The following is a 280,384-nucleotide window of genomic DNA, read 5'->3' on the forward strand; positions in this document are numbered from 1 at the left end:
GTAACATGATCTCATACACCAGATATATATATATATATAAAAAAAAAAAAAAATGTTGCCTTTACCTTTGTTGCTAAGTTTATTCTAACAGCAGTTGTAAAGCAGTAGAAGACAAACTGTACTTGCAAGTGAATGCTTTTCCCAGGGCAAGCACATTGTTTGAATTAGATTATTTAGCTCAACCAAAGGACAAAAACCAAAACAAATACTGCCACCGCCATCATAGTTTTTGCATTTCTTTTTATTTGTGCAAAGCAGAAATACAAGTGAGGTTCATGCTTGCCATAATGCAGTAGTTGAACTTTATTTTTCAATTTTGCATTAAGGATTAATTACCGATAGTGTTGTCGTGAATTTCATCAAATCCATAATGTGTATTATCAACCAGAATAATAATCAGTTATTGAACATTGTAACTGAACGTGTTACTTCAATTCTGTTTCTATTGGAGCACGTTAGCCCAGAATGAACATGTATATGCAGCAATAAGAGATTATTATAATTATTATTATTTTTTACATAACATAGAAATGTTTAGCATGATTGAAAGAAAAAAAAAAAGACAAAGCTATATACAGTCTAAAATTAAAAACACACTGACAGGAACCAGTGAAGCAATTAAGAGGTTTACCTCTATAGGCATGAACTTGTAAATTGTTTGGTGTGGTAGGCCAAGATCTACCCTCAACTTTAGGTTTGGTCCAAACCACAAATTTCAAATGGGAGTTACCTGGAACAAGGGTAAGAAATTTGGTCTCATTGTAGTTGTCCAATTAAAGACTAATTGCATGTTGTATTAGTTTGACTTAATGACGTTCAAGGTTTGTGGCACTTGTTAGTTTGCAGGACCTTGGCCAGATAAACGCAAGCAATTTCATTCATAATTTTAATCAATTCAATACATGCCCAAAGTGAAGTGAAGGCATAGAGCTCTTTCTTACTGTATATAAGGATGTATAAAGCAATGTGAAACAAACCAAAAACTAGCAGACATTCTGTTGAAGGTAACAAAATAATAATACTTGACTCATACTTTCATGTGAAAACACCTCAAATGTTTTTTTTTAGTCTTATGGACAATATTCTGATGCATCTGCAAATCACTGAACTACAAATATAATACATAAGTTAAACAAAATGAAGGATAATAGTCAAGTAAAATGAAAAAACAAACAACGCAAAACAAAACTACTCAAATGAGTCCCAGTTCAGCACTGAAGTACTTAAAAAAAAAAATTCTCTCCAGTCCTTTAAGATCAAAAGTGCTACACTGGACATTCAAACACAAAGTTCCAGCATGGGACAACTGGCAGAACACAGTAGAAGATGACGATGAGAATCATTTCCGTATAGTCTGTGTAACTCACATATACTAAGAACCATGACTCTTAACATAAACAATATGAGGTAATACCAACGGTACACTTCACAGGGTCACATTTGTGGGGTTTTCCAAAATCAAACTGAGTGGCCCTCAAGGCAAACACAACTGTCGATTGCTGTTTAGATAGCTAAATAAATTTATTAGACCACCACCCAATGTAAGCTTAATTAATGAAGGGTTGCCAATTAAAACGGTCGGTCACTATACATACTTTGCGAGTCAAATGTTGTTAGAGTAGCTGCTCACAATTAAAGGAGTTTAAAATGATCGTTTTAATCCTATATATAAATATTACTTTCTTGAACTCCTGAAATGAAAATTAGTTTTAATGGTCGAATGCTAGCCGACTTCTCTGAAGCGTTCAATTTCTCATCTTAAAAGCACTTCATAACGATAGATGGTGATCTAATGCATTTGTGAAGCGATCTAAGTTCATGAACTTTTTAAAGTACAGTACATCAAATATAAAGCATTTTGACAGTGAATATAAAATATGAAGTCAAGCAGATGCCTACTGATGATGACCTTCAAAAAATGTATTCTCCAAGATTAGTAGTACTTTTGTTTTGATTTCTTTGACGGCTCTTATGGGCATTGACAATTTTGCAATAAGTTTTGATTTTTCATATTCAAAAACAAAACGAGTTATCAAGGTCATAACGCATAAGATGGAATGTTGTCGTTTTGGTTAGCTGTCACTACTGGCACTGCTTATTCACGTATTAATTATTCACATTTAGCCAAAGTGTGCCTCGCTGCGTGAGGAGCCATGTTTGATTTTGCGTGCCGTTATATAAGATAAGACGGTTTCACATTGATGATTTGAATCGGATCGCGTTCAAGTCAGAGCAATTCATACACGTGAAAATTCAACACAATCCCTTTCCCTGGCCTAAAAAAACTTATCAAATAGTGTCAAGACAATCTAAAATTGCATGTTTACCAACTGTATAATGTCAAGTGATAATCTCACCAGTAAGACAGTCCATTAGTAACAGAGAAGGCCAGGTTACTGGTACTTTTAGGTTTATATATAATATACATAGTTGGATGCTTAAGTAAGCAGAAATCTATCACAAGAAGTTCACGTTTTGGCTCTTTCCCACAGAATGATCAATACATATACATTGATGCAATGTTAATATGTCCAGTCTAGCTTCAACTGAAATCCATTTTCAACCTGCTTCAGTCATAGCATACTGTATATTAGTTTATTCACTCAGCAATGCGGAAGCGGAGATAGGCCTGACAAGATTATTTGTCAGTAAGCAGATGAACTTTTTTGAGCTGCAGCGGAATTTGGGGTGCGAAGGAGCACCTAGACTCGTGATTCAATCGGGCACCGCCGGTACCAACAGCAGCCAGCATATACTCTTGTGGCAGAGTGTAAGTAAAGCATGGAATCTGGATCAGCTACTATGACCTCGCTCAGCTCAGAAGGTTGTCCAACTTTTTTGCTCTATTAGACACCCCACATTTTCTTCTGCTGGAAGTAGGCGTCAAATCTCTCCTGGGCATACTCCTACAAGGAAGAAGATTTTCAGGAAAATACAGATTAGACATTTTGGTATATCATTCACTGTCAGTGTAGTAAATTTACATATTAAATAATTTGCATTATTTCAGTAAAGCTACACAAAACTAGGCCTGGGTGATTCTGTGATGATTGCAATAAATTTCAGGTCAGTTACAATGATCAAGTGTGTGTGTGTGTGTGTGTGTGTGTGTGTGTGTGTGTGTGTGTGTGTGTGTGTGTGTGATTCTCAATCATGCCTCGTTCCACAGCCATAATCCAGTAAACGTCGCTAATGCAATGCTACAACAGCCAATCAGAGACCACCTTTTACTTCCTTGCTTCTGTTGCCGCAGAAATTTGGGATATCGACTTCAGCCATTGTGACTGTAGCTGTTCACTCATTGATTTGACAACTGAAAAATGTTAGACCTTGGTCTATTGCGTTCATGAGTGCATGACACACAAATTAGAGCGCAATGCACCGAAGTCCAACACGCAGACATTTTGACATAATTGTTGACATGGCAGTCTGACCTGACCTATGCCGACCAGTTCTTAACAAAAACATCAACTGCCCCACTCGTCGAGTCAATTGTGCTCACTGTTTATTTTTGTCTCATGTTTGATTACCTTTCTTAATAAAATAAAAATGTAAAAGTTAGGGTTAAATTGCATCACTCACCAAATATCCAAACTTGATGGTGGATAGACGGGCCTGGATGATAGACCACAAACCCCAAAAGAAGTGAGATGCAAGGGAGAACCTGCAAAACACCCAGACACTTGTTTTAAACATTCCCGATCCAATGAGTCTGGGATGCGGTCACTTCACTAACCTATTAACCTCCATGTAAAGGTCCTCCTTCATTTTCATTTGGTCCTCTTGACTTAAGTTTTCAAATCCTTGGTCAGACGCACGTAGGTAATTTTCAATGAAATGGAGCTGTGCCGAGACGTCACAAATTTGGTTAAATCAGTATTTGATGCGGAAATCAAAATATTCATGACAACTCACCTGCTGAGCTTTGGAAGGATAAGCCTGAGCGTTCACTTTGAAGAAAGGAAACTCGTCACAGTTGTAGTCATACATCCATTCGCAGAAATGGTTACCAATATCAAAACCCCTGCAAAAAATGAAAATAATGATAAGGCGACCGATTTATATGAAAGGGCTCACAGTGGATATATTATTTCAGAGAATTTGTGACAGCAATATATCCTAATAAATGCCAAATTTTCCACGTATGGAGTTGGGGGACCAGACATTATTTCGGTTTTTATTTGTGTTTTTCTCTTGGGGCAAGGGTATCGCTAGCTCTAAAGATTAGCATGTTACTGACCGCCAACTGGTGTGTGTTTTCCTGCACTTTCCTCCACTTAAGGAGAGCAGAAGATCATGTTTTTCCATTGAGGTTCACTTCTTTGTTGTTCGGCTCCCTGCACTGAAGCCCTGTGGCTTGGTGCTCTTCACATCAACAGAATCACAGCAGATGTAACACAGTAGGCTAATTTCAGAGAAGATTCAACCAAACGGAAACAAAAAACTAATTATGGACAGTCTGGCGCCTGATAAAATTGTCTTTCGTCTCTACCGCTACTAGTGGCACTTGTCTGTTATTTATCCTTTTTTAAATTTGGCACTTTTGTACGCTGCTGTGACAAGTAAATTTCCCCGCTGTGGGATGAATAAAGTTCTATCATCATCATCATAATAATCATAATAATTAAATGTTTTTCATTACATAGTGCAAAGCTGGATTGGAAATGTTCTAATAATACTAATAATCATAATAATAAAATGCTTTTCATTACATAGTGCAAAGCAAAAGCTGCTGCTGTATGCAACAGGGAATGTACCATTTATACAAAGATGAGTTTTTTGAAGCCGTTTTACATTTTTGTTTGGAATCCCAAAAAGTGTCCTGCACCTGTGATAGCGACAAAACCTCCGAGAACATCAGCTACACTACGTGACTAAGCCAAACGTTAACACAATTTTGTTCCTGTATGCCCAGTGGTATAGTTTGTTATATTTAAACTGTGTTTACATCTCAATTTTATGATATAAAATGACAAATCCTAATGAATGTGTTTCATCGTGGACAAACATACTACGTGTGTGTGGTATGCCATTTGTGTACAGTAGGTCACATGACCACAGTATATGAGGAGCCTCAAAGGGGCTGTGTGAGAGTGGAGTGGGGGCAGCTGGGGGATGGGGCGAAAGGACTGTGGGAGAAAATGCGAGCTTTGTCTCCTATTCAGTCTGACTCGAGACTAGTGTAAGCGATTCGGTTTACCCTTGGAATCCGTAAAGAATGATAAACAAGCGCTCAAGGACGACCAGGCTGTCGAGTCTTTAAACGCAGCACGGCAAGCATAATGCATCGTCATTGCATCAGGCTCTAGATACTGTCGCTCTATGCTTCCAAACTGCTTGCTCTCGCTGGCTTGTCAAGTTATGGTTACATAACAACTGCAGACACGATTTCGACATCGCAAGCACTTAGTGGCCATGAATTATGACTGCCGGGAGGATGTATTGATTCCATCCAGGCTTTGTGCCAGGTAGTGTTCTTTTTCCTCATTTCTGCTGAGTAGGTTGAGGTTTTTGAACATTTTGTTTCTATCAGCATGCACATATATTTGTAGCTGCACAGCAAGTTAAATAAGAGTATAAACTTGAGAGAATGAGGGAAGTTGACAGTTGTCTTTCAATACTGCAGACAGAATGAGTATCGGTATAATTTTATGCTAAAACGTACATGACTCTTCAGGTTTTCAAAGAATATTTGGAAAGGTGTTGACTTTGTTTTTTAAAGGAACTGAGAGAATTAGCTATTTTAGAAATTGAGAGAATCCTGACTTTATAGACAGGGCCAGACTGAGATGTACTTTTTGAAGCTGATTCTGATACAGATTTTTGGCAGAAAAAAAAAATACTGATTTGCAACTTAAATTAAAACAATACATAAAACAAAACAAAAACATTTCATTCTATATATTTAAGCATACAAGGTTATGAACTTGAATGGCTTCTATTTAGAATTAGTGAAAAGATACCTGTAATTATAGCTGCTGTACTCAAAGTCAATGAGCATCAGCTTCTGCTTGTCCGACTGATGGTCGCCTTTAAGTAACAAGATGTTTCCTAAAACAAAAACGTTTTATATTTCTATCTGTTTGTCACTGCAATGTAGATTTGACATTATTTTGCACAAATCTTACCTTCTTGACAATCATTGTGGCAAAACACCACTGGGGAGTGAGTGGACTCCAGCAAAGACCTGGAACAAAGAAAAAAAATATGTCAAGTAGCCCACTTCGCAAAACCTGTGTTATGCTTTAGCCACATTTTATAAATTATATGATAGAGACTTCTTTTTGGTTTGTTTTACTGACTGACAACCAACAATCTGTGTTGGAAAGGTCATCTGTGAAGAGGAAAATATAACACCATCCAGTATATCATCGCTTACTTGACGTTTCTTTCCATTTTTTCTAGCAGCGAGAGCACTACCTTCACATACCTACTTAACACCAAACAACTTACTTGAGCGAATCCATCTCCTGGAGTAGGTTGTAGCCAAGCAAGCGGTTGAAGCGCCTCAAGTGAGATTCTCGAGTAAAGTTGAGCCTCATGACTTGGCTTAAATACCTGGTGACAAACGCAGAGAAATATTCACTTCACATATGAATTATGTCAGTCAGCGCACAGCATATTATAAAAGAGGCACCAGGAATCTCTCAATACTTGCAAGTGGATGTCACACACAGAAAGGTAAAAAAGTTATTAGGACATATTTTGAACTTTTGAGAATGAATGTCAGTGGTGACCTCATGACAACAAAGCCTTTATGAAGATAGTGCTGCGATCCAAAGAGGGTCTTGCTTTTGGTAATTCTAGAAACTTATACAAACAGCATTGTTGGAATACATTTGGCTTAAATGCAGACCTGAATCATGTGATTTAATTTAATTCATCTCAATTACAATTTTAAGTAAACCAACAGAATTATTTTTTATGTTACAATTACATCTGTGTAGTAATATGTTAATATTTAGTCATAACAAATAAAATTGCAATTTATTCATCTTGACATAAAAAAAATATGACATCATATTTGCACTAACTGATCTAAAATGAAACAGATATCATGCCGCGTGACGAGTAATATGGGTACGTCACATGTCATAAAGCTCTATTTTGGAATTTTCCGTGCTGAAAAGTGGAACAGGACACTGGACTTTGTCACTACACAGTGACACGCGTAATCTTTGTAAACACCAACTCGACATACTTTGAGTCAGTTCGAACGGAAGTACAGCACGATATCAATGAAGTTATCGGAATCTAGGCATGTTATCTTTAAAAGTGGGGAATGTTGACTTTGGCTGGACGTAAAAGTGGTGTAGTCTTGTGAATTGTATCAACTGAGTTTGCAAAAACTGGTTTTACAACAAAAAAGGAGACCAGCGGGGTAATTAGAGGTTGTACTATTTTGACCAGCCTACTTGCTGAGTACTATTTCCAGAACCATGTCATGTAGGAAAACTACTGGACAGCTAATATGTTGAGGTTGTACTATTTTGACCAGCCTACTTGCTGATTACTATTTCCAGAACCATGTCATGTAGGAAAACTACTGGACAGCTAATATGTTGAGGTTGTACTATTTTGACCAGCCTACTTGCTGAGTACTATTTCCAGAACCATGTCATGTAGGAAAACTACTGGACAGCTAATATGTTATAGCCATAGCCTATGTTAAAGAAGATATAAAATACACATTTAGTATAGTTATAACTGTCATATTGGTACTAATCCTTTAATATATTGAAAAACAAATTGTAACAGCAGTAAGAGTGTAATTCTAAAGTTAAAAAAAGTATATTTTATTCACTCTCACTAACTTAAACATAGCATTGTGATTAATATCACTTTTGTGAAATATGTATTAAGCGGCAAAATCTACTTGTTTTGAATCTCAGAAGGCAGCCATTTTGCAGCTTGCTGTTGACTGAAAATGACATGCTGCTTAATTCAAATTCCACAAACATGATATAACTAAAAGCCCTGGATTTTGAATTAAAATATGACAATAATGAATACATTTGAGTACTTCAGAGAAAAAGCATCCGGACAATGAATGACACCAGCTCTGTCTCAATTAGGGGCAGTAAAATTCACGAGCTAGTTTAGTAACTTACTTGTCCATGGTTCCAAACAACCATTTGGGCTCCTTGTTGAACGGCATTCTCATTCCATGAAACTTGGCCATTTTCTCTGCAACCTCAGCCGAAATGCTTGGGTCACTCAGCTCGCATGTTTCCAGCTTACGGCTCTGTCAATACATACAGTCATACATTTGAATTAAAAGCAGGGAGTTATGTTCTCTAATATGCACAGACTGGCTACAAAATTAAAAGCAAATCGAATACAAGCGTAGCCATTCAAATTCTAGACACAGTTCTCCACATGATGAAGTGAAGTTCTAAAATGCTGCAAACTCCAACCACTACAAAACCAAAATTATAAACATAATATATACTTCTCTGAAAGTGCGAATATAAACGGAATATTTTGCAAGACGAGCTATTTGATTTAATCCTCAGAGTGTGCAAGTGGTCATCAAGTTCTGGTTTCCATACAACCAAATTGAGTGAAATCTGCATTTATTTCAGCTAACAAGAACATAAGTTTGACCTCAGAGCGCAAGGGTAACATTTCCAAACTTTCCATTCAAACGTAACACGTTAGCAATAAATGGTAACCTACAGGCATATATTGCTCCAGTCGTCCCTGAGGGAAAATACCGTAGAGTTTAGGTCCCAATTCCCTCTCTGCCAGGATTGCAAACATCACACTCTCCAGGACCATGGCCTCTGCGCCCTGAAACAGACATGCAATAAACGTAAGTAATTACTGCCGAAGTCTGACCCTGCCTTAACAAACAGGTCAAACAACGTCCGCTGACAAAATGATCCACCACCAAGGAAACAAAAACAGGACATTTAGAAAACCGAGAGGATAAATAAAACAAGATGTAGTCTTTCGGCAAAACAAATCATACCAGTGATTCAAATCGCTGATGGAACGAGCCAAAAATCACGACTCATTGTTTCAACATTTAACTCACCTTGTTTGAGTCTACTTTTCACAAGTTCAAGTAAAAGCAGATTTTGTGAAACATTCTCATCTTAATACCGTCGTTATCTAATGTGCGTATATCTTATTCAGTATAAATATTATTGTCTTGCAGAATTTAACTTTTTTTTCATCTCATGCAAGTTTCAGTTTACTTAATAATGTGACATTTATTTGTCGTCTTCATTTTCTACAGCTATCTTTGTAGGGCATATCAAAACAAACCCTAACCCTAATACCAAATGCTCAAGTAGTGTTCAAGAAAATACATGTTTTGTTTTGTATTAGATATGCATATTTATTATATATTAAGGGATATATCTGATACAGGCTGAAGTAAAAAAACAAGATGGAGGAGAAAGCTGGAGAATGGAGTCAAAGACAAATATTCTGTGCTTGCTGGGGAGTTGGATTTGCTCAACAGAGTTGTGCGGGAAACGCAGCAGATGGATTAAAACTTCCAAAAAGCCTTGGCCCACTGACAGCACCAATCACCATAGAAGCTTCTGAAGCAAAGTAGACAGCCTCGTCTTTTTTCCTTTATCTTGGTAACACACAAATCTCACACACCGGCGTACTCGATGAACTCCACCAGAGACCACGGTTAACAGCAAAAAAAAAAAAAAAAAAGCATCTTGGTTCTCCTTAATAGCTCCATTTCACATCTAATTAATATTCATTGACGAACTGCAATGTCTTGAGAGCTTTAGTTGTCTACAGGGCATATGAAAATAAAGCCATTGCTCACTGAAAAGTAGCAATGTCAGTTTACTAATTAGCAATTTGCAAAATGCTACCACTTTTAACTTTGATTTCAGAGAATACCCTTGAGATGAATGGCTGCAGAACATTAGGATGACTACTGGGTTCTTTGGCCACCAGCCAGGGAATGTAGTAAGCCTGTAGATGTCCTTGTCTTACAGGAAACAGCTCTGCCTTGTGAGCCCTTAAACCGGCACGCCAAATCTTTTTACACTGGATCACTTGCAGCACGTGGACAATAATTGATAGATCATGACATTTTCATTTTCTCTAAAGGTACAAATGTATCCAGAAGAACTCTAGAAGACAGGTAAAAGTATTATGATTGATCCACTTTTGTGAATTAATTTCAAGTACAAACCAAAAAAACGATGACAGCTTGTCAAAGGGGTCATTGAGAATTTGGTATCAGTTATTTTGACACGTCTGTTTTGATGATGGTTGACTCTAAGCAATGCGTTACAATCTCAAACTAGCAAATTGTCAAGCAGCAACAACAAGCAAGAAGCATGAGTATAATAAATCTTGTAATAGTTATTGCAATTGAGCCACAGTGTGTAGCATATGAAGCACACCGCCAAACCACCACCAATAAATATGATCCAAATTACACTTGAAATGCATCCACAAAAATACTCAACCTGCTTTACGTTATTTATTTTTTTTCTCAACATATATCTAACAAAGACACTCAGAAAACTGCAGGACAATAATTCTCAACCAAACGCTAACAATTCCACAAAGATATACTGGATAAAGAAGAGAAATGTGCAGTGTCTAACATTTGTATTAATTGGCATTTGACCTGGAATACAATGGCAAGAAAATAGCCATAGATTAAAATAAACTAAAATGTATGTCCATTCAACAAATGGCTCTTGAATGACTAAATCAATGAAAATACAACTAATTGGGTCCAGTGTAGAGTAATTTATTCTGTTGCATGGGTTGCATTTATTGAATAAACATCATACACACTGCTTATTTCAGGACACTCATTGAAACAGCAGAGTAAGCTCTCCGCTCTTATGTAATACCCTTATGCAGAGCTGATCACGTGCATTTTCAAATCTCCAGTGTACATGATATCTTATAATCATCTTACCATTAATTACGTAATTATATCAGCCTAAGGATACAATTTAAGTTGAGTTGTACATCTATGGCTGCACCGTGCTCTGTTCTAAACTCTTACGTCTTGCCAATTAAGCATAGTTGGCCAGTTCGTTTCTTCATCCATCATATATAAGTCTAGTTTCCTTGTTCTGATTAAATGGGCAAACAAACTTCCACCAAAGTAATAAAGGTTCACAAAAATATTTTCTGTTGTTTTTTTTTTTTGTTTTTTTTTTAAAGACAGAACTATGCCAGTCAATTACCCACACCTCCTCACACATACTAATTTTGACACTGAAAGTTGAGCTGATGTCAAATATCAGACCCTGGGGACCTAAAAGTCAATGTGGGTCGGATCTGACAAGGCCGCAAATACGACCTCTGAGTTGGTGTTATGCAACACTGATCTACATGTGTGCAAGTCTAAAGACAACTTGGCCAACAAAGTGGAAGCAGATACTGCACCATGCTGCACGGCTATAACCCGAAACGATTAGCGCAATGTCATTCCGTCTAAGACAAATAGGATTTACCTGGACCAGACACTGCAGACGATCAAGGTTAATTTATCTCTAGAATGTCGAGATGTTAGTTTGCTTCAAACTATTCAGATGCCCTTGAACAAGGTATTGAAACTGGCAAAAACTGGAGTGTACTACAAAAATCAATTTATACCGTATGTGTTTGTAATGCATGCTACCAGTGTGTGTTTGGCTAATGAATGGTAAACAAAAGAAAAAAGTTGATGCTGTTACCATTCTATCCCAGAATCTAATGACTTCATTCCAATCACATGATGGAGCGCCCTCACAATTGAGAGGTCAGAGTGACTAAGAGGTCATTGTGAGGCTTGCGGGTGCCTCAAGCTGCTATCTTGAACTGAACTCATTCATGGGCCTTCTTTGTAAACCAACTTGATTGGTCATCCACTGCCTATTGTGCTAAACAGATTTAATTTCTTGAGAACTATTACAAATCATCCACTCCCTATTGTTCCAAACAGAATTCATTTCTTGAGAAGTATTACAAATCATTCCCTGAGGCTGTTGAGGTTTTGAATTAGAACGTAAGCGCAACCACCCACAGGGTTCCGAAGAAGGGCATTGATTATCGAATGGGTTTTCGATAAACATAGGAACATGCTTGTACATTGGCACCATTTTCTGTTACTTACTTGAAAGTGATTCTCTTTGTTTGACTGTTGAGATTCCCCTTTATTACAGGACATCTATCAACAAAAGAAAGAGGAAGAACTATCCATGAATACATGACAAACCATCCATGAGCATTCAAAGTGAGCCATGCGTATGGCGCAGATAATACAATATGAATTCACTCGCACAAACACACACACGCCTCCTCACGCACATACACACACTCTCTCTTGGCTGTTTCGTACATAACTCAAGAGAACGATAAAGAACTATCACGGTGTGCTTTCCGACCCGACCTTATTGAAAGTATTTACTGAAGCTGAGCTAAAACGATCAACATCGATTTTATGAATTTACTCCTGGTACAATATTCCATTCGCATACCTCCATTGCTGAGAAACGCCATCAGCGGCGTAAGTAAAGTTTGTTTAATCATTAGTAGCTGTGCACCGTGGCAGTGAAATCAAACGCCTTTAATCGTGTTAGCTTATGATTAAACATCACTAAGTCCTGAAATGAGACACTTTCGCAGAAGATGGCTGCTGTTACCTTGGTGAAGGACACAGTGTCTCTGCTCTCCTACATCTCCAGCAATAAAAGCCAAGTTTAGATTAGAGTCATTATCATATCCATAGCTATTGACTAGTTTAGGTCTCATTGATGCGGAATCTATTAGGCACAACCACAAAAAATGGCGTTTAACTTAAATAATATGTCAAATGGGATTCTTTTTTGTTTTCAGTCATTGTGTCAGTGCTTCTTCATAAAAATATCAACACATTTTTGAACAAAGAAACCTTATGACAAGTGTAGGTAAGTATTACCATTTGAAATCTTAATTATTGCTAAGCGCCTATTTATCAAAATATGCTTTACTGTGGGTGTGGCTTTCTTTGGAGCAGAAAGAGAAAAAAAAGAAAGAGAGAGAGAAAAGGGGGTCCTGTTAAAATGCAGCTGCGTGCGTGTGTACGTGCGTGTGTGTAGGTGTGTGTGTGTGTGTGTGTTCACGTGCATGACAATTTGCACATAAACAATGGGAAAACCACAACCAGAAGCTGTGTCCAACTGTCCAAGCATTCCTCTTGTAGAGGTAACACAGGAATTAGCCCAGTATCCCTAACTTCAGCCTTCAAGTAGCACCCACCCCCCGTGCTTTTTTTGTACCGTAAATTTCGGACTATAAGCCGCAACTTTTTTCGCAAAAATCAAGTGAAAAAATATTGCAAAGTGCATTGTGAATGTGGGATATTATTTATGCTTATTTATTTAAACTTGTTTATTGATATATTGACACTTTCATCTTGCTGTCCTTTATTTATTTAATCACGGGTATCTATTGCATCTACCGCGGTGTCCGATGTATACATTTATGTATTTAATCGTTCATACATGTCATCTATCTGTCCGTTCGTGAGCATGGATGTTGTTGAAGCCCCCTTAAAATGAAGTTTTTTTTATTCATCATATGCCCCCTAGCTTTGAATATCTTGCAAATGTTGTTCCAGGTGACTTGCCAGAGTATAATCACTTGGAAGTTTAGAAGAAAATACAAATTGATAGGAGAGATATTTAACACTTTTGTTTTCTCACTGCACTGTAACTTATTAGTGTTGGCACTCAGGCTTGTGCTGCACGAGTGTGTAATACGACTTTGTATTAGTCTGAGATTTTCAGAGATCTCATACTGTACCGTGACTTTTGGTGGGTTCAACAGGGGAACAAGAGTGCCCAAGGCAGGCTCCTTTTGGAAGCCTACGGCAAAGAACACATGCATGTACAGCCATGGGGGTACATCACTATGTACGACAATGGCTAACACGTGCGTAAACACACAGACACAACAGGAGTGAAGGCATCACTGCTCATGCATGCATACACTATCATCAGCTTATGACCTTCAGACAAACACCCGCGTGCGCACGCGCACACACAAACACACACACAGTACCACAAAACCCTTCCACCTTTTCTCTCTGTCCCCCATCACATTGCTACAGTGATCGCCATTTGTTTGTCGTCTGGCAACCAAATACTGTTTGAGCAGATACAAGAGTAGTATCTCATTTTTAACGGTGTGTAAGAATGAGAAAGCCGTGAGCTGTTAGACAAATTACAATAATAAAGACACCCACCTGCAGGATGGCTCCATAAAGGCGCAGCAGGATGCTCCTTGGCTCGTCCCCAATAGTGTCCACACTGTCTGGGAGGCTGCACAGGAAGAGCTTGTTACTCAGTCCACCCCTGGAAGACACATACATTTTAGATTTACAGATTACAAAGAACCAATAGCAATGCTGCATTATGGGGTTGGGAGCACAAACCAGATCCAGCACTTGTGCTATTTTTCTTTCTTTCTAGTTTGTGATTAAATTGTTTTATGGTTTAGGTCAGGTGACATTCGCAAGCTGAGCTGTGATTCGTCATTACCTGAGTCGTGAGCATTTGATGGTACATGTAAAATAATGAAATCACCAGATTAACTAAAAAAAAAGAAGGAAAAGGGGTATTTCTCTGATCATCTGTTGACCTGATGATTGTCCGTGCTTTATTTTTTGTAATGTTTTAGTCAAAATAGTTTGTCATTTAAACCAATGCAACCATGTTACTCATTTTAAAATGATATGAGCCATGTTAGTTCGTGACCAGTCAGCGTAGCAGTCTAGCAAAAACAATTCTATCAGTATTTTCAACGCTGTTATCGCAAAGCAATGTACTGATTCAAAACACTGTGAAATTTAATACAATGAATAATTTATTCTGCAATCTTTTTTGGGACTTTTTTTTCCCTCAAATGTCCCGAGCCTTAAGAAGATTGCACAGCAAACACAACAAAACATGACTTGACTAATACATCCCTGTTTAAAAAAATAAAAGGCACTGATTGTTGAGCCAGAGGAATTGATTGCTGTTTTTCTTGAAAACATAAAGTGTCAAATAAATGGCCCATCCACTAAATGTGCCAAACCAAAATTGTCCCAATTCTGGAATGGCCTCTATACATTTATAGGACTATCAAAGTCATTAAGACCCCTCTGTGGGGAAACTGCAAATAAATAAATAAATAAATAAATAAATAAATAAATAAATAAATAAATAAATAAATAAATAAATAAATAAACGCGACTGTTTCAATCAGATTACAATATATGTGCACGGCACAGAAATTTCAATTTCATTTTAAAAGCAGATTTGCTCTCACTGTGTCAGAGTGCACAATTGCAAAGATGCGCCTTTGTAATCAACGACAGAAAAAAACAACGAGACGTACCTTATAATGGTGATCTCAAAGTCGTCCTCCGCAAGTGTTTTCCAGGCCCCATTGAGAAATTCTTTGCACCAGTGGTAAGCATTTAATCGTGTGTCCTGGTCTGGAGTCTCGAGGCGGACCAGCTCCTTGCAGTCCTCCTGAGCATCGGGCTGAACCTGCAAGGCATTCTCTGTTACCAGCAAACCCAGCGACATGGAGGGGGAAGAGGAAACCCCGTTGATAAATTTAGTCTTCATTTTAGCTTTTTAAACAAAATACTCAAAAATAAAAAAAGAGTCTACGTCGAATTGTATCCCTCAACTAAGTATTCACTCTCAAAATGGAAGGATTCGTTGACTCGTTATATAATTTATTTTCAAGCAGTAGACTATCGTTTTTCTCAATTTTAACTTGGAAAATTGCGACAAAGAGCAATGTGACGTTCGGGCTTTGTAAACGAGACAGCAGCTGCAAACGTAGAAATACTGCTTGGGAATGAGTGAGACGCGATCGTCCGCTGGATTTACACCGAAGATGGAAGGGCAGGGTGGTGGAGGGTGTGGTCACATGACTCACGTACGCCAATTTCCTCTCTTGATTGGTTAGCCAAGATGCGGGCTGGTCATTGTGGGCTGGACCAAAACAAACCGGACTTCCGTCGTAACCGTCCACTTCAACATGCGTCACGTAACACACGCAACATGCTTGTCGACATGACAACGTTGTTTCTGTGAATCCAATATTAAGAAAGAAAAAAAGATTGCGTGTCTGCTGACATATACATTTACGGAAGAGGAGTAGGGCCAGTGAAGAAAAAAAAGGGGGTGACGTGATTCTGACTTTTTTTCTCTTTAAAGTGAGAATTCTCACTTTAAAGTTGAATTCTGAATCAGAAAGTGGGAATTCAGCCTTTATTCCCAGAATTCTCACTTTAAAGTCAGAATTCTGAGAAAAAAAAAAACCGTCAGAATCATGTCACCCCCTGACATTTTAAAGTTTACCGTAGAATTCTTACTTTAAAGTCAGAATTCTGAGGAAAAATAGTTTTTCTTCATTGGCCCTACACATTACACACAAACCTATGTGTGAAATACTATACGTGATATGTATGAAGGTATAAAAACGAATGTTGAGGGTAGCTGACTAAAACAAGTAAATATATTCAGCAAATGTCAAAATAGATGACAATTAGGAGTTAACTATTAAATCACTGACACACTAATAAACTAATATATGTTTGAATCTAGACGAATCAAGACGAGACATTCCCCGCAGCTTTTAAGTAACGGAGTTGTCATGTTTCTGGGTTTGAAGGAATTATAGTAGAGTAGCTTGCTACTTGTTCTGTAAACAGTGAAGCTAGTTTTTAATGCTCAATTGGATTTTCGTCGCACAACATGTTTACAAAATCAAATATGTTCCAGTATTAGGGAAATGTCATCCTTTTAGAATTTCATATCTCCAGAGGAGTGATGCGGAAGGAGGTACAAATATTTTAGGGTAATGAAGCAAGGCTTTTACATGTCCTTTCATGGAGACACCTACTAAAGATAATGTCACATCATGGCCACACGTACTGTGGAGCACAGAAGGAAACATACTACATACAGGACTGTCTCAGCCTTTTTATTTGAAAAAAAAATTCCAACTACCATCATTAAAAAATATTTGCCTGCATTTTCCCATCTCGGATGCTTTAACAAAGCAGTAGTTTTAACCCGCTCAAGACCGTGGAGATGACAGTTGACTTCAGGAGAGACCCTTCAGTAATGCTATTCCCTCCACAGACACCTTCAAGTTCCTGGGATCCACAATCACTCGGGACCTGAGATGGACTAGCCACATAGACTCGGTCCAGAAGAAGGCCCAGCAGAGGCTGTACTTTGAGACAGCTCAGGAGGTTCGACCTACCACAGGAGCTGCTGAGGACCTTGACTCTGCTGCAATATTGAGCGACGAGCGCCCTCTAGGCCTCCACTTTGCATAGTAGAAATACAACCGGCGGCTTTTGATGACATCATCGGCAGCGTAGCTCTCTGCATTAGCGCACAAACGCAACAGAATTTGCCAACTACCGCTTCATTTAAAATAGTTTTATCCCCTCCGTGCTACCAATACCAACGCCTAATGGGTCTCTATTCAATTTACGGTACAACGAGGAAATAAATAATTTTGATCGGAAACGCCTTTGTTTTCTTTTGCATTAGCTAGCAGCTAGCACGCTAGCTTCCAAACTGGATTGAGAGTGCCGAACCTGTTCGACCAAAAAGGTAAATACACGGAGTAAATATATTAGTTATGAAAGTATGTAAACTGCTACAGAAGCTACACATTGACTTAAATTATTAGCAGTAATGGTGTCAACAGAAATCCGTGTAGACCAGACATGCAGTATATAAAGTGATGATCAATACATTCATTATCTTGGTAAACTATAGCCCGTGTATGTGGTTAACTAGTATATACAGTACGTATCCTATATTTGAGAATAAATCGAGTTGATTATCGTAGAATTGCACAAATGTGTGTATGTGCAATACAGTATCACTAAAGAAAAGCACAGAAAACTACTAAAACATTTGATTCATCATAGTCTGTGTGGTCAATATTGATTTGACTGCAAACGCATGTTGAGCAGCTTCCTATCACATTATTCCCTTTGTAAAAACATACATAGGCCTTTCAAAAGTGTTTTTTTTTTCCAATGACCAAACAAATGAAATTCCTATCTAACATGACTTTGCTTTTCACCTATTTAAGCTGAAGAGACAGATTTATGGCAAAGCCACACCACAAGACTTCCCGGTGGAGATTCTGACTTCCACCGTTGGCTACTGTTCTGTGCTATCAACATGTCCCCACGGAAAAGACCCTTGGCTCCTGTAAACAACCGCCGCAAAGCGGGGGATGACTACTTCCCTTTCAACTTCCTGCCAGTGGAGTGCCAGCTACACGTCTTGTCTTTCCTGAATGAGGTGGATAAATGTAGCTGTGCTCTGGTTTGCTTGAGCTGGAGTTGCCTTGTTCGTTCGTGGAAGCTATGGCGGGTTGCTGACTATTCCCGTCGAGGCGTCTTCCACCTGGGGCAAGAGGGGGTGCTGGTGTCCAATCGGGAGTTTGAGAGGTGGAAATCCTGGGTTCACCTCTACACGCACCATCTCATTTCGCGCCGGGCCAGTCTTCTCACACTGAAGGCCAGCTTTGATTTGGGGGATCGCTGTAATAAGTGGGGTGACCTGCTAAGACACCTGTTGGATAATGTCCACTGCAGGGACCTTGGTCAGCTAGACCTCAACTGGACGTTTACACTTCTTCAGCCTCTGGATCTCAGGGTGCACTCCAGCTCCAGTTCTCACCAGGACAGCATCACTAAGATGGACCAGGTAACTTCATATAGAATGTATTTATTGATTCTACATAAATTGTAAATATTGATGAAAGATAACACTAAAAACTACATTGTTTCTGTCATTTGTTTTGACAGGTGACCAATTTCCAGGAGCTTCTGACCAAACTCACTCAGAGCTGTCCCCGTATCAGCAAGATGAGGTTACACTTTGACTGGTCAGATTTGTCAGTGTCTCTCCTCACCCAATTCCAGCAGCTCAAAGTGCTTGAGCTGAAGTTCTTCTGGGTCTTCAAAGGAGTGACTCCATCAACACTGCAGACCCTAACAACATCTCTTCCTAACCTCAAATCACTGACCTTACACATCCTGGTGCCGCTGTGGAATCTTGGTATTTCCTACACTTTAGAGTCGCTTTCTTTGGAGTTCTTGGACGTGTCGCCCAGCAGAGGCCTGGTCTTCTCTTGTCTGAAGCTGCCTGCTCTGCGTGAGCTCAGAGCCAAGAAGATTGTTCGTGGCATTACATTGGACAGGCGCACGAGGCTGAGGATCCAGAGTCGTTGGCCCTGCTTGTACCATGTCCTTCGGGAAGGGACGCCAAAACTGCAGGCCCTCAACAACGAGAGACTTCTTCCGACTTGGAGAGAGAGGAGCTACGAGGAACTGTCGGCCATCCTGGAAGGCTCCTGTTACTGTGTCCAGCATCTTGACAGCTGGCTTTGGTAACCAACCAACTCTGTCAATGTAATTGTATTCCTCAATTATTGTTTTACATTACTCAGTTTACCGAGTGGGACACAAATAAGTCACATCAGTGGCTGCTAACTTTAGAGCGTCACCAGCCTCAAAGTTAATTGAGAGCACTGGTTATCCACGTAACAAAAACGCAAGGTGCAAGATACTTCCATGGGAACAATCACAAATGTACACAAGTTTGCTTTCAAAGATGTCAGTGATGTCTGGCCTAAGAAGATTGCAACAAAAAATGAATTATTAAACTAGGTCATATATGAAAATGAATTAACTCAGAGCAGTACCGATAATGCAAATATGTAAAGGTGTGCATTTTTTTACTTTGTATATTTATGATAAAAGAAAACTGTATTCTACGTGATCTCTGTATTCAATAATAAAGACCACAAAAACGCCTTTTCCAGCTTCTATAAAATCTTCAAATTGCAACTGGCTTCTGAACATTTTTTTTGAAGAAATGCATTAAGATCTTGTGATTCTGATTCAAGCCTGTTAGGAATGCAGATCAGCTCAGTCTGGGTTTAAGCCAGTGCTGGACCAAGTGTTAATCAAAAGATGTGTTAATGTACTGGATGTGTTTATTCTGAATTTCCATTCCTCTCGTAGATGCGTAATATTGCTGTACTACAGTGCGAGCAATAATGTCTGAAAATTTTCAGATGAGGTTTAGATTATGCACTGTGGATGTAAATTATTTTATCCTCAACTGGATTTTATTTTGTCCTGTACTGTTTGACTCCTCCAGCTGAGAAACCCAAGCAATGCTCTTGCTATTACACAAGCCGTTCACTAGAGACTTATTGTCTATGTTTTGCCTGTAAACACTTTTGGAGCGCTTTTTGCACAATTCTAGACTAACTTTGTTCTCAGAACTAGTGGATTGTGATGATTACATAGGTTGATGTCAATATATTTAAAATATTCTTTACTGACCAATTATACTTTGCTTTCTTTCATTTCCCCTTAAAAACGGGTTTAAGTTAAATTTCTCTGAGTTTACTATTCAGCACATGTGATTAAACCAAGTCATTGCAAAATTACTTTGCAAAGACTTATGGACTACATGTACAATTTACGAAACAATGGTGTGTTTTGTGTTGAGTTGGAGGGGCCACAAGATTAAGACTAATGTCATAACAGCAGTTTAGGGAATATAAATGGGTTCAATTGTACTTGAGTTTGTAAGCAATAAACATTTTTTCTCTTGCGGCCTTTAAATCAGTGAGTTATTGTGCCACCAACCTGAGAGTGAAACTGTTTCGGCCAGAATCAGGCAATTTAAATGATGGAGGGGGCCACCGTTTTTCATAATCGCTACTGGGGAGCCCCAAATGACTTACTAGATGTTTGACAAAAATGACATTTTAAATAAACCTATGTGCATACGTATATCTTTTTTTTTTTTAATTGAACCAATGTACAGAAGACTATTGTAATGTTTCAATGCTAAAATGCATTTATAAAAGATCCACTCCTCAACAAAAAAACATAACCCTAACCCAAACTCTTGGCATTTGAAGAGGTGTGTGTAGACTTTTCATAGCCACTGTAAGTTATAATGATCTAGCTGAGAAATGGGCTGTGCTAAGCTTCTTGAGAGTGTGTGTCTGGACCACAGGAACCACCTCCAGATGTTTGAGCACTATCTACGACAGCTCATTTACAACCTTCCAGACTGAATCATTTACTCTTTGCTCCTTATGTAATGTCCAGGTTAATGCTTAATCCAAACAGAGACTTGAGATAGTGGGGCCAAGCCCTATTTATGGGAGGGTGGTTACTTGGATGCAGATAAGGTTTTGCAGATCAGAGGTAAACAAGTACACAGATCTGTCAGAACAAGCTCAGCAAAGCAAGCGAACGGAGCCTCCGATCAAGCAGCCACCATGTCGAAGACCTCGACGTCCAAGGCCTTCGCCGCTGCTTTTGGGATCCTGACTGTGTCTGCCATTTCCAGCATTGTCACTATGGTCATTTTTTACGAAATCCAGATCGGACCGATGAATGCAACAGAAAGGCCCACCATCCCACCAACCCCTATGACCCCACCACCTGTCATGCGTTTGCCGACAAATCTTGTGCCTGACAACTACAAATTATTTTTTCATCTTGAGCTCTACTCCAGAATCATCGAGGAAGTTAATGTCACCACTCCAAACCAGACGATGCGGTTCACCGGTGAAGAAACGATACATTTTCATTGTGTTGAGAGAACACGGAGCATTTACCTCCATAGCCGAGACTTGAATGTTTATAATCCATCTGTGAAGAATGAAATGACAAAAGAGAAGATGGAGATAATTCATATAAAGAATCATATAAACGAAAGTGATTTCTTGGAGATCCAGTTAGAGGAGAACATGATGGCTGGAAAGAACTACAGCTTATATCTGGCATTCCAGGGAGAGATATCACAAAATCTTCAAGCTTTATATCTAAGCACATACGATGAAGAAGTTCCACATTTTGAAAATAACACAAATGGAGAGAGGTAAGTCTGAAAAAGATTTTGATTTATAAATCTGTTTAAATATAGTTCTTTAAATGTTTTTTCTTTTTAACTGATATAAATGGTCAAGGATAATTAACACGTTGACATAACAGTCTAAATATGTCCGCTCTACCGTATAACTCAGAGAAAACCAGTCAATAAAGGTGACTGAATCTATTTTGAAGGCAGATTAATTTGTTTTCGTTCAGGAGTCAGCCATCTTTTTGAAAGTGAGCGTTAGTTCCTGGCAACTGCCAAGTGGCGAATAAAGTTGGCTGCGTCCTTCTGAAATTTATTTTTGCTCAAATGACCTTTATTCATATGATTTTTATTTATGTAAATAAACAAATCTTTGATTTCTCAGTGAAGAATCCATTATCTCTTGTCGAGTTACATGGTGGATAGGATGGAAGATGAAATTCCAAATTTCAATGCTTGACATGGAAGACCTGAAGAAGGGGGCCTGAGTAGGGGTTACTTAAAAGTTAGTTCTTTAAAATTAACTATTGTTAAATTGGTAAAGGGGAATTTGTTGGTTGAACCAGTACACCGCCATTCCCGTTCCAAATGGTGCCGAAATCAGATTGACCTAACATAGTAAATTAATAGTTTGAAAAGTCATCGATTAGATGAAAACTTGTTCTGAAGTATAGCAACACACACTTTTGGATTATGTTATATTATTTTGTTTTGCTATACTTTGAAACAGCTTGAATATTTTAATTCGCTAACTAGGGAAGCCCATGTTCATTGTTCGTTAAAGAGAATGAGACATGTTTTATCACAGAGTAAGCTGCTATATACTTTATTTTATTCTGCTTTGCAATATTGTATAGTTAGTAGGAACTTGAGCAGCATCATAGCACTGCTGTTTCATTTACACATGAATGTATTAAGAGTTATAATATAATATACTGTATGTTGTGACTGAGCAAAATATTATGACTTGACTTAGATTCTAAGTCACTAAGATTTGAGTATGTTCTAAGTCTTAGAACATACTCAAAACAAGAGACGACAACTCAACTTGGTTGAAAGTTGGTAGTGACTCTACTTTACTTATTTCCACACTAGCTTGGGACTTGCTTCAACATTGAAGGTTACGATTTGAGACTTGGTTGTGACTTGTACACGTGACTTGTTGGTGAATATTAACCTTTTTTATTGCATAGATTTCTTGCCAGCACACTCCTTCAGCCAACAGCCGCCAGAAAATTGTTTCCTTGTTTTGATGAGCCGCAAATGAAGGCTGTGTTTGATGTGACAATCAAACATAGAAAAGACACGACGGCACTTGGAAATGAAGATACGAAAGGTGAATAAATACGATTTACAATCAGGTAAATGTAAACAAAGCAAACTATCGTTTTTTACACAATATACTTTGCACCCTCCCACCCTTTTCTTTTAGGCCCAGAACTTACAGAAGACTGGAAAATCACACAATTTTATCCGACACCGAAAATGTCCACCAACTTGTTGGCATTCACAGTTTCAGAGTTCACACCCATCAAATCAGAGCACGAACGCGTGACAATCAAGGTAAGTTTGCTTTGACTTTAAGACCCATTGAGTTGTTTTGCTGTGTTGACTGGCAGTGTTTTATTTCCCTTTTACTCAACCATTAGTTTAACGATTCATGTGGTCAAAAGTTTTACTACTTTTCTGTTATGGAAATAAAAACACGTGCCATTTTGGCATAACACTCAATGTGCAGCTTCAGAAAATCAGTTAATTATAAATCAAAATTACTCAGTTGGACCACAAAAATAAAACAGTCTGTATTTAATGGTTTAATTCTCAACACATTAAGATAATTATTTGTTATTGATGAATTTGCTGTCTTTAATAGAAGGGCATCAACAATTTTGTGCATGTGTGTAAATGTTTCAGTTGAGGATAAAAACGAAACAAGACCTCATGTGCCCTTAATGATTTTTTTCATGCAGATATATGCTCGGCCAGAGGCGACTGATGCTGGGTACACTCAATATGCAGCAAATGTTACCGGAAAGATTCTCAAGTTCTATGAAAACCACTTTGGAATCAATTACATTCTGAAAAAGCTTGGTAAGAATTTATGCAATGTCTTGATGGATCAAATTCAGTGTGTGTCTACAATGCCAATCAAATGTTTTTATGAAATATGAGTTATTTTATTTTGGTGGCTATTTTTCTAATTTTGAAGTCAGACTAAAAGTTCAGTCCCCACTTCCACACTTGAGGTGCGTTCATTGGCCAATCACAAAGTAGGACATATCAAAATTACATAGAAAAGACTCTTTTAATGCACCAAATAGCGATGACTAATACTTGTTATTTATTTGATGCACCAAAATCATAACAGCCCTATGTAAACTCAACTGCTCTGAGATACTAGCTGTGTGTTTAGTCTGCTTGGGGTGGCTCCTCATTTTGTGACATCACAAAGTGAGCACCGGTTAGGGGATGTTTTGAGCAAGGAATTAGCGTTTTAACATGGCTAAAAGGTCAAAATGTTAATCTAGCATGATATAGCTCCTTTAAAGAGGTATGAAACAGCAAAATATCTACATGCAACACTTTCTTTTTAATAATCTCTGCAAGTGTTTACATTTTCAAATGGTTACTTACAACAGTTCTGTGTCAGGGCGACCAAATGCAGCTTGGACCAGGGTTTACTGGAGAAAACAAACTAACAGACTCGGCAAACTGACATGGTTTAACAAAACATGAGGACTGACCGACAGGGACGTGAAACAAAAGACGTGAATCAAAAAGACAACAGGAACCAAAAAGACATCAAGACAACAACAACACACACATAATGACCCGAAAGGTCGTGAGGGGCAGACAGGACTTATATACACGACAGGTAACAAGAGGCAGGTGAGAATATTCACACTTAATCATGGAGGGGAGGGGCGAGCACACAGACAGTAACCATGACAACAAACACATAGTAACACGGCTGGTGACGAGACGTGACATTTTGGGAAATCACAATGTTTGATCATTGGTAAACCTTTCTGGAAACAAAACACTTTGCAGATATTTATTATGTCTAATCATTCCCCCAGATCAAATTGCACTGCCAGATTTATCTACTGCAGCGGTGGAAAACTGGGGACTGATAACATATCAAGAAGGAGCCTTGCTGTATGAAGAAGGCGTGTCATCCCTGTTGCACAAAGAAAAAATCTCTCATCGCATTGCACATGAACTGGCGCACCAGGTTAGTTAAAAAACAAAAAAGGAATTCATGAAATATTTTAGCTTCCCTTCCCTACCACACTCATCAAATTTTCCACACCAAATCATGCCACGCCACAAGTAAATAAGAAAAGCCTCATTTACTTTTTTTGTCAGTGTCCCATTTTGACATATGCGTTCAATGCTTCAGTACTCGAAATTGCACCTCTTTTGCTTGCAGTGGTTTGGAAATCTTGTGACAATGAAATGGTGGAATGAAGTTTGGCTAAAGGAAGGCTTTGCCACCTACATGTCAATCTTGGCATTGGGCAACGTTGAACCTACATTTCAAGTTGTAAGTTCCGATTTCTATACAATGTACAGTACAAGATTGATTTGAGAATGGGAAGGTGAAAGAATAAACTCGGGTGCGTCTGGTTTTATAAATATGTTGCCATTTTTATTGTCTGTTTTGATCCCTTCTTATTAGTCTTTCATTGAGGCAGTATTATTTGATGTGTTGTCTGTCTCCACCAGAGAGAAATGTACATCATGAGTGAACTTCATACAGCACTTGAGCAGGATGCATTGGCTTCTTCACATCCTCTTAGTGTACCACCTGACAACGTCGAGTACGCTCCAGAAATCATTCAGATGTTTGATGATATATCCTCCTACAAGGTATGCTCAAATGAGTAGAAAACAAATACAGATGTCATCTTTTTTAGTGATGAAACTGTACTTTTGATATTATTATTCATATGACTTATTTATTCATACTGTAGGGAGCAGTTGTGCTGAGGATGCTGGCAGATGCTGTGGACCAAAGAGTTTTCGACGACGGGATTAGAGTAAGTGTTGACATAACCTCGTTTGATTCAGGAGGAGTTGTAGCCTAATTGTTGTATGTCTGTGGCATGACCCATTTGGCTGTCAAAAATACATTTCTATTCTCTCAGACTTGAAAGAAAAGAAAATTATCTGCTGGGACGCAAACACTTTTTTTTTTTATGTGTAGCAGTAGTTGACTAATCAATCAGTTTTGATTTCAAAACAAATTTGAAAAATTGGTCCAGTTCACTTGATGTCACCTTTGCTAAGACATCACCCTTCTTTCCACACCTTCATCCTCAACTAACGACCATTCAAACCATCAATAAAATGTTATTTCTGTAAATAATGTCTGAGAGGAAAGCAAAACAAACCTCATGGTAGATCATGACAAAAAAAACTTCTGATCTTGCTGGCATAATTGTAATGTAATGTTTTTTTTTCTCCCTTTCATCGTTCCAGATGTATCTCAGTAGCTATAAATATGGAACTACTGACCAAGATGACCTTTGGAAATGTATACAAAAGGCAAGTTAACAAAATCAAAAAAAAATTTTTTTGAAACTATCATGTTACAAACCCTACCCTGAGGAAAAGCATCTTTTAGAATGTCATTTTCCATGCGTTCAGTTTGTTGTTGAGGACGTGAGTCACATTAAAGTTGCCGAGGTGATGGGCACATGGACCAATCAAAATGGATATCCTGTTATTACCATCAATACTACAAATGGTGAAGTCAACCAGAAGCAGTTCCTCTTCAACAGTGCTTTGGACTCCAGGTATGTCATGTTTTACATTTCCTGGCAAAACAGATAATTACTTCACAAGTAACTCAAATAGCGGAAGATAAATCACATAAATCACCAACATTGAGCATCACAGCGATAGTTTCAGTTAAAAGCAGACGTCTGATCACATTTGAAGTAAACGTAAAGAAAATTTCACCATCTCTAGTTTGAGTAATGTGATTACTGTGCCAATCTGAAGTTTCCTGACTGGAAGTGTGAGATATTTGATACAAATCATGATATTAAAACTCCCTGCCTCTTTATTATTTCATCACTTGTACGAGTGAGTGCATCTGACATGTTACGGTTAATTTGACTACTCACAATATACTTGGTTAGAACCGATTACTGCAAGAGTGATCTCCAAATTTTCCACATTATTCATTTTGTAACATGTTAGCAGTGTGGATCAACCCTAAGTCATTTTTTAAAGACCGTAACGGTAACTATTACCTAATATTGCTTGATCTGCAAATTATATCAGGACTGCCTCCAGTTTAGTTGGCTCATTTTACTAACCAGGAAAGACTTCTCATTACTACCTGTTCTTTTGACATCTCAGTCATTTGTGGCATATCCCAATCCGAGTGATGTCAAATACATCAGAAACTAGTTTCCTCTGGCTGAAGACCAGAAGAGCAGGTAAGAGAACAGCAAATATTTTTTTTTCTTCCCCCCCAAAAAAAATCTAACTCAACGATCAGAATGGAACAATTACAAATTTAGACTTGAGTGTACCTTATTTATCAGTCTGTTGTAGAACTTGAAGAATCTTATCTTCTCCCCTCCCAGTTAAAGACCAATTCCTTTCTAAGCGCGGAGAGTGGATCCTTGTAAATGTCAACTGTAATGGATATTATCGGGTCAATTACAACCCAGAGAATTGGGAAAAACTCCTGAATCAGCTGGAATCAAACCCGAATGTGAGTACGAAGCCAACGTGGCAAATCATAATAGAACTACGTAGTAATCATTGTAGCCTGTCTATGTTATATTTAGATTTGAAAATTATGAGTGAGAATGAGTATGTAGTATTTAGCTTCAGATATTTGTTAAACAGAAAATTATGACTGTCAGTTGGAATACTCTTGAGCAAGGCACCAGACTAACGTAGGTATAGTTTATGTAGCCCCTAATACAGGGTTGCAGGTTCAATAGCTGTTCCTCGTGGCTCCCTTTGAATTGTTCCAAAAATCTTTTACACAGCAATCATGTGTTTTTGTGCGTCTCATCTTGTTTTTTGCTTTCTAGCGCATTCCAGTGATGAACAGAGGGCAGCTCATTGATGATGCATTTCATTTGGCAAGGTATTATTGCTTTTTTTTTTTTTAAATCTGACTATTGACGTATTTGGTCAACGCAACCACATTGTTCCTTCACTTTGCTAAATTTTTCTTTTAGGGCCAAAATGGTCAATGTGACTCTGGCTCTGAAAACAACGTGGTTCCTTCGCAATGAGAAAGCTGACATACCCTGGGAGTCCGCAGTTCGCAATCTTGAGTACTTTGTCCACATGTTTGACCGTTCCGAGGTGTATGGACCCATGCAGGCATGTTTCATTATGTTCCATTATGAGCAGTTCAATTACTTACTAAACATTCATAACATCACTATTCGCCACATTTTTGTTGTCTTTATCACTGATATATTTACCAGTGACATAAAAATATTTGTTGGCTATAAAATCAAACAATAAAATTGTGCTTGAGTAACATTCCAAGGTTGGAACCATGCACTCTGTTTCAGGCCTATCTTCGGGCGCAAGTTAAAAACTTGTACAGTTACTACAGAAACTTCACAGACAACTCTGAAATTCCAACGAGCCAATCCTTACAGTAAGGAAATATTTCCCTTGCACTAATTTGTATTTTGATCAGTTTAATATTCTGTATGTAGTTTAGCAAGCACATTAGTATTCATCATATATATATATATTAAATTTCATTTTCGTTTCTTATTTAAAAAAACAATAACAATAATAAAATGAGAATTATTGGTAATTGATGCATTAGATAATTTTTCTGTCATAGCCCATGGTATAGTTCTTTAGCCTGAAGGTTTTAACCTTGCCATCATTTTGTTAAAGGTTCATTACCCATAAAAGTCGGTAAGTAGGTAGGGAGGGAGGTTGTAGAGGTGCCTGGGTTGGTAGGAAGACATGCTGACCTTCTGATGGTTTGAGAAATCAAGTATAATAGCACAACAATGGGCAAAAAACACCTGTTATGCTGTTGATATTTGCCAAAAGAATGTTAACTGATCACTTTCGCAAAGAAATAATACTGGGTTTCATTTCAAGGCACAACCAGATCACAACCATTGATTTGGCTTGTTCCAATGGACTCGAAGAATGCACTGAAATGGCCACGTTGATGTTTGACAAGTGGATGAATAGCAATGATACCAACATCAACAGGTATGAACACACAAGGCTAATAAATAATTAAATGTGGTGGTGATCTTAATTGTGTAGATTGTTATTGTGTGATTTTAGTCTCTAGCGATGGTTTAAGAAAGAAAAGTATTATTTTTAGGCCGGTGACTAATTGTCAAAAAGATCTTTTGTTTTTGACATACCCGCACCTAACAATGTTTTTCCTCATCTGTAAAATCTGTCATATACAAAATGGTTTAAAATGCTAAGAATAATTTACTGCAAACTTTGTTAAATTTAGAAATATTTCTATACATCTCAAACCTACAAAAAAATATAATTACATATTGGTCATATGAATGTGATCAAGGCAGGGTGACCAAAGTTGCATACGTGTGTCATTTTATTGAAAGGATTATCAAATCCAAAGTTCAAAAATACTGTCAACTTGTCTTCTGTGTGTGCTATTGCCAAGCCATAAACCTCAGTTAGGCACATGATTATATTTTTAATCTTTGTTTCCATGGTAACTGTATAATATCATGTGTCAGATGAAAGTCTAATTTATTAACTGTATTTAACCAAAAAACACTTGCTGAGGTTGATCTTACACTAAGAACAAGATTCTGAAAGGCGCTAGTAATTATTATTTTGTGTAATCTACATCCCAGACCTTTAGGAACATAAGAATTAAGTTGGGAACAACAAACTTCTAAACTTTGACTTGTATGAGAATTCAGTTTAGAACGACTGGAACAACTTGTGTCATAATACGAATAAGTTCCTTTCCCAGCTTTATCTTATTATCATATTTTGTTATTTTTGACCCCATAAGTTGATATTTGTTGAGGCAACACAAGTAAACTCACAGGAAAACTACTTTTGTCTGCAATTCTCAAGATGAAATCAAATCAGTGTGACCTCTGATTAGCATTTGACTTCAGATTTATGACACCTAGTGTTCCAAACTGGATTAACTTTAGGACAGTTGAATTCCAAGATTCCAATTTCTTGGATTTTCCAAAAATCCATAGAAATATATCAGAAAACAAAGCATCCCGAAAATTGCAATAATGTTTCATGTGTGTTTGTGTGACTCAGCATTCACCCCAACTTGCGGTCAGTCATCTACTGCCAAGCTCTGGCCGCTGGGGGGGAAAAAGAGTGGGAGTTTGCTTGGGATAAGTTCCTGACCACGAATAAAACCTCAGAGAAAGACCAGCTTCGTAAAGCGCTGTCGTGCACCAAGAAGATCTGGCTTCTAAGCAGGTGAAGCTAACAGTGGCGTTCAAACTCGATGATGTTAAATACGATAAAAGCTTTAATAACATCATCTTATTTTATTACAGCCGCACCTTTAGATAAGTTAAATTCCACATTAAAGAGAAGTCTTGGTTATCTTGCAGATACCTGGAGTACACTTTGGACCCTGAGAAGATACGACTGATGGATGTTACGCCTACTATTAATTACATTGCCTCAAATGTGGCGGGACATGGATTGGCCTGGGATTTCATTCGAGCAGAATGGGACTACGTTAGTCAGAGGTTGGTATTCGTCAATAATCTGTGTTGTCATAATGTGTCACAACATAAAATGGAAGCTGACCACTTGCCCATTTACATCGGCCACTGAAGTGAGCAGTTCCTCGAACAAACAGCTGCCATAAATCTTATAATCCACAGTGGCTTGTTTAAATGAGTTGTCATCTCGCGCAAAGGTCATGAATTGTAATCAGACCTTATCTTGATTTCTTTCTCATGAAACCCACAAGGAACATTTCATTTCAAACGCTATGATAGTAATGACATAATCCAGCTCTCCAATTTACAGTTCAAATATTTTCAGCATTACAATTACATTTTGTTATTGTATGTCACCAGTGATGGAGCCAAGCTGATCGAGGGAGTGGCCAAGAGGTTCTCGTCAGAGTTCGAACTGGAGGAGGTAATTTACCATGACGCCGAAACAAACATCTCATAACCCACAAGTCATCAGATGAGTCTCTCGACCGGCTGTCATTACTATTGGGTTTTATTGATATGACGTAAAATGCAATTTTCTTTTTCATCAACAAAGTTGGTTGGTGTGACAAAATATTGAAGCAACATGCTCATTTTTTTTGTCTCACCAACAAGGCACAATAGGAGCTTAAGGGTTGCCTTGGGTTTCTTTTTGAATTGTTCCTGGTTCCTATTTACCCATTGCTTGGTTTGAGCCTTAGGATAAATTTTAGCTGATGACCTGAAAAATATCCATCCTTTTGAACCTCTGCAGTTGAAGGCTTTTGGCGCAAAGAATGAGACTTCTGCTGTTTCTGGAGCTGTGGAGCTGGCAATTGAGCAGGTCAAAGTCAACATCCAGTGGGTCAGCGAGAACAAGGATACCGTACGGGAATGGTTTCGAAGCAAAACCAATTACGACATTTAGCATTTGTTCGGACGTGTTAGATGGTGGGGGGGCATCTTTGAAAGACCTTCCTCTGCTACTAAATTCAGAATGTAAAAACTCTGAAGACAAGTCCAACAAAATGGATGAATGATCTAACTGATGCACTTTTCTAAAACCCAATTCCAGAGATGATTACAGAAATTAAACATACCATAATTTTCGGACTATAAGTCGCGTTTTTTTTTTTCCATAGTTTGGGTGGGAGGGCGACTTATACTCAGGAGCAACTTATATATATATTTTTTTCACAAATTCACATCACTTGATCACTTCACATGTTGCTATCGTTTAGCCTGTTGTTGCTCGTTCATGACTGTTCTTGGTGTGGGATTTTGTCGAATAAATTGCCCCCCAAAATGCGACTTATACTCCGGAGCGACTTATATATGTTGTTTTCACTTTTTGGGGCATTTTATGGCTGGTGCGATTATACTCCGGAGCGACTTATAGTCCGAAAATTACGGTACTCCTTTCTGCTAAACACAGCAATCAATAATTTTTATTTATCGAAAATACATTATTCAAATGCAATGGAAGAAATGAATACTGCTAATGTCCAAGTCCATCAGAGCCAAAGAACACTCTAACTAGGTTATAGAATACTTGTTTTAGATAACCAAGATGTTTGTTGTAATAATGTGACCAAATAATTTGTGTACAAGGCAGAAACTGAGTTCTTCTGATCAATGGAGTGCCATCAGAACTTATTGGAATATTGTGGTCAGTGGTATCTCCAATGTACAAGTTCAAGCGACTTATTCCATAGAGCATGTGTTGACCAAAAACATCCCATTGAGTTGAGAAGTACAAAGGAATGCAAAGAATGATGACAGTATGTGCTATTTGTTTATTGTTTACATTATTGCAGTGTTTTAGTAAAAAAGCTAAATATTTTGTACATTTAAAGGCAAGAATTGGATACATTTGTGTTTACGTATGTTTGTAGTTATAGATGACAAGAAAAGTGGGGACTACTCACCGACAAGTGATGTATACTAAATAAAGAGTTGAAGAAAAATAAAATGACAGTAAATGAAAGGGAATGAGTATCGCATGTCAATTTATTTTACATTCTGCCCTTTTACGACAATGAATCACGAACTAAGCTGATAAAGTCAAATTCAAGTTAATGTTCTGAAAATTAGTTAATTCATACGCTGTTTGTTTTTCCCATTTTCACTGTGGCAAGTGCTTTGCAGCTGTTGTAAAATTTGCTGTATTTACTATAAAGTTTTATTTTATTGTTTTTGTAAGGGATTTAAAGAGTGTAGTTTCACATATGTAATTGAGGAGACAAAGCTGACGTGAGAATATTTATATTATAACTTTCTGTTATACAGTAAATCAGGGACATGTGGTCAATGGAGGTAAAAATTTGAATAACTAATGATAGACAAATAACATTCTTTTCTATTTCAGTTATCGGTCATGTGAAGAGCAAGGCCAGAACTTAAACATCTGCCTTGAACATAAGGAAAATAAACATATAAACTACTTTTATTACCGGATTGCGCAATGGCAACGGGTGGATAAATTGATGGGCACTAGCTTATTTAAGACGTTTGTGCCATTGTTGCCGCCAACAGTTTTGGCCGTGGAAAATTTGAAGTCTGAAGTCATGTATGTATTTGGAAGTGTTAATAGAAGAGGAAAACGATGCATAATTCGATTTTAGGTAGTATGCTGGAATTTAAGCCTACTTTCTAATGCAACGTGACCAAATATGCACAAAAGAAGCAGAGCAAGTCAAACAACAGAGCTTGTGTAGGTGACCAAATCAAAACCAGATCTTGTCGGTTTTACTCAGAGAGAAAAAATCAGTCTTACTTTGTAAGTGCAAAGGAACGATTCAAGCCAAGGCCACACATGCAACAAGTTTGGTTTCTGGTGGGGGAACCGAAGCAATCTGATCCAAGACATCGAGCTGAAGTTCAATCTGGAGATGGGTCAAGAGCTCGAAGCTACAATCTTCTCTTTAGTCATCCTAAGGATCAAAATGGTGAGCTTTTTAAAACCTTTAGTAGCGTTTGCATTATATCCGATCTTTACTGTTCCATAACCATGACTCATGATATAAAAACTATTTTGCTCTTTCCACTGTTCTTGCAGTAAACACTGTACGTGTGTCTGAATTAGGTTTATTTTGAAATTGTGCCCTCACCCATTCATCTTCCTGCGATCCCTCTCCTTCACCTCCAGGCTTCTGGGCGTAATCTGCTCCGGCCTTGTTGGCCATAATCTTGTCTGTCCACGATGCTCCGGTCTTCTCATCTCCAGCAAAGTTACATTTGGACACTGTGCCACCCTCTACTTTAGCTAAGGAGACTAAAAATAGCAAAAAAAGGTGCGAAGTGAAGAAAAGAGAGTTGGTCTTAAAAGAGTGTGAATAAAATACCCATCTGGCCAAACATAAATTAGTAAATTGAAAAGGATTTTTAAATCATCGTATTTTGTTTTTATTTACATTTGACACCATTTCCCAACTTCAACCGAACCCGGTGAAATTTGTTTTATTTGCTTTTTACTGAGTTTTGGCACTAGTATAACATGCATGTTACATAATTGTGGCCATTTTCTTCATCAATGACTTGAATATTATAGGTACTCACATATAAAGGGGCTGTTTCCTCTCGTCTTCAGTCGAATGTCTGTTTCAGTCTCCAGCTCTGTTTTGTCCATCTCACATTCAGGGTACCAGAAGGCCCATGTGCCGTCAGGTCTGTACTTGTCAGTTATTTTCACCAGCTCGGCTTTACGTATCAGTGCTGAAAGCTGCTCCTCTGACAGTATGTCCGACTCCCCTTTAGCTTCCACTTCTACATATAAATAAACGGAGACATGATTTACCTCCAAATAATTCTGGGCAACTTTGTTACATCAGTGCTTATTAAACTGGGAGTGCATTTTTAAATGCAGAGTATAATTTTAAGGATAAGGTCTTAAAATGTTTCTTTGTTGTTTTTGGTGGTGTTGTTGTGCCATTTATATAATGGTCAATATTTACCTTTAATAATAGTGCTAATAAACTACGACTACTTCTATTGTTAATAAATAATAACAACAATAATAGTGAATAAGAGTGATCACGAGTCGGATTCTATGGTGTTTTGAGAGTTGCTGCAACCCAATTCTGCCTCATGGGAAGCCCCGCCCTAAGTTTTCCAAGTTGGCAGATTGATTAAATATCCCATTTGAGGAAATGCTGAATGATGAACGTGACAAAATTAATGAAAATAGAAATATTGATCATGTTAGTATCTGTTGGTCTTTACTTACTGTAGGAGGACATGAGGAAGCCTGTGTTGACCTTTTTGGTGTCACTGAAGTTTGGTTCAATCTCCTTCCCACTTGAGTCATACTTCCTTCGATGGACGCGTTTAGGTTTGATATACAGTACGTAGTAACGAACCTGCCAAAAGAAAAAATATATACAGTTCGTAGTAACGTATCTGCCATATGAAAAAAATATATTTCTGTTGAACTGCACAGATTGATTCAACTTCTGACTTTTGCAATAACTTTGATTGGAGGAGAAAACACAAAACACGCATGGTAAATAGTTCTGTTTTTAAAAATTTCTAGAGATAAATTTCTTAATGACAATTTGACAATGGGGTTACTAATCTCCCAAGATAGATTTTTATATTAGATTTTATTTTATATTATCATCAGTAAGTATCCAACCAATACCTTCTGATTGTTGACATCAGTCAGCACATGTCTTGAAACATCAACAAGGATTCCTTCAAGAATCACTCCAGGACCACTGTAAAACAAAACAGTAGCCATACATATAATCACAATATAAACAATATTCGAATAATTTGTAGCATTTAATCAACCAATCAGCGTCCGGAGCGACGGGAAGCCGCACGCTCTTAAATCAGCGCTGTACAAGTATGCCCCCTAGTGGATGCCAACACTCAAATTCCATAACGACACTCCAGAAATGCTTTTCCTAGATTTCCTGTCCGATGATAAACACGAATTAATTATATTTCTTTAACAAGATCCGAACATTTTCTCCCTTGGTTGCGTCGTTACAACGGGAAAAACACTGTGTGGATTTGCTAAATTGCATACGTCACCTACCTTTCATGAGAGCCGGGTGACCACACACTGTCACATTTCTCATTGTGCACTGGTTTGTTTTTTAAAGATGTGTTATGATAAATACGGCTCATTTTCCACAGATTATTCAGTACAGTTCAATATGTGGTCCAGAAATTCCCGTCGGTGTTTTTCCTGAAACTGACATTTCCGGTTCCTCCCACATGCATGTGCGCTTGTTTTTAAACATTGTACGTACCGTAGTTCTTGTATGGTGTCCAATTTAGTAACAAAAAATGTGTTGCTATTTTGTAAATTGAGAGAGTAAGGGGGAACCCCATCTATGCAAGCATTGAGGCCTCCATGGAATCTAAAAGTAGAAAAAAAAATATTAAAAGTCACAATGTGAAAAGACTAGATTGCATGTGGTTAAAATAAATGTTAATTTTTAAAAGACTATTAATTAAAACAATATTGTTGTTTTTCTAAAGATTTCAAAACACTTCCTTAAAAAAATGTGCGTGTGTGGGGGATGTATCCTCCAAATTTTCTGTTATACTTCACATAGAACAAATATTACACATTATTACTTTACACGTTGTACTCACAAGGAAATATTGAAGTTTAGTGTATTTTTTTTTATTTGGGGGACAGACATTAGTTGATACCCAACTATTTTACAAGCAAATCAATGTACATTTTCTATGCCCCTTTAAAACAATGATGAAAAAATAGTGAATAGTATACAAACAGGATTGATAAATCTCAGGTACTACACTGGTGATGAACCCAGGTTAAGAACCACTGATGTAGGAGGAGTACATTTCACCAGTTTTGATAGCAATCTCATTTCTTCTCAATTTTTTCACCCATCTCATCTGTTTTGTGCTGGGTGTTCTCTGCTCCTCAGCTTGGTTTGACATGACTCCTGAAGGAAGAACTAACATGGGCTGGCAACCTATCAAGCTCATTCGTGTCAGTAAAACGGATAGATGCAAGAAACCGTAAATCAAACAGTTATGATAGCTCAAACAAAGGAACTTCTACCAACTTGTAGAAGATACAAGATATATGAACCCAGTCTTGGATCAAATGAGGTTTCCTACTCAGCCAACTTGTTCTCCACTGTGCACATAGCGGGATAGTTGGATGTTGAGCCAGATGTTTCGCTGTTGAGTCCATGCACCCGGAGCCTCGACTTCATACAGACGATCTCTCTGATCTTCATTCAGTTGCAAAAAGTGCCTACACACTTAAAACAGAAGTATTTTGTTTCAAAATGCATGAAATGATTGCCTTTTTTCTAAAAAAAAATAAAAATACAACGCATACAATGCCACTAAGCTTCTCACTGGAGTTAACCTTCAACATGAATGAGTTAAAATAACTATCCGTAATCTTTTTTGGTTTATATGCTGCTGCCCTTAAATGGCAAATTTTAAATTGTGTTTTTCTGGGGGTTACACTAGAAAATGCTCTAACCTGCAACCATGCTGGCTGAAAGTGGCACACTGATTCCCAGTACCTCCTCGCTGGGGAAGGAGGAGCAGAAGTCACTCAGCATCTTAAGGCCCAGTCCTCTCCTCCGCCAGCTCGTCCTCACCAGGATAGTGTCTAGAACAGGAACCAGGTAGCAGCGACTACTCCAGCTGTCGCAGAGACTACCTGAAAAAACACACAGATGGGATTGACTCAAGTGTGTACAGCATTAAAGATATTCGAAACAAGTCCAAATATTTTTTGGCCTATATGTAGTCTGAAAGGCTCAATCCTATTTTTTTTTTCCAATCCAACCTGGGTCACTTACATATGTGGTCCTATATCGGACACTGTGTAAAGTCCACCCATGAACTCAGCACAAAAATAGTGCCCAGATGCAACAACGTTTTAGTATGATACCCTTGTGCTTGACGGTGTAGAAGCCGACTGCTTGGCCATCTCTCCACAGCAATTTGGCGCTCTCCGTGCGTGGGTGCAGGGAGAAGAGTGCTTCTTCCTGTGACGGCCTCTCCACGACTTGACTCAGCAGGAATATAATGAGCCTCTCCATAAGTGACTGAACCTAAAGAAAACAGGTCGCCCAAATGTAAAACAGTACTTTGTGTTTCTTTGTTGGTCTGAAAGCATTTTTGACTTTTGAAGATCTTTTGAAGATCTTGAACACTACCGTGCTGTCACCGTTACCTGATTCAGCAAGATTGGTGGTGGACCAGGTTTTGAGACATGAATATTTTCTATGGTTGATGTATTGTGGCAGCTGCTTTGATACATATCCAAACATAATTACTGCAACTCTCTAACTTTAAAATTAAGCCTTATCAAAATGAATAGTACCACGTTGCAGAAAGTTTCTTGAGAAACATGAACTAAAATCACCACATCATTCTTTTTAGCAAAGCTCCAATTGGAAACATTTGAATCCTCAAATTCTAAAACAGTGATTTTTTTTTTCATGTTTAAGTCATTCATTTTGAGATTCAGAAATTCAGCGTTTCATCTGCATGTAAAATATATAAATATGTTTGGGGGCCTTTATGTAATTCCTCACTCTTAGTTTTTTCTCTTTGCAACAATTGAATAAAAATTACAACATAAACAGTAAATGTGTCTAGGTTTTCCAGATTGTTCATGACCAGGATCAAAGTTTAAGTTTCAGTTTCCTCAAAATAACCATATGCATTCAATACTGTCGTAGAGGCACATATATAAATATATCAAATATGAAAGTGGGATTACTGGCAGCAAGTCAGTTCTTGTTTTGCAGGATGTCCGTAAAACGTCATTCACACGCCACCAACTTCCATGCAAGTATAAGGCCACCACTAGAAGGCAAATGGACAGCAGGGAGCGTCAGAGGGAGTGTGTATGCATGTTTTTTTTTTTTTTTTCATGTTTGTAATATGTCTGTGTGAGAATGTGTGATCATACCTTGAGCTGGATCATCAGGTGGATGAAGTGACAATAATGAACATCTAGCTTGGTCATCTTCAAACAGTTGCAACCATTTTATGTTATTTGCTGTTATTTGCAACTAATTGGAAAGACAAAGTATAGGTTCCTTGAAAACATGGACATAATTTTGCTTGAGGTAAAATGTCTATCATACAATACATGACAATATAGACCTTAGATGTGCTGGATGACTGAAACCATTCATGACCTTCAGGTCTGGATTCAAGCGACAAAAGATATTGTTCAGATGCTGACGTCAGGTCAGTTTCATCGACAGGTGGAAGGTCTACAGGGAACATCTTCCTGCACAGAATGTAGACGTGGAGTCTACATTGTGGACAACAAAAATAACAAGCATTCAATTAATACAATCAACTAACCTCCAACCCACCTCCCTTCAATGTTCATTTGAGCCACCATAATAATTCATATAAAACACAAAGATAACATTTTTAAATTCATAATGACCTCTTCAGTCAAATAAGCGCTTGTGATTCATTCATACGCCTGTCAGTGAACTTTGTCTTGCGAACGTCAAACAGAAAGCAGATTTCATGCAAAACAAATTCTTTGAAACAATCACTCAGCAAAGGCAAGATAACCTACTTTCCGTCAGACTTAGCTGTGACAAAAAACGAAGGACTGTCATGCTATTTTTAACAAATACTGTACTTCCTTGACACAACACTACAGTCAAGCGAGGAAATGAACTTGTGAAAAACCTAAAAGGCTTGAACAGGAAAAAACAAACCGGAAATGCTTTCAAAGTAAAAGAGCTAAAGCCACTGAAGAAGGGAAGTGTTTTAATTTCCCTTTATTCTGAATCTTTAAACGGAAAACCTTAGCGTATTGATAAGAATGGACTAAAAATGGTGGCATGGTATAGTAAAAGCAAAACAATGTTGCTTGTGCTGGCAGCAAGTCAGCGACTTTTTTGTCAGCGTCGCAGCTTTGCAACGATTAACATCGCCAGGGTAAGTTAGTATTCATATAAGTGCACGCCAGTTTTTTGTTGTTGTTTAAACAGGTCGAGGTCATGTGGGCTATGTAAAATGTCAATGTATTGTGGGTAATATAATTCCAGTAGAACACATTGATTGCACGAAGTCGGTCCGTTTATGTTATTGTGCAAAAAATGCATTTTGATAGAACGAATGATACTCATTTGGTGCTATATTTCATTATGCTGTCTACAGAATGGCTATAATATTTGACTGATTGATTGTATGTGTTGCCAATGGACTAGTTGGAGTGCAAGGGGGTCCAGATGAATTTGATAAGGCCAGTGCTAGTTATGTTTTACCCGTCGTTTAGTCAGTCACAGATTGTGCAAGTTTTCCCAACTAAAAAGTAATTTTCATCATAAATACACGTCAACTGTGATACGCAAAATATGAACAAAAATGATGAAAAATCATATTTTTGATTTTCTTGAAGATTTGTAAATTATAATGGAAAACAAGTATTTGGTCAATAACTTTCTTTCTTTCTTTCTTTCTTTCTTTCTTTCTTTCTTTCTTTCTTTCTTTATTTCTTTATTTCTTTATTTATTTCTTTATTTATTTATTATACTAATATAATGATTTTAATATATAATTTGTTTATTTAATATATGCCTGTTGTGTGTCTACACAGAGTGCTGCTTTGGACAGTGCACTTTCTACATTCAGGTCAATATGTGGCGAGGATGGGGTGTCGCTTGGAACTGCTGTCAGAGAGCAACACGGCAAAGATGAATCTGTACACAGGTCAAAGCTACACGAATGTATTTGGAATTTTGGTTGAGAAATGTAAGCATGGCAACATTAACAACGTCTATAGACAGTCAGTTCAGCAAATAATCAGGATTATATTGCTGATATTAACTTGACTGGTCCCTGGATAAATTAATTCTTTCCGTGAAACTCCCTCTTTTCTTATTAGTGTGCATGGTTGCAATCGAGGGTAAGAGAATTGAATATGTCAATGTAACTATGAAAAATAATTTGTCAAAGATAAGTTTTGTCATTGTTTGTTTAACAATCCTTATTAAAGATTGGAAGAAATACAAGCACATCAGTTTAATCTTTGGAAGCCACCTCATCTAACTTTCCACACAATCCAAATGTATCAACTGTCAGTTATTCAATAGATTTTTTAAATTGCAAAATCTGAGTCTTCAGTTTCTGACAGTCTGCTCCTACAACAAAGATCCATGTAATTCCTTATGTGCCATTCCTTACCTTGCAATGCCATTTCCCGGAACTGTTGTAAAGCGATACACTATTTTGTAGCTTTAAACTCAGATCCAGAAAGGTGCTTCAACAAAGCCGGAAAGTAAACAAGCTCCTAGGAGCTAGCTTATTTACCAGTCGGTTAATTAGAAGGATGTGGCTATAGCCCGTGGCAGGGCTTCTACTTTCTGGACCTTGATTTGAAACCTTTTTTGACAAAGGCTAAACTTTCATACCATAACTTCCTTCAGTCTAGTAATGTCCTATGTCAATGTCTGTCTAGATGTCGTCCACCAGATGTGGTGGTTTTTCCACATTCTGTGGAGGAGGTCAGTGCTCTGGCGAAAGTCTGCCATGAAAAGCGCCTGCCCATGATCCCGTTTGGTACTGGAACTGGCCTGGAGGGAGGGGTTGGAGCAGTCAAGGTGGGGGAGAATAAAATCTCATTATCAATAATATCAATAATAACACTTTTGTGTAGTTGCTATCACCACCACTTGAGTGGCCCTCTGGGAAAATTCCCGGCTCTCCGGATTACCCAGCACACCAATGATCTCTGCTGCCTCAGAACTGGTTGCAATCAACATCCCCTCAGAACTACCACAAGGGGACGCACTTGTAGTAGAATACTGAATGCATCATCCCTTTTACTTTAGGGCGGTGTGTGCTTCAGCCTCAGGAATATGGACCACATTTTGGATCTCCACCAGGAAGATTTTGATGTGACCGTAGAGCCTGGTGTGACTCGAAAAGCCCTCAATGCCTATCTGCGAGACACTGGACTGTGGTTTCCTGTTGGTCAGTCAAATACAAACCCAATGTTAACATAAATCTCTCTTATAAAGCGGCTCAATCTTACCCTCCATCTCTCTCTCTGTCTCTCTGCAGATGATTTTGCTAGAATAATTTGAAAAAATGATACTGACATCCATTTCCTCTTAGATCCTGGAGCTGATGCTTCACTTTGTGGTATGGCAGCTTCTAGTGCATCTGGTACCAATGCAGTACGATATGGAACCATGAGAGAAAATGTTATAAACCTAGAAGTGGTACTTGCCAATGGTACTATTATTCACACTGCCGGCAAGGGCCGACGTCCCAGGTAGGAGTTCATATTCAATCATCTTTTCAAGTGCTGTGAGGATGAACGTTTCAAATAATGGATGGATGCCCAAGCAAACATTTGCTCTTCGGAGCAACATGATACATATCTGTGCTTATGTAAGTTTCTATCTGCCTTTTTTTTTTTTATCAATAAATTATAGGAAGACTTCAGCGGGGTACAACTTGACGAACCTTTTTGTTGGATCAGAGGGCACTCTGGGAATTATCACTAAGGCAACTCTACGCCTCTATGGTATTCCAGAAGCCATGGTGTCAGCAGTCTGCTCATTTCCTTCAGTACAGGCTGCTGTGGATAGCACTGTGCAGATTCTACAAGCTGGGGTAGCCATCGCTCGCATTGGTGAGCACAGGTTGCTCGTAGCACTCAACACCACAAACGTTGACCTCTTAGATCATTTAGGATCGTTGATGGCATATTGTAACATTTTGGTTTATTTTTGGTGTTAAAGAATTTCTAGATGATGTGATGATCAATGCATGCAACAAGTTCAGCTCTCTGTCGTATCCCGTTACTCCAACCCTATTCCTGGAGTTCCATGGTTCTGAACAGAGCCTTGCAGAACAAGTCAACACAACTGGTGAGTTGTCAAATAATAGTCATTCATATATTTAGATGGTCTACTTTAGTTGAAGGAAACTTATGTTAGCTCTAGAATGCTGTATAATTTATGATTCTACCACTAACACTCAATAACATGTATCCACAGAGGAAATCACACAGACTAATCATGGCTCTGATTTTCAATGGGCTAGAGATGCAGAAACACGAAACCGATTGTGGAAAGCTCGTCATGACGCCTGGTATGCTGCTCAGGCACTGAGACCTGGTTGCAAGGTAAGATATTGGAGCTCTGTGCTGCTTTGTGGAATGAAGATGTGAAAAATAATAGCGCACCCTATTTGTTTGGTTGACTACCATATTGTTGCAAGCAGCAAGTTCTGTAAGCAGCAGGATACATTCAATCAAGAACATAGCAACAGGGAAAAAGTTTCATCCTTTACATTTTCCAATGCAAATTCTTGCCCACCAATCTTTTTGGTGCCGCGTCGTAATTTGTCTTTTTCTTTTGACTTATTCGAAAAGATTCAAACTAAATAATCGCTTATCCTCACGAGGGTCGCCAGCGTGCTGGAGCCTATCCCAGGAGTCTTTGGGGGAAAAGGCGGGGTACACCTCTGAACCTGTCACTAACCAATTGCAGGGCACATATAGATGAAAATCCATTCACTCTCACACCGGACAATTTGGAGAGGTTGATCGGCCCTACCATGAATGCCTTTTGGAGTGTGGTTGACAAATTTCCCGTTTTGTGTTGTAGGCTTATTCTACAGATGTCTGTGTTCCTATTTCCCAGCTGCCTCATATCATTGTGGAGACAAAGGCCGACCTGATTCAGAACAAACTTACAGGTGAGCACAGTGCAAGTGCGAAGGTTATTTTCTTCATGCCATCCATCACTGCCACACAACATAAAGTTTGTTTAAAATAAAACGTTACAATTAATTATACTAGAAAATGCAATTTCTGGAGAAAATGCGTGTGAAGGTGAAGAAGCTGAATAAATTCTTGGGGAATGCTGCCGATTGATGGAATGAGTTGAATTACTTGAGAAATGTAGAAATGAGAAGTGTAAAGTGAAGTTTTGGAGAATTTGGCGTGAATTTCAAAACTGAAATGCCTTGATTTTTGGGAAGTTGTGGAATAGGAAGGCAAAAGATGAACAATGTGGACATCATCGAGCGCTACCATGGATCAATCTGATTTCTTCCAGAATTTCTCATTCTCATGTTTATCACAAAACAACTGAATGACAGTGTTATTGTTTTGCAAGTAAAAGGGATCCCCCCCCCCCCCCCCCCCCCTTCCAATGTTCTGCCCTTTGTGACGCTTGTGCAGGTCCCATCGCAGGTCATGTGGGTGATGGGAATTTTCACTGTCTGATGTTAGTTGATCCCAATGACCCAGAAGAACTGCATAGGGTCCATCTGTTCAGTGAAAGGTTGGGAAGGTAATAACTTTCTACCTCTTTCTATCGTTTAGTGACCAATATATGCAGAAATCTTAGCAATTCCAATGTTCTCACACTTTTCCTTGACTTTTTTCTTTGTATGTTTTCTTCCAGACGGGCCTTGGCTATGAATGGTACATGCACAGGGGAGCATGGAGTGGGTTTGGGCAAGCGAGCACTGCTCCATGAAGAGATGGGATCCCTGACGATGCAGGTCATGCAGAGCATCAAGGATGGTCTTGACCCAAACAACTTAATGAATCCCGGGAAGGTTTTGCTGCCAAGAGAGCCTTGAAGTATACAGTGAACCAAGTAACAAAATTGTGTGCAAAAGTATGGTGAGTATAAGTGTGATAAATTCTTCGATTTTTCTGCTGATTAAAAATCTGGGAGTATGACATCAAAAGATGAATATATGTAAGGGATCAACATTTCAGATTTTATTTCAAGTTATTTACATCTGGATCAGAACTTAATTAGGAACTTTTGTTTGAACGCGCTTATTTTTTATGTCATGTATGGAAGTAAAGGGTTGATTGAACTCTGGGTGTTAGTGTTAGTTACTTAACTCATTTACTCATAACTAATTTGTTTTCTTCATACTTTCTTCCTGTGTGTCTTTTCATTCAATTCTCTGCATTGACTCAACATTTAATGTGTGATTCTAAAGAGTGTCCAGGCCTGTGTATTGAAGATAATACATTGAAATGTCTGTTGTTATGACAACAGCATAGATTAGCATCTATTGCATTAAGGCAAGCGCACATATACCCACACACTCTTAGACAAAATAATTTGTAACAAAACAGTTGACCACGTAATTTAGCATATGGTGGGGAATTTGCCAACATAGAAATGGCAGAAAAATGGGATGAGATATAAGAACCATTCCCATCAATTAAGAAATTATTCAATTTTTGTGCACCTTGGAAGTACATTGACCCTTCATGTCGTCCAAAATCTCAATGTACAATAAGAAAGGCACGTGTTGCAGACTCCTCCACAAAGTTCAATTACATGTTTATTTTGCTATATATATACGTATATCAGATCCAAATATTCTGGTTTAAAACATTATAAATTGAAGTTATGAATTTTTGCATCTAGGACAGTCGACCTATCTATATTTATTATCGGAGTTTGCGCCTCTTTGCATTGTCTGGCGGGTCGCGGCGGAAGGTACATGAGGGCGGGGCAAGCGATCCCAATTTCCAGTGCGACTGCTTGGTTGGATGCTGGCAGATCGAAGAGAAAAAAAAAAAACACCATCGCGGACATATTGCCGTGTCACGGCTGCCAGACAGACCAGCAACAGTTGTCACGATGTCTGAGCCGAGATGAGACAGGAGCGGCGGAGCGAATATTGCGGCGCTGCTGCTGCGTCTCTGCCGTGTCGTGTCCCGCCTGCTGAGACGCAAGCTCGTTTATCACCTGGGACGGTCAGGGGGAGTCTTGTATGTGTGTCAGCGTGCGTGCGTGTGTCATCCTGGACTATCTGCGTCACTTAGCGTGTCAGCAGCATCCTCCCGGTGCTGTCGGGGGTTGTCTGGGAGAGCTGAATCCAGACGACCGGGCTGGCCAATGATCCGCTCAGCGGGGAAACGAGCTGTTGCGTCTGCACCGAGTCACAGCTGACGAGCCTGCGGAGTCGGACACACAAGAGCGCCAGGACAGACAGACAGACGGGCCGAGAGACAGACGGGAGGGAGCGAGAGGAGGGGGGCGGACAGCCTGTTACGGCTCTCTCGACCCTTTGCGGATCGAGCAGAGCCCCCTCCCGCTTTGACCAACAACCCCCCGCCCGTTTGTTGGATGGGGGGAAAGCAGAGCACGGCGGGGCGGTCCCGGGGTGCTTTTCCCGGTGTTTCTACGGATGACAGCGCGGTACCACCATCGGCCCATTTCGGCCACTACCGGTCGAGCGGCACCATGGGCCTCCGGAGCCGCTCGGTGAGCTCCGTGGCCGCGATGGACATTGAGCAATCGCCCACTGTGCCCTTCGGCTTTTACACCCCCAGAGGTACGGACTCGGATCGAGCTGGAGGGGGGTCAGGGGGCACACCCGCAGGTTCTCACGGAACCGGCTACCAGGACGGTGGCGGTGGACGGCATCACACAGACGGAGTGCTCTATTTGGGATCCCGGGGGTCGCTGGCTGACACCTTGCCCCTGCACATCGCTCCCCGCTGGTTCAGTGCGCACAGCGGTAAGAGTGATCCACACACCTTCGCACACGAGAGCCGCGTAGCACTCCCTCACGCCCCTTACAGCCAGTAACGTGCAGGGCAGGCAGCCTGCAGCCAAACGTTTAATGCGATTTAAGGTTAGTCTTGTTCACTGTTTGTGTAAGACCCCAAATGCAGACTGAACTGAAAATGAACTGAAATTTTCCTTTTAGCTTTTGAATTTTATTATGTTAATGTCATGTGGTAATTCGGTATTATTATACATAAAAATATTCCAAATGTTTCATTTGGAACGTTTGCTTAGCCGTGATGGATATTATCAAAATAATTTATTCTGCTATGTTCATTAGTATACAGAATTGCATTTTATTTTAGGGATGTCTAATCCTTCTATTTGGGTTAAGGTAACCACTCTAGTGACAACTTTTAGTCGAATGTACAACCTCCATGATAAATACACATTCCAATTGTTAAGCTGTTTGAGCATTGCTATATAAAAGCAGAATTCTCGATACAGCTTTTTATCGGATCTACTTACGAGTGATCATAGTGTTGGGGCTGGGCAGTGAATGAATGTGTTGTGTTGAGCTTAACATTGGAAGTAGGTTGTGTGTCAAAAAGCCTTGTGGCGCTTTCTGTATACAGTAGGTCAGTCCTTGTTGTGTGAAATGACATGAATAAGCCTGTTGCTAAATCTAGCTGAGTCAATTAGCTCAACGATTAAAGTCCAAGGAGGGAGGGAGCAGAAACCGGATAAGATGGAAAATAGTGCGAGGTGTGGAAGCAAGGTATGAAAGGGAGGGAGTAGGTTGAGCAGGATTTGTGCTTATCTGCAGCTTGCATGATTCACTATAAAATATTTTGATGTGAGACTTGGCATTTCAATCTCAGGTATAAACATAAATTCCTAACCACATGATCACAGCTCTTTAAATGCATGCACAATAGATGTGCAGAAATCAAGGAGGGAGGTGCACACCAACATCCACAGCAGACACAATCAGGCCCCTAGGCTCTCATTACTGAAGCCCCAGACAGCTCACAGCAGGAGAATAACAACTTGGATATCCGTCAGCAGCTCGGTTGTTTTGCCTTTGCCTGGTCACTGATCTTTACGTATGTGTGAGGAGAACAGATGAAAGGAAGTCGGGAGTAGGTTTGAAAATACCAGGATTTCCCAGGATCATCATCCATCCATCCATCCATCCATCCATCCATCCATCCATCCATCCATCCATCCATCCATCCATCCATCCATCCATCCATCCATCCATCCATCCATCCATCCATCCATCCATCCATCCATCCATCCATCCATCCATCCATCCATCCATCCATCCATCCATCCATCCCTCCCTCATGGGAACTCTGGGTTTCTTTCTCCCACATAAAAAAATACGTTAAAAATATATATGTGAGGACAGTAGCTGTAATTTAAGACTAGAAATTGGCCTTCGCTGTAAAAGTGAACAAATCTAAAGGTACCCTGAGATTGGTTTGCCGAAAGCCAACTGGGATAGGCTCCAGTGCCCGAGGAAACGGATGAATGGATGTCCCCTTCATTTTTGTTGCATCATAAAGCAACGGCATCCTAAACTGGATTTTTCTGGTCAATTTAATAAGTTAAAGTGCCCCTGTTAGGTCGAATGTGAAGGCATTTGTGATGAGGTCTATGGTTTTCAAATATACTGCTCCAACTTTTCACATTGTTCTGGTCACATCTGCATTTATTTTTGTCTGATAACTGCTGGGTTAAAAATTGTACCGACCCAGGAAGTCAGTTTGACCCAACTTTCGGTTGTTTTGGAAAATAATTGTTGGGTTCTTTGGTACAAAAGATGGATTGTTTGTGCAATTTTCACTCAGTATTTTTAAGGGTGTATGGAAGAAAATTGAGAAAACGACTTCATAAATGCCAAGTGGTTCAGGTGTCCCCCACCTACTGCCCGATGACTGCTGAGATAGGCTCCAGCAATCGGCTCTGTAATTGAAAGCTCTCCTTTCGACACTCCCAACATCCATCCTCTCCACTTCCTCTGTCTCCATCTATCTATTTTTCCCTTTCTCCTGTTCCCAGGGAAACGGTTGGTCATTTCAGAAAGGTATTGAGACATTTTTGGTGAGAGTTGCATGAGTTGTAAGGAATGATGTCATCAAGCCAATGTTTTTTCTGGCATGCCGCTTTTGGTCATGATGGCAGACAACTACAGATGTTCAGCCTGCCCACTGTCCAGCGCAGAAGGGCTTTCTGGAGTGAAGTGTGTGTGTTTTCTCTTTCACATAACAATTGTTTTTGAAGATGACACATCTAAAGGGTAGAACGAGGTCATGATTGAATGTGCGTTCCCATGTCAAGAACAAGAAGTGGCCACTTACATTCACACACAAACAAAGGCACACATCTCGGTTAAGTTGTTGTCTGCAATATTGACAGCAGTTAAATCAGGCGATTGATTGGAAGCGAAGTAAATAATGACACTTGCTGTGAGTCAGAGTCTGAGCATGGAACGAGAGAGAGAGAGAGAGAGAGAGAGAAGGAGAGAGAGAGAGAGAGAGAGAGAGCATATGATTACTTTTAAAGTGCTGTAACTGGTGACAAATACAGGATTACAATTTGCAATTAAATTTGCGAAACCACAACTGTGGGGAATATAGACTTATTAAGAAAAATATCTAGAATTCTGCTGCACACTTTAATAAAATTTGCATTAACAAATCTATCGTGAGAAATACGTGATATATGGGTATGTGTTACTAGAGTACTGTCAAAAGAGTAAGACATATACGTATAATACTGCCTAAAACATCATTATGGCTTTTCTACGAAAAGAGCAAGAGCAAATACAACTGACACAATTTCTCTTGAATATGTGTGTCACGATCTGTGATTTTTATTCCATGATTTATTCTGTGGTGTTCTTTTAGGATTCAAGTGTCCTGTGTGCTCCAAATCTGTGGCATCCACTGAAATGGAAGTTCACTTCATCATGTGTCTGAGCAAGCCTCGACTCTCATACAATGGTGAGCATCATCTCAGCAACTTTCTCTTTTTGAAATGACTAATTTACTCTTGAACAAAACATGGAGTCAGGATCCCTTTCTTGGCTGCTGCGCTGACATTTAGATAGAGGGACAAGATAAATGTAGGTTGAAAGGATGCTTGAAAGAGGCATTTAGATTTCCCCACCCATGCCAAAGACATGCCAAATATTACAATTACAAATATGACAGTGACATACAATTTGAAGGCTTAAAGCACCTGGAAAAACACGCCTATAAAATCTAAGAGTGACTTATAAAGCACTCCTGAAACCTGGTTTTACTGGAAATTCAACAATACTGTCAACGCTTACTAAATAATCTCAGCCCCTGTAGCAGATAGAAACATAATTCCAAAAAACATTTGAGAGCTTATACTTGTGGGTATAAAATAAATTTCAGCTTATGTCTATCAACATCCAATCCAATTTTTGCAAATTCTACCTTCATCTCTGGGGACAGGTGAAAACAGCCTTGATTAAAATTAGCCTTCAAAATCTTCTTCTTCTTCTTCCCTGTTGTCTGCAAACCTAATTTTAGCCCCAAATCCAGATCTAATGGTTCCTCTGGTTTGAAGTCCTCAAGTGTAATTTTTGTTGGTGAGGCTTATAATCAGGTGAGGCTTATAGTCCAAAAATTACAGTATATCTTAAATCTGAGAGGGTTATCACAGCCGGGGGAACTGCAAAACAGGCAGGACAGCGACTCCCTAGGATTGGACTACCACTGATTTAAAGGTAAATCCCAAAAGAGAGTGTTGAGAGAGCTGAAATAAAGGCAAAAAAAATTCAAATAATAATAAATAAATATGAAATACAAATACAATCTCTTTTACACAAGTGCTGTGTACATTTAGGACAAATATCATTGAGTAACAAAACAAAAGACAAAACACCACAATACATGACCTTCAATATCATGTAATCCTCAATTAGGATTTATGCATTTAACTTTTTTTTTAGCTTTGCAAATGTATTGTATTTTTTTTTTATGTCTGGAAAAGTAGGACTGTAGCTTGCAGAATGTTACCCTCTGTATTATTGGACTGCAATGACCCAGTTTTGAAACTGAGAAGGATATTTTCAGCTCACAACAGGGGTCATAGTACATAAAAAACATTATCAATTAATCATGACATCTTGGACACTCAAAAATCCTAGGTTTCATTTGATGTTAAATTAAGGCGATAAACACTTTCTGATTTAGTTAAAGAAAGATTTAGGGCACACAAAATGATGTGTATTTTTTGCTGAGCTTTTAAATTGACCTAAATCAATGGGAAAATTTTCTTTAATGTAAGAATAAAAAGCTTGAAGTAGCATTCTATATTGAATGCTAAATCTCAGGTCAGTCGATCAGTAGTGTTTAGGGGGTTGATTAATCTCCGCTTCCTATTTGGATTTGCACATTAGAGAAATGTAAACAGGAGAAAAGGGCCTGCTGCATAGACGTGGGCTTGCTGCATAGACGTGCCCTGCAATTTCATTGAGGTGTTTTCAGAGAGATGAGAGATGCTGAGAGAGAGCAACCAATAGAACAATAGAAAATGGGAAGAGAGGAGAGCAGGTTGATGGAAGCTTGTTTGAGCAGCTAAGCTGATTTGCAGTCAGAGCATATGTCTCCTGTCTCTTTGTGCATCTCACAGTCTATCCCCCTGTCCTTATCTGCCCCACATTCTGCCTGGAACTCTGCAAAACACCTTATGCTTGCTCTAGAAACCTCTAATTAAAAATGTATATGCTATAATAAGGTATGATTTATATGATGGGGATTTTTTTTAAAGAATATTTTTCCATACAGTGTCATGGTTATTTTGTGGGTATTGATGCATTGGCAAAAATGTAATTGTCCTTCATGTTTATTTAATATGATGTTTTTGTAAAGCGTTCCATTCAAACTGTGGACAGGTCTGTTTAAAAGAATCATATTTTCATATTAAGATGAATCATTCATCACCAGATTACATTCCCATACCTTTACGGACTCAGCTACTATGTTATGGGCGCAACATTTAAAGTTATAAAATTGACTGAGTAAAATTTAGTACACAATCTAGGTGGAACTCAATCAAATGTCATGCTGATGGACTTTCAATTTGTTACAATTTCAATATATCAATTGCCGTACTAGTGGGCAAATCTAGAGTAACAAAATCAATGGAACCTTCCAAAAGTCATACAACACAAATCAATGTGTGAAGAATGTGATATGTATTTCACTAACTTTTCAATTATGGGCAATGCTATTGTTATGCATGTAACAAACTAAAACTCTTTAGCATCTCTAGCTTGCATCTCAGATACAAAATTGCAGTCTTTTGTCATTTTTTCATTTGTCACTGTGACAGACATGTTAGGCTGATTCATTTATCACCAGACTAAATTCAACCAAGTGCAAATCTTATTTATTGAGGGAAAAGGGGAAGTGGAAAGCTGGAGCGCTGGTGGAGCAATGAGGCTGCCGCTGGACAGGTTGACGAGAGGTGCCGGGATGGGAACAAGCAGGCTAGCAGACCGATGGGGAGCCGAGCTCGTGGGCTCGGACTCAGACTAAATTCATGCCTTGTTTATTAGAATTTTTTTTCCATGTACGTACTATGTCTCATGTGTCTGTGCAATCAGCACCTTGGATAGTTCTGTATCTCAGGTCCTGCCCCTCCCATCCTGTGACTGACATTGCTTTCAGCCAGGCCCTGCAAGTAATCACCACTTATTGCCTGTTCATCACCACACCTGCTCCCGGCTCATAAATTCCCGTCACTCCTAGAAGGTTCTTCTAGGTTGCTACCTGTCGGTTTGTTACCTGTTTCTGCTGTCTGACTGTTACCAATTCTGACACCTGTTGCTGACCGAGCTTGCCTGTTTTCCTGACCATTCCTGAACGCTGCACGACCTGACACTCTGCCTGTTCCTGACCATGTCCTAATTTTGGCTGGTGCAACTTGTATGCAGGTGTGGTTTATAGTCCGAAAATTACGGCAATTCCTGTATTGTGAAAAAAGGCTTTTTAATTGTGTGTAGAAGAACTAAAAGTGGTAAATAAATGATAGAAATAAAAGTTATTGCAACTTTAATTTATTTCTCTCAATCTCAATAACGTCCAACTGTGTACTGACTAATCTCTGTGTGCTCTACTAACCTTGTCTCCAAATGACTAACTGTTGGTTCATGTGTAAAATGGTTGCATTCAGGATGCATATATTTAGCGACTTCAATTTCTTTATATATGCTTGCCTCCTTAGATGATGTGTTGATGAAGGATGCTGGCGAGTGTGTCATCTGTCTTGAGGAACTGCAGCAAGGAGACACCATAGCCAGACTGCCGTGCCTCTGTATCTACCACAAAAGGTGATTTTAAAAAAAATTCTTTACTATGCTTTGATTTTACATCAATTAAGCTGTGACCTCAAAACTAAAATGAGTTTGCCATCCCTGCTATGCATTGTTGGGTGATATAACATGATTTACATTTTTGCTGTTTTAAACCAATGTTTTTGCATCTTCTCCTTTTCACTCAATCATCTTTGTGTTTTATGTGTCCGTGTTGAATTACATTTTCTGACAAACTGGTATTTACTTCACTCATATCTTTCAGCACATTAATTATGCATTTGTTTCCTCCACTTTTACAGCTGTATAGACTCGTGGTTTGAGATTAATCGGTCCTGCCCAGAACACCCATCTGACTGACTGACCGTGGGCCCACTGACAATATTGTTCAAGGTGAGGGACACATGCATACTGCAAACAAAAAAGTGTGTAACAAATACTCCTGTTACTGCTAAACGTAATTTCGATCTCTTTGTGTGTCTTGACATGTGAAGAAATTGACAATAAAGCAGACTTTGACTTTACTAATCTGAACCAAGGGTGTAACTGCCTCCTTTCTGAGGGGTATGCAAACACATAACAGTGAAAATATCAAATTAGGAGATCCAAAAAAAGTTTGTACTCTGTAAATAATGTTAGCACGGTAATATTATTTGTCATGCCTTGGCACTCGCCCATTTGTCAAGAATGGCATCAAATGAAATAGACCTTACCACACTGTTTTCAAGAGCGATAACTGCTAACTGGGTCAAACTATTTTTTGCTCTTACTCTAACAGAGGAATGTTTTTCAAGGGGTTAAGCTGACTCAAGGATCTCTCTGCAGATCCAACCACCAGAGATATGGTCAATAAAGGCTACTGTCAAAAGTGAAGAAAAGTGTTTTGCATCCTTTACTGTTGCTCAATCTGCCTTGTGAAAATATTTGCTTACGCCCTTTTTTCTCTTTCTGCCACTAGGGTGGCTCACAGTCGTGCCATGGATATCTGGACACAGGTTCAACAAAATCAGAAGAAACAAACAAATATGAATATTCCACCCAAGGAAGAGAACTACCAAAAAAGAACCAACCAAAATATTTGCCACACGAACAAGTGGCTCATGATGAGAACTTCGGTTTTGAAAGAGACCTTATGCAGTATCTGCTGAATAGAGTGAAGACAACCCAGTCCGTCAAAGGGCTTCACCTGCCTCATCTCGCTCCCCATACTTGTTTGTGGCCACTTGCCTCTGTCCCGTGTTCAGATCGTCCTTGTCAAGATCAGGATCTGCCAGTACTTTGTCTTCATGGCCTTAACTGGGGAAGAGAGAGGAAGCAGACTTGAGTATGAACGGAGACGGGTATCAAATGACACCAGGAAAAGAGAAAAGGAGCACAAGGAAACCATGTTTTAATGAACAAGACGGAAGCATATAATATTATATATAACATAATATTCAGTGGGTCGCTCAGTTGTCAACTCCTCAATGACGTCATAACATACTGGGCCTCATTGCTCAGCCGTTCTGCCCCCCTCCCCCTACTTCTGCGCTCTTCCTTGCCAGTTTGACAAAGAATAATCTGAATGTTCCTGAAATAGTGAGGGAAACTGATCTGATTTGGAGAAATGCCAACCGCATAGATTGAGGCAGGATGGAGTGGAGGTCTGCTGAGAAACGGTCTAAGCATGCCAACTCCCACTTGAGAGAAGATAAGAAAGGCCAGCAATGTCTCTCTGGCTGTGTAACACATTTGGGATACTGCGACGTCGGGCTTTCATGCATGTTTGTCCGAGTGAAAGGTTGGAGGCTGACTGGGACAGTGCTCTGTGTGCCTGTGTGTTGGTCCGCGTATTCAGATGTTTACAGCTAGACGTCGATGTCCCCTGTGTCTGACTGGCAGTCGTCCCTTTACTTTGCTGATGTTTACAGCTACTGCGAAGCTACATATGTGACAAATTGTACACATGTACCTCTTGGTTTGACTTCTTTTAGATGAGCCTGATTTTTCATATGCTGTTACCTTGTGAGAACCTCATGATTATGAGAGTCTCAATGTTTTTTGATCTATGCTACTCTTCCTGCTAGCGTGGATAAGACTGCTTGAAGCTGAACCGGAATTGTGAGCCAATTGGTCCCTAAAATAGACTCTGCGGTCCTGTTGTAGATCAATCAAAGGGGCTCATTTGCTTTATTTTGTTCATATTTAACAATATTTGTTCAATATTACAATCATGCGAGCTGCTACTCACACTTTAGAATGCCAAGAGCTGATTTACGAAGACTGCTACAAAAGAAAAACGTGCATAAACTAAGCTACTGTAAACAAATGGTGGAATAAATTGTGCTAGATGACATTCTGCTTCGATGTACATGCACTTCATTTTTATTGAATGTTTTAATCATGTAAATGCTGAAATATTTAAAAGAAGCATAAGAATAGTTTGATTAAAAAGTTGACTGGAGAAGTGAAAACTTAACACTGGTTCAAATTAGGCTGTTCAGTTCCAATGATTTAAAACGGGGGTAGCAACACATATAAGAAAACAGAAAACAACCAACAAAATTAATATCTGTTTCTGAAGCAAATTCGAGAAATGTGAATGAATTGTGGAATGTTGTCAAAGTGTAAGAACAGCTGAAAGGTGCCTCCATGCCTCGGAGATGTGGAGAAATCCAATACATAATAACTAAATAAGATGAAGACATTACAAATATCATTTAGTCACAAACTTTTACTTTCATAAAACATTGTTTTGGGACAATAAAAGTAGAATAAATACAGTATATCCGAATTCATAAAAGTAACCAATTACAATCAAAATTCAAATTATTCAACTGTTGCAGGAAAAACCCAAGTCAACTACAAGTACCATTTAGTCACAAAATTTTACTTTCATAAAATATTGTTTTAGGACAAATAAAGTACAACAAATGCAGTACATCGTAATTCACAAAAGTAAACATGTACAGTGAAAATTCTAATGATTCAACTGTAGCAGGAAAAATGATATTTTCGACGGAAAAAAAACACGGAGATTCACGGAAAATTGTCATCCCTGCTCCACAGACACCTTCGAGATCCTGGGATCCACAATCTCTTGGGACCTGAAATGAACCGGCCACATAGACGCTGCCCGGAAGAAGGCCCAGCAGAAGCTAGACTTTCTGAGACAGCTCAGGAAGTTCAACCTGCCACAGGAGCTGTTGAAGACAATTCTATACTGCCATCATCCAGTCTATCCTAGGCACCTCCATCACTGTCTGGTTTGGATCGGCCACCAAACAAGACAAGCACAGACTGCAACGGACAATCAGCACTGCAGAAAAGGTAATCGGGACCAACCTCCCATCTATCCAAGACTTGTACCTGTCCAGGACCAGGAAAGGTGCAATAACTTGTCATCAACATAATCTATATATATCAACAAAACGTATTTGCAAGAATTTACTCTACATAAATAGTTAATGAGTACTATTGGGGTAATAATAAACATTTTGAGATATTTTGATTTGTAAGATATTACTGCACATAATTATTACTGCAAAGTGAATATTGAATCATTAACTGTAGTTTCCACTGTATCCTGGGATTTTGAATGACATCATACACTGGAGTGTACTGTATTTATTGGGCTGAGCACAAGCGCCCTCTCTGGCTAGGTGCTGCAGGTTCAAGTGGTTTGGAGATGCACAGTGAGGCGGACGTGCTAACCACTGTGCTGCGCTTCCCTTTAATTTAATGTATAATTAAAATTAGTATTTTAAAAAGGGTTAATTTAAGAATCTGTGAAAAGACTGGAGTTCAAATTTGTTGATGATGAAAAGTGTTAGTTAACAATGCTTTATAATGTGTTTGGTTAATTTTAAAATTTTAGTTATTTGTTTGTTGGTTCATTTTGTGTTTCGCGTCTCATTTTTAAATTTCATGAAATAAAAACAAAACAAAAAATAAACGAACCGCGATGTAGTGAGGGATACTGTACTTGCTTTTGTTTACGAGACTGGTCTGACACATCCAATATGGCGGATATCGTGACGTAAGCAGCGGCTAGCCAATCGCCGAGCTGGGCGCCATAAAAGCAGGAAACGCAAGTTGTCAACACAAGTTCTTTGCTCTTCTGTTCCACGGCTTTTCAAAAGTTTCGGCGTCAAAAAATGGAAGCACAGTCTTATTTTCCCGTAAAACCCGGCATATGCATGGAAGAAAATTTATTTTCTTTGGATGACATTTTGCTTTCGCACGAGCGACTTCCTATCTGCACTGAAGTTACTTTTCCTCGGCTTGGATTCCTCGAGAAGTCAAGCGACTCGCCGGATATTCCGAAGGTAGGTAACCATCAGAAGGGGGTCCTTGAATAAAAAGGGCATAAAGCAACATAAAAATACATTCACACTAACAAAAACATATGTAAACTGACTTTTTTTTAGATTTATAGTGGTACAATACGTATCCATGTGTCTTGTTAATTTTGTGATTGGCAGTGCCATCATAAAATTAAGATTCATTGATTGAAATAAACCATACGAAGTAGACATTCATTTAAATCCCAACGTTTGCATGCAGTGTGAATTCTAGTTAAAGTCTTTTGACAGTTCTTACTCTACTAATGTCTCCTTCACAGGGCTCAAAAATGGAATTGCCTTTGTGGCTGTGCAAAGGTTTGTATGAGCAGAACAAAAGGATGCTGTCAATCGAGCTCCCTAAAGTTTATAGAGAAGGCTGGAGGACAGTGTTCAATGCAGACCCCAATGTGGTGGATCTACATAAGTTGGGGCCTTACTATTATGGCCTGGGATCTCAGATGCTGCGCTTCGACAGTCCAGAAAACCCAGAAATAGCACAGACGTTGCTTCAGGTAATGCCCCAAATGTGACATCACGTTTGTAAACCGTTGGACTTTGCACACTCACTGTTCAATATGTGCTCATTCTGTGCGTTGTCCTGTCGTTTATTGTAGATCTTGGAATATATCCATGTTGTGCGTCATACTGTATTTATTTGGCATTACATCAAGTCATTTAGACTTTATGCAGATGTAGGATCCATTTGAACGTATCGTGTTGTCAACTACATTCATAGTTTGCTGTAAATCTGATGTGTAAAATGATTGAATGTCTACTACCTAAATGCAATCACTGAACGAAAACATGCTAATCAGTTAGGGTGTGTTTTAAACCATCAAACAAGTCACGCGGAGTGGCCCATCGGCTTGTACGTATACCCATCTTGGTGTATGACAACTATTAATGACGACACTGGAAACAATTGGAAACAGCACCCAGACATGCAAAAACACGGGGTGGTGTTCCTTACAACCGCAGCAACATCATGAAGGTAACAGATTGAGTGAAAATGAACGACGACTGGTAAGAACGTGCTTCTGACTTTATCAAACAATACAAACTGGGAGTATGTTATCGCTTATTTGTGTGTGTTTTACTCTTTATTTAAGTTATTATTTTTACTGTGCAATGAAATAATTAGGAGTGCCTTAGCAAAGGTAAATTTACTATCAAAACAAAGAATGTCATTTTGAGACTTATCATTGTGTAGATCTTGTTAGTCAGGAGTAGTTTTGATGATCATAAGATCACATTGTCTGCAGTTGCGATTCAAATAAAAAAATCGATAAGTTATTCAGTTCTAGCATTTAGTTGGTAAAATACAATACCAGTTTTAGCTCATTCGCTGCTTCAAAGACAAGACCACTAAAAACAGAAGTGGCAGTTTTAAAAGTAAATTGAAAATACAGGCAAACACAACTTTTTGTGTCGCTCATGGCAAGTAATTCTGATTATTGTTTTTGATTTAGACATTCATTGGGCGTTTTAGACGAACTATGGACTCTTCCCAGAATGCCTACAATGAGGACACCTCAGCACTGGTGGAGCGTCTGGATTGTCTTGAGAAATCACTTTTTATGTCAGGGCAATTTGGCCTCAACAGCTTCCAGGATTGGGAAAAAGGACAAGCCTCTCAGCTCTCTGCTTCAACCATGGTGCTCAACTACCGCAAGAGGAAGATAACAGACGTGCAATCGTGACCTTGCCTACCTGCTGCACGAAACCACTTGTGTAAATAGCTTCTTCATATTGTTTTCTGGTCTTGCAGAGACTGTAGTTCTCTGATTTTTTTTAAGAAAACAACGCAATAACGTGTTAGGTATATTGAAGTCTCAAAGTTGCTATTGGTTGTGAAGTCAGTCTGCATGTGCCTTGTGATTGGCTGGTGACAAATCCAAGGTGTACCTGGCATAGATAGACTCAGGCTCACCTGTGACCTTAGTGAGAAGTGGTGTAGAAAATATATGCACTAGCATGTATGTTTACTTGTAAGCTGTTCTTGTAACATTTTTTTAAATAAAATTGAGAATATAAAGGGTCCTTTGTACTTTGCCTTTATTGCAGTGATAACATGCATCCGTGACTGCAAATATGTGATGCTTATCTTTCAATCAATTTGTCATTTGTCTGTTTTTTTTTTTAAATCCTATTACTAATGCCCCATTAGCAAAATGACAAACTGAGGTGGCTTCATTTATTAATAGTAATTAAAAATGTGAGCCTTTGTTTGCAGGGGATGAATATTGATTAAATTATGCTCTTGAGGTTCTTTTATGTACTCATTACCTCCCTCTGAAGGCTTGCTATTTTATACCAAACATTCAAATATCTTTGTATGAGAAAAGTCAATACAACTACTATAGTTGTTCGAACAAATAACTCAATTGAGCCAAACTATCATGTTAATTTAGCAATTACATATACTATAGGGAGCATGGGCGTAGGTTTATATAAGGACAGTTAGGACATATCACAACCAATATTTGGGGAATACAAAATATTCCCTACCAATATTACTCCTAACAGGAGCTGCCTAAAGAAGAAGAAAATAAATTAAGGCAACATATGCTTATTGATTTGCAATGCAGTGAATACTTTAACCATAGTGTGAATGCTTGATTCTGTCATCCCGCACACATTTATTGAAAGAATGTCAGTTGTCATTGTCCTAATTCCACCTGTCAGGTCAGTGAACGAGTTGCATAATACTGGTGCAGAGGCACATAAGCATAAGGCCAAATTATAAAAAAGTATTTTTGAAAGATATCTGCACATACTTAATATTTGGTTACCAATGGCAATACACTGTCGAGTGTTTTCCTTATGCTTCACATACTAATGCTAGAGTAGTTTATGGCGTGGCATAGTGATGAGTGATAATAATAACAACAGAAGCTGTTAACACCCAGAGGTCGGCCTATCTGTCTGTTCTGGCTCAATGTGAGTTCCTCTGGCATTACTGCACACAGTGTGCTTTTAAGACAGAGTCAATAAAAATGGATTTGGAGGCCAACCACTGCCACAGTGGAGTTTGGCCCAGTTTGTAATCTTTGCATGTATGTTTTAATTGAGTCTGTTTCATAATGCGTTACTGCGCACGTAAAGATTTAAGAAGTATCAGAAATGCGTATCAATGAGTGGTTGGGGTGACACGAATACTGTAGATAGGTGAAAAGTTTGGTTGAGCGGTTTGAGTCTGAAGAAGACTGGTTTGGCAAATATATTATGTCAACAGATTATTGACAGGTTGTGTTGATTTCTTTTTAAATGGGGATGGACCTATAATCGACTGGGTTAATTATTGCCACGGATTGGCATCGGCCTTTTTCAAAATTCTGAGAACTATCAGCGCTCATAGCTGCTGTCCCGACTCCTGGACGGCAGTGCTTTGGGGATGGACCTATAATCGACTGGGTTAATTATTGCCACGGATTGGCATCGGCCTTTTTCAAAATTCGGAGAACTATCAGCGCTCATTGCTGCTGTCCCGACTCCTGGACGGCAGTGTTTTTTCCCTACATCATTCCTACAGCCAGCCACGCATCCAGGGCTTCTCCTCAGTGAAGCACATTGCTCAGAAGCACGCCCCCCCGCTATCAGGGCTCATTGCGACCGTCCCAACCCCTGGACGGCACTGCTGTTTTCCTACGCCGGGTGACGTACCCACCGCACTCGACCTTGGGGGCGCACGTCGCCAATACGGAACTGCGCATGCTAATCTGCGCTGATTGCCACCACCTGACCTGTGTTACCCACTGATTAGGGCGTGTATACAGTATAGAGGCCGTACGCCGGTTAGTTGACGCTGTTTCGTCCGCTTCGGCACACGTATACGCCTGACAACTGATTCCCCTTTGCTGTTCACAGGTTGTGTAAACACTTCGATAGTGCCAGGATGTCATTATGAAATTATGCATGGAAGATAGATGCTCCTTGGCGTACTGATGCTGTTGTTCTTGCGATGATTTTCCTATGCATGCTAATATTTAATGACACAGTTGTGGTTCGCTCCTTTAAAGGCAGCTTCGACAAAACAAAAAGGCTCAAGTGGGTGCCTGCAGGCTGTTGCATGTTGGTGTGTCTGTGTGGGTGTGAGTATGTTTGTGAGCTGATACTCAGTAACACCATGTGAGAATTGTGCCTCATCGTGCCTCGTATTTTGACAATGTGCTTTAAATGGTAAAAGCAATTTTGGAGCTTGCGTATATCCGTCACCTCATAGCTGCAGTGTCCCTCTTTTGAGAACGAGATTAATATACAAATGTGTCACCGGGCAAAGCAATCACTCAAACTGCATTTCCTCCGCCTCAGCTCCATCGCTGCTTTCATCCCTTTTAGTTCCATTTCTCCTTTCGCTTGTTGTGCTCTGGTATTCATTGTGCTGCAATACTGGTGAAGCCACGTGTTCTCTGTTTATCATCAAAAAGAGAAAGAAGAGAGAGACAGACAGCGCTCTCTCTCTCTCTCTCTCTCTCTCTCTCTCTCTCTCTCTCTCTCTCTCTCTCTCTCTCTCTCTCTCTCTCTCTCTCTCTCTCCCTCCCCAGGTCCATCCACTCCACAGACCCACACACCCTTAGTTACATACACGCTAACAATCCTCAGCAGCCTCAGGGAGATACATTCGACAAGAACAAAATCTCAGAATCTACCAATCAGAGAATCTCCTAGCAACACTGCAGGTACAATGAATCTTTATTTCTTCGCTCTATGAATTTATCTTCAATTAGATTCCCATTCATGAGCATGACATTTGAAATGATATATATCCAGAAATGTGACCATAAAAATGTGGTGCTCTTGCATGTTCAACAGGAGGGTGTAAAAATGAGGACAGTATTACTTTTTGACAGTATATTTTTTTTCATCTAATGTGTGAAAATCGCTGCTGCTTTTATTTATTTAATTTAGCCCAGACTCCTGCCATAGCGCCACATAAACACCTCTCAATGCCAGACTCTGCATTGGCATGAATCGGGTGTTGATAATTAATTATTTGAACTTATAGAGCATTATATAATGGACCTTCTTCAGCATGTTATAGCTGCCATTAAACATTACAACAAAGAGGCTAATCTGTAACAATCTAAAATTGCTTAATCTAATTACTAGTTAAAGCATGTTGCAAGGAAATGCCACACTAATACTATTGGCATATATGATTAAAATGGTTTTAGTTTAAATCAGAGAGATGATTGACTGTATTTGAGTCGATCCTGTGTTTGCATAAGCTGCCCTCTGCAACTGCATGCAGTTTCATCTTCAGTTAACTAAACAGTATTTGAAAGAGTGTTGATTTTAGAGAGCCATGTTTTTTGTCCATGCACACACTGAATCTTTTTCTGTTACATGGCTAAGAAAGAAAGAAAGAAAGAAAGAAAGAAAGAAAGAAAGAAAGAAAGAAAAAAAGAAAGAAAGAAAGAACCCATTTTAATTTTGCACGGGCTACACATGAAATTGTCACTAAAGTTGAGGCTGCCATCACATTGCAGTTTTATTTTTTTAGTTTGAAGTTTATAAATAGATTCATAAAGAGTGTGTATGCTCCAACACAAAGCTTCACGGAGCCAGTGAGTGATTACACCCCGACACTGTTTCTATGTGCACTATGTATAGCGTGACTGACTTGTGTTTACAATAGCACCCAACCAGCATTTTAATCATAATGTGGAATTACGAACTGGACAATAGACAGCAGTACTCTGGAAAAGTCTTGAGACCAACAGTGATTGTTCTTGACCATATATGATTGCCAGAATGTCAATATGTCAGGATGATGGAAAGATTTGTCTCAGGCTCAGTTCGTTTGATACCCTGTTGGTTTCTGGAGCTAAATTCCTGATAACTGTAGCTGTAACTGTCAGCCTAGATTAAAAATTTACTGCATAATATTTTCAATTCCAGTCCTCTATATTTTTCCATTTTAGGCTGAAAACGGTGCAACGTGATCTACTAAATTCACAAACACACTAAAGTAGACTTTCCCCAGGCTCGAAAATAAAAATGTGTCTGTTTTTTCTCCGAGTGCAATTTCCAAAGTACTGTCTGACCCCAAATGATCAGGATCATACCAAAATAGGCCTTCATATGTCCCGTATGTTTACGTGAGATAGCGAAAGATTAAATTATATTGGTTGAAAACAATACTCAACTGGTGGATTAGAATGAAAAAGTGGGTTGTGAAAACCATTTTGGGTGGGTCATAGTCAACTAGTGAATAATAATGTATTTATTATGTTTTTTTTCCAGAACTTCACTGAGGGCTAACAAGTTCCCACAAATAACACAAGATATTTGGAAAAGCACTTGTGTTCTCGTTACTAACTACTCTGTAAATGAAAATCTTTGGCCAGTGCACGTCATTGTGCTTATCCTCATTTCAAACCATACATGTATTTTCAGAGGTTATTATTTTGTAAAAAAAATAATAATAAATACTGTTCTTTAATTGCCTTCGATTATGCTTACAAATCGGTACTGCACACCGTCTTTGACTATTTGATCAAATATTTTTTTCTATTCTTTTGCGCTGTTTTATTTTGTACAAAGTGTAAGAATTACTCGAATTAAAGGTAGTTCACAAGGGTTATTTTTTTTCCCTCAGTCCTTTAATGTTTTGGTTTCCTACTGGACAATTGAATTGAGTTCTAAGGCCAGCACAGCTATGCACTATGGAGCCTCTTAGCCCATTGAACTTGCAAATGTTCCTAATCAGTGACGGCGTGGCATTTTGGAGTTTGCAAAGTTTCTTTGGTTCCTCAGTGATGTGAGGAAAGTATTAGTCCAAGTATCAATATTTATTTAGTAAGACTGTATTTACATGTACTCAGTGGTTTTGAAGCTTTGCAAGCCTGCTCATTGTTAATTCTATTTGGAAACAACTCATGTTGCTACTTGAAGCCCACTTTCAGCTCCCACCCCCACCCCTCCTTCACTGCATGGCATTTGGAACAGCTGAACAATGGAGGGTGGCAGCTAGTGAGCTGCTTGGAAAAGCATTGTCATTAACGTATTTAACATGCTGATAAAGCCCCTACGATGCTCGATCCAATTTACACACATTATCCACTCACCGCTAACTAGTTTTACGGCATGATATGCCTTGTTATATCATATTTATAAGGCACTAGTCAACCAGCTTGAGTCTAGAGTATAATTCAGGAATCTAACTACATTGATTATTATTGATCATAACTGAATCTGATTATTTTTTATTTTTTATACTTGATTATTATTGATTATTGATGAATCTCACAGCACAGAGCCATATGGGTTTCTTTTTTCCCAGCCAGCATTATCGTCTTGGTTCCATTGTGTCAATTTATCAACAAAGTATGTTTTCCATTCTGTATTCAGTCTGCAGCAGAAATAATAATGAAATAACGTTAACAAATCCCTTGATTTACTATGGTTATGCAGTAAATCATGTACAGGGCAAAAAAAGGACCAAAATACAACAATCTATTTTAAAACGGTTCTTAAGCCACAACAGACACTGGAACAAATCACTGAAATAAGACTGGGAGAAAAGCCAGGGCTACTGAAATGCGAAATTCCTGCTTGGTAGCAACCTACCATGATAGCCAGGACTTTTTTGGGGGCCTAGAATGGCTGTCTAGAGGTCCCTAAGAGTGTAACCATGTGTTTAAATACTTACATACGCATTTTCTCATATATTCCAAAACCAGGATTTAATGCCACAGTGATACTTGCAGATGCACTTATCAGTCATTTTGACTGCTACACTACATCAAAACAAATAAATAGGCCCATCAATTACAAAATCTGGATTAGTTCTTTTTTTTTTTTTATGGGTTTGGTACTCCTAACCTTTACACGACTCCATTTATATAATAGTCAAATCCACATTTATGAAACAAATGCAATAGTAAATCAGTTAAAAAGAAATAATCACGAAGCAAGACCAACATTTGGAGAAAAAAGAAAGCATAGATAATTATTTTCTGACAACTGTCCAAGTGCGCTTTGACACCTATGACTTCTCTGGTTAGAATCAGTTGATGGATTTGTCAACAAACACCCCTACCCCCGAGCATACGCCAGTCACATAGAGGGCACATAGAGTATAGACAAATACAGATTCAAACTCACATTCACATCTATCGACAATGATATTGTTTGCCTTATTATATATGATATAATCTCTCTCTCTCAAAAATGATAACTACAATTAATCACTGTAATGATCACCAAAAAACCTTTAAACACTCCATACAACTCTTCTAACTGTGATTACAAAGAAGCATAATGTATCTTTTCTACAACGTTGCCCACTTTATCTGAAAAGTCATCTTGGGTTAGGGTTAGGGTCGGTTTTATTGTCCGGCACAATGTGAAAGAACTTGTACAAGATAATTCCATTTACTATCACAAATGTTGTGGTTACTGGAACCTGGGAGTTTGCAATAATATTATAGAAGCAGACTGAGTGGAGAAATGGGTAAAGTGTTATCTGAGTAAAAAGTATGTCCTTTTCCCTGGTCATGAAATCATAACCTACCGTATCTGTGGTGCTGTAGAATGACTGATTTCTATTTCAACCAATGATGTGATGTGATATGATGTGTCAACAGTGACAGTAGAGTCAGACCATGGAAGAAGGGACTTAAATAGAATCCCAGCGGGCATGTCTGAAGAAAAGCCAGTCAGCCATGTCACTAACTTGTATTGGTGTTCACCGAGGACTATTACTTCCTCTTCCACGGACACGAGTAAAACCATGAAGCAAAACAGGTTTACTTAGGAATCAAATCATCCTATCAATATGCTTCACTGAGCATTGATAACTTGACATCTGGTTGTATGTTCGGTTCAGGAAGGAGTCCAACATTCACTACCTTCCCCCTTTAGTTTATTACGGGTAGCTACCTACTGTGACCGTCTGCCCTGCTGGCATACACCCTGCATTCCTGTCAGTGGACCATAGACACAACTCCAAGACTCAGAGCTTTCATGCGGTCAAAACATTCTCACTGACCATGTTGACGTGGTACAAACTGAAATTCTAACCCTAATGAACTCTATTAACAGTAAAATATTACTTGCAATATTTGATCCTTGCCCAAAATATGTCTGCCTCCACTCCACCAGGAGGCAATCATGCTCCTTTGAGCCTTTAAGCGGTACAGAAAATGGATGGATGGATGGACCACAAACTATAAGATCTCCCCCTCCATCTGGGCTAGCAAGTTGAGCAGCATGCCTACAAAGCGATCAGGTGGCATTTTTTAATTTATAAAAAGAGGTGAGAGGTGTGGCACAAGTTATGTTGGCTTCATTTTGACAATACCCTGAGCATCTGACAGTTCCTAGCCAAGAAAAACATCAGCATACTTTTCCTACTCAGCTGGCGTAGCGTTTTGTGATTTTTCTTTTCTTTCTTTTCGAACTTTAAGGCGTCATTAACAGACCGGTACTGAAGATCACATCAAGGTGGTCATAACAACAGAGCTGCGGAAGATCACTGAAGAATGCATGAAGGCCTGGCAAAAAAGGCTTGGAGAGTTTATTGGATACCAGGGGGAGTACTTGCAAGGGGAAAACATAGTTTGGGTGTGGAAAATAAACTTTGGTACATAGATTTTCTAACACACCTCACATGTTAATGTGTACATAACATGAGAATGCAGAAGAGAGAAGATATGAAAGCGCTTTTGTGTTATAGTGAGAAAAAACAAAAAGCAGCAAAGACTTGAGCCCCGCAGAATAGGATCATGCTGGGTTGTCATAGCAACTCTCTCTGCATAAAGTTACAAGCCAGAAGTCAGAAGAGGAAGAAAAGGCAAGACCAGAAGGGAAAGCAGAAGATTTTGTCTAAATGACCTCTTAGTTTGCAAATGTACTGAGCGGAAAATTCTGTTGCGTAGTAAATAATTTCTCACCCATTGAGAGTCAGGAAAAAAACTGTTCCGCTATCATTTCACACTATTTACATGATTATGTCGGTTCATTCGGTCATGATGTGCTTTGCTGATCATCAAGTACACACTCGTAGTTGAAGCGTTGATGAAAATGAGGGGTAGTTTATCTACACCCTGTTGATAAAACCAAGCATCGCGTCTATTGTCTGTCTGTCTCTCTGTATGGTAGCAGGCATAATGACAGATCTGCTTGGTCTTGGTTTGGATTTTCCTGTTTACGTCACACATTTTCCAAGCGACCTGTTGCCATGCGGTGCGATAGGTCAGCTGAAAATGTCACATGCCATTGACCGTCACTAGGCTCTTTATAAGGTAAACAAGGAAGTGGGACAAAGGCAATTCATGAAAAAAGAAATAACAAATACAATGATAGATGCGAGAGACATATTAATTTTTATTTCTATTCCTCAGGCTGGTTTGATCAAGAGCAATCATTACTTAAGGAGGTTGTTTCACATTTAAGCAAGTGTAGTACGGGCGATACAAACCGATCTTTCTGCTGATTAAAACTATAAAATAATCCAATGCTCTGCAAAAGGAATGAAGACACATGAAGAAAACTTACCCATCTTTGCCAAATAAAGGATTGGCATGATTTTGTTTCAACAAATTTTCTCTCAGGCAGTTTTTTCAAAATCATACTTAATGTACAAGACAGGGTCAAGAGTGGGTTTAATTTGTTTTTCTGTAGATTATTTTATTGTGAACTACTCAGAGGAGTGACTGATCTACCAAATATAATAAGAAAAAGTTATTATTAAAAAAAAAAAAACAACACGTTTATCTCCCCTTACTGAAAAACATACCAGACCATAACATTTCAAATCAAAGTAAAGCACATGGCAAGGAACGTCACGGTTTGCCATGATTGTCCCCCCCCCCCCACCATCGGTTAGATTGTTTACATATTTGATCATGTAATTGCTCATCCTAAAATAGCTCAATGCTTAAAGGGTAACAGGGGACACGTCAATCATGTTGGCGGTGATATATACAAGTGCGTACTTAACAATTCAAGTAGTCGAGTTTAATTATTTAGTTGAGCCACTTCTGTAAGGACTTTGTATATACTGTATATGGGTCTTCTTCTGAGTCCAAGGCATCATTTGTCCTCTATTGTCTGTTTGGAATTCCTCCAGCGCAATCTGTGTTTTTATCACAAGGGCTAAAACAACAAAGCCCAGATGTCACTTCCAGTTACTCCCAGCAGCTGATGAAGTGTGTGACCCTGGGATGTCAGTGCCAATACTTAGAGTGGAAAGTACACAACATTCCAGCACTGTTTTATGCGTTCAGGCACTTTAAATACATATTTGACAAATGCAAAATGTTAAGTCAAGCATAATTCAACTTAATAAAGATTAGTCAATTTAAACAACCCAGAAAGGCAATGTGACAAAACAAAACTAATATTTCTTGAATTTAGGTTTGTGATTAAAATGAACATAAAAAAAGAAACAAACGAAAATTGAAGTATTTTCAATTGCTGCATTATTTCCTGATTTTGCAAATATCTGACAATTCAATTTTTTTAATTATTCTGTACAGATTATTATAATTGTACAATCACTCAATTAATTTGCATCATTTAATAAAATGGACTGAATCTACTTATTTATTTCCGTACTTTTCCTTGAAGCCTATATCTATTTTCTGTGCGTGTGTGTGTGTGTGTGTGTCTGTGTGTGTGTGAGATGATTTTCAGGTTACTGCCCAGGATGGCGGGAATAAAGGAACAGCAGTTCCCTGAGGAAAAGCCCTTGCTCCCAGAAAAGAGAGGAATTGATTCAGACATGGTCAGTTAGCTTACTTGAAAATACTATTATGATTGTATTTCATATCATGTTTATTTGAGTACGGACAGATGCCACAGCATAGAAGAATGAAAAACAATCTCCAATGCACAACATCGCGGCATTTATAGCTATTGCTAATGTGTTTCTAAACAAAGATCAAAAAGATATAGTTGCGTAACTCTAATAATTAAAATAATCTAAAAACTAATAATTAAGGTCATTGACAGCCTGATTGATGCAGTGTATTGTGAGTGCCTGACCCATTTCGTTGTTAAGCGGAATAGAAGCTGACACAAATAAAGTCGACATATATATGTTGTATATGATGCAAAAGTGGATGTTTAATTTTTCATGTTGTTTCACAATACAGCAGGAAAAGGCATCAGGAGGTCAGCCATGCCCTTCGAGCCCTAAGCCCTTCAATAACCCCCCTCCTCACAGTCGTCCTACTCATCGTTGGCATGTCATCGCAAGACATTGGCTCCGGCAGACCCGCCGTCGGACCAGCGGAACCCTTCCGGTAAAAAGCCAAAACACAAATTCGTCGATTTCAGAAAACATATAAAACATAGGGAAGTGATATTTTCTCTTGATATAAATTTCATATGAAATCCATATATTTTCTTGCTTCAAATCTGAAGTTTACGATTTATCAGTGACTTTATGCTGCAAATTAGACCAAATATGAAAAAAAACTAATTAGACCAAATATGAAAAAACAGAGCTGTAACGGATAAATTCATGCAACAGCCTATAACTTTTTTTTTTCATGTCAACATAAGCATACAGTTTCATACAGTACAATATAACTTAGTTGGTAGGATTGAAGAAAACATTCATGGACAAATAGTGTATATGAGTGCAACAGATCATGATTATATTTATTATGTACCATAGTAATCAATTATTTGGATAGTATGCAAGTTGCAGTGTACAATATTTTTAATGGTACATTCCTGTTAAGGATAGAAGAAAACACCTATTGTCACTTAAATGAATTGAAACTGACAAAAATACAAAGTGATATTAAATAGTTTTGTGGTCCAACACAATAATTTTAAAAACAAACTAGCCTGCACAAAATTTATGGTACACTGTTAATAACACATTAATAAATGACAAGAGAGCGAAACTTTTATTAACTTGCCGAGGACATTGATTTCAAATTTAGTTAGACAACATGCTTGAATTCCGTCCGTCCGTCCATCCATCCATTTTTGTGGTTCTTGGGGCTGAAGCTAGCTGAAGGCGAGTCTGGCATTTCTTTGCTTTCGTAATGTCTATTACATGGGTGCCCAAATCTGTTCCATTATTCTACCTGTTTTAAATGTTTCCCACCTAATTCAAATGATCAGGATCCTGATCAGGCTTCTGCTGATCTTGCTGATGATCATTTGAATCAAGTTTGTTGGCGGGAAACATCTAAAACATGCAGGATAGTGGCCCTTCATGACCAGAGTTGGAAATCGCTGCTCCATGTGGTCACTGATTAAAAAAACAGAAGTGCTGATAGAACACGAGTTTAGGTGTTATAAACATGACGGAAAATGAAATCAAAGTACTTTTCGCTGATAAGATTGTTATTTGTAAGCACAGTAGAATTTACTCCACCACAAATAAATAAACCCTAAATAAACAAATAAACCATCCATGAAAACTCCAAACATAATGGTGATCAAGTGGCGATGAAGAGCGCACTGTTTGTGATGAGTTCCAATGGTTTTGAATACGGATTAAATGTCAATTTATAAAAATTAAATCATGTTCCACAATTCATTTGTGTTCCCCTCCTTGTCTGTCTCTCCCGGCAGGAGAACTGTGAACAGCTGATGCCAGTAGGCGATTGGAAGGTATGCTGCTATTGTTGACTTGATCTCTTAATCTTTTTGTGGCGCTGCCATCTGTAAAGGTCCAAAAATATACTGCATTTTGACATTTTAATCACTACGGCGTCCATTCCAATTTCAGTATGGGTTGTACGTACACAAACTAGACAGAAACGTAAAGGTTACATTTATTGCCTTAAATCAGGGGTGTCAAACAAATTTTTGTCCTCATAGTTTCCCTCGGAGGGCCGTTATGACTGTATGACTTTTTTACACATACAGTAGAGGCTACACAACACTGATAAATAACTAGTTTTGAAATCAGTAAAAACAGTTCAAATAATTTAAAAAGATTTATGGCAATAAAAAAAAATGCTAGCAATATCTCATGACAAAAAGTCGGCCATATAAAATGACGTGGCGGGCCGTATCTGGCCCCTGGGCCTTGAGTTTGACACCTATGCCTTAAATCAACCACGTGAAATCGAAGTTCAGCTGTACTATAAATATCATTGTTGTTCATTAGTTTATTATTTTGTTGTAACTGTGAAATCAATATATTCATTGAATGCACGTCCATCGTCCACATCCATTTTTAGATCCTCTCCGCTATCTGACTTATTGAGCGAATCCACCGATTGTTTCAGTAATAACTTTCTATTTCCTGCTGTAATTGATTAGTCTAGATTTGACTGCATTTTATCATCCTGACAACACGTACGGTAGACTCACAATCTGGATGCACTAAACACATTGAAGCTGATACGTAGCAGTGGTGCTGATGAGAGAGGATGCAATATATATGCTACCCAATCGGATGATGGCGAGGCAGCATCCTGAGCCAATCCTCGACTCCCTACACCACCCCCATGTTATTGTTGCTCACGGAATGTGAGATGAACGCGAGCCGAGGGGGGGGGCTTCAGCTTTAAATTCTGGGTGCGGAAAGCTCCCAAGCAGACAAAGGCACTGCAGCAGTGTGCACCATCCATCATTCAGCTCCACTCTTCGTTTTCCACCGGGGTGTTGATCATCTGAATTTTTTGTACCCACTGAGAGAACATTTACTGTGGAATCATGCCTGAATGCTGGGACGGGGTGAGTGGAGTAAATTTAGGGCATATTGTACACCGTGGCGAGTGATGCATCTGAGTGACGCAGGTTGTCATATGGCGCATTTGTGAATTTGCTGGTGAATTTGGAATTGATCATTGTAAATCATTTGTAGTTGATGACAAGAAATTGAAAATTACAATGTTTCATATTTTACCACGGAACAGACAAAAAAAAACGCAAATGTTGAGTACAATGCTGGTTTCTACTTTGTTTTCCTGCAAAGCAGAAACTGCAGTGTCAGAGGAAATAATGGGTCATTCTGTTCCTTTAGCCTACTGACACACTTAAGAATGCCACCACAGATGCTCTTTTCCTCTGCGGATGAACATGCATCCAATGTGTACTTGTGCGTGGGTGTGTGTGCTTGCTTATTTAAAGAAAGCATTAAAGATATTTGCAGCCATGTTAACCTTGAAATTAATAACGTGCGAAAATTCTGAATAAAACGAAACTAATATTTCATGTCTCTGATTTTTTAAAATCTCTTTGGGCTTTTTGAATATTGAGTGTAAAATAGATCATTTCTTCCATCTCAAAAGCTGAAGGTCATCATGTTAGCAACCCTTAATGCTGTGTTTGTAATCTAATCGTAAAAACAATCTCCTAACAAGTCTGATGCAGTGACTGTCTGAGATAGAACAGTAATTCCATTTGATCCAATTTTGAAGTAATAATTAGCTGAATTAGGTCCTATCGCATGGCTGGACAACTGCAGAACTGCAATACTATCTGTGGCCAAGGTAAAGAGGGTTTGTTTTATCATTCCGCTTCAATCATAGTGAATCATTTGGACATTATGTAAAATAAATAAATAAAAAATAAATAAATAAATAAATTATGAAAATGAAGCCCCGTGCTCTGGCCATCACTTGTGTTTTCTCTATAGTTAAATACCTAAATATGTCAATCTGCTTTGATTAGTTATGCATACAAGTATCTTCACCTCCATTTTAAATGTTGATGGTTGTGATTGACATGACTTATTGCAGAATTGTTCTTTATAAAGTGTAAGAAAAAAATCTTGATTACCTACAACATTTATTATTTAGGATGAATTATATATTTACTGGATTTTTTTTGAATGTGTTCAAAACACAATTTTGGCTTCAAATTCTGCACAAGTGGATATGTTTATTATGAAGTCAGGTGACCAAGCAGGTGAACAAGTGTTTTTTTCTTCACAGGAACATGATGTTGAGACTCCTTATGGGATGCTGCATGTGGTTATCCGCGGGGCGCCTAAAGGGAACAAGCCTGCTATTCTCACCTATCATGATGTGGGACTGAACCGTGAGTCATGTGTATTTCTTTCTCGACAGATGTGCCAGTATGTTTTTTATAAAGGTGTTTCTGCCCTTGCTTCACGTGCTAATTGGCTCTTTTCAGTCACACACATATATGCATATACACACACAAACACACACAAAGTGAGAAAGAGAAGCAACACATTTATTTTTAAAGGGAGAACAAATGGAATTGGTTATGTGCTGTACAATAATACACAAAATTAAATGTCATCAATACATACTCTTTGTATTTGAATTCAACATGACTAATTTCCATCACAAGTCACCACTTATTATTATTATTTTTTTTCACATTCACAAATGATTTGCATCTCACGATGAGGTTCCCACTAAAATCATAACATGAGTTGAGAGTTGGCTGTCACGCTATAAATGTAAATGTTCAAGATTGCAGCAATGTGAATAATTTGAAAAACAAAAGACATTTGAGCAGGTGCTCACATATGACAAAATAAAAGCACCAGAGCAGGGATGAGAGTGACAAGGATGAAAATGTTGAGGAGGTGAGGAGACAAATGAAAGAGTGAGTGGGAATAACAGTGATGAAAAGTAGGTCAGAAAAACATCCATGTCCTTTGGAGGGAGGCGGGGCGGAGCCAGCAGCAATGCAGATGCGTTATCGAGAGCGATTGGGGGTTGAGTATATTAGCACAACTCTCATTATTGCTGCTTTTCTATTTGTTTTTTTAAAGGTGGCAACATTGGTGAAAAAAAATACATATGGATAGCATCGATTATGATTGTCTTGGTGTTCACAATCAAGCAGTTTGAAACTAAATTCCTATTTATCTGCATTATAATATAGTCTGCCATTAACTCGGAAACAGAGAGAGAAAGAGAGAGAGAGAGAGAGAGAGAGAGAGAGAGAGAGAGAGAGAGAGAGAGAGAGAGAGAGAGAGAGAGAAAGTAGGTCATTGAGTCTGCAACGTGCAAAGTGCAGACTGCAATCTGCCAATGGATAATTCAATGAGAGAAATGTCTCACCTATAGTAAGTATTTATGCGGCAGTGTGCCAGGCCAATTAAACGATTTAACTAATGCTGCTTAGTTCGAGCCTCAGAAAGACACAATGTTGCTCACACACATGCAGGCTCAAAGCAGGCCAAAACAAAGCCTGAAGAGAGGAGTGCACGTGGAGGGCTGACATCTGTAATCCCTCGCTATATTGCGGTTCATTTATCGCGGCTTCAGTACATTGCGGATTTTTTCCACCAAAAAAAACAATCAAGAATTCAAAATAAAAGTTCTACATGTAAATTGAGGAATTATGGCACGAAATTTGCCCGCACGCCAGCAGAAGGCAGGGAGTGCCCACACAATTGCAGTACGTACACTTGTATCTTGTTATAAAAAAAAAACCACATGTACAGTATTGTACCTTGTTATAATTTTTTTTTATAATAATAAGAGTTCTAAAAACATATTTACAGTATGTACACTTTACCTTGTTAGAAAAAGTTAATAATAAAATAGGTCTAAAAACATATTTACAGTATGTATACTTTAGCTACATCTACATATGTTACACATACATGCATATTCATATTTATATTATTTTCTGTATGTTATTTATACTATTAATATAATATTTACATGTTTGAAACTACAGTAATCCCTTGTTTATCGCGGATAATTGGGTCCCAAAACCACCCGCAATAAGTGAAATACGGTCACCCTCTCATCTGAACATTTTTTTTTTTTTTGTAAATTTTTTGTGTGTCAATAAATGTATATGAAACCATTTAAGTGCACATTTTATTATTAGAACATTAAATAATTGTTTCAAGCATGTAAATAATGCATTAATTGTATAAATAACATACAGAAAATGTTGTATAAATATTGAAAATATAAATATTATACGTGTGTGCGTGTAACAAGTACTGGGCAGACTAACGAGTTAGCGGAAAGATGCTAATTCGCTTTTCACTTTCTTTGCTCTTGCAGACAAGCTGTGCTTCAATTCTTTCTTCAATAATGAGGATATGCAAGAGATTACCAAGCACTTTGTGATTTGTCACGTCGACGCTCCGGGGCAGCAGATTGGAGCGTCGCAGTTGCCACAAGGGTACACACAAGCAGATTTGTACAAATATCATCACTGAACTTGACCTACTTTATTTAAGAAAGAAAAATAATCCATTTGGATTTAGCCTTGTGGTTTGATAGATGAGTCACGAATGCAGCACTTTTCAAGCTTCCTCACTGATGTACATACATGTCCCTTTCCTTCCACAGGTACCAGTATCCCACTATGGACCAGTTGGCGAGCATGTTGTCCACTGTGGTGCAGCATTTTGGGTTAGCACATTTTACATTTCACTAGCACATGCCATGTTTTCGTTGTGCCAGCCTTGCCGTTTACTGGGACATCATGTCCTTGTTTTGCTGGCAAAGATGATCTACTGTGTTTCTGCACTGCAGAAAATCTGTTAATAAAATGCCTTTGAGTGAAACACACACACGCACACACACACGGTGATGCCAAGCGTTAAGTGAGTTGACTGCTCTTAAACTTGGTATTTGGCACTATGACGATGTGCGAGAATTAATTATCAACTCTGAGAATGTGTTTTAAGACAAGTGCACAATGCTCAGTCCATTAAAAAACTCAATTGGTTTTAGCCTTAAACTGAAAGTGCACAGCCACAAGGAATGTGAGAAAAGTGCCAACACACTCTGCTAAGGCTTGCCAAATATTGACCAACACATTTTCCTGCTTTTTTTTGGGACATTTTGCCAATTCTAGCCTGACTCTCAGCTTGTGTACCATCTCTATTTGCACCTCATTTTAATTCTAATGCATTTGAATTAAAACTATGAAGTATTTCAGAGTTGCACAATCGTTGTACAAAACAAATTAGTCTAGCAAATCATGAGCTAGTCCTCAGGAGTGCCAAATGTTTTACAAATTCTGCCACAGTATTACTTTGTAATAACAAATAAAAGGGGCCATTAGAGGAAATGGATCCGTGTAGAAGTATATGTTTCATTAAAGTTTAGGTTTAAGTGAAATTTGCCAGCTGTATAAAAAATAATATGGTACATAGTACAATCTGCAAAATCTAATTTCTACCAAACTACAGTAATGATGTATACTTATTATTTATTTTTTTTATGTTACATTACAAAACAGTTTTTCTCTAATTTTATTGATGAAGCCTAAACTTGAAGAACTTGGAGAAATTTTTAAATTCAGGCTATTCTGCTGGTAATTTGTTGAATGCTTTGTTGGCAAAGAAGAAATTTAGTAAGGGCAGTATCACTCCCAAAATATTACATCTACTGTGTCTTGAATTAAAAAATGGCAATCATTGAACTGTTTTAGATTCAAGAGTATCGTTGGGATTGGCGTTGGCGCTGGATCGTACATCCTGGCCAAGTTTGCTGTGAGTCCATTTGACATATTGTATAAATTCACAGTATTCCTCTAAAGTGGCCAACCTGTGAAAGAAAAAAAAATCTGTTTTTAGCTGATCTTCCCTGACCTTGTGGAGGGTTTGGTTCTGCTCAACATTGACCCCAATGGTAAAGGATGGATTGACTGGGCTGCTACAAAGGTACCTGCCCGAATGTTTTTCTGTGACTGAATTAGCTTTCCAAACTGTGACTGGGCATCCTGAAAATACTTTTAATATTCAATCTGTGTCCCTCCTCTAGCTGTCAGGACTGACAAGCGCCCTGCCAGATACTGTACTGCCACATCTTTTCAGTCAGGTATATTGAGGATTCCTTGTAGCACCAGCCCTTGCGTAATAGCCAGAAAACCATGAAGCTTTTATTTGTGCACAGGAGGAGCTTATGAACAACACAGAACTGGTGCAAAGCTACCGGCAACAGATCAACAACACCATCAACCAGTTCAACCTGCAGCTTTTCTGGAACATGTACAACAGGTAGAAGAATTGTTTTGTCATCGTTCCAAGATTGCCCCAAACAAGCTAGCATCCCCATAAACCGCTTTTTCATAATCATGACATCCAAAATTTAATGCTTAGTCAGATCTCTCCCAACCCTAAGCATCACACACTAATCTTCAGATTAATTCCAAAGTTCACCATCGGTACTTTTCATAGACAGTCTGTCAATCAACGCAATATTTTATTAATTTTATCCTTTCTAGTCGGAGGGACTTGGAGATGAACCGCAGTGGGACTGCACTGAATGCCAAAACTCTGAAGTAAGTCCAAAACACCTTTCCGTTACAATGCAGTGACGGCAGAATCTGTTCTGGTAACAGTGGAGGGATTTTTAGAACATCATTATATTAGAAATAACAGATGCATGAGCTCAGTAAAATGTTTACCATTTATTGTTTTAGGTGTCCGGTTATGTTGGTTGTGGGAGACAATTCCCCTGCTGAGGAAGGAGTGGTGAGTCCCTCTTTGTTCCCTTTCAACATTTTCTACCTGAATGAAGTGGAAAAAAATCTAGTTGTCTCCTTTTCCATTCATTCTCAGACATAACTAATTTCTCAACTCTCTTGAACTAGATCGTTAAAGAAACATTATCTGCAAACAATACAGTTATTGTCTATTTCATTTAATAACATCCTTAATGTAAATGCTGTATATGTCACGGCCGAGACAGAGCGACCTGGTGCAGCACGGACCTTTATTGAGTTGGAAGTGGAAAGCTGGATAATAGGGACTAACACGGGCAGGAGAAACAAATAACAGGTCGGGCAACATGCAGGTATCAGACAGGTAGCAAGCCAGACAAACTGAGCCGAAGTGATGGGCTTGCAGGGTTTGAGTCAGAGAGTGAATGAGCTAGGAGTAGGTGTGGTAATGAGCAGCAGTCAATGCTGATCACTGCATGATAGGACTGGAAGGGCAGGAGCAGAGAAAGAGAACTGTCTGAGGTCCTGATCAGTGCCAGACATGGCTGAGAACAATTGACGGGAGGAAAATCATTGGTCAGCTTGGCAGGTGGCACGGGCATGTGACGGTATAATGAAAAGGAGCATTGTTTGATCTCTGGCTGCAGAAGTTACTAATAGTTAATGTTTTTGTTCAACCAAAAATCTTCAAAAAAAAACAAAAAAAACAAAAACAAAACCACCGCACATAATCAGATGGTCATGTTATGACTTCCAGGCCTCTCAATTTGAAATACCGTATTTTCCGCACTATAAGGCGCACCTAAAAACTTCCAATTTTCTCAAAGGCCGACAGTGCGCCTTATAATCTGGTGCGCCTTATAGTGCGGAAAATACGGTATATGCTTCTGTAATAGCTGAGCTGCTGCATGAAGAACCTTAAATCAAACCACTTGTTTTGAAAACAGGAGGAATAAGATGGAGTCCAGGTTGGTATGAGAACGAGAATAGATATTGCATAAGCAACTGCAGAACGAAGGCATGATAAAAAGAGCAAGAGGAAGCATTCTTAAAAAAAGGTTTTTCTTAGATGTGATAGATGGAGGTCACGTCTGCTGATGTGAGCAGTTGAGGCAGCGTTTTCTTCTAAATATATACAGTCATAGTTTATTACTCGGAAGCCAGAAAAGCTTAGGAGAGAAGGGAACATGTTACCTAATAATCATGTATTCTTTTCAGCTGTTTAAGATATGCATTTGAAAAAGCGATTTGGTGGATTTGGGTTAAACAGCAGAATGCAGTGAGCAAACGCGCATGTGTGTTTGAGTGTGTGTGAGCATTCGTGTGTGACTGTGTTTTCAGCCCCACCGGAATGAGTCATCACTGCAGCACACTGAAGTATCTGGGTCACTCATAGACCCTTTTAAAATGGATTCCATACCATTGATGTAGTCACTCCATTTGCAGTGTGTTGTCTTTTTAAAAGTTATAGTTCAATACAATGATGTGAAACACTTTTTATTATTGAGGTGGCTTATTATGTTTAACTTGCTCTCAAGGTTGAGTGCAACTCCAAGCTTGACCCAACCAACACCACCTTCCTTAAGGTAAACACAATCTCTGCATGCCTTATGGTCATCTGAATAATAATGTACATGGAATGTGTATAATGACGACTATAGGCATCAGTTTTTGTTTATTGTTACAATAGTATCAAGATGTTGTTTTTTTTCAACAAATTACAAAATCACTATCTGCAATGAAAGTCAATCACCAGATTAAAAATGAGAAATTAGAATTATGACCCAAGTATTTCATGTGACGTTCTTGTTGTCATAATTATACACAACTTCAAAATGCTTTAGCTGTTTAAGCAAAATAATAGCTACCATTATCAATTATGACCTCATAATACCGAAGTTATTGTCCTAGAACGTCCTGAACATCTTACATGTTGTGTTACCACTATAGGGTCCGAAAGTTTTATAATAACCATTTGAGATCTTTTTTCTTTAACTCATTTACAGCCAGCTCTGTTCAAATGAATCTTAGACGTCCATAGCTGTCAGTGGCAGTATATGAGTCAAATAAATAATGTTTAAAATTGTCTTTAGTGTCATGGACAGAAGTCAATGATGGTAAAATACAAGCTGAAATGCCAAGAAGTGCAGACAAGTTTTCAGGAACAAAGAACTTGGTTCATGGCTATTTATTTTTCTCGTGACAGATGGCTGACTCTGGTGGACTACCCCAGCTTACACAGGTAACAAAAAAACTTAGCACGGAACGAGTCACTTGAAAAAAAAAACTATTCATGTGGATGTCTTGTTTTTACAGCCTGGGAAGCTCACTGAAGCGTTCAAGTATTTCCTTCAAGGAATGGGCTACAGTAAGTATCCTCAAGTACTTATTGCAAGCAAGATTTTTTATCTTTGTCACAATATATTTGTCAACATTCATCTTAGCAGGAGTATTCAGTATTTGAGGCCGGGTTTTGTCCGGAGAGACACAAACTGTATTAATGTTGGCCTCTGTCTCCCTTACCTTGTTCTCTCAGTCGCTTATGTGAAGGATCGGAGGTTGAGTGGAGGGCCAGGTACTTCCTCCTCCACATTCACCTCTGACCTCTTATTGCTGCCCTGTATGATGCTCTTTTCCAACGTTGATTTCAATTTGCTTTAAGTGCAACGTTTTGGGATGTTTTTTGGTTTTTTTTCCGGCATTTGCAAGATCCCAAGGCCCCTCATCTCTGAATATTTTTTCCTTCAATGGAAAAATATAATCTCCTTTGTTTACCTCCCTTCATCATGCCATTTGCGAAACTGTTCTTTGCATGGCCCTTAACTGGCTTTGGCAAGGCCTTGCTCATTGCATTCATGACAAATGTAAATATCTTAAATTACCAACATGAACAACTGCAATAGATATTCTTATGTATATTCATTTATAGTATTTCTATTCATATATACAAACATAAATCACATATTTCATGCGTCTACTCACAGGTGTCAAATTCAAGGCCCAGATTCAGAATAGTTTGCCCGCTGAAGCAAATTGTCTATTCAAAATATTAATCATTTGATTTATTGTACTGATTATAATCCCCAAAGGGGAATTTAATTTACACTCTGCTTTTTATTCATGCTTCTTTTTATAAATCTGAACCAAAATTGCAAATTGCCTTCACTTTTTTATAACACTGAGGTATCAAAAACTTTTTGTGTTGCCTTTTATAACTGAGCAATGATTAACAAAAGTGATTATCCATCAATCTTTTGTCCATATGTAAATAATATTGTGAGGCCTTTGAGGGAAACCATAACGACACTGTGGCGTGCAACAAAATTGATTTGACATCTGTGGTCTCCGTGGTCATGAGACGGTTACTAAGAAAGGTCGCAAGTTAGCTCAAAGTGAAGTCACGTATTTCAAAGCAGCTCAAGAAACCATCTCAAACTATCTCTTCAAAAAAATATGGAAAAAAAACAAAAAAGCAGTGCTCACTGCAATGAGCCCAAGCTTCTCAATTACATGCTACTCATAATGCATTTGTGGGTAGACCAACAACACCAACAGCCACATTGACCAAATCCAGGCTCTTGTTTGATCATCCACAGCATAATGGGGACACCTTAATTGCACTAAGAGCATGACCTCCCCTCATACCAATAATAAGAAGCACCTGAACACACGTGAAAGTTCTTTTCTTTACCCCATCTGCTTCTCCTCCCAGTGCCTTCTGCCAGTATGACTCGCCTGGCCCGCTCCAGGACCGCCTCTCTGACAAGCGCCAGCTCCATGGATGGGTCACGTTCTCGTGCCTGCACCCACTCCGACAGCACCGAGGGAGTTGGTGCAGTCACCCAAACCATGGAGGTTTCCTGTTGAGGTGGCAGGGAAAAAAAAAAAAAGGGAAGGGAGGGGTGGAGCTACAGAGAGAGAAGCCATAGGGGGTAACAATCACTTTAGGATATCAATGTGACAGGAAGACGTTAACAGCCATGATCGCTCTCTGTGGTCTCATCCCCGAGATCTTTTATCTGCTATTTTCTCTCCTCCTGTATTGTAATAAAACAGTTAATGTGCAGTTAGAGTCAGAAGTATAAATACTACATTCATCGAGGGCATAAATGTCACATTCATTCCGTATCTTTACGTAATGATTGATTTGAAGTTTCCTTTATCCATGGTGGAAAAATTCTTCAATGGGTTTTAAAGCCTTGAATTGAGTGTGCACGTTTGAATTTAAGAATTTTCTGTAATCCACACAGAGCCAAAATGTTTTAGACATAATGTAATATATGCATATATTCAACTCAATTGTCTGCAGATGATCGTTTCGCTTTGCCATTATTGAGCTTGACCTTAAGCATCTGATTGAGATAAAACTCACAAAGGTACATTTGAGCAAAAGATGTAATTGTGAGTAGGGCTGCATTTTTTTTTTCATGGTTTAATAATAAAGAAAAGTACAAATAAGACATTTCCTGTTAATATTGAACAACAAACTGGTTTTCATTTTTAGATAATCATTGTATACTCAAATGTAAACAGTGCAAAGGAGTCCACGAGCATATTACAGTAGTCCACTTTAGTTTCTAGAAACATTTTAAACAAACCTCTCCCCGTAGTTTTTGGTCTAAGAGACAAAATGAAGTCTGATCGAACCACAGTAGACTTTGTCCTGGGTCTTAAATCCAGTGTACACTTAAATAAACGGGTTAGGGCAGGAAAAAAATGCCTCGCACAATTTTTTGAGCAGAGATACTCAAATATTTGCGAGTGTTGTACTGTCTGCACATTATTTTAGGATGTACGCATAATTTTGACCTGTGTGGATTAAAGAAATTCCACCAAAAAATGAAAATAATTTATATGTGCATCCAATTCTTGTTTTAAAAACTCCTTGACAGAACAGTTCCTATCAATCATTAAAAGCCCTGAATAAATATAAGATTTGTGCCAATGATGAGTGTTTTGAAACTTTATATTCTACTGCTATTCCCAACCCCCACCTTCGTAATACTCTCCACAAACTCACTCTTGCTGCCCAGCACTTGAATTTGTATTCTTGACTATCTCATACTTGTGTTTGCTAAGTATCCCCTTATTGGCTCGAGCCCCTTCCACCCCCCCCTCCCCCCAGCACATGGCCCACACATAAACACGTTAATTATTTCTGTAGCAATATTTAATAAAGAGCTGCTTATGTAAGGATATGAAAAGTAGAATTTGATCAAGACAAGGAATATGTAAGATGTGCAAAAATATGTTTTGTATCAGCACATGGTGGTCACAGGATGTCCAGAATTTGACAGACAGCCAACTGCATCATTTAAGTCGTGCTTTGTCTGTGCGTAATTGTTGTTGCATTATTGCTAGACGACTCACAACCCATGACGCTGACTATTTTAAAGCTTCATTTAAGTTGTGTGTGTTAGGGGTTGTATAGACTAGTTTAGGTGTCGACTTTTCTCCACAATGACCTTTGGTCCGTGATGCTGACTTTAATAATAATCCTATTTTCTTACTTGAGAAGGAGGCAGAGCTGCATGCAACATCAGATGAGTGAAGAACTTGAAATGAAGTTACTTGGCTGTTCCAGCGAAAAGCACAGAGCAAGAGAAAAAAAAAAAACAAACATATATATATGTTGCTATACTAGACGTCGACTTGACTTTCATTCGATTGGTGTCGACAATTAAAAAAAAAAAAATCTGAAGTCACGCACTCCTGGTGTGTGTAATAACATTCCAAGCTGAAGCCAACTCCTCATTTTTATTGACCTAATTTTAATGACATATTTTACAATTATGTGGCCCAAGTATACCTTACACAAGTTCAACACAAACACATACTTGCCTGACTTCAAGCGGAATGACATTATATGATTTGTGAGCTATTGAAATGTATGTATTGTTTATGATCACAACAGATATTGCCTCCAAATGCAATTTATTATTTACGCGTAGAGCAGCTTTAATATGAGCGCCATGTGTAAGTCAAGACAATCCACAACAGTAACATAGTGTAGAATTGTACTTAGTAACATCTAGTATATGCATGCGATGTGTAATGCTTCATTATGTGGGTAGTCGACATAGTGGCTTACTCCATTAGAGCCAAGATAGTAACTACTATCATCAGTCTGTAACTTCACTGCATGATTGTGGTTATGATTGTAGTCAACTCTTTGTGGTCTTCACTATGACAATCACATTCTGAACAAACAAAATAATCGGACATGCACTTCCCTAAATGCAACTAGCCCCTCTTTTACCAAAGTTAAACGCACGTGCAAACATACACACACGCTCACGATAAATACAGTACATTTTACATATTTATACATGCCATACAAAATTTGATGGGCTGGTAGAAAAAAAGGCATAATGTCACACATAGTATTAGATTAGTTCATCACTTCAGTGTAAAGTCAGTATTTTTTTGGGTGTGCTATGTAACCATAAACTCATAAGTATGCTTTTAGAGCTTTAGAGTAGGAGAAATTGTGTGTGTTTGCCCGCTCTTATACTGGGCCGCAATAGGTCCCCTGGTTATTGGATTATTAGTGTACAGCATCAATGCACCAATGTCATCAATGTCTCCGATTACAAAATGTTTTTGTTCAGGTCAGGCATAGTTTTATTGCTGAGGTGTGCACATTTCTGAGATGACCTGTGAGGAGCGGGGCTGTTTTGGAGCCATTTGGGCACCAAGCTCAGAATGTAGGGCAACCCCCAACCACTTTAAAAAAAATATTCCCACTCCCTAAAAAAGGTGCCCCGATTCTCACAGGTGAACCCGGTTGCACCCTAAAGGGCTATCAGCTGAAGTCACTTTTATGAAAATGTCTGCCATTAGTTTTTTTTTTTCTGACCACTGAGGGACTGACAGACTGTGGGATTTTGTTGATATTGGAGAATAAACTGTCATGGAGTGTAAAAATCAAAATAGAGGCGTTAGAATAAGATATTGCATGGAAAACAGACACCTCAATCATTTGCATGGAGTGGAGAGGATGTGGAGTGTATCAAAAAGCTACTTTCAACATAAACTGTCCACGGGCGGGGGGGTAGGGGGGGTGTGGTGTTCTCCTGAATGTATTTTGTCCTTTTTTGAAGTGCTGTACAGTATTGTCACCCTAAACCTTATCCTCTCAGAATTTCTACACTATACTTTGTACCTCCACTTAAGCCAACATTAATGACTTTATGATTTGCCCTTCACAAAAGTAGTTTAGATGACGACTTGTGCTTTGGCACTGAACGAGTTTAGACCTTGGCCCTCCTTGCACTTGTAGATATATATATACATATATATATATTATTTTATTTTCTAGAGTAGGTTACTAACACCAAACAAACATTGATGTTAGTATATGGTGAAATTTGTTCTTTTTGCCTTTGTGTTTGAAACATTATTTTAGTCAAGTGATTTGTTCACGTGCATTAATACATGTATTCTTCTTCTTTGTGTCATTACGATTAATTTCACTTGAGCAATAAGTATGGTTTTCTTCTTGTTTGCATTGTTTCATAATGTCTTCCCTATGAGCAATCACACCAGTAGACAGATTTTTACCTGCTTGGCTGTCATGTGTGATGTAAAGTTTAAATGTTATACATACAAATATATATACAACATAAGCTGTCACTGTCCCATGTACTAGTAACAACTACAAGTAACAAGTCAATAAAGACCTAATGTCAGTATTTGCTGTGTGTAACGGAATCAAATTTGAATCTCTTTCTATCAACTGTATTTAGTGAAGTGTTTCTTATTGGTCAGTATGAACAGTATGTTCAAACTTCTAATTAATCATACGAAAAATTTCAGTTGCATTAAATCTCTTGGTGTAATATTTGTGTCAAAAAGAAATGTGCGTGTCTGCTTAGTCACAATTGCATACACAACAATTTAAACGCAACATTGAATATTTATAAATGATAAATGCACACACAACAATAAAAAAAACCGTAAAATTTGTGCATATAGCACGAGCACATGACACAAACAGGTCAAAGCAATTAATAAAAACTGTCATTTCGACACAAATCTCTCTCCCATCCCTCCTCATGCAACAAGCCGAAAGAAAAAGATGAAAATGTAACTTTATTTTCAAGTTAAATGACTTCAGCCTGTCGTACTTACAGTATTTACTCAAACAAAACATCATAAGAGACCATGTAGGCGTCACAGTAGGCGTACAACAACTGGTCCACTGGGCTGTAATTCAGGAAGTTAATGTTAGGACACATCTTGTGGATGAAGATGCCAAGGTTGAACTTCTCTTCTCCAGTTGAGGTGTCAAATGAATAAAAAATCTCTTCCATGCCATTATTTATAAATCGTGTCGCATAGAGGACACCACAAGCCATGAAGGTGTTGGTGACCGCTTGCTTATAGACTGAGGTGTGCCAAGTTTGGTTGAGCGTAGGTGGATCTCCTTCTTCCACTTTGGCCAACACCAGGTTACCAAAGTCATGGACCGTGCTGTAGATGAGCCACACACCTGACTCATCTGTTGCAAGGTCCATGTCCGTATATACGTAGCACTCACTTAAATGGCAAAAATTCCCCTTTGAGTTATACCTGTAGAAAAAGTGCATATTTTTAGTTAACTAGTCTGTTCTGCATTACAAATATAGTATATAACAGAGGTCACCAAAATGTAGAACGTTTTGTAAAATACTTTTTTTCCTGTAGTGCCAATTATAATCCAAATAAATGTGTTTCGTTAATTACCAGATTGCCCTAAGCCTTTGTTATTATTCATTCCCCAAGAGGTTGCTGCCAGTTTCAAAATAGTTGGTGACCCCTGACCCCAAGACAAAACAAAAACGAACCTGGTGCCTTGAGGTAACTGTAGGGTGGAAACGGTTTTGGATGTTAAGTTGAACCGACAAAGTCGGTCACTGTTATAACAATTGTAGAATAAGGCGTCACCATATACAACAACATTTGGTCCTTGAATGGTGTTGGTGGTTGGATTAGAAGGATGGATGATGAAATTACCTGCAATGAGACAATATATTATGTTGCACCTGTCTCTCAACTATGTTGACGTGTGTGAGAGCGAGAGAGAGAGCGAGAGAGAGAGAGAGAGAGAGAGAGAGAGAGAGAGAGAGAGAGAGAGAGAGAGAGAGAGAGAGAGAGAGAGAGAGAGAGAGAGAGAGAGAGATGTACGAATTAAAAACAATGTAGAGAATGTGTGTTTTGGATTTCTAGATGATACCTGGTAACTTAATTCCTACGGTCAGAGTACTCAGGCTGGAGTAGAAAGTGATATGGTTGGCAAATATGTTGTTGACATTTAATATCACCCGCCAATACCAGTTCTCTTTCCCCAACTCGGGTTTTGGGTCACGGCCCCAGCCTCCATACTTATGGCTAACAGTAGATTCTCCATTGGAGTAGAATCTAGGCCCAGTAATATTCACAAACTTGCCATGGGGACAGATATCTACAGAAAAAAATGGAAGTTGAATTAAAATGTATTACCTGTAAATCAAACATATATAACATATCTCTGCATTATATAAATTATACAAATCAAGTTTTATTGTGTTGCATTGTATTATTTTATGACTGCTGTTCACGTGTTTATGCCCTCTCGAAACGTTTGCAGATTAATTTTACCTGAGGTCTGCACATCGTCTGGATGAGGAGTGGGCTGTGCATCATTCCTGCATATTTCCAAGTCTCTTTTTAGGCGCTGGTTGGCTTTACGGCTCTTTTCTACCTGTAAAATGTCATATAGCTCCAACTGCTCCAGGTCTGCTTTCAGGTGATTCAGCTGAGACAGAACAACAATTAAAACAACAACAACGCTACGAATAATTACATCAGTGAACCCAAGACTGAAATAACACACATGACGGTAGAAAACATGCAAATGTAATACTTTCCTTTTTTAGCAGGTTGCAGAAATGGAACATACATAAGTTTATTAATTTTGGTCTGATATTGCAAGTCAGGCATGACATGCTAATAATGGACATTGCATTATTTACTTTTAATTGTCTCCTCCAGAGCTTTAAAAACTGTCCATAATAATATATAACATATAATAATAATTATTATTGTAATTATTATTGTTGTTATTTATTTATTTATTTATTTTTTTTTTTATTTTTTTATTTTAACTCGTACTCAAACATGGCATTAACGTAAACTTACCTGTCTGCCAGAATCGGTAGTTAAGTGCTGGAATCCCTGGGTGGTTCTGTTGAGTCTGTCAACCATATTCTTGATCTCAATAAGTTCATTCTCTATCACCTGAAGACTAACCACTCCATATAGCTCGCCGTCATCCTCCTTCTCCAGTGTTGACACATCTTTTAGAAGTTGAGGCAAACGGACCTTCAATCCAAGCAGCAGACTTTCAAGTTCCAGAGCCTACAACGAATACCACATTTTATTCAGGATTTTTTCACGTGTGCAATCATTGATATCACAGTACACCCTTAAAATTATAAATTATGGCTAGTTACCTTTTGTGGGCTGACAGTGTGAGAGCATTTTGATGCATTTTCGTTCACTGAGTTGAGGGTTTCATGAGGGAATGCCTTCTCTTTGTTTGTCAGTTCACACACGCAGCGATCTTGTTCATTGAGCTGATGACGAAAGAGACAAAAACAAAAAAACATATAAATATATAAATAAATAAATAAATAAATAAACATTCTTAAGAATAATATATCTCACCTGTTGTGTGAAGTTGAACAGACAACACAGAAGAATGAGCGTGTAAAACTTCATAATGGCTTTGAGGAGAATAAAACCCACCGCTGACAAGCACTGCATTTAGATTCTGCATGTGTTCATCTTTCAATGTTGGTGTGTTGCATATTGAACACATTCTGTAAATGATCACTTCCTCCTTCTAGTTTCAGTTCATGAAACTCTGGAATTTTTTTGGACATGACGAAAACAGAAGAAATCCAAACTTGTTGTCACTTCTCGTCCCTAGCTGTTCCTCTATGTGTCTGTTGTCATGGTTTCTGTCTGTGTGCTCGCCCCTCCCCTCCATGATTAAGTGTGAATATTCTCACCTGCCTCTTGTTACCTGTCGTGTATATAAGTCCTGTCTGCCCCTCACGACCTTTCGGGTCATTGTGTGTGTGTTGTTGTCTTGACGTCTTTTGGTTCCTGTTGTCATAATGTTGTTGTCGTCACGCTTCATGTCTTTTTGATTCCTGTCGTTTTCGAGTCTGTTTCGGTGAGTCGGTCAATCCTCTTGTTGTTTTGTTAAACCATGTCAGTTTGCCGAGTCTGTCTTTTGAGTTTCTCCAATAAACCCTGGTCCAAGCTGCACTTGGTCGCCCTGCTCCATTCAATCTGTGACACTTGTATTCTGTATGAAAAAACATGTTTGTATAATAATCATCATCATCTTCTTCTTCTTTTCCTTTCGGCTTTTCTTCTCAGGGGTCGCCACAGCGTACCATCAGATGCCATTTATGTTACAGACCGGGTTCGCATCATGAGAAATATAAAAAATAAGACTTCCGCTTAACTGGTTGGGGACCTGGTCTGGCTCATGCATCTCATCCCAGCGTGTCAACATACAACGCTATATCAGAGGTCATTGACACCGATCAAGGCAAAAGGCGTCTCGACGATACGAATATGGGGGGGCCCTGAAAGGAATAATCGTCTATTCATCCATTCTGAACCAATTATCTACTTTAGTCAAAGGAATTTTACATTCAATTTTGTTTTTACAGGTTAGTTTTATGATAGGAATGCTTTCTTCCATGCAATCATTCCTTCATGCAAATAGATAGATAGATAGATAGATAGATAGATAGATAGATAGATAGATAGATAGATAGATAGATAGATAGATAGATAGATAGATAGATAGATAGATAGATAGATAGATACTTTGACTGTCTCCCACCGTGGGAACTTTATTATTTCCCAAATTTTGAAAATGGGAACTATTTGTTGCACAATTATGAAATATCTTCCAAGTTTCACATCCCCATCTTTGTGTGCTGATTCAGTGGAAACAAGCCGCAAGTTTGATGAAGTATAACCAGGTATGTTATCGACTGCGCACAAGAGATGTGAAAGGAAGTGTAGTACGATCATTGTAACGGTTCGACTACGTTGTCAGTTTAGTCTTCATTAGATCAGTTCTCAACATGCTGTTGTTGCTTCTCCTACTGGCATCCACAGTAAGTAATGTGTTTCATGCTGCATCACTTAAGTATTTTATTGTATCGCTTTTAAAATATTTTTGGAAAATATTATTGTTGGAATGCGGTGACACGTATTGTAACTCAAAAACATTTTTTTTTATAGTAAATGGTCTTTAATTTACCTAACATACAGTGTATTTTTAGACTTTGTGGTAAGTAGAGCTAAAGATCACTGGGAGAAAATCTAAACTTAACTAAGGCCAATACAATCAATACAGTACAATACAATTTTAGGGAATCTGTGGCATCGCTCTACACTGTCTGATTCTGAACGGGTATAGGAAATTGAGAAAAAGAACCCCCACCATAATAATATAGGACATTAAAAAGAGATAATAGAATGCCAAAAGGACAAAGGTGTTGTATGAATGCACAATGCAGTACCGTTATCTGAAAATGGCTCACATTGCCTGGATCTTGCATAATGTGTACTTCATGTTTGACAGCAGGGTAACTGCCAGGTTCAGCATGTGTCGGGTCAGATGAAAAATGGCTCATGCGCATGTGAGGTGAACACCAACGTGTGGTTATTCCCTGCAAAGAAGTATGAGGCCGCACTGCAACAAGTGGAATCTTGCGAGGATTCACTTCAAAAGCTACAAGAACAGGTAAAGTTAAACCATTTCATATCATATTTAATAGAAACCCATTTACATTCATGTTCACCTGTGATTTTTGGGTTCAACAAGCCACTTTCATCTGCAGCCAGCAATCGGTTTTCTTTTCCATTAGGTGCATCTGTCAAACCAGCGTCTCCCTGAGTTATATGCGGTGCTTGATAACATAACTGGACGGTTGGAGCCTTACCAGTACTTGAATTATAAGGGCATCTTTTCTGCCTTATCGCTGCGTCGGCTGGGTGAAGAACTCGACCAGCTGGAGGATGATATTAATGCCATGTCCCTTCGAGTGAACAACCGAGATTCAGCAAAACTCTCAAAAGAGGTACGTTATACAATATGTAAATCTAATTTTAGAAAATGTTATCTGTGCAAAATACTGGAGCAAAAGAACCCATGCTCACAAAACATTAGGGACATGAGATTTCAGGATAAGGCTAAAATGCTCCATAACCTTGACTGGTGAATTTAAATTGACCTTCTCTAAATCCAAAATTACACATGTTCAACATTTCAAACAAACTTGCTGTTTTTGAACATACTGGTCAAGTAAGCAAATGACGAAATTCAAAAATGCTGTTTGACACGTGCATCAAGCGATACATTCCCTGATTCAATTACAATACTATTTAAACTGCCCATTTTGAATCATATTGTTCACATTTTGACATCGAGACCAACAATTGAGCAACAGCACCACGTCGTGCTTTCAAACAGGATGTGCAAGGGAGGCAACCACTGAGTTTAAGCGTCAGAGTCTCATCAGCAGGTTTGATAGAAAGAGAATCACAGAGAGCCACGGGAACTGGACGCTCTTAAAGTTTTATGTCATTATTCAAACACGAGCTGTTAATCTTTACTAGAAAAGAGCCGGGTTAAATCAGAAATTAAGTTCAGCTGAAAAAGATTTTGTGCCTTTTAGGTTCATCCTGAATCTGAATACCGTATAAAGTATGACTGAACCTTTGTTTCACTAGGTCCACAAACTGCGAAAAGATGTTGGCACGATGCATATGGCGAACTCGATCAACATGAAGACTGTAAAAGAGAAACTCCGCTACCTGAAAAACAGTGTTGAGTCATGCTTGTCGATTCCGAAAGATTTCAGAGGTATTTTTTGAGGAGGGGTCCATCATATATTGAAGATTTTGTTCATAGTGATGTTATAGATGCAAATAATCTCTGATTATCCATGATTTTCTTCTCCTTTATTGTTTCCAGGTCAGCAAAGGTATTGCCTTAAAGGTCTAATGACCAACATCAGTGCACCGATCACAACAAAAGTCAATCCATATGGTAAAAACATCATCTCTGGCTCATGGGGTCAACAAGCCCTCGCGGACAACGAAGACCAGCAAAACATCTTCTGGATTCAGCCTTTGCTCCACGCCCACACCTCAGGCAATATCCTGAGAACCTATCAATCTTATGAAGACTTCATGAGCTCTACTAACCACAAAGATGTTACCATAGCTCCATCCAACGTCCACGTTAATACAGTCGAAGGCCCCAGTGCCGTCATGTATGGTGAGGCACTGTACTATCACTGTTACAACTCTCCAGATATCTGTCGCTATGATCTGAACAGCAAGACTGTCGCAAGGGTCGAAATTCCCGGAGTTGGGAAGGACAACAGAAAGTTCCCTTATTGTTACTTTGACTGTCGGCCCTATAGTGATGTGGACGTGGAGGTAGATGAAAGCGGACTATGGGTCATCTATGCCACAGTAGGTAGCCATGGTAATCTTGTGGTAAGTAAATTATCATGGGATAGTGAAGCTGAAACGCTCAATATCACACAGACGTGGGAAACGAGGCTGTTCAAGAGGGCGGTGACCAATGCGTTCATGAGCTGTGGTGTGTTGTATGCGACTCGTTTTTATGATGATTTCCATGAAGAGATCTTTTATGCTTTCGATACAGCAACAGGGAAAGAGGACAACACACTTACGCTTCGGATGGAGAAAATCAGTAAGGGAGTTGCCAGTCTGAGTTATAACCCAATCAACAGGCAGCTCTACATGTTTAACGATGGATATCTTCTCGCTTACCAAGCCCATTTCTGAAATTGAATATAAACCTAAAATAGGACGACAGCAGAATGCACACACGTGAAACATATTGAACATCAGAGTGGCAAGTTTTTGTCTGTTACTGAATATTCATAATTCACATAATCAAAATGGCAGAAACAAGTTAAGTGAAACAGCATAACTCTCAGCGAATCAATCCCTAATTTGACATGACATAATAATATGTATCACCAACACAATATTAAATGTTTCTCGATTTAACTAAATCAGTGACTAGATTTTTTTTTTCCTTTCGGGCTGATCCTTTGTTCTTTCTCTCCATTAGTATTGCTGTCCACTAGTTAATTCACAAAACGTAGCCTCTTTCTGTCCCCTCGTTTTCAAGATATTAACAAAATAAATGTGTCCAAGAGATTTACAATTTTAGTCCATATTAAAGCAGTTAATCATGGCTCATCTGTCATCTTGTCACTTTTAAACAATGCTTTTTATTATTATTAATACTTTGGATTACTTTTTCCATCATTTTTCTATCAATGATTGATACCCTGGTTTGAAACAAGCTACTTAATATAGGAAAATTTTGAACTCATTTGAGGGGTCATGTAAAAAAATCAAAGTAGGCTACTCATCTGTTTTGCCACTAGAGTGCGCTGCAAGGCAGATTAATAAAACAGCTGAAAGGTCAGCTGATAGGCTCCTCATCTACAGAATTGCCTCTAATAACAAGCTCTACATAACTGAATCATTCATTAGACATAGTAAGAGGCAATTTGAGCCACTATACCTTTTGAGGTCTCCAACATGGACAGCTGGTTCATTTTCCGTGCCTTTTTTTCTTTTTTTTTTTGGTAGTTTCTGGCTGACTGCCGGTCAGATACGCCCAAAACTCTTCTCTCATAATGACAGAGCAAAGAACCCAAACAGCAATCGGCCGGTTTTGTAAGACAGCTACTCTTTACTTTGAGTGTGGTTATGCCGATTTGATGTCTCTTTGAATGGAAAATAGGTTCTCAATGAAATAATGGGAATTTGTAACACTTTGAAATTCTCTATGATCTGTCAGCCAGCTGGTCCTGCTAGATTTTAAGTATTAAAAGAACAATTATGAACAAATCAGGTTCCACATGAAACTTTCATTAACAAACTACCTCATTTGGCTTTTTGGCACGCTGCCTCACCAACATTGGCGTTGTGTGTGACGTGTACCCTTCTTTCCTCTTAATTAACTAAATTACTTGCATTGACTAGTATTGGGACGCTTGGCATGGATACACTATAGCACAGCAAATCCGGCCTGCCACATCATTTTATATGTGGCCCACTAAAGCAAATTACGTGCACTGGCTTTATTTCTTGCAGAAAGTCCTAATTTTTAAATTGTCTTGAAAAAAACTGTGATATTGGAAGCACTTTTTATTACCAATACCCCTTTTAAAGTAAATATAAGATTATTTGAACTTGTGGAACACAACCACTGTTATTAAAAAAAATCACTCATCACTTGATCTGACACTGTTTTCATCGCCAAGATATTGCTAACAAACGCTTCTTTTACTCTTACTCAATTTCTCTTCTCATCCCCACCATGGCTAAAAAAAAAAATGAAGCAAGCCCTGAAGCATCTAGGTTACTGTCCACCCAGTCTTTCACACAATATATATCTACTCCTAATCATGATGTTAACTAATCCCAAGTTATCCTATGTGTGCAAAGTCACTGATTGAACACACACACACATTGGATTTCCATCTACTTATTTACAATAAATACATGTTGACTGAGTAATGTTAATCTACTCAAGACGACCTTCTCACCACCCCTCCACCAATAGTATTAACAGCATGCCTCTAGATGTAATCCGTCCGTATAATACTGAGACAAATTATGACTAAAAATCCTTGGGTTCACAGTTCGACTATTGTAAGCAGGACACTATGGTTACATATGATGCATGTATGATGCTACCTTTGTGTCTGTCCTTGCTTGCTCAGTGTCTTATCGTCAACCCTTAAAACACTTCACGTCTACTCCAATTTAGTGTGAAGATTTTTGACCGCCATTCTTCACCTGCATACGTCGGCAGTTAGTGCCAATTAGGAACAAACAGCCTTAGTTTCTTATATATTTGATATGTGAGTTTTCTTAAGATGTATGCCATAATCAGCAGTATTAAAATAATAAAAGGCTTGCAATATTTCAGTTGATTTGTAATGAATCCAGAATGTATGACTTTTTTTTTTTAATTGCATTACAGAAAATTAAGAACTTTATTACAATATTCTAATTTTCTGAGACAGTCCTGTATATTACCTTGGTTTCATTGCATTTATTGTTTGGGTGAGGAGGAGAAACTGATTATTAATGCACGTTTTTTGCCATTTGCATTAGTCAATTACCTCACTGAGCATTAGAGCCCCACAATGGGATAGACTCTAAGCCTACTATTGTTTCCTTAGATGACCGCTACAGTAATGCAATGAAGAAAATACCACAATATAAAATATGCAAAGGACCTAATTGAATAGATCCATACAACCAGGAAAAAGCTTGCCAAGAGGAAGTGAATTAAAAGTTTAAGCAGAGAATACTTCTAAATATTTATTAAATTAAATTATAATAATAATAATAAACTCTTTAGACACCACCACCCTGTGCAGTCCAGCCACACTTTCTCATATAAGTTAAGATCAAGAAAAACACAATTCTCATGTTTAACCAACGCCTCAAAGTATTGGAAATGATAAAAATGAATAAAACAGCAAAGGAGAAATGGACAGAAGTGAAATGGGAGAATGAATGCAAAGGGTGGAGTCATGGTTGCTAAATGAGGGCTTGTAATGACAAGGCGTCTTGGAGTTTAAAAGGTATAATTACTTCAGGAAGGTTATTCTGAGGGGAATCTGGGAACAGGCCACCCTCTATGCTGAAAATGACTGGGTGGATGTGGATGGGGAAAGTCTGTATGTGTGTGTGTGTTTAAAAAATATCCATTCCATATACATTTCTATATTACAGTGGGAAGATCAAATTTGATATTTAATTAAAATAGTTAAAAAACATGTTTTCTTAAATAGTTTTTTAAAAAATCATTAATGCTATAAGTCAATTCAAAACATTCATTGGTGAATGCTCCTCTGAGGGAGACATTTGCATGAATCTGTGCTTAACATAAATTGAGTGAAATCCCTTGTCCAATGGAGTTTGGAACCTAAAAGAACAAACACTTGCAAAAGGGTCTGAAAGTGGAACCGTAAGATTTCATGTCAATGCTTTGGGGGCCATCTACCAAAGGGTATTCAAGCACAATTTGATTCTGAGAGAAGTTTCCTGAAGTCCTGAAGAGTTTCTGTACTGCCACCACCAATTTGACTTGGCATGCACAAAACAGTATAATCATGGTTCAAGAACTGAATCTGTTCAGAGACTCCATTCATGTACGGATATGTTCTCAACTGAAGCAATACAAGAATCCAAACAGAGGACTAGAACATCTTAGCGTTCCGCTACGTACGCAAGTTTCTTTTTTTGTGTGTTTCCTCCTTTATTTGATCAAAGATGCATTGTCTTTAGATTGCTTTTACATAAACATGTGATATTTCCATCCCTGCCTCCCTCATAAGCAGAAAACCAAAAGAGAGAGAGTGTTGATGGCAGAGAAGATGCAGCTGTTAAGTGCCACAGTTCGCTACATCAAAAATGTCAAGTCGACCATTTTCCTCAGTGCCAGATGAGAGAAAATAAGAGGCCCAGCATGTTTTCCTTCTGTACACGCCTTTGTGGTTGACCCAAACTAGGAAAAAAAAAAATCCCCAGCAGGCCAAGGAGCAGTGGGTTAGCACAGTGCAGGCCACATACTGTAGTATGAGGAAGTCACATTTTAGCCTCATTACTAATCAGACACCTTCCTAATCAATCATACAATACAACTACAATCCCAACACATTCGTGATGTACTTTTTACGATAATTAAGCCCTCAGTTTACGAGCATAAATGCAAGGCTGTGTGAAGATATGTTGAACCTCACAACAAGCAACATCAATAGTTATTGCTTTGGCACACAAATACCATCATGCATACAGTATGAGCAATTTGATTGGACTATTGATTGTCTGCTTTTGTGAAACAACTACATAGACTCAAAATACTTCTTTTTGTGTTCAATGATATCTGGGACCATTTTTGCACATTGTACTGAATGTTGTTAGCTACCTAAATGTTGTACAGAGATGTACCGGAGTCAAATTCCTTATTTGGCATGCTCAAACTTGTCAAATAAAAATGGATTTTGATTTGATTCTCAATAAATTAATTTACCTTTAAAGTAGCATTAAAAGTTTCGCTTTGAATGTGACAAATGATAGATATCATCGTTATAGCCTTTTATTTTTTAGGATTGCTGTTATTTGCATTACAATTTTTACTTGCTTTTGTTAAAGGTTCAAGATCCGCTGCCTGGGATGTCAACGTGGGAGTAGGCGTGGCGTCGCGGCTTGGCAGTGACGTCATTGGAGAGCTGTTCGAAGTCGTACGGTGCTGAACAGATATCGCTCGTCGTCTTTCTCCTTCGCTCAGTCTCGCTGGCCAGACTCCTGGTTCGGGAAGGTTGGATTCCCATCAGCTCTTCATTGGGGGGGGGGGGACAATACACGCACGCGCACGAGGACCCCAGACGGTGCACACCTTGCCTTCAACAAATGTAGGCGAGATTCCCGATCCGTACGGTAAGTCATGTTCTCTTTCTAGTGCTCTTTTCAACTAAGCATAACAAGATCGCTGATGATGAACGGACTATTCTTTCACAGTGGAGCTGAGCTCGCGCTTAGCTGAGTGTTTAAAGGCATTTTTGCAACGTGTCTATGGTCAGCGGTCTTCTAGCCGCGCCTAAAGCTCCGCCGGGGCTTCAATATTTGTATCATATTTGCATGACCCATCTCGCTCCCTGTCTCTCTTACTAGCCTCCCCCCACCCCACCCCATCCCCCGCGCTCCCCTTTCTTGTGCGTGGGTACACAGTCAAGAGAGATGATCACAGTAATATTTGTCTTCCTCTGAATCATATTTATATTATTCTGAATCAGAGTACGACAAATATTACTGTGCCCACTTATGTTATTTGGGTTTCCATAAGCACATGATTAATTTGATTCGGGGGGAAAAATCCCTTCACCTCGCGATTAAAAAAAAAAATATTGGCTCCTCCCCTGTTATTTTTGTGATAAACAGAAAGAAACTAAGTGTAAATATTTATTTTCCTTCCCTCCAGAAAATATGGTCTGTACTTCAGTCATCAATTTTGTGTATATTATAATGCTAGTAAGCCTGTAAAAGGGTAGCAAAAAAAAAAAAACTGTGTAGCTCTCACCCTTTTCCAAGCTCCTATTATATAGGTCACAGTACCAGTGTAACCATGAAGCATGACCTAAACAGTTTTTGTTGTTTGTACATGCTTAGATCTCAATGTCTCTGTTGGAATGGTAGCATCACTTCATATCTCAGTAGTCGAGGGTGAAAGTAAAAGTGGACATTTTACGGAAATGGCAGCGATGAAAGCATGATGAGTATAATGACTTCAGTCTAAAAGGAAAGGAATGGTTTTGTTGTTTCCTATAGATCCGGCTTGGGCCTGAAGCCCAATTCTTTAATGATTATAGTGGGTTATAATAAAGGCTTTTGATAACCAGGATAATTGCTTTTTGGTGGTAATAATGGCTGTAGGACACTATTCCTGAGGACAAGCAGAAGGCTATGAAATATGCTGAACTTTTTCAACCATCAAGAGACTAACCTTTACAGGTTGTCATGTACTGTGCAATGTGTGTGTGTTCTCATCAAAACTCTGAGGTGTTATTTGCCTGTAGTTAATCCTCATGCACATGTACAAATCCTTTTGATGGAACTTCATTAACATTGCAATTAAAAAAAACTCAAAGTTCAACATTCTACACCAGTAAACCGCATTAAAATTACACAGGGCATTTTCAAATGTTTTTGAGCAACATGGGACATAAGATACACTGTTATTGTAATCAATAACAATATTAACAATACTATTTTTAAGCATAAGGAAAGTTAAGGGCATACACAAGTGATGGGTCATCAACTAGCGGCCTGGGGGCCAAATCTTGCCTGCAGGACAATTCAATCTGTCCCATGACTGGATTCTATAATTTCGAGGATCAAAAAGAAAATATCATGTGGTCCACACTAAAGCAGCCTAATAACACCTTCAGTGTTGTAATGAAATGAAACATATATACAAATAATGTTTTGCCAAAGTTAGATTTTTATTTCATTATTGTTTGAGGGTCCAGCCCCCAAGGTGGCTGTCCGGCATAGTTGGTGGCTCCCGCCACACAGCATCTTTAAAATAGAATAACAATACAAACCTTGAAAATATATGTAGTATATTAATAGTAATAGTATATGGGCATAACTTGACCATGTCTAGTGGTAAATGTACTAAGTTTCGAAAGTGATCCAGCAAACAGGTAATAGAGCAGACAGGCTGTATGGAGACCGATGACACCTGATAGTGTAGGGTCTGGTTTCTGCAGTGCATCCGTACAGTAAATGTGGAACGTGTCATATAAAATGATCATGTATGTCTATTGTCTGCTCAACTGCAAATTTGATATTAGGAAAGTTACACTTTTAAGCAAAGGACGATTCTAGAATATGATTGTTGCATGTTCTCCCCGTGCCCGTGTGGGTTTTCTCCGGGCACTCCGGTTTCCTCCCACATCCCCAAAATATGTTTGGTAGGCCAATTGAGCACTCCCTAGGTGTGAGTGCGAATGGTTGTTCGTTTCTGTGTGCCCTGTGATTGGCTGGCAACCAGTTCAGGGTGTCCCCCGCCTACTGCCTGATGACTGCTGGGATAGGGTCCAGCACGCCTCAGCCGCGACCCCCGTGGGGACAAGCTGTATAGAAGATGGATGGATGGATAGTTAAGTAATGTGAACACTGAGAATGAAGTGTCATTCGTTGAGGTCTTGACAGAGGGGGTTTATTTGTGAATGAACGAGCAAGGTTCTGAGAGGTCCACTCCAAGGCGAAGATGTTTTGAACGTATACAGTATGTGCCTGCTTCGACCCCCTCCTGATTGTCTACACCCCATCATGTCGAGATTGTCAATGTATCATTAGCAGGCCACGGGAATAAGAGGAAGAATGTTTTGGTTGGCCATGACTGAAGCTGTGGTCACTCCCTTATCGGCACAGACATCCATATATCTGATTTGTCTGTGTGTTGGTAACATCAGCCTCCGAGGGAGGGAATTACACCGTTTGCGAAAATAGAGCCCTCTTAGTCTGCATTCTACAACAGTCACTTTGCATGGTCTAAATAGCTGTTTTGTTCCACTCATTCCACCCACCATGTTTGTTTCCATTTGGTATGTTTGTCTATCCCTGACCAGTGGTGTGCTCTGTTTGCCACCATGTTTGTGCTCTTTTTTTTTTTTCCTCATTGAGAGATGAGGTACAGGAGAGGTTGCATGGAGCAGTTTTGTTCTTCTATGTTTGAAATCAACATTTATTAAGAGCAAAAATGGCATTTTCCACCAACCGTATACTGTGACCGAATGGTTGTTGTGTATCTTGACAATCTCAATCGATCCAACTGTACTCTGAGCTTAACTGTAAATATAGTTTCATAAAGACAAATATGTATTCCTCTCAAATGTCAGTCTTCTCAATAATCTTTGGAATTACATTTAAACATTGATTTGAACACATTGCATACACACGTACCGAGTTAACCGTGAGTCTGCCAAATGTTCAAATGCACCAAATTTCCACTTCCAAGCACGTGAATGGGTGATATGCTTTCCGTCAATTTCAGCACAGAATAGATCAGACAAGCAGATACTCTCTGAAAGCCTTTGGGATTAGCTATTTCATTGGCTTGTCACCCTGATTCTCTATTCAGTCGGCCTACTTTTGACCACATCTGGTCATTGCATTGCAGGCTATGCACAATACTTTAATCTGCATTAAATGAAGGGCTCCTAAAGACTGTTTGGTAAGGGTAGCAATTCTCAATAAAGCTTCAAAATGTTCTCCATTTTCCACTGGAAGTCCAGTCATTTGATTTAATGAGCCAGACGATAAATACTCACATTATTTTCATGTCTTGTCCTGTCTGTGTAATGACACATGACAAGCGCTTAAGGAATCACTTGAATTTCAGTTTCATATCCAAAAAGCCAGCAATGTAACCTAAAATAAAATGGCCCATGGTCAGGGAGTGTGTTCAGCCAGCCTGCATAGACTGTAGGCTATCTTGGGCCCACACAGAGTTCCAGCCACTATATGATTACTGCATTTGACTGTTTTAGCCCAAATTGGATGTTGTAGCGCTGATTAGAGACGAGCTATAAATTAACATACACTTACCATCCTCCTCCACCCTCTTCCTGGTCCTTCTCTCTTTCATCTCATCATTTACACAAAATATGTCAAAAGTCTGGCTGAGGGGGCGTAGATGCAGTAGTACACAGATTTTTTATTTATTTTTTTGCCACGTTTTTAGATTGCTTAAAAGAAGAGTGCTTATTTTGTCAAACTGTTTTGAGAGTAAATAAACACTATAGTAGTTGAGGACACTACGGAAAAAAAAACCACTGACCAAGTCAGTATCAAATAAAAAAACATTTCTCCAGAAATAACTTGATAAAGTTTCTGCCTGAAGTAATCGGAATAACACGCACAGAGGAAATTCAGGTTCTCAACAACATTAGCTTGTCCACAAGCTCATTTGCCAAGTAAAATAATCACCAAGGTATCTTGTGTTTTATCTTCCTACATGTAAATGGGTTTTGTCTGGGTACTCTGTTTTTCCTCCCACACTCCAAAAAACATTATTGGTTTATTGTCCTACTCTGTGATGAAGGATCTAGTTGCAACATTCATTATAATGGCAGACAAAATGGTCTGGTTGAGTTCATTCTGCTCTTGCCATCATGATGAATATGTGATGCATAAATATAAATGTGTGAGGCTGTCCTAAAAGACACCATGCAAGTGCAAATCATGACCTCTTCTTTTTCCGCTGATGCCTGGTTGGAATCTCAAGCAACTTTGCATTTGTGGTAAAACATTGTACCGGGATCTTTGAGACTCAACCTCGCACTTACTGGAGAATTCCAGCCTCACTGTTTCATGCTTTTGACATTTTCCATCTTTTCTTAGCTTCACAATTGCTTAATTTTCACCTATTGACTACTTTTAGTATTTGTAACGCATCTAAATAGCATGCACATAGTCTACACAACAAAACCCAAATCTAAAACTGAATGTACTTGTACACACCTCAACAACAAAACTCAACAATCAGTCACAACACAAATGGATTCAGAATAGCGAGAAGTGTAGACAAAGGGAAATATGTAACCAAGCCACCACGGCATTGTGACCATCTGTCCAATCTGAGGGAATCCATGACCTTTATAGGCATCATTTTTCATACATCTCTTGTAGAACATTGCATTAGTGTTTTCTAGTGTTGCGGCTTGTCTGTTTATACATGAATAATAGATGAGCATCTCTTTGCCTACACTAAGTGATTGGTTTCAGCGAGTTTAATAAATAAAACAATAATTGTTTTATTTTTTTATTCGTGGCTCTACAGGGGACACACTACTGTTGTACAGGCCTCATCTTTCCTTTCTTTCACTATTGTATGCCTGCCATCCTCCCGTCATTCACACTATCGAATAATCAGGCTTATGGACCTTACTTTGTACCAGCAGAGTATAGCTCCTAAAAAGTATTCCAAAGAAAAAATAAATAATTAAAAATAAAAAAAATCTGAGGAACCTTTCTTTTCAAACCTTGTTTATACTAATGTGATTTATACCTGGGTTTTCTATACGACATATTACTAAGAAGATATGTAAAGTCCCGTGCATTCCTATTTTGTTATTGCAAACCACATCTTATTCTACAGTAATGTTTGCTTTCATCTGTCAAATGCTTTTTGTTGAATGAGGTCAAATTACAAAGCTCAATTGAAAGTGATTCCCTTGCAAATATACATCAAATGCATTTGGCCATTTAAAGACAATTAGAACCGTGCACTCAGTGAAATGAGACGAGACGGAAGAAAGGCGGCCGGCCGGAAATGGGAAATGACAGCTTCAACCTAGAAAAGTAGAACCCAATGTTGATATTTTGCATTCTAATAGTAACATTCACAAAAACACTAACCCACTTGAATCATCTTATGCGGGTCATCATTAACTCTGTCATTATTTCCTGTAGGAACTGACCAAGGTCAACAGCACTCAGGCTTAGATGTAGGATGGAGTGAGATCACATGGATTTAGAAATTCCCCCTGAGGATGAACTCAATGTGTCTTTTATTGTTGTCAGACCTTTTGGGATTTTTCCTGAAATATACTAGCCATTGTCATGTTACATCATGTTTTTAGGGCTTCATTGTAATGACTCACAGTATGAGACAGACAACCTAGACAAGGTCAACTGTGCAGATACACGCACACACAAACGACACAGAAATATTAACAAAGCATATACAGGCTGTTGTGTTGTTAAAACACACAAATGTTCAAACATATCAAACACATATCCTCCTCACACGTCATTATAAATTGCAATCAAGTGTTGATCTGAAATCCAATGAGGAGCAGTGGCAACAATTGAACCAATGTTATTCCAGTCTGATGGCTGCTAAACCATGTCATTGTGTGTCAATATCACCAATCAAAGTTCCGAAATGTATGTTTGGAGTAACTCTCGATGCAGAGTTGAGTGTGAAACTATATTTAGTGTGTCCAGATGTGCAAATATACACTGAGTGAATGTGTGCAGGAGGGGTAAGTTGCCAGGTCTGTGTGAACAGACTGTGTGAACACAGAGAGATTATGTTTCCACTTTGGGTCCTGCGTTTACCTCTACTAAAGGCAGAAAGCAGGATTTGGGTTTGGTTGAGATAATCTTTCCTCGTGTGGTTTATATTAGGAAATTGTGTGACTTCGTAAGTGTGTGTTGCTAGTCCTATCTTGTTTATTGATTAAACAGACTATATTAATTTCTGACAATTATCTCTTCTTCTGCAGAATCTGTGATGATGGCATTGCTTGTTGCATCTGATTTTGGAAGATTTATTTCTCCTGAAAATGGGTACTACGCTACGAGCAGAGGCATCTTTTTTTAAATGTCACACAAACCAATATGTTACCTCGATGGGTTAGACTTGATGCTGGTAATTTTCAGCACAGGATGCAAGATGCATGTATCGATAGTGAGCCGTGTTTCTTAAAAATGGCTTTAGACATTCATGACGAGCAGCCACAAAGAGGAGGGACCCCAAGGAAGGGTTTGCAAAGACCACACAGCGTTTTGAGGTACAGCACAAAATCTTTCATTACCTGCATGAACCACATGTCGTTTGGTGACCTCAATTAGTGTGCAAAGAGTGGTGAGGAAGGAGAGAGAGCGAGAGGCAGCTCTGTATAGTAATTACTAGTGAGGTGCTGAGGTTAAAGATGACATCTGGACAGGGCGGGCTGCGCTTTTGCGCTGCATGTTAACCTGATTTTCAACTTCCTCTTCTTTCTCATTCTATTCTCAGCCTCACATATGGTCAGTTTTATGTTCAACAAGAGTTGTCACACTAAAACGACTGGGTGGTTTGAATGAAACCAGGTTCTGTTAAAAATGAACGACAGAACAAGTAGAAAAGCAATACTATGGGAACCAAAAGTATTGATCGGGGAGGCGTCCAGGAGATGCCCGAGCCACCTCATCTGGCTCCTCTCAATGTGGAACTGTATTTGCATGCTTGATCCAAGAAGTAGTAATCTCATGTGCGGCTGTGTTTTCACAGCAGGCCGCTGTTAGCTTAAAAAAAAAAAGTAGAACAAATCAATAATGAATAATCATACTGACTGCTACTGGTCGGAGTGAGAGCAAAGGGATCGCTCGCTGTGTGTGAGGTTGGTGCAGTTTTGTGTGTGTGCTAGGCCTGACTTATTGCGTGTACCCCAAGGGAATACTCATATACGAGAAAAATCGTCTGTCTGGGCCCATGCTTCCGTGCCCATTGTACACATGAATATAAATGTATTTGCAAGGAGAGGCAACTGGCTGCCTTGGCTTTGGTCGTCTGTTTTGATGTCAAAGAATTTGTCAGAGCTGACTTTGCAGTTAAAAGCTGTTTTGGAATTTACCAGTCACATATGAAATATTACCCTAATGTATGTGCTTCATTCTTAGGTGGAGATATGTATTCTCGAATTTCTTAAAAGGTTTTTATCATTAATTAAACGTTTGGCACATATAAAAGACAAAAAAAAGAAACAATTTGGAAACGGATGTTTTGGAATGTATCAACCACACATAAAATATTAGCTGTCTTGGTTTTTGACATGTATTCTCAAATTCCTTAAAAGTTTTTATTATTATTTAAAAGTTCAGCACATGTAAAAGACGCACAGTGAAAATGATTGCAATCATAAGCTATTTATTTTTCATAATACAGAAAATTGGTTGGGAGGCAAAATGAAAATGAATTCACAAAATCTATTCAATTTCCCTCCAAATGTGTATCATTGTGTAGCTGGATAAATCACTGTAATTTTTGTATTTGGCATAAACTCCGCGCTACAACAATGTCTCGTGTGATAATCATTAACCAGATGTAGGTGCATCAAGCCAGATGGGTGACTCCTGTCCCGGTGTTTAACATAGCGACAGATGTTCAACCCCCGTCCATGTGACGTATGGCTCCACTACACACCGATTGCTTTGGCTTACATAGAACAAACATTGGCTCCGCACACAATCTGCATTCATCCCAATGTAGACATAGGCAGTTGGGATGCACAAAAGCACACACTATAAGCTTCGCCAGACCGGCGCCTGTATGGATTGATACCCAAAGGGCTACTGACTAATTGTGAGTCATGGTTAAAATCTATTGAATGCAAATGTGATAAGGATATCTATGTTTTGCAGTTGGGATGTCTGAGTGCACAGAATGGTAGTACAAAAGCGATATAGCAAGTTGTCAAGTCAAGTCAAGTCAAGTCAAGTCAAGTCAAGTCAAGTCAAGTCAAGTCAAGTCAAGTCAAGTCAAGTCAAGTCGCTTAAAGCGGTAGGGGTGATGATGGTTGAAGAAGAGATTTAATATCTTATTTTAAAAGACAGAGTCAATTGGTTACCACTGGGTACTGAGTGACAATAGATTTAGGATGATGACAAGAACCAGAGTATGAAACTCTAGACTAAAAGTATATAAAATAAGTACCGTATTGGCCCGAATATAAGACGACCCTGATTATAAGACGAGCCCCTCTTTTGCAAGACTCAAGTTTAAAAAGAGACATGTTGAACACCAATTTTTATACAGAAAATAATTACAGTACATCTGAAACAAATAATTATAATAATGTAATTGAGAGATATAGCATGTTATTTTGCCTCATTCAAATCGTGCAAAACTGTCTATCACATTTTAATATCTGAATATTTAAATATGTAAACTAAAGTGCAATCACATTTGTAAATAATTGGCTTCTGGTTTTTGCTCTGTCTCTCTCTGTCTCTCTCTCTCTCTGTCTCTCTCTCTCTCTCTCATCAATTTGTAGGTCCTAAAAAATGGTGATGTTACATGGATTCCTCCTGACGTCACTGAAGTCCTTGCAAGAATAGTTCCATCATGGCCACCTCCTATCATCAGTCTAGAAAAGTTACCATCTGCAGATGGTATAAGTGTTGAAGACTCCCTATGAACATAAAAATCCAAATCATGTAGTGCAGATTTTAGCAAATCGAAGGGTCTTTTCAAGATTTTTGTTTTGTTTTAATCTCTCAGTCTTTTGCTTGTGGAAAGACTTTTTTTTTTTTGTCAATCAGAGTGTGGACAGTGTGCGAGGTGAGAAGAAAGTGACTGTTAGTTTGTTATATTAAGAAAGACAGAGATGGTCCTCCACATCACCCCTTACTCCAGTTCCTGTCTTCACTTCCTGGATGGCTTGTCATGGAGCCTGGTGTTTCCCTGTTACTGGCTCCTGGATCAGCTCCTGGCCTCCTGCCTGGCCACTTCACTCGAGAAGCGCCAGCGTTCTCAGGATCCGTGTTCCCTCCTCACTTTGTGTGTCCTAATAATGGTGCCTCTTTACTTGCTCCTTCTCCTCGCCTCTCTGCCTTTTGCCCTCCTGGGCTTTGTCATCTGGGCTCCTCTGCAGGCCATCCGTCAACCCTATCTGTACACCTACCACAGGTTAGTGTTGATTTGTTCCTCTGTGTTTTGAGGGACATAAGCATACAAATCTCAAATCTTTCAAATCTTTAATCTTTTTATAAATGATGCAATGATTTAATCAGCTTTGATTTGAAAAGTGAATAATAAACAAATGCCCCAAACTTTAAGAATACTTGTTTGGTACTGTGTCTGTGCGATATTCTAAAACTCCTCAACTAACTTTTCCCTGTCTTGTTTAGACTCGAAAAGCGCCAAGCTGAACAAGGTGATGCTACGTCAGGGTTTGTTGGGATCAGGGACTGGAGACCTCAGGGCAAGAGCTTCTGTTTCTGCAGTGCCAACGTTTGCCTGCTGCCGGACTCTCTGGCCAGGTTCAATAACCTTTCAGACACACAGAGGAGAGCACGTGAAGTTGGTAAGAGGATCAGAAATGGTGCCTGTCGACCTCAGATCAAAATCTACATTGACTCGCCAACCAACACGTCCATCAGGTATGTACAACACCTATTACAGATAAGTGTGTATTTTTGTTTAAAATACACTGATGTTATTCTTTCACTTGGTGTTTCTCAACCATTAGCGCGGCCTCCTTCAGCAGTCTAGCCACAGGGTTTCGTCGTACTTCTTCCTTGGACCAGCGGCCAGATCAGACACACATTATGAACGGGCCAGCAGACACTGAAAATGAACCACTTGCCGAGTGTCCCATTCACCCTGCCGGTGCTACGGACTGCCCGCTTCATCCTGCAGGAATTCACGGAACCTCTGACTGTCCCCTTCATTCAGATGCAGGAAGCACAACCGTGGACTGCCCCCTTCACTCTGTGGAGAATAACAACAGCTCGGACTGCCCTATACACACCTTGGCAGAGGCTCCAGAATGCCCAATGCACTTTTCCTGTCATAGTGGCCTCGCTAATCATGACTGCCAAATGCATGGGAAGGAGACGCAAGCTAATCATGACTGCCCCATGCATGGAAAGGAGACGCAAGCTAATCATGACTGCCAAATGCATGGAAAGGAGACACAGGCTAATCATGACTGCGCCATGCATGGAAAGGAGACGCAAGCTAATCATGACTGCCAAATGCATGGGAAGGAGACGCAAGCTAATCATGACTGCCCCATGCATGGAAAGGAGACGCAAGCTACTCACGACTGCCAAATGCATGGAAAGGAGACACAGGCTAATCATGACTGCCCCATGCATGGAAAGGAGACGCAAGCTAATCATGACTGCCAAATGCATGGAAAGGAGACACAGGCTAATCATGACTGCCCCATGCATGGAAAGGAGGCGCAAGCTAATCATGACTGCCAACTGCATGGAAAGGAGACACAGGGTAATCATGACTGCGCCATACATGGAAAGGAGACGCAAGCTAATCATGATTGCCCCATGCATGGAAAGGAGACGCAAGCTAATCATGACTGCCCCATGCATAGAAAGGAGACACAGGCTAAGGCCTCCGCAGAGTGTCCACTTCACACCTCAAGTGTTCAAATCAGCATCAGTGCCCCTGAGCCAGAGCCCCAGGAGAAAGAGGCAGGAACAGGGAACCATCAGTCAGGGGAGCTGGCAGGAGGTGATGTGGGCAGCATGACCGCCTCAAGAGAATCCCTTGCTCGGTACCATGGAAGCGATGGCTACGGAGTGATATCCTCCAACAACACCCTCTCGCACGTGCCTCGCACCTCAATATTCAAACGCCCCGGTAGAAAGCGCCGCCATGGAGATGAGACTTTCGACCATGACATTTCTGCATTTTTCCCTGCCAACTTGGATTTCCTTGCCCTACAAGAAGTGTTTGACCATAGTTCAACAACACGACTGCGGCAGCAGTTACATCGCTATTTTCCCTATGTATTGAGTGATGTTGGGCGATACGGTTGGAAGGGCTGCTGTTCCAGGTTCAAATTCCTAAACAGCGGCCTGCTGCTAGCTAGTCGCTACCCAATCCTGGATGCACGTTATGAGTGCTACCCCAATGGAAGAGGAGAGGATGCACTGGCAGCCAAAGGAGCACTCTTTGCCAAGGTTAGTCACTTGTTCTCTTTTAGATTTTCTTTTGTGGAATGTTAGCATTGTGTGTTTGCTAACATAAATCACTATTGTATCGTTGGATAGATGATGGACCCTCTCAAGGGCGAACACTTGCCAGTGTTTGGGTCAGTAGTTAATTTTGGATTCTTGCGAGGGTTCGTTCAAGGTCGAAAATGTTCCCCAACGTTCTGTACTTGTCTAGTTGCGAGGAAATTTTGAACATGTTTACTCAGGGTATGTATACCCCTGCTTGGAGAATACTACTCTATAGGACTGTAGAAGGTAAGATCTCGATTTACATTAACATCAGCTGTAGTGTAGTGTGTGCTTTTAAAACCTAGTGAACAATAATGATCGTCAGTGCTTAGAAACTGCTTACAAACCAATCCTAGCATTTAGCATCCCAGATTTTAGACTACAGGTGTACAATGCTCCATAAAAGGCACAGCTGGTTCGGTTGGCTTTTTCAGGATGTGACGTAACCCAAATGAGTGAATGAATGTTCACGTCACAATATACCCAGTTAGTACTCAATCTCAACTCTTCGAAAACTAAGCCATGTTTAACTTACCCAACGTTTGCTTGTTTTATAAGGCTTAAGTTGAACGTGTGTGTGTTGTGTGAGACTGTGTATACTTGGTTTTGTAACTACAAATTTTTTTTGGGGGGGCAGGGGGTGTATTGTGAGACTTTCTTTTCTTCCAAAGAGAAATGTTTGTGCTTTGGTTCAATCCAAGCTAGGAGAACACTATTATAGACAACTTGAAACCTCTTCTTTTATTGAGAGAAGTTTACTCATGTGTCCCTTTGCAGTCCAAAGCAATGCATAATGTTTTTACTTTACCACTGCACTTAGTGCTAGAGTGCATAAGTGGCTTCATCATTAAGGAAGAGTAGATTTGAAATGACATAAAGTGCAGCGGTCTTAGTAAGTTGAAGAGCTACTTCCAAACTTGTCTTGCATAAGCACGGGGAGAGCACGAACGTAGCATCACGCCGAGAGATGGAATTTCGACTGTAGCTCCTAGATTGCTCTCTTACTCATTTAGAATAGCTTTGTGCATTTTCTATATATATATATATATATATAAAAATATTTGACAGTATGTGAGGAAGAATTGCAATGGCGGACTTACGGAGCGTCCATCTGTACTGATGGACTGTCCGCGACTGCTGAAATTATTTAAATTGCAAATAATGCATGAATAACATTGTTGAAAACATGATTTTAAAAATACTTAAAAAATACCTTAATCATTGTTTTGGGGAAAACAGCATGTTTTTTTTAACCTGGGTTTAAATACATTTGCACTTTATTGGTATGTTTTGAGTCTTTATTCAGTCGTCCTATTCACTCTGATGGGGGGGGGGGGATTATACAACGTGGTGTGTTATTCACGGGATTTACGCCGGTAGGTAGAACACTACTGATCCCAGTATCCGCTATTTGGTTTATTGCACATTGTTTGTATGCGCTGGATCCATATTCAAAAGAGCTTTTATTACTGTCGAGTTTGACAGCTGTACATCAACCTGTGCTGCGTTATTTTATTAATTATTTATTCAGCTGCACATCGCTCATGGATTTCGTTCCTTGGAAATGTAAGTCGTGGGCAGCGCACATTCATTATCATTATTTCCCAGTGGATGTATTTATCCGGAGAGCAGCAGCAGGTCAGCAGCATTTGTCTGAATTGTATCTTGTGGAGAGGTAATGGATTGGAGTTAAAGAGAGAGGGAGAAAGTGAGAGAGAGGCAGAGATTGAATATTAATTAAAAATGTTTCCCTGTAGAGGGACCCAGTGCTTAGTAATTAAAGCTCAGACTCAACACTTATCCCCTCTTATAATTATTCCTACCATTCGTGCGTGTGCGTGTGTGTGAGTGTGTTAAAAGGACTGTATGTTTATTCATTAAAAACACACCATTAATTTCAGTAAGATGCAAAAAAATTTTATTGCATCAAAATCATACTTAGGTCTAGTAATCGCTAATTATATTCCGCCTCACCGTACAAGATGCTGACATGTCTGGCATCTTTCTGCTCCAGATAAAATCACCTGATCATAATTTTGCTGGATCAATGACGACAGCGTGTGTAAAAAATGCAATGTGTTTTTCACTTGAGGTAATACTAGAAGTTTGTGATGACATTTTTGTTATATTTGCAGGTTTTGATTGTTTCTTCCCTGGCTGGCCAAATCTTCTGATAGTTACAAAATGCTCTCTTCCACAATTTGCCTCTTTAGACTAATGTTGTCGTTTCTCCGGACAATCGAATTCTGCAGCTTTCAGGATGAATGTTCTAAAGAATACATCATCTGAAAGTGCCTTTGATGCTGATACCATTACTTCAATTGCAGGCTGGTTGCGCTGACTGCAATTGAAGCAGTTCGGGCTCGTAGCATTTCTCTGAACACACCCACGATTAGGGAACAGGGATCCTCAAAATAATTTGGGGGAAAAAAATCCCCCCAAATTGTGACTTATACTCACTCTGGAGGCTCTTTTTTTCTAACTTGTATTGTGAAAAAGAGTCATTTCAAAAGATAAATGCATTTGAAAAAATATATATAGATGTTAAATACCGATGACTGACAAATACCTTTTCAAAGCAGTAACATTCACATGGAGGATTCTGCACAGTATGCTAAAAATCTTCCTAAATTATCAGTCTCTTCACTGCTTTCTGTCGTCAAGGCAAAATTAAAGTGATCAAGCTTGTGGGAGGAATGAAAGATGAAATCTTGGCTCTTTCTTTATCTGATGTTAATGTTCAGGTAATTAGTTACAGTCGCCTTGGGCCTCTGCTGATTGAGGCTTTTGTAATTCATCTTGATTTGGCTTTTTGTGTGAAATCGTTGCTCATGTCTCATTTTAACTTCTGCTCCTCTCTGAATACCCTGTGATGAGAGATATAAAAAGAAATAAAATCATTTCATAAATTAGAGACTAGCAAGACTGGATTTTTTTTTTTTTTATTTCCAATTGGGGTTTAGAAATTTGAGTACCAAAGGTAGAAAAGCACTATACAAGTACAGCCCATTTTCCATTTGCATAGATTCAAGAGTTCCTACGATTTCACACCAATGGAAGCACCTGCTGAGATAACAAAGTAATGTAGAAATCTAATTTTATTTCTAGATTATCATTCAAAATCAACAGAATGATTAACTAACTGCCTGCCAGTAAATGGCTAAACGTTCATACAAAACCAAACATTGGTAAATGTCATATTGGTCGTTTCTCACTTAACTCATCCAAACATGCCTTAATGGTCCAAACCAATCGCTGGGCACATACAAACAAACAAACAACCATTCACATTCACTCACACTTAATGAAAATTTGGAGTGGATATGTAAAATTAGATCATTAAAATCAAAGACTCAAACTCAGGTCATGATTGAGTCATCCTTGATGGACCTCTGCCAGTCCAAGTACCAAAGGAATCCTCTACTAAAAGTATTGTCGGATATGCAGGGGAAACCGTTTCAATAAACAATATAATATGATGATGCAATATACTATATTACCGTATTTTCCGGACTATAAGGCACACTCAATATGGTCCATATATAAGGCGCACCTGATAATAAGGCGCACTGTCGGCTTTTGAGAAAATTTGAGGTTTTTAGCTGCGCCTTATAGTCCGGAAAATACGGTATAAAATTCCCTCTTACGCTTGTTTGAGATGACTATTGTGTTGTTGTACCTTCTCCCCCACTGATTCAATCCAGCTTGTGCCACTAGGAGCTACTTGTGGATTGTACTGTGCCGGTATCTGAAACGCTTTACAAAAATTCCCCGTAAAGTTATTGATCATTTTTTTTATTCACACGATGTAATATTTGTGTCTCCAGGTTCATGTGGGCACTTCCCATCAAGAGCAAAGGGTTGTGGGATATCTCACATGCACTCACCTCCACGCCATCGAAGGTATAATCATACTGCATGGTCTTCGGCTGTCAAAGCGTTTCTTTACAGTGTAAAATGAGTATGGTGTAAAGTTTACACCATACTCATTTTACAGATCTAAGTTTTACTTTGTGTTTTACATTTCAATGTTTTGCTTTAAAGGTGTAAAAACGTGTGTGACCAGAACTAGACATTTCAATTCTGTACAATATGTGGTGGTCCATTCAAAAAGCCACATGTAGGAATTGTGTGCACTGAAATTTCAGCCTTCTTCCTCCTGCAGTTCCCATGGCGACTGTTTCAAGCTGTTTAAAGCGTCACAGACCTATTTAAAGCTCTGGTCAATGGCTCCCTCATTTTTTACTTAAGACATGTCTCCCACCCTTGCCTGATATGTTGAGCTCCTCTTGCGTTGCTCGCAGGTCCAAACATAGCACTGTCAGGGTGGTTACTAAATATAGATTAAACGTAAGGCCCTTGGGGGAGGAGAAGAAATGGGACTAAGGGGGAGGATCGGCAGGGGTAAAAAGTACAAAATGTATTTGCCTCACAGAAAACAGGGCCCTACAATATGTGAACATCCTTCAGTTGAAGTAGATGGGCACTCAAAGAACAAATTTTTAATGCGCAATTATATTTGACTTTTATTCATCCATCCTATTTTCTACAAGTTATTCTATTCAGGGTCACAGTTAAACTGGTATCAATCTCAGAGAGAGAGGTTTGGATTGGTCAGCAGTTGATCACGTTGTATTCATATTATTCGTGGAAGTCTAGTTTACCATATTTAGGAATTTGCCATACTGGACGGTCCAGTGGACCCAGTGCGTTTTCTTTAACATGTCCCACCCACACATAAATATTGTATGACAGAAAGTTCACAAGAAATTAGACTAGGTAAAAGCAAGTCTAAGTTGTGGCACAGGTGGTGCTAAATTTGGTCGAGGTGCAGGTAGCCCTCCACTGACATGTGATGAACGTCATTCTATTTCATTCCTAAATACACCCTGTAAAACATTGTAGAAAACAGTTGAGTCTACACTTGGCGGTGTCCTGGAAATTCAAAAACTATGGCCCATAATTGTTGTTTCTTCCTGGGTTTTTTTGTGTGTATAACTTATTATTTTTACAATATTACTGCGTTTAATCAAGTTGTCTGGTCTATCTAGTATTTGTTTTCAAGGTGAGCTGGAGACTATCTCTGTTGATTGAGTGAGAGGCGGTGTACACAAAAATATCCTGTGTATACTGTAGACTACAATTACAAGGTATTGATTGTCATGTACAGAAAAATATAGTTTTGCTGAGATAATGGGAAATGAGCAATGGTGTCTTCCTTTATGTGGTTTTCATTGTCATGATGACTAACACAATGTTTCCTTTTCTTCGGTTCTGTATTGTCTGCCAGGTGATGCCTCTGTGCGATGTGAACAGTTGGACTTGTTGCTCCAGTGGGGGGCGGAGTTCCGCCAGGCTTCATCACATCATTCTGAAGGGGAAAAAGTTCTTGAAGACCTTGTAGCCTTTGATGTCATTCTGGGTGACCTCAACTTTGACAATTGCTCTTCAGGTATGCACTGTGTCTATGTTTATATATTCAGGTCAATGTCAAATTCCTGGATTCTGAATTTTGCAAGAAAGAATTACTCCAGGATACAGGACTGTCATGCTTCCTCAGTAACATCTCTGTGGACCTTTTCGTGGATGCGGTTTATGTTGGACCCCCACTTCAGGTCTATCTGAATAATATTTGTATTTTTTTTTCAACAGAGGACAAGTTGGAACAACAACATGCACTTTTTTCTATATACAAGGACCCGTGTCGCCAGGGGCCAGGAGAGGACAAACCATGGGCTTTGGGTAACAATACACACACATGACAGCTCTTGTCACTCATTTAAAACTCATACAGTCTGGAAACTTAAAGTGACAGGATATAAACAATACAATAATCTACTCTCTGGCTAAATCAGCATGCCTTTTAAAATTAAATCCATCTGGAATAGCGATGATGCATGGGAAAGTTTTGGTCTGGATAGAAAATGTTATTTAGGCCAGCGGTAGTTCCGGGACAAGTGTGTGTTTGTTCATCAATGCCTTATTTATGGAGATGAGATTTTGTCTGATGGACGAGCACAACAGATCAGGTTGTGTCTCTTAAAAGTAATAAAATACGGAATCAAGAAATGAAGAGTGAATTAATGAAAGATTGCGGGGAGGATTATCTTATTTTATGAAGCTTATCCCAAAAAAAAGAAAAAGACTAACACAACACAATAGCTAAATCGGCAGGCAGCCTGCCAGCTAGTATTTATCAGAAGCAGGATGTATTATTAGCATTTCATTTTAGGACAATTCGGAATGGGGATCTGATTCCATGATATTCTAGAAGTAAAATGAACATTTACTAAATTGATTTATACAGCTTGTTCACATTATGGTTGCAGATGTGCAAGGGGGGTATTCCAAAAAGAAGGTTCAACATCTATCCCTGAACTCTGAGTTGACTTACTCTGAGTATTCGGTTTCAGAAAAGCTGATCTGAGTTAGTTAAGAGTATTCAGTTAACTAACAAGCATGTGTGATACAGAAGGAAACCAGATAACCAGAAACTGGCAACGTACGGAGACACTATTATTATGTAACACTGTTCAAACTATATTTATACAAGTGTGTCATAATCCGGGTGCCCTAATGGGATTCAGGAAAATTCATGTAAGAACAGCTACAGAGCATGAGGAAAATGTTTAATTTAAAGGAGTATTAAATCATATCTTGAAATGAAGAATTCATTTTGTGTGCTTCTATGTTTTCTGTCTGTATCCTAAAGCACTGTAATGTGTTTATTCTGTACAATTGTAAAGGTACATTGCTGGATCCCAGTGGCCTTTATGATGATGAGGTCAGTTCACCAGAGAGTTTACAAAAGTAAGTCACGTATACAATCTTGCTATGTTGTTGTCATCGTGTTCGAAAGTTAGGGCCCTATTTTTGCAAGTCTAGCACAGGTAGGGTTTCTTACTTTTATTCCTGTGGTTGACTTGTACACTAGTCCCGCGCGCTTTACAAATCTTACAACGCCTTTACAACGCTTGCGATGCAAAAAAAAAAAGGCTTTAAATATATGAGATGTATGTCGTAAACAAGAAACAACGTAACTCCAGACCGTCGTAAACCGAGGACCCGCTGTACATGATATCCACCACTCACATCCGCAAAGCACCAAAATTGTGTTACACCACCTGCACCGTAAAACAAACCTTTTAGCCCATCTAAAATTTTGTCTACTTTTTGTCACCAAATATGCAGATGCACTGGTGGACGAGGCAGTAACACCAAATGAGGCGTAGTGCGTCTATCTAATTCACAAACATGCCAAACAAGCCAAACTAATTGGACGGGTGTCTTTCTGTATTGCAAATATTCATCAAATATTTCATACATCTGTCATTTCTCATGTGCATCATAGAGTGATGGAGAACGAGGAGGGCAGAAAGGAGTACCTGGTGTTTCCTCCCAGTAAAAGCCATTGTCCCTCCAGCAGCCAGAAGGGAAGGAACATTCCACTTAAAGGCAATGGACGCCGGATTGACTACATTCTTTACAGTGACGAGGGCCTCCAACAGGACTGGAAATTGGTACGGCTTGGAACCATTGCACAATAAAATCAGTGTTTAGGGGTATTTTCACAAATGGTCAGTGGTGGTTACGCAGGTGGCATGCACCTTCACTAACTAACTAACTAACTAACTAGATAGATAGATAGATAGATAGATAGATAGATAGATAGATAGATAGATAGATAGATAGATAGATAGATAGATAGATAGATAGATAGATAGATAGATAGATAGATAGATAGATAGATAGATAGATAGATAGATAGATAGATAGATAGATAGATAGATAGATAGATAGAAAATCTAAAACGTCATTTGTAAAACATGACTTGAAAAATATACTGCTGCATGACGCCACCTTGTGGCAGAACATGGTGACCCATTATGGCTTAAAAATTAGACCAACCAAGGAGGTTGGGTCAAATGGACCCAACATCCGGGGTTTGGCAAAACAACAATTTGTATGTACCAAACAGCCCAAAATTGCAAAAAGCTTCCTGAACCCAATTTTTGGCAACCCTGCGCTATCTGAACAAAATGCCTTTAAAGATGTGCTACTTGTGGTTTTGAATGATTCATCATGAGAACTTTTTCCCTTTCTTCATAGGAAATAGAGGAGTTCAGCTTTGTAACACAATTGGCTGGCCTCACTGATCATCTGCCTGTCGCCATGCGATTGGCAGTGTCCACAGGAGAGGAAGACTCCTAGAATGACCATCTGTATTTGTCAGAAATAATACCATTGAAGCGTGATGGACAACAAAGATGAACAAATTATGTTTTTATGGATAAAGAACATCTTGAGAAGGAAGGTTTTGAGTGGCCAAAATGGAATATAATCCCATGGATAGGGGATATAAAATATGAAAAAAGAAAGACTGTGACTGAGGGTTGGGTCAACTACAATACAAAAAATATAATTTCACGTACACCTTGCACACTAATACTTGTAATTTGCCATTGCCAGTGTCTGATATCATCTGGCCTCTTCGTTGCTTGCACTGTGGACAACACACTTCTATTGCACCCCAACCATGAATAAATTATTTCGAGTAGTTTGTTAGTTAGCGAGCAGTGTCCACATTCACAGACGATGTTGGGGCTTACAAATGGAGGCATTTTGACATTTTGATTCAAGGGTGCCATAGTGACTCAAGCAACATGAAGTGAAAGTGCACCTTAATCTAGATCTGCACAAACATTTACTGGATTACAGAGTTCCTTGGCTCGTGTGCTGCTAGGGGGGACAGCACAGGGGGTAGACATCGGTCACATTTGGCTGATGTCGAATTGGTCTATCTAGGCCTTAAAGTTGAAGTCAACCCCAAAATTTTCTTTACAATAGCGTATGTGCCCCCGCTAGTATAAACACAGCATTCTGGTTAAGATTTGTGGAATATGAGTTTGTGGAATATGAGTTAAGCAAGAAAGTTAACCTGTTTTTATCATTTGCCATTTACTGTCGACTGAAAATGACATTACAGTGGCTCAGTGCACAGGTCCAATCACGGCTCTCCGGTTTACTGAAGATGAGACGTGATTGGCTGTGACCTGAGCAACTGTGATTTCATTTTCTGTCGATAAGTAGCGAAATCGCTGCTACCTGAGATGACTAAAAAAAAGTAGATTTTGCCTGTTTGATTCACAAACAAATCATTAATCAGAACATTGTTTCGACTAGTTGTCTTGCACAGAATATATGAATGAGAAATGCTTGGTGTTGACTTTTTGTTAACCTTTGAAATAGACGAACAGTCGGCCATTCAACTAAAAAACGATGATCGTTTTGTGCTTGGGGGACGTAGTAAGAGAAAAAACTGCAACTAGAGCTTTTACATCTGTGTCACTGTGTCATGCTCCTCTCCCAAAAGGCAGTTTACTTGTCATTTACCTTACCTGTCCCTTACCTCAACAAGTGTCTTCTTTAACAAATACAATGATAATTGAAGAAACTAAAGTAGTGTGATTTCTATTGTTTTTTTAGGGGGTTCAAATCCTTGCTTAATAGAATATAAATCATTTTAAATGAATAACTATTTAAAAAAAAGTACGGGAAAAGGTTTTCCAATTTCATGTTTGTAGCATGTTTTACAGTTTTGACAAGTGAAATAAAGAAAGAGGTTTTTAAGCTTTTCTGATGCATGTTGGAAAATGGTATCAGTTTACAATTTTAATATAGCAACTTGATGATACGTGCTTGCTTGAGTATGCATATGGAAATATCTTGGAATGTGCCCTTAGACTTCCACACACTCACAATTATTGGGCACCAATGCGACTCTGCTGCATGTTAAACTCCACCAGTTTAATGTTATGTGACTGCCATATATTCTCGAATAGCCATATCGGATATCCTGCTTTACGATGACAAATGTGATTCCACGTGGTTTGGCACAGACCCCACGTGAAAAGAGGATGTGAGGTCTATACAAAGGCTCGTGTGGCAACTAAAAGCCATCTTGGGTACTTTCCAATATAGTAATATGTTTTATATAGTTCTTATTTATCTATTTCCAGAGTGGCCTATGAGGATGTCACAAGGAGAGATTTGGGGTGGGGGGGCGGGGGGTGAACTACCACTACTACCATTACTGAAATTTAAAGCGACACACTTTTTCACTCTTAAACTTAAATGACAACTTGACGTAATCTTGCTTTTCAGGTGTTTTATAGTGTGTGTTAAACATTGGTCAACTACTGACATGACATGAGAAAGATTTCTGAATTTTAATAAGGAACATAAATAATAACCTAAATCTATATATAACCTGAACAATTATTATTGACATATGATGTTTGCTCTTTGAACAATTTATTGAACTAGTAACAGTTTCATTGATTGATTGATTGATTGATTGATTGAGTTGGGCATTAAATTAAACTTTTTATAAGTTTTGACACAGAGGTGTTTGCAAGTCCAACCTGAATTTACACATTTCAGAACTTATGAACTGTTGTTCCTACAAATGAGAGGTAACATAGGACCATGTTCATATTTGTATTATAATGTTTGCTCTGACCAGATCAACACACACCTGCCACACTTGGCTGCCCTTTACTCTCCTTAATGTCCTTTTAGGGTACATGTAAACGTTATTTATTATTGTTATGATGTTAATAAATGTTTGCTTTATAGTTATTATTTAAAAAACTATACATGTTATAGTTTTGAAAAATGAATTCATGAAATAGGCCTGGACAAAATGATGGTACCCCAAGAAAAGCTTAGAGCTATTCCGGAGAGGCCTTCCGAGAGCCTGGCTTGATAATCATGGAAAGTCACTGTGGAAGGAAGAGAAATATGCTGTCTGAAGAAATTCGTCTTCAAACATTATTGTAGACAGCTGAAGGACAAAAACACCTTCTCAGAGGTGCAGAATTCTTACCGCAAGTTACAAAAATGTCTAGTCATTGCCTCAAAAGGTTGTGCAACAAAATAAGGGAACCTCAGTTCAAAAACAATTTTCATTTATAATAACAATTTCATGAACAATGGGGTACCAACACATTTGTCTATGTTGTGATACCAATCATTATATGTACTGAGGATAAAACATTGACATGTTTGGTTAAGGAGTGCGTCATAATATTCTGAAGCGCCAGTAAAAGTATTTTTCCCCATAATAGCGGTGGCCCGCGCACACTGAGCACAGTGGTACATCATTTTGATAGTCTCATGATGATTGCACACACCATTCTCAAAGAAAGAAGAATGTGGAGGAATTCAGAGGTTTTCAAGGTGTTATTATCAAGTGTAGTTTAGTTATTAATAACAAAGAAGTATGGAAATGATTTCATAAGTACACATGTTAAATATTAGCATATACTGTATGTGAAGTTAGCCATGCACCAAGTATAAATATTAAATGAAGGATTATTGGTTAATGATAGTGATAACAATGACAAATATTTTGGACATGCCATGATGACAGTCTTGTCATCTTTGAGTGTCACAATCTCTCGTACGTACAGTACAACCTCTTTAACACACTGGTACTTAGTTTTGTTGGGTTTGTATTAGATTCCGATCAAAGCCTGCATAGTTTGATACAGACACCAAATGGTGCCTTGCGTTGTAATCAGGCTCAGTAAAGTCCATATAAAATAAAGTTTCCACTTGAGGTAAAGTTTAGAATACCACTAAAATTGTCCTTGGAATTCACTCTATTTTTTTTTTTTCACGTAACACAGATTCAGTTAGGGCCCAATGGAAAAATACATGGCCTTATTTGTATCATTGATTTGGCCTCACGACTTAAATATTGCAAATATGCAACTTGAACAAAATCTTTTAGGGCCGTTTTGAGTCCCAGGCCCTTAGCTTTACCAAGAGTTTTCTCCCGACTCGGAAATAATTTCACAGTTACGGAGAGGAATTTATATTGTCTCCCAATGAATAACTAGCCTGCAATGAGCTTTGCTTTCTAGATGCATTAAACGTTATCTAGCTTTAAGTTTGTCATCAGATAAGAAATCTTTTGTTTCACTTTCCTTTGTAACTTTGTCTTCTGCAATCTTTTAATGTTGATCTTTTTAAATATTTATGCCTCTTTTTTTCTACTGGAGTTTGTCATGCTTGGTTTCAGTTATGTACCTGAAGAATCACAGTGTTTTTTTTTTCTTTAATAAAGTTTTTTATTTGCTTTAAAACAGACAAACTGTCTCAAAATCTGTGTTTAATTTTTTTGATTTTGTAATTTCCTGAACATCTCATATAAACCCGTTAAATAACATTAATTTACAAATGTGATTGCACTTTAGTTTACATATTTAAATGTTTAGATATTAAGATGTGATAGACAGTTTTTGCGTGATTTGAATGAGACGAAATAACGTGCTTTTTCTCTCGAATATATTGCTATAATCCTTTGTTTCAGATATACTGTAATTATTTTCTGTATAAAAATCCAATTAGGTGTTCAAAAAGCACATAATTGCCCTACATTGTCCATGACACCTAAACTAAATAATATTCTAACAACATCCTAAAACAACAGATATACCGTATTGGCCCGACTATAAGACGACCCTGATTATAAGACGACCCCCTCTTTTTCAAGACTCACGTTTGAAAAAAGACTAATTTTTATACAGAACATGATTACATCTGAAACAAATGATTGAAACAGTTAAATCAACCATTTGAGAGAATCCATATGGTATGTGACACGGACCGCTACGATGAAGCATTTGCTCTGGCTGCCACAAAATCACTCGCTGACTGAATTACGACTTCCCGTAGCAAGTTCCAGACAACACAGGAAGTTTAGCGCAGTTCTTTTTCAGAACAAGAGTTTTGAGCGTTAAGTGCGTCACTGGCTAAAATGTGATTTGCGTCGATGCTACTATTTTGTAGTATTAAATACAGGAAAGTAACTAGCTTTCTTAGTTCCTGCGTGGAAAATAAAACGCAATTTTACTGTTGTATGACCGTATGGTACGTGAATTAGAAAACGAAACCTCAAAATGCTATCTAGCGAGTAAATAATTAAAACAATGTTTGCGCTCTAGAGAACAACGTTTCAGTCAAAAATCCAATTTTATCTTGAAGTTTCCAGACGGAAATAGCGTCGAGTACAATCAGAGTAAAAAACAGTAGTGGACCAAATCTGGCATCGTATTTGCTTCTCTGAGATTCTACCGTCGGTTGTGTAGCTAAATCCTCAAATATATACGAGTTGTTTACTTTGACGCACGGTGGTTTAGTTTATTCTCAAGAAAGCCCACTCGGAGGAATTAGAACCGCGCGTTTCTTATCATTCCGTCATTCTCTTGGACGCTTGTCGGTGACTGTCCATTGCAGACTGGGCGGTGACAGCATTACCATGATCGAACGACCAGAAACTGCAGTTCCCAGCATTGCTGTAAGTCTCTTTTTTTCTTTTTCTTTGCAGCAACCACGCGTTGACATTATTGTATGGTTGCTGGAAATATTAACAACTCATTTCAAAAAGACTCGATCCTCTCAATCAACCTCGGTTGACCCCGTTAGCCCCTGTTAGCTTTGTCCCCCTCACATGCAATGTAGTCCTTTCAGAATTGGGACGTTGAAGCGTCACTTTCGTTCTTGAAAAGAACGCTACAAACTAGTGCGTGGCGGGGATTATTATAATTCGGAGGTTAGTTTGAATTCATGCAGTCATCTGATTTGTTTTCATGGTAGCAGAAAATCAGCGCTACAATCACAGCAACTGTTTCGGGTAATTCATGTGGATTTTCACACTGTCATGGGCTGGCAGGGTAGTAAAACATGCGGAATGAAAATTCCACATTGCACTCCCCTCTATTAAAAGCTACTCAAGAATTTAAAGCTGCTAGGGCACATTGAACTTGCAGCATCACCAGCAGGATTCTTGTGACGTCATGTTTTTAATGTAGTGAACCACACAGCTACTATAATGTAGACTGGGGGAAGGGTTCACATGAACAGTATGGGCTGAGCTTTCCAGCCATTTTATCACTCTCTTCTCTCCTCTTACATATTTTTCCTCGGGTGTACCACATTACTAAGGGAATATGAAGCCAACTTGCAAAATTTTGCTACCACATTCCACCAAAACCCTTCACATTTATTTTTTTGTATGCCAACATAATTTTATGTGTGCATGCATGTTTCTCGTAGGTGGGATAAGCCATCCTATTATGTAATGCAATATTTGCTCCCTTACCACCTACACTCACAACTTGGAATAGAATTGGTTAAGTGCTTCAGAATAGCTCATTGGAGCTGCAAATATATTGACAGGGCAGATGGTTATGTTTTGTTTAAATGCAGGACCGTCTGTCTATAATGGACGTTGTGGGGTGCCATTGAATGTTGGTATCTAACGTTAACTTTTCTTTTCGAATGCATAACATGGCTGTGGTAAAAAATTAAAGGAAACAGACATGACTTCAATTTAGGGCAGCCTTGCTGATTTCAAGCGAATTGCCCAATATTAAATCAGACTTGATAGAGGCTTAATTTTAAGTGACTGTAATGGGAGAGAGGGGTTGGTGAGAGTTCAAAGTGACTGTTTGCAATTCCTTGCTGGCAACATAAAAATTATTTTATTGCATTGATGTTGTGAGGATATTAGGAATACTGGCAATTTAGCTCAACCATAAACTCAGTGAAACAAAAGTGCATATCACTAGTCTTGTATTAATCATTTCTAATCATTGTTTTATTTGTCATTTTTTAGTTTGATGGCATGTCATGTGAGTACAGAGCAGCATTCCCTTTATACGCGGCAGAGCCTGAAAGGTTGCAGGCAATCCAACGATCAATTGTTTTTGCCTATCGTAGCGTGTAGGACAGTTTGGCAGGCAGGGTGTTGGGTGCAGTAGGGGGTTTATTCGAGAGTACAGTGTTAGATAAGGGAGTCATAGGCAAGAGAAGCGGTGCTGGGGTGCACCTCACGGACTGAACAGATAGCAGCCGCTTTTGACCTGAGATTTTCATCACATCACATGGAAATGATTCAAAATGTAGGCTGTTGCGCAATGAGATGTTGCGGTATCGTAGTCTGTATGTACTGTGTATATATATATATATATATATATTGGTGTGAATCTTTTTGTCACTATTGATTTGTTTCACTTGATCTTCACTGCATCAAGAACCCCAAATTCAAGGTCTGTCCTTTTACCACCCTCGTATGTATTGCCGGGTGCTCTTTACTTCAAAGTAGCCCTCTGTTAGACATAGCAATTTTAATTGCAGGTTCATTTCAAACAAGATTGTTTTGATTTGTTAATCTTTGAACAGCTCCAGTTGTTTTTATATACATATAGCTAAGGAAAAGTTTTGTTATATCAATTCTTGATGCTCTATGTTGTTAATACTATACGACAAACAAAACACTTTGCATTTAACTTATTTTTGTACTGCTTTGCTTATGTTAAACCATTGCCTTTGTGTCTTTTGTGTATCAGCAGCGGAACCTGGAGGGCTATGTGGGATTTGCTAATCTTCCCAACCAGGTGTATCGGAAGTCCGTTAAAAGAGGCTTTGAGTTTACATTAATGGTTGTCGGTAAGTAAGAATCCTCTGTGTCAACCACTTGTGTCTGCTTTTCTCAGCATGTTTTGAATATGTGTGTTGTGTCACCAACACAAGTTGAAAGAATTCAAAGTATTTCAGGCATCTAGTACACTCATCTGCTTAAAGTGAGCAGTTTATGCAGTGATTTATGACCCGGTGTGGCTTTGCTGTAAATCACCCGAGTAGTAATTTACGAAAATATTATTTGTTTGAGCTGGAGAGTTGAGTTTTCCATCACAGCATCATAGCTAACAACATTCAGGACAAACTCAAAACTCCTACTAGGGGAAATAAGAAACCTTGAGAAGAGACCACAGATGGGAGGATCCCTCTTCCAGGCTGCAATGGATGCAGAGAGGACACATAGTACACATAATATAGACAATTCAAAGATGAAGCCTCGAGAGCAGGACGTTATTGCACAGCAATGTCTCTGAGACTCTAAGAGTGGTGTGAGTTCATCAGAGCGACAGCCTGGGGGAAGAAGCTGTCTCTAGGTCTGCTGGTTTTGCCGTACAGCCCTCTGTACCACCGTCCGGAGGGGAGTAGTTCGAACAGACTGCAACCTGGGTGAGAAGGGTCTGTAGAGATGTTTCCTGGTCCTGGACAGGTACAAGTCCCAGATAGATGGGAGGTTGATTCTTGCAAAAGTCTTTCATTACAGTGAATAGTATTGCAGTCAATATTATAGGACCTTTATTTATGATGTGTATGAGGCGTCTACAGAAAACACGAGCGCACCTTGATTCTAATTTAGTGGTGTTCAGTGGAGTTTGTCTAATTGGAGCTGCTGTCATTTACAGTCTCCCCGAACCGATTTGAACACCCGAGTAGATCTGGTACCTCCAAATTACAAACACCAAGCTTATTCTTCTGTTGTCGCTGTTGATTGCCTCGTGAACATGACCATGCTTGCTTGCTCATTCGAAGCACTTAAGGGAAGTCTCTAGCTCATTTCTCATCCCCCATTCTCACAGCTGCTATTTTGAGATGCACGTGCCGGCTGTGACCCCGGCACGTTTCAATTCCGATTCATTCTCCAGGGGATCACGTGTGACTCTAACTTGGTCTTCAAATTATATTAGGATATCAATGGTCAGGTTTTTGTGAAGTTTGGCGTTGAAGTGGGATGATTCTTCTTCTGAGGGATCATGCTGATAACTGTCACTAACAAAACGGATGACCTTTGCCCAGTGTCAGAATACCAACCTTTTAATTTTCATACTATGCTTGCATCAAGTACCTTGATACCAATACTAAAATCATACCATGACAAAAATCTACAAATCAAAGAAAGGGCTGCAAAAATACAAACTCAAATTCCGAGAGCTAATATTATTGCAATATTTAACATGTACGGTGCCTAAAGAAATGACATTTTTATTGTCTAATAAATAATTTTTTTTTTTCATGCTGCAAAATGAACTGGCTCTATCTATTCTTAGCTAATTAATTGTCTCTCAACTGTTGGATGGTGATGCACATTTAAGTTTGCGTCCGACTGGTCAAATTCAGACAAAATCACACAATTGTGTAAGAAATTTGTTGCATGTCTTTATGACATGCATATTGCATGGGTCAATTTCGCAACATAGATTTTTTTTAACAATACATTGTGAGCCCTACTCTGCAGGGATGTTATGGTTTGAATTAAAGGTTACAGGAAATATCTGGGTTGACATCCAAGTAAAAGAGGCCTATTGACCGTTGTTGAGGACAAATGAAACTGTTGCACGGGGTAACGATATTAGTATCGTACAGTGATATTTAGGAGTTTAAAACTGCTTGATGCCATTTATTTTTACCACCAGTATTTAAAAAAAAAAAAGGCAGCGTGGCACATTAACTGTCAAGCGGGTTATTATATTATTATAATAGATTAATGATTGTTTACATCTACATCGGAAATAAATGATTTCTTTCCTTGTGTTGTGCATGCGGGTGTGTCTGTGTGTTTGCATCTACTCTTGCAATCAAAGCTGACCCTCAGGAAAAATAAAGATTTTCTAAATCCCACCCCAGTCAAACAACATTATTGACTGAGTTAATGAATGAGCTGAAATGCGACAGAACTAGGCCAACGAGGAAAAATAGAACAAATTGAATTGTGGGCGCTCTGATTGGTTTGAGATTTGTATCTAGGGCTAGGGAAACAAAATTGATTTATTTATTTGTTTAATAAATGAAAAGCCACTGTAGTCGTGTATAAGTGAAATCTGGACTAAACTGGATAAGCATACATCGGATCACTTTTTTTTCCTTTCACAGCTGCTGTAATACAAAAATAATAAATGACAGCTTTCTTAAAAATTTACATCCTAAGTTTTTCAAAATTCTGCCTTTACTCTCTGTATTCAAAATAATTTACTCGTTTTAGACCTTTATCTGACAACTTGCCTTTGTGTGTCCGTAGGTGAGTCAGGTCTTGGAAAATCAACACTTATTAACTCCCTCTTCTTGACTGATCTTTACTCCAAGGACTACCCTGGGCCATCACAGCGCATTAAGAAGACTGTACAGGTGAGCTGCCTAAAACAATCTTTAGGCTCCCACCCTCAATGGTGTGATTCTCTGATGATCACCACATTTTTCTTTGGTGCTCATTTTTCCCATTGGTGGTCATTTTTTCCCAACCAACTGACCTCATGGATGAACGTGAATCTGGGCAAAGTAGGGCCTGTGGGCGGGCCACATCCAGTTCTTTGCAGCCTATAGGAAGTCAAACTACCTGGTGATCCTGAAAGGGGGATCCTTCCATCTGTGGTCCCTTCTCAAGGTTTCTCATTTTCCCCTGGCAGGGGTTTTGAGTTTTTCCTTGCCCTTTTGGGAGCTTAAGATCAGGGGATGCTTTGAGAATAATTGTCAATTTTTGGCTATGTGAAGCCCTTTGAGACTGTTTGTGATTTAGGGCTATACAAATAAACTTGACTTGACTTGACTTGAAATTAACAAATGCATGTATTTTGATGTGCCTGTTTGTTAGTGCAAGCCAAGCAGAATAGCGACTTGTCCACAGTGTTGCCAACTTGAACTACTTCCAACTGCTTTGAAATCACCAGCATACATAGAGAACATAGAGACTATTCACTTCCTCGTAGGCTGCTATGTCAGCATTTCCAAATATGGGCACCCTGGCCACTGGGGCACCATCGCCTTTTCACACTGCCTCACTTCTCTTTCACATTGAACGTGTGCAGTATGAAAACATCTCTGCTCTTCTCCATGTCTTCATAAACCATTTCAACCATTTCGAAGTTTTAATGATTTTAAGAAGAAAACAATCCTTCGAAATAAAATTCCGTAGCTATTGAAGGCCATATTATTTGGACCACAGCACACTAAAAATACTCAAGGTGAAAAGAGGGACAAGAATCTGAACAACACTTGGATTACCGGGAGAGCTGCAGAAGACAGCAACAAGTATGGGAAAATTCCTTACACAAGGGCCTTCTTTTTTTCCTTGAATGGTTGTGTTAAAACAGAGCAGGAGACAGGCAGGCCTGTGTAGCTGTAAGGAGTATACATGCGTATGTAGAGGAAAAAAAGCAAGGGAGGATTTCAGGAAAGAAATGGCTGAAAGTGGGGCAGGGAAGAGAAGATAAACAATGAGTTGGATTTCTTTTCCTAAGTTGTCTTTTGCAGGCGTCGTAAGCCACAAAATCAAGTGTTATTTTGGCTAAATCTCAAACCACCGACACTGAGAACTAAACAAGCTTTAAACAATGTGTGCAGACGATAAATATATATAAACTGTGTCAAAAATTCATATCCACAGCTTCTATTCAAACACTCTACAAAAAACAAAAATCATTTTTCCTTTCCATGTCTTATCGATGGGAAGTTGTCGAGCACTCGGTTTTTATCTGACGAATTGAGTCCCAATTGAAAAGCTTGTTTTGCCACGTCAACTCGCTTCTCTTTAGAAACGTCAACATTATTTGTCATTAGGTACGGCTCGGGTGCTGGGAGGTTGTTCATGCAGTATGTTTATCAATTTTATGTTGCCGACAATGATGCTACATAACAAAATAATATTTGTGCATTTTGGTTATATTCAGACAGTTGGTTTAAGACTGTGTGCCCTGTGATTGGCTGGCAACCAGTTCAGGGTGTCCCCCGCCTACTGCCCGATGACGGCTGGGATCGGCTCCAGCAAGCCCGCGTCCCCCATGGGGACAAAGCGGTACAGAAAATGGATAGATGGATTGTTTAAAACTAAACTGTTTGTATTCCGGAATAATCCCAAATTCCAACAGATCATATTGTTTTAATGATGTATTTGGCTTGCCAACATTTTTGAGGGATTTGTCCTTCTGTTTGACTTAACAAAAATGGTTCCAAAGTTCAGATTTTGGTTATTCTGATTTGTTTTACAAGATGAGTTGATTTCGTAAACATAGCTTGCCAAATTACTGCTGTGCACACCTGTGTTTGTGCACGCACGTGTGTGCATGTGCGTAACCACTAGCATGCATATTTGTGTGACCGTTGCATGCACAGCTGTACAGACAGTTGGTTTCAAGGTTTGTGGAAGCTGAAGAATGTTCTAGAGTACGAGGGCTGCAGTTTGTCAAAGGGGTGATCCAAAAATAAGTAGACGTCCTTGTGAAAGTATGTGGGTTGTACGACCTCAATAGAGTAACTGCAGGAAATGGTAAATCTACTATAGGCAGGGTTGATTCTGAAACTGTGACTTGTGGGATGAGCAGACAATTTAATGTAGTAGTTATTTTTTTTTGATTCTGGCTAAATTTCAAATGACGCAAACCGTGTGGTGAATCGTTAGCCCTTTTATTGGTATGCATCGTATAGTTGAAAAAATAATAATAAAAAATAATATAACTAATAACACCCCTACTAATCACCCTTCAGATGTATTGAAGCCTGATTAAGAATGTGTTTCCTGATTTTTTTTATTATTATTATTATTTTTTATTTTTTTTTAACCTGCACACTGAACTTTATACCATCAACTTCCCTGCTGTGCGTACTTGGAATTACAGTCTTGTAAAATAATGGATGGTATGCGTGTTTCAGGTAGAGCAATCAAAGGTGCTCATAAAAGAAGGCGGGGTCCAGTTGACTCTCACAATTGTTGATACACCAGGATTTGGAGATGCCGTTGACAACAGTAACTGGTTAGTGACTTTCTTGGTTGTTTCATTGATTCAGTCAGTCTAATTTTCCTACTTTTAAAAGTTTATTTTTTTTTCTTGTTTCTGTATATTTGATCCTTTTTCAGCTGGCAGCCCGTCATCAATTATATTGACAGTAAGTGTGAGGACTTCCTAAATGCAGAATCAAGGGTGAACCGCAGATCAATGCCAGACAACAGGGTCCATTGCTGTCTATACTTCATTGCGCCCTCTGGACACGGGTAGGAGAAACATCTAATCTCATTAGGTTTTGGATGCAACACTACTCATATGTAGTAAAAACATTTCACATTGTGTAGTACAAGTTCAACTTCAATTAGACACTAAATGTTTTCAATCTGGGGCTCCAAAAACCCCAAAGGGTCATTTTTTTTATTATAATTTGTTGCATGTCAGTTGATCTTGTCGTGTGTCATCCATTGTGGGGCGGCATGGCTCAGTGGTAGTGGTCCTCTCCCATGAAAGAAATTGGGGGTTCGATCAAAAGGTAGAAAAGCATTATACGAGTACAGCCCATTTATACCCCTCTCTGTTTATTCTTCAGATTAAAGCCACTTGACATCGAGTTTATGAAGCGACTCCATGACAAAGTCAATGTCATTCCTCTTATTGCAAAAGCTGACACTCTGACCCCAGAGGAATGCCAGCTTTTTAAGAAACAGGTATTTGGGAACTATAACATGAGTCATCTCTGGCAAAGCTGGAAATGTTTATTTGACTTTAGTATTATATCATTTTCTGTAGATAATGAAAGAGATCCAGGAGCACAAAATCAAAATTTATGAATTCCCAGATACAGACGATGATGAGGACAACAAGCTGATTCGGAAGATCAAGGTACTGGACCACAAAATGTTAGTAGTCAGCTGAGAGAATAAATGAATGCCAAAGGTAAGTCTGTCTGTCTTTTAGATCATTTGCATCGCTTGCAGGTTCGCCCCAGTTTTAGCTGCAGCTTATTGACAAATTAATTCATGCAACATGGCCCCAGTAACCTCTGGCCAAAACATGGCATCTACTCACCTTTTTCGAAATCATTCCAAAAACAAAACATGGTATCTACTCACCTTTTGATTCCAATCGACAGCGTTCATATTAACATGGACAGTATCTGAGCCGAAACATTTCTAGGGTATAAAAAAATTTGAAAATTGTACTAAAAACCTTACTTCTTCAAGCCAGCTGTGGTTTTAGTCATCTACAGTATGTAGCCTCTTCTAAAGGCTTTATTGCCATATGATACATCAATTACAATAATTGTGATAGTAAAACCCCACAAAAAAAAAATAACTGTTTTTTTTTTTTAATCACTTCACGCCAGGAGAAGATGCCGCTGGCTGTGGTTGGCAGCAACGTGGTAATCGAAGTGAATGGGAAGAAGGTCAGAGGTCGCCAGTACCCGTGGGGTGTGGCAGAAGGCAAGTTTAAACCAAGTCATTTGCCAGAAAGAAATGATCATTTTTAGGGAATCTAAGTCTTCACTCTTTGGATGTTCTAGCATTTTGCAAGGTGTTTTGCAAGAACAGAGGCTCATACCTGTATGTTCTTAAATCCCTTTTTATCCTCAAAATGTATTAACTGCCAGGTGATAAAATATTTATTTTCAAAATGTGATTATGTGATTGCGGTAATCAAAGTCAGTTCCGATAATTGCTGTTTCCCCTCTGGAAGTTGATTCATATAAGGGCTGTTCTACCTAATTATCTTTTACATTTTTGCAAATAAAAAGGTGGGCTGAACGAATTTGAGAAATAATCTCTACTATTTTCTATAATATAATAAAACCACCTATGTCAGTTTATCATTGAGCGCTTGAACACAGTGCGCCGTATAATCAGGTGTGCCGTATATATGGACCAATATTGAGCCACTACAGCAGGCGTGTCCAAAGTCCGGCCCGCGGGCCAAATGTATATATCTTATATATGGACAAAGTTTTAAAATGGGCCAATCATTGAAGGTGCACCTTATAATCCGGTGCGCCTTATAGTGCGGAAATTACGGTACTACATTCTGATGTTGATTCGAATTTGATTAATTGTCCAGTTCTATTGGAAAGTACCAATTGCAGAATGTCCCTTTGAATATTAATGCATTTTGAGATAGTAGAAGTTTATCATGACAGTTAATACATTGTTTGCATTTACTCCCACTGTTTCCCCCCCCCCAACCAAATCAGAACATTCCTTCTGGTGATTATTGGCCCCTATCCTGGTAGGGACTCTGGAAAGGCAGACTGGATCTTTGGTGTCTTGAAATATTCCTGACACGAAGCATCCAGTTGATGTACACGATTTTCACCTTGTTTTTATTTATGCTAGAATTGTCTGTAAGATGATCATTTTATTAGTCGTTCACATTTTCATTCTTTCCTTTCTCTCCCTTTTCTGTTTTTTTTTTCTTTCATTCTTTTCCATGACTGACAGAGGGCATATTTGGTAAACAGATCCAGCCTTGTCTTTATGTTAACCCCATTTTGTCTCCTTCAATTTCCCATCAAAGCATCCCTGACCTTAATCTTTCCATCACTCCTTTCCTCTGCACCCTCCGCTCACATCATTAGGCTGAAGATCATCATACCGACCGATGCTTTTATCAGACTTGGGCGTGATACTGATACTCAACATTGAAATCATGAAACATGCCCTGCTTTCACGAGATGAGGCTATATTAAAATAACATAGCCAGATAAAGCAGTGGATTTCAAAATCACTTTTTTTTGTAGTTTGTTGACCCAAAGCTCATAGGTATCCAAACATTCATGATACTCATGTCTTGCAGATGCACCATATTGTATAGTTCTTGCATTTTACCCAACAACATAAAATGCTGTACTCGGAAATCTTGTTGGTTGGTGTAAACGTTACAAGTCAAATGTTTTTTTTCCCCTTTCTTTTCAATATACCTCAAACTCTTAACACCTAATCTCAAACTTGCTTGATTTTAAACTTTATTGAAAAAGCCCTGTACCTGATGTAAATTATTTATTATTATTTAGCTTGGTGTGTATTTATCAATCTTAAATGTTTCAGTTCATCTAATTCATTTTAATATCTCACAAAACAACCTAAGTAAATATAAAATGTAGTTTCCAAATGTATAATTGGGTTAGTAATAATTATTTCGAAACCCCATTTGGTTGTGTTTGTGGGATATTAAAATTAGCTTTGTGATTCCTAACATTTAGGTGAGCTAAATATGTGAGTGGCCGTTGGGATAAGGAATTAAGAAGGGTCCATTATTTTCCATGGCAGTGTACTTAAATGTAATTACTGCCAAAAGTAATAGCAATGAGGAAAAAATGACTCCTGTGTAAAAAGGCAACAGATGATGATTTCTGATGTCTTTCATTCAGACATCAAAGTACAGTCTGATGAGAATATATTTTTCATGCTTTAAATAGCCATTTTGGTTTTTGTCCCAGGTCTGATGCTGTGGCTAGTCTCGAGAAAATAATTTCAAAGCCGTTTCAAGCTAAAGCTGCGATGCATTCCACTAACACCATGGGTCCCGTCTTTGCTTCGAAAGTAGTACAGCTACATATGCTACATCATGTGATTCCATTTCCCGTGTTTGACTCAAACACAGGGACGTATAGGCTCAGGTTAAAAATGTTGGCCAGAAAGTTATCACTGAACAAAGCTGGGATCCATGATCCTCACATATTTTGAATAGATTCATGAGCTCATATCGTAGCAGTGCAAGTTATGTAATGTTGCTTTATCATTATTTTCATTCATTTGCATTCTTAAGCTTTACAAAATATACAAACATGCATGCCTTTGCATGTTTCCAATGATTGTAAGCGTTTAACATAAAATATATAGTCATTTATCATCATACAGGTAGATTTATAAAATGGCAACTATAACGACACATGAAGCCCACGGGCCCAAAACACCTGATGAATCGTTGCACTATTCTTTAAAATGATCACTGATTGACAGATAGATACATGGTTAAGAATAAGTCATCAGGTATTTTCTGCCTAAAGAATCAAATTACTTCTGTTAACAAGCCATTTTGGTTTTTCTCCTTGAAATCCAAGAGATCCTTGTTTGTCTCCTTAAAATTGCTCCCCCCAGCTGGTCTTGCATAATTCCTCTGACAAATACCCAACTCTCCCACTCCCTTTAGAACCCCTGCACTCTTAAGCCAGTCAGTGTGGATACTTGCAGGTTATGATGATGACCTGGGCCAAATCTGGGCTGCTTTTAGGACAGAATCGACGTCTGACATTTTAAAACCCCAGTTACCTCCAGACCCAGATTTTGCCCCCAATGGGCTCGGACAGTAACTGAAAAACCATACCCCCTCCCCTTCGTCAGAGCTCCCTCCTCTAGAAGATACAGGAGGTCAGTGGCTGGCTTGGGAGGCCAAGGTGAAAGACTGCTTAAGTTTCATCAATGGTAAGGTGTCCTACTTCTTCCCTGTCCCGATGAAAATTGCCTACCAGTAAGGAGCAGCGTTTTCAATGAAGAAGAGGCTGTCAATTTCGATATATTTTGCATATTATCACGTTCATCCTTAGCAGCTGTTTGTCTGCAGTCCTTTTCCAGAATCCCATCTGATCATTAACCTTGGCTGTGTAGTTAAATTATGAATAACATCACTAACTATCCAATCATAAAACAGTTTTGAACAATAAGTCTGTATCGTTATAATATTTTTTGTTTGTGTGATATACAGTGGAGGTGTTCTTAGATAAGAAGTCAGCTATGGCAAGATTTATTTTGTCATTGTAGTTTGCAAGCCCCATTATGCAAATACTGTATCCGTCCTAAAATGTCACTGGCTGGATTAAGGAAGTCCTTATTTCATAAAAATAAACCAAGATAAATCATTTCAAAACGATATGCATCTAATGTGAACTAGGTTTGCAAGTCAGTTTGAAAAAGAGGTGGAATTATTTTTGGAAAAGAGTAAAAAAAAAAAAAAAACCTCTTATAACTAGCAGTTATGTGCATAATTGGCCAATTACTTTCAAATGTAATTAACACAAACATGGCATTATTTAAAGTGCTTCTTGTTAACCCCAAATAAAGTTCAGATTCTGTAGTAGGATTTTCTTAACAGCTGCATTTTATAGTAAAAGCTTCTCCTCATTCAGCTTCCATCACCACCTAAATGGAGCGTATCTATTTTGTGGAGTATAATCTGCAGTCAGATAATGAAGTGAAAGTCTTTTATTATTTGAGTTGATCAGTATTTTCACACAGTTGACATGGTTCTGACTGCCTGGAAATTATATCAGGCTGCTAATGTGGTACCAATTTGTTAGTGTAGGAGCATTTTTGCAAGTATGAATACAGACGGAGCCTCGACTGTCGGTATCAGTGAGTCCTGAGTGTTGAATTTGAGGATCAATAGACTCACATGGATCAGAAATATTTAATATTCAGTTATCAGAGTAAGATTTGTAATCCATGACTATTTTTTTTTGTTTTACTTTTCAAGGACCCCATATTTTCCCGTCAACATCTTTGTGCACATAAATCTGTAACCTCTTATGAAATCTCTTTGTTTCTTCGCTTTTAATATTTACCAAGCTATCTTGGTAAATATCTTAATGATAATACCCTCTTCTCCAACCCATCTCTTTTTAATCTACAACAAATCTTATTAATTTATTATATACGCTGACTCGTATGCGTTCATACCTTAAAATAATTCATGAACAGGCCTTTCATTAACCAACCTTTTTTCTTACTTATATATAGTCTAAGTAACCAAAACATTAACTGCAAAAGTTAAGTCTAATTGCAAAATTTAAGCCTCCTCTTCCGTACTCACTGATTGCAGCAACCAACAATTTTGATGGGTGAACAACATGGTCACTCAGTCATTTTAATATCTGTGTGTCCCCACTTGTTTTTCTGTGTATTTCAGTGGAGAATGGGGAACACTGTGACTTTACTGTGTTGCGCAACATGTTAATCAGGTAAGACGCTGTGGACACTACATTAAACTGGTTAAAGGAAAATTTCCGTTAAGAAATGAGCCATTTTATAATGTCTCACACACACACACTTCCCAATTAGCTCACAACAACGCATGCCCAAATGCTTGCAGTGATTTTTTATCATGTCGAGTCCAGTTGTTTTTCATTCAACTCTATGAATCTTCATAAAGATCTTTTCTATCAACAGGACCCACATGCAGGATCTGAAGGATGTCACCAACAACGTTCACTATGAAAATTACCGCAGTAAGAAACTTGCAGCTGTCACCTGTAATGGAGTGGATAACACCAAGACCAAGGGACAACTTACCAAGTAAGTCAAAGGCACTATTGAATATCAACAAAAGGTAAGCAATTGAAAATGACTGATGCTATTTTGAGCAGGAGTCCCTTGGCACAGATGGAAGAAGAGCGGAGGGAACATGTGATGAAAATGAAGAAGATGGAGGCAGAAATGGAACAAGTCTTTGAAATGAAGGTTAAGGAGAAGAAGCAGAAACTGAAGGATTCGGAGGCTGAGGTAAAACTGTGTTTCTATACGTCAGGGGTTACCAACCTTTTCCAAAGTGAAGGCGAAGGGCTACCAGTTATATACACAATTCTAAAATAAATTTAAAAAATCTTTAAAATGACTTTTATTAATAATAACGATGCCAAAATAAGCATAATAAATTACGTTCTTTGTTCATATACTGCATCTCACAGAAATGAGAAAAAACAGAGACATTTCTGTTCTTTTTTTCTTTAATCTGTGCCTTCTGTTTCAATCTCCAGCTCGAGCGACGTCACGAACAAATGAAAAGGAATCTGGAGGCACAGTACAAAGAGCTTGAGGAGAAGAGGCGAGTGTATGAAGATGAGAAGGCCCACTGGGAGGCTCAGCAGAGAATCATTGAGCAGCAGAAATTGGATGCCTCTAAGTAAGTAACAAAACCTTCAAGCAATTTCAGCATATTAATTTATTTACAATAGCTAAGGCTAGAAAGTCAAACGCACGTACAAAACATTCCCCTCCAAACCGATTTAGCACCCTTTGTTTTTGCTGTTGACAGAAATTTGGGTTTGAAAACAAAAGCTAAATATTACAGGAAACAAAGCCACAGAAAAGTACTACTGAATCTACTTCCATGTAACAATACAAAATATACTCCAAACCTGGAATAATCTTATTAGTCAAATACTGTAGCACAACTATTATTCCGAACACTACTGTGCTTCCACATAATAGGATTAGTTGGAAACACATGATTGGATCATGGAATGAATGTGCAAAACATAACTCTAATTATGACAATTGCGAAAAATGCGAACTAGAGAATGTGGCCCTTTATTTCCAACTAAAATTTTTTTTGTTTTCTCATCTAGGACAATGGAGAAGAACAAGAAGAAAGGAAAAATCTTTTGAAGGACTGATTTTGCTCCTCTTAAGTACCAGCTGTGGCCCTAAAATCCTTTTTTGCTCACTCTTTCACACTTGCTCTCTCATGCAAACACACACACACACACACACACACACACACACAGAGTTACTAATATAACACAGTATTGGTTTTTTTTGGCATTTCAGATGTGACATGGCATATACACAACCATTCAAAATGTTTCATGATGAACACCTGTGATTTTATTGGCGAATTCACGTGTTTGTAACTTTGTGTTCCTCTTTATTTGTCCTGACAAAGAGGAACTAATCCCGAGTTCCTCTGAGCTACAGTCTTAGCGTTAACTCATGGTGGGGACCATTATAAACGTTTTTAGTGTTAGTCCTTTGAGCTCTAGATATTCTTAGATTCCACTCTCCTACACTCCTTGTTTTCAAATAGACTCAATAGTACTAAATAATTTTGCAAATATGTTGGGAGAACACTTGGTGTATGTAAAATGCTTAAAAATGCTTTTTTTTTTTTTATAGTTTGAACAACGAATGAGAAGGAACCATTTCCTTCTATTCAGAAATAAACAGCTAAAATTTAACATCTTAATCGGGAATAATAAATGTAATTTTGCGTTAAAAAGTACGACTAAGGAGCCTACTGGTGTAAAACAACACTGGTGATTTGCGATGCTATTAATTTGGGGCGGTTCTCAAACTGCACTGGTGTGGTCTAATAAATTTGTTAAGTGCTACAAGTCAAGTTAACTGACTCAGGGGACTGCTACAAAATTGAGGTTGGAAATAAGACCCAGGCATTGCACTGAAGCCAATAACCTCTCAAAACACATGGCTGAAGTAGTGTCGTCTCATAGAAGCGAACTCATCGATAGAGCTGACACCATGAGGGTCTCAACGTTCCATCAATTTGAGACCGTCGGTAGGTGTCATGCTTCTTATTCGAGTTACCTCAGGTCGTTACCAGTTAGCAAACAGACATTGTGCTCATAACACCAAATGTTGATTCTTGTTGATTGGTGAATACTATTAAAGCTGCAGACTGTTTGTGAAGAAAAAAATGCCAATTACTCACCACCCACTCATGATATTTTACATGATTAGGTCTGAAGGGAATCAGGATTCAGTGTGTTTTAGTTATCTGTGTGTTTTAAGGTCTATACAGCTCAAAGAGGGCCGGAGGGATTTGGAACCACAAAGTTATCCTTGCAGTGTTTCTGAGTTGAACTTAAGATATTATGCAAAAGCCTCATTGGTGTCTATATATATATATGTTTTCCAGATTACAGTCATTACTAAAAAAAAAAGGTTTTATATTGTGATGTAATAAGTGATGATGAGTGTTGTCAAGGACTTGAACCAGATTATGGCAGATGTTTTCACTTATGGTAAAAGAATAGAAGTGAACAAGAAAAAAGAGATTCCCTTAACATTTCCTTCACCCTGTACTCCAAAGTGAAAACAAGTGTTTTAGAGACATCTAAAATAGCCTTATCTCAGATATTACTGTAATATAGTATCAAAATGCTTCCATAAAACCAACAAAGCTTGCTTGTCAAATAGAATATTGTATGTTCAGGCCAGAAGAGGAATGCTTTGAACCTTTACTATTTCTTACCCAGATTTGTCATGTTTTATTTTCTTATGACAGTATAATGCGTGTGGAAAAAGGACGGCTCCCGTATAGTTTTCTTAACATTTATATGAATCCAGTATCTTTCTATATTTTTCCATGCTGCATGGAGTGTTCTTGGTGGATTAACAGCAGATACTAAAGGGACAAACACTAGACCTTAGCACGTAAATATTGCTTCGGGGTATGATAGATAAGAAATAGTGTGTACATATTGGAGGCTGTTCAATTGCCTTTTTTTTTTTGTGTGATGTGTGTTTTGCTTATTTGTTTTCAAGAATTCTTAATCCTAGAAATAACCACTGAACATGTTATTTGAAAGACAGTGGAAGAACTAACTAATACAGACAACATATGAATTTATGAATCCCAGAACCTCTCCGTTGTTCATTATTTTTTTATTTTATCATTATTATTCATCGATTTTCACAAAAGTGGTAGGCATTTCCGTTGACTCATTAAAATTGCTGGACCTTCTGGTAAGTGCATTTTTAAAAGTTTACTTTTTATGTTAGTTTTCTCCTAGCTTGTGTTATCAGGTCTCCTGTCTCTTACTGTACATTTATGTTATTAAAATTGACAAAGTTTTAACCCCTACTTGTCCAAAGCATCATTTTTGAACAACTTTCACACTTGAATTTTATGTGTCTAATGCGGACTCTGTACCGCGGGGTGTCCGGGCTCTCCCTTAGAGATAAGGTGAGAAGCTCGGTCATCCGGGAGAGACTCGGAGTAGAACCGCTGCTCCTCCATGTTAAGAGGAGCCAGATGAGGTGGCTCGGGCATCTCATCAGGATGCCTCCTGGAGGACAGTAATGCAATGGTCAGTACACCATTTACTGGTGGTTTTGGCACTGTGGGCAGGTGCCAGATCATGCTGGAAAATGGAATCATCTCCATGGAGCTTTTCAGCAGACGGAAGCGTGTAGTGCTCTAAAATCACTTGGTACACAGCTGCGTTGAGGAATTTCCTCAAAGCCGTCTGGAAGTCATTCTCTATGGCCTCGTTGAACTCCTCCCACACCCAGGTTTTTGCCTCGGCATCCGCCGAGGCCGCGTTCCGTTTGGCCATCCAGTAACCGTCGGCTGCCTCTGGAGTCCCACAGGCCAAAACGGCCCGATAGGACTTCTTCTTCAGCTTGACGGCATCCCTTACCGCCGGTATCCATCAGCAGGTTCGGGGGTTGCTGACACAAGAGGCCAAGTTGACCAGTTCAGGGTGTAGTCCGCCTTTTGCCTGATGTCAAATATGACCCCCTGCAACCCTATACAGGATAAGCAGTGCTAAAAATGGATGGATAGGTAGTTTTTAAACAGATGAATAATTAATTTGTTGTCAATGTTAACAAAGGGGGTTGATTTCTAACACCCTCACCACCTTGGTCAAATGTTCTAATAATTTCAGCCTATTTATATTTCACTAACTGGCCACATTGTGAGATTATCATACAATATTTTCATTTAGATTTTCCTGTGGTAAATATGCCTTACATACAGTATGTTAAATTTTAGACATTGTCCATTGCGTTGCCTTGCATAGCAACCAAAATTTTGATTCGTTATATTATTCTTTATATTGGGCTTGGCAGCCAATAGAACACAAGGGCGTTTTTGAGTGATTTGCTTTTAAACCAATAGAATGACTGTTACTGCCTGAATGACAATCCCCTTCTATGTTGTGGGGGAAGGGATCGATGCGATTGACTGGACAGGATCGCCATCTTGAAAAGTGTCCTCCATTGCCAACTATTTCATGTTGATCACATCCTCTCAGTTTTAAATGTTTGTTTTTTCCGATCACGTTTTTTATGTATTTGTGTTTGGCGTTAATTGTTGCTTTCGGACTATTGGAAAAATATTCATGCCGGAGACTCGCTGTTCTCAAATTTGTCGGTAGGTACACTGGCTTCAGGAACGACTTGTCAGCAGTGATTCTTGTAACACCGGTAAGCATAAGGTCTGCATGCATGTTACTATTGTTTGCTTATAATTAAGTAATATTATTGGCGCATTCGAGAAAAAGAAAGGGTAACTTGGTGGATATGGCTGGTGCATTTGTTGCAATGCTTATGATTGTCATTGTTGTTGTTGCTTATTTGACAGTTGTGGTTGAGAGTTGAGCAATGCATGCTTGTTGTGAAAATGCATGTTATTTACACAACCAGGAAGCTTCCTAAGCTCGAGAAGCTAACTATTGTCCAGAGCAACATGGGCATTCTCGAGATGTAGCTCCACTGCCAATCATTACTGTACATCATGTCAACCCTTGACGACTGATTCTGCTTGTCGCATCTTTCATTGGGCTGGCCTTTCTCTGACGTGCAGGTCTTGTTGCCTACCACTTCCTTGTGTTTAACTATAGCAACAGAAGTTTAAAAATTATATCAACAAACATTTACACTTGAGTTCATTGTCTGTCTAGGGATTAGACGTTGATGGATGGATATTTGATCCTAGAAAAACGGCCTGCTTTCTCTGCCTGATCAGATCATTTAACCCCATCAACATAAACATCACAAGTGCAGACAGATCATTGCAGGTTTCGCTGTCACACCTAAATACAGCATTATTTTTAACCCACTCCATTGGAATATTACCAATGAGTTTTTCAAGATAAACACCTTTCCAAGAACAAAATTAAAATATGGAAACATAGCCACTGGAAACAGGTTTGTGTTTTCCCACCCATGTAAATAACACTTTTGGATCAATGAATAATGAAAGTGTAAACTGTTCATTTTATGGACGGGTCAGTCCTGAAATGGGAGTAAATCACAAGTAGGGTGACACAATATAATGTCACTAGAAAATCCATCCATCCATTTTCTGAACCGCTTTTCAAGGGTCGTGGGCATGCTGGAGCTGATCCTCCCCAGCTGACTTTAGGCAGTAGGCAGGGGATACCCTGAACTAGTTACCAGACACACATAGACAGACAGTGGCTCACTGGTTAGCACGTTCACCTCACAGTGCGGAGGTTGTGGGTTCTATTCGTGTGAGTGCGAATGGTTGTTTGTCTACGTATGCCCTGCGATTGGCTTGATTGGCAACCAGTTCAAGGTGTCCCTCACCTACTGCCCCTAGTCAACTTGGTTAGGGTCCATCACACCCGCGATCCCTGTGAGGGAAAAAGTGGTTCGGAAAATGGATGGGATGGACATATACGAACGGTGTTGGGCAAATTACTTCCAAAATGTAATTAGTTACAGTTAATACTTACCTTTTCAAAAAAGTAACTGAATTAGTAATTGGAGTAATTGCTGGGTTACGTTGTGGCTGCCATGGCTGAGTGGGAGGAGCTTGAGAGGGCTTTTATCAGCATTGGGTTGGTCATATTGCTGGGTCACCTGGGAATCTCCACAGAAGGGAAATACATGTGATGCATGTGATAAATTGAAGAATCACTGTTATTGTTCTTTCACAATTGCTCCTTACAGGTGGTGTACCTCTGGATGTGCGCCGCTTTTGTGATAATCATTTCGGTTTTGCTGACTAACCTGGAAGTGCTGACTAACCTGGAATGGGCCACACATGTCGCACCCCAGTACGTCCTTTGTTTTAACTTGAGCTCTGGTGTCTGGACTACCTACAACTAGGTAGGTGGATGAAGGTTGCCATGTACCGCACAAGACGTATGACACACAAAGTATTTGCAGTATTTTATTGTCGTCAATATTCTTTAAACAAGGGATTGTCAACCGGTGGTCAATGGCAATCTAGTGGTCCATGACAGTATTGTAGGTGTTCCGCAAAATTGGAAATGGAAAATAACTGTAACATTTTTAAAAATAAAATTCCTTCTTGGTTATAATGGTGATCCTTGGACAAAACCAGTTAAAAACCCCTCCTTATTTTACTAAAATATCTTGGCTCGTATCTCACTGAGCTGATGTTTGTGCACATAGACCGTACAAACTGTTGGTGAATGTCTTGTGAACATCTTTGCGACTGTTAGCAACTTTGAAAGAACTCTGACCAAAAATCAACATTGAGGCTGTATGCAAACCTTCGCTAACCTTTGTTGAACATATTTTGGTCAGCTATTTCACAGACAGGCAGGAAATTTCAAAATCAAGTTTGTACATGATATAAATGTTTGTGTGTTTGAATATGTTACAAGCTAGTGGCAAAATGAATAAAATCTCGTTTGTTTCTTTCTTAGGAAAAAGTATGTTTTGGAAATTTGACCTCCACGCCACATCCCACATTGACACTCTGCTGGAGAGGGAAGATGTTAGACTAACGGATATAATGGATGAGGAGGATGTTCTGCAAGAGTGCAAAGCCAAAAACCACAAACTGGTTGACTTCCTTCTGAGACCAGAGTGCATGGAGGACCTTGTCACCTTCATCACGCAAGAACCGGGTGCTGATGTTGAGGAAAACATTAAATACAAGTATGACCTTACTTGTATTTGTAATTTGTATTGTGTAAACTCTGCAGCATCACTTTCCAGCATCCTTGCCAGTAATATTTTTCTAAAAATTTGGCATCCAACTTGGCAACTTTGCAACTTTTATTTATGTAAGATACATGTTTTTACTGCTCTACATTTCACGGTGACTGGCCTAAATTTAATAGTCATCTTTTTTTTTTTAAATCTAATTTCATACCCTTGCTTTGTTTGTTTTCAGAGTATACGTCGAGACTTATTTTATCGGCAAAATTAACTTCAACATGTTTTTTTTTTAATGACAGGTATCCCAACATATCTTGTGAGCTCCTTACGTCAGATGTGAGCCAAATTAATGACCGATTAGTGGAAGATGAAAAATTGCTGATGAAATTGTACAGCTTTCTCCAGAGTGAGCCACCTCTTAATCCACTTCTGACCAGCTTCTTCTCTAAGGTCATGTCTATTCTTATAGGACGCAAACCTGAACAGGTGAGCATTTGGAAAAATGATGGAATGGGTGGCATGACCTGGCATTGCGACCCACCAGTATAATGTGAATCTTTGTGTGTGTTTAGATAGTGACGTTTCTCCGGCAGAGGGAGGATTTTGTAGACCTGATGATCAAACACATAGGGACATCAGCCATCATGGACCTGCTTCTTCGAATGCTCACCTGCATTGAACCACAGCTGTTGCGACAAGATGTCCTTAATGTGGGTAGTAGGATTCTCCAATGATTATTTCCAATTTTTGTTCACTCAAGGTTAACACAGACTCCCAATTCTATTTTATTGATGATCTGATATGAATAAGTCAACTTGGTTGGTGGGTGAAAAATGAATTTGACCACATTGAGCCTGAGCAGCACTAAAGGATGTGCTCTCCAGACCCATTTTTTTTGTGGGTGTAGCATGCCAGGCTAGCTCCCTAGGCATTGAGTTTGACACCCGAGATGTCGATAATAAAATCAGTGTTTGATGTTTAAGAATTGCACTCCACATTTATGCATTATTTATACATTTATCGTGAAACAGTCAGATATGTTGATGTGGTAAAGCAACACATTTGTTTGCATTATTGCTGTAATATGTATATAATAGGTGACAGAATACTTTGGTCACCTCTTTTGTTTCTCGTTTCAGTGGCTGAATCAGGAAAATATCATTCAAAGGCTTGTGGACATGGTACAGCCCTCTCAGGATGAGGATGTAAGTTGAACAGTATTTTTTTCCTCCACCACAATTTAGATGCCACTGGGAATTTTGTGGTTTGGAAGAACTCTGGGCACAATTATAACAGCGATCACCACATAGCGAGGCGTCAAAAAGAGAAAGCAAAGATGTTACAAATAGATGAAAAGACCACCACGTTGTTCTCCATCTGTACGGGAGCGCCCTGTGTTAATGTTCGCTTCTTTTGTTAAGTCTAGAAATATTTCATTTTTTTCTTCCAATCAAACATACCTTACTTTATCGTCCGATGCTGTTATTTGTGACTACGTGTGATGTAATGTCCTGTCAAAACGTGCAATGTAGTATGTGGAATCTTGTGATGGTACTATGGACAGTAGATGATGAAATCCCTATTAACAAAATGTGCTAAAATAATCATATTTCCATTATATTATTATTAGTGTTATTATTCGGTTTAAATTTTTTTTTGATATTCACACAGAGACACTCAAACGCCTCACAGTCACTGTGTGAGATCATCAGACTGAGCAGAGACCAGATGTTCCAGGTCCAGGGATGCCTACAGCCAGACCCATTACTGGCTACACTTGAAAAGTATGTTACGTTAATAAATACAGTGCTGAGCAAATGAATTAGATCAGTGACACTTTATCTCTTAGACCAAAAAGAAAGATTGTTTGTTCTGTTAATAATCTTGGTGTGGCCAAATCAATTTCAGTATGTATTTGATTATTTAGGATTCATAAAGAAATTAATTCTAACTCGTACAAGAATAGATGAGGACCAATGCCCGAAAGTTAATGGTTAATAAATATCTGTACCTTCTCATCTGTCTTCAGGCAGACCACAGTGGAGAAGTTGCTGTCTCATATCTTCGACAAGGAGAAGAATGAATCTGCAATTGTCAGTGTTATCCAAATCCTTCTTACATTGTTTGAGACAAGACGACCAGCGTACGTCATGTGATCTTTCCCATTCTTTCAATTTCAGTTGAAGTAGCTCACTGAGCAGCAAAGGTTTGCAAGTGTGTGCGCATGTATCAAATGTTTTTTTGGTCAGGGTTCATTCAATGTTGCAGTTGCAAAGATGTTCATCAGACATTTCCAAAGATTTTAAATGGTTGGAAACAGATGTTTGCGACCATTAAAATAAAAAATGCCTCTGCGACCCTTTGCGACTTTGAACGAACCCTGACGAAAAACTGAATTCACCACTTGCGCATAGACTTGACACCCATGACCATTTAGGAATGGTCTTTAAATATGTCAAAGGCTACGTTTACATGGACACATTTATTCTGATTAAAAACCTGATGGAAAGAAAAATGCTTCATTTACACGCCCTATTCGGAACAGTCTGACCGGATCAAGACCATTTCGATCAAGATTTTCTTCAGAAAGAGAGGGGTGGTTTAGGTCTGTTGATAATTTAGTCAATCTGCGCCTGCCAAAATTTATTCTGAATAAAAATGTGATGTGTGGGTCAGTATCAGATGAAAGAAATGTTGTCCATGTAATTGTAACCAAATGCATTAGCAAGGTGCCCAAAACATCAATACCAAATGTTAAAAATTTAATTCCATGTGAATATTTTAAACGTGAGTTGAGGCTATAGTACTCCCTTCTTATTTTCTTTTCCGTCCTTTAGACTCGGCTTCAGATGCAAATGTAGTGGTATGAACTTGATACAAAGTCGATTAAACAACAACCTTTTGTCATATCAATCTCAAGTTGGCTAAGTTTAAACATTGCAACATATTTCAAATTTGTGATGTGAAATTGATGTTAGTATTTATATCAGGAAGCAGCCAACCTAATGAGCATAAAGAGCCAAAAAACAAGACCCCCCCAATATTTGCTGGAGAAATAATACAGCAAATATTCAAAAAACAAGTATCTACAAAATGCTACTGATATCTAACATGTTTGATAACTCTGCTGTAAAGTGATAGCCAGCTTCACTTAGAATATTCTGGGCGTTTCTCTTCAAGGTTTGAGGGCCATATGGAATGCTCCCCTAGAATGTCCAACCCTTCATTCTCAGTCAGCCATAGCATTTTGGAGGCTGTGAGACCACGACTCAAAGACTTTCATCAACTGCTGCTCGATCCTCCAAAGGTAAATTCCGATAGGCTTTCGGGCTTAATGCGATTCCAAAAATTCTGGACCCCATATTCCACATAAAATCGAGATTCAGCTGTAGTATTAACTCCAGAAGCATTTTGACAATCACAATAATGTTATTACTTTTCGCTTTCACTACCACAATAGATTAAAAATATTGTCGGGTTTGATATCTGAGTCAAGAGTTTGTGTTCTAAAAAGTAAATTTTCTCAAACAGAAGGACATGATGAAGACCACGTGGGGGGTGCTGGATCCTCCTGTGGGGAACACAAGGCTCCATGTGGTCAGACTAGTGGTCAGTCTGTTGCAAACCAACACTCCCTCTATCAATAAAGAGCTCATTCACCTCAACACCCTGGGAGTAATACTTGTGAGTATTATAGTTTCCACTGAATTTGAATTATAGAGCAAATCCAAATGACTACAGCTGGGCCAAAGTGCTGTACATAAATACAATAACTATATTAATAAGCATGTATATTGTTACGTTTATTGAAAATATACATTATTATCTTTATAAATTAAACGTCTGTGACATTGAGAAACCTCTGCAGACCCCAACATGGTCCCAATAGGCACCAGGTAAACCCCAAAGTTATGTAATAATCATAACACTGTTATTTTTCATAGGATATGTATTTCCGATACAGCTGGAACAACTTCCTCCACATACAGGTGGAAATTTGTACTGCTGTGATTTTGGTCATGCCTCCTTTCACCACTGAAGTCCAGCTAGAGACAGAAGAGGAAAATGCAAGCGAGAGCATCCTCGTCAGACATGTAAGATTAAAATATCACATCGTACATTTGGCACCTGTCTTGTGGGGCTGGGTTATACATATGGCTGTAAAGGAGACTAGATTATGAAAATGTTGCTTTTTAATTGCTTGTTTTTTGAAAGTAATAGTGGTAACAATAATATTTTTTATTATTTTTTTAGGGATGCACTATAACTCTGACCAATACTATTTGTGGTTCGGAGCGTCACATTGCTCGATTTGATACCAACAAAATTGTATAGTTTTCTTTGAGTGCAACTGATTTTTAAAAAAATGGAAATGGTCAGCTAAACTTTATTTGATGTTAATTTGTCAATATTCTTTATGGCTAGATGTAAAGATTGAAGGTGAAGTTCACTTGAGAGTAGATTTTTTGCACTCAAATTAAGTGTTGACGTCATAAGTCACAATGAAATGTCAGAAATTAAATGGTTTGCCAGGGAACATCTTGTTTGCTTTTTATACTTCAAATATTTGTATTTATTATGTACTGTGAGATGATTGATTATTAAAAAGTGATTTATTTGGTCCTAATCATATTTCATTTGAAAATGAATCTCAGTGAAATGTCTGCATTAAATAGAATGTTTCAAATATTTGAAAATACATTTGTACTGTTACAATATATTCTGCTGGGATTTAATTCCTTTAAAACCAAACCCATTCCCAATTTCATTTCACAAGTCAGTGTTAAATATCAAATTTTATTTTCAATTGACATTCTAAGTAAACATTTTGTGCAATTCTCTTCAACAGTTGTTTCAAAAATGCCATTTCATACAGAGAATCATTGACGCTTGGAACGCCAATGAAAAGGAACAGTGAGTACAGTTTTTATTTCTTTTGAATTTGTATTAAATTCATTAAATGAATATAAAAACTGAATAAAACAGGTTGCTAAAATATTTCTGTAAAAAGTTGTTTGAGCTTGTACCCATAGAATCAAGTTTGATTTGTTTTGAAGATAGTCAGATATTTGCTCGATGGGTTGCATTTGTAGCCATTTTCACAATGGATTTACTAATGGCCTTTTTTTTCATGGAAAATAGTTTCTACTTCACTTTTCAATTAGTTTAATGTTCTTGTCCGAACGAATAGGTTATCGCTATTTCTTACGATAATTCCCCTCGCTCCCATTAAGGTGTTCAGAGTAGGTCGCTAAGGAAACAGGAGTCTATGACATTTAGTCATCAAATTGTTTTGTGTGTTAAAATGGAGGACAGGTGAATCCAGTGAGAGTGAGGCAGGAAGGCTTCTGGACACCAACAAATATCGACCGTGAACTTGATGGAAGCCCAGTGAAGGGTAAAGAGGGTGGGTGTGATATGCTGTCAGGGCTTTGAGCAGGTGAGAAACATGGCAGTTGTGGTCTGGGCAGCTGAGATGTTGAGGGCCGTGAGGGTGCAGATTTGTCCTATGCCAGCTTCAATAAATCAAGAGGTAGTTTCTGTTAAGTGGTTAGGAGAGGCTCCGTGGGTTGAGAATGTGCTTTACGAGTAGCTTTGTTTTTTTGGGCTTCTTTTTATGATTATACGAGGTCAGGGTCGATCTCCATGCAGACAGGAAGGGGCAGGAAGCAGCTTTCTGGGCACTCAATACTGTATAACTCGTACAAAATAGTATAACTAATTCTAAATAAAGGGCAAAAAAGTATTTAGTCAGCCACCAATTGTGCAAGTTCTCCCACTTAAAAGATGAGAGATGCCTGTAGTTTTTTATCATAGGTACACTTCGACTATGAGAGACAAAATGAATTAAAACAAAAATCCAGAAAATCACATTGTCTGATTTTTAAAGATTTTATTTGCAAATTATGGTGGAAAATAAATATTTGGTCAATAACAATACCGTATTGGCCCGAATATAAGACGATGTGTTTTGCATTAAAATAAGACTGAAAAAGTGGGGGGTTTAGACATTTGTGTGTCTTGACATGTGAAGAAATTGACAATAAAGCAGACTTTGACACCACACACACACACACACACTTTTTTGCCAATAAATTAGTAAAGCAATCAAAACTTCTGTGTTCTGACCGACACCCGGGGGCGAAAAGAGCTTACACAATTGGTGGCTGACTAAATACTTTTTTGCCCCACTGTAATAAAGGTCAAAGGCCAGTTTACCTTTAGCTGGTTTGTTTGCTCAATATTTATCAATGCCATTTTCTTTTGTATTTAGGTTAGAAGGGGGTCGGCGGCGAGGCTACATGGGTCACCTCACAAGAATAGCTAATTCAATACTTCATAACTGTGACAAAGGCCCTAATGGATTGCAGATACAACAGCTCATCTCTGGTAAGAACACAGTACATCTATTCTATTGTCTTAAGTCTACTAAAAAGTTTAAAATCTGAACGTTTTGGGGAGAAAAATAAATTTCTGTCACAACAAGTCAAATTGAATATTGTGTTAAGGCTTAAATAATTCTAAACAGGCTTTCATATTCTTCTGTTCATCTTGGATTCTGAAATGCACAATTAGATCATATTTGAATTGAATTACATACAATATATTCCAGTACGCAATTTATATTACGATGCACCCATTAGATTTTAAGTTGTTGCTTTTCTTTAACCTTTTTTCTCGTCACACTAATGTTTTTTGTCATTTCTTTTGGGGGGGGGAGGTGTTGTCACTTGTCTGAATGACATGCACATCTTGTGCCTCACAGCTAAAAACAAAAAACAAGTTGTTACACACCCTGAAAAAGAAGCTAAAAAATGAAAAGATCAAATGCTGTTTATTTGATGTTGAAAATGAAGTTAACCATGCCGCAACATTTGAATTGTGCAATGACAAATTAGTTTGCAAAAGACGTCATGTCTTTTTTTTTTTTTGTATTGCTTCACAAAATTATTCAAATACTAATAAAGAATAAATCTATTAGGGTTGTGCATTGCTCCAATAAAACGATGCATTGCGTATCTCCATACGATTAAAGAACAGTATATTTTGAAGTGGAATGAATGTCACAGATTGTAGCCAACTCACTGGATACTCCTCTGAGAAGTCAAAAGTTAATCAAAAATCACAGGCAGCATCTAAAGATTTTTTTAAGCAAATTTGAAAGTTCATGGATAAGTGTTAAAGCATCAAAAAATAGAATTTTGGTTAAGGACCTTTTATAGATGACTGCATTCATCATTACAGAATTGAAACATTTATTTTGGTAATCACCAATGCAGATAATGTTTGGCTGCTGTGAATTGACTTGGGGTTAAAATGTAATTATTTTATTAAACCGTGTCGATATAGATAGATTTGACTATGTCCATATATCCAGGATGATAATTTTCCTCCCTTTCAAAACTATTTGAACTGTAAGGCCATTTGATCTATTTTTGCTGTAGACTGAAAACATTTGGGACATCAAATGATGAATATTATGAAAAGCAATGGCTACAAAATCACACCTGTACTAAGAAGCAGATGTTGAACAGGTAGACCAAGGAAAATAACAGTAACACTTGAGGACAGGTGAATGTATTACCTGTTGGTCACTGAAGATGCAAAACATACAATAACAAGAATCACCTTCCTTTCATATTCATGTAAAAGGAAGCTGCTCAACGTACAGATTGTTTCTCCATCTTTCTTTACGATTCAGCAAGCATTTTACTTGTTCAAGACAAGGCTGAAATGCCCCTCAAAACAATAAAAAACTGGCAAATTAGATCTTTATTGATATTGATCTCTTGTCTCATATTCACCTTTTGATATCTAACGCAAAGGTTTTCAGTCTACAGCAAAAAAAAAAAAAAAAAAGGACGAAATGGGCCTCGGTTTTTATATGTGCTCATGTATACTTTTGTGTGTGAATTGTATGTGATGTTCAACTGCAAATTGTATGAAGGTGAACCCGTTATGTGTGACAGAGCTAAAAGTAGAAGACAGAGAAAAGTGGGAGGCCTTCATATCTGGGCAGCTTGCCGACACAAACAAGAGAAACACTGTTGACCTGGTGAGTTATCAAAAGCACAGATGGTTTTCTTGTCAAGCGTCAAACATTTTTGACTATAGATATCTCTGTAAACCAATATAGTGCTTCTAATAATATATAATGATAATCTAACTAGCCATTTTGTTGTCGATCATCAAAGAAGTGTTTATTGTTGGCATTTGTATGTTCAAAACAAAGTTGCGACCAGTTCCATTCGCTCTTAAAATCATCCATGCCCTTCCAAAGGTATTGGTACAGTGACGAAAATTCCTTCGACTGAAAACCTTTGGGTTTAACATCACAGGACGATTAGGAGACAAGAGATCAATACTTCAGCCTTTATTCCTAAGTATTTAAATCTGGATTGAATATACAATTTAAAATCATTGCCAGCGATGTACCATGCGAGTTAATCAAATTTTCTCCCATAGATAACATATAATGAATATTTATCAGTGTTTTCTGAAGATATTCTTGGTGTTTGTAATTCTTTTTTTGTCTATTTTGCGGACCCTCTGAAATATACACCTAAATCTTGATTTTACGTGGACTTTGGGGACTTGCAACCCCGAAAGCGCGTTTTCTAGAAAGTCATGTTTTTTTAGAGGCGTGTTTTATAGGCAGCCGAAGGGGTTAATTTAGGTCAGGCCTGTTGTTGGGTAGCCAAAGGGGTCCGTTTGCTCCACACACATCAAAGTATGTTGACATTTTATTAAAAGAGAAGCGATACACAGATGACAATATCAGGCAGATTGATTAATTAATTTTGATGCTATGTGAATTGGATGGAAAAGAGAATTAAGCAGCCACTTATTCTACTCCTGTGTCCGGCCACGCTCTTTTATTTGTGAGTGACTGTGTGGATTAGGTGCTTCCGCAGACGTCCGCATTTCCGAATCAAAAACAATCCTAACTGTCCATAACACTGTAATAAAGCAGTCCTAAAGATCAAACAGCCCGACTACTGCCGTTAAAGTTTCTGCATGCCTTGTGTGGTTTTAAAACTTCATCAGTCTACCTTTCACATTTTTCATCAACCCCTTTGTTGTTTTATCAGTGTTTTCCATCTTGATAGCTTTTAAAGGATTCAGAAATGCCTTCCTAAACAATCAACTTATTTGTGCCCTCGGTGTGCCTGCCCGTTTTCTTTGGTTTATTTAGACCACAGGTGTCAAACTCAAGGCCCGGGGGCTAGATATGGCCCGCCACATCATTTTATGTGGCCCGCGAAGACAAATTGTGCATCAAATTCGTGTGTCATTACTAGAATTGCAAATTGTCTTCACTTTTAATAATATCTTTTTTTTTTCAAATATTTGATCAGTTTTTACTCGGATGATTTGAAAACGAGATATTTGTCACTTTGTTTTGTAGCTTTTACTGTATGTAATATGAGGTGCTCATACATTTATTTGGGTTGACAGTCATAATGGCCCTCCGAAAGAAGCTATGACTACAATGCGGCCCGTGAAAAAAATGAGTTTGACACCCCTGATTTAGACCTAATGGTAATGCCCCATTTTACATAGGACACAGCTTGTTCATCCACGTCATTACTTATTCTTGTCAGGTGACTACACATCAGATCCAATCCTCAACTGATGACGAGATTGACTTTAAAGATAGCAGCTTTCACCATGACTCATCTCTACAACAAGTAAGATTCTAATTTTAAGACTGACGAATCAATTTACTTCCATGCACGCATGTACAAGGCCCATAGTCACGCAAAATACAAAAGTAGCATATTTGTTCGTGGTCTGATTTTTACAGTTGTCGTCAGACGTTAACATATACTTAACATTACATTAGCGTCAGAAAAGCAGCAAAGGACCGCTGGGCTTGACCTCATAAGGGCTGCCTTTTAATTTGAAGGCCCAAATGTCCGGTAATGTCTAGAAGCTCCAGCCAAATTTGATGCCTGATAGACTATGAATAAAACTAACTTGCTGCTATTGAATGTCTTATATTTAGTTGAATACTTTAAAAATTAATATTATAAATAAAATTAAATATTTGTCTTTAATACTAACCAATATTTATAAAAAAGCTGTTCTCCTTTGGGTTTCAGGAAACTAACTGTAGTATGCTATGTTGTGGATAAAAGGTTAGATTTATTTATTTACTTTTGCATTTATTCAGCTCACAAGTAAAAAGCCAAGTATAAAATGCAGGTTGTTGGAGAGATGCTCGTTTGCTTCCTTACTACAGTGCTGTAAAGGTCCCCTGTAAAAGCTCAAAATATGCAACATCGTTTGCTGCCATTTTCACTCTGACATTTCTCCTTGCGTGCTTACAATCTGGCAATGTGTGTTGTGTAATTCAAATGTATACTAGAGCAGGAGTTGACTTTCTAAAACAGCTGTTGTGATGTCCTTGTGATGCTCTCAGCCCACAACCACCAAAATGAAATATGATTCCAATCTAATATTAAAAGCAAGAAACAGCAACCCAACTTTCACTGTAAACAAGCCATCCCAAAAGACAGTCATGTTAGAGGGTCCATGAATAATATGAATTGGATTTATGAGTTTATGTAAACGTCTGGCTGCAGCTTTTCTAAGTTTGTAGTATCATTAGTTACACACCAAACATCTGTCAATACAGAAATCACACATTTGGACTATGAGGCCTCTTAGTTTTTGCTAATTATCCATATATGAATGCCAGATCATTTTGAGACTTACCTCCATCATGCACATATATGACTTATGTATCTTATTGTGTTTCATAGTGTGGCCTTTCTGCAGTCAACCAGTTTTGTAAATACTGGCTAGCTTTGTGTAGGCTCGAGAGCAGGGGTTCCCAAACCTTTTGAAAGTGAGAGCTACTTTTTGGGTACCGATTAATGCGATCCGTTAAATTAATCCGTAACATTTTAAAAAAACATTTGCTTCAATCACATTAATTACATTAAATTATGTTACTAACAATTATTATATAATAATAATATTAATTAATTTAATAAAATGTATGTGAAGGTGCAGATCATGTTAATATCAGCTGTGATTTGATTAAGGTAGGAAACAGAAAAATGCATTTTTTTTATTTTTTATTAATCTTTGAAAGGATCACTTCTATAACATTCCTAGGAAATCATGTTGAGTCACTACTTTTAGAACAAGCTGGCAGGAACCATGTTGTCAACCCCTGCTCGAGAGAGTGCATCATTAATCAATATTGGTTTTGGCCTTTGCTAGGCGTTTTCTGATTATCAGATGCAACAAATGACGTCCAATTTTATTGAGCAGTTTGGCTTCAATGATGAAGAGTTTGCTGATCCAGATGATGTTTTGGAGTGAGTACAAATGCTGATCATGTTAAATAAATAAATGAATGAAAGAATAAAACTGATGGGACAAGACACTAAAGACATTGCAAAGCTGGCAACTGGCAAACATGGAAATCGGGAAATAGAACGCTGTGTGCTGACAAACGATTGCATTTTATTGTGCCTGTCAGTCTTTGTGATGATTCAAAGTCACTGGTGTGCTGTCCCAGTACTCTTCAGAAATGAGATTTTTTAAAAGTCTGCATAGATCTAACACCTACCTAAATCTGGGTTTTAGTGCTACATGGTATATAATTCAGATTTGTGTTCATTTTTGTTACATCTTCATACTCGTCATAACAATCTTGTTTGTCCAGTAAATCAAAAATGTTCATGTTAAAGGTCCGATTCCATCAAAATACATTTTATTCACTATTTCATATATAATATTGGTCAGAATTAGTCTGTGACATGGTTTAATGTTTGGTTTAAAAGCGCAAATCACTAACCACATAGAATTTAATTCTACGTGCAATAGCTTTTAAATGGTGAAAAGACAGAAAAACGAGCTGATCTGCTTTTGAAATGAGAATTTTGCATATTTTAAAATGTTATGGAAAAAGGTTTATTCAAAATTAGCTCATTCAAATGTGTGACCAACGAAAATTCATGTGGACCCATGCGTGCCCACGGTTCGGCACCCGCGGATTTGCATATTTACAGATTTTTTTTTCCTTTAAATTTTTAACTTCTAGGTGGTTTCTTTTTTTCTTATTTCCGCCTGTATTTTTTTGGGGATAGGAAAATGTATTTTTTATCAGTGTTTTTTTTTTGGAAGAATTGGTTTGGGGATTTGGTTGTTTTTTTTTCCCCACTCACCCTATGCATTTCATTGGCTGCCAATTACTATACACATATTTTTTTATTCAGGTGCTGGTCCTTATTTCTCGTAAATAGCGGAGGATCAATTGTAGCTTACTATAGGTCATCCTGCTCATATACAACCACAAAACCTGCTAAAAGGACAAAGGACATCACATATATAAAATAAAAGCAAAATAGAATGGCATGGGACCTTTCATGGAAAAACTTCACCAATCATTTGTTGTACCTTATTTAAATCCAACAGTTGAATCTGTAGTCATGTCTGTGTTATTTACATCCCATATATAATGATTCTTTGCGGAATTAATTTCAAAAAGCATTTTCATTCACATGAGGCAGGTTAACATATCTTCAGAATTTGCATTTAAATGTAACGGTGTACGTTCCTGTTTCCATTCGTTGTGCCACCCCACTTAAATTTTGCCAAAATCATAACTTTTTTTCTTTTTGCATAATCATGCTAACTTCTACCGCTCCAATCGTTTACTTTTATGATGTGAAAATGGCTGCTGAGAAAGTCATAATCTTCAGCATGTTACTGTATATCATGGGTAGGCTACTCCGGTCCTCGAGGTCGGTGTCCTGCATGTTTTTTATGTCTCCCAGTTGCGACACACGTGATTGAAATGATCAGGATTTTTATCCAGCTTTTGCAGACCTTGCTAATTATCTGACCATTTGAATCAGATGTATTGCAACAGGGAGACATAGAATACATGCAGCGCACCGGCTCTTGAGGACCGGAGTTGCTTACCAATGATGTATATTGTACTTTCTTTTGAAGAATTGGACAGAATACATATTGAGCTCTTAACTAACCCATATTTTTCTTTAACATTGCAGTATTCCCTTTGACAGAATATCAGACATCAGTTTTTCACTCAATACAAATGAAAGTGTAAGTACCTACATTATTATCTTTCAATATTAATGTAGATGACAAAGTGTATTTCTAGGTGTATTCAATTAATTCTACTGCAACGGAAAGTCAAGATGTGAAGTCAATAAGCATGAATTTGAAGTCGCTTTCACCCTGCATCTTAAGTCTTTTTTGATCCGTCTTCCGTACCTCATATCCTCACAAGGATCGTGGCTTAGTTTATTGATCAAAGTGAAATCTACCTGCCGCACCTGACTATAAGCTGCACCAGCACAAAATCGCGAATTTTGTTTTTTTTTTCATGAATAAGCCGCACTGTACTATAAGCCGCATGTGCACACGAGTTATTTACAAAGAAAGACAGTACACAGAAAGCCTTTTTAAAGTTTTAATAACATACTTTAACATGTCTTTCTAAACGCTCCCTGTGACGCGGCGGTAATATAGCAGGGACATGGAAGTAACACAGCACAAATCGGGCTGTATAAAAATAACATACCGGTAAAAGTCACTGAGACGCGGCTGTAGCACAGCAGCAACACGGTAGCACAGCACTAACAGGGCTGGTTAAAAAAAACATACCAGTAAAAGTAAAAAAGAGCCAGTGAAAGAGCCGTCTTCATCTTCCTCCTGTGCACTGAAACCATCGAAGTCTTCCTCCTCAGTGTCTGATTTGAACAGCGTCAGATATCCTTCGACACACACTTGGTCAGTCTCTCTTTCGTCGTCGCTTTCATCCATTTGTTCTAGCATTTTCCATGATGAGGGTCTGTTCATGCTAATTTTATTCATCCACGAAGCGCTAAGTTACATTAAACTAGCAAGCGACACGTATAGATAGCTCCAGAGTAGACGTGACCGGGAAATAAAAAGGGTGATGCAACACAATGTCATCAACATCGACTGCTTTTAACTTAAAAGCGGCATCATATGCATTTCTTTTGTCCCCCATAATGAAGGTTTGTGTATAAAAGTTTCCTTTCTTCAGTAATGTCCTTCTTGATCTTGTTCTGTCTATTCTTTGTGTGAATTATACGGCACTATTTGACTGGCGGACATGCGATCAACACACCACTCATCTCCCCATTGACCGTGTCACATATGTACCCCTCCGCCTAGCAAAGCGGTTGCCTAGCAAAGCGGTTGCCTAGCAAAGCGGTTGCTTAGCAAAGCGGTTGCCGCACAACAGCGGTCCACAGCCGTTTGACAAGTGTATAAAAGTGATCAAGTCATCATGAAAAAATCCATAGATAAGCCGCACCAGACTATAAGCCGCAAGGTTCAAAACTTGAGCAAAAAGTAGCGCCTAATAGTCCAAAATTTACGGTAACTAATAACTAGTGCAGGGGTCACCAACCTTTCTTAAACCGAGAGCTACTTCCTGGGTACTGATTAAGGCAAAGGGCTATCAGTTTGACACACACTTCTGAAATAGCCAATTTGCTCAATTTGGCTTTCACTATGTGTTACTATTGTCATTTCCAGTTCACATGTGAGTGTGATTTTAACAAGAATAGCAAAAATATAGTCAAACCTTGGTTTTTGACCACAATCCGTTCCAGAAGGCGGTTCGAGAAGCGAATCAGTGGAATTCCGAATCTATTTTTCCCATTACAAATAATGGACATTTTTTTAATCCATTTCAAGACAAACAAACCACACCTTTTTTAATATAGATGTGGCCTATATATATACATTTGTTTTCTTTTTTTACATTTTGTGGTCATCCCTCTTATATTTATAATTCATGTATAAATTATGGTGATTTCTGATGTCACAAACGGTAGTTTTCAGGTCTATACAGTTCTCTGAAGATTTCTGTCCTGAACTGGTGATGATTTGGTCTACACTTACGTACATTATTTAATAATTTTGCATAATTGTGTGTGTTCACATAAAAGTTCCTATTCAAATTGCATATCCGACCCATGTTTAAATACATAGAAACAAAATGTTGATCTCTTGTCTCAATCATCAAACAAACTGTTTTCAGTCCACATAAAAAATAAAGGAATCATCCTTTGCTCCAATATTTTTCAAATGGAGTGTACAGTACTAAAATAGCACTGCTTCAAGTTTTTTTTTTTTTCAATGGTCTTAAATGTACAGTCAAACCTCGGTTTTCGACCACAATCCATTCCAGAAGACGGTTCGAGAAGTGAATCGGTCGAATTCCAAATCTATTTTTCCCATTACAAATAATTGACAAAATTTTTAATCCATTCCAAGACTAAAAAAAGCATGGAAATGCATTGATTTTAAATAATACATCTTGAAATACTGTAAAAACAAAAAACAGGATATACGTGAATTCTCAGTAGCTCTGTGAGCTGAGTTCAGAGTTGTATGTCATTCATTCATTTGTGTACAACGTTTTTCTCCTGATCTGATCTATTTCCCCAGGTGAAAGTAGCTATGTTTGAAGCACGCTGTAGAGAGAAAATCCAACAGTTTGAGGATGCTGGTTCGGATGAGGAAGATATCTGGGATGAAAAAGTCACCTTTATACCAGAAGCACAGAGGCGCCCCAGGTCAGAAAAATACACATGGACTTCATCACTCGATAGAAGCCTTGGCACGTCTTGTAACATTGCTAATGTTAACTTAGGAGTGCGGGAAGTACAGACAGCGAGGACAGCACTGATTCGGAGGAAGAGGATTCCAAGAAAGATGCGTTTGAAGTTTCTAATCCCACCTCTGAAGACATTATGGAAATTGAAACAGGTTAGTAAACTCCAGCAATTTCTATCCATGTATACATGCATCTATCATTTTTATTAATCGTCACTTCAATATCAATCAAGAAACATCAACGAACCTGCTGTTTCTACCCCCCCCTTTTTCCTTGTTTTTTATTTTAATTCATAGACACAGCATGGAGTGGCTATTCTGCCCCGAATTCCAACTCAGAGACAGGATGGGCTGACTTCTCCAACTTCTCCCCCAATAGGTAGTAATATTGATTGTTTATCCTGTCTGCATTAAGCATATCAGATTGAGTTTCTGAGTAAATACAGTCTCTTTTAGCCCCAATGACCCACTACTGTGCAACACCCCTGTTGCTATGGAAACCAACATAGAGAAACTGGATCCACTGGGCGTCATTGGACCATTATACTCCGAAGGTGAGATCAACGGATTGCACCGTACCAATATCATGATACCACAGTCCTGTTGATCGCTTTTGTTGTCTTGCTCTTTTTTAATAGAAAGTCATGGCTGGCTTAGTCCGAGTATTTCTTCTTCCTCTTCCATCACATCTAAGGGTTGTGGAAGATCTAAAATGGCGGATGAAACTACCTGCAATGTGCAACGCAGTATTACAGATACAGTCATCAACGGCTCCATAAAAGAGACTTTCAGCCTTACGGTTGATGCAAAAACTGAAACGGCTGTCTTCAAAAGGTTAGTTACTACACATAATACAATATCATGGTTTTGCTTTTTAGTAAAGATGCTGGTCAAAGTTTATTTTTTTCAACCATCCAATGCGGTCAAGGTTAATGATTGAGATTTTTTCCTTTTGCATTTAGAATTAGTCAATGGCTTATTGGACGACAAACAATCAAGTCATGTTTTGGGAGTTGTTTTAAATGACATGAAAAGAAAATTATACATACCTTAAACTTACTTCTGTTACCTATTAGATTAGGTTTATTAATGTTCCTAGTAACTTCTCTTTCCTATAAATTTTGTCGTCCTCTTTCACTCTTCCTTTATTCATTCCGCATCTCACGCTATTTTACTAATCATTATTATGAACCAAATGACACGTAAGCTTCCCTTCCTCTCTCCCTTGCTGTGCACTGTCGGTGTGGTCTTCGTCAGAGTGTTGAAATCGTATCGGTATGTATCGCCAATCAAATTTCAGCCTGCAGCCATTAACATCAAACATTCCTAGCCATATTTTGATTAGGGATGCTCCGATCGATCCGCGACCGATCATCATCGGCTGACATTTGTGAAAAAGAGCGTGATCGGTACTTTTGATCCATCCCTCCATGGCCAATCATCACTCGCATAGAAATGATCCGGACGCCACTATTTCACACACAAGTTAGTTTTATGAGAAAAAAAAAGAACTGAAAGAAAATTTAACATTTACATTAGACACACAATTATTTGAGAGTTGAGCAAGCTACGAATGTAACAACCCAAACCATATTTACGGATGTTTTTTGACTGAAATTCTGCACCAAAGCCACATGATCGGTATCAGCCAATCACACTAATGGATGATCGGTATCGACAGCATAAAACCCTGATCGGAACATCCCTGATTTTGATATTGTTCATGTCTTTTTCATCGTCTGTGTTTTGCATGACCTGTGATTAGAAGTATTTTCCATTTGGGAGTTTAGCTTTAAAATTGATGTGTGGGCAGAAATAACGCTAATTCATTCCAGAAGGAGCGATAAGTGAAGCCGTCGCTTCACTATTAATATTTGTTTTCTTTTACTGTGTAAATATGTGGACTGCATCTTGCATTGTATTGCTATGTGTTTATGTGAATTACAACATGTTTAGTATTTTATCCGTGTAATGACTGTGCTTCCCCTCTTTTAAGCAATGACAAGTGCAAGTACGCAATGGAAGTCACTTATGGCCCTCGAGAGGAAATGTCGACCAGAGATGATGCCAAGTAAGTCAGATTGCTCTTTATTCCATTGATTTATAACTGTCAATCAACTGATCCAATTCAGCAATGATAAAAGTACATCGTCGTAATAAAAAATAAAACTATATGTGAACTAATTGCAGTTGTGTGATTCATTTTTTTTTTTTTTTTTTTAAACTTAACTTACATATTAGTGTTACTTGCATATGCTTAAAAAAGGCGTTTTTTTTTTTTAGTCTTGGAACAGATTAAAAATGTTTCCATTATTTGTAATGGGAAAAATAGATTCGGAATTCGATCGATTCGCTTCTTGAACCGCCTTCTGGAACGGGTTGTGGTCGAAAACCGAGGTTTGACTGTATTGATGCATTTATGTATTCCTCTTTTATAGTCATGTTTACCTGCCCTCTTACTCGTTCCTTTACTTTATTCTATTTTTTTTTACCTTCTCTACACAGATTGGACCAGAGTGCCGTTTTCTCAGATCCAGCAGCAAATGGACCACCATGAGAATTGTGTATTCTCAGTTTCTGGCCATCATAATCGATCATTGAGAAGATTCTCCCGAGGGATTAGCAGAGACCACTGGTCAAACGTGGTCATTTACTTTCTCCAACAAAATCTGCAACATTGCCATCAGTTTAGAGAAATGGCAATGTTGTACTGTTGTTTTAATCTGCAACTGACAGCTTCTCATACAGATTTATTTAGGAATGTTACTATGGTTGAAAAGATGATTGTATGAATAAAATATTTTCTAAAATGTAAACACACCTTGTACCTTGCACACCTTGTACTATACACAGTCCAATATGTAGCAACAAATGTTCAGACTTACACACATGCCTAAACAATGAGACCCAGCTCTGCTCAGTTACAATTTTACCTTTGTGTAAATACACATACCTGGATGAAATGTGATAAGGACATTAAAAGACACCATAAATTAAATTATACACACACATGCAGCCCCAGACTGAGAATTTTCTTTTCATTAGATGTTCTGGAGCAGGTGGTACGGTGCACTGCTTAGCACATCCACATCACAGTTCTGAGGTGATGGATGGATGGATGGATGGATGGATGGATGGATGGATGGATGGATGGATGGATGGGTGGGTGGGTGGATGGATGGATGGATGGATGGATGGATGGATGGATGGATGGATGGATGGATGGATGGATGGATGGATGGATGGATGGATGGATGGATGGATGGATGGGTGGATGGATGGATGGATGGATGGATGGATGGATGGATGGATGGATGGATGGATGGATGGATGGATGGATGGAGATACCCATCAGGGTAAGTCAACCTCGAGCTCACAATTAGACTCAGAGTTTGCTGAACCATCTATCTGAAATACCTCCAATGGAGAAAACCCTAACCCATACCAGGAGCACAACAATTCACATTTAATTGAAGCAAAAGTATGACCAAAGCTTTTCTATATATATTTTTTTTGCATTCTATTTAATTGTTGCGGGGTTTTTTTTATAAAGCACAATATTGTAGAGTGCCAGCTTCTGTTTTGAAAAACATATTTTAAGACTTAAGATTGCAATCATGAAACAAACTTGTCTGTCAATGCCTCAGTACACACAAATTAAACAGCCTATTGTTAAACAATATTACACGTTAAATTCATTACGTTTTTAATTAAAATGTTCAAACAAACTTGAAAGGCGAGTGAATTATGATATATAAACAGTTTTTGTGATGTCTACATCTCGACCATCACGGAAACACAGGAAAGTAGAACTGTTAAAGCTACGTAATTAGTCATATATTTATTAACTTTAATTCTTCATTCTGCAACCAGCGTAGGGTGCAATTCACAATTCCAACAGATGGCGGCGGTAATTCTTGCCAAAGTTGCTTGCCAAGGGCCAATTAACGTGAAGAAGAAGTAGTTAAAGCGGAAGAGAAAAACAACAACAAAAAGTGGACAGTATCTTTTATCGTTTCAGTCTTCCGACCGTCGAAGACTATCGGGAAATATGGAACAGTATGGCGAAAATGATATATTACAACAATTACTTGGGATGAATTTAGTACCAAGAAGAAATGCCACTCTTCGATACAACGACACATCTCTCGCTGATTTCTCCGGTAGGTTTATATTGCTTTGAATGATTTGTATACATTGCGTCACTATAATTGTAAATCAAGCAAGTTGCGAGCTTCATATCCGAACCACACTTGGGGCTGGATTCAAGTCATTTGTGGGGCGTGAAGATTCACTGTTAGGATTGGTGTATTTTACCTATGTCTATGTTTTTTAGTTTAAAAAATGTTTCCAGTGCGTACATCTGTAATAGAACACGCAGCTGTACAGTAGACGATGTTCCTCCTATGTTACAGCTACGATAAAATGAATATAATAATGCAATATGGCTCCCTAAACTTTTTTTTGGGGGGGGCGGGGGCTTATTTCTAATGTAATAAGTAAAAAAAAAAAAAAAAAAACTGTTGGAATAGGTCGCTTTGGGACACGTGATTAGCTCGGTAGCTTGAGCTATGCCGTCATCTTGCTCTGACCCTTTTCTTGCTTTCTATGACACTCTTTGCACATACATATTAGTTGATTTCAGTTAAGACTGCAAGCTGTGACAACTTGAGTTAGCCGGTAACCACACTTTGGATCAGTGTATGTGATGTGTTTTTCAGAAATGTGGTATGGAGTTTTTCTCTGGGCAGGAGTCTCCTCTCTGATCTTCCACCTGCCTGCATCTCTGCTATCATTTGTTGCACTTCGGCAGCACAAAATGGCCCGATTGATGCCCATTGCCATCCTTTTAATGGGCATCGTTGGTCCTGTGGCTGGAGGAGTCCTCACAAGTAGGTTCTTTGCCTTTGTGACATTAAATAGACGGGGGACACCATGAAGTGGTTGGCAGCCAATCACAGGGCACATGTAGACAAACAATCATCCGCACTCGCACTTATTGACGATTTGGAGTGCTCAATCGGCCTACCATGCATGATTTTTTGAGGATGTGTGAGGAAATCGGAGCTCGGGGAGAACATGCAAACTCCACACAGGGAGGACCGGAGGAGGAATCAAACCCGAATCATCTGAACTGTGAGGTGGCCGTGCCAACCAATGCTCCGACATCAAGCTTCATTTTCCCATCACTAATTTTTATCCATTAAAAATACTTCATTTCCTTAGGCATTTTAAATATTTCAGCGATATCGTTATTCAACTCGCATGTTTTTCCCAATGTCAATCAGCTCTAATTCAAATCTGTTTTCTTGTGTGTTTGACATAGGTGCAGCCATCGCGGGTGTTTACAAGGCAGCGGGAAAGAGGATGATCTCTCTGGAGGCTTTAGTTTTCGGTGTGGGACAGTCCTTTTTGATTCTTATTATTTCCTTCCTTCGAGTTCTCGCCACCCTTTAGCAAGCACTGAGAAGGCTGGCCTGGCCTTATTACTTGTTGGAACTTGCTGTGGCTTGGACAAATTGAGACGTGTTAGGCCTTGGATGTGTCTTCATTACCTGCTGACCGAGCAGGCCGAGAATGAATTCTTCTTGGCTAAATCAAGGAAAAGCAAATTCAAGTTAAAGTCCGACTACTTGTCAGTCATTATACAGGACGACGTCCACTGATGAGTAATGTGTTTGGTTTTACAAAATGGCAATAACAAGTTTACGCATCAAAGAAAACTTTTTCAAGATCATTTTAGATTTTTAAATGTAAATTCTAGAGTGATCCCGTGCATCAACGGATCAGTCAGTGAACGTGTTGCGTCTCCCTCCTGGCGTGAACAGAATGTCGATTTACGATTTCCTAAGGAAAGAAAGAACCACTCACTGAAACACCACTTCTATGCACGTTTTCTCCAAGCTAAAGGCTAACTTTATTGCATGAAGGGATGCGCCGTTATGCAAAAACGGGGAGATTATGCTTCTCTTTGGATAATCTTGATTTTATAAATTAAAATCCCAATGATCGTGAGCAGCAGGGGGGGGCCCCATTTCAACCCCTTACACTGAGTGCCAAGCAGGGAAGAAATGGGTACCATTGTTATAGTCACTGGTATGACTCGGCCGGGGTTTGAACCCACAACCTTCCAATCTCAGGGCGGACACTCTCCTCTTAGGCCACTGAGCTGGTAAACACTTGTATCGTAGTATAACACTTATAGTCGTTTTTAAATAACGTGTGCATATATACGCCTAAATATTGTTATCCAATATATCTACTGTACTTGTATTATTATTATTTTAATAAACATTAAAACCTGCTCGTCTGGTGTTTTATTGTTTTTATTTTTTCTATTTCTGACATTTGGTTAACTGCTTAAGTGGCCTGTGATTAGGTACACCTCATTGACACTTCAATAGGTACACTACACGAGGTTAAAAAAAAAAAGAATAAATAAAAATAAATAAAGGGTTAATTGCACAATAAAAGCACATTAAAATATATTCGACCACCTGGGATCAAACCAAATTCTTAGCAAGCAAGAGGCCGCGTCACTAACCAGTCGGCTATTTAGACGTGTCAGCATACGGTCGTCTGCACTGTTTTGTACTAGCAATGTACATTCCAGTTCTCACTTTATTTATTCTTTTTTTTTTTTTTTAAACTCGTGTAGTGTACTTATTGTGGTGTACCTAATCACAGGCCACTTCATTAGGGAAATATCATGGTCAAAGGTCACGTGTTAAGCTCTAGTCCTTGGGGCCGCATTCCAACATGTTTTCCAAGATTCCCTCGTTAAGTGCACCTGTGTGAAAAGTTTTAGCTCCTGCGGAACGTGAAAGGAGCTAAAACTGACCCCTGATCTTAAGCTACTAAACGAAAGAAATATTCGTATTATTTTATTTCATTGTATTTATATAATTATCATGAATGTATTATTTATTCATATAAAGGCCGGTCCGTGAAAATATTCCCGACATGTAACCTGTCCGTAGCGCCAAAAAGGTTGGGGACCACTAAGCTGTACTATTCGCTTGTGATCTGCTCCATGAAACCAAACATATTCCATGATATGTGAGTGAGGCTTCCTTAGTATAGTGGTTAGTGCTCTGCGCTCCCACCCCAGTGACCCAGGTTCGAATTTCCGAGAGGTTCTAATATTTTATCATAGAAGATTTGCAACACAGTTGCTCGTGTGCTGACCCATATAACCATACACCTCCTTAGAGTTAGGGTTAGAGCTACTGTTAGGCTTATGGAAAGTCCCAGAGTTAGGGTTAAAGCTAGGGTTAGGGTTAGACCTAGGGTTAGGCTTAGACCCAGCGTTAGGGTTAGAGCTAAGGTTAGGGTTAGAGCTAGGGTTAGGGTTAGGGTTAGAGCTAGGGTTAGAGCTAAGGTTAGGGTTAGGGTTAGAGCTAGAGCTATGGTTAGGGTTAGGGTTAGAGCAAGGGTTAGGGTTTGACCTAGGGTTAGGGTTAGAGTAAGGGTTAGGCTTAGCGCTAGGGTTAGGGTTAGAGCTAGGGTTAAGGTTAGAGCTAAGGTTAGGGTAAGAGCTAGGGTTAGAGCTAGGGTTAGGCTTAGCGCTAGGGTTAGGGTTAGAGCTAGGGTTAGGGTTAGTGCTAGGGTTAGGGTTAGAGCTATGGTTAGGGTTAGAGGGTTAGGGTTAGCGCTAGGGTTAGAGCTAGAGCTATGGTTAGGGTTAGAGGGTTAGGGTTAGCGCTAGGGTTAGAGCTAGAGCTATGGTTAGGGTTAGGGTTAGGGCAAGGGTTAGAGCTAGGGTTAGGGTTAGAGCTAGGGTTAGAGCTAGAGCTATGGTTAGGGTTAGAGCTAGGGTTAGAGCTAGAGCTATGGTTAGGGTTAGAGGGTTAGGGTTAGCGCTAGGGTTAGAGCTAGGGTTAGAGCTAGAGCTATGGTTAGGGTTAGAGCTAGGGTTAGAGCTAGGGTCAGAGCTATGGTTAGGGTTAGAGCTAGGGTTAGGGCTAGGGTTAGAGCTAGGGTTAGACCTAGGGTTAGGGCTAGGGTTAGGCTTAGGGCTAGGTTTAGGGTTAGAGCTAGGGTTAGAGGTAAGGTTAGGGTTAGAGCTAGGGTTAGGGTTAGTGCTAGGGTTAGGGTTAGAGCTAAGGTTAGGGTTAGAGCTAGGGTTAGAGCTAGAGCTATGGTTAGGGTTAGAGCTAGGGTTAGAGCTAGAGCTATGGTTAGGGTTAGAGGGTTAAGGTTAGCGCTAGGGTTAGAGCTAGAGCTATGGTTAGGGTTAGAGCTAGGTTTAGGGCAAGGGTTAGAGCTAGGGTTAGGGTTAGAGCTATGGTTAGGGTTAGAGCTAGGGTTAAGGCTAGGGTTAGGGTTAGAGCTAGGGTTAGACCTAGGGTTAGGGCTAGGGTTAGGCTTAGGGCTAGGTTTAGGGTTAGAGCTAGGGTTAGGGTTAGAGCTAGGGTTAGAGCTAGGGTTAGAGCTAGGGTTAGGGTTTGACCTAGGGTTAGGGTTAGAGCTAGGGTTAGGCTTAGCGCTAGGGTTAGAGCTAGGGTTAGGGTTAGAGCTAGGGTTAGAGCTAGGGTTAGGGTTAGAGCTAGGGTTAGGGTTTGACCTAGGGTTAGGGTTAGAGCTATTGTTAGGCTTAGCGCTAGGGTTAGGGTTAGAGCTAGGGTTAGGGTTAGAGCTAGGGTTAGGGCTAGGGTTAGAGCTAGGGTTAGAGCTAGTGTTAGGGTTAGAGCTGGGGGTTAGGGTTAGCGCTAGGTTTAGGTTTGGAGCTGGGGTTAGGGTTAGGGCTCGGGTTAGGGATAGGTTTTTTTTTTTTTGTTGCCATTTTTAAAAAATGGTAACGCTTTTTTTTTTTTTCTTCTTCCAAAAAAAAGAGCTTTTTTTTTAAACTACCATGTATGGTAGTTTTTTTTTTTTTTTTTTTTTTTTTTTTTTTAACTTGGTAACGCGTTTTTTTTTTTTTTTTAAACTACCATGTATGGTAGTTTTTTTTTTTTTTTTTTTTTTTTTTTTTTTTTTTTTTAAACTTGGTAACGCTTTTTTTTTTTTTTTTTTTTTTTTTTTTTTTTTTTTTTTTTTAAAACTACCATACATGGTAGTTTAAAAAAAAAACTACCATGTATGGTAGTTTTTTTTTTTTTTTTTTTTTTTTTTTTTTTTAAACTTGGTAACGCTTTTTTTTTTTTTTTTTTTTTAAACTACCATGTATGGTAGTTTTTTTTTTTGAAAAAAAAAAAAACTACCATACATGGTAGTTTAAAAAAAAAAAAAAACGCGTTACCAAGTTAAAAAAAAAAAAAAAAAAAAAAAAAAAAACTACCATACATGGTAGTTTAAAAAAAAAGCTCTTTTTTTTGGAAGAAGAAAAAAAAAAAAAGCGTTACCATTTTTTAAAAATGGCAACAAAAAAAAAACTACCATACCAGCTCTAACTCTAGCTCTAACCCTAACCCCAGCTTTAACCCTAGCTCTAGCCCTAGCTCTAACTCTAACCCTAGCTCTAACCCTAACCCTACCTCTAACCCTCGCACTAACTCTAACCCTAGCTTTAACCCTAACCCTAACCCTACCTCTAACCCTAGCCCTAACCCTAACCCTAGCTCTAACCCTAACCCTAGCTCTAACCCCAACCCTAACCCTAGCTCTAACCCTAGCTTTAACCCTAGCTCTAACCCTAACCTTAGCTCTAGCTCTAACCCAAGCTCTAACCCTAACCCTAGTTCTAACCCTAGCTCTAACTCTAACCCTAAGCCTAGCTCTAACCCTAGCTCTAACCCTAACCCTCGCACTAACTCTAACCCTAGCTTTAACCCTAACCCTAACCCTAACCCTACCTCTAACCCTAGCCCTAACCCTAGCTCTAACCCTAACCCTTGCTCTAACCCCAACCCTAGCCCTAACCCTAGCTTTAACCCTAGCTCTAACCCTAACCTTAGCTCTAGCTCTAACCCTAACCCTACTTCTAACCCTAACCCGAGCTCTAACCCTAACCCTCGCACTAACTCTAACCCTAGCTTTAACCCTAACCCTACCTCTAACCCTAGCCCTAACCCTAACCCTAGCTCTAACCCTAGCTCTAACCCTAACCCTAGCTCTACCCCAACCCTAACCCTAGCTCTAACCCTAGCTCTAACCCTAGCTCTAACCCTAGCCCTAACCCTAGCTCTAACCCTAGCTCTAACCCTAACCCCAGCTTTAACCCTAACCCTAGCTCTAGCCCTAACCCTAGCTCTAACTCTAACCCTAACCCTAACCCTACCTCTAACCCTAGCCCTAACCCTAACCCTAGCTCTAACCCTAACCCTTGCTCTAACCCCAACCCTAGCCCTAACCCTAGCTTTAACCCTAGCTCTAACCCTAACCTTAGCTCTAGCTCTAACCCTAACCCTACTTCTAACCCTAACCCGAGCTCTAACCCTAACCCTCGCACTAACTCTAACCCTAGCTTTAACCCTAACCCTACCTCTAACCCTAGCCCTAACCCTAGCTCTAACCCTAGCTCTAACCCTAACCCTAGCTCTACCCCAACCCTAACCCTAGCTCTAACCCTAGCTCTAACCCTAGCTCTAACCCTAGCCCTAACCCTAGCTCTAACCCTAACCCCAGCTTTAACCCTAACCCTAGCTCTAGCCCTAACCCTAGCTCTAACTCTAACCCTAACCCTAGCTCTAACCCTAACCCTACCTCTAACCCTCGCACTAACTCTAACCCTAGCTTTAACCCTAACCCTACCTCTAACTCTAGCCCTAACCCTAACCCTCTGCTCTAACCCTAGCTCTAACCCCAACCCTAGCCCTAACCCTAGCTTTAACCCTAGCTCTAACCCTAACCTTAGCTCTAGCTCTAACCCTAACCCTACTTCTAACCCTAACCCAAGCTCTAACCCTAACCCTAGTTCTAACCCTAACCCTAGCTCTAACTCTAACCCTAACCCTACTTCTAACCCTAACCCTAGCTCTAACCCTCGCACTAACTCTCACCCTAGCTTTAACCCTAACCCTACCTCTAACCCTAGCTCTAACCCTAACCCTAGCTCTAACCCTAACCCTAGCTCTAACCCTAACCCTAGCTCTAACCCCAACCCTAACCCTAGCTTTAACCCTAACCCTAGCTCTAACCCTAACCCTAGCTCTAACCCTAACCCGAGCTCTAACCCTAACCCTAGCTTTAACCCTAACCATAGCTCAAACCCTAACCCTAGCTCTAACCCTAGCTCTAACCCTAACCCAAGCTCTAACCCTAGCCCTAACCCTAGTTCTAACCCTAGCTCTAACCCTAACCCTAGCTCTAACCCTAACCCCAACCCTAACCCTAACCCTAACCCAAGCTCTAACCCTAACCCTAGCTTTAACCCTAACCCTAGCTCTAACCCTAAGCCTAGCTCTAACCCTAGCTCAAACCCTAGCCCTAACCCTACCTCTAACCCTAACCCTAGCTCTAACCTTAACCCAAGCTCTAACCCCAACCCTAACCCAAGCTCTAACCCTAACCCTAACTCTAACCCTAACCCGAGCTCTAACCCTAACCCTAACCCTAGCTCTAACCCTAACCCCAACCCTAGCTCTAACCCTAACCCGAGCTCTAACCCTAGCTTTAACCCTAGCTCTAACCCTAACCCCAACCCTAGCTCTAACCCTAACCCTAGCTCTAACCCTAACCCGAGCTCTAACCCTAACCCTAGCTTTAACCCTAACCATAGCTCAAACCCTAACCCTAGCTCTAACCCTAGCTCTAACCCTAACCCAAGCTCTAACCCTAGCCCTAACCCTAGTTCTAACCCTAGCTCTAACCCTAACCCTAGCTCTAACCCTAACCCCAACCCTAACCCTAACCCTAACCCTAACCCAAGCTCTAACCCTAACCCTACCTTTAACCCTAACCCTAGCTCTAACCCTAAGCCTAGCTCTAACCCTAGCTCAAACCCTAGCCCTAACCCTACCTCTAACCCTAACCCTAGCTCTAACCTTAACCCAAGCTCTAACCCCAACCCTAACCCAAGCTCTAACCCTAACCCTAACTCTAACCCTAACCCGAGCTCTAACCCTAACCCCAACCCTAGCTCTAACCCTAACCCGAGCTCTAACCCTAGCTTTAACCCTAGCTCTAACCCTAACCCCAACCCTAGCTCTAACCCTAGCCCTAACCCTAACTCTAAACCTAAAGCTTGAAGGAAGTGTATCGTTATATGGTTACACTAGCAACTGTGTTGCAAATTTTCTATGATAAATTTTTTTGATCCCACTGAGATTCGAACCGAGGTCGCTGGGGTGACAGCCCAGAGCACTAACCACTACCCTATGGAAGCCTTGCTCTCAGGCCATGGAACATGTATGGTTTTATGGAGCAGCTCACAAGCGACTAGATCAGTGAAAATATTTTGGTCCCACTGAGATTCGAACCCAGGTCGCTGGGGTGAAAGCCCAGAGCACTAACCACTACCCTATGGAAGCCTTGCTCTCAGGCCATGGAACATGTATGGTTTTATGGAGCAGCTCACAAGCGACTAGATCAGTGAAGACTCCACAGCAGAAGATAACAAAATCTTTTTGGTCCCACTGAGAGTCGAACCCGGGTCGCTGGGGCGAAAGTCCAGATAACTAACCACTACCCTATGGAAGCCTTGCTCTCAGGCCATGGAACATGTATGGTTTTATGGAGCAGCTCACAAGCGACTAGATCAGTGAAGACTCCACAGCAGAAGATAACAAAATCTTTTTGGTCCCACTGAGATTCGAACCCGGGTCGCTGAGGCGAAAGCCCAGAGCACTAACCACTACCCTATGGAAGCCTTGCTCTCAGTACGTGGAACATGTATGGTTTTATGGAGCAGCTCACAAGCGACTAGCTCAGTGAAGACGCCACAGCAGAAGATAAGAAAATCTTTTTGGTCCCACTGAGAATCGAACCCAGGTCGCTGGGGTGAAAGCCCAGAGCACTAACCACTACCCCATGGAAGCCTTGCTTTCAGTGGGTGGAACATGTATGGTTTTATGGAGCATGATTTTTATGTTTTAATTAACGAATATAAAAACAAGGAATAAGACGCCAGACAAGTTTTAACATAAATGTTTATTAAAAATAATAATATTAAAAGCAAATTTCAAACCAGCAATCTAATGTGAAATTGCAGTAGATATATTGGATAACAATATTTAGGCGTATATAGGTATACACGTTATTTAAAAACGACTATAAGTGTTATACTACGCTACAAGTGTTTACCAGCTCAGTGGCCTAAGAGGAGAGTGCCCGCCCTGAGTTTGGGAGGTTGTGGGTTCAAACCCCTGCCGAGTCATACCAGTGACTATAACAATGGTACCCATTTCTTCCCTGCTTGGCACTCAGTGTAAGGGGTTGAAATGGGGCCCCCCTGCTGCTCACGATCATTGGGACTTTTGGCACTCAGTGTAAGTGTTCAAGTCCAGTCCTTGAGGGCCGCATTCCTGCATGCTAGTTCATCCTCGCGTTCTGCAGGAGCCTGATCATTGAATCAGGTGTGTTTAACGAGGGAAACTTGGAAAACATGGAGGAATGCGGCCCTCGAGGACTGGACTTGGACACCCCTGGCATACACGTTATGTAAAAACTACTACAAGTGTTATAAAATCAAGATTACCCAAAGAGAAGTATCATCTCACCGTTGTTGCATAACGGCGCATCCCTTCATGCAATAAAGTTAGCCGTTAGCTTGGAGAAAACGTGCATAAAAGAAGTGGTGTTTCAGTGAGTGGTTCTTTCTTTCCTTGGTAAATCGACATTCTGGCTTACATAGTTCACGCCAGGAGGGAGACGCAACACATTCACTGACTGATCCGTTGATGCACGGGAAGGCAGTTGATGCCATTTGATGGATGTTGCAGTCACTTTACCTGATGGATGGGAAAATGCTGTAAATAAAACGCTGTAAATAAACACGCTACAACCAACTAACTTTGAGGGTGTACATTTATTACATTGACCACATCGCCAATGAAATAACAAATACATATACATACAGTTTGGGTAGTAAAGTGGCTGTCCCGCAATCCAAAGGTTGCAAGTTTGATCCCCATCTGACGCATCCTCGAGTAAAATACGAACGCTTTCGTTGCTCCTGGTGCTGCGTCATTGTGTAAATGAGCTGTTATATTTTTATGATGACAATACTGCATAGTGTATAAAATTGTGGCAGAAAGGTGCTTTGGATACCTTGAAGGTAGAAATGATACAAGAGAAGCCTATTTATTTACCATTCCCTTGATTAATGGTTACCCAAGTGTGGTACATGAGTTATTTCTGGTGATGAGAAATAATCACCAAATTAAATCAAATCAAACACATTTACGACATGCAATAGAATTTACCACTAGAAACCTGTAGCGATGCATACAGCCTGTTACCCCCACTTTTAATCAATCAATATAATCAAGCACAGATCAGTTCTGTTAAAGTATAAATCATAGTACAATACATTTGCATTTAATTAAACTGCTTCTATGCACCTTGCTCATTGTTTACTTTTTTGTGCGATATATTTGTATTGAATTATTAAGTACAGCTTTTTTAACCGCAGCTAATTTTTATATCATGCACATTTTTACAGTAGCTTGCCATAAATATACTTATTCTTTTCGTTAGGAATAAAACTTCTGCCTACTACGTTACTGTGTTTTACAGTCGATTAGTGTAGTACTTAGATAAGTATTTTTTCAGGTGGTAGACAATACCACAGCTATTATAACACAATTATTTTGTATTTGAAACTACATTTTCATAGTTTAAAGTGTAGATTCAAGGTGGAAAATGTTTTAACGTTGTTTGTAGCATCACTAGTATGACTTCCAAAATAGGTTTAACAGAACGTTGACTTTGAACAACTCTGTTCATTCACATGAAATGTATAAAAAGTTTGAAATAAATGGCTTCAGTCTCATTTTGCAAAAGACAACCTGATTATTTCCAGGGTTGTCAATTTTGCATATCAATGATTATTTATGGATGAGACTGTAGTATTCTATATTATGTTTATAGTGTTTCGAGTCAAGACCATGCAGAGGTTTTCGACACCACTAGCATTTGTTTATGGACCTTGTTCACAGCAGTCATTTCAACAGTGTAAGACAGTAATAGTGGAATCGTTCAAAAGACCAACCATCCATCCTCTACCACTTTGGGTCATAAGGGCAGCAGCTTCAGCAGAGAAGCCCAAACTTCCCTCTCCCCAACCACTTCTTCCAACTCTTGTGGAGGGATCCCAAGGCAATCCCAGGCCAGAAGAGAAACACAGTCTCTCCAGCGTGTCCTAAGTCTCTTACTGGTGAGACATGCCTGGAACACCACATCAGGGAGGTGTCCAGGAGGCATCCTAATCAGATGCCCGAGCCGCTTCAACGTGGAAGAGCAGCGGCTCGACTCAGAGTCCCTCGCGGATGACCGGGCTTCTCACCCTATCTCGAAGGGAGAGCCCGGACACCCTGCAGATGGCAGACACTCAAAAAACAAACGAAATAAACGTAACCAACACAGGAACTAATGTATTTCTGATATGTACTAAGGCTTTCGGAGTACCGTGAGAACATTTACACACTGAGTGCAGCATCTTATGGCAAGTCGTGCCTCAGCATCTTACACAAGGACTCAACTACTTCGAATCAAAGCCATGACGTCCACCTGATCCATCTGTTACGATCACAATGAGTCAGTATGTTATCAATGGAATTGCCCAACAACAACTCACAAACATCTACAATTTATTTACATATTTTCCCCACTTTTCCTCAGGGCCTGTGCTGAGTGATATTCTTACTTGACATTCTTGTCGTTCTAGAATTTCTAAAATAACACACACTATATATATGTATGTCGGAAAAAGTCACAGACTCATTTGATCCAGAGTTCCATGGGACCTCTTGAGCTATATTACATAAAAGCATAAATAATGAAATGCAGTGGCCCTGTCCTCTGTGAATTATGCTGCTTGGCATGCACTTATAGATGCCAGATAGCAATTCCTGACTTTGGCATTGCTCTTTTGTCAATAGCATGTGATCCCTGGTCAGTCTATAGCGTCAAGAGCTGTCCAAGCACCATTTTAAATTGCTGTGTACATCCTGCCAGTTCCCTCACTTTTTCACTCATTTCCCTGGTTGCTCCAGGTGATGGATATTGCAGTGCTGCTGTCTTAGTACTCATGACGATGTCTTTGAGCTTATTACAGAGGGTGTTGCTGCTCTGACCTACCTCCGCTCGAACTTCAGGTGACTTGGCCTGACGGGATAGCGTGTCGCCAATGAAAACTAGCTTGTGGGCACTAAGGATGACGAGCTTGCTGTGAGCCACGAAGACCTTGGGCAGCTGATTGGAGTTGACGGCAGTGAAAAAGGCATCAATAGCATTGTTGACGGTTGTGAAGTTCTGCTCAGACTGCTCGAGGTAGAAAAGAAGAAGTTGGCGGTCGGCTTGGCACAATTTGGAGGAGCCATTTTGCGTGTTGCCTTGAGGATGAATCATTGATGGAACCCAGCCAGTCATGTCATTGTTGATCGGTCGGCTCACTTCCTGCTCGAGTCGTTCAAACTGTTTGATCTGTTATATTAGAAGGAGAGAGAGTGTGGTCGTTAATTGCACAGTTTAAATTGATATAAATCACGGTACTTCAAAATTCTGGTCCCATGGGAGAAAAAACAAATGCTCATCTTAATTTGCCAATAAACACCTATGATGACTAAGACAAAGTTGATCTTTTTGGAGGGTGCGCTGCCTGTTACAATTGAAAAAGGGCATTTAATAAAAAGAAAATCATGCCAACAGTCAGACATATTGGTGGCAGTTTGATGGTCAGGTTCTGCTTTGCTCTTTCAGGACCTGGATGACTTGCTGCAATGAATTCTGCTGTCATCACCGCTTATTGCAAACACTGAGTTTCAATAATTGGTAAAAACACTTTAGGCCCCCTCCACCCACTTAATAAATGAAATCATCTTTTGGAATTGCATTTGATAGTATATTTAAATTAAATGTCTTTTGTGATTTATTTTAATTGGTCTTATGCTCTCAATAATTTAAGTGCAACAAATCTGAAAATAAAAGAGAAGGTTTTAATTTGTGCCACACATTTAAAAAGCTGGGTGGATATTTGACAATCTCAAAGAGGTCACAAAAACACACGCACCTGTTGTTGCTCCAATTGTGTCTTGTTTTTGATTATGCTGCCTTTCTCCATGAGCTGTCTTTGGCTCTTCTCAAACTCTTCCTTACCCTGGCAAAACAACACAATGACTCCTACTTATTTTAGTGGTCAAGTGGCAGCATAATGACGAGATGTGTGAGGCTGAAAAGTGACAGTATACATTTTTACCACTCCCCATTTGTCCTTTAAGAGTGTTTTGTTATTCATGGTATATTTTTAGAATGGTTCATTTCTGCTTACAGTGTTTATTTTCGCCCCACCCACTACCAAACCTGTTTTTAGTAATTTCAGTCAAATACTTCTTTGCTAAGCTTTAGATTCTGCCCTTTGTAAATGCTTTTAGATATTGACATTTTTGTGTACGTATGAAATGTGCTATATGAATAAAGCCGTCTTGTCTTAAATTACGTACAAAAAAAATATACAAGTTTTATGCTGTGATTTTTTTTTTATCACTGTATGTTGTTTAAAATGGCTTAGAACCCCAAATTAATTGCTGTTGGTTAATATATGCCTCGCAACCCTTTTGTCCACGTCTAACTGTATGTAATTGAATAATAATGTCTATATACCTGTAGATGCACATAGTCATAATCCTCCATCCATCCTTCCTCGGTGGTTTCGTAAGGACTGTCAACACCTTCCTCTTCCTCTGCAGCAGCAAACTTTGGGGGCGAGGGTAAAGGTCGTGACTGAATGCTTATCCTCTGTCCTGCTTGAGAGCTCCCACTTTCTGATCCTGTCATGTGAGAGCTAATCCCTCCTGGCAATGGAGGAAGCGGTAAGTGTTGCTGGTGACTCCGTTTGAAGAGCAACGAGGCATTTCCATGGAGAAAGGAAGCAAGTTGCTTGGTGTCATCTGGGATTCCACGCACTGTCATTACCAGTTGATCTAAGACATCTCCACCTGGTTGTGGTTTGGCCAGTTCCGTATGTAACCAAGAAATGGCATCTAAACTCTGAGTCTGCGAAGTTAAACTCTGAAAGACCTCCTCCAATTTGCCCACTTGTCGGCCCAATTTAGTCTGCAGGGAACGATCAGTGGCCTGGCCTGCATTTGTTACGGCACCCCGAGAAAATTCGAGAAAGTCTCTGAGAGTGAAGCACACACGGTCAGCAGCCTGGTGAATAGCCGGAAGATTCCCCTCCAGGCTATCTGGGCTACGCCAGTTGCTTGTGACGAATGACATCATTATGGAGACACTTAACTCAACGGCCTGTTGAAGGCGGGACAGGCGCTCCATGGCCGGGTCCAGGTCTAGCAGAAGAGGTTTTCCAGTAAATGCGCCAGAGGCAGGAGATGAGGAGAACAGTTCATTGTCAGTGGCAGGGAGGAGGTCTAAGGATGAAGCCGAATTGTTGCTCAGTGTGCTCCCTGTGCTTGAGGCAGAAAGTCGCTTGGATGCCCTGTGCGGCTCCTGGCCATCACGAACCACCTAAAACACATAACCATGTTACAGTTACTACACATTGACAGTGGAGTTAATATATTGATTGGTGCAGTAATCACTGTAATGGAATGTCTACAACGTGAAGATATGCCATGAGATATGCCAAACTTAGATGATTTGCCTGGGTCTGTGTATTGCACATGAATTCTATCCCCTACCTGTGGTGGGACGTCATAGATATTTGTGCATTCTCTCTCTCCTCGCTCCTCTTGATCTCTTGGGAAGTCATAAACATCCTGGGTAGGTTGACCTCCATGGTGCACTCGAGTTGGAAAGTTGTATATTTCCTGGGCCAGCTGGCTAACGTTCTCTCTTCCTCCACGCTTTTTGGCGAATGTAGGAGGTGGCACATCATACACATCCTCAGGCATTGTAATTGGTTTGTGGTCTTCATTTGGACTACTAAATGTATATTGGCCAGGAACAGCTGAGGTTTGAGGTTTCTTTTTGGTCAAATGGGATGGGACATCATAGGTCTCCTCTTTTATTAGATGAGTGACTGAAACATCTTTACTGACCGTGGGTGGGAAATCATAAACCTGGAACAAAGAGATACCATTTTCAATGTCAGCTACCAGTTCTTCAGGTAAATTAGTCATATGAATATATAAACTGACCTGCACGTTGTATTTGTCACGGGTAGGAGGGACATCATATACATCCTGCTGTGTTGAAAATTGATGCCTAGGTAGAACATCATACTTATTGTCTGCCTTCTCCGTGTTGCAGACATAGACCGAGCCTGGTTGAGTAGCAGCAACAGACTAAAAAGAAAAAACAGGTTAGAATGTATTAAGAGTCAAAGAATTACAAATGACTGGTGGCAAGACTACATATTAATTGCTCATCCTCATGTTTTCTTTCAATCCTAGACTCTTGCATGGTCTCCTGCACTTGGGTTCATTTGTTACCACATCTCCACAGCAAATTGAATTGTAGAGTTTTTTCCTTACCTTACTAAGTGTCTTGCTATCCTCCCTGGTGCTCTTTTCCAGAGAGGGGGGCACCTGGTAAATATCCTTCCCAGTGCCTGGAAAAACTGAAGAAACAGACTGGGTGACTCCCTGGTTTAGCCCCAGACCTAAAGAAGGTGGCACCTGATAGACATCCTCCCTTGATATCTCAGACTGAAATGGTGTTAGAGCTGGGGCCTTAACGGTTGGTTCGGAGTTGACCTTAAGAGTTGTTCCAATTGGGCCAGAGGGAACTTGGTACAGAATTTGGGAGCTAGGCTTGGGGCCATGCAATGGTGGAATCATGTAGACGGAATCTGATTTGAAGTGTGCTGGATTGGGCGTGGAGTAAATAGATGGCATCGTTGTATACTGAGCTTGGGGCGCAGGTCGCTGCATCTGGGAGGTGGGACAGGATGGGGCTGGATCTGTCGTACAAGGACTTCCATATTCTTGCTGTTTTTCGTACATGCCAACAAGGAGCTTAAGACGGTTGCCAGGGACAATGCCTTGGCGGCCGTGAAGTGAACAGAGCCACCAGCCATCTAGTCCTTGTGTGTCACGTTCCAATACAGTCAAAATGTCCCCCTTGCGGAAAGACAGTTCATCTGGAGATTCTGCAGCATTGTCGTATAGAGCCTTGGCCAGCACATTCTGCAATAGACATAAAATAGACAGAGAAACTTAAACCTGGATAAGGCCATGACCAAACTGCGTTAGATGGAAAGTCGCATGGAATCGAAGCGTGTAAAATTAAGGTTCAGGTGTATTTTGAAGGTTGGTATTTTTTCTACTCTGTTATAGTGAGTTACTTTTGACACTACAATTCATATTGGACCAAAACAATCAGGAAAAGTGTCAATTTTCATCTGATTTGAAAACGAGTTATTTGTCAGTTTGTTTTGTAGCTTTTACTGTATATAATATGAGGTGCTCATACCTTTATTTGGATTGATAGTTATAATGGCCCTCTGAAAGAAGCTATGACTACAATGCGCCCCGCGAAAAAAATGAGTTTGACACCCCTGCTCTAGACTATGACCCTGAGCTATAAAATTTGTCTGAAAACATTTTCGAAATGGAAGGATTACACAATGCTACATTGTGTGTAGAAAAAGAAACAATTAACTATTTGACCTTGCAGTGACATATTAATGCTTTGAACGTGCATAGTAAATTTGGATGTGTATGCTTGACTATTGGCCGATCCATGCTGCAAATCGACTAAATAAAATTACGCCCAAAATTATTCATACCTCTGGGGTATGTATTTGCGGGCTTGACAGTGTGTGCGTGCGTGTGTGTGTTTCCTTGTTAATGTGATAAACTTTCACTGCATTTAACATTTCCTGAACACCAAAGTGCATTAATATGTCTCATTTCTCATGATTATTGTGATATGATTATTATGACTCATAGGAGTCAATCAAAGGTAGGAATAAACATCAAATGTTTTCAACTCGCTCCGTACACATTCTTTCCCTTCATGCCAGAATCTCACTCACTTTTCCAAGTTTGTACTCAGCTGTGATTGAGCAAGTCCTGCAAAACTTTCACATTGCTAGTAAGTACACCAAACTAAAAATAAAAATGCTAAAAGATGAATGTATGACAAGAACACCATAAAACCCAGACTCACCAGAAAGTTCATTTTCTCTTGTTGCAGCTTTCTGAATCCTTGTAAAATATATTTCCAAGCAATGTCATGAAGTTGAGTCTCCTTACCACAAGCTCCCTCAGTCCACGTATTTCCTATGTCCTCCCCCCCTTTGTCAGTGAATTTCTTCTCCTTTCTTGTGCAATCTTGCCCTCAATTATCTGGCAGATCCCGACACATTCTGCTGCTCTGTGATCTCACACTACAAGAATGAGACTGTTGTTTGTTACGTCTTGCCCCTTCTGGTGCCCTCCCTCTCGCCTGAGGAAGAGTGGGAGGAGTGTGTAACTCAATACGTCACTTACAGTTGGGTCCAGAAATTTTCTCTATCCAATCCGGCCACTAAACAATTTCGGTCTGATTTAATGATTTACTTCTTTGAAGCATCTGAAACCCCCTATCTTTTTAACATGAAGGATGTTGCTTGCTATTGTAGTAACTCAAGTGGTCATTTTGAATATGCAATTAATTTTCTCATGTGACTCAGAAGGCAATAGATATCTTGAAATGGTAAAGTGGGATTTGCATCTCGTTCATTCTCTACTCTGTAGTTATTGATATGCCTTAGAGCTTTTCGGATTCATCAGCGCCAGAGTTTGGTATTTAGGTATTTATTTTTGTCGTTCTCCTACCAGGCTAGATTAATAGGAAGCGAGATTGAAACATTTTCTCTTAAAATCTGCAAGAACTGGTATTCACACAAGTCTATAACTGTGATAGAAAATAAAGTCACACCAATAGTTGCCATAGAAAGAAAACATTGATTTCGCTATGCGGGAAGTACATATAGCAAAACCAGTGTTTTCTTTCAGTGTGTCACATTTAACGCAGATCCATTTTATGAACCGCTTCTCCGAACAAGGGTCACAGGTGTGCTGGAGCCTATCTCAGCTGGGCAGTAGGTGGGGGACACCCTTAACTGGTTCCCAGCCAATCACAGGTCACACATAGACAACACTATTTTCACTCACAATCTCACCTACGGACAATTTGGAGTGGTCAATCATGCATGTGTTTGGAATGTGGGAGAAATCTGGAGTACTCGGGGGAAAGCCCACACAGGCACGGGGAGAACATGCAAACTCCACACAGGAAGGCCGGAGCCGGTATCAAACCCACAACCTCTGACCTATGCTAACCAGTGCTCCACCTTGCTGCCCCGGATACTATCTAAATAAACGAAACGAAATGCTACGCTAATAAATCACTATCCTGAAATTTGATGTGAAGATGTGTTTTCTTCAAACATGACTGTTATGTAACATAAATATGCATATGAATAATATATCTTCGTATTGCATTTGTAAAATCCCAAAAGGGTAATTCAACCAGCCAGCAGTCAAGACACAGAAATTGAATATATATAGTAGATCTTAAAACTCAAGCTCAGATCACATATAAACAAGTATCGGTCTGCATGCCTGGCCTGCATGCTCTCCGTTCCCAGCATGTGGCTATAAAGTCAAGAGGGCTTCTGAGAACATTCAGGACGCTACATCTTGTTACCAATTTGATTCATAAAAATACATTTAGGTCGAAATTCATATATGGCTCAAGTTATTATTTCGATGTAGTGGGTGGTGGTCTGACGAATGACAATTCCCTTCTTGTTTAACAGAAACCTCAAGGCGACATTTAACACAGAATACGATAGAATAATACACTAGAAAGGGAAATATAGTAGTTATTGAGAGCGACAGTTGCCATACTTACGGGGACAGACATTTTGCTGGTTTATTGATCCTGGCTGTAGAACGAATGGTGGTTCCTTTAAGCCTTTTTCCACACACGGTGATTACTTAAGGCATTTTCAGCGGAAAAAGGTGTATCCATGGCTCCCAGTGAGTTCGTCCCTCTTCCTCTTATAAAAATTTTATAATAAAAATAAAAAAAAAGAGCCTACTCAATTCGGCCTCGTTAATTCCTCGATAAAAGCTTCTTAAGGTAACAATAGTGTTTTTAATGCAAGTCAGCAGTTTCGCCCTATTTCATTTACGTACGTATAACAAAAACGTTTTCGATTAAAATAAAAGAGCGTATAATCTACGTTTATTCTAAACATCCGCTCGATTATAGGCAGCGGACGCTTGTCAACTGGAACAGTCCACCACATCTGTTGGCATATTTATCGACGAAACAGTAGGACATAAAGGGACCGCCTCATGTCGATCCAGTTCTGTGAAGGTCTGTCCAGACTCCGAACCTCATGTTTTTGTGTCTAAAATAAAATCTTGCCTCCGTGACACCAGTGACGCCTTTTTATGATGAAATGTATGGAAGATCATTCCCGCCAGTAAAGATTTTTTTTTTTTTTTTTTTTTTACAAGGACAGAGTTCGTTTCCTTTAAATCCCAATGGCGCAGGCGGAAACGGACCATTTAAGAAAAGTTTGTTTGTGGAATGTATGTGCACTAAAGCAAGAGGAGGACAAGACAGTAGTGACCGTCACAGTGATACGATGATGTGGAGTTCACAATTCAATTCACATAAATTTATTCAATTTTGTCATGTGCACGAAGCCAATGCTGCAGTTTATAAAATGTCGATTGCCAATACGAACTGCAGTAACATATTTCAATCTAGTACTTGATACTAAAATTTTGATAGATTTTTCTGTGGCTTTTTCACCCCTCCAATTTTTCCAAGTAGTCTAATTTTATAAATAAATAAATAAAATATTAGGCTGGATTTATTTTCCAGCTAATTTTGTTAATTATTTACCCATCCAAATTATGTCAAATGTCGCTGAGATTCCCAATATAGACAGATGCAAATAAATAGCCTGGACAGGTCTCTCCTCCTTTGGTGCAAAATAAAATAATATTACGCCAAAGCAGTGGTCCCCGAATTGCTTCTTGATTATAATCGTGGTCCCTTGGTCCAGCTCAATTAAATTGAACAGCTCAGGAGTTGACCAGTTTATTCTGAGTGTAAAAATCCTGATTTGTTTCGACACATTCTGGAAAAAAAAAAACCAAATATGGTTATTTCAACAAGATTTGCTACTGGGCGGTGAAATTAGGTCATTTTGTGGGACACCCTGTATAATTTATTAATCTATGACGATGGCATCTTATCAATAGCACACATGGCACACTTACTGGTTTATTTCAGTTAAGGCTGTAGAACCACAGTCACATGGGCTGGGCAGAGTCATCCCGTCCCCCTTGTGGGTGAATCCTGGGTGAGGGGGTTAAACGTTCTTCTGCAATCTTGAAGAAAGGGCTGCACAGGGGTGTCTCAATCTTTCGGGCATCTAACAAATGCTTCAATCGAAACATGCAGGCTTCCGTTGGTTACTATTAGCAGAGTGAACATTAAAGATAAAAGAACCAGGCATATACTGTATCAATCAAATATTCAAGAAACTGTATGGTAGTAATGTCAAATACTACATATGCATTTTGAAGTACATTTTGGGAAGTGGACTGATTATTTACACAAGCTGTAAGTAGCACTGGAAAAAGCCAAAGCGTGACATCACAGGGTGAAAAGCATTCTAAATAAAATTGACTCATCACATATTTCGTGATATTTTTTTTTCATTTCAGCTCTACTTGAAATCTTTAAATCACAATTTTCTTTTTAAGTTTTCAGTTTTTTTCTGATTTATGTCTGTTAGTTAGCAGGCTATATTCTGTGTTGAGTTTTCAGTTTTTTAATATTTTTGTACGTTCGTTAGCAGGATAAATTGTGTTGAGAAAATGGCTAAAATTTTAGGATTATACAGATGGTATTCTGGGTTTAAGGTGAGTTAATGACTCAAAGGGCAAAGTCAATTTAACAATTCATAACATGTCTGTTGAAAGTTGGATACACATGCTGCTTTAGTCACAATTTTAGTACGCGGCATTACACTGGAAGTTTCGATTTGATGAGTCAACGTTATTACATACACACAGTAATGATAATAGAGAAACAATTGATAACTAAAAGTAGCAGAAGGGTTGACTTGATATTGCGATCCTAGTTTCCCATTCCCGCAAACCAGATCACCTTCACTTACTGTAGTACAGAGAGAAACCCTGACCTCGAGGTCACACTATTACAAACTCAATTTCAATAATGAAATCTACCCAACACAGAAGACCTTAATACAGAAGAAATTATAATCTGGGGGTTATGAGGAATGTTTCATGTTTTTTAGACGCACTGCTTTCTCCATCTCAAATTGTCTGTGATCAACACGCTCCAAGAAGTTCTTCCGCTCCACATACCTTAATAGACAAAGGAGAATAAGAAAGGTTTGAAACCATCTTCACAAATCCACAGAGAAAGGAGGCTAGTCATTTAGGTTCGTATGGTCCTTCTATCATCCATTTAAAAAATTACTTGAAAAAGTATTTGCATTAAAAAAAATTGGGGTCCATGACCAAGCCGCGTTCGACAGAAAGAATTGGAATTGAAGCGTGATCGAGGTTCAGGTGTTTTCCGAACGTTAACTTATTTTCCTAAGAGCAGTTGACAGTTACTGTAAAATAACTTGACAATAACCACAAATGTTAAACATTCAATGGAGAAATGATAAATATATACAAAATAGAAGAGGGTTTTTAAATATATTTCAGAGCTGTTGTTATAACAAAAAAAGGGATTCCACAGATCATCATAGTCTCTTACCCTTCTCTACCTCTGTTGTGGATTGCCAGCTCCTCTGTGATGCCCTCCTCGTATTTAAAAGCATTCCAGTCCAACTTTGACTTCTCCAGTGTGCTCATTTTTTGTTTCTTTCCCCCGATACGACTCAGTAAACTGGACATCCCTGCTGGCCGTTTGGAACTGCTAACACAAAATGGAAACATTTCTCTTTAGATTTTATACAATCACTATACAGCATGTGTTAATAGATATATACAGTATCTCAAAAAAGTGACTACACCTACAAATCAACATTCGTGCCCTTGCTGGTCAGTGCGATACGGACTTAATGGTTAGTGTGGTTTATCATACTGTACCTGGGGACAGGACAGGGTGATTGGCTGGAAGATGTGGGATTTTCTTCATCTATTTTGTCTTTTGTACATTGGCTCTGCAAATGTATCTTTGCTTCTCTGGAGTCTGCTAGTACCTCTTTATTGACCCTAACAAAGCAAGAGACAGTAAATATGCAAACTGAAGGCTGCAGAGAACAAAGACAAAGAGAAAAACAAAATACTTGGAAACAAAATATAAATTGCAGATTGCAAAAAAACGAAAAATGCAATAAAATAAAGTATTTGACAAAAATTGTACTTGAAAAAAATATGCAATAAAAAAAGTATTTGACAAAAAGATTGGTAATTTATTTTTATTGTCCTTGAATTTTGCAATGGCTCATGACAGCACATAGATTGAACAATATAGATCTGAGGCTTGCCTTTATTTAACTTAATTCCATCTACAGTAGCTCACAAAAGTGAGAACACGTTTCTTACTGACGAATGGGACTCACATTTAAGAAGTTTTTAAAGGGGAAAAAAAAATGCTACGCTGTATAGGCCTTCATTTGTTGATATGCCTTTTAAGGATAATTAATGCTAACATCTTGGAAAATCTAATTTAAGACTTCAAAAATATATTGAGCAACAAAAATGGCCACTATTGAAATAAATAAACTCAATAATTAGTTTAACTGTGTCATTTAGCATGTCATTATTTAATCAAGAAATAATTTATGTTAAATATTTATTTCATTATTGAATTATTCTCTTACTCTCAAGGTACTGTATTTCAGTACTTCATGAATATTTTATCTTTCATAAAATAGTCATCAAAAATGATATACGTCCTAAAATCTGGAATCTGATCAACTTGAAAAATATTCTCTCTGCGTCTCGCAAACTTTCAGAATGCACATCATGCTTTATACTTTTCCTTTGGCTTTTGGGGGATGGGACAGACCAAGACAAATGAGAATATAACTCAGTACTGTGTACTGTCTCGTGACACACTCTTTGGATAGAGAATTGAGCTAAAAAAGAAACCCAAAAATATCTTATCAAATGCCTACATGAGCGCACATAAATTTGGGTGATAATTGCCTGGGGTTTTCAAACAGAGTTATCATTGATGTCGCATTAGAGGCTATTGCGGGGAAAGAATAAAGATCCACTAGACAAACCTTTGGTCTACCAAGTGTCAGCTTTACATAATCAATGAGCCCATTGCTTCATCATTTTGCATGTGGGTGGTCCACAGCATGTTGAAACTTATTTGGTAAGGTTCCAAGGCAGCTGACAGAAATTTTATGGATCGATGTTACAGGAGCTTGTTGGACCTTGACCGTTTGTAGACGTGGTTTTGTTAATGGTCAACTGATGAATGCGGAAATGGGCAAAATGGGCTGAGAACTTAAAAATATAACCTATTAAAGAAAAAAGGATTTTCGAGCATATCGGTCTACATTCCCGCCCACTTATTTTTCAAGCTCTGCACCGAAGCTGTTTGTGATAACGACAGAATGTTTTATTGTATGTTTTGAAAAACAAACATTCTTGGAGGGATAATGACATTTTGTACCTGACTTCTTCTCCAGCAAAATCAAAAACTTTAACAATGGTGACTTTTGCTGGATCCGATTCCTGCGATTCAGTTCTCTTACAAACACTAGAAACAGAAGAATGAGCCTGAAGCATAAGAAAAAAAACAGTTTGTTAGAACTTCAAGAAATGTAAGTACCTAAATACCAAAAATCCAGTCACTAATACCCACCCATGTATTCTACACTTCCTCAAAGCATTTTCACTCCTGTATTTGTGTATTATACAGTCTTCAGATTTGCTAAATAAAATAAACATCCAAAATATATCAATTTAATGTAAATACATTTGAATCCAGGCTAAAAAGTAGAGTACGCTCTTTTCCCAAAGCAATTTTACAATTGCATTTTCCAAAATCTTGTTCTTGCACTATGCTCTTTCAGCAATTTTAGTATGCTACTTTTGATTTCTTTACTTTAATTTTAGACATCTTTAACTCTTTTGTTTTTAGTTGCTTTTAAATGCTATGCTTTTAATCCAAGCATATTTCAGGGGGTGGGGGCAGTGCCCTCTGGGACGAGGGCACGACAAAGAATTTAGTTTACAATTTCATTTAAAAACATTCAACAGCATAAAAACATTGCATTATGGCTATGTTACCTCTGGCGTGGCATGAATTGGCGATGCAGACATCGATGCTTTTGGTCTGGGGGCAACATCAGACAAGAAACGAGCCCAGAGGTCATCTGATTGCTTCTTTTGTGCAGCTTCCTGATTATTCTCTATTTGTGTCGGTTCTTCCTTATCTTCCTGTAGTGGTTGAGCTTCTTCAGTGACACCTCCATTCGTCTCCTCTTCGTCTTCTTTCAGCACTCGTTTTGGCCTTTTTCTGTGGAGAATAATAGTTAATTGACCCAGCTAATTCTGTAAATACCTAGTATATACAAACTACTGTTCAAACAATGTAATGGGAAGGCACTTAAAAATATAAATATTTCTTATCCTTTTTGATCACATTATAATATGAAATTCGCCTAAAATATTCAGAAAATATTAGAACGAAAAACATGCAAAATTTACGATTAAATTAATGTCCTAAGTGTTAATCAATCAATAAATCAATCAACGATAATGGCTGGATAAATATAATGACGTTTTTATAAGTAAATAAATATATAACAAATAAAAATACATATTTACATCATATTTATATTAGAAATAGTGGAATAAATTAGATTATATCCATAATGTGTGGCTCCACCACACCTGCTACCCACGTGAGGATAAGCGATTCAGAAGATGAATGAATGAACGAACAAATGAATGATAAAACTAATCATGTATCGAACCATGGGTCATAAATCCAAAACGCAAACCACATCTTAATTGTGGTGGATCGTGTAAGTCTACATTCCCATTTACCTTTCCCCTGCCAGGTCAACCAACCTCAAATTGCTGTCTTTTTTTCTCCTCTTAGTGATTTTGTCAGGATGCGGCACACTGTCATTTTCGTCCAAAGGCTCTTCCTTTTCACACTCATTGATATCATCCTCGCTGGCATTATCATCTGAGGAGAAACACCAAAATAAGAATAAAAATAAAATGATTTTTCACACCAAACACTAGCAAAACAACACATCTACATCACAAATGCACTTCATAATCCTTTCAGATTCCAATGAAAGACATTTTTTTTCTGACAGCAATCACTTTACTTTTGATGTTCAAATATTATATCCAGTTCCAATAAAGATGTGGAAGATATTAATATACTTAAAGGCATTAAGTTTCATGACCATTGAATAAGCCCATTTGACTGAAGTCAATTGTGGTTGAGAATGTTCCTGTTGTGACTTAATCCACTTATTAGTTGATTTTAAGAAAACTATGACATGTTTAAAAATATTCAAATAAAATGTTACCAGGCTGATTTCCCTTAATTGTTACTAGATGTAAATGTGAAATGACTGTAAAGATTGGCCAGATTGGATTTATATGGAATGATTTTGTGGTCACGGTAGAACCTCGAGTTATGAACGTCCTTCTTTTCGGGACAATTTCGGTCACAAAAAAATGTTCCAGGCAAAATATGGCTGCAACCAACAGCAGATGCACTGTTAATTCAGCCAGGCGAAAAATGTATGGAAAGTTATAGTATGTGTTTAACACCTCCGTGGCATCAAAACACAACTTCATAATATTTGGAATATAATTAGCTGCCACAAAACACAGACGCCGTGTTTACGTCTTTGTAGCGGGCTGTTCTCACCTGATGGAACGTAATCAGCATCTTCACTCGATAAATACCCATCAGAGTCATCGTCAGAATAGTTCATCGCGGCTTCTGATTGACGGACGGGGAGGTGAAATGAAAAGGCGATATAAGCGTCAAAATTATGTGTTACGAATACAATCGGATACAGTAAATCTGTAATAATTATTCGTCAATTAGCTACACGATAATGAAAATGTGAAACCCTCGCCAACAGCGCATGCGCGAGTGTTTCTTCTTTGTCGTCGTCGTCGTCTTCTTCTTCTTCATGGCAACTAACGTTGAGGTGCAATACTGCCACCTACCATGATGGAAGACGCACAACTATCCATTCTTGATAATACAGGTCTTAAAATAAATAAGTTGTTTAATTTTAGACCTTAAATATATTTTTTTACGCCAAGGAAAGGATGTGTATCTCTGCATATAAGAGTAACATAAAGATTAAAAAGTAAAGCCTCATTATCCATTGTTTTGCTGAACCGCTTATCCTTCGCAAGGGTCACGGGTTTGTCGGAGCTGGCAAGAGGCTGCTCGCAGCAGAACCACCGGGTGGAGCTGCTCCAGAAACAGTCCAGTCCACCAGAATCAATCCCACCTATTTTCCACCAAAATTAGCCCCGCCAACCTCTTTTTTATTTATTTATTTATTTATTTATTTATTTATTTATTTATTTATTTTACATTAATGCAAACAAATGGATTTACAATCTAGTCGAGCAAATAATCTTTTTTTATGTTCGTTTATTTTTATTGAAAATACTTTTAATAGTTAAAAAACACACGAGGGTTAAATTCACGTCACTTCAGTCAACCAAATGAGTTGTTCACTTTGCAATCCAGCGATTACCACTTGCCTCCACTTGGGGGCAGACTGGCTGTGGAAGTCTGCGAGAGAAGGATTTGTTTTGATTGATTTTGATTGATTTTGGTGGGCTCGACACACGCACACACGCACACGCATACACACGCACACACACACACACACACACACACACACCTCTGTATTCAAAATTGTTCATAAAGAAAGATGTCCCAATGATTCTTTTATTTTTTTATTTATTTTTTATTTCATGTCAACTTCAATCCAATGATACCACAGGAGGATATTAAAGTACAGAAGCAAGAATCGGTGTTCTACATTAAATGTCCATTCAGTAACCATCATGTGTAATCTCATATCATCAGTTGATATCATCGGTTCTGGGAGACAACCAAACTTTGCTAAATACAACAAGTGTAGGAAATACCAACATATTTCCCCTAAAGCAGGGCTGTCCAAAAATAAAAATCAAAGAATGCCATTGACATTCTTTATCTTTAATTTATTAAACACACCAAAACAAACCAATCAGTGCACCAACAGTAAAACATGGAGTAACGCATTACTTTATATTCAGGAGCTGCTTTGCTACATGCAGCACAGTGTGTTTGGAAATTCTGCAGAGTGAAATATTAAGACTATGAAGAATACATCTAAATGGCTGACCAATCTCAGAAAACTGAGATTTAGTCACAGATTATTGGTTCTCGACAATGACCCAAAACACAGCTAAAAATAGCTTAGAATGACTGACAACAAAACATCAGATTATTCTGAAGCGCTCTGATATTAATCTTAATGATCATCTGTGGAAGGATCTGAAACAGACAACCTGGAGAAGGTACCCGTAGTATCAATTGACAGTTTTTTTTACGAGGAGAATTTATAGCTCTAGTTACAGAGACAATGGCCACTCCTCAGGAGAAGAGCAACAGTGCCCAACTTTCTCTCCAAGTACAGTCTAAACATTTGGTCTCGGCATGATTAAAATTGGGCATTTCTTCTTAAGAACATAAAAATAAAAACTGTTGTATTTTTCATTGGGCCGGGTAGATTTAACCAACACCTCTTATATTATATTATATTTTATTTTTGTCTTATATTACAATTGGACCCTATGGTGGCTGACTCCTGGCTCCATTTAACTGTTGCAAAGGTCATTGACCTACATTGTGAATGCTAACATGCCCTGTCCAATACAAAAACCACATTTGTTTGTGTGGTACTAGTTTAATGGAGTCTGTTTGACTATTGACTTCTATCAGGATAAGATCACACTTTGTGGCCAGTTTGTACGGACATCTAGGTAATGATATGTATAAAATATAGAAATAAATTTTGTTGCATTTCAGGAAGAATCATGACATATATTAGTCATCCTTAAAAAAAAAACCCTCCTAATTTTATTACATTGAGTACTTCCTCCAATTTGTTTTCTTCTCACTGTTCTCCAGTAAGCTAAATCTAGGAAAGCTCAATATAAAACTAATAGAATGCAGAAAACTAATTCTGTGTCTGCCCGGACGTTACAATTTGATCATCAAACTTTGGACATCCCTGCTCTAAAGTTAACTGAGGTTCTATCGGCAAAAACAAAATGTTGGGTAAAGAAGGGTGGACAGCAGAGAGTGATGTGGCTATGGGTTAGCCATTTCATCTGATGCTACAGAAGAAGTCACGCTTTGCAAGGCTCCCATTTCTGCAAATTACAAAAAAAAGGTTAGTTTCGGGTATATCTACGTCCTACGTTCCCGACCTAAGAACCCTTGCGTCCTCATATGTACTGTTATTCTGTCCTTCAATTGTACGTCCTTGTCATTTTAAAATGGCTTCCGACATTGGTATGTCCTTCCGTTCATTGTCAGACCGTGTAGAAACAAAAGAAGTCATGGTGGCATCGTTGAGAAACTCAATTTAATTCATATATTGCATATATTAATGCTACAAAAGTGCTTGACAAAGCCTCACATAAACTTATTTTTATTTGGCTACTTTGTATGATAAAAAACAATTCCAGATGTCCTCAGTCCATCCTTTTTTTTAATCTTTCTTGTCCCTCGTCCTTCATTAATAAAATGGGCGTCCGTCCGAGACAAAATACCTAACCCTGAAATTGGTCCTTGACTTTCCTGGGTTGTTTTGTGCAAATTTATTTATTTTATTTTTTTTGCAAAACAACCCAATTTCTAAATGAGAAGTTTTAAGACTATCAAATAGGCTGAAATACTATTTGCGAAATATTCACAACACCCCTGGCAGAAACAATATGAATACCTTTAAATTTGAGGTATGTCAGGAAGTCAATGACAGTGTGGACAATGTCCTCTTCCACTTTTCTTTGGCTACCTGTGAAAAAAGAGTAACCATATTCACATTTTTGGACCACCAAGGAGACAAATTCAAGCCTTGGAACGCCTTGCGATTCCCCGAGATGAGCTGGAGGAAGTGTCTGGGGTCTGGGCTTCCCTGCTGCCCCCGTGACTCGGGAGGATGGAGGGATGGATGCAATGGTTGGTTGTGGGGGTGGATAGGTGGATGGATGGATGGATGGATGGATGGATGGATGGATGGATGGATGGATGGATGGATGGATGGATGGATGGATGGATGGATGGATGGATGGATGGATTGGGTGGATGGATGGATGGATTGATTTAACTTCCAAGCGCATATTGCATCTACTCATGAACTAACTTAACTCCTCATTGAGTGACACTCCTGAACAGCACAGTATATTGAACACGGTGGTGTGACCCATGGATAAATATTAGAACGTCAAACATATATTATGCACCAAACACCAACCTGTTTGAATGTTTTCCTCCCAGTCCATGTCTCTCTTGCCAGCAAGACCAGGCTTATCTCCCAGTACTCCATAACCATCTATACCATCTGGACAAAAGTAGAGTTGTTTGTCTTTGTCAAGGCAATTAAAGGCACATTGTGATTTGGCATTAAATAAGTGCACCCCCCCCCCTCTCCAGCACCCCTGAATAGACCTTACCAGGGAGGCTGAAGAGTGTGACCCCCTCAATGGTTGCAACACACCCTCTGGTCGCCCATCTTAAAACAGGGACCACCACCCTGGTCTGCCAATCCAGAGGCACTGTATCTGATTTCCACGAGATGTTGTAGAGGCGTGTCATCTAGAGCCTTTAGGATATCCGTGGATCTCAGCGATCCCCGGGGCTTTGCCACCGAGGAGGTTTTGGACCATCAAGGTGACTTCAAGTCCAGAAATAAGAGAGCCCACCTCAGAATCCCCAGACTCGGCTTCCTCAAAGGTGTGTTGATCTCACCACCCCCTCACAATGTCTGGAGTCGAGGTCAGCAGTACACCATCTCATCTAGTCATTTTCCATGGCCTCACAAAACTTCTCCCACACTCGAGTTTTTACCTCTGCAACACCAAAGTTGTATTCCCCTCGAACAGCCAAAACCTGTCAACAGCCTCCAGATTCCAAAAGGCCAAAAAAACCCTGATATGACTTCTTTACCGAATCATGTTCAGGGATTACCACCATGAGAGGCCACAGCTACAATCAGCTGCCTCAACAATGGAGGTGCAAAACATGGTCTACTCAAAGCCAATTTCCCGCGCTTGACACGGGCAAAGTTCTGCCGGAAGTGGGAATTGAATTTTTTTCTGACAGGGGATCCTGTCAGATGTCCCCATCAAACCCATAGTGGTAGAGAGCCTATCCAACCTCGAGAGCCCAAACTGTGTATGGAGGCAAGTCAGATTATCTCTGCCATACACATAAAATGCATTTGCTAAAAACAGGGCTACTTAATGAACACATGTAAAGCCACTACAATACGTCTTCAAAACATTTGACACTGTATTCCTCTGATTCAATGTGATTCAATTCAATTCAGTTCAATTCAATTCAATGCATTATGAGTCAGATGAGGTTAAGAAACTAAAACCAACTGAACGACATACTCTGGTGTAAGAGTGGATGTTTCTACCGTGACAACTGATAAAATCTCTGGTTGTGGTATCAAATTAATTATAACTATATTAATAACAGCATTACTGTTTGTCTTTACTCACCTAAGTTCAGCTAAAATGTGAATGTAATATGGACCAAAGCCACTCATAAAATGACAGTACCAGCAGGTACCCATATATACGTACATACAATCGGTAAAGTCTGGTTAAAAAAGAATTTAAAAAACTGTCAAGTATACTATTGAATCTGGTAAAAAATATGTAAAATTTTGTAAATATGTAAATATGTAATTTGGTCCAAACCAGACTTTGTTCAACAATTGAGAGACCGAGATGATCCATGACTGAGCAATTACTATTTCAGTCGGAAGAAATACATTCCTGAATTCTTCCCTCTCTATGCAACAGAAATGTTGACCTTTTTACTGTGTCAACATTTACAGGATATCATAATATTTGTTTAATTAAAACACAAATAAGAAAAAGAAGTAATACAATGATAGCTGCAACAGCATGTTTCAATGGAGCAATCCCTGGCCTAATACCAAGGCCCTGCAGAGGCTGTATGTTTCTATCTTACATTGAGTGATCAGCTTGTCTCTGCCTCTGGCACTGGGTGAATCCTTTATCTGAATTAGATGATCAATCCGACCTGTAACACAGGATGAGGCAGGAGGAACCTTTACGTGAGCTTCACATATACATAAACACGCTAAGACATTGGGGTGAACAACACATCAAGAATTTTCCCAATTGGCCAATGATGGTTGAAGTAAGCATCCCATTTTGAGAAAAATAACAAAAATCTGTACCAGCAGACTGTTCTGTTTTTTTCCCTTCAATATACAGTATGAAGTTGGCCACCACTATACATACTCTCGCAACATCCAATAGACCAATAATAGTTGCATGAATGGACAGAATTGCAATGTTTTTTGTTTGAGCTTGAACTTTTGAACTCATGAACTTTTATAACATAATTTGGACGAACGTGAACTGAACATTTTTTGACTGCGTTCATTCTAGGGCCAATGAACGGTTCTGAACGGCAGTTCAGTTCATTTTTGTTCAAGGAGTCAGTCCATCACAACAGTACCATTCAACAGGATGTAAGTCGAAGAGTCATGAATCGAGAGTCATCTGAAGAGTTATGAAAATGGTCGAAATGTGATCTAGTGCTACTTTAAATAATCCATCTATCCATTTTCCATACCGCTTGTCCCCAGGGGGGTCGCAGGCATGCTGGAGCATCGGGCAATAGGCGGAGGACACCCTGAACCGGTTGCCAGCCAATGGCAAGGGCACACAGAGACGAACAACCATCCGCACTCGCACTCAGACCTAGGGGCAATTTGGAGTGCTCAATTGGCCTACTTTGGGATGTGGGAGGAAACCGGAGTGGCCGGAGAAAACCCTCGCGGGCACGGGGAGAACATGCAAACTCCACACAGGGCAGAGGGAGGGAGGGCCGGAGGTGGGATTGAACCCGCACCTTCCTAATTGTGAGGCGGACGTGCTAACCAGTGCATCACCGTAACTTTGGTGCTAAAATCTTCCAAACCCGACTTGGCCAGAGAGAGAGAGAGAGAGATAGAGACAGAGAGACAGACAGATACAGACAGACAGACAGAGAGAGAGAGAGAGAGAGGCTACGAAGACATTTTGCATTAACAAAAACAAATGGAAAACACGCTTTCCTTAATTAAAATTGTGCATTGCAATTTCTAGTGAAGGTGTGCTCCATTTTCTAACGTTTGAGGCTAAACCCACCTACAGCAGCTACCCAATGCTTTTAAACAATATGTGGTCAAAATAAAAGCCATTTTAATTATTATTGAAAGACATGACGGCATTATCAAGGACCATTACTCAGTATCAGTGAGTACTGAATGTAAGGTCTCCAAAATGTGGTATCGGTGTATATCTACAGCAGGCATTATTATACTCATCCTTAACCATTTCCTAAACTGGAATAACCTCTCACATTCACTCCAATGTGCAATTTACTGTAGAGTTTGTCTGGAAATAAAAATGTCTTTGGACTATGTGAGGAAATTATCTAAAAATGTTTTCAAAGACTAATTACAAAAGTACTAACCTCGGCAGTGCAACAATTAAAACACATCATATTACTGAAAACTCAAAACACAATCCTTTAAAATGAAGTGCAAAGTGAATTTTCGCCATTTATAAGCACAGCTCAGATACACAAGGACTATGATCTGAAGAACCTTTTGTAAAATAGCCATGATGTATAACAAAAAAATACTAGTCAAATACAGGCTGTGTTGGTAATGTATGAATTTTAAGTGTATGTACTAATTGTATGAAGTTACTCATGTATAATTCACTTGTCCATTCTTTGATTTCAAGAAAAAAATACTATAAATAATACAGAAATAAAAGAAGGCCCACTGAACAACCCACCTGAGAACCAGGCCAAAAGTTACGTATGAACTTTATTTACATAGCATATTTCCCAACTGCTGTAGCTGTAAAAAAATTATAAACATGAATAAATTCTGTGCTAAGTAGTTTCAATATATATTGTGTGGTCTTAAATGTAGGTGGATTATACGTAAAATTTGGAAAAAATCAAAACGTTTTGCCTGTTTCATTCCCATTCATATTCTCCTCTCAGACATAATGATAGTTCATGATTATAATTCTCTGGAGGCAGTATCACTAAAGCTACAGTAGATATGTTGCATTTATGCGGGGTATTTTGATTCTCCTTGAAATCCCATTCCTCACACGCAACTACAAAACTGAAATTTTGCATACATAAGAGCTATGAGTCACATGGTGGTGAAACCATATAATGTGTAATATGTTGAGCAGTGGGTTTGTACTTAGTACTTACGGGGACCTAACAGGTAGCCAGCACTATTGAGAGTCCATCCCCTTTTATCCTTTGCCTGCATGGTGAAGTAAGACAAAAAATAAAAGATTAGTGTTTTGTCCTTAAGATTGTGGAGTATCTGCACTTATTATTTATCTCAGTGATTCCATTTATTGATTGCCACACAGTTATTTTTGAAAAGTCTAGTTGACGGCGAATGTTTGTAAAAAATTTTGCTCAAGAGACTTTATTTATCTGTTAAAACATTTTGTTTGTTTGTTTGTTTGTTTGTTTGTTTGTTTGTTTGTTTGTTTGTTTGTTTGTTTGTTTGTTTATGTCGAACATTAAAAGAAATCCAAGAAAAAAGTAAAAAATACAGAAAATGATAACTCCATAGTACAATAGAACATAAAAAAAAGAAAAAATGATATTGCATTATAATTTTCCCTTTATAGTAAATTCATATTTGTTCAAAAGGGAGTACAAGGAAGCCTAAGCTTATCATATTATTTTATGAATTAAAAAACAATTATTGTTACAGATTAGATGACAATGACCTCATGTTAGGATTTTGGGTGGCCCGTGGCTAGATCAAATTTGAGCCAACTCAGTGTTTTTTTCTGAGATGTCTGATATGATCAAAAATAAGAAATGATAATAATAATAGTTAATTAATTAGAACATTTGAATACAAAAATAATACATCAAACATACATTTGTTAATGCCTTTTTTTTTCAATTTCACTTCAGAGATACCAGCAAATATAGAATATTGAAGTCATTTACAAATGCATTAGTAAATTAAATGTCATTAATGAAAAATGATCTTACCGCAATAACAATCCCAATAGTCTCAGAGAACATTGTGCCAAAGATGAGAGACACAAGCAAAATCGCATAGGACCTCTTCATCTAAAGAATGAAGGAAAGATCTCAATAACTACCTCATCTATAATCAAACAATTGTAAAAAAAAAAAAGTATATATAATATATATATATATTCCCCTTAGAATCACAATTAATCCAGAAAGACTTTCTTTATGTGGGACTTTGTGGTCTATACCCGTACATATAATTCCTTTATAACAAGAATTACACAACTTTAATAGTAGCGTACCTTTGTTATGGTGTCAAGACAGACTCTCTTCCCTGAAGGGCAGCAGCTGAAGATGTGTGAATACTATGCAGTCCACACGAAATGGGTACTTCATACACCTTTTATTGTCCTCCGGCTCACCCTGGCTTCAGTCCACCTGCGTCAGCAGCCCTCTCCCCTCAGACAAGAGAAAGCATAATGAAATTCAATTACATCATGTAATGCCCGGATCCGATTTTTCTTTACCCCCCCTCAGAGACACTGGATTAAATTTGAAAATGACGGAAATGTTTTTCTTACATTTCATTTTGACAGCATATGCTTCAAGTTTGTGCAGCAAATCATTATTGAAGATTTGCTTTGTTTTCTTTGACTTTCTTCTTTTTGTTCATCTTAGGAAGCGTGCTAATAACAATTAATGTAAGATAAGATATTGCAAACATTTCCATTTAAAGGTAAAAAAAATATTGTGTGACCAGCCAATCTATTATTCTACTGATAAGTAAACTATCTTTCACTGTTTCAAATTCCTCAAATTTAATTGAAGAATTCCTGTTTTGTTTCAATTTTTTCGAACAAAGGTGGATGTGCATGTGGAATCAATTTCTTTTTTGAATCAATTACAATCAATAAGTCATTGTTGGCTAAAATACGTACATTTCAGTTGATATTGAAATTAATGAAAGTGAGTCCTTTATTAATTTTGAAATTAATGAATATATATATATATATATATATATATATATATATATACATATATACACGTATTTGGTGTTGTACAATATTGTTGACATTGACTGCTTGAGTTGCAATCGGCAGCCAAGATTTTGTGACGCATGCACCCCAGAATTCCCCCAGCTCTTCACGGCCCCCGTGTTGTTTTTGTGTTCTGGTTTGCTTCAGATTATCTTTTTTTGTCAATGCAAACCCTATTGTGGGATTGAATTTCATTAGGAAGACATTTACGAGTGGATGTCATAGACTATAAATTATTGAGCTGTTTGTGTTTTTTTTCTTCAAATGTGGTTTTGTATTCTTCAATGTGTAGAAATAATGGCAATGAACACTTAGTTAGTGTTCTGTTCTCCATCACCTGGAGGCAAAGAAGTCACTGTTATCATTTCCACAATCCTGGAAAAAAAAAACTGCTAACTTCCGTGATGACGATTAAGCTTTAACGTGAAAAAATCTCGTTTAGCCGAATTGTATTTGGAATAATTTGTTACAGACCCCAAACTGTCACCATCATAAAATCTTGAAAGTCAGATTTAAACTGTAAATTGACATATATGACTAATGTGTTCACCTTGCAAAAACAAAACTTCTTTCTCAAAAGATTTGTGACAAAAGAGTGAAACTCTAGAATCTCGGATCATCTTGACACACGTGTTCATCTCACCTGTGTGAGATCACACAGTTCGTGATCAAAAGAATAAGATCCTAGATACAAGCGGCTGAAATGAGGTTTCCTCTGCAGGGTCTCCCTTAGAGATAAGGTGAGAAGCTCGGTTATACGGGAAGAGCTCAGAGTCAAGCTGCAGCTCCTCCGCGTTAAGAGGAGCCCGATGAGGCGAATCAGCCATCTTGTCAGGATGCCTCCCCTGGTGAGGTGTTCTGGGCGTTTCCCACTGGGAGGAGATGCCGAGGACAACTCAGGACAAGCTGGCAATGTCTCCCAGATGGTTTGGGAACATCTTGGGACCCCGCAGGAGGAGCTGGATGAAGTGGCCAGGGAGAGGGAAGTCTGGGCTTCCATGCTTGACCTGCTGCCCCTGCAACTTGACATTGGATAAGTGGAGTAGAATGATTGATTGGATGGATGGCAAACCAGCAAAGAGTAGACGCGGCGTCAGAAAAAAAAAGACGTCTTTTGATTATATCCTTCAAGTGCTGTCAGCTGCTGGGTTTTTAATTATTCTGTGTTTGAGTATCTAAAACTGATTTAAATCTGAATGACGTTAAACTATCATCTCTCCCTCGTGCCATTTCCTACCGTTGAACGCACGGTGCCGTGTTGGGAATGGATGACATCATGTCATTGACAAGGTCGTCCTTTTCATTCCACACTTGCTATTGTGTGATACGCCAGATCGCTTATCTAATGGATTATCTTTTTTTTTTTAAATCACTAGGTAACATTAATAAGCCGCCGTACGAGGGGAAATAAAAGCCCACTGCCTGCCAGGTAGGTGTTCCCACATGGTTTATAACTGTCATTGCAGGATCAGATACTACGCATATTCGGTTTCACACCGTCCGATCCGAATTTGCGAATTATAATTCAATGTCACCTGTCCGCGCCGTCAGCACCTCGGACAGTTCCGTTTCTCTGCTCCTGCTCCTCCCGTCCTGTTATGCAGTGGTCAGCACTGATTGTACCTGCTTTTCACAACACACCTCCACACACCTGCTTCCAGCTTGTTAACCCTTCAATATCAACCCTGCACTCATGTCGTGATTGGCTACTTTTTCTGCTTAGACACATGCACGCCTGCCATCTGTCCTTGCTCTGTTCCCCGATTGCGGTTTGCCTGATTTGTTGTGTAGCAAAACGCCTACTTGTTTCCTGCTTATTTGCCTGCTCTGCTTTGTGTTGCTTTGTGTTCTGCTAGATTGGACCACATGCCTGTCCTTACTATGAACTCGCCTTGCCCTTGTCTGCCTCGACAATACATGAGGCTCGCTTGCCGAATGACACGTCAGCCCAACTAGTGCACCTGCCCTTCTGGAGCTCCAGTTTCCCTTTTTTCCCTTTATCCCAACCGTGACATTCGATTATAAAAGCGGAACTCCCAAAATTTGCATTCACCAGTTAAAAAATGCGTTGAACGTAAATGCATCGCTTAGCAGCCCAACCCTAACTATATTAATGTCACGGAAAAAGTTCGCCCTGAAGTTATTTACGTCACTATCACCCACTTATGGTGCAAATTATACTTAATAACTCATCATTTAGGTCATCTTCAAAAGGAAATGGCAATTATATAGTAAGTATAATTATGTGTTATTTGGAAGCATAATAGCTCATTTTCTTTGAAGAACCATTTCTTATGAGGACAAAAAAAAAAACCTACTGACCCAAAACTGTCCTCACCAATTTTCTCCTATTGTGAGGATCATTCCTAATGATTATGTACAAGAAACATAACACAGTGGATTTTATACCTAAACAAGGCAGTTTTATTTGGACAACACTTTCCTGTAAACAGCCCATGTTTTATCCAGTATATACAGTAAAAGGGCAGAGCCAAATTACAGGTTCTGTTTTTGATAATCAATAAATGCAGTTTCTATTTTACTAGTTCTAGAGTGTATTAGGGTTGAATAGCAGGTTAATGTCACGAACAAAGAGAACGTGACAATTAATACACAAAGATAGAAAAATTAGGCAAAATATTGGAGCTGTTTGGCACCAACCAGGTTGGGCTAACCCAGGATGTGGACGTCGTGTTAGAGGTGCCAGCATCCAAAACTGGAAGCCGAAGCAGGAACCACTCTCCACAGCCCTCTTCCCAGATTAGCATAAGGAGGCGTGGGTGGACTCATTTATTAAGTACTACAACAACCCACTCTTTAGCTCCTCTGCTGTGGAGAGGGTGTTTTCAACAGCAGGTGACATCCTTAGACCAAAGAGGGCCCGCCCTGGCGAGTGCTAGCTTTGGCAAGCCGGTCCTCCTCAAGGGAAACATGTTCATATTGGGGTAGCCTGCCCATAAGGGGCAGTTTGAGGAGGAGAGGCAGCAGGGGGGCGAGCAATAAAAAATAATTTAAGTATTTCTACGCGCAAAGTTGTCTACATTAATTCATAATTTATAGTTTTTATATGTACTAAAGTGGTCCACACTGTTTCACTGGCTTTAAAAGAACAAGGATGGACAGACAACTAAAATTATGAATTAGGCCGGAGGGACAATGATGCCAGGGTGCCCTGGTCACGGACAGAGGTCGGAGGACGGACTAGCAAAATTTACTAGGGTGCCCATCTCTGGTAAGGACCCATAACTTGCAGCGGTGACCAAGCTTTCTGACACTGGGAATTGCATTCTTCAACCAAAGGTTGTGCAACTAAATATTAATTTCAATCGCCTCAGGATTCAAAGATTGTGTAAAAAGTAGTGGCTTATAGTCCGGAAAATACGGTATCTCTCTTGATATCAAAAAGAGAGAACAGAGATCAGCTCAATTGATCAGTTTCAGCTGAAATATATTCATATTATAGTAACTATGACATTGTGTGGCTATACCAATCGCTAGCTAGCTAGCTGAAATTATGTTGTTAAGTAGCTTGCAAAGGCTTCTTAAAAAATACAGGCAGACAATGAATAAGATTAATTTAGAACAAATTTTAATTTCATCGGAACCATTGGAAGCACATATCCAGGTGACATCTTTCATTATCTGAGTTTGATAAATAGTATTCATAAAACACTTTGGATAAAGTTACAGGACAAACGTCCCGGTTTATCTCCTCAGTGTCCCCACTGCCTACACACCAAACAGGTTAAAAAGAAGATTTTATGTACTCTGTTTTATATATTTAAAGAAGGCTGTGGCTCTCCCACCTTAAACAAAAATATTATTTGTAAGGGGGGAAATGTAAAAATCAGTTACTTACACAACATTAAAAATATAATTGAAGCACTTTTTTTCTAGCAGTGTACTTCACTATTCAAGAATAAAGTACAGCGGTTGGCTCGGGATGTACAGGTACTGCACGTTAAAGTCAAAGTCTGCTTTATTGTCAATTTCTTCATATGCCAAGACACACAAAGACACTTGTGTGAGTGAAGCCTGTTAAAAAATGTTTTTCATTTTGAGGACTATCGAGTCAATCAACTTATTGGATGTCAAGCAGGCTTCTTCCAGTGCTTGTGCAATGTCTTCACATGACACAGTACAGTAGTATACCAACATGTTATATTTGATAACCCTTACCTTCCTTCAATACCGTAACGAGGGTAATAAATTTATAATACAGTGGATAATTGTGAATTCACCTATTATTTGCAAAACAAGTTACTTGCAATTTTCACTGACATGGCTAAAAACTCGGATTTTTTTTCATCACAAAATACTGTCTACAGTATGTAGGATATTTATTTTATTGAGTGTTTCCTTAAATGAGATGATGAATGGTTACTGGCTGCCATAATCAAGCGTAAAAGCCAAATTACTGAACTATACATAACATCAAAACCAGTGGAATATGACTATGACTGCATGGATCCAGCAGTTCCTGGTCAGTAGACATGGAAATGCTAACTCCTATGTTGACTGAGTGGACTTTTGTACCACTGTTGGCCGCCCAGGACGAAGTCGGCACTCTTGTTGTAACTCCTACAATTTGATGTGCAGTCAAAAGTTCATTGTTTTACACCGGCCTGCACAATTATAGTAATTCATCATCATTTTTAACGTGCATGTACATTGTGCAGCTTTTATTTAGCTGTCAATAAACTCTATATTGTACAGTATTGCGTCTAAGCATTTGAAATGCTCTTAAAGTTTTCGAATCAAGGTTGGGGAATTTGTGGTTTCAAGTATTAATCTAGGTAATCATATCTATTTTAGTAAAGTGTTATTTATTCGCGGAAATTTGCTATTTGCTTGGTCACAATGCCTGGTTAATAGAGGTGGTCCACAGTTTATACATTTTAGGTGTTTCTTTTTGCCGTTTTCATAGTAACAATGCAGCCTATACCTTTGTACGGTATTATGACAATTGTTAACAACCATATAGAGCAGGCTTCGGGAACCTATGGCTCGCGAGCCAGATATGGCTCTTTTGGTCACGTTATTAAAAAGAATACATTAGTACACTCGAAAAATCGTTGGTCTTAATTACAATACATGCATTTAATTGTATCTAGCCTATCGATTTTTTTAAAATGGTATGGCTCTCACGGGAAATTATTTGTAAAAAATGGCTTTGTCCACCAAAAAAGTTCCCGACCCCTGATATAGAGTGATCGCCTACATATCATAGAAGTTCATGATGCAACCTTGGTCATGGTAAAAAATTAATGTTGCAGCTGATGCTATAAATTTAAAGTTTAGAGGAGATATTAGCGTATCAACCGGTATATATATGTATATGTATGTGTATGTGTATATGTACGATGTACGCGTGTGTGTGCGTGTACTATATATATATATATATTTTTTTACATCTGTTTCACAGTCAGGCTAACACATGGCTGTGTTCACATTGTTATTATATTACCACCCTCTCTCATGCTTCGTTGAATGCTGTGACTTGGGTGTCCGTTTTGACCGGCCCTCAGGTTTGATCCCATGTATTCAGGCATGGAGACGCTCTGTTGAAGGGTTCTAACCATAGGGCTGCTGTGCAATCTTTCACTGGTGAGGTTTGTAATGTTGTGTGATTGATAGAATGTCAAAGAGTCACTTTCCAGGATGAGGTCACCATCATCATCTTCTTCTTCATCGCTGTCACCCTCTACGATACTGTTACTGAAACATATGACATAAAAAAACACGTCATTAACAGAACTATGCCTCATAATCAAAGAATACAAATTGCAAAATTAATTACTTACGATAGTGTTTATTCCTAAGCATGGAAAAGTCTGAACGTAGACAAATATTACAATGTATTATTCCTTTGCAGAAAGTATAAGGAAGGAATATCAATCCAATACCAAGTAAATTCATGGTCAGTATTTCCGATATTAATGCTCTGCGCGCTGTCATCGAATGTTTTTAGAATTTATTATTCCATCGATAAATCAAACGTGCCTCATTTGTCAGCATGGGAGGAGTGAAGCTTGAGCTGCACTGCAGCAAAAGTAAAAGTGTTCATGTGTGGAAGGCGACACCTAGTGGACAACAACAGTGCCTGTGTCCTCGCCCTGTCGAGCACCTTTTACCTTGACAGTCAAACAAACAATGTGGCCAGGCAATCAATGTGTATGCGCGTGCGTGTGTGTGTGTGTGTTCTAAAAAAATGACATTGAAACAAATTAGTGATATTTACTTCACACAGAAATTGTTAGTAAAGTTTTCAAGGAGACTTAAAAATGGGCTAAAAAAAACAATTTGGGTTAAATATTAGACTGAACAAACATTTTTTTTTTTTTTTTGCAAAACAACCAAAAGGTGGATCTAACTGACCCAACTTCCTGGGCCGCTTCAATTTACAACCCAGCAGTTTTAAGGGTGTGGAGTTCTGAGAAGGAATGACATGTCAAACCTTGCAGTGATGGGGGTGCTGTGAGTGGCAGGACTCGTTGAATCATGTGACAGAGCGGAGCCTGTCGATCCAATTGAGCCAAAAGAACCAGAATTTCCGGTTGTTTTACTCCCTCGATGCATGACATTGTTCCTCTGGTTAGCTGGTTTCACTGTCACTATAAGATTGCGGCTGTTGGCCACCATCATGTCTGTCACCTGAAAAGATATGGGAAGATAGGTTCTGTGAGTGTTGATGAATAGGTTTGGCATTTCTCGGAATGCATAATTTACTCTTTCGATTAGGATTGGTCTCCATTTACTATTATATCACAGTCACAAAATGCAAAAAGCAAGAGCTGGAATACAAACATTACAACCGGGAGAACATAGTGAGCCTTGTTTTACGGGCTAAACTTGCTAGCACAACTGAAGGTAACTAGTAGCATAACGTCCCCATTTCGGTTACAAAAACGGCGTACCACGATTTCATAGGTAGACTAAGAAAATTCCTTGTGGTACTATTTGATTGAAGTACTGTAATAGTAGTTTATGCCCGCCAAGTGTAAATCCGCGAGTGCATGAACAATGTATTAATTCCGAGTCGTTTGACTGTTCAATTGTCCGAAAAAGCCCCATAAAAATCGAATGAATTATAATTATTATGCGATGTTCATGACATCCATCCATTTTCTGTACCGCTTTGTCCCCACGGGGGTCGCGGGCGTGCTGGAGCCGACCCCAGCCGTCATCGGGCAGTAGGCGGGGGACACCCTGAACCGGTTACCAACCAATCGCAGGGCACACGGAGACGAACAACCATTCGCACTCACACCTAGGGACAATCTGGAGAGCTCAATCGGCCTACCAAGCATGTTTTTGGGATGTGGGAGGAAACCGGAGAAAACCCACACGGACATGGGGAGAACATGCAAACTCCATACAGGGAGGGCCGGAGGTGGAATCGGACCTGCACCCTCCTAACTGTGCGGTGGACGTGCTACCCAGTGCGCCACTATGTTTCTTATCTATGTTCATGACAATTACCTTTAAAATTAGATACTGAAATATCACCTGGCTTCTGAAAATGGTTCACATGAAGTGATAGAAAATCAAAATAAGCCCATGAACTATCTATTTGAAATACCTGTACTTCTGTTAGTCGTACAGAAGGTGAGGAGAAACACGACTTAATAATTTTTTACAAATGGATGATGATATCGGAACAGTTTTGTGTTATTATTTGGAAATTACCTGGTCTAAAGATTTTCCTGTAACATCAATACCATTGACCTCAAGAATTTCATCGTTAACTCCCAAGAGCCCAGTACTCTCTGCAAGACCACCACGCACAAGGCGGGATATGAACACTCCTGGAACCTATGGCAGGGAAAGGGAGAAAGTAAATACAACAAAAGGGACACAACCTCTATCAATGACAGCAAAAGTACATCTTGACAGCTACAGAAGCCATTGTAGAAGTTACGATAGGCTCCTGGAAAAGTTCAAACAATGCATGTAATAATTTCGTTTCGAAGCACCCAACAATGTGTTCAATTGAATTGAAACATTTAAATGTATTACACCATTTAATCAGTGCAGTATTTTAATATCAAATGATGAATGTTACCTTTTCTACACCATAAGGCGTCACTCTCATACTGGCCCCGTCTCGAATGTAGAAGCCCAGAGGTTTATGCGTCCCGTGCTTGTGGAGCCGTACTCGGCGATGTGTCTCGGGTAGGATATCCACGTCAATAATTGATGAAATTTGACGGAAGTTCTGTGGTCGACCAATAGACATGACACCCATTTTGCTCTTTGAGTGGGTAGACAATGAACCAGCGGTACGGAGACCTGTCAAACCCAGGCCTTTTTTCCGCCTCTGGAGGGAGTTAGTGGCGAAAATTGCAGGTTCATCCTCTGACAGAAGAAGATGGAGAAAAGCGAAACAGTTTTTCGTATTTAAAATCATGTTCATGGTGGCTATTAGCTAACAGTTTCCATGAAAAAGTCATACGGAGAGATGTGTGTAATCATCATAAAATCATTCGTAGTAACTTGTGGAAATAATAGAGACAGCTCACTATAATGCAGTGTGGTTTAACACCACGAAAACAAAACGATCATCATATTGTTAAATTAACACCTCTCTGACAAAACTGGGCTTTATGACCTTGGAAAAGGCAGAATATTTGATACAGCTCTCGTACTGGATATCATTGTACTGTGCAAGTGGTCAGACTGTTGTTGCTGCTATGGCAGCGTTTTCAAACTGACTGCTGAGTCAGCCGGGAAAGTGTTAGGACCTTTGAAAACAGTAACCATGGTTTGAGTTGGCAGTTATAATTTTCAGACTAACATGACAAGTGGCTGCCATTTTTGTTGGAAAAACAAACAAATGTGCATTTCAAACGTTTCTAAAATCATCCCTACTGCTCATACTCTTTTCTCAGGAATAATTTTACATTTGTGCCATTTATGGGAACTTTTTAGGGCAAGTAAGAGTGTCGGTCATTTGAATAAGGGGTTCTAAAATAGCAGAGAAAATCAAACGGTCGGGGAAATATAGTATGTTAAGAAGTTAAAGTGTTTTACTATTATGTTTTACTCTAATTTGAAGGTATTTAGGACTAGATTTTCTTTAGGCCAAGCCCCAAAATACTATTGTTTCACATAGACAAAACAAATTAATTTCACCAGAACCCAGCACCTGACTTTCAAAATTTAAGGAGTGTTGTTTGTTGGCTTTACTGACAAGCTGTCATTTTAGGGAAATAGCATTGCTGGCCTATTACTAGTAATCGTCTTGCTTATAGTAGAATAGTCATTAAATCCATCTCAGTGCAAATTAGAATATTACATCAGCATTTAATATCACAGTATTTCAATTTAGTTTACGAAAACGTGACACTATTCTGTTAGAATGGTCATGTTGTAATGACAAGGTGTCAGGTGACATGTCAGTTTGTGTTGTTGAAGAATATATGATTGAAATAAAACACACTTTCATCGCGATTAAAGGACATAAAGGTATTTTCAAATATTGGTACTTCGTATTGGCAAGTATTCAAATGCAAATGTTGGTACTCGTATTCAGTCTGAAAAAAGTGGTATCAATGCATCCCTGATAAAAAGTGGTCCTTTTATGACTGTTTTCTATGCTCCATGGTTTATTATAGTTATTTTAAAATTAGGATTATAAAATAAATATTTATTAAGGAAATGTTTTTCACTGCATATCCCAGGTTTAGAGCCTTTATGAATTTTTAACTGTTGTTTAAAAAAAATACTACAGAATACTGTATAATTACATTCTTACCTTTCTTGGTTATGATAATACGAAGTAAGGGATTTGCTGATGAGACAGCTTTGTGGAAGTTATCATCATTGTTGATTGGAAGAAGGTCTCCATGGTCATCTGCATATCCCAATAACATGTCTACTTCAGGGATGCGATGGATAGTTTGGAGGAGGCTATAGAACTCTTGGAAGCCACCTGGGCAGTTCCTCTTGAAAGCAAAGCGGCGGTATTCTGCGTCAAACTGTGAACAAGACATTGAACAGCAAGAAATGCTATTTTAAACAATGAAACAATACGTCTGTGTGGCAGATTGAGGATATGAATTACAATGTAATTTATTAGTTCATTTTTAAGGTTGTGTCTGTTATGATAGAGATTTATTTTGACAACCACTGTGACATTTGCACAAAAACTTTGAGCTATTTTATTTACACAGCCTGTCATGTTGTTTGGTTTATTGCATTTGTGTTTCAGTCAGTTAAATAAAAAGTACAGTCAAACCTCAGTTTTCGACCACAATACGTTCCGGAAGGCGGTTCGAGGAGCGAATGGGTCGAATTCCGAATCTATTTTTCCCATTACAAATAATGGGAAAAAAATTAATCCGTTCCAAGACTAAAAAAACCCGTCTTTTTTAAGCATTTTTTCATTTGCGCATTTCTTCAGCGCCACTTCAGCTCACTTCCTGCTAATATTGATAAGGACTTTCCAAAAGGGACTGAATTTCGAAAGCGCAAGTTGGACACTTTGAAAAGTCAGGCAGAAACAAAGGTTCTAAAAAATGACAAAGCACACAGAGACTGTCACGCTTGCATTGTTTCAACTGGCTTGGAACATTGCACGGCCTAAAAAGCCATACAATGAAGGGGAGTTCGTTAAAAAATGCCTCAGTGACGTTATTGAAATCTTCTCTCCTAAAAAACAACAAACTAAAACGAATGCTCTGTCCCGCCACACATAGTAAGTGAAAAAACACTATTGTAAATTATTGTTTTTGTTTGTGGACTTTGTTGAATTGAGAATTTGTCTGTGTGAGACAATGCACACAATGTTCATTGTTGAAAATGTGCTCTTTGGTCTGTGGTCTTAGTACTATAGGAGTCAATTTATGTCATTATCATGTTGGTGCGTGACATGACGTCACACAATAAATCTGGCCGAGCAGAGGGTGTGTGTGTGCGCGCGTGCGTGAGTGTTCGTGTGTATGTGTGCTTGCATGCAGACATACCTACGTGTGTGTTTGTGTGCGTGAAATGGGGCGCGTGAAATATTTCTAGCCCTAACCCTACATTGTTTACCAAAATATAAACTGGTTTTTCAAATACTGTCTGATAACTATGCGGAACATACATTCTTCGGCTGCTTGCTGGAGGAGTCAAGCGACACGTGTCGCAATCATCATCATCAAAATACGACGTTATCTCAAATATAAAAACGCGTTAAGGGCATTTCAATTTCAAATAACTGCATTTTCCGGGAGGACAATAAGCACTAGCAATCAGTGCATCGTATGTCATCAAGCCAACATCATTCCACCGACTTACTCACTTTACTTTTGACCTCGACCACGCTGTCCGAGGCTTTGAACGACGTCTGCTGATGTCGTGACATTCTTCTCTCGGTTTGGAAGACAAACTGCGGCACTGCGGCTAAAATCATTCAGCAATATGACAGTTGTTTCCCTCGTCCGCTCCGGTTAAAGCAGTTCCATAGAGGCATGAGAGAGCACCGGCGAAATTCACTTCGCATAACACTCGCGTTTTGGTTTCTGGTGTCTTGTGTCAAAGGCTGATGGGCTAAAATCCATTGCCACCGAAACAGGTGGGATCTTCTGAATTGAGTGTTACGAGCTAAATCGGAGCCAAGATGCGGATCCACCTCCAATCCGAGAAGGCTGCAGGCGGAGGGCGGGGCATGGAAGATGACGGCACGCCTTCAAAACAATGTCATGCCAACACGGAATTGCCTTCAAACCATAATACACTGGTGTGTGCGTGCGTGCGCGCGCCCACCCGCAAAGGTTGGAGTGCAGTAATCCCTCGTTTTTCGCTGGGGTTACGTTCCAAAAAGAACCCGTGATAGGTGAAATCCGTGAATCTGACTGTGCCGCTAGGGCAGGGGTCGGGAACCTATGGCTCGCGAGCCAGATATGGCTCTTTTGGTGACTGCGTCTGGCTCACGGACAAATCTGACATCTGTTTACACAATTGAAGTCATAAATAATTTTGTTATATTATCAAAGTAAGAAATAGACCTACTGAAATCAAAATGTTAAATTAACTTTTAAAATATAAAATATGATGACGTTTGCAATCCATCCCATCTGTTTTCTACCGCTGAAATCCACGGTTGCGTCATATCAGCCAATCCCACCTGCCCTTCGGTGTACAGAAGGGTGACGCCAGGTTGGACAAAAAAAAAAAAAAAGCGAGATTTTTATTGGACAATACGGTGCTTTATTTAAAATTTCAGCCAGCTAGCTGGTGTGTGCCAGGCAAGCAAGAAAAATGGCGAAAAGAAAAAAAAAGATGCATCTCTAACATTTTGGTGCCGTGACCCGGATCTCTCATACCTGGTGGATGGAGGACGACGTGCTGCATTGTCGACAAGCCAGCGTCCATTAGGAGGACCTGGAAAAGAAAGACCTGGGAAGAAATGCCTTTCCTGGACCAATCCCATCCCCATCATAGGTGACCAGTACCTCCCCTGGACCAGTCCCATCTCCATCGGAGGTGACCAGTGCCTCTCCTGGACCAATCCAATCTCCATCAGAGGCGACATGTACCTCTCCTGGACCAGTTAAAGCTCCATCAGAGGAGACCTGCGCTTCTCCTGAACCAATCCTGCCACAAAAGAAAAACAATAAGTGCGACAAGATACAAGTCATCATAGGCAAATCAGCACAGTCCGTGAATGGCAATTTACAAGATTAAAAACATATATTATTTAGATTTACTTGAATAAAGTTATTTGGTGAAATGAATGAAATGCTTAGAAACAAATAGGAAAATGTAAAACTATTTCAGTTAAAGTGCAAGCAAATTTTATTTTCGCTCATAATGTGTCATTCATAAGTCTTGTTTTCTGAATATCAATCTATTGTGGTGTGTAAAGACAACTACTTCTGGACCTAATTGTATGAAAATATAAACTCTTAAATCATTCATTACATGTTTTTCAATCGTCAGTGCTTATTTCCACGATTAAAAAGTTATTTGCCATAAGATTCTAAACTGTGCAATAGGTCTTACAGACTCTTTAATGGCTGGCCAGCCAAGAGATGCAGTAAATTTCACTAATGACTTTCCAATGGTCTTTAATTCTCCATTTAGGAGGAAAGGAAATGTCAGGGCCGATGGAAAGGTTAATGTGACTTTCACCCACTAATAAACATCGCAGAACAATGAAATTAAAAGCATTACTTTATTTGCTGGTCACACACATACTGTAAACATCTGCCCATACATTTACACATTGATAGCGCAGTAACTTTACAATTAGATATTTAATTTTAAATTAAATCAGTGAAGTTAATGAAACAGTTTTGTAGAGCGAGGGAGGGTGGGATACTCAAAGGAAGAGAATAATTTAGTTTGGTCCAGACATAACATTTCTTTCATTTAAATGTTTCGCTGGTTAAAAACTAATAAAAAATCTTTGCCTGGAAATGAGAACGATTATTGGAAAATAAATGCCAACTGATTAAGGTTACATTACTTTGTAAATCATGGATGAAGCTTTTTTGTCTGCACAAACCAATTAAAAGATACATATTGAAGCAAGATACAGATCTGTTTTGGGGTGAAAAGTCATTTGGTGTATCATTTAAAGCAAGTTTTGGTTGTGTTCTGTATATTTGTAAGGTTTGTAAAAAAAATTTCCCAGCAAAGTTTAAATATATTTATTTTCAGTATTTTAATTAAAATGTTTGTACCCCTTTTGCTCTTCATGTGATTTTTCCATCGTCAACAAGCCTTTAGTGTAGGGGCCAAAATGCTTGTTTCAACCACTAGATGTCACTATAGTCATTCAGGGGGGCCAAAGATTGCGGCCACGTACACAATGATGACATTAAGAGTCGTGTTGCTGTCATGTTACTACCGTTCTTCTGGAAAGTATTATGGTATTTTAGTGTACATTTATGGATTTGTTTGAATTAAAATACCTTTATTGTTGTATTCATCTTGTGGACATTTTAATCAGACACTGGATCGACGAGCATGAATTTAATGTCAGCTACAAGCCTGTTGACAGCACAGATCAACAAAGATCGTAGTACCACATTGCTTTACTTCTTTACGGGGTCTTCATAATGACATTAAAATGTTGTGGTGAGTGTAAGAAACCTTTCTTATTTTAACTTTTCACTTTCTGTGATGGACATCCACAGTCAGCACATAAATAGGGGAGTTAAGTGATATAGTGATACTCTATTATCCCTGTGCACTGAAATTATAAGCCATTTAGGACTATACAGGGTTCACCTAAATTTCGCAGAATCAGACGAACGTGTCACCACTCGATAGTGTTAACAGGGATCATTTTTGCAAATTAAGTCATCGAAACGCCTGCCGTCTCTCAATTTGGTGTGGTCAATTGGCCTCCCATTCCCGATTTTGTAATGTGGTAGGAAACCAGAGTAACTGAAGAAAGCCCACGCAAGTACGGGGAGAACATGCAAACTCCAATTGCCCTCCCAAAGCCAGCATGCCAAAGTAGTGGAATCTCTGGAGTATCAAGAGGAAACAAACACAGGCACGGAGACAACGTGCAAACTTCACGAAGGAAGGCTCAATGGAATGGAAGGGCACTCCAACAAACAAATATTTTGCATATTTTCTAAATTAATAGTGGCTTTTCAATATGAATGGACATTCAAGCATTTTACACAATGTCCCTTTAAAAAAAAAAAAAAAAATTGGATTTGAATTATTTGGAACCTTTTTCAGTGCAGAACTAGTACCTGCACCCACCTCAATACTCAGAGGGCATGTGCAAAGAGGGCGTTACCCTGTCCAAGGGGTAACAGCAAGCCCATGATACCACTGACTGGCCCAGTAAGGTTTCTTGGTTTAATAACCTCAAGTAAATAAGCAAAAAATATATTTCTATTATTGACACTGCCTAGGTCTGTATTTATGATAAAGTCCTAAGTATGAATAATCACGGCTTCCTTATTCAACAACAACCAGTTGAACTGGCCACCCTCTCCATCTGCCCATCACAAATTGGCCACAACAAAGAATGTTTACAGTGCATCTTTGAACTTTTGTGTAGCAAAGTGGCCCAGTAAGCAAGGCACGAGTGTACGTGTGCATGTGTGAGAGAGAGAGAGAGCAAAAGAGAGATGTATGTGTGACACTGTCTCTTGTTCTCGCACTCCCTCTCTCTGTCTCGCTCACGAATACAAACTGAGACACCCACAGAACCATTCACTAATGAACTCACCACTATTCAAATGTTCCCTCCCCCTCTTAGCTATTGCTCACCTCTCAGTACCCCCTCCTTTTTAGCAGTCCCCTTACCCTCCCACTCTACCCTCCCTACCTCCCACCCTCTTTCCTCCCGACTCTGTCTATCTCTGCACTTGTCTCTTCAGTCAAGGAGAAACTAATTGGAAGAAAAGAATAAGAAGGAGCGGTTGAAAATTTAAGCGAATTAAAAGTTTACTTCTTACAGAATGCCGCAAAAAGGTAGGCCATGCCATTCATGCTTTCATTTGCTTCTTATTTCATCTTTCTTCACCTCTTGCCAATATACACCTGTCAGAGACTGGACTTGAAAGTTACTTGAAATGTTATTGAGAGGGGATTTGAAGATGATAATATAGATGTTACAAAATTAGCATGAGGAGTACAATTGAAACTGCAGATCTGGAGGACCCAATCCCAAAACACGTGTGTGCTCATTTTTCTGCTTGATAGAAACTTCTTTTGAAAGAAAGTTGAGATTTCTCTTGATTTTTATCTCCATTTATATTTGGCTATATGAAGAAACCGTCAATAAAACTTTAAATAACATCTCAGTTTAAATAAATTGCCTGTTTTTTTCGTACTCGGAACTTACCAAAAGTGTCAAAAGATGCTAACTTGACATTCTTTAATTGTAATGAATAATCTATAGTCATTTTGCGTAGAGTTTTGTTTGCAACTTCTTTGACAGAACAATGCTCCTCTGCAAAATGACAAACTCTAATTGTCTGCATTCTATTGTTTTAGGGTGATTTTGGAAGATTTTTCTCAATACCTCAAACACAATAATTTGACCGATTTGGGAAGAGAGTAATTTTATTGTCACAGCTCTCGTACTGTTCTCACAGTTGTCATTCCGACTAAAGCTTTTTTATTCTTTCGAAATTTGTTCCGAAATATTTGAAAACAATTTATATAAGACATCTGGGCTTGATTAAATTTTCAATGAAGTTGTTGACGACTCAAATCAATCAATTCATCAGGGAGGAATAACACCGTCCCAGATCTGAATTTCTGCAAAATCCCATTCACTGGGACTTAATTTTTGGTTGCACACAGTTTAAATGTTTTTAACTAACACATATTGTTCATTTTTGAAAAGCCACATTTTACGTTTAATTCATTCAATTAGCCTTATCCCCCCACCCCCCAAAAAATCAGTGCATATATATGAAAATGCGCTCTATATGTTCAGCGGAAAAACACTGCTCACGATACACCACTTGCACAGACGCGTCTGAACTGAATGCACGCGGGAATACCTGAGCCACATTAGATTACAGCCCGTGACGAAATAAACACATTTTTATTATGGCGGCTTTCTGTTGAGTTATTCTTTTTCAAAGAATAATGGTATATAGACTCCTCAATGTGTTGGTGCTTATTGTACACCCGTGTCTGTTGGCTTTTTGTTTTTTTATACGCGTTATACAGCGACTCGTGCCATTCCAAATAATCTATTATACATCTAATATAGATCATCTAGACTGCAGTCTCTGAAAAAAAAAGTGTTAGTATTTTTTGAAGCACCCAAGAACTAAATACAATGCGTTGTCAAGATTAACCGAGTGCTTTCACACTTTTGCCAACAGATGAGGTAGGCTATTAACAAAAATAAAAGCAAAAAAATAACTATGAACTATGTTTAAAGCACAGGCGAACTGCCGCTTTCCCTCCAGAAACCTATATTGTGCTTAAATACAGTATATGAGATTTTTTTTTGTTTTGCTGTGTTTGAAAGCAAAGTTTGGAGCGAGTCAAAATGTATTTTTCTCAGATTATTATTATTATTATTATTATTATTATTATTATTATTATTATTATTATTATTATTATTATTATTATTCACCCTTCCAAACTAATCTTCACGAGGGTCGCAGGCGTGCTGGACCTTATCTCCTGGGCTGCAGGCGGGGACAACCTGAACTGGTCGGCAGCCAATCGCATTGCACATATAGCACACCTACGGAACATTTTGCAGCGGTATTATTATTAATAATAATTATCAGTAATATTATTATAATTAGCGTTGTTGTTATTATTGTTAATTTATGTCGCGTTAGAAGTTCTTGTCGCAACAGGAATAGTGAAGTATTGTTGTGAAAGAGAAATAAATATATTCCCCGCTATCCCTTCTCTTCAATATCAGCAACGCTCAAAGCGGCTGAATGAAACGTTTAAAATTGTAATCGGCGTGTTCAACTGAACTCCATTATAGGCAGCGACACTGGTCAAACTGGGCTCCTGCCGCGGTTTTGTACTGCTGTTTTTTAACGAGCCGCAACTAACGAGGCAAAGAGCGCAAAAATCCCGCGGACACACAAAGGCAGCTGCGGAGCTCCGGCTTCTTTGCCCGGACTCTTTGTCCTCTTTCACAGGGTGGAAGGTGCCGCGGAGTCGGGACAAGGTGCCCAGAGCCGGCCTCTGTTCGCGCTGCTGCCCGTGTATGGAGCTGCTTCATGTTCATTATGCACTTCGTTAATGAGAAGAGAAGCTTTGAACTCATTCAAGTCATTCTCACACCAAGCAGAGCGCTTTAGTTGAGGATTTGGATGAATGACATCAACGGTGTGATCATCATAGCATGTCACATCAATCAGTCAATCAGTTTCAATACATTAATGACATAAATGAAAGATTTTGCGAAGTTCAAGGCAGCACAAAATCTAAATAACTAAACAGAGCAATTTATGGCGTTATCGTTGATGTTTTGACAACAATGAATTGTCTACATTATTACATTTTTGCAGCAGGCTATATGTTGAGACACAGTGAGTTGCAAGAGGAAGCAAAGAAACAGATTCGTATATTATTATTATTAATTATTATTATTATTATTAATTATTATTATTATTATTATTATTATTATTATTATTATTATTATTATGTTCTGCTGCTCACCAGTTCGTTTAGAAAAGCTGTGGTGTATTCAACAATTGCAACAACGTTTAACAAACAAACAAAAACAAAAAAAAAGTACACCCAGGGCTCAACCACAATGATATAGTCCCTTTGAAAAGCACGATTTTTAAAAATCACTTTCTCGGAGACCAGAATTACAATTTTATCTATGGTTGGATTCTTGTTAATTAAATTATTTGTATACAAAAAAAAATGTTTGTTAGACCTTAACCAGTATGTATTAATTTTTGCAACATTAAATATTAAATAATAATATTTTAAGTGTTTTAGCTAATCTCAGCTGCAACCTAAATGATTGGAGAGGAGAGTTTTTAATGTTTCCCAGCTCTCTGCTTTGGAATCACTTTTCTAATACATACAAGTGATATTTCTCTTCTCACACTATTGACGCATATACACAAGCGTTCAAAAGTTTGGAGTCACTTCGAAATGTCCTTATTTTTTAAATAAAATTGCTATTTTTTTCTGTATCTGGCCCCCGGGCCTTGAGTTTGACACCTGTGCCTTAGATGAATTGTACGTGCCAATGTACACGCTCTCCATGATAACGTGATAAAAAATTTATCTGTTTGGACAGATTACAGAAGTCAAACAAGCTGGGAGACCGGAGTTGCTTCCATGATGCAAAACAGTGAGTTCATCCATATTATCATTGCCTCCTTTGAACCAATTATAATTTTATAAAATATTATGTTGACTCTTTTAAGAAAACATGAATTGAGCTTTTATTTGCACACAATGTCAGATATTTAAATTTGTGAGCTCGGCGTTTAGTATCAGTAGATGTACATGGCATTTATTCTTATTATTGTTGACATTTATAATGAGACATTTTATGACGTATTTTCTGCATGAAATGACATTGTGAATATAATTGACGATACACTGGCATGTGACAAAAGAAATACGGGTCAGATCATTCAATTAGCCACTTTTGCTCTCCGATATTGATGAATATGACTCTTTTGTGTTGTAATAGTGTTCAAAGATCCAAACTATTTCTCCTTTCTCCAAAATCTTTGTTGTTCTCCTATACATTTTTAAGTGTTTAGCACAAAATAACGCATGTTTCAACCTCAGTCAACTTTTTAATAAACACCTTTAGAGTTGTATTCATCCTATCACATTTATACTAACTAACTAACTTACTAACATGACTGGCATTTTAATTCCAACCTTGGATCATTTGGTTTTAAGATGAACACTGTCTGATTAAAGAGGTTCATGCTGTTTGCAGCAGAGGAATGTGTATTTAACATGGGCATTCGGTAGTGCTACTTAATCATTCTTGTCCTTTATGATGAAATTCGATGTTTTATTCTGATATACATGCATAACAATACATTTTAAAAAATGTGTTTGCGTGGATGGATAACATTGAACCCCCTCAAATCTATCTATCTATCTATCTATCTATCTATCTATCTATCTATCTATCTATCTATCTATCTATCTATCTATCTATCTATCTATCTATCTATCTATCTATCTATCTATCTATCTATCTATCTATCTATCTATCTATCTATCTATCTATCTATCTATCGATCAAAGAGCTCTTCAACTCTCTCCACTGGGAATAATTACTGAACACATTTTAACGAGAATGAATATAAATTGGCGTTCAACTTCAATGAGTTGATTCAAAATGAAACCTGCTGCACTCTCAGGGGCAGGGCCTCATTTGGTCTGTGTGCAGCATGGTTTGGATGCGTGTGGGTGTATGAGGACCCACACAGGCTTATGTTTTTGAATGGGTGGGTGGGTGTTTTTGCTGGGGGTGGGGTTGGGAGGTGGGAATAGACAGATTCGCAAAGGGAGTGCAGCCAAATTGACGCCATATGTCTGTCTATTAATTGTATGTCAGTAAGCAAAAAGGGTTGCTCCTCTGGGAAATGAAACTGTGATTAAGATTTGTGCTAGAAGATGATCACACTTATAACACAGTGTAAACATGCTGTGTGAGGCAGCAAGGTTAGACTGAGAGGAATGACCCATCTCAGAAAAGTTAATCAATGATTTAGGGGCCACAGTTGAGAGAAATTTAGCATGTCAAACAGACGGAAAAGATATTTCACGAACAACAATGGTATGATAATTTTGAAAAAATATTGTTAACCATATTTTCTAAAATTGATTAAGGAAAAACATTTCAATCAATTTTGGGCTGTTGATGATACACAACTTACACATTTTGTAAGGTTTAAAGCAATAATTTTTAGTGCGAAGGTTTTATAAATGTGAACTGAAAATCATACATTTTATGCCACACTGGAAGTGAAAATCCCAGTTTCATCTGCTCTTAAAGACTGTAGAAATATGAAATATGTTCATATACTATTTCCAAAAAGCAAATATATACGCGACACACTAAAAAGTTGAATTATGGTGACCGCATCAAATTATTGACAATGAAGTTTACGTGCCTGATTTACATGCAGGGAATGGACTCAGTGCCACTCAGTGGTTGTGTGCACGTGAGAGTAGATGATTTATATGCACCCTGTGATTGATGGACGGCCAGTCCATGGTGTCACCTGGAATAACATTGAACCCCCTACCTCAGATGCCTATGAATGGACGGACATTATTTCGTGAAGCCTCACTTGACAGCTGCTCGTGTACATGAACAGTTCATGTGCGTTCTGGCTGATGAATAATAATTTATTAATGCACTATGAAGAGCTTCCTAAATCTGCAATATGCTTTCTCCCACTAAGCCATTAACTGACAATAGACAATTGCTTAATTGTACAGTAAATCCCTACTTAACCTGCCCCGTGTCGCAACACAATTCCACACTGTGTGGCAGACAGAGGATTAAGCTTCATCCACACAATTTGACTTCCTTCCCGTTTTGGTTGAGAATTCAACTCAATAATGGATGCCATATTCAAGGTTGGGGTTGGGGGAGAATTAAGTGGACCACAGGTGAGAAGAAATATAACAAGGTTAGCGAGTATACAGTAAAAGGTGCAATTAAATGAAATACTGGACTCCGAACAGCTTTCCAAGACAGGTTGAGGCTAGCTGACGGGGTCTCCACCCCACCAAACCACATCACTCCATGCCCTAGTCTCCAAAATGTATCCATACATGGTTTAAAGTTTGCATGTGTTTGTCTTTTGGGGCAAGGCAGTTAAACCAACTCTGCTGCCCCTCCACCTGCCAGACAACATGGCCCCAATTCTTCACACCTGTTGAGACCAGTCATCTCTCCACATCTGCAGCTCTTCTCCACTCACCCGCCGTCTACCCTCTCTCAATCTCAACAAAGCAGGGTGAGAGGGAGCTAAGGAAGACAAAGATAAGCTTCGGGACCAGACTCCATAGTTCCCATAGAAAAATATCACTGGTTTCTCGAAACCAAAAGCTCCTCTCACATTTCACGCAAAGGATTGTGGGGCGTTGAAATAAAGTGGATAAGAACACCCCCCTCCCTTGTTACCAATAGTGTCAGCCAGACATTCATCCATCCATCCATTTTCTATTCGGGATGTAGGAGGAAACCGGAGTGCCCGGAGAAAACCCACGCAGGCACAGGGAGAACATACAAACTTCACACAGGGAGGGCCGGAGATGGAATCAAACCCGCACCCTCTGAACTGTGAGGCAGACGTCCCCCCAGCTTCTTGCTGTGATTTGTTTGGCAACGTTCCATAGAGCCCTCTATATACTGTCAATGATGACGAACGTCCTGAGGAAAGAAAGAAATACATTAGTCCTCTGTTTAACCAGATTTTTTTTTTTTATGCCTTACCTTTAATTAATTAATTGAACATCTGAAGTGTAACCAACTTCTGCATGCACAACAGTTTGGGTTGAGGTGGAAATATAGTACTGAAACAGCTACTTGGTGGAGCAGATTAAAGGCTCACTTGATGAAGGCAATAATGTTGGTGCGGTTTTTCTGGATCTAAAAAAAAAACATTCGAAATGGTGGACCAATATATTTTACAGGAAAAGTTACAGCAATTTCAGCTGTCTTCTGAAGCTTTGTGGTTTGGGTCTCATTTCGAGGGGGGGAGCAGTACATAAGAGTCAGTGGTGTCAAATCGACTTGTTCAAATAACATTGGTGTCCCATAGTGTTCACTGATGGGGAAATTGTTATTTCTTTCAGTTGCCAATTGTATGCAGACGATAGTTATCTATGCTTCTGCTAAAACATCTGCTTTAGCTGAGATGAAGCTGACACAAATCCTGCATAACTTCTTAAATTGGCTTGAATTGTTGAATTTAACTCTAAATGTCAAAAAGACATTCTCTATGTGTTTTTCTTTAAACAAAAGGTCTTCTGAAAATACTTTTGAAGTATGTTTAAATAATGAGGTTATACAGGAGGTGGATGATACAAAATATCTTGGTATCATTCTGGACCAAGTTAAAGTTTCAAAAACTGATGTATGCAAAAAGGTTCAATTTAATCTTAATTGTTTTCGCTTCATCAGAAGGGAGTTACCGGATCATGCTGTTTTGTTGTACTTGATTTTCTCACATTTATCATGCTGTGATAAATATCAACTTCTATATTGAAGCCAGTGGTCACTCTCTAGAAGCAGGCAATTCAAGTTTTGGATAAGAAGCCCCTGAGATGGCATCATTTTAAAATAATTGAAAAACGTAATGAAAAGTTAGTCATTTCATAAATATTAGTATTATTAAATTAGAAGTTTCCCTTCACACGCAAATGATCAGGGTCACAGTAGGTGACTAGACATTAACATGAAGTCAAGCTCAGCCCCTGATGAATGCATTTGCCTATCTACAGTACCATCAATAAAACCAGGCAGCATTTGCAGTGCATTAAAAAGGCATTTCATTTTGTGAAAGGCAACGGGATAATTAAAAGCAACAAAAATGTGCAACGATGGACTAAGCTTTGATTTATCCGCTCTAAGCTACGGTACATGCATGACTTGCATTTGTGTGATCAGTTGTGGCGAACTGTAGTTAGAAAAGTCAATGTCATCAAAGTTATACTCCTGTAAATTCTTTTTTTTTGTTTTTTGTTTTTGCAAGTGTAGGTCACAGCGGAGTAAACCAGCTTGGAGGTGTGTTTGTGAATGGGAGACCTTTGCCTGATTCCACGAGGCAGAAGATAGTGGAGCTGGCCCACAGCGGCGCTCGACCATGTGACATATCGCGAATTTTGCAGGTACACTATTTTCACTAACATAAATAAATAGGGTTTAATAATTTTGCTTATTTTTATTCAGCAAACATTGAATGTGTTATATTTGTATCTTATCCAGGTATCCAATGGCTGTGTGAGTAAGATCTTGGGCCGATATTACGAGACAGGTTCTATTCGTCCTCGAGCAATTGGAGGAAGTAAACCCAGAGTGGCCACTCCAGAAGTTGTAGGCAAAATTGCTCTGTACAAAAGAGAATGTCCATCTATCTTTGCCTGGGAAATCAGAGACAGGCTGTTGGCAGAGGAAGCCTGTACTAATGACAACATACCGAGTGTAAGGATTTATTTTTCCACATTGTTGATGACAGGCATAGCTTATCAAACTTGAATATTTATTTCAATATTTACCATATTCATATCACTTAAAAGTGACTTATCTTCCATTCGAGCTGAGAGCTTTTTTGTAGTGGCACTTGTTTGTTGACTGCATAATGTCTGTGACTATTTTAACTATGTACTAACTATCTCTGTGAGAAGTTTTATACAAATCAGACTAAACTTTCAACACACTTTTGCTTGACAGTACCTTGAATTGACTCATGTTGTGGCTTAGACTCAAATGGATCATTTTTGAGTGATACATTTGTATAATATGTAATGGTATACATATTTTATATAGAGAATGATGTATTGGTTATATTTTGTAAAATTACACTGTTGCTAATAAGTATTTATAAGGCTTTGAGTATTGTTTAATTTTTTACACTTTTATTATAATTTTCTTATTATATTTTCTCATCACGATACTTTCCAACATTTGTTTTTGTACTAGATTTCGTATTTATATGATAATCTTGAACAACTTGTTCTTTTTAAACAAAAAATAAATACAGAGGGGATACCTTTTATTACATTTTTTAATAATAGTTTCGGAACAACACTTTGTTCAGTTAAATGTAAAATATATCAGACAATGACGATGTATGGGGAAAAAAAAGAGTAGGATTTTATATTAACCAAAAACTTTGTCCTGACTTTTAACATGATAATAATAAAAAGGCAAACATGGCAAAACACTTGCAGGTAATGAAAGTCATTTTAGAATTAGCAATTCGATAACCCAACGATCTTAATTTTTGTAAAGTATCAATATCGGGAATACTGCCCTGTGTTTAATTGGTATTGGATCGATACCAAAATAGTATCGCACACCATCACTAATAAGCATTATTAATGTAACCACTTTGTTTTTTCATCAGGTTTCCTCAATAAATCGAGTACTTAGGAACCTGGCCAGTGACAAACAGCAACTTGTAAATGAGGGCGTTTTTGAAAAGCTAAAAATGCTCAATGGACAAGCTACCTGGGTGGGGCGCACTGGGTGGTACCCTGGGTCGACGCTCACTATCACAGGTAAGAAACTGACTCTTACGTATAGAGAGACTGGAAAGAATGTATGTAATAGTTATTTGAATAACTCTGAATGTTACGTCAGGCCCGTTCTCAGCTCTTCGTTTGTGTTTATGTCACGTTAGCATACCTATCGTTTAGCCTGTTCTTGCTCGTTAATGTCTGTTCTTGGCGTTGGATTTTGTCGAATAGATTTCCCCCAAAATGCGACTTGTACTCCGGAGCGACTTATATATGTTTTTTTTCACTTTATTGTGCATTTTAAGCCTAATGCGACGTATATTCCAGAGCGACTTTTAGTCCGAAAAATACGGTATTTTTTTGACAGTCTCCCTTGTCTCTTTTTTTTTTTTTTTTTTTTTTTTTTTTACCTAGCCTTCCAGGTCGTGTTAAATGTAACTTTTAGTAAATTGTGCGTGTCACTGAAAAATGTATAGATGCAGGTAAACTAATCTCAGACAAAGGCATTTTCCTAATGAGTTTTGACTCCATCCATTTAACCACCAATTTGTTCAGCTTTACATTAAACATGCATCGTTTTACCCCTTAAGGGCTTGTCCTTCCAAAAAAAACCTAAATCTTAATTTTGGGAGACATGAGGCTGGTTTTGTGAAAACACATCACATATACATCCACTAAACAGACATGTTGGAGCTTGAATTGTTGGCGCTCCTTTGCTTCCACCAAAGAGGCCAAATTGCTGTGGGAGCATGCTTGTAACCTTCTGCTCCTCCTCTACCAGCTGCACTTTGGGACTCAAACAGTGGGATAAAGTCATCAGTCTATAGTACGTCTGTGCCATTGTGTGTATATGTGTGTGTATCGGGGAGAAAATAGATGGTGTCTTGCGCCATTTGTGTCTGTTTCTGCCTGACTGACTGTGACACTGAGCAATGGCTTTATTCTCTTTTGCATTCACTTGTCTGCTGGGAATCATGAATAATTAGGCTAGGACCACAAATAACATGGGTTCCACAGGGAGCTCGAGTCAAGCTCCAATCTGTTTAGAAATTGCACGTTGGTGACCACCTGAACTGCTCTTATTCCTCAATAATATATTTTCGGAGTAGAACCTAAATATCCAAGATTTATTTTATTTTTGGTATCAAACCAAGTACAATGAAAACTCTGATGGTAAAGAAAATTGTTGCATTTGGTGTGTTCAAAATTAAATATTTTGCGATACAAAATGATGGACTTCGAAAGAAAGTGACTTAAAACTGAAAGAATATGAAAGCATAATCTATAAGCAATATCTTTTTCCAGATCATGCAGTACAATACAAGTGGGAAGTTTAATGCAATTGACATTCTTGTTTTCAGAAAATATGTGTTCGCAAGCAGAAGGAGCGGAAAACACAATATCAGCTAGTTCCAACAGTGAAGACTCAGAGGAGACTCAAATGAGGCTTCAGCTGAAGAGGAAACTGCAGAGAAACAGAACATCATTCACCCAAGACCAAATAGAAGCACTTGAAAAAGGTGTGCATCAATGCACCAATTTTTAATTGTCACTAGTATATTTGCCTAAACAGAGACTAAACCAAAAAAAAAACAAATTATGTTAATTAAGGGCAGCAGTGAAATAATCGAAGGCTAGATGGAAATCTCATATATATATATTTTAACAGTCCCGTTAAAATAAAAGTAAAGATTAATACAAAATGTTTTTGTTGCAGAATTTGAGCGAACTCACTATCCAGATGTATTCGCCCGAGAACGTCTTGCCAACAAAATAGACCTGCCTGAAGCACGGATACAGGTATGCACTTTGGTTTGATTTTTAAATGGTAAAGAGCAATCATGGAATTGATCACACTGATCATTGCCAACTATTGCACGCGGTGCGCATTCACAATTAATTTGGACAGCAGATTCTTGTGAAAAACAAAACGTAAGATCTTACCATTATTATTAAGGCCTACGCAAGAGTTACATTTTATTTGGACAATTTTAGGGGACAAATTCTCTTCACAACGGACTAAATAAAGTTATTTTTGTGTTATTTATAGGTTTGGTTTTCCAACAGAAGAGCAAAGTGGAGAAGAGAGGAAAAGTTGAGAAATCAACGCCGTCAGCTGTCCAACTCCTCCAACCATGTTCCCATCAGCAGCAGTTTTAACACCAGTGTTTACCAATCTTTACCCAAACCTGCTACACCAGGTACTAGCAAAAACTACTTTATTTAGTTGACTTGTTTTGTTGATGCTGTTTGATCGCTTGCCATTCACTTTTTCCTCACCTCTATTTTTAGATTATTTAGTTTGTATCTTTCTTGTTTATCATTATGGTGGCTATTCTTACATTATTTTCATTGTCATATCTTATATCTTTAAAACCCACAATGGTAGAACCTCCAAAATTAAAACTTGGATCCAACCATACATTCTCTGCACTGTTTCAACTCATTAAGGTTGCAGGTGAGTCGGAGTCTATTCCAACTAACCCTGGACTAGTTGAGTTCATTCCAGGGCACGCACTGAGTTTGATTTCATTAGTTTTGCTTTAAGTTTCTAAACAATTTTGCTGATCCTCTCTTTCTAAACCCAGGTGTTTTGTATTTTAGTGTCCTTCGCATCAGGCTCTTTGTTGGGGAGGTCGGACTCAGTCCTGTCCTGCAACTACGGCCTACCGTCCATGCCACACTTCAGTATGGCTGCCAGCCTGCCTATGCAAGTAAGATTATCAGTGTTGGCGTGGGTATGAATGGTTGTTCGTCTCTATGTGTGCCCTGCAACTAGTTCAGTGTAGTCTGCCTTTTCAGATGGGATAGTTTTCATCATGCCCGTAACACTTACCCGGGGTTGGGTTACAGGGGCAGCAGCTTCAGTACGGAAGCCTAAACTTCCCTCTTCCACTTCGTCCAGCTCATGCCGAGGGATCTCCAGGCGTTCCCAAGCCAGCTGAGAGACACATTGTCTCTCCAGGGTGTTTTGGGTTGTCCCCAGACCTTCCGGTAGGACATGCCGGGAACACCTTATTAGTAAGGGGTCTAGATGGCATTCTAATAAAATGCCCGAGCCAGCTCATCCGGTTCCTTAATGCGTAGGAGCAGGGGCTGACCCCCGAGTCCCTTGCGAATGACCTAGCTTCTATAAGGGAGGGCCAAGAAATTCTGACCATTAAAGTTATGAACAGAATCAGTGATAAAGGGCAGCCCTGGCGGAGTCAGACTTCGGGACTCCTACCCTCACTGGAAACTAATCTGACTTACTGCCGGAAATGCAGACCAAACACTGGCATCGGTGATACAGAGACCGAACTGCCCTTATCAAGGGGTTCGGTACCCCATACTCCCAAATCACCCCCAGAACTCCCAGAGGGAAACGGCCAAACGCCTTCTCCTATACGCCAATACACTGGACCCCTGACCCTGAACACTGCATGTGTTCCTTGTTGTATTCTGCATCAAATTTGCATAAAGTTTGAGTGTTTTAATTTGTACTTTCAGGCATCTTGTCAGACGTCTTACTCATGCATGGTGCCCTCCAGCTCAGGTGCACCAGTAAATGGAAGGAATTATGAGACCTACACTCCTCCACACATGCAACAGCATATGAACAACCAGCCATTGAATTCTTCTGCTACATCAACAGGTAAAGTGCTGTTGAGAATTCAACCTCTAGAGTAGGTACATTAATTTACTGACCACTAAGGGGGAATTTTGGAGCACGGTAAGAAGATTTAGGTGCACGCACAGCAAATTGACTTGCAAAGTAAATATTCACATTCCGCTGCATTTTTGATGCATTACTAAGTACTTTAAGAAATTATTTTTAAAAATCAAAGAACATTTTATTATGCAATTGTGACAAAACATAAACCTTATGTAAAAGTTATACATGTTAAACACTAAAACACGGTTGTCTGTCGATTTATAGGTATGTGCTCTGATTGGCAAGCAGTCCATGATGGTTGAAACACTAGCTTAATTGGGGAGAAAGTAGGCAGTGATAGGTTTACGCCTCGCTCACACCAGGTGTGGAACGGCTGTGGCGCGGTCATCCACCGCACGCCACAAGGAATAAAAACCATTGGTTTCGACGAGTCAACTCACACCTCACTCACACTGGGTGCGGAACAGTTGCGGTGCGTTTTTTTCGCGGAACACCGGCGCATTGCAAGTCACACTGTTTGCTTTGGCCGAGGGAGGTAAGTTCAGCATTCACTTGAAAGCTATCTGGCGCCATCTAGCGTTGTGAATGGGTATAATGACCCAACCCCGAATGTAAGACGACCCCTACTTCAGTCTTATTTCAATGCAAAAAACACTGTCTTATATTCAGGCCAATACGGTATTTCATGTGTAGCGTTTTTTTGAGACTGGGTGATGTTTAATAGTCCACAGACTTTGAATCACAATAAGTGCAATGCATAATGCCGCTTCTAAGGTTAGGGCATGCACCCTAATTAAATAAATTAAACAAAGCTAGGAGGCCTTGTTTGCCAACTTGCCAACTTCTAAAGTGGATTTGTTGCTTAAATTCCCGTTGAGAAGTTTTAAACACGATTGAACATGATTAATTTTTTTTTTTTTAACAAATGAGGCACTTATCCAGTATTGTGTTTCGGGCTGAAAAGCACAGGAGCCCTAAAAGCCTAAACCACATGCAAACTACTTTAAGCAGTATTCTAATCACTATTCTGTTTACCTTCGTCTTTAGGTTTAATTTCTCCAGGAGTCTCAGTTCCCGTCCAAGTTCCAGGAAATGAAACGGACATGTCACAGTATTGGCCACGTCTGCAATGATGTCATTGATGTCAACGATGTTGCAGCACTTGTTAACTCAAATGTCATAAAGGACATTTCATTGGGAATACCACTCAGGATCGGATTGACTCTTTAAAAAAGTGAAACAACGTTTGAGTATATTGCCAGTTACTGTAAACCAGTACAAGATTAGCAACAACAGATCTCACGATGTCACATTCATCAGCTGCCATTCAAAATGTGGTTTGGTGCTTGACGTAAAGTGATGTTTTTTTTCTTTTGCTAACAAAGACACACTAATTGCCCTTGATATGTAAATAAACATTTTACAAAAAAACTGAAGACGTGAACGGGAAAATTAACTGTAAATGTGTTTAATTGGAAGAATTTGTTCGGAAAAAAATATGTAATATGTGGAGAATTTTTTAAACAATGACATGCTTGGTCATATGTGAGTGATTTTATAATTTGATCAAATCCTTAACGCTAAATTTGTGCAGGATAGGGGTGTCGACCTGTGCTCATGTTGAAACGTTGTACCAAATGCACACAGACTGAATCACAAGCTCTTATAAATTTTGTCCTTGGTATGGATCTGTTTTTATGTCCATGTGTTAAGTATTTATCTTCCCCAGTGATTGGGGAAGATTCCCTTAATAAACTCACTTCAGGTATAATTATTGTTCCGTTTTTGAATTTTTACTTTAACATACTTTTGTAGTACCTGGAGTAGTTTTCATTGGGGCAATCACAAACCCTGCAGAAAATAAATAAAATTATTTACGCGTGGGTGAGAATCAAGTTTAAAAAAAAAAGGTTACCAAATGAAGATTTTTTTTGCATGATAGTACATACCTAAGTGTACCTTTAAAAACATCTATAAAGTAAAGCTTCTGTGCATTTAATGAGCTGTAATTTGTGACGCTGACTGGCCTGATGACGCAGAGTTCAACTGGAGGCATTAGGTATTTTGTGATTTGATCGCCGATCATTTGTTGGTGTCAACGGTGCCTCCGTGGACTGACTGGCCTCAAGCAACATGCTTCCAGTGGTGGACACATACGGAATACAAGGCACAAGGAATCTCTAGACAATTTTGTTGTCCAGCAGGTCACATCAGACAGATACGGTACGTAAAATTATTTTTTTTAACCCCCCTCCGATTAAAGTTAATATGGGAATGTCCAATGAATGTCAGCGACCCTCCATGATTTTGATTAAGATCTTTTAAAGAATTTGTCAAAAAAAATAAAATTAAAATAAGTTCTAAGGTACTTGCTATTTATTTGCTTCTAAATGTCTTTTTTTTTTTTTTAAATGCTTTTAAAATGTTTTATAATAATGTGAAGGACGTTGAGGGACAATGTGTATAAAATGCTCTACGTATATAAGTAAAGCTGCCTTGCCTTGTGTGATATAAGAGGCCTGAAGACTATGTCCAGCCAGAGGACCACCACCCAAGAACCAGCACCTGGCATACGCCCTGATGTCAAGTGGGGCAGGGCAGTGCAACTATCCCCTAAGAGAGAGGTGCCAAGTCCAACAATAGGCCCAAGGCCAGCTGGCAGCCCCACCCACCCCAAGGGAGGGGTGAAGCAACTGCAGTGCGGCATAATGGACAGAGGAAATAGGAGGAGGACGTCCTGAGAAATGACACATTTCATCCCCCCCCAACTTGCATTTCCCCTGCACCCCTATCTCCCTGGAACTCCAATAATTGTGTATTACCAACCCCCAAGGAGAGGAAGAGTTGTACCAAGTTCAGACTTTCACAGATAAAAAAAAAAAATCGTTCTCATTTAGATCAGCACAACTTAGGTTATCTCATAAAAAAACACCTACTACTAATAATAATATATTGAAGCAGCAATGCTTGACATACCTTTAATCCATCCATCCATTTTCATTACCGCTGTTCAGGTTGCCAGATATATCAGCAATGCATGCCTACAATAAACAGAGAGACAGCAATGAAGCATTACCAAGCATTAACTAATCAACGAGTAGATAATTGAATGTAAATGAATGACTGGAGTTGTTTAAATAGTTGAATAAAAAGAACAAATAAATGATGTCAAACAGACATCACACCTCACACATGCTGCTTGTCTCGTCATAAAAACAATAACAATTTACATTTTGATTAAATATGATGGTTATGTTGACAATCTACATTCTAATTAAAATATTTGCATGTTAATCGTCACAGGATGGATTTGTGACAGGAAGGCATCTTGCCTTTTTGCAGGCAAATAAAGAGAAGGAAAGCCACTGAATGATCTGTGAGATGAAGCCAAATTGATCAAATGAAACCAAATAGAGCAGATGGGAATTAGATTAGTTTTATTCACAATGACACATGTATCCCACCTCAGAGGGATATTTTCTTGCCAACATCTGTGCATATCAGACTCAATAAAATTGTGTTGTGACTATTCCACAAACCTATTGATTGAAAATAAACTATAGCTGACAAGCTATAGTTTATTGATGATGATTATATGATGATGATTTCTTCACTCAGCACACCAGCTTGGATTAACACCTAAATTAAAATAATATTAAACTTGACTTTTAATAGCCATATCCAAAAGTGTTTTGTGCAGCATTTAACATCACTTTTCAAGTTATCTATTTAAAAATGTTAAATTCAAATGGTTTACTGCAGTGGATCACACTCAAGGATAACATTAGTAGCTACTGACCAGTTAATTGTAGAGCAGTAGAGCATCTCTCTCTCCCTCTAAGAAATTATATATACAGTAATCCCTCGTTTATCGTGGATATTTGGTTCCAAAAACCACCCGCGATAAGTGAAATCCGCGACGTACGGTCACCAACAAGAAGTACTGGGCAGGCGACCAAATGCAGCTTGGCCCAGGGTTTACTGGAGGAACTCAAAGACAGACTCGGCAAATTTACATGACTTAACAAAAGGACTTACCGACAGGGACGTGAAACAAAGGACGTGAAGACATCAAGACAACAACAACACACACACAATGACCCGAAAGGTCGTGAGGGGCAGACAGGACTTATATACACGACAGGTAACAAGAGGCAGGTGAACTCATCAGGGGAACACAGGAGGGGAGGGGCGAGCACACAGACAGAATATATATATTCCATTTACCTTTGCTCATAGATACAAGGGCACCGATGGTCATTATTAATAATTATGCTTAATCATACTAGGTTTTCAGGTTGTGTAGACCATGCATGGGGAGGTTTTAGAGAGACATTTGATCATTTGAGATCCCGTGACAGCCTTTTTATTCAGATGACAGTTCTTTAAGTATCAGGGTGGGGTGGACGTCTTCATCAGCTATCTGTCGAGGTGGCTTTTGAACTGAGCTCAATAGAGCAAAAGCCTCTTACTCACTAAAGCCAGTTGAGATTAACCTCAGTCGGTACAACAGTTCTATCTGGCCGCACTGTGCTCTTCATACAGTTGTCTATTGTTCTTTTGCATGCATCCAGAGAACAGGCCTGTGCTGTCATGGGACCCTGGACCTTGTTGAGACACTTTCGCAGCAAAGAAGCCTTGCAGCAACTTGTACTCTTTTGACTACAGGAAAAACATCTCATTGATAAATAATATATGCAAACATATTTCTGTATATGTAGTCATATAAAGTCTCCAAAAAAGTCTCCATTTTCAAAGTAACAGAATTGTCTCATAGTGATTCCATGCTTCAGGCTTTAAATGTTTAACCCATCCCATTTGTTTTTTTTTTAATTAAAATTATTAAGCTTTAGTATGTAAGTTTTTTTGTGATTTCAGTGTGCAGCAATGGGCTACTAAAGTAAATTAAGTTAAATGTTGGGGAGGGGGTTGTAATATTTTATGAGACATCTCTCCATTTAGTTAATAACTTTCCATCACTGTATGAGGTCTTTTGTGTAATTGTGGCAGATTACATACTGTGTGTGAGATTATGTGGGAGGAAAGAGTGTGTGAGCATGTCAGTGGGTAAGTGTGCATGTGTGTGTGTCTCGAAATAAAGCCAGGTCTAAATAAAATATTTTTTATTTTATTCACATTTTTCTGGCAATTTAATACTATACTGTATACAAAATTGACTACAACATTCTGACCACTTGCAAAATCAAAAGAGATGCAATCCAGGAACTTTATAAAACAGTTGGCTAGCAGAAAGGTATATATTTCTTTTGGTCATGTTTTTAAGATACATTTCAAACGAAGTTTCCAGTTAATACTGGTCAAAGTACAGATGCGATGTGATGATGCTTACTAGATTTATTTTTTGGGTGGGTGATGGGGTACTATATACTATAGTGTTATGAGAATCACAATTCATTTGCTACAGTTTCGGAAACTGTCAACTGTCTGACAATGCTCTCCACGTGGGCGTTCCAAACAATTATTTTTGGTTGAGTTCGTATTAATCTATTTACCTTGTTTGATAATACCATTTATTTTGACTCATTAACTTTGGTGACCAAATAAACAGCTTTGTGTTAATTCACAATTCTGGTAAGGAACATCACGCAAAAACAAAAAAGGAATCCAACACTTGGAATAACCCAAAGCTTATCCCAAAGTGTTCTTCTTTCTTGTATTCAATGCTCAGGAGAGGACAGTAAACACTCCCAACCACGGTGTCAAATAAATGCTAATACGAGATCCAGCCGATATCATCTTGTGCTGACAGCCATTCAGTTTGTTAAGTCAGTATTAACCCCTGTCGTTATGAGTCAAGCTGAACTCTTGACTGGGCCTACCTATTGGAATTTTCTCCTTTCTGTCTGTCAGCCGTTCACAGTGGTGACAAACAATCAGCACACTGGGGACTTCAGGTAGTGAATCTGCTGCGCTGAATGCCCTCAGAGCCCGTTCTGAGGCACTATTTAGATCTACTCCATCTGCTTTGAGATGAACTGAGCCGTATTAAAATGTAGGGACTGAGTATTGAAGCTGCATTGAAGAGCACTGAGGTTGAATTGAGATGTTTTTAGTCATATTTAAATTGTACTGAAGCTGCATTGAGATGTATCAGAGCACAGCTAATTGAAGCTGAGCAGCAGAGAATGTCGAGCTTTGTAGCGGGACAGGATTGTCCATGCTGTTGCAGCACAGCATTGTGGCCAAAAGGGAACCTCCTTTCTTTTGTGATGTAAGAAGATTGGCCACAGTAGAAAGTAAGAAAAGGAGAAAAGCCACGAAGAGAAGGAGCACTTGAGCTGCCAGAGGTGATGTAAGTCTGCCTGGCTGTGTGTTGTTTGTCTCGGCGGCAATAGGAGGGCGAGGCCCAAATTGAATTTGTCGAGTGTGTGGCCCAGCCAACCTTCTTATATGATGTGTGGCCTCGTCCCACTTATGTGTTTGATACGTGGCCCAGTCTGACCTCTGCAATTGAAGTGCTGAGCAGTCCTACCACTCTATTGTTTGAGAAAATCCTCCAAGGCGGAGAGCATGGACCTTTACAATTCACTGTTTGACATCAAAACTAGAATGGATTGGTCATTTGGTTATCACCCTGTTAGGCGGTCAAACATATTGTTTGTTTGTTTGTTTGTTTGTTTGTTTGTTTGTTTGTTTGTTTGTTTGTTTGTTTGTTTGTTTGTTTGTTTGTTTGTTTGTTTGTTTGTTTGTTTTCATCATTCAGAAGGATAACTAATGTTAATAACTGCTTGATGCAATGCATTAACATGCAGGGATGGGCAACTTGAAGCTGGCACACTCGATGTGATTTTAAAATTTGTCATTTGACCCCACATGTGATGAGAAAAAAAAAGACATGTATAATAATTTTGATTGTACTGTGTACACATAAAAATTGTACAACAAATCAAAATTGATTGTTACATCTATATTTGTTATATTTATATTTCCACATTAGATGGCAAATCTTGCAAAATCAAGATTAAACGTGATTTTAGATTAAAAAAACATGGTGGGCAAAGAAGCAACAGTTTTGGGGTTGTTTTCAGCAGAAAAAAGTATAAAAAAGAAAAGCCCTTGGGCTGACCCACGATTGTCAGGAGGGGCTAAATCGGGCCAATAATCCTGCCGTGTGAACTGGGCTTTTAATGCTGGAGGGGGCCACAATTTTTTTTTTTTTATCAGTGCTATTAGGGGCCCAGATAGGCACTTCCTCATCACATCTATTACAAGATTGCTATTTTAAATATAAAGAAAATACCTGCTCTTGATACAAATAATACAATGTTAATAATTAAACATTACATTATAAGTTTTTGGTGCATTTAAAAAAGATCCACTCTCCTAACCCAACAACAAGGGGTATGAAGCAAATCACAAAATAACCACATACACACATTAAAAGGACAGCATAAAAAATGTACAGGAAATTGAAATTAATTACAAAAGCTCTTTTTTCTTCACAAAAATCAACTCAAGGGCATTTCTAATCTGGAAAAGAGTACTAGGCCTACTCATGTAATATAGGGCCGTATAAGACCGCGCAACTAACACGTCTGCCATCCTTTTTTTAGTCTTGGAACGGATTAAAAAATGTTCCATTATTTGTAATGGGAAAAATAGATTCGGAATTCGACCGATTCAATTCTCGAACGGATTGTGGTCAAAAACCAAGGTTTGACTGTACTATGAAATAAAAGCTGGTCTTCTGTCTGTCCAACTTCTTCCATAATCACACACATAAACTGAAACACACCCAAAACAGGTGAATTATCATTTTGCCTCCGCATGCTCTTTGCAGCCTGGTCTCTAATAGATCCTAATAAGGTCAGAAGAAACACACTTAAAGCTACTTATATAAAGAGCCGAGTGGTTCAGTGACTTTTTTCCCAGTCATTTATTAAGATGAAGAGGTAAGAAAACAAAAAGCTTGAGCGTAATAACAAGCTAACAACACACTAATGACTTGACAAGGGCTGAGACCCTCTTGGGCCCTGCTTGCCACAGCCAATTAGTTAGCGCCCAATGGGGTATCACTTCTTCACAAATAAGCTTCTTGGAAAGGGAGTGTGTGTATGTATGTGTGTGTTCATGTGATAACCCCTGCGTCTAACTGCAATTGGTCTCACTGCTGCAAATAATATTAAAATAGTATATTATTATACAGTACAGAATATTTTAATACATAAAGGAATTGTTGTTTCCTGATTAATATTAAATTATTTTAATACTATTATTAATGGTCACTGTGATATTTTTTGCCCATTACATAGAAAATTGTAAAATTGCAAAGTAAGTCAATTCCCATTCTCCTTGGATAAAACATTGAAAACAGAAAGGACAAAATGTATTTTAACGTACAAGTATGGACTTCAGTCATATGGATAATAACGTTCTCCTCAATGTTCTTCCGCTAAGGCAACTTTGTGAAAAATAAAATGAAACAACACTATGATTGCTATATTGAATTGTTTTGTGAGTGTGGAATGGGGAAGGGCTGTCTGATAAATGATGGTTGGGGAATCTTGAAAAGTGATCTAAAGCATTCTAATTCTAATTGCAGGTGGTGTGTTTTTTGAAAGTGATTTTGTTTCTTTGCACAACTCTGTGAGTGTCTGTTTCTGTCACATCAATATTCTACCAAACCCTTCATTTAAACATCAGCTGTCAAGTCCCCCACCCCCAGTTTCGATAATCTTCAGACCACTTTCGCTGATAGTGATGAAAGGTGGGGGGGGGGGGGGGGGGGGGGGGTGTAATTAGTGCAGGGTAGAGAAAATTCATTTGCACACACTTTTTTCTGTCAAACTTTTAACTTTCTTGGGCATTCTTCTTTCAGATATCTGAGGAGGACAGTGTACTCACATGAATTAAAGGGGATAAATGATGACAGATGATCATTATTCAGTCTCTCTGTCAGTTGTGACCTTTGCAGGTTGAGTGACCAGAGAGAGAGCAGAGTCATTACCAGTCTTTATCCCTTTTGTACGTCTGTCGCAATCCTGCTGAGAGGAGAATAGCTCTATCATTTAGGGCATCACTTCTCAACTTGGGATTTGGCACCCCTGTGGGGTCACAATATAATTTTGCTGGGTCACAGAATGCATTTAAATGTCTTTTTTAAATGACTTTAGACTTTCTGTGAATAAGCACTGTAGATACCATATCAAACTAATTCTACATTTGCTTGTTGCTTTAAAGAAGCACAAAAATACTATTATTGTCAAGCATTAAAAAATGCTGCTTACCTTTGTATCTGAGACACAAAGAAGCCATTTGCAGATATTATCTGTGCACGCGTGAGAATCAAGTTTGGGGGAAAAAAACAAGCGACATGCTGTTTTGTATAGGTGCACTTTGTGCCAAGTTTATCTAATTTGATAGAATTTAGAGGCTTAAATTTAATGGTAAAAAAACATTTGAAATCATATATCATGGTCTCTTTTTTGACATCGATTTTGGCATTTGACAGGGGCGTTTGGCCTTCTTATAGGCTTTACTAAGCAAATGCACATAATTTTGCAATAGAAAAATCTCACGGCGCACCAACCTATAAAATACAGTATACTAAAATAATGATCTTGCCTCAAATTTACCTATCATGCTTAAAGTTGATATACTTGTAAAAAAAGACAGAAACAGAAATCTATTTTAAAATCTTTATGAAGCAATAATTATTTTTCAGCTGTCTTGTGTTTAATTTAGGGAGAAAGGCTCACATATTCAAAGTATTATGCCAGGTAGGCAAGCTGAGACTTGTAGATGACCCTCTTGCTGCTGAAAAAAAAGCCCACAGGTGTATTCTCCAGAGTATAAAGCATCATCACCTTAGACTACTTTGGCTCAGAAGAAATCCCATGACAAGCTCAGTATTACGACTGACAACTTGATGAAATGGAACGACCTCAAGCAAGAGCAGATATCAGCAGTGACGAGCCCACCTAATGATTGATCTTCTATAAAAACACAATTTGTGCAGTCATAATTTATTTTATTAAATAATATGTGACGTGTTTGTGAAAAATACTTTTTTCCATAATAATGATAATAAAAAAAGTTACTTCTATCTATTTTTAGAGAGCCAAACAAAGGTGATATGACATGATGCTCGACAGACTGACAGTGTTGTCTTTGGAAGAGTCTCAATTAAAATGACAATCACCAGAAAGCAAAAAAGTGAAATATTCAAAGTTCTAATACACCCGCTATCTTACACAAGATAGTTTGACATAAATACTGAGAGAACAAGTATCACAGCATACAACCATATGTTGCCCTTCATTTCTTTTCTTTTCATCATCATTCCCTTGCCTCCATGGCAACTCTTCTTCTGAAAAGATGAATTGTCCACCACAGCGGCAGCAGTACGTGTATACACACTCATCTGCAAGGTACACAATATGTATAAAAATATTATATACGATAGAAAAATGCTTTGGCTGAACAACATTGTGATAGTTAATATTTAGAGGTTCCCCACAATTAAACAGCGCTAGGATATACTATAAACTTGAGTTCACGCAATAACAACCGAAAGCTATTGGACATATTTGTAAACAATAGTCCGGAAGCTGCACCGGCGAGACCACAAGATCACAGGGGTTCACGCTGAAAAGTTGAGTTCACTCGATAATAAGCGTGTAAAAGAGAGCTACTGTATGTTATATTTTTAAGAGGCTGGACGATGTGGAATAATTTGAAGTGCAACCGCCGTCAGCGGCGCGCACCCGGCATTGTTGACATAAACGACAATCCATGGATTTAATGATTTGGAGTGACACAGATGGTTTGATAAAGGTGTTATTTATGTTATAGTTATTTGGATAACTGTCAATGTTACGTCAGGCCTGTTCTCAGCTCTTTGTGTTTATGTCACGTTAGCATACCTATCGTTTAGCCTGTTGTTGCTTGTTCATGTCTGTTCTTGGTGTTGGATTTTGTCGAATAAATTTCCCCCAAAATGCGACTTGTACTCCGGAGCGACTTATATATGTTTTTTTTTACATTATTGTGCATTTTATGGGTAATGCGACCTATATTCCGGGGCGACTTTTAGTCCGAAAAATACGGTAAATGAAACATTGGGGCAAAGAGTGGCTATAATATCAAAAAGCTCGCAAGTTGGGTCCTCATATCTTGTGACTTTAGTTTTAATGTCTGAAAAAGAAAACATCAAAGTGGGGACCAAATTAAAATTACACATTAACTTCATGTGTGCTTACCATTGTCCCATGTCATGTCCTCCAGTGAGACTATAGAGTCAATCGGCCAGGCTTGTTGAAGTTCTTGAGCTGAAGGAAGAAAAATTGCGTAACAGCAATTGAGGAACTTTTATGGCCAGTAGACAATATGCTGTCTGTTGTCAATTTCATTAGCTTAATAAGGCTTTGGCTTAACCACTTGCAGGATTTTTCTGGTCATGTCTAGCGAACCCCACAATTAATAGCCTGAGCAACCGAAGAATTCAAAGGAAAAATAATGGGTCCAAAATATTCCCTTTGTATTCTCCCTAAATTAATGAAAGTTCATGAAATGTAATGCATGGCTTGATGGATAGACAATGGTCATTAATAATTGTGGGAGTGAGTGAATAGACAGGTGAAAAAATGTTCACACTTCATTTTAACAGATTAGTTGTGAGTAAAAATCATTATCACGTTGAACACTTTGACAGCGATAATGACTGAGTCACGGATAAATTAGTGTTGAACTTTGCTAAGGCTTTAATTAGTGTTGGAACTGTGTAAAGGATAATTGCTGCTAAGTAATATATTCAAGAGTAAGACGATGGCAATAAATAAGGGACTGTGAGTCAAATATCAAAACATCATGATTGCAAAGTCTAGGAAAAGTTGACAATAACTCAAGCTGTCTTTCAGCTCAGCTCCATGGAAAGAGTCAACTCATTGCTTTTATTAAGTTTCTCCTTAAAGGGACAGTAAAGCAAAGATGGATAATTTTTCACTAACTAGTCCAGTTGATGTATTTTTTTTTCATTATGAGGAAAATGAATAAAGTTGGCATTGTCTATTTTATCAATTAATTTTGAAGAAACAATGAAATAACAAATGTCTTTAAAAATGCCCACTTTTAATGAGGAATCGAGCCACGCCACCCCCCTCCCTTGGTTTATGACATCACCGAAGGAAGTACAGTAAATTTCGGACTATAAGCCGTGACTTTTTTCTCAAATTTTGAACTCTGCAGTTTATAGTCCGGTGCGGATTATATAGGATTTTTCCCGTGATTTTTGTGATGACTTGATCATTTTTATACACTCGTAAAAAGGATGTGGACCACTGTTGCGCGGCACCGCTTTGCTAGGCGGAGGGATATGTGACACGGTCACTGGGGAGAAAAGTGGTTTGTTGATTATTATTATTATAAAGATTATTAGGGGTCATTACCTCTCCTCTGTTCATCATACTGATTTCTCGTCTTGTGCTCACACAGGATTTTCCAGGCTGCATCAATTTCAAGAAATTTCCTCCTCCCAGACTCAGCTTCTGAGTCACACACATCTCCAAGACGATCAGGGTGGCACTGTTAAAACATAAAAGCATTAGGAGAACACACACATCCAAACAGGCGCGCACAAAAAAAAAAAAATAAGACAGTCCAAAGAAAGAAATTTAATGTGCAACTGAAGTGTGAACCACCTTCATTGGAAACTTAATGCAAAAAAAAAAGGTTTTAAAACTCAAAGTTCTAAAACTGGTGAAAGTTCCTTCTTTGACACATCTGACAAAGGTCTTGTCACCTGGTTTGGTTAGATCTATATAAGTACAGTAGTCCCTCACTACATCACGGTTCATTTATCGCTACTTCAGTGCATCACAGATATTTTCAGGAAAAAAAATTAAAATAGCAGACAGGCAGGCAGACAGGCAGACAGAGACAAAGACAGAGAACGACAGAGATATATACCTCTAAGGCAAGCTTCTGATATCTGTATCTGAGCTGCTGGACTGAATCTGAAGGGCTGGCTCCGAGAACAGCATACAGATCCTTCTCTACTGCCTCACACATACCTAGTATGAAAAATGTATATTAACAGAAACCGATCAAGACAGGCGAACAATTTTTCCCAACTCCACTCATTTGATCCAGTCAGATATAAGGATGTGTCACATTGACATATGTCAGAAGTAACGACTTGAAAGTATAGAATTAACTAAACGTGTTCGTTGCCGCTTTCCTAAACGACATACATCCTCAAACCTTTGGACCAATTACACACATATCCTTTGTGGTCAAACCTGGGGAATCGCTGTTGTTCGCTATAAATCGTAAATGATATCACGACCATCCTTGGGGTGTCCGGTGTTGTTGTGAGTCCGCAGGAAAAAGATTAGAGAAATATTCGTTCCGAGTCTCGTACCGACTATTACCGCGTTCACATTACGCTACACATTTGTTCCCCTTTTCAGATCTAATAAGGTTATATTTACACTCTAGAGCAAGGTACCAATTTAATTCTAATATATGGTTTCTGGATATCTGTTGGACAAATTTAACGTAACTTAAATTCGACACATTGATTTACTGAAGTCTACTCTGAAGTCAGTTCACAATCGCAGACTCTCAACCAAGTTGTAAGTTGTGATCGGAATTGTGGGTGAACGTCGACGCCATATTAGATGTGGCACAGCGGCGGGTACCCAGACGGATGCTGCATTCATTTGCTGAATGGAGATACAAGAGGACAAAATTGATGGGACCGAGCTTTTGATTAAGAAAAACCCACATTAGTCACATGAATAACTTCTGATCTTTCAAAAGTAATGATAAATAAAAATCATTTTAAAAATTACCCACTGAAAATCATACATTGTCTTTGAATTGTGGTTCAACAGAATCATTTTTTTGTAAAACAAACTAGAAGAAACATGACTTTACTCTTAACCCATTATTTTATCGAACAACAAGAGGCAGTCACCACGCTTGGAATTTATCCATCCAAAGTGAGGAAAAAAAGCTCCTAAACGTCTGCTCTAAATTGACATTTGACAAAGCTATATACCAGGGGTCAACTACTCCGATCCTCAAGGACTTTTAGAATTTCGAATTTTAAAAATCAAGATTTTAGAATTTAATAAATTTTACTGGTAGTTTAAGTTAAAAACAGATCTGTGAGATGCAACAACATGACTTTCATTACCATCATTTTGAGTCAAGATAATTTAGTTGTTAACCTCAGTGACAAAAAAGGATATTTTTCAAATTAGAGAAGATTTTGACTTTGAAGTTTGAAGTCCATTTTTTTTTTTTTTACGAGTTACAACTGAGGAGATTGGAACAGATGTTCATTAGAAATGTGTGAACAGAAAGAATGCAACAGAATATACTAGCAACACAATATGGTTCATTAAACACAGAAAAGATCAGCTCAACATTTTAACACACTCTTTAGACAACACATGACTGATGGTTCATGTATATATATTTATATTTATATACATATATATATATATATATATATATATATATATATATACACACCAAATATACAAAAATGCAATAGACAATTTAGCCCCTGGGATCAATGGGACACGCAGACCCCTTCACCACAATAACGTGACAACTCATAGAGGGGTATGCCAGAATGTCCACCATTATTTAAACAATGGTGTCACATTCTAGAAGTTGCCTGTGTGTGTGCGCGTGCATGCGTGTGTGTGTGTGTGTGTGTGTGTGTGTGTGTGTGTGTGTGTGTGTGTGTGTGTGTGTAATATATAACGGCAATATTTTTTTGTAAGATTTACATTTATGTCAGAAATGTCTGCAATGCTCTTTATCTGAAGATTAAACACAGTACATTTCCTCTGTGTGTGCATGGATGAGTGCTTGCGTGCATACGATGCATGTGTGTCCAGGACGAGGCTTGTGATGTGTGACATGAATTCACGCATGCACTGAATTAATTCCAAGTGTGTGTGTGTTGAAGCGTGCAATGTAATAATTGTATGTGCATGTGCAGTCATGCAGTACAAGAGTGCCCGTAAACTTAAACAAGAAAGAACAACTTACAGTAAGAACTGAACATTTTCATAAATTGAATGCATTATCAATCTTTTGTGTTAATGGACTTACTCATCTTTTAGTAACATCGTTATTTGTGAATAAAATATATTTGTATGTATGCATGGATGTTTTGCTGGAGAAAAAAATAAAAAAGCATCCACCTTAATGCTTATGTCTGGAAAAAAATACCAATGCAATATTAGCATATCAACAGATATACAAAAACAAAAGAAAAAAGCATCCACCTTAATGCTTATGTCTGGGAAAAAAAAAATGCAGTATTAGCCTATCAACAGATATATTTACAATGTGCTCGAAAAATAGGGCAAATACTGATATAAAATGGAGGTATCAAGGAGATGTAGTTGTGAAGTTGCGTAGGGGAGGCAGTAATATTGATAACTGTGATTCTTATGGCGGGAGAGAGAAAGATAGAAAAAGGGAGGAGCGAACAAGTTGCTAATGGACTGTGAGCTGTTGGTATTGATCAGGCACACAGACATAGAGGTGAGATGCAGCACAATGACCTGACAGTCCTGCTGATCGAAAACTAATTCCCCTCCATCATAATCTTCATCATTGTCGTCACAATCCTATCACAGCCGCAGATGGGCCATGGTTCAGCCACCACGACTTTGTCTGTCGAAAAAAGAAAATTCCCAGAAAATGATACATTTTGACCTAAATACTCATTAGACAGGTTATTTATAGTGCTTTATAGTGCCCAGAACATTTTAAAAAGCCAGATATTCAATAATTTGAAAACATATTAAGATAATTAGCAGAAGCATTGTTACTGTTTTGCCATTCTGAATACGGAATTGTTTTAAAGATTTGTGTTCCAAATGGCTTACCTTAAGTCAAATTTCACATTGCATCGTGACAATCGGTAAAATTTTGTGTGGTTATTGCACACGCTGTTGCAAAATACAATAAAAAAAAAACTACTGCCGAGCATACAGGAACAACAGCTGTCACCCTTGAGCCAAGTTAAGCATTAATTAGTTCTCCGAAAATAAAACAGAAATAAATAAACAAAACAGAAGCAACTGCACCAAACCTGTTCACGCTGTCAAACATCATCACATCAGCTTCATTCCTACATCGCTTTAGTTTTATTGTTTGTTTGTTGGGGGGCGTTTACCTTGTGGTTTCGGCTCATTATTTTTGACATTGTTCGCCAGACAGTGATCGGATGACAGCATTTGGCAGCACTGCGCCTTGGAACAAAATGCTTGAAGGCACCTTTTCAAATCCATAATAGGTCTACTCCACCACTGGCAAACAAACACATGTATTGACATCATAATTACACTGGAGAGAGGAGAGACACACAAACACATGTACACACATTTTCACTTGATGATGTGAAAGGGTCACAGGGTCACTGGGAGTCATCAGGTCTTTGATTGGATGTTTACAAAGAAGTCAGTGTCATCAATTGTCACCTCAGTTCATATCGACCTTTAGAAGAAACCATCATGGAGATGTGAGAATACAGAAATGCTGACAAACTGACACAAAGACCAGGACAAGATTTCTGTTATTCATGCATGCCCGTTATATCCAATTTTGGGTGCATGCGTAATGTTGTAGCCTGCACGCATTCGCAGTTAATGCTTATTATTGGTTGGTATTAATGTCATGTGTTTTCAGAATTACAAGAATATGATTGTAGAACAATGTAAAATCGTAATAGAGAAAACATTCACTCGTGCTATTTAGTATGACAACAATTAAATTACGCGATAAGAATTTTCGCATAGAATAAAAGAGGATGAAATGCCAACAGAGGGCAGCATTGTGCATAGCCTGTCGGACTCGATTAGAAGGCGCACCAACGAAGAAGAAATTGACAAGGAGCGCCAAACGTTAAGACCACAAGGGAAAACAAAACAAGTAAGAACACAAAAAAATATATATAGTACGAAAATATTTACTGTTTGGTTTGTGTCGATTGTAGTCAATGCAAGCGCGGTGGCCTAATCTGATCGTTACTACTTGTATGACTTAAATCTTTTAGTTATTTACTCATTTTTGACCAAATCATGGCGAGAGTCAGCCTGCATTCCATTGCGGTTTTTTGAATTAACATGACTAAGAATGCAAAACTTCTAAATTTATTTTTCAAGTCAGAAGTAACAGTTTAAATTCAGGAATTCAGAGGCTTTATATTTTGAAATGCAAATCAAATTTGTGTTAATGTATGGATAGCCTGGGTGGTTTTGTGTGGTTTTGGAATAACAAGATTTGAACTTTGAATTATTTTGTTCCAATTGGATGAAATGTAGTCACTGATGCATAATAATTAACACTGACTTCTCCTACATTCTCCAGTAGTAATCTCTACCTCAACGTCAAAAAAAGTTAGTTTGTATCCTCCCCAGGTGAACTGGTTGCTAACTGCAACTGTCTCCTATGTCCAATATTTACCCCACTTCTTTTTGTCAGAAGAAAATGAGTGACCTGGAAAGTATCAGCCACCATATTAATGATCAGATTTCATCTGTCCAGCGCATGTTGGATTTGTCACTTGCAGGTAAGTTTGTTTATTGGAGACATTTGTTGTCCTTAGCGTAATTACTATATACTTTATGAGGACTAATTATTTTGCTTTCTTTTTACATCTAGATGTATGCCCAGATAAGAAGAAAAAACTTAACCGAGAACTTGATGCACTTGAGAGACTTCTGGTGGAGTTTGAAAAAAGTGTTGCCCAACAAAAAGAACAGCTCAGTCACTTAAAGGTAAACTGGAGTCTGCAATTTTGTCAGCTACTTTTAGTCAGCTCAGTAGTCTCCCTGTCAAATTTATTGGAGATGCTAAATGAATAAAAGTCCACAATTTATGGGAAATATTAGCTGTCTTGAATGGGTTTGAAATGTGCATTTCTTTCTTTTTCAGGCTCTTGAAGAGTTAACAGGAAATAATTTGAAGAGTCTCCAACATCTTAAGGACAACGTACCTGCTCATTTGCCTCAAAAATGTCCCCAAAGGTCAGGAAAATATTTGCTACTTATTTTTTTTTGTCGAAATAAAACTGCTCATTCTGAATTGGCAATTATACATCACCCAGCAGATTATGAAAAGTTTTAATGGCCAACTGGGATTACATAGTAGCGGCCTTATTATATGCATGAGTGGCACTGGACGATTGGTGATAAATCGAGATTTTTGGTAAAGATTAGCAATTTTAAAATCCAGTGTTCAGAAAGAGAAAGTAGAGTTGGAAACTAGTTAAATGATTCTTATCCTAAATGTCAATTGAAAGACTCTTATTATTTCCCTTTTACAATGATTTATTATACTTACTTCATGAAATTAATGATTGAAAGACTGTATTTTTAAAATGTTTTTTAATCATTCCATTTTAGGGAAAATGAGCAGATAATGAAACAAAACCAAGAGCCAGATGTGGAATCGAGCCAGCAGGAAATTGTTAAAAGTAAAACCAAGAGCCATGTCAAAGAAATACCGTTTATCACTCTCGCAGAGTTTGAAGTTATCCCCCCGTAAGTACACCTTTAATTGATCTACTCAATTATTTATGAATGTTAACAGAACACCCCACAATAGTAAAACAATACTCAAAACCTTAGGTACGATAAAAACCTGCTTCTGCAATTATATCAGTCCATTAAATTAAATTGGGCCAATCACAGCTGATTCCAGTGTGGCTTAGACTCAGTGGCAGGGGTTTCATAAAAGGAGGACTTCGAGGAGTGATTTTTTTATTATTTGCTTTTTTAGTGATTTCTTTGGGACACATTGCGTCTACTTACAAATGTTTCTACTTACAAAACCTTAAATTTAAAATACGTTCATAAGTTGAAGTACCACTGAATGTACAGTATATGTGTATTGTATTTCCATGTGTGTAGTATTTTGTCTTGTATCACTGTCAAAAATGGAAAGACTGAACTTCTGTTCTGCCTTACTCAGGTATATGAAGGGACGGGTGCCATATGATCAAATCAACAAAGCAGTGCAGAACATTAATGCAGCTGTAGCAGCAAAATATAAAATTGTTCACCAGCCTGTGAAAACTTTCAACAACCATACACGCAAGTTGTACCAGCGCTTCAAGGATCAAGAGACGAAAGACACCAAAGGTACAAAAAAAAAAAAAATCAAAGTGAATTACATTACAGGCAATAGCCTCTAAGTAAAAGCTCTCGGGTTCCTTCCGAGCAATGAGCACCACTGCTCGGAGTAGCTATACTTAAATTCTGTATAGTATACTTATAAGTATACCAAGGCATGTACTAATGATCATCCACGCGAGTCAAATTAGCATATGAAAGCTCCTGTACGCTTGCTCGCCGGCCCATTGATGACCATGTTTGCGCACTCACTCGTGCAAACAGACTTAAGTACAAAACATTCTTAGACACCTTGGGCCGTGTCCGTGAATTAGAATAACATCAGGCATGCATTAAAAAGTTCCTTAAGGGTCGTTATGCTATTCAGGCAATATATAAACAAACATTTGTTATTTCAAAGTGCACAGAAATACATATCAGATCATGTCATCACCATATATAAAAATGTCTAGTTATTGGTTTGGTGTGCAGGTATAATTATATGCTTAAAATATTTCTTTTATTGATTTAATATGTGAATATACTTGTCTGCTTATGTACTTTATTCAATGAGGTTTGAGCATATCTGTTTTTGTTGCTAGGCAGGACTTTTTGTATTTCGACCCCATTCCTTCATTATCCTTTTAAAGTGTCAAAGTTAAATTAACCCCGGCCGGGTCATACCAAAGACTATAAAAAAATGGGACCCATTGCCTCCCTGCTTGCCACTCAGCATTAAGGGTTGGAATTGGGGGGTTAGATCACCAAATGATTCCAGAGCGCGGCCCTGCTGCTGCTCACTGCTCCTCTCTCCCCCAGGGGATCGATCAAAATCACACGGGGATGGGTTAAATCCAGAGGACAAATTTCACCACACCCAGATATGTGTGTGTGACGACGATCATTGGGACATTTGGGACTTTAACTTTAATCCCAGACTTTTAAAAAAATGCTGAGAAGCAAAACAAATCAATATTTTATAGAAAAACATGTTTTTGTACGCATTAAAAGGTGTACCAAAACCGAACCGAAAACCACGGAGCAAAAACCGAGGTACAAACTGTACTGTGGGTTATCTGTACCCTTGCACCCCTATTGAATACATATTGTGATCATGGTGGGCACTACAACTACATGCATGCCCTCGCTGAGATAAGTTCTGAATGCCAACTAGCTTCACGGCTGTTTTTGTTTCAGGTCAATATTTCGTGGTGGAAGAGGATTTTCGCGAATTCACTCAGATGAAGGTGGATAAACGACTCCATGGAATTCTGAATATGTTGCGACACTGCCAACGCCTGCAAGAGTTGCGAGGAGGAGGCCTTACCCGTTACATCATATTATGAATGAACGACTCTCTCCCTTAATAACATTGGTGCCAAATAGTTTGCTAATCAAGCCATCACCTGGCTGAGTTTTTTTTTTTTTTTTTTTTTAAATAGGTACGATTACAATAAACAGCAGTTTGGCAAATAGTAAATACGTTTTCAGAAAAGATGCCACAAGATATTAAATGCCTCTCCCTGTTTTGCTGCCAATTAGTTAGCTGGCTTTTACCGCTGCTTCACTGACTTGTCAGCTCTGAACGAGCATGCCAAACAAGGAATTTGACTCTGTTGTGACTCCAGGTTAAAATCATTTATTATCTGCTTTTCAAGATCAATTAGTATGATGCAAAGATCAAAAAGACATATATTGGACCATGTGGTTTTTAAAAAACATGCAACTTTCAAATAGAATAAATCTTGATTCTAACTTGTGGCCACGTGTGAAGAATTTAAAAATTCTTGCAGTCCAATGATCAAACATTCTAAAATTTGGTCAAATAAATGGTCAGTGACAACAATTACATTCATAGAAGACCCAAAGAATCCACTTCTTGTACAGTGTTGATCCCCAATGGACACGTTAACGTAAGGTAAAACAATTCTATTCAGTAGTTATAAATGCATATTTGAAATGTTTTTTTCATGGCCTTTTTGATTCAGATAAAAAAGTAAAAAAGATGTTCCTTTAGCAAGCAGTGACCTCTAACTTTAGAATGAACATGTGCTATAAAGTGTAACTTTGTGGCTGATCTGCTGCAGCAGCTCCTTAACTGAGGCCTCCAGTTCACCCAGCTGCTCTGCCTTCACCTCAAGTGTTTGTTGGTTGTCCTCAAATAACTTTTCTAGATCTGAAATATGAAAGAATAAATTTAGTGCCTAGCACAAACTTTCTTGTAAGGCATGTGCCAGTTTTATTTTCCTTAATACTGAGTGCTATTTACAGTAAATACCTTTTTTACCCATGAACAATTATATTAATAATCTGTATTTAATTGGGGAAAACAGAAAAAAAAATTGAAATCAATGTCATTAGCCTATTATCCTATACTGCCCTCTGCAGGCATAATCCTTTAGTGTCACGTTTTTAGTTTAATACTCATTCAGATTTATCGCTTGTGTTAACCAGTGTCAACACCAGCTTGATCACAACTCGAGCAGCAGATCTGTCATGCAATCCTGGAACAAACAGGAGCTCAAAGAACCTGCTGAGGAACAATTAAATGGTAGTGACATCACCTTTGAGAATCTTCAGCTTACGACTGGCTTGCAACAGCAGCTCCTTAGCTTCTTGCTGCAATAACTCCGCCCTCTTCTTTGCTTCAGCCACCCCGCTCCCTTTTTGGTCAATTAGTTGCTCCACAGTGGAGTACTTGTCCTTAATTTCAGTGTCGATGCCCTACATGACGTTGACAGAAAAAATAATTAACTTGGAGATGTAACCAAGTTACTTTTTTATTGCTATACATTTTTGCATGACAGGTCAACTTTTTAAAGTTAACTTACCTTTTTCACCTCTTTGACTATTTGTCTTATGATTGTTGCATCATGAATGGTCTGTTCACTAGTCAGTGTGACCTTCAGAGTTTTGTTTCTCAACAATGTCACATCCTCATCAAGCTGCTGCAATCGCTTCGTGGCGTTGTCCAATTTTACTTCGACATCGGTTGTACCTGATTTGACCTGAACGCAACATAGATTATACACATTACTACAAAAAGTACTTGTACAAATGATCAAGAATTTAAATACAGAAGACTGACTAAGAGCAGAAGCTTGTTGGTGTTCTTGATATCATCAGTGGCATGCTGGATCGCACTGCTGGCAGCTGTCTGAGCTCTCTGAGCTTCTGCCAGAGCTTGTTTGACCATCTCAGCAGATTCCTTCACATCATCTGCCTCCTGACTGTTGAATATAAGGAGTTTGTTTTATTATTTCAGTCTTGATATTATTTCAAACATGGACTAGTATGATATCAGGAAATGTCTTTTGTGCATATTGCCAACCCCTCAAAATAACATGTTAAGTCTTTTTTTTACTTAATGTAGCTCAAATAAAGTCATCACTCAAAGTCATGTGGCTCGCGAAAAAAATGACTTTGACACCCCTGATCTAAAGCAAACAAAGCAAAACCAGTCGCAATGCTGGGATGATTATTGTTCAGTGTGTATTTTGATTTCTATAGTTTGATTGATATTAAGAATGTGCTAGTAGTGAAAGAGCTGCTCCAGCCACCATCAATGTTACACAGTTAACACAGAACACAACAAGCAACACACCTAGCTTTCCGGGCCTGCTCAAGTAGGCTTTCAGCTCTTGCAATGTCATTCGTGCTCTGCTCCAGGATAATTTCCACATTGCCCAGTTCCCCCACCTTTTCACGAATTTCATCTGTGAGGTTCTGAAGCTGTTCTCGTGTGGTTGGCATTTGCATGGCCAGCACCTCATTAGCAACTTTTTCAATACTCTCCAAGTCTGCTCCATCCTCTAAAAAAGAAACATGGTTTTTAGTTTGACAAGCTAAGGGTGCATCTGTGGTAATCTCAATCCAGATCTCAGTCTTTAGATGTACAGGTAACATTACTCAGCATTTATATTATATCCAGCAGTCTGAAGGTGCCCAATTTATATGTATATAATTTAATATTGAGCCTTCTGACAAAAATCTATTTGGAGCTAATTTATCTCAGATGACATGTTGCCTTGAAAATTATTTTGGTGGATTTTACAGTTTGAATGAAAAAAATGAGATTCACCTGTAAGGAAGTCTCGAATCTCTCTGATAAGGACTCGCAACTCTTCGCTGCTCCGATCGATATCGTGTTTGGTCTTGTTAGTCTTCATGAAAACATCACGGGCGCTCACTTTTGCTTGATCTGCCTTTTGTTTTGCCTCTGACACCTAAACAGTGCAGGTGAGACCAAAAGCATTATCTTGAAAGACAATCTGAATCCTCAAAGATTAGGGTCTTACCATCTTGGCAAGTTTATCCACTTCCTTCATGGCATTTACTATTTCCTTTTCAGAGTCAAAAGCATTCTGCCAACTGGAATGAACTTTTGTCAACACACCATCACATTCTGGCCCCCCACACATGAGGCCACCCTCTGCATTTACACATCCTAATCCCCCACAGGGAGAGGAACATGAACCATCTGAATTCCCGCATGTCTGGAGAGACACAAAACTGAAATTGTTACCAGGAATATAAAGCATTAGAAGGTGTTGGAAAGATTTGTGTGTCTCAGTGATCCTAGGAGTTAAATTATCTTATCAGGGTATATGAAAAATTCTTAAGTAGAATTTAATACCTTTTTGATACTGTCACAATATTTTTTAATACCAACACAACTTTTCGCTGCAACTATTGTGTATCTAACTGCTGGCACCTGAATATTTGTGGAAGACAACCCTAGCATATATTTGTACCTTGTGGCTGAGCTGTGAAAGGTCCAGAGTCTGGATTTGACCTGCCAGGTCATCCAGTCTCTGTGCATGGTCATTGTGTCTCCTGAGAAACTCATCTCTGGTTAAGTTCATCTTATCCTCCGTGAGTTTACGTATGTTAGCAGAGTTTTCCACAGGGCTGTTGGGGCCGACGGTGGATGCATTTGCTCGTTCTTCAGCTTTCAAAGACTGCAGGAGGTACTTTGATACACTGTCAGCTGCGCCTGGTAACAGTAATAAAAAACTATCCATAAGAAAATGAGTTTGATGAAGAAATCAGTTCATAAAAGTTCAATAGAGACAATCGAATCTTCACTCATGACTAAAAAAAATCTCCTTGGTTAAAGTTTGACGTTTGAACAATAAAATAAACAATAACTCAATATAAACATCTTCATAATTAACTGAAAATCTTGTTGCCATCTCTCTTACCTCTGACATCCGAATTCCTGATGAACTCAACCTGATCCAGAATGTCTTGAACTGTCTGCTCGAGTTTCTGAGCATCCGCCATCAGCAATTTTAGCTGACCCTCCATGTTGCTATTCTCTTCTTGCACATCGAGTAGAATATTTTCCGTCTGGTTCAGTGACTGGCTCAAAGATCCCATCAAGTCACTAATGGACACACAAAGATGACAGGTTCGATTTGAAAGACTAACGCTACCATTTTGGAAACGGCACTTGCCATGATTAAATCCATTCATACCTGGCCTCTTGTAAGAGCTGTTGGATCTCGGTTAGAGGCTGTGAAGCTGGGTTTTGGTTAAAGATGGCGTGGATGTCTGATATACTCCTTTCCATACTTTCAATTGACTTTCTGTAGGGTCCACCGACTCCACTAATCTTGATAGTGTTCACCTTGTTTGCAAGTCGGTGCGTTTGATTTGTTAATTGTCCGACGATAGCGTCCCACTCCGCAAAGCATTGGTGGCAGCGTTGGCAGTTGGGGAAAGTACCGGAGAAGCCACGGGCGCAGGTATCACACCGTGGACCAGACACGCCTTCTACACAAACGCAGTGACCGTTGTCTTTGTTGCATTGTGGTTGAGTGATGCCATGAGGTTCACAATCACATTCTAATGGGAGAAGTACATACAAGTTTAGATATATCCATCCATCCAGTTTCCATAGAGCTTCATACCACAAGTTCTTAGATTTGTCTTTTTATTCTCATTCAATAGTATGGCTAGTCGTAAAAATAAAAGGACGGGTGTTCAGCCTGCCTCATAATTTTGGGATTTGGTGTTCTCGGCTCTGGCATTGCGCTCTTGCTTGATTTTTCTCTGTGCACTACAATAACATGTAAGATTAATTACAAAAAATAAATTCTCCACAGGTCTGACTGTCATTGTGAATGGTTGATTGTCTGTGTGCTCTGTGAACGAGTTGTTCTGTTCACCAGCCACCCTGAGAATCAACGGCGGATAGGAGGATTTAGTTTTTAACAATCCCTTTCACTTCCATATTTCTGTTATGTGTCAGAAACATTTTGAATGGCATGAGGATTTCCAGAATTTGTTCGGCAACTATATATCTGTGTCTGTTTAAAATGCTACTTTGTCTCTTGATACTAGCGACCAACAAAAACAAATGACCTACCATGACATTCGACCTCTGGGTCACCCCAGAAGAGTGCTTTACATTCTCTGCACGTCCTGCCTCCAAAGCCTGGCATACATGAGCATTGACCACTGATCTGTAGGAATAGCATATGCAGTATGCAGAACACATTTTCACTACAAATACTTTCCTTTAAAAGATTTTGTATGCAACTACAAAATAGGTGTTAAAGCGGAAGTCAAGTCAAACAATTTTTTTTTGCTGTGATATTTAGTACTAGATTTACCCCCATTAGTTTAAACGCAGTATTCTGATTAATGTTGCATTTGTAGAATATTAATTAATCAGAAAAATACAAACATTTTAATCATTTGATTTAATCATGATGCTAAATTTGAGTCAACAGGAGTTGGCAATACATGACAAAATGGCAGCCTCTTAAGAATGATTAAAAAGTGTTTTTTTTTTTCTCAATTCACATCCCACAAATGCAGTATTAATACCATGTTAAAACTAGAGTGGGATCATACAACTTATTATTGCATATTAAGATTTTTTTTTTATTTTACTTCCACAATACATACAGAGAGTATCCTGATAAGTAAAGCTATGAAATACTGTACAATATCTGGATTTTTTTTTTTTTTTTTCAACAACACATTTCAGCCATATTGCTCACCTCATTGCACGAGTTCCCGTACGAATGTTTAATGTCACACTCGCAGGCCTGGCAGCCCGTATTGCTCGCCATGTTCCAGGTGTCAGGTGCACAACGATCGCAGTGCTGACCAATCACATTGGGAAGACAATGACACTGACCACTATTGCGGTCACAGTGACAGTCACCTGATGAAGGACAGCTAGCACTATCGCTACCCAGATGGTTACAAACACACTCTGTGGAGAAGAGCAATTAGTAATAACTAAGCAGCTTTTGGACTTCTAAATGAATTCATGAATGTGACTATGAGCTGACTTTCCATCTGAGTGGCTCGGTGAACTTACTCCTGCAGTCTTGCAGAAGTGCATTGCCATAGTAACCCATCATGCAATTTTCGCAAGAATGCCCTTCGCTGTGATATAGACAGCGCAGGCATTCGCCAGTTTGGGAGTTGCAGGATTCTGGGTCCAACATATCAATGTTGTTGTTGCAGTGACAGGGCTGGCACGACCCCCCGATTTCATGAGGATTTCCATAGTAACCAGGGGAGCACTCATTGCAGCGAGTACCTGGTGAAAAAAGATGAGAACACATTCTAAATGCTTCTTTTGCCGTTATACTGTATTTTTATAGACAATAAATTCAGTCAAATATTGACTGTAATTTCATCTGAAATTGTTTTGGAATTATCGTAATTTCTGGACTATAAGGCAGGTATAATTAAGGGAAAATCCTGTTTTGTTCATATATAAGCCGCACTGGACTATTAGCCATATTATATTAGACTATATATTATATTAGACTATATTTCCATATGTAAGAGAATATGCACAAATCATACAATGTCATAAAATTCATGAAAAATCCAAGTCCAAGCCGCATTGGACTATAAGCCGCAAGGTTCAAAGTTTGTGCAAAAAGTAGCAGTCCAGAAAATACGGTGCACATTTTTCTATTTTTCTTCATATTTTGGTGTCCTATCAGGTTCTCTGAGAAAAACATTGTATTTTTGGGTAAGTGGTCAATGTAGTACCTTTGTATCCAGTGTCGCAGACACAGACAGCTTGTTGGGAATTATCACCTCGAAAACAACTTCCAGCAAACTGCCGCAGGCTACCTGGACCATCAGGACACATACAGGGGCGACAATGGTCACCGGAGCCCAGCGTCAGGTCACCATAGTAACCATCCAAGCACCTTAACATAAAAGACAGAGCATTAGACTGATTCCATTAACCCATCCATTTTCTGTGCCGCTTGTCCCCACGGGGGTCAGATCAATGTTAATTCAAATAAATTTAATACTAATTCACCTGTCACAGTTGTGCCCTGTGCTGTAGTCCCTGCAGTTGAGGCACTGTCCCGTGTGAGCATCGCAGTCCTCTGTGTGTCCATTACAAGAACATGGACGGCACGTAGGAAAGCCCCAGTAGCCCGGAAGGCAGCGATTACACTGACGTCCATATGCTCCCGGAACGCACAAACACTGACCAGACAGCTGATCACAAAGAGGGCTCTGTGAGCCCTGAGCGTCACAGTTGCATTCTGCAGACACAAAATCACATCGTTTTGTCTGTGCACAACAAATGATTTTATCCAACAATATAAGTTTGTTTACAAAATACCAGATGCATGGGCTACATATAAATACAGTAAAATATGTGCCGTAGTGTTTTCTGTTCAAACTTCAGTATTTTTTTTTTTTTTCTCCACACCATAAGGCGCACTTATAAGTCTAATTTTCTCAAAAACTGAAGGTGCGGCTTTTAATAAGGTGCGCCTTTGTTGTTCTGTTGTTCTGTCATATTGTGACATGAAATTGGAATTTATACCTTTGCAGCCACTTGGTCCAAACTGGAAAGTAGCTGGAGCACATTTGTCACAGTTTCTACCAACGACATGAGGTCGGCACTGACATTGACCTCCACTCACATTGCAGACTGTACTCAGAGAGCCTTGGGGGTCACACTGGCATTCTGGAAGGGACAGACACATCCATATGTTTGAATTTTTCTCAACTTGAAAACCTCCAATTTTTTGTAGTAGTGCTACCTTTGGCTCCCTGATGAAGCAGAGCAGAAATGCTGAAGATTAAGTTTTGACAAATGTCAGTCATCGGTGTCTTGACAACGCTCTGGCTATTCTCCATACAACGATAACGCTGAAAAGTTTCCCATCCACGATTTGCACCAGATTCCCCTCCTTCTGAGGTGGTAAAAAGGTCCAAGTTCTTACAGTGAGGCATCAGCACGATCTGACAATAAGAACATGTAACCAGTTTTAAGTTGAATACCAGTTTTGACTTACAGATAATCCATTCCAGCTATGAGTAATAGCCATGTGTTGTTTTCTACTTTAAAAATCTGATCACAAATCCTCACCGAATCAATGAGCGTGTACGGCGACTGAACATCACTGAGGGCCGAATACAATGACAGACTTAGGCGGATGGTATAGTTCAAACTGGATTCAAAACAAACTGGTCTGGGAAGAGCCACATGTCTGCGAAAACACAACGAAAAGTGAACCATCTGGAAAGTGTTAAGCAGACTGCTTTGAACACGAGGACACAAAAAAGCAAACAATTCATCATCTGTAAAACACATAAGAGTCGAAACAAAATGTTGTTCATAAAAGTGCTGAGGAAAACCAATCTCAGGAAAATAAATCAAGGCACTGACGCCGGGTTAAAAACGTAACTTCAGTAACGTTTGGGAAAAAGTATATTTGCCAGAGTACTTCTAATGTTTTTTTAATGGTAAACATTTGTACTCATAATGAAGTAAAAGGTTTTGCTATTGTATCCATTTCTGTAAATGTTAGTGTTTTACTGAGAATATCTGCAGCCCCCCATGAGTGCCTCTCTCATTGCTTCTAAAATCATTCACCACATTCTTGGCAGAAATCATTGCTCCATACTTTTTAATATCCAGTATAATTGTCAATCATATTTGTAGCCGAACGGTGGTTATGAAGGTGAAAATAAGGAGGGTTATTAATTAACCTTACCGTGACCCAGGGTGGAGTGAAATCATTTGGTTGTCATCATCTGGCACAGTATTTATACAACGACTATCTGCTCTGATGGGTCCTGGTCTCATCACTGTCATAAGAACTTCTTCCCATTGGTCAGGCAGCTAAGGAAACACATCGAATTATTCTTTCTTGAATTAAACACTAGTCCCTGCGCCATCACTTTATAGTGGTCTGTGTCTTACCTGAGGCTCATAGCGGATGAGGATGTCATACTCCATGGAGTGAGGAATGTTGTCAACAGAAAATTCAAGGAAGGCTCCCTCAGGGACATTAACCATGCCAATACCTGTCCAGGTGGGAACGTGGTCCTGTGGGTGGGGCCTTGGAACCACCATTACACCCTAAAAGAACCAAACTCATTAGGCAAGCAAGAAACCTATCTTTCAATCAACAATATTATTTAACAAATTTAATTTTTATGCAGAAAATAATTACAGGACATCTGAAACAAATGATTATAACAACATATTTGAGAGAAAAAGCATGTTATTTTGCCTCCTTCAAATCTTGCAAAAACTGTCACATCTTAATATCGCAACATTTAAATATGTAAACTAAAGTGCAATCACATTTGTAAACTAGAAAATTTCTGGAGTAATTGTGTGTGAAGGCGAAGAGGTTGAATAAATATTTGGGGATAGCTATGTTTAAAGTTGGAACAGGTTGACAAATGTAGAAATTAGAAGGGAAAAATGAAATTTTGGAGAATTTGCCGTGAATTTGGGGCCCTTCCGGTTCACTTTGTGTTCATTTTGGGGCCCTTCTGGGTCAATCCAAGATGGCCGCCACACTCGGGAAGTCAAAAATACAAAATGATTTTTTTTTTTGCCCCAGTCCATCCCAGATCATGACCCAAAAGAATCAATACAAATAATTCCAATCAGTGAACGAGAAATTCCCTTAAATCTACAATTGTTTGTCAATGGAGAAGTTAGCGAACAAATGTTAAAAGGTGACTCACGCGTCCTAACTTGGCATCCTCTGCCTCATAGGTGTAGTGGTCGAGCGCAATGAAGTAGAATCCTGACTCAACTTGATCACAGCTTCGGCCGAACATGTGTTCTCTGCAGACGCACTGACCAGTCAGCTCATCGCACCTAATAACAGCAAAAGCACCTTAAGAATTTGATTTACTTTTCATTCAATCAGACCAACAAACAAGACCAAGGGTGATTCAAGTGGACAGTCGTGAAAAAATTGCAGGTGGCAACTCTTCACCGAGTGAGAACTGCAATGGAAAATCTCAGATTTAAAAAAAAAAAAAAAACTTGACCAGTGTTGTTGAAAGAAATTTTGTTAGTATGACTGGCTTGTAGTTTCGACAACTATTGCAGGGTTGTTCGATACTGTGTATAAACTCACTGGTTGTTGATGGCTCCCCCTAGGTCACAGTCACACGATCTGCAGCCATCCATATCATTGCTGAGACCCCAGTGTTCCGGCTTTAAACAGACACAAAGAGCAAAAACAGATGTTAGACTTGGTTATGTCTTGTAAAAACACGAGATGAAATCATCCAAGCTTCATTTCTTCACACGTCAGCATATTTAATGACTCATATAATCAACTGCCGCAGTTTCACAGGTTTTAGTAGCGTGGGTGTTTTTTTTTTTTTTAAACTACATGATTATAACTCACCACACAGTGGTCACAGTCCTTTCCAGTCACCAATCGTTTACAGAAGCAGTTTCCTGTCTCACTGTCACAAGGATTTCCACCAGGCACTGTTCCCAGAATGTTGCAAGTGCAGGCTAAAAGAGAAAGGTATTTTTAAATTACTGTATCCATATTATCTTTATATTTCTATTACAGATGTGCCCTGTTTTTGACCACCCCTACATGCAACGCACAGCATATGAACACATCAGCATAAGATGGCACACTTCGGTGTCTTCTATATTTCAAAATATTCAAATTTTCTGAGATACTGAATTTGGTGTTTTCATTCACTGTCAGTTACAATAATGAAAACTAAAATGAATAAACACTTGAAATATATATCAGTCTGTGTGGAAGGAAAGTATACAGTATGCAAGTTTCACTTTTTGAATGGAATTACTGAAATAATTATAATCATCCATCCATCCATCCATCCATCCATCCATCCATCCATCCATCCATCCATCCATCCATCCATCCATCCATCCACCCATTCCATCCATCTGTCCATCCACCCATGTTGTTCCAGGTCACGTCATACCTTTGCAACCTTCTGCCGAATCAGTGAGCCCATAGTACGCCTGTTTACAGCGATCACAGCGTTCTCCCTCCACATTGCCTTTGCAGCGGCATTGACCAGAAATGAGCCCGAGTCTAATGTCTGTCTTCCCATCACAGATTCCCCCATTCAAAGAGCCCAATGGGTCACAACTGCATGCTGCAGAGAAAAAAGACAGAAATAACTTTGCTTGATTAATAGGCTTCACATTTTTTTCAATGGAGCACAGTGACTAACAATTGTTTGTGGCACCCCTAATATTTGGGACACTAAATCTTATCGTAAGTCACCAAAAAAGATCATTCATTACTCACGCTGGCAGATGTTCGGATCTCTAACATCTTTCTCAGGGTGTTGGAAGTAGAACGGTTTGCACTGCTCACAGTTGTATCCAGTTGTATTGTGTTGACAGTCATCACACACACCGCCACTTACATTTCCTGAAGCCATGTAGACGGCAATGTCAAAGTGACATACGTCCGCGTGCTGGTTGCAGTTACACTCTGAAAACATCCAAGAAATCCACAGTTAACACAGAAGTATCATGTAATTGTTACAGTGGTGCCTTGAGATAATATATATTTACCGTAATTTCTGGACTATAAGCCGCACCTGATTATAAGCCGCACGAGCAAAAATAATTTTTTTTCTTCATGAATAAGCCACATCGTACGAAAAGCCGCATGTGCACGCGAGTTATTTACAAAGAATGACGGTACACAGAAAGCCTTTTTAAAGTTTTGATAACATACTTTAACATGTCTTTCTAAACGTTCCCTGTGACGGGGCAGTAATACCGCAGGGCTGGATAAAAAAAGCAGAACTGCTCCCTCTTGAGAGTAAACCAGCTTTAAAAATGTTCTCCTGTGAAGCAATGCATACTCACTTTTGCAGGCGTTGGTGTTGCGTCCCTCAGCGGGTCTCCAAGGTAGGTCATGATAGAAATCTTGACACCGTTCACAGTTCAGTCCTTTGGTATTATGATTACACATGCAGTGACCATGAACCTGGAAACATGAAATCAAAACTAAATTATCAAACAATGTCTCGATATTACCTCTGGATAGATTTTGGTTTAGTTTCAGATTCTATATGCTTTAGTTAAGTGGGAATCTTGATTCTAGTAAATATTTTTGTTAGGACTCATTTCATGAGTAACCAGTATGCTTACCATGCCTTCCCTAACATAACCAGTTTCCTGGACTGGGGCACACTCTGACGCATGTCCATAGCAGAAGCAGTTTCCTCGAACCACCATATCATAGACCGCATAGTAATATTTCTCTTTAATCTCCATACGCGAGTCAAGCAAGTTGTCCCCAAGCGTGTGGAGTTTGGTGAACTTCACCCTTAGATTGGTGATCTTAAGCATATCTGTAAAACAGAAATAAATATTGACTATTTAAAAAAACTGTGGATAACTACTAGCTAAAGAACTAAACAGTCAGTCGGTGCGTACGCTGGATTCGAGGGCTATATGGGTCATGGATCCGAAAAGCAGGGTCCAAAACTCTGAAAATGACCTGAAAAGATTCATCAGACCCTAAAGTAAATCTATAAAAAAATTATTGTTGCAATAATGGTCACTGGGGTATCTAAGATCTTTTTTTTTTTTTTACATTACCTCTCCCTCAGAAGATGGTTCAATGTCGGAATAGCGTGAGTCACAGATGACATCATCAACCTTCTTCATGGGACCGACAGAAACGTCAGGGAAGGACGTTTCACAGTCATAGGAAAAGTACCGATACACTTTCCAGGTTTTGCCAAAGTCTGACGAGCGCTCAATGACCATTGCAGCAGGTCGAAATGTCTTTAGGGATGAGAGTGAATGAAAAATGGTTTTACAGTACAATAAAAAGATAGCAACCTCAGCAAACCAAGCAAAAGGAGATTTCATTAACAGTAAGGCTAACATCCATCCTGTACATACAAACGTACATTCAGACTGCAGGCGAATTTTTTCTTGATTTTTTTTACCCATGCAACCTGGCTGTATCCGATATTTGTATGACGCTGAATGGCTTATTCCGATTGTTTCAAATCTGACATGAGTCTGTCTGGATGAAGCTTCTGTTCTATCATCAATGTTGTTTTTTTTCAATATTTATATCTATCAAAAGGTATTTTTAAAGTAGAAATACATCATTTGAGACTGCTTATGATACACACTGAAATTGGACATTATTCACTCCAAACTTGAGTCTTTAAAGACCTTGAGTTATATCTTTCATCCCAATAACTCACTTTGAAGGTCATGATGAGATGAGTGAAGTGAAACTCTGCCTCCAGGTTCAGTTGGATGGTGACATTTTCCATACCTGCATACAGAGGATCAATTATCTAAACTGTTTTCATCTTGCTATGCAGAAAAGATTTTGTTTCAAAAGCAGAGAATGTCCCAAACGTTCCATTGAAAAGTGAAACCAGGTGACAAAAATGTAATCCGAGGCTCCTCTGCACGCCATCTTCCCAGATTACCCAATAAAGATGTGCATGATGCCTGCCTACTGAAATTAGCTAAACTAAGTGACGTGTTGAAATGCTGAAGTATTTCTGTCAATCCAGCCAACATCCGACATGCATGACAGGCATTAACCTTTGACCTTTCATTGTGTTTTTGTTCTCACCATTCTCAGATTGCCACCAGGTCTTCAGTCTGTTCGGAGCAAATGTGGTAACGACATTCTCAATACGATGGCCTTCTGTCTGATTCACTGGTTCACTGTAGGGGGCCGCTGAGTCACACATGAAACATTTTTTTTCCTCCTGACACAAAAAAGAAAGAGAGTGGCACAAAGTGTAAAAGGAAGTAGGGGTTGGAATGCCACTCTTCCTGCTGTTTTTTTTTTTTATATGTTAGGCAGAGCTACATGACATGGTGAGTCAGGATTGTGGCCAAAGTTCAACATGGAAAAAAAAAAATCAAAACAAATCAAGTGGAAGAGTTTTCACACATACAGATAAGAACTTGTCAAAGCAGTTCTGCAGCCTTGAAAAAACTGAGGTCAAAGAGAACCAAAAAAACTGCATTATATGAAAACGATTTTCTCAACGGATCTACACGATTCACAAAATGATACTCCCGACGGAAAAAAACAGATTCGCGGAAGATTCTCATCCCTGATATCAAGCGACTGCAACAGAATGTCCAATTAAATATAATAGTAATAATAAATAAATATACATTTTGACGCTATTTTCTCTTTTTTGTGATTCACTTTTTTAAACTCCAGTGAATAAATTGAGACGGACGGATGTTTTTTTTCATTGTCAGAGAGTAATGGAATACTTTCAGTGAGACAAGTCTGATGCACAGCAGTGTCCTAAAGCAGCTGGACAAACATCTGTCTCCTGTTATATCAGCACCTCCATATGGGGTTCGTGTGTGTCTGTGTGTGTCTGTGTGTCTATGTGTTGGTGAGGGGGGTTACGATCAACACAGGATGTGCTGCAGACACTAACCCCCCTAAAGCCACACACTAAGTAATACAAAACAGGGAGTTTATTTTCTTACAAACATTCCATTCCATCAGTAGACATGGGAACCGTTCGAACAAAGCAAATCTGGAGTTGTGTAATGGGGATATATATGTGTGAAAGCTGTACAATGTATGGTATATTCAATTAAATTTGCGGAATTGTATTTTACTGTTACATATTCTGGTAAAATTAAAAAAAAAGATGGGACGACATGGACAAAAAAATTGAGGGAGTTGGGCGATGAGACAAGCAATTAAAGGCTTTCTGATTTAAATTGAGGTAGAAAAGATAAGATTTTTCTTCTATAAAATTTCAGCCTCTATATTTGTTATTTTTACAGAAATTATTTTATTGTTTTAGGAGGGGAGATGCTAATACAAGGAAAGTGAAGAGGGGGAAATATAGCTACTTAGTGGTATGATAACATCAGCCTGCTTTATATGGTCCGTTCTCAAGCTGGCCACCTAACCCTGCTATGCGGGGAGGGGTGTCAAGTTCCTCCACCAAAAATTTGTCCTTGAGAGGTACTTTGTAGTATCACAGGCAGAGTAACAATCTGTAAAAAATAAAGTCGGCATGGCATGTTAGTGGTGTGATGTTTCATTGACTTGTTGCTTATATGACGTGCCATCATTGGGAATTTAAATACTGCTTTTCATGTTGTCATTAATAATGATTGATTAATTACTGATTTCCTGGAATAATTAGGAAACAGAAAAATGTCTAGTTATATTTTAAAAAGATCACTTCTAAAACACTCCAAGAGAGTCAGAATGTCCCAACACTGTTGAGCTATTTTTAGAACAGACCCGTGGGCTAATCATGTGGTGCCTGGAAACTACCTGGTGGCAACAGGCACCACTTTGGTGACTCCTGATCCACAGATTTTATTACCTGCAGATGGCTGACAATGCAGAACGGTTCGGGACGGTTTAGTCCACAGGTGGAGGTTGATGAAAGCTGGTGCGCTCGACCGATAAGAAGATCTCCTGTTCCTGGATAACAGCTGCCCTTGGTGCAAACATCACTGAGTTCTGGTAAGTTGATTTCATTCTCGTCTTGGCCTAACACAGGCTTGAGTTGCTGGGCCAAGTCGAACACCAGTAGACCTAAGAACATGGGCTATGTTAACAAGCAGTCCATTTTATATTGGCAATATTCAGGTTCTAAAAAAGGATGGATGGATGGATGGATGGATGGATGGATGGATGGATGGATGGATGGATGGATGGATGGATGGATGGATGGATGGATGGATGGATGGATGGATGGATGGATGGATGGATGGATGGATGGATGGATGGATGGATGGATGGATGGATGGATGGATGTGAAATAATGTAAAATGTGAAAAAATGTAAAGTTGATCAAATAAATAATAAAGTTGAGGCGGGGTGATCCCATATACAGTAAATGCTCTCTTTGTTACACTTGCATTTGTGGCTTTGTTTTGCATAAAACTCTTCACAATTATCATTTTACACACTTATATTAACATACAAATTGTAATTCTACTGCCTTAATAATAAAATACAAATTGACAAGGATGTTGGAAGTTACGTTTTAAAAACGTTAAAAGCAGCAACACATTTTACGTCCCAAGCACGCAATTAGATAACAATTTTAAAGTCTCTGGTTCCTTTGGAGTTGATCAATAAAAATATTCTTAAAGTTTCTCACCAAGAAGCAGCACTAGTTGAACACGCAGCATCATCGTCTTCTCACAGACGACAAAACCAAACTTCCAAAGTTCTGAACTCCCCCACACCGCCCCCGTCCACATAAAAGTCAAATATGCCCGACAAACACAAATCCGGTTAAAGCTTTCAGAATAAATGACACGCCCAAATAGTCTGTGAAAACTCTAATGTTTAAAGGTTTTCATATCTACTTTGAATATAATTGCAGTAGACTGAAAGCACAACTGTATATTTGTGCAAAATCAAAGGCTAGACTAAAACAGTAACTTGATTTGATTTACTTTCAAAGATCTTTCAAAAACAGTCCGACGATTACTTTAAATTTTATATACGTCGCATGGGGTTTCTTAGCATTTCCCCTTCAATTATGCTCACTTTACCACTGCGTTGAGTCGGGCGACCCCATCGCTCACCTTTTGGAATATGTAACATACTTCGCTTTAATCTAATAAACGCACAACAAGTCGACTTTCTGTGTAATACTGTGTAAATGAATTATTTGATCCTTAGAATTTAATGTGTTGCCCATTTGCACTTCAACTAAATCACGTTTTGACAATTTTGTGTTACTTTAATCTCAACACTGATTAAATTACTAATATCAGCAAATTCTAAGAAAAAAATGCTGCATACCTTCTCAATCTAATGTTTTCTTGTCGCTTGGTTTAGCAAGGAAATGACAATCACTGCTGCGCCACAAATCGCGACTATAATTCTCTGATATGCAATTGTTGCACCAGTGTTCAATTTACGAAAAAGGAAAATCGACAATGTTTTCACCTGATATGGGATCACTTTTTACGTTATTTTTCAGTTGAGTTTATTTTTCAACTCAATTCCTATCACCCCCCACATTCCTCAATGCCTCGACTCCCAGCCCCACAGTAAAACCTCAGTAATCTCACCTGCGAGAACAAAGGAAGAGTGTCGTCTGGGTGGGGGTTGTTTGAGAATGTGACCCCCCACCTGAACATCTGAAGACTCATTCAATAGACCCGCTGCCTTGCTGTGTAGTCGGTAATTATAATGACTCTCAACCTGTAGTGACCTGCAGAATGGCTCTTTAAAAGTAGTGAAGAAATGGGGTCGAAAGACAAAAAGTCCTGCCTAGCTACAAAAACAGATATGCTCAAACCTCTTTGAATAAAGTACATAAGCAGACAAGTAGATTCACATGTTAAATCAATAAAAGAAACATTTTAAGCATATAATTATACCTACACACTAAATCAATCAAGAAGACATAACTAGATATTTTTGATAGGTGGTGATGACAAAGGTTTTAATAACTTAATGATCTGATATGTATTTCTGTGCACTTTGATATATTGTCTGAATAGCTTAATGACCCTTAAGGAATTGTTAAATGCATGCCTGATGATTTTCTAAATCACGGGCACTGCCAAAGTTGTCTAAAAATGTTCAGTGCTTGATTATATTTTATGTTTTGATTAATGCTAGACGCCAGTTTCGAATTACTACTTAACGTTCTTTTGCCGTGAGGCGCGGATAGCGCGCTTCCCAAATTGTGGCCCAAAATCCAAATCCATGTATCTCAAACATAATGTTTTAGGTTGCATTACCGGAGATGTTTCGGCTTGTACTTCCTCCTTCATCAGAGTGTCACTGGTGTGATTGTGACGCGTCTTTATCAGCTGATGGATGAAGGCGTGGCTCACCTGTCAGATTTGACAGGTAAAAACAAAATGAACTTAGTACAACTAGTATGCATGTATATGCCTAAATATTGTTATCCAATATATCTACTGCAATTTCACATTGGATTGCTGGTTTGAAATTTACTTTTAATGTTATTATTTTTAAATAAACATTTGTGTTTAAAACTTGTCTGGTGTTTTATTCCTTGTTTTTATATTTGCCAATTAAAACAAAAATCAGACATTTGGTTAACTGCTGTATCTAACTATATATATTCAACCTTTTATTCAAACACAAACACATTCGCTATAATAACACCATCAACTACAACCCAACAAATACAAAATTAAAACATCAATGTCGGCATAACGTGTGTCCGAATGATGTCACAGATCAAACATCCAATCAGAAAGTGAAGGTGAGGGCGGGTGTGGCACTTTTCACTTAAACCAGGGGTGTCGACCTCCAGTCCTCGAGGGGCCGCGTTCCAATATATTTTCCAAGTTACCCTCGTTAAACACACCTGCGTGAAAAGTTTTAGCTCCTTTCACGTTCCGCAGGAGCTAAAACTTTTCACGCAGGTGCACTTAACGAGGGAGTCTTGGAAAACATGTTGGAATGCGGCCCCGAGGACTAGAGCTTGACATCTGTAACCTTTGACCATATTTTCCTAATAAAGTGGCCTGTTATTACGTACACTTGAAAATGGCGGTGTATCTAATGGAGTGTCCAAGTGACGCCACAGATTAAACAGCCAATCAGAAAGTTGGGGTGATTGCGGATGTGGTACTTTTCACTTTAACTCTAACCTTAACCCTTAACCCTGTGTCGCAAATTCTTCCATGATAAAAGGTTTGTTTGGACCCACCAGGATTTGAACTCGGGTCACAGGGGTGAGAGCCCTAAGTACTAACCACTACACTATGGACCCATTTTTATGCAATCCCCCAAAAGAAGGCAAACGTGAAGAATGTGAACTGCTTTTATTTCTGCGTTTTGGTACATTAACACTTTGGCTGACTTTTCTTTAGAAATAAAAACATCATGAAACAATGACAACAAACATGACATCCAAAGCGATTCGCCGTTGAATCAACCCAACAAACATTTTGTTCTAGTTCTGTTCACACGAACGTCAGTGCTTCAGTCTACGTTTTGAATGGCAGCATTGGTGCATACAAACTAGTGAGCAAAAACAAAAATTCTGAGAACAGGAAAATCAAAACAATCACATCTAATTCGATTGCTGGCAAACTAAACATTCATCTCAACAAAAAGTTGAGTCGTTGTCAGCAAGATGTTTGGATTTTCAAATAAATGTTGGACGTAAAGCAAAAACTTCCCCAAAGTGGAAATTTGTGAAACTACTTGAACATTTCCAAAACAAAAAATAGTTAAAACGTTGCTGCTCCAGAATCTTTAGCAGCTAACAATGAAAACAAAATAAAAAGCTCAAGGCACAACCGGTGTTCAGATTTGGGTGCTGTCTAATTGCTGCAGTCGATGTCAACAAAGTGGGAGTGATCCTAAAGTGCATCAAACAAGAAACCGTGTGTCACTCGCTCAAGTTAAAGCTGAGGGCCGGGTTCTCCACGATGGGGGAGGAAGGGCCGGCGCTGGACACGGCGCTGGAGGGGACGCTCGCCTCTTTGTCTTGAAAAGCACAGAAAAATCGAACATGAACGCGTGATCATAACGCCGGCGAGTCTGCAAAAGGCGGCACTCACGCCAAAGAGGCCGGCCGGGCGGTTGCAGCGATGGCTCGGAGCCCGGCGCTTGGGGGCTGTCCAGCGACGTCCGGCTCTGCGAGTCGAAAAGTCCCGCCAGCGCTGTGGCACATCGGTTACTTTGTAGCGTGGCAGTCATGTTGACCGGTCGGCCAATCAATGACTGGTGCGTGTGTGTGTGTACCCTTCATGGTCTTGGCGTGGGCCTCGCTGCCGCTCTCGCACACGGCGTTGAGAAACTCATCCACTTGCTTCAGCGAGAGCAAGTTGTGCAGCGTCTCCAGCGGGTAGATAGAGGGCACCATCGAGCAGCCTTCGAAACCTAAAGGGGGCGCAAGTCGAGGACTAACATGAGCTCTGACTTCTCCGAGCATGTCGAGTGTGAAGAAGTACGAAAGCATCTTATAAAAAGCATAAAAAGGAGAATGACAGTAAAAGTAAACTTATTCCATTTTAGAACAAATTCATCTTTATCAGGTGTCCGCATCGACGCTGGAGGAGGCCGCAATTTTTCAGCAGTGCTACCGGAGGGCCACATGGGCAACCAGATGCATGACCCAAAAAAAAAAAAAAAAATCAAATATGGACAAAGTACATGCATACATGCAAAGAACATTCTTTTCCTATTTTTAAACTTTTAAAAATTTCAAGGCATGTATAAAAGATCAGCTATTTGACAACAAGGCAGAAATGGAGAAAACAGAGGAGACACACGGATGCAGCACAAAAAGGTCGGGTGAATCAAATGGAACATGAAAAGTCATCCCATTTGTGCATGGATCAAACTTTCTGCTCCAAACTTCAACTGTGAAAAGAGAACAAGTTGACAAAAGTTGTAGCAGTCGGTCAAAAAGACTACAAACATGGTGGCCGACACCAACAGCTCGCTCCCTGCAATGATTTTGGCTTCCATAAATACATGACGCAAAAAAAGGCCATCTTTACACAAAAAAAAGAGCAATCAGCCAGCTGACACTCACCACATCATCTTCTCTTGTTCTGCTTGTGTGACAAAAGAAAAGCCAAAACAAGAATCCACAAGTCCCAACTGTGCTACATTGAAGGAAAGCGGCCTGATTTGGTGAAAGAGTTTCACAATTTTGTGGCTCGTGTGAAGCAGAAATGGTAAATCACCAAATTGGGAAAGTTAAAAAAATAAAAAATAAAAAAAAGTAATTTTCCTGGTTTATTTTACAATGTGATGTTAGCGAGTAAAAGTGCACCAATCTTTGTCCCACATCCACACAACATAAAAAAAAAAAAAAAAAAAAATCATGCAAGACCCCTTCCCTCAAAAATGGTGGAAAAAGAGCACAAGAAATAAAAGCAGACATACCGTTAGTCGGATGCCTGGCAAACGACACAGAAAATCTCTTTACTGGCGGCATAGCCAACAGCTCTGAGGAGATAAGAAAGGTAACGGCGAGTTACTGCAGGCTCCGCCCCTTTTGGACACACCAGGAGAGACACAGAGGGAGGAAGAAGATGCTGAGCCTCCTCATGGAGGACGTCGGACATGCCGGAAAAAGGACGGCAAGAAAGCGTTGCTTCAACCAAAAACCATAAGCATCCTGAAAGTTATCCTCACAGTCAAAAATCGTGAAAGAGCGTATATCGAAAGTTGAAAGAGTTTTTGTCTTTTTGGCCACAGTTACTCCAATAAAAGGAGGAGCCTAAAGGTGGATTCCGAGAGACAGGGTTGAAATGGTCTCAATCATTCATTATAGTTTTTAATTTCGATGACTGATGAGCGTGCGCATATGATTATTTGAACATGCTTGTTACTTGCAACAACAAACATGCAAATAACATAAATGAGTGGAAATGGAATCTTTGCATCAAACTTGATGCAAGCTTCTGGCGCAAAAAAAAAACATCACGCCAACGCTCACCTGCCAGGGGAGCTGGACAGTGACAAGATGCGCCAGAATGGTGTGGAAACAGTGTTCCCTAGTGGACACGAGTGATATGACACCTTCTGGGATGCAGCGCATGCATTTTTGCCGCAGAAGGAAATCAAAGCTGCCAACGCCGACAACGTTTGACACAAAGCACGCGACTGGCCTGCAAAAAGTGAAAATCTGAAGAGCACGGAGGAGAGCGATGTGATTTCACGGGCCCATCGTCCGTACGTAACAATGATTCAGTTTGTTGTCCCCAGACTGAAGAAAAAAAAAGCACAATTGAGGCTTCCGCGCAGATGCAGGTGAGGATTATTTTGCATTCGTCGTACAACCAAAATCGAGAACCCAAGCAGGCGCGTGCAAATCGGATCTGGCGTTGGTCAGCACCATCATCACCATGACGACCGCCACGCTAATTACCCAACAGATTGTTATGGGTCACATTTGCATTTGGGCGAAGGGCTTTGATTGCAGGGCTACGCGAACAACGATGATGAACAGTTTGGTGGAGTAGAATTGGCCCAAAAAAAAAAAAAAAAGCAAAAATCAGGAGAACATAGGTCAGCGGCGCCAACCTACCAAACATGCCAACCTGGCTGGGCAGGCTGCCGGGGGACAGGGGGGGTTTTCGGTGGTGATGGTGGTGCGTGCGTACGAAGTCCCGCAGGTTGGGGGCGCTACTGGACACCCCCAGCATGGAGGCGCTGAAGAGGCCTGAGCTGTGAGAGCCTGTGTGACATAAGCCAGGTGGGAAGGGGGCGGGAGGGGGCGGGAGGGGGGGGATTGAGCGTGTTGGGGAGGGGGGGGGGGTGAAGGGTGAGCATTAGTTCATCCCACACACACAAACACCCGTGCTGCTGTTATTCACAACAAGCGTTAGCTGTGAATAACCACATTAAGACAAGCCAGCGAGTGTCAACAAATAAGTTGCTGTTTGGTTCTGCAACCTGCAGGGGGCAGGTTTGAGCGCAACCCGCTAAGTGCATACAGGCAAGGTGCAGAAGAAAAGCAAGAGAAGCATCGAAAGGTCTCTATTGTAGAAAAGTTGATTTGTCCTTGGTTGGGCCGGGTGACCCCAAAATGGAGTCTGCTCCTCACTCACTGCTAAAGTATATAAATAGCTGAGGAAGGCCATCCATGACACCTGCTGCTCAGTTGACCTCCACGTGGCTGCTGACAAACAAACAAGGTCAACTCACGTGACAATAGACAACTAAGCATCCATATAAGCTCTAATTTATGTGACCCCCAAAAAATTCAATATAATATAACACTAACCTAAAAGTAGACAATTGCATGACTGAGACAAAATCGAAAATTCTATTTGGAACACCAAAGCGGGATGCACGCGACAGTTATGAGCAAGAGAAAAGGTGTCAAAGCGGGACAGCGCAGGAGGAAGTTGTTGCCGACTGCAGAGAAAAACACACACACGGACACACACAAGAGAGAAAAGAGGTGCCCACCAAGGCCGCTGGCTGCTTTGACTTCGGGCGACTGGCGCGAGCTCGAAGGGTGGAGTCGATGCGACGTGCAGCCTTTGGACGACTGGCTGAGCGAAGTCTCGGAGAGGACCTAAGCGGCGTTAACACACACACACACACACGTGACTCCAAACCTATTGCAAGTGCCATGCGGGTAATGGGGGGGGATGACGTTACCTCCATGGAGCCCGTCTTGCGGTTGCGAATGATGGGCGAGCGTTTAAGGATGTTGATTGGCTCGTAAACTTGGCTCGCCTGGTCCGTTTGGTCCTGAGAGAGATCCTCCAGGCTGCCCTGGTTGGGCTTTTTGTCTTTATTCTGATTTGGTCAGAGAACAACCGTTGTCAATTTGTTGTTCTTTTTTTTGAAGACAATCCTCCCACGTGAGGCGAGCACCTCGGAGGAGGCCGGCCGGAAGCCGAAGCCGAGCGGAACGTTTTCCTCGTCATCGCAACCTTTGACCCCTGGACTGAAGTGCAGCTCCACGTGGAAACGCTCCTCCGATGAGGGGTCCTGAAGAGGGCAATGAGTCAAAGCGGCTGTTTGGTGTTGTCACGGTAACAAGCGAAGCACCTTGTTGTTGTCCTCGTACAGCATGATGACAATCTGCGTCATGTAGTTGAGCTCAGTCACAGCGCTCAGGTAGTCCATGGCCTGCTTCCACTGCTGGTCTTTTTCATCCTTCAAAGTCACACAACATCAAATTGCGTCCCAAACGAGCACGATTGTGTGGAAGGGAAGCCGTACGCACGTCAAAGAGTCCTCCGTAGCGGAAGACGCTGAGCAGAGAGTGGACGTGACTCTCGCTGGTGAAGTAGAGGCGCGTGCGGACGTGGCGCCCCGGCGACATCACCCCACGCGAGTACCTGAGCAACACGGTCATGTGACCAGGGGAGTGACGTTGTGCCAGCGCGGCAGGCGGGCGGCGGTCTCACAGAGGGTGCAGCTTGTTGACAGCCTCGTCCTCGTGCGTCCTCTGCAGGTCCAGCTGGATCTTCTTCATCAGAGGGACGCAGTAGGCCTGAGCGATGTCCAGCTTCTCGGCTTTGGTGATGCCGTATTCCTGCTCGTTTGGTGGAAGAATGGACTCTTGTCAAAAAGAAAGTAGGGGACAAAAGAAAAAAACTGGATTGTGAACACAAAGCATCTTTTAACCTGCGGTATGACGATGTCGGCCAGCGCTCGGGATAGGCGGAAGAGCTCCAGTGTGTCGTCCAGGTCCAGCGAGGAGTTGTGCTGCGTGTCATACTTGATGCAGTCGTAGATGTCCGGGATCTTACTGATGTCGTAGCGGCCGTTCTTCATGCGGAAATCTCGCTCCAGTTTGGACCAGCGCTGCAGCTTCAGTTCCAGGGTCTCGCTGTGGTACAGTTGCAGATCTGTTTTTTTTTTTGCGGGGGGGGTGTCTGGTCAGTTGCTTGTGGAGGATGCATTTCATTAAAAGTTCACTTGAAGTTTGTTGTAAAACTAAATAAAGTAAATGAAATGCATTTAACCAAACCTTGGCAGCAGTCTGTTAGCTCAATGCTAACACATAATGGCAAACATGCTAGACAGGCTAAAAGTTGCTAGCTTTGATCTCGCAGCAGCCATACTGCACACCTTGAAACACCTTCCATGTATTATACTGCCCCCTGGTGGCATTGGCCCACACACCATCTTTTATTTGTTGAAGGCAGGCAGGTACCTGAAGACTTGGGATCTTCCAGCCGCTTTCGAATTTGCGAGGTGAGACTCTGGATGAGTGTGTACACTTTGTCACAGGTTTTGACGGGGTTCTGTATGATTTTCATGGAGTTCACCAGCGACGGGCTCCCTGTTGGCGCCAGCTGCAATCCGGTATAAAAAGGGGTATAAAAAGGGAGAAATTACCTTCACGTACCAAAACAACAATCTGAGTCCTCGGTCACCTTCTGATAATCTTCTTGTGAGAAGTCCTGGTCCTTCTGCATGATCTCGTGTAGCCGGGCTTTGACTTTTTGCTGGCAGTCGGTCAATGAGTCGCTGTCGCTGTCCAGCAGCCCGTTCATATTGGCGCTCTTGACCATCTGCACCAGGATGGGCGTCAGCTCACCTTCCAGAGCGAGGAGCCCCTGCGCACGAATGGAATCGTCAACGTGTTGTTCCGACGCGAGTGAGGCGACGATGATGACCTTGGCAAAAGCGGCGGCCGTCATCTGCACGCGGCCTTCGTCGGAGGCGTAGATCTTAAGGTCGTGGCGGTAAGTGCTGTGCAGGCGGAGGAGGCCACACCCGGGGTAGCCGGCGTAGTCGCCTGCGGGGTTGCCAAGTACAGAGTCAAGACTAATGAATAAATAAATACATTTAAAAAAATTAATCAATCAAAAAAATTAATACAATAACCCCCAAAAAAACGAACAAAAAAGTAAAGCTGTTCTGATTGCAGGACAAAAGGACGGACGGCGTCACCTTTTGTTCAAACGTCACGTGATCAGTGCGTAGCTGGAATTTCACATTTGTCATTGACCTTTTGGCCTAAGTGATGTCATGAAATGAAAGTGACTCAATGTGTAACCCGAAATTAAAGAGGCCAGCCACCGCGTCCATTATGTACATAAATGACAAGGATGTTTGTGTAAATGGGTGTCAAGGTCATGCTAAGCTCAAGTGCTGTGGAGAAGTCGGGACTTTTGCCGGATGGAGTTAAAGCAGATTCATTAATTAGTTGTTTTTTTTAATTAATTTTTAATTTTTTAATTTGTTCATTTAATTAGGCATTAATTAAATGATTCTATCAGGAAACAAAAGTCGGATGAAAATTGTCATTTTAAATTTTTTAATTAGTTACTAATTGAATGATTCTATCAGGAAACAAAAGTCTGATGAAATTTGCAAAAAAGAAATTTAATTTGTTAATTTAATTAGTTATTAATTGAATGATTCTATTAGGAAACAAAAGTCTGATGAAAATCTCCACCACCGATAGAAGGCCGCGAGGAAAGACGCACTTGTAAACACGCTAACGGCTAGCAAATTTACAGCCGGCGGCCAAACTTCAAAAAAATGTTGCTTCTTTACACGCTCGGCCGCGGCGACAATCCACAGCAATCCGCGAGCCGTTAGTGAGGCGTATTCAAAATCAGGACAGCAAGTCAATTAGTGGAAAGATGAAGAGCGTGGCGAGGAGGAGCGGCGTTAACCTCAGCTCGCTCTTACCAAAATCAATAGGGGACTCGCAGCCGAGGGCCCGGTGGCGACCGGCTAGTTGTTTACACCGAGCAAAGACCGGCCAGGAGAGAAGAACAGAGTTAATAGCTGGCGACACTGTGTGATGGCGGAAAGGGGGAATAAAAAAAAAAATTGTGTGTTGCTGGTGGAGCTTTACAGCAGAGAGTCTGTGGCTGAAAAATGCGCTTGTGAGAAAAAGCTTTTTCCAGTTCTGGAAGTGAAAGGTGAGAACTGAATGTTAGCTTGTCATATCAGATGGGGATGAGAAGAAACTGTCAGCAAGATTTGAAAGCAAACAGATGCAACGGTAGGAAAAACCCGATTCCCCTCCCCGATCCGCGCGGAAGGTTTGGCCCGTACCTTGGCCTCCGGGGTACATGCAGCGAAAGGCTCGACCCAGCTCCTCGGCCTGGACCCGGCCGGCAGGCGTCAGCTCGCCGCCCCACTTGAGGACCAGCAGCAGAGACGGGCCCTCCCTCTTGGAGTCTGAACAACAAACGGCATTCAGGATTTGCGGGCCAAATATTTGCCGTCATACAGTGCGTGATGTGTTTGCCGTTTGCCAAGAGCTGGAAAATAACGGCAAAACCTCATGAAAGACTTTGTGTGTTAAACGTCGATCGGGATTTGCTCTGAGAAGCAACACGCTTCTCTTGATGTCGTATTTGCATTTCACTTGTGAACAAAAATAAACGCGGCCTGCCTTTTGCGTGCTACAAATTCTTTCATCTGACATGAAAAGCCGAGGCTGTCGAAAAATTTACATACACATTGTTGTGAGAACAACAACATTACCTTCCTCTTCGCTGGAGGCTTTAGGTTGTCCGTGACGCAAGTACGTCAACTGGACTTTCCTGTTGATACCTGAGAAGTGACCGTACCTGGTGGGGAATAAACACACACGAGCGGGGGGGAGAGAGAGCGGCAAAACAGTGTCATATGCATTTATGGCGCGCACGCACACACACGCACACACACGTAAATGAAATTAGTTGGAGCATTCCCGTGACCCTCGATGGTGTTGTGTCGCGTTAACGATCAAAAGAGGCTGCAGACTAATGAGTGTGTGCTTCTTTATGATCTGATCCAACAGGCGAGCGGCTGCCTGGATGAGGGTCACATGATGACGGACGGACGGACGGACGGACTGCGGTGGGCTTCAAACAAAAGCCTCTGGCAGGTGGCGGCGACTAATGACACCTTTGCGCGTGTCCGACTGAAGCGCAAATTCAAATGGCTGCTATTCAAAACACTAAGCGCCATAAAAGTTTGGGACCTTTGCTCGTCGCTAATCGCAGATAGCTGGCTCCAACCAGATGAACGATGGAGATTAGCTGATTTAGAGTCCACGTGACGAGGACGGCATGCACACGCAAAAAGGCGACACCCCACACATGGTCGACGTGCACGCTTCCACGTTTGACATGTGCACGTTCCCGCGGGTGGATGCATGTGTGTCCTGTTAAAGGCCAAATATAATTAATGGGAGGTGAGCAAACCATTAGGAACGAGAGGACGCATGCGGGTTCCTAATATTTTGCACGTCAGGTGGGCTGAAGGAGGGAAGTAGTATATCTGCAAACTTTTGAAAAGGAAAAAAAAAGACAAGGGAGAGGATGCGTACTGAGTGTCAATCAAGCTGGATTCCCTTTTGGAAAGGAGAAATAAGGGGAGGGATGGGCAGAGCAGAAAAGGGAAGACAAGATGAGAACATTAAACACTGCAGGACGAAAGGTGGCCAATGATGAATGGACAATTTGGCGATGAGTGGATGATGGCATGAGCCGGGACGTCGGCAGAGATTTGCATCCGTGTGTTCTCACATCTCCAGGACGGTCTTGAGTTGCTCCAGTTTGGACTTCTTCTCCTCAATCTCACAGTCGTTATGTTGGCCAAGTTCCAGCAGCAGCAGACGAGCGATATCCAGCACTTCCTAGAAAAGGCCCGCTCTTATTTCAAGCAAGTCAGCTGTCGCAATATTATTTGTCTTGTGCAAAGAGTAAAGAGGATGAATAAAGTGAATGGCATATTGTCTGTCTACGTGTGTTGCTGCATTGGTTGTGTTTAAATCAAACAGCATGAAGAAAGGATTTTGTTGCCACCATTTCCCACCCATAAGAGAATTTTGTATTATTTTCATCAGGTAAGTGAATGTAGCTGTATTATAATAATAATAAAAATAAATAAAAAATAAAAAAGGGGGCAAGTGACAGTTTGTAGCAGTGTGTAAGAAAAAACAAAAAAAAAAAAACAAAGCTTACCTGAAGCTGTTTTGGTTTTTTCAACTTGAGCTTCCCTGACTTGTAACCTCCACACTTATCAAACAACTCAAAGAATCTGTGAGGGTGGGGCAGAAGAATGCAAATATGAATAAAAAAAAAAAAAAGAAACAAAAGTTAGCTTGCAGCCAGAACTCACAGAGGATGTCGAACCTCCATTTTCATCTTTTGCTTTGGTGTGCGATCGCCATGGCGAATGATGGCGATCACACAGCGCAGCTCCATCCTGTCACAAGAGGAAATGAGCTGAAATGAGCACATTACAGGAAAAGACTCATAAACACACAGCAGCCCAGCGCCATAATTGCGTGATGGTTCAAACTCTAAAAGTACCAGTCTCTCATTTTCATAATTATTTTTGTTGCTCCACTATAGGAGAAAAAAAAATCATTCTAGTTAAAAAATATTTTCACCAAAATTTGAATAGCACTTTTGGGGAGACATATATAAATTCTCTGTAGGAAATATAATAAAATACTTTATATTATATTATACTATAAAATATAAATAAATAAAAATAATTTCATATAATAATTTGATAATATTTCAGGCAAATCTATTTTGAGCCTGACTGTCCGTACATGGTTCCTGAGGTTGTGGGCACAATGGGGATGTCTTCGGCTTCCATCGGGATGGACCAGGGAATGTGGAACTGGGGTCCTAACTCTCTCATCACCATGTTTCTGTGAAGGCAAAAAGGGGGCACTTAATTAAGCCGAAAGCACATTTGCACTCAACTTGCTTTGTTTGTTTTGAAATCATTTGTAAAGCATCGAAGGAATTTCCTCAACACGTGGCGGCGGCTTCCGTTTACATCGTGTTGTCGTTGTCACGTTCACGAGAGCGCTCGAGGGGACAACGTAATAAATCAGAAGGCAGCTAAACCGCAAAGCTGTCAGCGGCATCCGCTAATGAATTCCGACACACTTGCTGCGAGGCTCGCAAAAAAAATTAGGTCCTGCAAGTCAAGACAAGACTTGTTAACTTATTTAGGAACGTAATTATGATACTAAACAAATTATCAATATTTATCATCAGTGGCATGCTTTGACAAAAAATAAAAATATAATAAAAAACATGTGCATGCAATTTTTCATAGCAACAATTTAAAAAATGTTTAATTAATTTTTTTTACATAATTTTTTTTGTATTGATGAGTGGAAAAATACTTTATCACTCCAATATATCCAGTGCTGAGTAAGATTCTATGACATGACTTAACTCCAAACGATATGAATCACTGACTGCTGTTTTGGTTAGCAACAGCGTTCAAATGAGTTTCGCCGTTAACGTGATCAAAAGTGCGGATGAAGCGAGGTCACGACTTACCCGAGCACCTTGGCACAGTCGTCGTAATACTTCATGGAGTTTTTGACGAAGCTGAAGCCGTTGACGTCGCAGACAAACGAGTGGCCGTTGGCTCGGAGCAGGTCGAAGCCGCACACCGTTTGCTGGTGTCACAAGCGCGCAAACCGGGATTTACTCACAAGCAAGTCGAGAATGCGGACAACGACGCGGCCGCTCACCTTGAAGGCCAGGCAGACTTTTCGGGCGACCAGCTTCTCCATGGCGGTCAGCATGACGGGGTATCGGATCTCCTTGCCCTCGCTGTCTCGCTCCACCTTGCCGTCCAGCGCCGGGGACTTGCGGGCCTCCGCGTGGGCGTAGTCCGGCCCCACGGTGTACACCTGACAGAATTGCAGAGAGGTGAAAAAAAATCCCCCAAAAAATCACAAAGGGCCACCACGGTACCTTGACGTCCGTGCCGTCTGTGGGCATGAACTCCTCGTAAATGTACGAGCCCGTCTTGCGAACGCTGGTCTCCGGGGAATAGACGCTGCTACGACTCCCGATCTGTGGAGAAAGAAAACAAAATAACGACTTCCTGCCATCCATTGTGAAATATTTTCAGCTTACCTTTCGAAAAAGTCTCTGGCTGCCGCCGCCCGCTGACGTCGGGTAGTAGATGTAAACGTTGTGGTCCTCGGCGCACACGGGCTTCTCCACAAAGGGTTTGGGGAAGATCTCCCCGTTGACCTCCACGTGGTCCTCGGCCTCCACCAGGTTGCACTCTGAAAAGCGCTTAACTTTCAACAAATCGGGACAATGATGTTGATTTTTTTTTTCCCCCTAAGCGTTTGTTTACCTTCAGGATTGTCCGGCTTTCGGTCGAGCACGCCGTAGCGAGGTAGTTCGATGCCCTCTTCTTGGAGGATGCGGTACACTTCCCTCCGGTCTTGGATGAAATACTGCATGTTGAGGTCATTGATGAGAAGAGGATTCCTGAGTTGAGCGTATTCCACAGCTTTGTCCAGTGGGAAACCTGCACCATCAATAAAATAAAATAGATAAAAATAAATACATAAATAAATAAAATGTAAATAAATAAAATAAATTCCGATTCTCATTTTGCCAAATACTCAAAGGCCACCTTTGGAGTGAAAGGAGATGAGGCAGTCGCACAGCGGCCATTTGTCCACGGGCTGGTCCAGGATGACATCCTCGGGAAAGATGACCACCTCGATGTAATCGAACTTGCAGAGGCGCTCCAGGATTTGCGTCATGGGCTTGGACTTGGACTTCTTCATCATGCAGCAGATGCCCACCACGATCTGTCGCCCGGACGGCTGAGGGGAAAGAACGTGACAGCTCATAAAGGACTCGACAACCGTCGTAAAATTCAATTTAGATGACTAGACTTTTTTTTTTTTTTCAAGGGTCGGGTATTTTTTTTGTCCAATCTAGCTGCGACTTTGAGTGTGTGTGGCTTTAAGAGGCGGGGCCTGGCCGGTGAGTGACGTGGGAGGCAACAAATAAGAGAGGAGAATGGATTGTTGCTGGCCGATCCTGACAAATCTTCTGTTTCAACTCACCAACTCTTCGTCTTCCGCATCTTCCTCTCGGAACATGTCGATCTTTACGTCCGCCTCCATTGGCTGTTTGTCGACCTCGTCGTCGGACAAGTCGGCGCCTTCCCGCTTGGGACCATCCCCGCCGTCGGGCCGCCGTCCATCACGGGATTGGGACATCACGTGTGCAACATGTCCAGGTCGCGCTCACGTTTTGATTTCCAGATATGTCACGCTTTCCGAGGAACTCGCTGTGGAAATTACAAAGACATCGTCTGTGTGGAGGACAGCAAAGTTGCGTCCCCAAAATACGACACGTCACAGCTCCTTCCAGGTTCCCTCTGGTGGCACAAAAGCAAAAAGAGTTGAGCAATTTTACTAACGTTGCCACATCCATCCGTCCGTGCGTGCGAAACTTCACTTTAGCAAGAGAAGAAAAGCGCCACTGATTAACATTGTGAAAGAATTCCTGCTTTGCACAAATATTTGCTGAAAATCACAAAGAAAAGTGCAGCTACCAAACTTTTACAGCTCTTTCGTTCCAGCTTGACTTATCTGTGTTTTCACGTGTGGACGTAAAATTAAGAGTGATAATAGATATGGGTCACTGAAAAAATAATCAAATAAAAAAATTGAAAAAAATAAAATAAAAAATAAAAATAGAAAATAAAAAAATAAAATAAAAAGTTAAAAATTAAAAATTAAAAACAAAATAAATAGGTGAGTGAACTTGACAAGGCGTACAAGGAAAAAAAATACCTCAAACCAGATTTTTGCACCATGTGACTCTTGCTATTTAATCTGGCTTTGATCTGCACGGCAGTCAGTTCCTGGATGAAAATCGAGTTAACCCGCACAACATGAACGAGCGTGCAGTGTGAGACCATCTGGGTCCCACGGGAAAAATTCAAAATCACTTCATTTGTCGGAAAATTCTTCCATATTATTTGCAACGATACATTTGTTCAGCAAAGTCGAGTGACTTCGTCACCTGACGTCTTGCGTGCAGCGCATACACCAAACACAAATACACACGATACAGAACTTGCTGATTGTGCAAAATGCCCCCTCCTACACACAAACACACCACTTGTTAACAGTTCAACCTTGGTGGAGGTCTGCCTGTGTTGCTCCGGTGACATATCTCAAATAATCTGCCGCTGACCTTGGCGCCTATAAATAACGGTGAGAAGGGGGCCAGGCCAAGATCGGTGGGGGAAATGTATATAGAGCAGCTACGCTAACCAAAAGATAAGTCATTCCAACTTAGCTTTGAGGTGACGACAAGTGCTACTAAAACTACGAAGAGTCCCTTCTAGCGTGGCTGAGCAGAGATAAAAAACAAATGGAGATAAATACCTGTATGAACTTTAATGAGGTCGCATTTGTGACCTTTACCTTGGGACAATCCAAGTTCTATACAAATAGTTTTGAGCGTGATTCGATTTTCCTTTCGTCCTGAGCCGCAAATAGCGTCGTGCTTCTCTGTAAATCAAGACCTAATTTAGCAAGATGACAGCTAATGTTCCCTGGTGTCACCATCGAGGTTTTTTTTGGGTCTGCGTTAGTCAAAAATTCTGCCTTCGAGAACAGATTCTGCTGTGAGGAACTCTCCATGGAAACGCATCTGAGGATTTAAATGATACGAAGGCCACCACAATAAAAGCTCCATCACCACCTCGGCCTTTACCTTGAACACAGGAGCCAGCAATGTGTCAGTCTGTCCCCCAATCACTTAATGAGATGCCCGTCTGGAGTCAAATTTGAAATCCTTGTTCCTTTCGACAAAACAGAGGACAAGAAATGAGTTGAGTCATGTATTGAACTTCACCAATGCAGAAAATGGCTGAAGAAAGTCAGGTTTTTATTACAAGCAGGATCAATAAACGTCTTTAACCTTTGAGACAGTCTTTGGAAGGAAGGCTGAGTTAAATTTATGAGACTCTTGATTAGATGACAGCAATGAACTTTCAAGATGTCACCACAGCTCATTTCTAATCAACATGAACTCAAGATAGCCTACGAAGAACGCAAATGATTCATCAGGGTCACTTTTCGTCTGAAAACGGGAACTATCTGCTTAGCTACACTCAGCATAGAAAAACTGTTTGGTGGTTGATTTTATTAGTAACACGCAGTCAACTACTGTAACGTTTAAGGTGCACTTGATCCGGATTCAAGATGGTATCACATCCTTACTTATGGCGGTTGGATATTTCAAACGGGCGCTCAGTGCGGTTCACGTGAGCTTTATAATCGATCGGGGGCAAATCCCACGAAAGGGAGCCCCACTTGATCGCAGCAGGTTGTGCCGTGCTCGAAATGAATGAGCGTGGGAACTGAAAGCGTTCACAACATAACTTCCTGACTCCAACTTGCGTCCGTGGGTGTCTTCGGTGTGTTCTTTGTGAGGCTTTCCCACGTATACGGCGGCCACGTAAACGCAATTCGATTAAACTCAATTCTCTTCCGACGATTGGCCACCGGTGGGCTGAAAGGACTTTTGGTTCAAATAAGCACCACTTACCCGCAAAAAGGTCGTAAAAAGAGACCCCGCCGCGTCCACTTCCTTGTTTCTGCCCCCCTCTGACCCCTCCCTGAGTGAAGTGGACCCGAGGGGAACCTGGCGACAAGTTCACGTCCGGTCAACGGCTCAACAGCCTCTGAGCACCCCCGCGTTGAGCACCGGCGCGCTAACTCGGTCTCCGGCTCACCACCACTCTTCCCCCGACCTTGCTGTCTGCCGCCGGGGGGAAGAGCGCCGCTGTCCCCGCGACGGTGCTGCCACCTAGTGTCTCAGCGTGGTGAGCTGCAACGAAAAGTCAATCACTAACCGGCGGCCCGCGGGCCTAACTCGGCCCACCATGTATTTTAAAATGAGAAAATGAATCTTTCATAGTTATAATATGGAAGTATTATATTATTATAATCGTTAGCATCAACCCTAGTTTGGATACAGATGGATGGACAGATTATAATTATTGTCATTACCATTATTATTATCATTGTCATTATTATAAATCATATAATTCTATTGTCATTAATATTATATTTATCTCATTTTTATCATTATTGTTTTCCCTCTATCCATTTTCTATACCATTTCTGCTGTTCA

General features: G+C 39.2%; 24 protein-coding genes and 2 long non-coding RNA genes across 53 annotated transcripts in view; 14 read left to right on the top strand and 12 right to left on the bottom strand.

The window, feature by feature from the left end:
* Positions 1-223: 223 nt before the first annotated feature.
* On the bottom strand, positions 224-15,865 carry chka (choline kinase alpha). Of its 2 annotated transcripts, XM_049724129.2 has the most exons (12): positions 15,349-15,865; positions 14,213-14,321; positions 12,101-12,154; positions 8,680-8,793; positions 8,112-8,245; positions 6,454-6,558; positions 6,129-6,187; positions 5,964-6,051; positions 3,916-4,024; positions 3,737-3,843; positions 3,583-3,664; positions 224-2,906 (listed from the first exon to the last, which is right to left on the bottom strand). In XM_049724129.2, the coding sequence occupies exons 1-12, from the start codon at positions 15,582-15,584 to the stop codon at positions 2,847-2,849; spliced, it is 1,257 nt and encodes a 418-aa protein (XP_049580086.1). In that variant the 5' UTR covers positions 15,585-15,865; the 3' UTR covers positions 224-2,846. The 2 variants fall into 2 exon arrangements, with proteins under 2 accessions (XP_049580086.1, XP_049580087.1); XM_049724130.2 differs by lacking the exon at positions 12,101-12,154.
* A 1,456-nt stretch (positions 15,866-17,321) lies between these two features.
* Positions 17,322-20,644, top strand: si:dkey-12e7.1 (uncharacterized protein LOC557553 homolog). Its single transcript, XM_049724131.2, has 3 exons — positions 17,322-17,597; positions 18,088-18,710; positions 18,812-20,644. Exons 2-3 carry the CDS (start codon positions 18,180-18,182, stop codon positions 19,397-19,399), a joined length of 1,119 nt encoding a protein of 372 aa, XP_049580088.1. The 5' UTR covers positions 17,322-17,597; positions 18,088-18,179; the 3' UTR covers positions 19,400-20,644.
* Positions 20,645-21,219: 575 nt separating this feature from the next.
* On the top strand, positions 21,220-32,575 carry anpeplb (alanyl (membrane) aminopeptidase-like b). Its single transcript, XM_049724108.2, has 20 exons — positions 21,220-21,917; positions 23,090-23,232; positions 23,329-23,459; positions 23,867-23,987; positions 24,977-25,131; positions 25,330-25,443; positions 25,626-25,769; positions 25,874-25,939; positions 26,382-26,447; positions 26,550-26,698; positions 27,270-27,349; positions 27,500-27,630; positions 27,959-28,014; positions 28,109-28,256; positions 28,454-28,542; positions 29,007-29,123; positions 30,183-30,350; positions 30,488-30,628; positions 30,965-31,028; positions 31,359-32,575. The coding sequence occupies exons 1-20, from the start codon at positions 21,313-21,315 to the stop codon at positions 31,509-31,511; spliced, it is 2,841 nt and encodes a 946-aa protein (XP_049580065.1). The 5' UTR covers positions 21,220-21,312; the 3' UTR covers positions 31,512-32,575.
* On the bottom strand, positions 32,360-35,810 carry arpin (actin related protein 2/3 complex inhibitor). The gene is made up of 6 exons (XM_049724138.1): positions 35,625-35,810; positions 35,223-35,298; positions 34,809-34,941; positions 34,142-34,348; positions 33,694-33,857; positions 32,360-33,516 (listed from the first exon to the last, which is right to left on the bottom strand). The coding sequence occupies exons 1-6, from the start codon at positions 35,714-35,716 to the stop codon at positions 33,508-33,510; spliced, it is 681 nt and encodes a 226-aa protein (XP_049580095.1). The 5' UTR covers positions 35,717-35,810; the 3' UTR covers positions 32,360-33,507.
* A 287-nt stretch (positions 35,811-36,097) lies between these two features.
* Positions 36,098-39,275, bottom strand: fam169b (family with sequence similarity 169 member B). Of its 5 annotated transcripts, none has more exons than XM_049724136.1 (8): positions 39,141-39,275; positions 38,915-38,929; positions 38,708-38,837; positions 38,511-38,613; positions 38,319-38,404; positions 37,482-37,644; positions 37,065-37,247; positions 36,098-36,834 (listed from the first exon to the last, which is right to left on the bottom strand). In XM_049724136.1, the coding sequence occupies exons 3-8, from the start codon at positions 38,831-38,833 to the stop codon at positions 36,689-36,691; spliced, it is 807 nt and encodes a 268-aa protein (XP_049580093.1). In that variant the 5' UTR covers positions 38,834-38,837; positions 38,915-38,929; positions 39,141-39,275; the 3' UTR covers positions 36,098-36,688. The 5 variants fall into 5 exon arrangements, with proteins under 5 accessions (XP_049580093.1, XP_049580091.1, XP_049580090.1 ...); XM_049724134.1 differs by lacking the exon at positions 38,915-38,929 and adding an exon at positions 39,003-39,058 and having other exon boundaries at positions 38,708-38,861; positions 39,141-39,261; XM_049724133.1 differs by lacking the exon at positions 38,915-38,929 and having other exon boundaries at positions 38,708-38,861; positions 39,003-39,265.
* An 85-nt stretch (positions 39,276-39,360) lies between these two features.
* ldhd (lactate dehydrogenase D) lies at positions 39,361-44,422 on the top strand. Its single transcript, XM_049724119.2, has 11 exons — positions 39,361-39,508; positions 40,170-40,282; positions 41,031-41,172; positions 41,404-41,545; positions 41,690-41,849; positions 42,013-42,212; positions 42,322-42,450; positions 42,580-42,707; positions 43,192-43,282; positions 43,770-43,881; positions 43,996-44,422. Exons 1-11 carry the CDS (start codon positions 39,404-39,406, stop codon positions 44,174-44,176), a joined length of 1,503 nt encoding a protein of 500 aa, XP_049580076.1. The 5' UTR covers positions 39,361-39,403; the 3' UTR covers positions 44,177-44,422.
* A 586-nt stretch (positions 44,423-45,008) lies between these two features.
* On the top strand, positions 45,009-54,770 carry znrf1 (zinc and ring finger 1). 2 transcript variants are annotated; one of them, XM_049724140.2, is made up of 5 exons: positions 45,009-46,087; positions 48,993-49,088; positions 52,348-52,453; positions 52,738-52,828; positions 53,214-53,328. In XM_049724140.2, the coding sequence occupies exons 1-4, from the start codon at positions 45,694-45,696 to the stop codon at positions 52,793-52,795; spliced, it is 654 nt and encodes a 217-aa protein (XP_049580097.1). In that variant the 5' UTR covers positions 45,009-45,693; the 3' UTR covers positions 52,796-52,828; positions 53,214-53,328. The 2 variants fall into 2 exon arrangements, with proteins under 2 accessions (XP_049580097.1, XP_049580096.1); XM_049724139.2 differs by lacking the exon at positions 53,214-53,328 and adding an exon at positions 53,394-54,770 and having other exon boundaries at positions 45,052-46,087.
* A 1,720-nt stretch (positions 54,771-56,490) lies between these two features.
* Positions 56,491-58,798, top strand: gins3 (GINS complex subunit 3). Its single transcript, XM_049724141.1, has 3 exons — positions 56,491-56,742; positions 57,039-57,272; positions 58,230-58,798. Exons 1-3 carry the CDS (start codon positions 56,572-56,574, stop codon positions 58,458-58,460), a joined length of 636 nt encoding a protein of 211 aa, XP_049580098.1. The 5' UTR covers positions 56,491-56,571; the 3' UTR covers positions 58,461-58,798.
* A 2,482-nt stretch (positions 58,799-61,280) lies between these two features.
* ndrg4 (NDRG family member 4) lies at positions 61,281-84,779 on the top strand. 5 transcript variants are annotated; one of them, XM_049724123.2, is made up of 18 exons: positions 61,281-61,439; positions 68,404-68,494; positions 68,865-69,014; positions 70,306-70,344; positions 72,621-72,726; positions 74,691-74,811; positions 74,982-75,044; positions 76,072-76,132; positions 76,217-76,303; positions 76,404-76,460; positions 76,536-76,639; positions 76,867-76,923; positions 77,065-77,116; positions 78,624-78,671; positions 79,292-79,327; positions 79,402-79,453; positions 79,622-79,660; positions 80,798-84,779. In XM_049724123.2, exons 2-18 carry the CDS (start codon positions 68,417-68,419, stop codon positions 80,950-80,952), a joined length of 1,305 nt encoding a protein of 434 aa, XP_049580080.1. In that variant the 5' UTR covers positions 61,281-61,439; positions 68,404-68,416; the 3' UTR covers positions 80,953-84,779. The 5 variants fall into 5 exon arrangements, with proteins under 5 accessions (XP_049580080.1, XP_049580079.1, XP_049580081.1 ...); XM_049724122.1 differs by lacking the exon at positions 61,281-61,439 and having other exon boundaries at positions 68,393-68,494; XM_049724124.1 differs by lacking the exons at positions 61,281-61,439; positions 79,622-79,660 and having other exon boundaries at positions 68,393-68,494.
* Positions 84,780-85,160: 381 nt separating this feature from the next.
* Positions 85,161-87,943, bottom strand: LOC125971136 (olfactomedin-4). Its single transcript, XM_049724121.2, has 7 exons — positions 87,775-87,943; positions 87,561-87,683; positions 87,247-87,465; positions 86,707-86,863; positions 86,303-86,530; positions 85,914-86,082; positions 85,161-85,659 (listed from the first exon to the last, which is right to left on the bottom strand). The coding sequence occupies exons 1-7, from the start codon at positions 87,871-87,873 to the stop codon at positions 85,224-85,226; spliced, it is 1,431 nt and encodes a 476-aa protein (XP_049580078.1). The 5' UTR covers positions 87,874-87,943; the 3' UTR covers positions 85,161-85,223.
* Positions 87,944-88,665: 722 nt separating this feature from the next.
* Positions 88,666-92,380, top strand: si:ch211-194m7.4 (olfactomedin). Of its 4 annotated transcripts, XM_049724118.2 has the most exons (6): positions 88,666-88,796; positions 89,079-89,114; positions 89,723-89,884; positions 90,009-90,221; positions 90,874-91,006; positions 91,118-92,380. In XM_049724118.2, exons 2-6 carry the CDS (start codon positions 89,100-89,102, stop codon positions 91,960-91,962), a joined length of 1,368 nt encoding a protein of 455 aa, XP_049580075.1. In that variant the 5' UTR covers positions 88,666-88,796; positions 89,079-89,099; the 3' UTR covers positions 91,963-92,380. The 4 variants fall into 4 exon arrangements, with proteins under 4 accessions (XP_049580075.1, XP_049580072.1, XP_049580073.1 ...); XM_049724115.2 differs by lacking the exon at positions 88,666-88,796 and having other exon boundaries at positions 89,085-89,114; positions 89,726-89,884; XM_049724116.2 differs by lacking the exon at positions 88,666-88,796 and having other exon boundaries at positions 89,102-89,252.
* Positions 92,381-96,432: 4,052 nt separating this feature from the next.
* smpd3 (sphingomyelin phosphodiesterase 3) lies at positions 96,433-117,878 on the top strand. Its single transcript, XM_049722266.2, has 10 exons — positions 96,433-96,654; positions 105,546-106,180; positions 106,402-106,653; positions 106,743-108,201; positions 112,071-112,146; positions 113,534-113,695; positions 113,896-113,985; positions 114,990-115,053; positions 115,595-115,763; positions 116,353-117,878. The coding sequence occupies exons 2-10, from the start codon at positions 105,879-105,881 to the stop codon at positions 116,452-116,454; spliced, it is 2,676 nt and encodes an 891-aa protein (XP_049578223.1). The 5' UTR covers positions 96,433-96,654; positions 105,546-105,878; the 3' UTR covers positions 116,455-117,878.
* A 3,434-nt stretch (positions 117,879-121,312) lies between these two features.
* On the top strand, positions 121,313-138,509 carry septin15 (septin 15). 2 transcript variants are annotated; one of them, XM_049722270.2, is made up of 13 exons: positions 121,313-121,609; positions 123,666-123,762; positions 126,185-126,291; positions 128,809-128,909; positions 129,014-129,148; positions 129,472-129,589; positions 129,672-129,764; positions 130,249-130,345; positions 134,817-134,868; positions 135,077-135,202; positions 135,274-135,409; positions 135,664-135,809; positions 136,255-138,509. In XM_049722270.2, the coding sequence occupies exons 1-13, from the start codon at positions 121,571-121,573 to the stop codon at positions 136,292-136,294; spliced, it is 1,287 nt and encodes a 428-aa protein (XP_049578227.1). In that variant the 5' UTR covers positions 121,313-121,570; the 3' UTR covers positions 136,295-138,509. The 2 variants fall into 2 exon arrangements, with proteins under 2 accessions (XP_049578227.1, XP_049578226.1); XM_049722269.1 differs by having other exon boundaries at positions 121,314-121,609; positions 123,663-123,762.
* Positions 138,510-139,589: 1,080 nt separating this feature from the next.
* On the top strand, positions 139,590-160,969 carry ppp6r3 (protein phosphatase 6, regulatory subunit 3). 3 transcript variants are annotated; one of them, XM_049722617.2, is made up of 25 exons: positions 139,590-139,858; positions 141,350-141,456; positions 142,075-142,309; positions 142,612-142,798; positions 142,885-143,022; positions 143,452-143,517; positions 143,984-144,096; positions 144,342-144,455; positions 145,493-145,619; positions 145,844-145,996; positions 146,257-146,406; positions 147,162-147,226; positions 148,587-148,702; positions 150,283-150,368; positions 151,918-152,004; positions 153,548-153,645; positions 155,347-155,401; positions 157,787-157,914; positions 157,992-158,107; positions 158,252-158,333; positions 158,411-158,508; positions 158,593-158,788; positions 159,212-159,229; positions 159,951-160,025; positions 160,460-160,969. In XM_049722617.2, the coding sequence occupies exons 2-25, from the start codon at positions 141,444-141,446 to the stop codon at positions 160,509-160,511; spliced, it is 2,568 nt and encodes an 855-aa protein (XP_049578574.1). In that variant the 5' UTR covers positions 139,590-139,858; positions 141,350-141,443; the 3' UTR covers positions 160,512-160,969. The 3 variants fall into 3 exon arrangements, with proteins under 3 accessions (XP_049578574.1, XP_049578575.1, XP_049578576.1); XM_049722618.2 differs by lacking the exons at positions 153,548-153,645; positions 155,347-155,401; XM_049722619.2 differs by lacking the exons at positions 151,918-152,004; positions 153,548-153,645; positions 155,347-155,401.
* A 920-nt stretch (positions 160,970-161,889) lies between these two features.
* On the top strand, positions 161,890-164,258 carry tmem170a (transmembrane protein 170A). Its single transcript, XM_049722621.1, has 3 exons — positions 161,890-162,117; positions 162,676-162,846; positions 163,281-164,258. The coding sequence occupies exons 1-3, from the start codon at positions 162,006-162,008 to the stop codon at positions 163,409-163,411; spliced, it is 414 nt and encodes a 137-aa protein (XP_049578578.1). The 5' UTR covers positions 161,890-162,005; the 3' UTR covers positions 163,412-164,258.
* Positions 164,259-171,841: 7,583 nt separating this feature from the next.
* On the bottom strand, positions 171,842-181,452 carry bcar1 (BCAR1 scaffold protein, Cas family member). Of its 3 annotated transcripts, none has more exons than XM_049722639.2 (7): positions 180,857-181,452; positions 179,126-179,404; positions 177,487-178,140; positions 176,692-177,297; positions 175,655-176,518; positions 175,065-175,151; positions 171,842-174,478 (listed from the first exon to the last, which is right to left on the bottom strand). In XM_049722639.2, the coding sequence occupies exons 2-7, from the start codon at positions 179,135-179,137 to the stop codon at positions 173,954-173,956; spliced, it is 2,748 nt and encodes a 915-aa protein (XP_049578596.1). In that variant the 5' UTR covers positions 179,138-179,404; positions 180,857-181,452; the 3' UTR covers positions 171,842-173,953. The 3 variants fall into 3 exon arrangements, with proteins under 3 accessions (XP_049578596.1, XP_049578597.1, XP_049578594.1); XM_049722640.2 differs by lacking the exon at positions 179,126-179,404 and having other exon boundaries at positions 176,692-177,072; positions 177,151-177,297; positions 180,857-181,451; XM_049722637.2 differs by lacking the exon at positions 179,126-179,404.
* Positions 181,453-182,945: 1,493 nt separating this feature from the next.
* cfdp1 (craniofacial development protein 1) lies at positions 182,946-188,116 on the bottom strand. Of its 2 annotated transcripts, none has more exons than XM_049722642.1 (7): positions 187,871-188,116; positions 187,048-187,168; positions 186,262-186,490; positions 185,642-185,748; positions 184,099-184,224; positions 183,764-183,922; positions 182,946-183,360 (listed from the first exon to the last, which is right to left on the bottom strand). In XM_049722642.1, the coding sequence occupies exons 1-7, from the start codon at positions 187,935-187,937 to the stop codon at positions 183,264-183,266; spliced, it is 906 nt and encodes a 301-aa protein (XP_049578599.1). In that variant the 5' UTR covers positions 187,938-188,116; the 3' UTR covers positions 182,946-183,263. The 2 variants fall into 2 exon arrangements, with proteins under 2 accessions (XP_049578599.1, XP_049578598.1); XM_049722641.1 differs by having other exon boundaries at positions 183,764-183,925.
* Positions 188,117-190,214: 2,098 nt separating this feature from the next.
* gal (galanin/GMAP prepropeptide) lies at positions 190,215-197,287 on the bottom strand. 2 transcript variants are annotated; one of them, XM_049723615.2, is made up of 7 exons: positions 196,612-197,287; positions 196,325-196,405; positions 195,515-195,569; positions 193,232-193,303; positions 191,502-191,588; positions 190,971-191,042; positions 190,215-190,395 (listed from the first exon to the last, which is right to left on the bottom strand). In XM_049723615.2, the coding sequence occupies exons 2-7, from the start codon at positions 196,403-196,405 to the stop codon at positions 190,334-190,336; spliced, it is 429 nt and encodes a 142-aa protein (XP_049579572.1). In that variant the 5' UTR covers positions 196,612-197,287; the 3' UTR covers positions 190,215-190,333. The 2 variants fall into 2 exon arrangements, with proteins under 2 accessions (XP_049579572.1, XP_049579573.1); XM_049723616.2 differs by lacking the exon at positions 193,232-193,303.
* Positions 197,288-200,913: 3,626 nt separating this feature from the next.
* Positions 200,914-208,981, bottom strand: pard6a (par-6 family cell polarity regulator alpha). 2 transcript variants are annotated; one of them, XM_049722921.2, is made up of 6 exons: positions 208,634-208,981; positions 207,104-207,326; positions 205,412-205,704; positions 205,036-205,161; positions 203,804-204,000; positions 200,914-203,064 (listed from the first exon to the last, which is right to left on the bottom strand). In XM_049722921.2, the coding sequence occupies exons 1-6, from the start codon at positions 208,742-208,744 to the stop codon at positions 202,794-202,796; spliced, it is 1,221 nt and encodes a 406-aa protein (XP_049578878.1). In that variant the 5' UTR covers positions 208,745-208,981; the 3' UTR covers positions 200,914-202,793. The 2 variants fall into 2 exon arrangements, with proteins under 2 accessions (XP_049578878.1, XP_049578879.1); XM_049722922.2 differs by having other exon boundaries at positions 208,630-208,981.
* Positions 208,982-212,616: 3,635 nt separating this feature from the next.
* LOC125970720 (paired box protein Pax-6-like) lies at positions 212,617-227,411 on the top strand. Its single transcript, XM_049723293.2, has 11 exons — positions 212,617-212,778; positions 216,056-216,109; positions 220,505-220,635; positions 220,733-220,948; positions 221,874-222,027; positions 223,347-223,505; positions 223,703-223,785; positions 224,036-224,186; positions 224,590-224,699; positions 225,475-225,619; positions 226,688-227,411. The coding sequence occupies exons 1-11, from the start codon at positions 212,766-212,768 to the stop codon at positions 226,771-226,773; spliced, it is 1,302 nt and encodes a 433-aa protein (XP_049579250.1). The 5' UTR covers positions 212,617-212,765; the 3' UTR covers positions 226,774-227,411.
* Positions 223,302-229,736, bottom strand: LOC125970722 (uncharacterized). The gene is made up of 4 exons (XR_007482251.2): positions 229,679-229,736; positions 228,617-228,681; positions 226,676-226,864; positions 223,302-223,450 (listed from the first exon to the last, which is right to left on the bottom strand). It is a non-coding gene; the product is annotated as an uncharacterized lncRNA (long non-coding RNA).
* Positions 229,737-235,285: 5,549 nt separating this feature from the next.
* Positions 235,286-239,199, bottom strand: dnajc24 (DnaJ (Hsp40) homolog, subfamily C, member 24). Of its 2 annotated transcripts, none has more exons than XM_049723295.2 (5): positions 238,852-239,199; positions 238,568-238,671; positions 238,048-238,183; positions 236,863-236,931; positions 235,286-236,024 (listed from the first exon to the last, which is right to left on the bottom strand). In XM_049723295.2, exons 2-5 carry the CDS (start codon positions 238,667-238,669, stop codon positions 235,846-235,848), a joined length of 486 nt encoding a protein of 161 aa, XP_049579252.1. In that variant the 5' UTR covers positions 238,670-238,671; positions 238,852-239,199; the 3' UTR covers positions 235,286-235,845. The 2 variants fall into 2 exon arrangements, with proteins under 2 accessions (XP_049579252.1, XP_049579251.1); XM_049723294.2 differs by having other exon boundaries at positions 238,900-239,196.
* A 3,279-nt stretch (positions 239,200-242,478) lies between these two features.
* On the top strand, positions 242,479-246,971 carry ska1 (spindle and kinetochore associated complex subunit 1). Of its 2 annotated transcripts, none has more exons than XM_049722820.2 (7): positions 242,479-242,563; positions 243,052-243,203; positions 243,296-243,411; positions 243,569-243,660; positions 244,039-244,176; positions 244,607-244,776; positions 245,944-246,971. In XM_049722820.2, the coding sequence occupies exons 2-7, from the start codon at positions 243,083-243,085 to the stop codon at positions 246,090-246,092; spliced, it is 786 nt and encodes a 261-aa protein (XP_049578777.1). In that variant the 5' UTR covers positions 242,479-242,563; positions 243,052-243,082; the 3' UTR covers positions 246,093-246,971. The 2 variants fall into 2 exon arrangements, with proteins under 2 accessions (XP_049578777.1, XP_049578778.1); XM_049722821.2 differs by having other exon boundaries at positions 242,488-242,563; positions 243,116-243,203.
* lamb1a (laminin, beta 1a) lies at positions 246,370-262,304 on the bottom strand. The gene is made up of 33 exons (XM_049722819.2): positions 262,159-262,304; positions 261,373-261,587; positions 259,626-259,764; positions 259,243-259,316; positions 258,620-258,808; positions 258,455-258,518; positions 258,167-258,369; positions 257,882-258,002; positions 257,310-257,498; positions 256,978-257,154; positions 256,416-256,528; positions 256,140-256,219; positions 255,739-255,874; positions 254,960-255,118; positions 254,751-254,878; positions 254,123-254,243; positions 253,794-253,995; positions 253,574-253,717; positions 253,055-253,286; positions 252,775-252,938; positions 252,086-252,310; positions 251,760-251,977; positions 251,120-251,216; positions 250,227-250,596; positions 249,951-250,135; positions 249,501-249,742; positions 249,045-249,242; positions 248,828-248,972; positions 248,351-248,558; positions 247,835-247,976; positions 247,578-247,754; positions 247,311-247,470; positions 246,370-246,922 (listed from the first exon to the last, which is right to left on the bottom strand). Exons 1-33 carry the CDS (start codon positions 262,259-262,261, stop codon positions 246,783-246,785), a joined length of 5,460 nt encoding a protein of 1,819 aa, XP_049578776.1. The 5' UTR covers positions 262,262-262,304; the 3' UTR covers positions 246,370-246,782.
* A 2,501-nt stretch (positions 262,305-264,805) lies between these two features.
* Positions 264,806-280,015, bottom strand: ppip5k1b (diphosphoinositol pentakisphosphate kinase 1b). 5 transcript variants are annotated; one of them, XM_049722902.2, is made up of 31 exons: positions 279,797-280,015; positions 278,960-279,047; positions 277,294-277,610; positions 276,852-277,047; positions 276,567-276,743; positions 276,338-276,492; positions 276,173-276,274; positions 275,947-276,108; positions 275,750-275,871; positions 275,002-275,103; positions 274,560-274,646; positions 274,403-274,478; positions 273,965-274,074; positions 272,937-273,022; positions 272,502-272,627; positions 272,130-272,174; positions 271,106-271,227; positions 270,863-271,045; positions 270,640-270,781; positions 270,108-270,331; positions 269,888-270,015; positions 269,704-269,818; positions 269,526-269,633; positions 269,349-269,465; positions 269,130-269,270; positions 268,935-269,043; positions 268,048-268,197; positions 266,901-266,963; positions 265,749-265,886; positions 265,565-265,666; positions 264,806-265,490 (listed from the first exon to the last, which is right to left on the bottom strand). In XM_049722902.2, the coding sequence occupies exons 3-31, from the start codon at positions 277,447-277,449 to the stop codon at positions 265,393-265,395; spliced, it is 3,642 nt and encodes a 1,213-aa protein (XP_049578859.1). In that variant the 5' UTR covers positions 277,450-277,610; positions 278,960-279,047; positions 279,797-280,015; the 3' UTR covers positions 264,806-265,392. The 5 variants fall into 5 exon arrangements, with proteins under 5 accessions (XP_049578859.1, XP_049578861.1, XP_049578860.1 ...); XM_049722904.2 differs by lacking the exon at positions 268,048-268,197; XM_049722903.2 differs by lacking the exon at positions 272,130-272,174 and having other exon boundaries at positions 279,797-280,014.
* Positions 279,935-280,384, top strand: part of LOC125970538 (uncharacterized) — a 1,476-nt gene continuing 1,026 nt past the window's right edge. Inside the window, exon 1 of the long non-coding RNA XR_007482125.2 lies at positions 279,935-280,073. This is a non-coding gene — a long non-coding RNA (uncharacterized lncRNA). The remainder of the gene's footprint in view (positions 280,074-280,384) is intronic.

This window comes from Syngnathus scovelli, chromosome 6 (genome assembly GCF_024217435.2).
Source record: "Syngnathus scovelli strain Florida chromosome 6, RoL_Ssco_1.2, whole genome shotgun sequence".
Classification (NCBI taxonomy): domain Eukaryota; kingdom Metazoa; phylum Chordata; class Actinopteri; order Syngnathiformes; family Syngnathidae; genus Syngnathus; species Syngnathus scovelli.

Excerpts from the sequence above, each read along its gene's own strand:
- si:dkey-12e7.1 (XM_049724131.2), top strand. The coding sequence starts at position 18,180 with ATGTCCCCACGGAAAAGACCCTTGGCTCCTGTAAACAACCGCCGCAAA. Across the intron at positions 18,711-18,811 it reads GCATCACTAAGATGGACCAG|GTGACCAATTTCCAGGAGCT; the intron begins GTAACTTCATAT and ends TTGTTTTGACAG.
- tmem170a (XM_049722621.1), top strand. The coding sequence starts at position 162,006 with ATGGAACAGTATGGCGAAAATGATATATTACAACAATTACTTGGGATG. Across the intron at positions 162,118-162,675 it reads ATCTCTCGCTGATTTCTCCG|AAATGTGGTATGGAGTTTTT; the intron begins GTAGGTTTATAT and ends TGTGTTTTTCAG. Across the intron at positions 162,847-163,280 it reads GGCTGGAGGAGTCCTCACAA|GTGCAGCCATCGCGGGTGTT; the intron begins GTAGGTTCTTTG and ends TGTTTGACATAG.
- fam169b (XM_049724136.1), bottom strand. The coding sequence starts at position 38,833 with ATGTTCCCTGTAGACCTTCCACCTGTCGATGAAACTGACCTGACGTCA. Across the intron at positions 37,645-38,318 it reads CAAGAACTGACTTGCTGCCA|GTTCAGTCACTTATGGAGAG; the intron begins GTAATCCCACTT and ends TGTTTTCTTTAG. Across the intron at positions 37,248-37,481 it reads CTACACCGTCAAGCACAAGG|GTAGTCTCTGCGACAGCTGG; the intron begins GTATCATACTAA and ends GTGTTTTTTCAG.
- gins3 (XM_049724141.1), top strand. The coding sequence starts at position 56,572 with ATGGAAGCACAGTCTTATTTTCCCGTAAAACCCGGCATATGCATGGAA. Across the intron at positions 56,743-57,038 it reads ACTCGCCGGATATTCCGAAG|GGCTCAAAAATGGAATTGCC; the intron begins GTAGGTAACCAT and ends TCTCCTTCACAG. Across the intron at positions 57,273-58,229 it reads TAGCACAGACGTTGCTTCAG|ACATTCATTGGGCGTTTTAG; the intron begins GTAATGCCCCAA and ends TTTTTGATTTAG.
- ppip5k1b (XM_049722902.2), bottom strand. The coding sequence starts at position 277,449 with ATGTCCCAATCCCGTGATGGACGGCGGCCCGACGGCGGGGATGGTCCC. Across the intron at positions 273,023-273,964 it reads CTCAAGACCGTCCTGGAGAT|GTACGGTCACTTCTCAGGTA; the intron begins GTGAGAACACAC and ends ATTCCCCACCAG. Across the intron at positions 265,667-265,748 it reads CCACGCCAAGACCATGAAGG|CGCTGGCGGGACTTTTCGAC; the intron begins GTACACACACAC and ends GATGTGCCACAG.
- ndrg4 (XM_049724122.1), top strand. The coding sequence starts at position 68,393 with ATGATTTTCAGGTTACTGCCCAGGATGGCGGGAATAAAGGAACAGCAG. Across the intron at positions 68,495-68,864 it reads GAGGAATTGATTCAGACATG|CAGGAAAAGGCATCAGGAGG; the intron begins GTCAGTTAGCTT and ends TTCACAATACAG. Across the intron at positions 79,454-79,621 it reads CCTTCAAGGAATGGGCTACA|TCGCTTATGTGAAGGATCGG; the intron begins GTAAGTATCCTC and ends TTGTTCTCTCAG.
- arpin (XM_049724138.1), bottom strand. The coding sequence starts at position 35,716 with ATGAGCCGTATTTATCATAACACATCTTTAAAAAACAAACCAGTGCAC. Across the intron at positions 35,299-35,624 it reads TCACCCGGCTCTCATGAAAG|TGGTCCTGGAGTGATTCTTG; the intron begins GTAGGTGACGTA and ends TTTGTTTTACAG. Across the intron at positions 34,349-34,808 it reads CTTCCTCATGTCCTCCTACA|AAGTGGAAGCTAAAGGGGAG; the intron begins GTAAGTAAAGAC and ends ATTTATATGTAG.
- dnajc24 (XM_049723295.2), bottom strand. The coding sequence starts at position 238,669 with ATGTGTGAGGCAGTAGAGAAGGATCTGTATGCTGTTCTCGGAGCCAGC. Across the intron at positions 238,184-238,567 it reads ATCAGAAGCTTGCCTTAGAG|TGCCACCCTGATCGTCTTGG; the intron begins GTATATATCTCT and ends ATGTTTTAACAG. Across the intron at positions 236,025-236,862 it reads GGACATGACATGGGACAATG|ATGAGTGTGTATACACGTAC; the intron begins GTAAGCACACAT and ends TGTACCTTGCAG.
- LOC125970720 (XM_049723293.2), top strand. Across the intron at positions 224,700-225,474 it reads CTGCCAGCCTGCCTATGCAA|GCATCTTGTCAGACGTCTTA; the intron begins GTAAGATTATCA and ends TTGTACTTTCAG. Across the intron at positions 225,620-226,687 it reads TTCTTCTGCTACATCAACAG|GTTTAATTTCTCCAGGAGTC; the intron begins GTAAAGTGCTGT and ends CTTCGTCTTTAG.
- ska1 (XM_049722820.2), top strand. The coding sequence starts at position 243,083 with ATGTCCAATATTTACCCCACTTCTTTTTGTCAGAAGAAAATGAGTGAC. Across the intron at positions 243,204-243,295 it reads GTTGGATTTGTCACTTGCAG|ATGTATGCCCAGATAAGAAG; the intron begins GTAAGTTTGTTT and ends TTTTACATCTAG. Across the intron at positions 244,177-244,606 it reads GAGTTTGAAGTTATCCCCCC|GTATATGAAGGGACGGGTGC; the intron begins GTAAGTACACCT and ends TGCCTTACTCAG.
- septin15 (XM_049722269.1), top strand. The coding sequence starts at position 121,571 with ATGATCGAACGACCAGAAACTGCAGTTCCCAGCATTGCT. Across the intron at positions 129,765-130,248 it reads AGCTGATTCGGAAGATCAAG|GAGAAGATGCCGCTGGCTGT; the intron begins GTACTGGACCAC and ends ACTTCACGCCAG. Across the intron at positions 135,410-135,663 it reads TGAAGGATTCGGAGGCTGAG|CTCGAGCGACGTCACGAACA; the intron begins GTAAAACTGTGT and ends TTCAATCTCCAG.
- smpd3 (XM_049722266.2), top strand. The coding sequence starts at position 105,879 with ATGGTCCTCCACATCACCCCTTACTCCAGTTCCTGTCTTCACTTCCTG. Across the intron at positions 106,181-106,401 it reads TATCTGTACACCTACCACAG|ACTCGAAAAGCGCCAAGCTG; the intron begins GTTAGTGTTGAT and ends TGTCTTGTTTAG. Across the intron at positions 108,202-112,070 it reads AAGGAGCACTCTTTGCCAAG|GTTCATGTGGGCACTTCCCA; the intron begins GTTAGTCACTTG and ends TTGTGTCTCCAG.
- ldhd (XM_049724119.2), top strand. The coding sequence starts at position 39,404 with ATGGTGGCATGGTATAGTAAAAGCAAAACAATGTTGCTTGTGCTGGCA. Across the intron at positions 41,173-41,403 it reads GAGGGGTTGGAGCAGTCAAG|GGCGGTGTGTGCTTCAGCCT; the intron begins GTGGGGGAGAAT and ends CTTTTACTTTAG. Across the intron at positions 42,708-43,191 it reads CACTGAGACCTGGTTGCAAG|GCTTATTCTACAGATGTCTG; the intron begins GTAAGATATTGG and ends TTTGTGTTGTAG.
- cfdp1 (XM_049722641.1), bottom strand. The coding sequence starts at position 187,937 with ATGAACTATTCTGACGATGACTCTGATGGGTATTTATCGAGTGAAGAT. Across the intron at positions 187,169-187,870 it reads TGCTGATTACGTTCCATCAG|ATGATAATGCCAGCGAGGAT; the intron begins GTGAGAACAGCC and ends GTTTCTCCTCAG. Across the intron at positions 183,361-183,763 it reads CACAACAGAGGTAGAGAAGG|GTATGTGGAGCGGAAGAACT; the intron begins GTAAGAGACTAT and ends TTGTCTATTAAG.
- LOC125971136 (XM_049724121.2), bottom strand. The coding sequence starts at position 87,873 with ATGCAGTGCTTGTCAGCGGTGGGTTTTATTCTCCTCAAAGCCATTATG. Across the intron at positions 87,684-87,774 it reads TGTTCAACTTCACACAACAG|CTCAATGAACAAGATCGCTG; the intron begins GTGAGATATATT and ends TTTCGTCATCAG. Across the intron at positions 86,864-87,246 it reads CTACCGATTCTGGCAGACAG|CTGAATCACCTGAAAGCAGA; the intron begins GTAAGTTTACGT and ends GTTCTGTCTCAG.
- gal (XM_049723615.2), bottom strand. The coding sequence starts at position 196,405 with ATGAAGAGGTCCTATGCGATTTTGCTTGTGTCTCTCATCTTTGGCACA. Across the intron at positions 195,570-196,324 it reads CTATTGGGATTGTTATTGCG|GCAAAGGATAAAAGGGGATG; the intron begins GTAAGATCATTT and ends TTCACCATGCAG. Across the intron at positions 191,043-191,501 it reads GGAGGAAAACATTCAAACAG|GTAGCCAAAGAAAAGTGGAA; the intron begins GTTGGTGTTTGG and ends CTTTTTTCACAG.
- anpeplb (XM_049724108.2), top strand. The coding sequence starts at position 21,313 with ATGTCGAAGACCTCGACGTCCAAGGCCTTCGCCGCTGCTTTTGGGATC. Across the intron at positions 26,448-26,549 it reads TTTGGAAATGTATACAAAAG|TTTGTTGTTGAGGACGTGAG; the intron begins GCAAGTTAACAA and ends CCATGCGTTCAG. Across the intron at positions 30,629-30,964 it reads TGGGACTACGTTAGTCAGAG|TGATGGAGCCAAGCTGATCG; the intron begins GTTGGTATTCGT and ends GTATGTCACCAG.
- si:ch211-194m7.4 (XM_049724116.2), top strand. The coding sequence starts at position 89,220 with ATGCTGTTGTTGCTTCTCCTACTGGCATCCACA. Across the intron at positions 89,885-90,008 it reads TTCAAAAGCTACAAGAACAG|GTGCATCTGTCAAACCAGCG; the intron begins GTAAAGTTAAAC and ends CTTTTCCATTAG. Across the intron at positions 91,007-91,117 it reads GATTCCGAAAGATTTCAGAG|GTCAGCAAAGGTATTGCCTT; the intron begins GTATTTTTTGAG and ends TATTGTTTCCAG.
- ppp6r3 (XM_049722617.2), top strand. Across the intron at positions 142,310-142,611 it reads GAGGAAAACATTAAATACAA|GTATCCCAACATATCTTGTG; the intron begins GTATGACCTTAC and ends TTTTAATGACAG. Across the intron at positions 144,456-145,492 it reads TTTGAGACAAGACGACCAGC|GTTTGAGGGCCATATGGAAT; the intron begins GTACGTCATGTG and ends TTTCTCTTCAAG.
- pard6a (XM_049722921.2), bottom strand. The coding sequence starts at position 208,744 with ATGATTTTAGCCGCAGTGCCGCAGTTTGTCTTCCAAACCGAGAGAAGA. Across the intron at positions 205,162-205,411 it reads CGCCTTATGGTGTAGAAAAG|GTTCCAGGAGTGTTCATATC; the intron begins GTAACATTCATC and ends TCCCTGCCATAG. Across the intron at positions 203,065-203,803 it reads AGCACCCCCATCACTGCAAG|TAACAGTATCGTAGAGGGTG; the intron begins GTTTGACATGTC and ends CATATGTTTCAG.
- lamb1a (XM_049722819.2), bottom strand. The coding sequence starts at position 262,261 with ATGTGGACGGGGGCGGTGTGGGGGAGTTCAGAACTTTGGAAGTTTGGT. Across the intron at positions 259,765-261,372 it reads GCATTGTCAGCCATCTGCAG|GAGGAAAAAAAATGTTTCAT; the intron begins GTAATAAAATCT and ends TTTTTGTGTCAG. Across the intron at positions 256,529-256,977 it reads TTCGGCAGAAGGTTGCAAAG|CCTGCACTTGCAACATTCTG; the intron begins GTATGACGTGAC and ends TTTCTCTTTTAG.
- bcar1 (XM_049722637.2), bottom strand. Across the intron at positions 176,519-176,691 it reads TCTATGACGTCCCACCACAG|GTGGTTCGTGATGGCCAGGA; the intron begins GTAGGGGATAGA and ends TATGTGTTTTAG. Across the intron at positions 175,152-175,654 it reads ATGACTATGTGCATCTACAG|GGTAAGGAAGAGTTTGAGAA; the intron begins GTATATAGACAT and ends TTGTTTTGCCAG.
- znrf1 (XM_049724140.2), top strand. The coding sequence starts at position 45,694 with ATGGGGGGAAAGCAGAGCACGGCGGGGCGGTCCCGGGGTGCTTTTCCC. Across the intron at positions 46,088-48,992 it reads CTGGTTCAGTGCGCACAGCG|GATTCAAGTGTCCTGTGTGC; the intron begins GTAAGAGTGATC and ends GTGTTCTTTTAG. Across the intron at positions 52,454-52,737 it reads CTCTGTATCTACCACAAAAG|CTGTATAGACTCGTGGTTTG; the intron begins GTGATTTTAAAA and ends CCACTTTTACAG.
- chka (XM_049724129.2), bottom strand. The coding sequence starts at position 15,584 with ATGAAGACTAAATTTATCAACGGGGTTTCCTCTTCCCCCTCCATGTCG. Across the intron at positions 14,322-15,348 it reads TTTGAGATCACCATTATAAG|GGGTGGACTGAGTAACAAGC; the intron begins GTACGTCTCGTT and ends TGTGTCTTCCAG. Across the intron at positions 6,052-6,128 it reads CCACAATGATTGTCAAGAAG|GAAACATCTTGTTACTTAAA; the intron begins GTAAGATTTGTG and ends TTTTTGTTTTAG.